The 282,603-nt window shown below is 48.3% G+C and overlaps 7 protein-coding genes across 16 annotated transcripts; 4 read left to right on the forward strand and 3 right to left on the reverse strand.

The window, feature by feature from the left end:
- Positions 1-8,012: 8,012 nt before the first annotated feature.
- JAM3 (junctional adhesion molecule 3) lies at positions 8,013-43,453 on the forward strand. Its single transcript, XM_071449744.1, has 9 exons — positions 8,013-8,123; positions 34,580-34,645; positions 35,754-35,867; positions 36,687-36,839; positions 37,971-38,167; positions 38,436-38,535; positions 38,862-38,991; positions 40,299-40,353; positions 40,963-43,453. The coding sequence occupies exons 1-9, from the start codon at positions 8,072-8,074 to the stop codon at positions 40,996-40,998; spliced, it is 903 nt and encodes a 300-aa protein (XP_071305845.1). The 5' UTR covers positions 8,013-8,071; the 3' UTR covers positions 40,999-43,453.
- A 924-nt stretch (positions 43,454-44,377) lies between these two features.
- Positions 44,378-85,102, reverse strand: NCAPD3 (non-SMC condensin II complex subunit D3). 6 transcript variants are annotated; one of them, XM_071449739.1, is made up of 35 exons: positions 84,890-85,101; positions 83,908-84,062; positions 83,123-83,285; positions 82,140-82,311; positions 81,879-82,052; positions 81,312-81,373; positions 80,965-81,052; positions 78,805-78,938; positions 78,059-78,131; positions 77,640-77,762; positions 77,244-77,496; positions 75,919-75,981; positions 75,657-75,740; positions 72,788-72,861; positions 70,383-70,517; positions 68,680-68,900; positions 66,523-66,714; positions 66,139-66,236; positions 64,945-65,060; positions 63,460-63,567; positions 62,813-62,927; positions 62,090-62,197; positions 58,345-58,583; positions 56,367-56,446; positions 55,008-55,145; positions 54,577-54,710; positions 54,232-54,431; positions 53,688-53,798; positions 53,137-53,292; positions 52,223-52,392; positions 50,802-50,941; positions 50,335-50,412; positions 46,082-46,156; positions 45,910-45,970; positions 44,378-45,067 (listed from the first exon to the last, which is right to left on the reverse strand). In XM_071449739.1, the coding sequence occupies exons 4-35, from the start codon at positions 82,281-82,283 to the stop codon at positions 44,953-44,955; spliced, it is 4,062 nt and encodes a 1,353-aa protein (XP_071305840.1). In that variant the 5' UTR covers positions 82,284-82,311; positions 83,123-83,285; positions 83,908-84,062; positions 84,890-85,101; the 3' UTR covers positions 44,378-44,952. The 6 variants fall into 6 exon arrangements, with proteins under 6 accessions (XP_071305840.1, XP_071305839.1, XP_071305838.1 ...); XM_071449738.1 differs by having other exon boundaries at positions 52,223-52,389; positions 75,898-75,981; positions 84,890-85,100; XM_071449737.1 differs by having other exon boundaries at positions 75,898-75,981; positions 84,890-85,100.
- Positions 85,103-85,293: 191 nt separating this feature from the next.
- VPS26B (VPS26 retromer complex component B) lies at positions 85,294-97,901 on the forward strand. The gene is made up of 6 exons (XM_071449745.1): positions 85,294-85,646; positions 89,334-89,490; positions 91,062-91,226; positions 92,852-93,027; positions 93,653-93,795; positions 94,885-97,901. Exons 1-6 carry the CDS (start codon positions 85,424-85,426, stop codon positions 95,029-95,031), a joined length of 1,011 nt encoding a protein of 336 aa, XP_071305846.1. The 5' UTR covers positions 85,294-85,423; the 3' UTR covers positions 95,032-97,901.
- A 745-nt stretch (positions 97,902-98,646) lies between these two features.
- Positions 98,647-104,329, reverse strand: THYN1 (thymocyte nuclear protein 1). Its single transcript, XM_071449747.1, has 8 exons — positions 104,191-104,329; positions 103,171-103,254; positions 102,020-102,246; positions 101,505-101,573; positions 100,763-100,855; positions 100,073-100,168; positions 98,960-99,110; positions 98,647-98,878 (listed from the first exon to the last, which is right to left on the reverse strand). The coding sequence occupies exons 2-8, from the start codon at positions 103,211-103,213 to the stop codon at positions 98,832-98,834; spliced, it is 726 nt and encodes a 241-aa protein (XP_071305848.1). The 5' UTR covers positions 103,214-103,254; positions 104,191-104,329; the 3' UTR covers positions 98,647-98,831.
- Positions 104,227-114,600, forward strand: ACAD8 (acyl-CoA dehydrogenase family member 8). Its single transcript, XM_071449746.1, has 11 exons — positions 104,227-104,524; positions 106,361-106,461; positions 106,826-106,995; positions 107,656-107,765; positions 108,150-108,226; positions 108,455-108,592; positions 109,223-109,358; positions 109,460-109,557; positions 110,567-110,719; positions 112,944-113,046; positions 113,882-114,600. Exons 1-11 carry the CDS (start codon positions 104,227-104,229, stop codon positions 113,932-113,934), a joined length of 1,437 nt encoding a protein of 478 aa, XP_071305847.1. The 3' UTR covers positions 113,935-114,600.
- A 1,275-nt stretch (positions 114,601-115,875) lies between these two features.
- On the forward strand, positions 115,876-150,696 carry LOC139601010 (beta-galactosidase-1-like protein 2). 2 transcript variants are annotated; one of them, XM_071449680.1, is made up of 19 exons: positions 115,876-116,073; positions 122,186-122,383; positions 124,272-124,340; positions 124,995-125,090; positions 126,922-127,030; positions 127,517-127,609; positions 130,370-130,451; positions 134,988-135,052; positions 137,560-137,644; positions 138,235-138,372; positions 138,996-139,076; positions 139,861-139,967; positions 140,307-140,453; positions 141,596-141,667; positions 143,612-143,690; positions 146,621-146,708; positions 148,468-148,582; positions 149,470-149,586; positions 149,987-150,696. In XM_071449680.1, exons 1-19 carry the CDS (start codon positions 115,991-115,993, stop codon positions 150,071-150,073), a joined length of 1,911 nt encoding a protein of 636 aa, XP_071305781.1. In that variant the 5' UTR covers positions 115,876-115,990; the 3' UTR covers positions 150,074-150,696. The 2 variants fall into 2 exon arrangements, with proteins under 2 accessions (XP_071305781.1, XP_071305780.1); XM_071449679.1 differs by having other exon boundaries at positions 115,877-116,073; positions 143,609-143,690.
- Positions 150,697-151,189: 493 nt separating this feature from the next.
- On the reverse strand, positions 151,190-195,472 carry B3GAT1 (beta-1,3-glucuronyltransferase 1). 4 transcript variants are annotated; one of them, XM_071449676.1, is made up of 7 exons: positions 194,923-195,472; positions 168,071-168,199; positions 167,785-167,931; positions 164,262-164,770; positions 160,465-160,761; positions 154,659-154,776; positions 151,190-153,435 (listed from the first exon to the last, which is right to left on the reverse strand). In XM_071449676.1, the coding sequence occupies exons 3-6, from the start codon at positions 167,894-167,896 to the stop codon at positions 154,690-154,692; spliced, it is 1,005 nt and encodes a 334-aa protein (XP_071305777.1). In that variant the 5' UTR covers positions 167,897-167,931; positions 168,071-168,199; positions 194,923-195,472; the 3' UTR covers positions 151,190-153,435; positions 154,659-154,689. The 4 variants fall into 4 exon arrangements, with proteins under 4 accessions (XP_071305777.1, XP_071305776.1, XP_071305778.1 ...); XM_071449675.1 differs by having other exon boundaries at positions 151,190-153,438; positions 194,923-195,469; XM_071449677.1 differs by having other exon boundaries at positions 151,190-153,438; positions 164,262-164,734; positions 194,923-195,466.
- Positions 195,473-282,603: the final 87,131 nt, after the last annotated feature.

Consider the following 282,603-nt stretch of genomic DNA (forward strand, 5'->3'; position numbering starts at 1 on the left):
CTCAGAGCCAGGGTAAACAGTGACTCAGGAAGGGAAGGAGCACAGGGAGCACAGGGAGATGGGAGGCAGTGAGGGGCACTGCCCAAGGAGGCTGCTCTCACCTGCACAGGCTGGATTTGGGGACCTGACTGCCCTCCTGCCATGGTGCTGAAGAAGCAGAGCAGCTCCTTCTGCCCCAGGGCGTGAGCAGCCTGAGCCCTGAGCTTTGCAGAACATCCTCACTCTCCTGAAGAAACGGTTTTCCCTCTGTGTTCCCCATTGTCTTTCAAGCACAGAGATAAATTCGACAGAGCCTTATCTCTAACAGTTGTCAGTGTGTGCAGCAGGGTCTGGATGGGATCAGGAGGGAGAGGAAGCCTCCCCTTCCCACACCCCAGCAGAGGAAAGGGAGTTGTATCCCCCTTCTCCAGGCAGCCCAGCCAGGGAAGCAGGGCTGGCTGCTCCCAGTGACAGAGCTGAGCTGGGTCAGCAGCCCCAGCACCCACCCTGCCCCTCCCGAGCTGGTGCCACCCCCGGCTGCCTTGGCAAGGGCACAGTCAGTGGGACAGGCAATGACAGCTGGCCTGGCTTTGCTGGGGGCTGTGGCAGGGCAGTGAGCACTTGGCTGTGAACAGGAGATGTGCAGCACACCACAGGCTGCCCGGGGGCCGCCCTGGGCCAGCCAGATGCTGCTTGCTGGGCAGGGAGAGGAAAGCTCTGCTCACACCAACCACTCACCACGGCTGCCTCGTGCCTCTGTGCTGGGGAACCACAGTGCCCTGGTTTAGGGCAAATTTGGGAGAAAACCTCCAAAGGGGACCCCTCCAGAAAGCAAACCCACACTGCCCCTCTGCCCAACTGGCTTGGGAAGGATTCCTTGGAGAGAAGTGGAAAGAACCTGTTTATTAATAGGCACAGCACCCCCCAGCACACAGAATGAACAATACCAGGTGACACCACTCTGTTACAGCTCTGAAAAAGATGGCAAATTCAGAAAGTCTCTCTTGGGGGTGGTTGCTCTGTTCTCAGTCCCTCCTGTGCTGGGGCAGCTGCTGCAGCCACAAGGTGCAAACTCTCGGTGTTTCCCAGGTCCCAGTCCGGAGCAGGTTCGAGTATGTCCAAAAAAGGGAAAGGAGAAACAGTCCAGGGGAAAATTCAGACTGCTTAGCTAAACTAACTAATGAGCAGAAGGAAAAAGCAAGAGCAAAGTGAAAAGGAAAAGCAGCACCATGTACTGCCCTGCCCTGCGTGTGTCCAACCAGCCATGGGGAGCGGCTGATAGAAAAACCAAACCAAACCAAACCAAACCAAACCAAACCAAACCAAACCAAACCAAACCAAACCAAAACTTTCACTCTTCAGAGCCAGTCTTGAAGGCACAGAACATGATATGCAGCATGAACAAAACACACAAAATGGGGATACAAGCATGATAACCTCACCCTAGGACAGACAGCTTCCAGCAGGCTGGGGCTCCAGAGGGTGCTGGGGCCAGGCAGGCAGCACTGCTTGGTGCTGGAAGGACAAGGAGACAAGGTCCTGGCTGGGGACACCTGGTTCAAGGCCTCCTCTAATTAGTATTGTTGCCCTGTTCTTCTAAGTTCTTCTAAGCCTTCTGGTGTTTACATTCTTGTAATGAAGTTTCTCGCACACTTTTATGTAAATAGTTATTGTTTTACATTCTTTTCTGGAGGAGGAGAAATTTGCTGGACTGTTGGTTTGTCCAGTGTCATTGGAGAGGTGGCACTTTCATCCTCCAATCCACTGGCACTTTTGAAAGTCTATAAATATTGGAGTCAGAAAATAAACTTCCCTTCTTTTTACCTTGGAGTTTCCAGTGTGTGTGTCATTTTATTTCATGTCCTATAGTGAGACAGTATCAGTGTCTTCTCCATGCCTGGACCAGCACAGGGTGAGGGAGCTCAGCTCGGGGATGTCCCCAGGGATGTCTCCAGGGATGTGGCTGCTCCAGGTCGGGAGAAATGAGCGTGCAGCTTGGAGGCAGCTGCAGGGAGCTCTGAGCAGGCTCTGCGCTGTGCTGCAGGATGAGGAGGCAGCTGTGGCCCTGTCCCTGGGGGTGAAAAATGCCTATTTTATGATTGGCTTTTTGCAAATATTGAAATGAATATTAGATGTGTTATGTTAGAAAGTGATGCTGTATTAATTCTCTTAAGAAGTGTGTTAAATATAGTTTTAGATTATAACATAATGTGGAAATAGAAACTATGCTATGTAAGATACTTTTTTTAAAGAAAGGACTTGCAGCGAGATAGCAGCCACAGGACATCTAAATGTTTCAGAGGAAAATAATTCATTGCCCCATTATCAGAAGAAACAAACTTCTTCCTGCCTTGCTCAGCCCTGAAGAGCTGTCAGGATTCAGAGGAAGCAGCTGACACTGCCCAGCCAGAATCCTGTGTTTGAATGGAATTTATGCATCATGCATGAGGTATATGAACATGCAACAGGCTGTTGCTTTTAAGGGTTAATCCTCTGTTAACGTGGGTCCTTTTTTGGGCTTATGTTGCCCAGAAAGAGCCACCCAGACTGTCCATAACTCTTTTTTTCTATTGTCTCGTATTGTCCTAATCTAAATTGTCCAAATTATTATTACTCTAATTATATTACTATTTTTATAATAATTTTAATACTATTAACTTTTAAAATTTAAAAAAACCAAGGGATTGGCATTTTCCACACTGGGGGTTAGCTGCCTCCTCTGTGTGGCTGCCACCCCAGCATGCTGCTGAGGAATGCAGGCACTCCCCACATCCCAGGCTCTGCTGCTGGCCCCTGTTTGTTCAGCAGGAGGGTTTCCAAGCATGGCCAGTCCCCAGTGCTCACTGCCTGCCCTGCTGACCACAGACGTGAGAGCCCTTCAGCACAAAATATCCTGAGAATACTGCCTCTAATTAGAGGGTAGAGTTAAAAATACCCATAGTCCATAAAGAGAGGGAGGCAGACAGGGAAAAGGCACATGCCAGTGTGACTGACGCCCCGGGAGGGAGACGAGATTAGAGCCACTCAGCCTCACACACAGAAATGATTCAAAATAGATGAGCATATGCCTGAGCAATGAACTAGGGGGAAATGATGGCACTGGTGGAGGAGTGGGGTCATGGGCTGTGACACCAGGGAATCAACAGCTTGTCTAGACTGCAGCAGACAAAAAAAGAGATGCTGTCTTCAGCTAGGAGTGAGAGGCACTGGAGCATGAGGCCATCCGTAAAAAGCTGTCCGAGCAGCAGGAGGGTGTGAAAGAGGGATGGACACAGGCCAGACACCTGCATCTCTCCCCAGAGCTGCTGGGAGTGATCTGGGGTAAATCCAGAGATCAGGAGTGATGTGCACAAACATGTACCTGCCTAAACTGACCCTAGAAACCCCCCAGGACAAGGCAGGACTTTGTTTCCAGACACCCTACCCAGTCAGACTGAGAGGTTCTGTCCCACCAAGGGGAACCAGGGCTGGGACACAGCTCCTGCTCACCCCAGGGCAGCTCCAGGGAGACTTTTCCTCTCTGGTGGCCATTCTGTCACCAGTTACACACATCACCTGTGACCTTCCATCTGTCACATGCAAAGGTGGCTCTGGAGACACTTCAGATCATCCAATAAAATCACATCTGCAGGTATTTTCCCCCTGAGAAAACACTGTGGCCCAGAACCCTTCTCTTTTGTGTAAAGTTTTTTCTTTAACACAACAGATTCCCCCCAGTGCTGCTGCTCCCACCTCTGACAACAGCCAAACCCTCTCTGGTGGAGCAATCTGCCAGGACCTCCCTCACCCCAGGCCAGCAGAGTCCTGTCACCATCACAGCATCAAAGCTAAAGAGGTCTGGAGAAAGCTGCAGGCTGGGAAAGGTCCAGATGGACAGCCCTGAGGGCTCAGACAGGCTGCTCCTCCTCACACAAGGTATGGCACAGCTCTCTGGCAGAGCCCTGGTGCCTGGGATAATCACATTCCTGCCTGCCACGTGGGCTGCTATTGAAAAGCCATCGTGACAGGCACAGCCTGTTATTTCAGGTTTGAGCAGCTTCTTCCCAGCAGGGCTTGAAACTCAGTTTGGGCCTCCAGGCACTGCAAGCATCAAAAAGATCCATTTTCTCTGAGCTGCCTTCAGATCCCAAACACCTGATGTACCACACGCTCCGTGCAACCTTCAGAAATCCCTCAGGGTTTTTTTTTTCCCCAGTTTAGTCCTTGGTCACCCTCCCTCTGTTCTTACAAGGAGTATCTATGGCTTTATCCCACATTTTGTTCTCCATCGCTCCCCACACAGGCTGTCCTGGAGCTCCCTGGCAGGGCCTGTGCTCCCTTCCTATCATCCTGCAGATTCCTCTGCTTGTTTGGAGCATGGATTGGAAAACCCTCTAGAGAACAAGGAAACCACAGGAAGAGGTCCTCCTCATTTCTGAATACACCCCTGTGCCACACAGGGCTGCCCTCAGCACAAATTTTATTCTAGTTGCTTGTTTCAACAATAAATAAGGGAAAGGGAGCTCCATCTGTGTGTGGAAATCAGTGTTTTACACAGCAGTGCTTTGCCATCCCAGCCTGATGTATAATATTTATCATATACAAATATATTATATATAATATAATATATTTGTATAATATAATATATAATAATATATATAATATATAATATATAATATATAATATATAATATATAATATATAATATATAATATATAATATATATAATATATAATAATATATATAATATATATTAATAGAAATCAATTAATATCCTGTATAATATTTATTAATAAATTAATATCTTGTATAGTATTTATTGTGACTCTTTGAGCTTGTTGAGTTTCACGTTTCAAAGTGCTCCTCTGTTGTAATATGACATGAAATGAATGACACTTGCACGCTGAGATGTTTAAGGTAAAAAAAGGTGTGTTTATTTCTGGATTTTGATATTTATAGAATTTTAAAAGTGGCTATGGATTGGAGAATGAAATTGTTATTTTTTTAATTACACTGGTTAAACTAACAGTTTATTAATTTTTCTTTTTTTTTAGAAAAAATACAAAACAATTATTATTTACATAAAAACTCCGTGAAAAACTTCATTACAAAAAATGTAAATATCAAAAAGCTTAGAAGAACTTTAATAAATGAGAGAAACGCTCCTCAGAGGCAATGGCAGCTGAAAAGGCAGGACCTGGCTGCAGTGAAACCATGGGGGCAGCACAAAGAGAAGAGCTGGCAGGGTTGTATCAGCCTGAGAACAGCAATTGGCACATCCCTCTGGTGCAGGATGGATATCTGGGATGATGCCGAGGTTCCATGCCCTGGTGTTATCCTGAAGGTGATATCTGCTCTGCCAGTTGACTCCAAAGCCGGCCCCTGCCTACATTGATTATTCAAACACGCTCTCAGGGCACGCCTAGGCTGGGCTCCAGCAGCCTGGAGAGGGGAATCAAGGCTTGGGGAGCTCCTCAGAGCAGATCCAGCTCCCCCTCGAGTGGCCCAGATGGCCTGGGGGAGCCAACACACCTCGGCACAGTCCTCCTGTGGCTGTCCCAGCACGGCTCATTCCCACTCAGAGCGGCACACAATGGTTTGGGGACGAAGGGACCTCCAAAATCATCCAGTTCCACCCCCTGCCACAGGCAGGGACACCTTCCACCAGACCAGGCTGCTCCAAGCACCATCCAAACTGAAATAATTTTCTTTTTTTTTTCTGCAATCTAGCTAGAGACCTCCCATCCTTCTTTGTCTCTTCTGTCTCATCTCCTCTCTGCCCTGATCAAGCTGCTGCTGGAAGCTAAAGAGGATCCTGACACTTCAGTGATTGCACTTTATCGCTGATTATATTCGCTGTCATCACATTTTACTTCTCCTGTCAGAGCAGCCCAAATGGGCTGTGTTAAAATGATTCCCAACTCGACAGGGACCCAGCCCAAAGACTGCCAGAGTCAGGTTTTAAGCCATACAGCCTTATTAGGTGATTCCTTCCCCTTCATCCTCAGGGAAATGTCCCATCTGGTCATTAGAATTGATGAGACTCCCTGTATTAATTTCACCGGGCTCAGATCATCCCTTTAAATCTACTCATTAGCATCTCGAGTTAGATCTGCAGCGTTATCAGGTTAAATACATTTTTACATCCCTTAACTCCTGCCAGCTCTGCTGAGCTGGTTTATGGAGCAGAGGAGAGCTCTGCCTTTCATTCCAGCTGCTTGATCTTCAACAGCTTCTTAATTGCATCCTCATCAGACTCTACTGGCAGTGATGCAAGAGCCAGCATTAACACAGAACTTGCTCTATTCGGGGCCACTGTCCCATGCTGATCATTTCTGTTGCTCTTAATCAAAGAAAAAGATCCTGGGGCACTTTTGAGGACCACACAGCAGCTTGGGATGCTCTCTGTGCCAAGCTATTTTTCAGGGCAAAATCACTAAATCAAATATTTGGCTGTGTCAGACAGGATCTGGTCCAGCAGGAGGGCTGGGGAAGGTGTTCCTGCTCATGGGGGTTGGAACTAAATGATCTCTAAGATCCTTCCCAGCCCAAACCATTCTGTGATTCTATGGCTCAGGAAGTTCCTCAAGAGCAGCATTCTCTGCCCAGCTGCTTGTTTATGTTTCTTGCTTACTTTAAGTTGTTGAAAGTTTATAGTGAAATTCACAGACCAATGAGAGTTGGCTTTTCGGGGCAAATTCTCAGAGAAATCTCTTTTTAGGGGTTCTTCTTAAACATAAAGGGGAAACACTTTGGAACAAAACTTAGATGGGTTTTATAACCACAATGTTGCTAATATCCTGGCTCAAAAACATTAAAGTCCTCTTGGTGCCTTACTCGGGCTGAGTTTCCTTCTCTCCACAGAGCTTAACCAGCGGTTGGGAACGGCCTCTCTCTGCACCATGGGTGGGACCATCCCCTCTCCCCATTCATGGGGGTCCCACTGCCGGGACCATCCCCTCTCCCCATTCATGGGGGTCCCACTGCCAGGATCACCCCCTTTCCCCACCCACGGGGGTCCCAAGACCGGGATCACTCTTCCTCCTTGCCGGCTGGGGGTCCCACTAACGGGACCGACCCCTCTCCCCACTCGCCGGGGGTCTCACTACCGGGATCTCCATCTCTCCCATCCGGCGGGGGTCCCATGGGGAGGAACGGCTCCTTTTCTCACGGTGTGGACATCCCATTGCTGGGATCATCCCCTCTCCCCATTCACGGGGTCCCACTGCCAGAACCATCCCCTCTCCCCATTCATGGGGTTCCACTGCCAGAACCATCCCCTCTCCCCATCCACGGGGTCCCACTGCCAGAACCATCCCCTCTCCCCATTCATGGGGTCCCACTGCCAGAACCATCCCCTCTCCCCATCCACGGGGGTCCCATTGCCGGGACCATCCCCTCTCTCCATTCACGGGAGTCCCATTGCCAGAACCATCCCCTCTCCCCATTCACGGAGGTTCCCCTCCCGGGATCATCCCCTCTCTCCATTCACGGGGTCCCACTGCCAGAACCATCCCCTCTCCGCATTCACGGGGTCCCATTGCCGGGACCATCCCCTCTCTCCATTGACGGGGGTCCCCCGTGAACGCCGGGACCATCCCCTCTCCCCATTCACGGGGTCCCATTGCCGGGACCATCCCCTCTCCCCATTCACCAACCCCCTGCCGGGACCATCCCCTCTCTCCATTCACGGGGGTCCCACTGCCAGAACCATCCCCTCTCCCCATTCACCATCCCATTGCCGGAACCATCCCCTCTCCGCATTCACGGGGGTCCCATTGCCGGGATCATCCCCTCTCCCCATTCACGGGGGTCCCACTGCCAGAACCATCCCCTCTCCGCATTCACGGGGGTCCCATTGCCGGGACCATCCCCTCTCTCCATTCACCATCCCCCTGCCGGGACCATCCCCTCTTCCAGGCGGCGGGCCCGGGCCGCGCCCTGCCCGCGGGTGCGGTGCGTGCCCCCTCCCCTCCCGAGCCGATCCGAGCCGTGCCGAGCCCGCCCCCGGCCGGTGCCCCCGCGGAGCCGGGACCGGGCTGGCGGCACCCCCGCCCCCGGGCCGGCGCCGCCCGGGCAGTGCGCAGGCTCGGCTCGGCTCCGCACACCCCATCATGGCGCTGCGGCGGCCGGAGCTGCTCCGGCTCCTGCTCCTGCCCCTGCTCGGTGAGTACCGGCCGGCAGCGCCCGCACCGCCCCGCACCGCCCGCCGCCCGCCCCGCCGACCGCGCACCGCCGTGCGCTGCTCCCGTCCGGATCGCGGAGAGGGGAGGGAGGAGGGATGCGCTGCTCCCGTCCGGATCCGAGATTCAGAGAGGGAGGAGGGATGCGGTGTCCCTGTCCCGGAGCCAGGGAGGGAGGAGGGATGCGCTGCTCCCGTCCCGATCGCAGATTCAGAGAGGGAGGAGGGATGCGGTGTCCCTGTCCCCATCCCGGAGCCGGGGAGAGAGGAGAGATGCGGTGTCCCTGTCCCCATCCCGGAGAGAAAGAAAGAGGAGGGATGCGCTGCCCGGGTTGCGATCCCAGGGAAAGGGGGAGATGCGCTGGCCGGTCGTGATCCCGGGGCAGGGAGGGAGGAGGGATGCGCTGCCCCCGTCCCCATCCTGGAGTGAAAGAAGGAGGAGGGATGCGCTGCCCCGGTTGTGATCCCAGGGAAAGGGGGAGATGCGCTGCCCCCGCCACCATCCCGGGGAAGGGCAGGGATGCGCTGCCCCTGCCCGTATCCGTGCCCGTGCCCGTACCCGTGCCCCTGCTCCTGTTCTTCTCCTGCTCCTGCTCCTGCCCCTGCCCCTGCTCCTGTTCCTGCCCCTGCCCCTGCTCCTGCCCCTGCTCCTGCTCCTGCCCCTACCCGTACCCGTACCCGTGCCCCTGCCCCTGCTCCTGTTCCTGCCCCTGCCCCTGCTCCTGCCCCTGCCCCTGCTTCTGTTCCTGCTCCTGCCCCTGCCCCTGCCCCTGCTCCTGCTCCTGTTCCTGCCCCTGTTCCTTCTCCTGCCCCTGCCCCTGCCCCTGCCCCTGCCCCTGCTCCTGCTCCTGTTCCTGCCCCTGCTCCTGCTCCTGTTCCTGCCCCTGTTCCTGCTCCTGCTCCTTCTCCTGCCCCTGTTCCTGCTCCTGCTGCCCCGGAGAAGGGAAGGGAGGGGAGGGATGCGCTGGCCCGGGCACGGGGGGATGCGGGGACAGCGTGGGAGCTGCCGGGATGGGGACGGGCCGGCACACGGGGCCGGCACTCGGGTCCAGCACACGGGGCCAGGGCCAGCCCGCAGCAAGGACCCGCCGGATGCTGCAGGGAGCGTGGGACACACACAGCACAGGGGGAAACATCCCAAAACCCAGCTCAGCAAGGAGCGGGTCCAGGGCTGAGGGTGCCAGGAATGTGCAGGCTCGGCAGGCAGGCAGGGAGGACACTGGTGCCTATTCAAGACCAGGCACAGGCGCCTATTGTTCGGGGGGCCCCGCGTGAGTGTTTGCAGTTTTAATTGCAAAAACATTTGCTAATTCCGCTCAGGAATGAATTTGGGCTCATTTGTTGTCTGGCTATTAATAGCTGGGGGATGAGGAGGGGGACAGCAGCCGGTGGGCTCATGTTGTCCTCCCCCCCTCTGCCCAGATGGCAGGAGGAGAAGATGGGGTGGAGTGGGGTTAGGCTGACAACCAGCCTACAGCTGAGTACCAAAATACACAGGGCTGAGCGTGTACACACTCACCAGTCACTGTTTTGGGTCAACTTTCAAGGAAGTGAATGGAAATATTTCAAACAGTTTATCTAAGGACAAAAAACACTCCTCCAGTGACTCCAGAGAGCTCACAGAGTCGCTTAGAGTCGCTTTGGGTCTCAAGGAAAGTGAGATTTGGGCACTATTTACCCAATCAGTCAGCGGAGGGGTGTGAAGATGACTCTGACACTCATCCCCAACAAGCAGAGGGTTGTCACGCGCTCCAGGCTCTGGTGTTCACTTGCTTTGCTGTGGTTTGGAGCAGAAACAGCTTCAGTGGGAGAAATCAGGAGTGCCTGATCCCAGAGCATCACACAGTCTGCCCAGTGCTAGCTCTGGATTCAGCTGCTCCCTTTGACTGAGAAAAAACACAGATTTAACATGACTTTCCGTGGCAGAGGGGCTGCAGGGTAGAAAGGTGCCCCATCTCCTTCTTGTGTTGCATGAACAGAGCCCAAGTATCCAAGAATCTGGCCTAAAAGATAGGAGGAATGGAAACAAACTCCAGATATTTCTGTGTTTCTTCAGATGGACAGTAGTTGCTAAAAGCAGCCAAACCCCACTGGTTTCACACCTCTGACTGAGAGCATTTACCTGGTGAGTGAGCCCAGTGGTGCCAGGCTTTGCTTTCCATTAAATTCAAAGTCAGAGTGCCTCATCCTGTGTTGATTTCCAGTAATGTTTGAACTTGGGGTCATAAGCCCAAAAGATAGGGCAGAGTGAGGTTGACAATAAAAAGGTTTCTTCCACCACGCCTGACTTGAGGTGCTGGGGGCACCCCACTAAAATAGGGTTATGCTGTCAGCAGTACATAAAATTAGACATGCACTGAAGCCTGCAGGGCTGGTGCTGGGTAGTGGGATGGGAGCGTGACTGGAAGGATGTGTTTGTGCCAACTGATTACTTGGGGGAGAAAAAAGAAAAAGGCATGAAAAGAAGGAGGCAAAGCTCCCAAGATGCTGAGATGCCAACTCTGACCTGCTCTAGACTCTGAGGTGCTGCTCTGAGCCCCGAGTGCTGCGGGCTGGGCTTGCCTCTGCTGTGTGCTGCTGCCAGAACAGCCCCTGTTCTTGCTCGTGGCCTTAAAACATTGCCATGGAAGGGGAGCCAGTGAAGCATGGAGCGTTCAGAGCATTCCCAGCTCTAGGCACTGAAAGCCTCTAAAGGTTCTGCACATCAGGGAAATGCCATGGCCACGATTAGAGCAGGGGAAGCTCTCGGCGGCACTGATGGAGAGTGGGGCTCACGGCTGACTTCAGTTCTACCTCCAGCTCTCTCTCCTTGCCAGCTTCCCCGTGGAAACAAATATTTGGATTTTAGAGGATTTCACGGGCTGGGCTGAGGGCAGAGCTGTGGAGACCCTCCCAAAACTCTGGAGTATTTCCTGTTGAAAATGGAACATGCTGATAGCTTGTAGTCCTTGATGGGGAGATATGGGCAAGTCTCAGGCACATTTCAGCTTTAAAGCTCATTATATTCAAATCTCCTTTTGATTTAATTCTGAGGGCTTGGTAATAGGTTGGATTTCGCAAAAGGCTTTTTAAAATCTATGGAGTCGAAGTTCTCATTTCCTTTTTTTTTTTTTTTTTTTAATATATGAAGTCCATCTGTCCCAGCCACCAACAACTGTTCTGAGTCAGCTGTCAGTGCCAAAAACCACTCGGTGGAAATGTTGTTAGCTCCCTTGCAGTGATGATAGGTTGCTTGTTGGTATGTTCTGATGGGAAGTATTTGTAGTATCGCTTTCTTTTCAACAGGCAGTAAAAAACCGGGACAAACGGCTTTGAGAGCCCTGCCAAAATCAGATGCTTAATAACATCTTCCAAAAAATTCCTAGGAAGGGCTTGGTGTTCCTTTTTGGGTAAGCAGGGGTCTGGCATGGCCACCAAAGAGTGGTTGGATGCACATCTCCTTTACAGCTGTTGACAAAGAACGTGACACCAGCACATTCCCTCTTGCCCCGAATGCTTCTGAGAATTTCTTGGTTGCTGAAACACGAGGAGATCCAAAGAGTAAAATGTGTTTGCTTTAGTCTGTGGGCTGAGATGTTGCTCTGCTTTGTGAGCTTGGGTTCTTTCAGTGTTTATTTTCCCTGTACAAGTTGAATGCTGGGTCTCTTGGCCTGCTGCTGTTGTTTTTCAATTATCTGTCCACACACGGAGGATTTGCACCAGGGACACGCTTGGAGTTGCCAAAAAATCACCTAAACAAGTAAATAAAGCAGAATGAGCTGCTGCATTTAGCTCCACCAACAAGGACAAAAGCTGTGGGTGGCCTCCTGCCAGTTTGCCCCTAACTTTAGCCATCCCCAAAGGGCACAGCAACGATCAGCCCCCACTCACTCCTGCTTCCCCTGCAGCTTGCTTGGATTATTAGTTCAGTTCCTCTTGCAAATTGGGCTGGCTGCTGGCTCATCCTCTGCCATGAGTGTTTGTGTGTTGAAGCAGAACTGGCCTCCCAGTTGTATATTTAGAGCTAATGCTTCACAGTTGATTGCATCAAGCCCCGATGATCCGGAGAAGGTTCGTGAACTCCTTACGGAGCCGGCCTGAAGTGGTGGGAGGGAGTTAGCAAAGGCAAAGATTTCCACAGGCCAGCAGCATCCCGAGTCCTCAAGAGTCCTTGTCTCACACAACAAGAGCTTGTGTTGCCAACATGCCCTTCAACAAGATAAAACCGCTGCTCTGTGCAAAAAAAAAAAGCCGGTGGCCTGCTTGGAAGCTGCAAAAGGAGATGAGTTCCAGATATAAAATTAATTAGGATAATTACATTCTCAATCTGGCTTCTCCATCGACGGGAATTTGAGCTGCAGCGTCTTCTCCTGATTGATAAGGGCTGGTTGCCTTCCCTCAGAGCCCCCAGGGAGTATCACGTTGTTGTGAGGCAGGACCAAAGCCCAGCTAAGCACTGAGCATCACTCCTGGGAGGTGCAGGAGTCAGGGCGTGGGCACAAACCCCAGTCCTTGCTGAGTCAGGGCATGGCTTCAGAACCAGCTAATGGCTTTAATTGCACTAATGAATGCTCTGGACACGGCCTGAAATTCCCCCAAAGGGCCTGGATTGCAGCTTGGGTGCAGTTCTGGCAATAGCTGTGCTTGAGGCAGAGGAAATAACTGCTGGGTCACAGCGCTCCAGCTCCCTGCTGGAAACCAGGGGTTTCACTTTTCAGAAGAATAAATAATAACATAAAAACTGGACTTTTTTTTTGGCTGGAAAGTTCAGGTCTTTGTTTGCTCGTGACCCTTCAGAGCACCAACAGGAATAACCTGAGGGGAGAGGTGTGGTTTGGAGAGTTTCAATTCTTTTTTTGTGGGGACTTAGCAAAATAAATCTGTGGGGAACAGGACAGTGAGGAGTTCATGGAGTCCATTCCTTGGGTTTCAGCAAAATAAATATGGGGAACAGGACAGTGCGGAGTTCATGGAGTCCCTTCCTTGGGGTTCCCCAAAATAAATCTGTGGGGAACAGGACAGTGAGGAGTTAATGGAATCCATTCCTTGGGTTTCAGCAAAATAAATCTGGGGACCAGGACAGTGAGGAGTTCATGGAGTCCATTCCTTGGGGTTCCCCAAAATAAATCTGTGAGGAACAGGACAGCAAAGAGTTAATGGAGTCCATGGGTTTCAGCAAAATAAATCTGTGGGGAACAGGACAGTGAGGAGTTCATGGAGTCCATTCCTTGGGGTTCACCAGAACACTGGTTTCAGGGATTATCAACTCCTCACAAGCTCCTGCTTCTCATTTCAGGGGTCAGGCAGCCTCTTTGGGGGATAAACATTGAGGGAGGTGTATTTTAAAGGTGTTTTCTGCTCAGGGACAGCCAGCTGAGGTCCTGCTATCACTTTGGTGGCCTTGCTGCCACTCTGAGGAAGCTTTGTGTGACTCCTGGGCAGCACCAGGACAGCTGCACACGGAGCTGGGGTCCTGTTCCTCAGAGCAGCATCCTCAGCCAGGCCTTCAAATGTCTTAGAAAAAGACCCCAGTATGTAAAAAGTGAGGTTTGGAGAGGGAGCTCCTCTGCAGCTCCTCAGTGTCTTGTCAAAGGTGCTTTTCTGCTGTGTTGGGAATTGGAGGGAATTGCTTTAGGTGCATGTTCCAAAGCAGAGAACAGGCAGAGGAAAGAGCAGCAGAGGCAGGAGCAAAATTTTTAAATGGGAGTTGGCCAAAAAAGAACCCCAAAACAACAACAACAAAATACCAAACCAACCAACCAAAAAACAAACAAACAAAAAAACCTCCGAAAAACAAAAACCCCCAACCCCTCCCCAAAAAAATAAAAAAAAAAAACAACAAAAACTAAAACAAAACCCAAAAAAAAACCCCAAAACAACAAATATTTTGGAAATTTCTCCAGCCCCTGAGAGCACAGCTGGGTTGGATTCCCATGAACTCACCTGTGAAATGCTGTCAGATGAGAGTCCAGTCAGCTCTGGGCTGGCATTGGCCAATCAAAGAGAAACTAAAGCACATACATGTTGTAACCTGACAGCCCACAGGTACTTCAGATAAGCTCGAAAAATTAATGGGAATTGTTCTGTCATGCAAGCATTGCTTGTCAGTATAAATAATCCCAGGTATTGGGCTCTGTGGTGCCCCTCATGGGCTGGAGCACAGGGCTTAAGACTCAGTTACAAGGGGAAATGAAGGTTTTTCAGAGCACCAATGGATGAAATTAAATTGTGTTCAGATAATGCTTAAGGTTTTCTTTATTTTTATTTTTTTTTTTTAAGTCATAAATCCTAGGGATTTCAGAGTTAAAGCCAGAACATGCTGGAACCTACTCCCTTCAATGTACCTGATTATTACAACACAAATGTGAGATCAGCAGGTTTTTTGGACCCTCTTAATTTGTTTGGGCACAGCTGGCTCATTTGAAGACACTGAGCTTTAAAACTGCAGCATGCCAGGGACTGACTCTATCTTTGGCATGAGGCTGAAAGGCAGCAGTGGGCAATGTCCAGCAGTATTTCAAGATTTTTAATCACGCTATTAAAAATGTATTTTGGTGGCCTAGGTAAGATTTTCTGCTGAGCTGGAGAAATCCACTGAAATCTAAGGGGATTTTGTTCCTATTACTAGGCTGGGTTTCTAATGCCCATGACCTCCTCTGAAAATCCCTGCCTTAATAAACTTTGGGCAATTTCTTATATAAGTGGCCAGTATTTGACAGAGAGGACGTAAATCAGGACACTTTCAGGCTCTGTTTTGAAAGGTGGGAGTGAAATACTTCTAAAATTTCAGGTCTGTTGACAGCACCCGGCTTCCCTGCTCTCTTCCCATTGAGACATCTAATTAAATTGCCATTTTTGACACTCTTGCCCAGTATTTCTCAAGATGTACAGCCTTCAGCGCTTGCTGAGGGAGCCCATGAAAATCCCACATATCCAAAGGAAGTCAGGAGTTGTGTTTCATTGGTGACATGGAATAAGGCTGGCAAGCAAGGTCAGTGGAGGAGAGCTCTTTTTTACCTTTTAGCAGAGAAGCAGAGCTCTGCACAGCAGTCCTGCTTTTTATTCCCAGTGGAAAGGTTCCTGCCACTTTTCATCCCTCCAGGGTGGCTGTGTTGTTCTCTCAGACCTGGAGTGGAGGTGGCTGCACAGCAGAGAACTTAATGATTTTTTTCTGTAAGTGGACAAGATCTTTCAGCCCCAAAATCACCCGTGGAGAGCAGCATTTATTGTTTTGCCAGGATGTTATCCTTGGGAAACAGAGCTTTAATGGATGGTGCTGCTGTTAGCTGCCTTACAGAACAGCTTCTGTTCACGGCTGTTTGCTGAGGGGCTGACAAAAAAAAAAAAAAAAAAAGAGAAAGAAAAAGCAAAAACTCACTGGAAGCTCCTCAAAAGATGAATTCATGGTGCTCTCAGGCTGCCATAAAGATGAGGAGCGTTCCTGGGAGGATGGGATGGTGAGTGGCTGTGTGAATCGTGGTGCTGGAAGGAGCCCCTATGTCCACAGCAGCTTTTCCCACGTACCCCAGGGCCCATTAAGGAATTGCTGCCTGCTAATGGACTTCCTCCTGAGGCTCTGGCTGCTGACACTCTCCTGAATGATTTCCTGCAGCTCACACGGCAGGGAAGGTGTTGCAAAGTCCTGCAGCTCTCGCTGCTCCTGTAAAAAAGCTTTTATCCCCTCAAAGGGAACTTATCAACAGCTATTTTTAATACACACTTAAATCTTTGCTTTAATCTCTTTCTTCTGTATTGATCTTCAGCAAAAACCTTGCAGATAAATATTTCTTCATGCCCACCACGTTGTTTGGAGCTGGTTATTTTTAGAGCCTGGAAAACATCCGCTCTGTGCTAGGGAGGTCCTGAGCATCTTGGAAAGGGAAGTCCCAGCTCTGTGCTCTGGAGCTCTGCTCCAGCCCAGCCTGTGGGAGCCCTTGGAGGAAGCTGTTGAGGTGTTTGGGTACCAGCAGAGTGGAAGGAGTGAGCAGAAGGAGTGAGCAGGGTCTCAAGCCAGAGGGGTGTCCTGGGTTCCAACACCCCTGTCTGTTGGGATTGGAGACATGAGCCATGTCTCGGGAGTGTTTGTGGTCAGGATGACCCCAAGGTGTGTCAGAGAGTTTCTTTTCCCGGCTCAGCAACTGAAGAAGGAGTCAGGATTCTTCAGCTCTGCTTTTCAAGGTTGTTTATTTTCTCTTATCTAGTACATTCTTTCTCTGGCCTGCTGAGGTCGGTTCAGCAGGTCAGTCCATGGCACACTGCCCACCCTCAGGGTGGTGTTGTCTTTTTATACTAAAAACTACCTGTGCTTTATTTACAATAATTTTCCAATACCTATCACCTATGTTAGACAGTTTGTCTCTACTCTAAACCAATCCAAAAGTGCCACCATCACCCAGAAGATGGAGGACAAGAAGAAGGAGAAAGAAGGACAAGGCACGCCCAAATTCCTTCATCTTGGAACCCTGAGCCCCCATTCTAAAAACCCCAAAATTCTACTTTTCACCCTGTGACAAACTAACTATCATTCTACTTAAACTTTCGTGGCTTGTAAATCCTCATATAAGGTTGGTAATTGTTTTTTCCATGGGTCAAAATCAAAGGCACAGGGGGGTCTTGGGCTCTGTGCCAAGGTCTCTGAGCCCCCTGGCAGGGTCTCAAGCCAGAGGGATGTCCTGGGTTCCAACACCCTGGTTGGGATTGGAGACATGAGCCATGGGACAGGTTGGTTTCACCCACCACGGATCTCCTTGCTGATCTAGAGGCTCCCACACAGCACAGGAGGTGCTGCTTTCCCTCCCTCTTTGCTGTGAGCTGCTCTGCTGAGGTTGCAGGTGGTGGATGTGCATGGGGCTGCTCTGATTTCCCAGCAAGGCAATGCCTTATCTCCTTCAGAGCTGATGGAGTTGCCTTTGAACTGGCAGAGTGCCTTATAATCGCCCACTGAGCCTCGTGGGCTCTTTCTCAAGCAGAGCTGGCAGTTTGAGTTGGTAAACATCCTTCTGGAGCTGGTGTTTCCCTTCATTCTGGCCAGGTTTCAGCATCCCATAAATCTCAGAGCTCTGCCTGCTGGAGAGTGTTGGAGCTCAGTGCATCCCTCCAGGTGTCCAGAGCTGCCAGGACCCCACCGGGGGGCTCAGAGACCCTGGCACACAGCCCAGAGCACCTGGGGATTTGATTGTGACCCCTGGAGCAAGTTGCCAACTTTGTATGAGGACCTGAAAGTCACACAGGTTTGAATGGTGTAATAACAAAATGATCACAGGGTGAAAATGTAGATTTTAGGATTTTTGGTATAGGGGTTATGGGGACAAGATGGAGGAATCTGGGTGTGTCCAGCCTTTCTCCTTCTTCTTCTTGTTCTCCATTTTCTGCAGTGATGTTGGCACTTTGGGATTGGTTTAGAGTGGAAGTGCACTGTCTAACATAGGTGATGGGTATTGGGAATTAAGTGTAAATATGTTTTATGTAGTTTGTAGTATAAAAGGACAACACCACCTCAGGGGCAGTCAGAGTGCCTGTGGCTGCCCTGCTGAGCAGACCTCGGCTGGGCAGAAAGAAAATTTTATAGATAAGAATTAATAAACAACCTCAAGAGTGAAAAGTGAAGAGTCCAGACTCGTTCTTCATTTGCACGGGCCAAAGCAGAGACACCCTGCACATCTCAGGGCAGCAATTATCAACAGCAACCCGAGAGAGAGGAGCTTACACCAGGTACCAGCCCCTGCGTGCTGCCATCAGAAATGCTCTGGTGGGCCTGCCCAGCACACAGCTGTCCTGTCCCACACAGCAGGGAGAGAGGAGCCCTTTGAAGTCCCTGCTGGGGCTGGCAGCAGCTCCTGAGGCGCCCCAGCACCCCCTGTCCCTCTGCCAACTGCTCCTCCAAGCCAACAGCTGAGCTGCCACAGGGCGGGTCACCCTGCAGGGCTGGGCTTTGCCAGGGGGCAGAGGGGTGTCACTGACATATTTTCTGAAAAATCCCTTTGCCAGGATTTTTCTCCTGGGAGGCTTCAGCTTCTCCATGTTTTGCTCCTTTGGAGTGTGATTTGGAGAATTGTTTACCCAGCATGTGAATTGTTTTTAATTAATGGCCAATCACAGCCAGCTGTGTCGGACTCTCTGAGTCTGTCATGAGTTTTTATTACCGTGCTTGTCTGGCCTTCTGATGTCTCCTTTCTCTTTCTTTAGTATAGTTTTCATATAATTTTATATAATTATATTATATAATTTTTAATATAATTATATTATATAATTTTCATATAATATAATTATAATATAATATAATATAATATAATATAATATAATATACATAACATAATAAATATAATAAATATAATACAATATAATATATATATCATATATAACATAATATAATTGATATAATATAATAAATATAATATACTATAAAATAATATCATAAAATAATAAATCAGTCTTCTGAGAACTTAGAGTCAATTCTCATCTCTCACCTCATCCTGGGGACCCTCACAACACCACAACAATTAATAACCACAATTGATGTCCCCGAGTGAGTGACACCCCAACAGAGGGGACTCCAGATTCCAGTTTATCCCTGAACATTGGAGGATTTGGGGGCTTTGGGGGCTCTGTGCCCACGTCCCAAGGCGTGCTCATCGCCCACCAGCATCCTGCTGCTGCTCCACAATGGGAATTGTTCTCCCTGCCTGGGCAGGCTCCTGCTGTTCTGCTGCAGGCTCCTTGATCCTCCTCTTTCTGCAAATATTTGGAACAGATCCTTTTTGGCTGTTTTGACAGTTTGACTCAGCTATTAAATGACAAAAGAGAGCTGGAGCCAGGTTCACTGTGGTTACAAGCAGCTCTACAAAGAGGGGAGCTGAGGGTCAAATTCAGACACGGGGCTGTGTGGGAGAGGTCCTGGCCTCAAGGCTTGGTCCTGGAGCAGGGCTGGATGCAGCAGCTCTGCCTGCAGCCTGCAAGGGCATCCCTAACCTTTGCTGCCCGTGACACTGCACAGGGCCGAGGAGAGCCTGGTTTTGGAGTGACAAATATGCCATCATTCTGGCTGCTTCCATATTTCCCAAGAGCTTTGCAATTCCTGGCTCGTCCTTGGTCACTTCTGAGGCACACATGCTGTGAGTCTCACATCTCTCACTCAGGTCCATGTCCTGGACATGAGGCAAGGACTCCCTTGGCTATCAAGGCTTCTCTCTTTCCTCCCTCCCCAGTTTCCTCTTGGTATCTGTGCCCCTCATTGAGAAGCAGTAGCTCCTTCAAAGACATGCAAGGAAGCCCATTTGCGGAATTTACAGCTGCTTCCCCAGCCTTGAGTGTCCTGCTCTTTAAGAGCAAGCTTTTAAGCGTCTTCTTAAGTGGGAAGATAAGTGGTGTTAGGGTCCTTTCATCTTCTGGCTCAGAGCAGGCTGGAGATAACTGATAAGGGGATGACAGCAAGGAAGATGCATAGGCACCTTTGGATTTAATTCCTACTTTGCAAGGCAGTCTTTAAAACATCTTGGGTGGGAACAGAGGCTGGTAAAATAAAGCTGGGCCTTCCCTTCTCAGCATATGTCTTTTCCTCATGTCTCTGAGGCAGATCCTCCGTGTGTGCCAGCAGACTGAGCTGGGTTCTCCATCTCTGAGCCCTCCTTCTGCTGCTGACATTCGAGGGACTTGGCTGGGGCTGTCTCTAGACACTGTTTCGGCTGCTGATTTCATTTGCACTTTTTTTTTAAATTTTCTTTTTTTTTTGCAGCAGTCTTTTGCACATTTGGGCTGTGCTTTAAACAGCGCCGCGCTCGCAGCCCTGCACGTGATGGGCTGAGCTGATTCCTGTGCCAGGGGCTGGGACAGCACCCCCAGCCCAATGTGGCTCCAGACCCTGCATTCCTGTGCCAGGGGCTGGGACAGCACCCCCAGCCCAGTGTGGCTCCAGACCCCTCCTGAACAGACCCTGCATTCAGCTCCAGAATTCCTGCCTTAGCCCCTCGTCTGCTGGCTGGAACAGGTGGCAAGCACATGGCTCTGGGGGTCTGTGCTGGGGGTGGTCTTCAGGGTCAGCTGTATCACAGAATAATGAGGTTGGAAGAGACCTCTAAGATCATCGAGCCCAACCTATGCCCTCACACCTCAACTGGACTATAGCACCCAGTGCCATGTCCAGGCTTTTTTTAAACACATCCAGAGATGGTGATTCCACCACCTCCCTGGGAAGAGCATTCCAGTGCTTTATTATTCTTTTGGTGAAGAATTTTTTCCTAATATCCAACCTATCCCTTCCCTGATGTAGCTCGAGGCTGTGTCCTCTGGTTCTGTCAGTGCTGCCTGGTGGAACAGACCAACCCCACCTTTGTACAGCCTCCCTGCAGGAGTATGGAGCCCACATTCCTGCTACACCTCCTGCCTCACCTTCTGGCCCAGCTGGCCCTGGGCCACCCAGCCCAGAGGTTTCTGGCCATGCCCACGTGCTGCTTGTAGAGAACAAACCACCCTGCTGAAAATGGGGTGCCTATGGGCTGAGCCTGCCCCAGCCTGCTGCCTGCTCCTCCGAGGGAATGGGGGAAAGCAGCTGGGGCAGAACGTGTCAGATGCTCCCCAGCACCTCAGGGCACACACTCTGTGTCCCATATCCTGTTCCCAAATGTTCAGAAACGTTAAAAGTTATAAAATATTTGTGTGTATGATAAAGCGCTAGGGCTGTTTCTGGATATAGTAATGCTAAATGGAGCATACATGTGAGAGCCAAGCAGTTAAACTCATTGGATAGCAGTTTCTCAGAATGAATAGTCTGTTATTTCTATCTTCAACTGCTTACTGCTACTGCACAGAATGAATATTACCACAGAATAATGGAATGGTTGGTTTGGAAGGGACCTTAAAGTTCAGCTAATTTCACCCCCCATGTCATTGGCAGGGACACCTTCCACTAGATCGCCTTAAGCTCAAAGACCCATTCAAGCTGGCCTTGAACACTTCCAAGAATGGGTCACCCACAACATGTTCCAGTGTCTCACAACCCTTCTGGCAAGGAATTTCTTCCCAATATCCAAAGGAAACACATACTCTTCAGGTTTTAAAGCCATCCACACTTTCCCTATCACTGTGTGCCCTTGTGTAGCTCATCTGCCTCCTCCTGGTAGGCTGTTTTCAGATACTGGAGGGCTGCTCTAACAATGTGCCCAGAGTCTGCTCCTCTGTGCAGCTCCAGGGGTGCTCCACAGCAGCACACTGCACAGGGAGCAGCAGAGCTGGCGAGCTCCCAGCCATGCCAGACCTAGAACAGAGGGAAAAGTGGAGCTGTTTGAGCCAGGGAGTTCCTTGGCAGGGCTTTGGCACAGTCTGCAGGTGAGTACAATCCAGAGGAGGCAGTGCTGCATGCCTTGGGAAGCCCAGACCCAGGTGCTGCTGTTGATTTTCCTGTTGTGTTATCTAAATGCCAAGTTTCTCCAGACGAGGCTACAAAACCTTCCCACAGCAAGCCCCATGTCCCTGCCCCTCAGGCTCTCTCTGGGGAGCTGCTGCAGCTGGGCAGGGCTGGCTCTGCCACCCTGGACCTGCCTGGCAGCCCCGAGTGTGAGCAGCTCCCTGTGGGATCAGCCCCCGGTGCCTCTGCACCTCGCTGTTACTCAGCACTTTTCCCTGACAGGGAATTAAGTAGGATTTCTAGGTCATTGTGGGGCTGTCAGGAGGAATCGTCTCCTGCAGACCTCATTATCAAGGCTCTTTCTGCAATGCCAGACTTCAGAACAATTGCAGCCTGCTTCCCTAAACACTGACTAATGAGACAGAGCTGTTAGCAGCAGTTTGCTAAATAAAGGCTGTTTCTGCCTGAGACAGAATAAAGCCAGACTGGGATTTTCTTAGCTGTCTCTTACACAGGAGGTATTTCAAAGGACCCTGATTAAAATAATGAGGTAGATGCTGCTCTCGTGGTGGCTGTGTGGGGTCAGTGCTCGATGCCAGCACCAGGTGCTTCCTCACAGCAGGGACTTGAATTTGTGCTCAAGAAACCTGAAATTCTCAAGAACTGAGAACTGAATTCTGAATTACTCAAGAAACCTGAAATTCTCTCCTTGGTTTCAGGGTATCCTGAGCCTCTCCCTGAGCTGGGTGCTGACCTCCCTTCCCTTGGGTGTCACAGGAAGATATTCTGTGATCCCCAGCTCGCAGCCAAGCTTGCCCAGCATTCACACACATGGGAAGGCAGCTGAGCAGAAGGGACAAGTGTGACAAGTGTGACAAGTGTGTGTCAGCTTTGGAGAGGAGCTGGGGGGTTGCAGCCTGCCCAGAGGAGACAGGTGAGATCTCAGCTTGAAGCTGGGCACTGAGCAGAAGGGATGCAGCCCCCAGCTGGGTAGGGTAAAGCCAGGTGACTTCTGTTGATGTGCCTGTAATGAGATTTTTCATCCTCCCTCTCTTCCTGTTGTCAGAAGGGCCTGGATTAAAGATAAACTCTGGAGAATGATGGGATGAGTCCTTGCCTCTGGCTGGAGCAGGCATAGGAGGGCTGGGGAGTTTTCCCTGGCCAGTTTTGTTTGAAGAGGTGCTTTGATGTGGCAGTGGGAGTCCGTGGACGGTAAATGGTGTCTAGACAGGTTTTTCTCACTCTCTGTTGTTATCTCTGAAGCAGCAGGAATGGTGCCAAGCAGGCTGAATGGCTCCAGAGGCAGAGCTGGTTCTAGAAAGATGGGAGATGGTTCTTCAGGAGAATCCAGGACAGTTCTCACCAGACTCTGGCTGAACCTCTTGCAGGTGGAACCTGGATCACTTAAGTGCAGGTAGATGCTCCTAACAGTGAGCAGGAGAGGTCCAGGAGGTGGCCAGTGTGTCTGCAGTGAGCTGGCAGGGCAGAGAGGCCCAGGAGAGCCCCGTGCCCAGTGCTGTGGCTGGCAGGTTGGGGATGCAGGATGATCCAGTCCATCCTGGCAGCAGCAGAGTGCTGAGAGAAGGCTCCCTTGGCCTGGCTAGCTGCAGGGAGGCAGGACTTGCCCAGCAGAGCTGGCCTGGGTGCCCAGGGACCTCTGCAGTGGTGGTTCTGTGGCCGTGGGAGGGAAGGAGAGGACAGCCTGGGATCTGCAGAGACCTGTGGCTAGCTGGCAGGAGCTGCTCTCAGCACTGCCTCTGATATGCCATCTCCCCAGGCTGCTGGGGAGGGGAAGTGGAGACTGGATTCAAATGCCTATTGTCTGTCCTTCAGCTGGGAGCAGGGCCAGCAGAGAGAGAGGTGCTGGCAGCCTCTGATGCCGGGGCAGATGCGAGGGGAAGCACACTCATCCGTGAAACGCTGGCACTGGCGCTGCACAGGAGCCTCAAAGGTTAAGTGCCATGTGCTGGAATGCACACATGAAGGTCAGGAGAGAGGTCCAGGGCTCCTGGGATTCCTGCAGGGCTGGGGGAAGCTTTTTGCAGGCAGCTCTCGCCACGGGGGCGAGGCCCTGTGCAGCATCTGTGTGCTGAGTGGGCTCCTGCTGCCCCAGCTGTTCCAGCGTGGCCGTGAGGAGGCCAGAGCCACTCTGTGCCAGGTTTGGTGTCATCTGGGAGGCCTCAGAGCAGCGCAGGTGAGCTCAGCCTGGCTCCCCTGTCCTGCAGCTGCCAGGTTCTGTGAGCTGAGCATTCCCCAGCCCTGCCTGTCCTCTCAGGCTCCAACACAGGTTGTGAGCAGAGCTGGAAACTTGGCACCGAGGCACGGAGCAGCCAAGAGCCCAGCTTGCTCCTCTGTGTCAGGGCTGGCTTCTGTGCTGCTGTGGGGAGTGCAAATGTGTTCCCAATCTGTTTGCTTCGCTGACATGGCTCCAAGACACACAGGGAACAGACACACTGACCAAGAAGGGGCCATTGTTACAGGGACCTTCCTGACTTCATCCCCAGCATCCACAGAGCTCAATCCTCCCGGCTCCCCCAGCCTGAGCTGCACATTAGCACACACAAGGCAGGGGTTTGCTCCTGCTTTACTCAATTTGTCCATCCGTGTGCCCTGATCTGGCCCTTTGATTTCCGTGCTGATCTCTGGCAGGCAGGTATTAATTCAAGCTGGAGATAAAAGCAGTTCCCAGCGTTGCCTCCCTGAGAAGCAGCCCAGACATCCAGTGACACATTGCTAATTGCAGCCAGGCAGACAGATAGCAGTGCTGGAGGCTGAGCAGCCAGGAGCCAGGGGCTGATGGGCTGATGGACAGCTTGGGGTGTTGGCCAAGGAAGAATGAAGGCCCCAAGAAAAGCAGAGAAGAGGAAGGGAGTTACCTCATTTGTTTTTAGCAGGGTTGTCCTCTGAGAGGTATTTCCTTAAGCTTCATACAGTCCGAATTTAGTTACAACTTTTATGAACAATAAAAGCTTCCATGGTTTCCCTCGGAGGAACTGGAACGAATCCAAATAGATTTTAGTCCTGAGAAGCAGATCCTGTTATTAATGTCAGCCTAATCATTTCTTTCCATCTCCTTCCCACCTTTCTTGCCATTCATGCTGCTAAAGCCTCCAGGCGAGTTACCAAGTCCAGTCCACCCCTTTTAGCTGTCTCTGACCTTAGAGCCTCCCCTGGCTTTTTGAGGGCATTGAATATACCTGGCCCAGGCTGGGGTGGGCACTGTCCCGTGCCTCAGGAGAGGGCTGGCAGTGTGGCACAGGAACCCAGAGATGGCAGTGGCACAGAGCTGGGCTGAGCCAGGGGCCAGCATGTGCTGCTGTGCCCGTGTCTCCCTGGGAAAAGGGCCCCTGACCAGAGCTCCACTGGGAGCATTCGGCTGAGAAAATTCTCTGCTAAAAATAGCAGCAGATGATGTTTAAGGAGAAAAACAAGGCAGGGTTTGGGAGAAGTTGGTTCCCAGATATGTGGCTAATTCAACTCACCCAGGACAAGTAATCTTTTAACCCCTCTGTGCCAAGGCTCGTTTCTGCTCTGTTAAACAGACTTGCCCTGGTCAGGAATCCAGGCTGGGCCGAGCCAGGCTGGGTTTTGTCCTCTTTGCTCTGACACAGCATTACTCCCTTCCCTCTCCCCCTGCTCATTTATGCTGGCATCTTCCTAATAGCTCTGTGTGTCAGGCTTTTCATCTTTATCTGTCTGTGACTTCACTTGGGCTCCCTTTAATTCCCCGGTGCACTTCCTAAGAAAATAATCTCCCCTGAACCCTGCGGCGCTTCTCCCCGCGCAGGTTGGCAGCCTGTGCTGCTCAGGCTGATGTTAACAAGGCAAGTCTTCTCAGATCTGCTCCTGTGATCCAGGGCTGCCCCTAAAATCACATCTCTGGGCTTGCTGAGTGCCTTTCCCCCCTTGTGGGGCTGCGTCCTTTGTTCTGACGGATTCTCTGCAAAGCTTCAAAGCTGCCTGGCGGAGGCCGGCCCCAGCTCTCCCGCCTGGAATGACGGCACAGGGATCTCTGTGAGCTCTTGGTGTGCTCACAGGCAGCTGGGGATGTTCCCTGGGTGCCTGCAGCAGGCTCCTGCAGCGTTTATTTGTGCGTGTTTCATGGCGCGTTCGTGAGACAATTGCGGTTTGTACCCGGGGCTAGAATTATACGCACGCGGGGAAAGGAAAAAAAAGGCAGAAATTACGCTGTAAAATTGGAGGAAATGTTCTTAAAACGAGAGCTGCTTTCAGTCTTGTCATAAATGATTTCTCTGTGTGCTTGCTCACGCCCTCTCCTGTTCCCTTCTCCAGCCCACTCCCGGCTCTTGGCTCGGATGACTGCTGCTCTCTCCCCAGCTCCCATTTTCCACAGGAAGATGACATGGTTGGTCTTCAATAAGCAGAACCTCGGATCCGTATTTTGCTGGTCAAGCCTCTAGGCTGGAGGAGAAGGGAGGATCAGGAGATTAGAGTCACAGACAGAGGAATAGAGGATTATAGGCTAAACCCCTGCAAGTCTCTGTATTGATGGTTGGGACACAGCCAGACACTAAGGAGCGCTGCAAAGCCTGGTGCTGATAGCATATCCGCTTATTTCCTGTCTTTGCATTGCAGGCAGCTTCTGAGATGTGTGTCCTCATCAAAAGGCAGGGTCAGGCAGGTAGCAAGCATCCCAGCTCCCAGGGAAGTCAAATACCTGCTGAGATCAAGTCTGTGCCTCGGCTGGCGCTCAGCCTGGAAAATGTCACCGTGGCTTCTGAGATCCTCAGCAATCCTTGAGTCAAATTCCCCACACGAGCCAAAAATAAAGGAACTTGCCCCTTTTCCCATTGCAGTTCACTCCCTCTCCCTGACACTGGCCATAGATCCCTGTCACATCTCACTGACCCCACTCTGCCCTGGGTTTCATCCCTCAGCATCTGTCGGCTGCCAGGAGAGTCCTGCTGGGAGGAAGGGAGAGGACAGCAGGAGCACCATTGCTCCTGGCTTTTGTGGTACTTATCTGCTGGTTCCCTCCCACTTTGCACTAATTTGGTACCAGCATCTGCCACTTTGGGGAGGAAGGGGACTTGCTGAAGTGAGAAATAACGTAGGATGTGCCTGCATGGCAGTTCCTAGGGCTGGCTGAGGAAACAATGGAAGGCAAGTGGGACTAGGCAGGAAGGGTTGGTTTCAAATCTGCCCTGTGCAAAAGTTCCCACTGCTCTCCAGTGCTCACCATCTCTGTTCCTGGGATTTGCTGCTGCAAGGCATTCTCATCTGGTAAACAGGTCACAGAGAGGCATATCCACTGCTGCCTGAGACAGCGTGTGCCTTTGCTGTTCCTGGGATTTCCATTCCTCATTTTTTTCCTCCAGTGAACTGGAACTGTACATCCTCACTGAGTACAGGGGATGCTGAATGTGTGGGGACTGAGGCTCAGCTGAGGAATGTACAGCACTTGGGGAGATGGAAATGATGGGGGGAAACTGCACAAGAGACCCTCAGCTTCCTCAGGGTGCCAGGGGCCTGGCCAGCTGCATCCCTGGGGTTTCCATGCCCCAAACAGAGGTGGGGATGAGCTGCCCTCCTGGGATCCCCTCATCCCCATTTTATTTCCCCAATGCTGGCTGTGAGCCAGCCCAGTTTGAAGGTGTAATTAGGCTGCCCATTTGTTAATGAAATGGCAAGACCAGCACTGAGCACATCCTGGCTGGTTCCATGCATTCCTGGCCGAGTGATCTGGGATTTCTCCTCTGTTATTTTGCCAAAACCTTGGTGCAGCTGTAAGGAGAAGCTCTCCTGCCTCAGAACCACACAGCAAGGCCACCTGCCCCTGTTTTCCCTCCTGGAGACTCAGCCTAACACTGGAAGCCCAAAGCATCTCTGAGGGGCTTGACCCCAGAGGCCACCAGCAAGGCAAAGAAGTGATCTGGGCAGGACTTAATCCCCTGGCAGGAGCTCCATGCCCTATTCCCTGTTGCTCACACAAGGGAAATGAGACTTTCAGTTCAGCCTCAGGTTTGTTGGGAAGGAAGAAGCAATTCAGGAATGCAGGGAATGGTGGTAACAGCTTTCCTGTTCATGTTTCCTTTCTGTTCCCCCTCCACTACCCTTCATCCCTGATTTTGAGGGGCAAATTCCAACTCTTTCCATCCTCTCCCTGAGCTGAAGTTGGCCTGAAGTATATTCCAGAAAGAGATGCAATCTGACATGCTGGAAGCTCTCCTTGCTGCTTCCATCCTAATCTCTTTAAGTATTGGGTATTAGTCATGCACACAAATATTGCACATACAGCCAGTGCTCTCCAGGAGAGGATCCAGAGCCCAGGGGATGAGCTTGGGAAAACAGGAGAGCTAGGCCCAGATTAAGATGTTGGGCAAGGTTTATACAGCCACATCTGCAGGGTATTAAATGGAGTATAAATGTCCATCTCCTCCTTGCTGGCGGCTGAGTGAGGGTCCCTTTGTGGGGCTGGTGCCTCCAGCCAGCTCTGTTGGGACAGAGGAAACCCCATTTTAATAAAATGGGGTCGTTTCTGTGAAGGTGCTGATCTGCAGGACCTTAACATCTCATCTCTGCCCACGCTGCAATGCCACAGCAAGCAAAGGTTGTGAAACCCTGAGCTGCAGGAGCCCTGATCAGATGGTGGCTTGAGACAGTCTGTCTGCAGCTGCAGCCCAGTGTGATGAAACCAGGCTGGGGGAAACCATCAGAGAGCTCTGTGTGGTCTTCCCAGGCAACACCTCTGGTTCCCTGCCTGCCTGGGAGACAGGAGGAGTGTTTGGCTGCAGAAGGAGCTGCTTTGCAGAGAGGCTTTTGACCTAAGAGGGTTCCAAATCTCCTTGAGAGCAACCTGTTCCACTCCTCAGGGTGGGTGTGCTTTGCTGTCTGGTGAGGAGGTAGAACAGTAAATCCTCCTGTCCAAAAGGAAAACAAAAGGGAAAGCAAAGAAGAAAAGAAGGAGGAGGAAAGAAAAAAGCGAAAAAGAAAAAGGAAAGGAAGAGAAAAGCCTGTGTGCGTGGCCTGGGTGCTAATGAGCCCTCTCTGCAGCAAATGCAGTCAGGTCTTTAAGGTCCCAGTTGAAGTCAGGAGATTTAAATCAGGAGATTTAACAGGTTAAGATTTCATTCCAGAACTGCACGTACCCGTTTGAAGTCAGGCATCTCCTCACCTTCTGTACTGGTGAGGAGGAAGAAAGTGAATTAAGGGCAAAATCCCAAGTTCTTACACCTCCAGATGAATGCAAACACCCGGTGGTGTTCACACAGCTCCATCCTGCGGGGTCCTGCTGCTGCTGGGACCACCAGAGACCCCCTCACCACCAGCATTTCACAGCAGAGTGCCACAAGTGAGCTCCCTAAGGGGAGGACAGCAAAGCCCTGTGGATGCCAAGGCTGCTCTGCAAGGCTGCATTTCCCTTCTCTGGGTTAATTCTGCCTGGTGCTCCCTGCCCAGGCAGGCACATCTCTGTTGGGAGGTGTCTGTCAGAGAGCTGGCACCCTTTTAGCTGAGCAGTAAAAGCCATGCATCTTAAAATAAGGCGTGCTGGTTGATGATAGCTGGTAAAAATAAAGCCTTACTCGCACAAGCAGCTATAACAGCACAGAGGATTTACGACTGAGTGGGTTTTTTCCAGGGTGGGCTGGCCACAGTCTGGTGATGGCCTTTTTATAACTGTTATCAGCTCCCACACAGACCAGGTCCATCTGTTACTTAATTTGAACGGAGACACTCCTAAGCTTTTGTTCACTAATCTCTGGCTGCACATTGACATTGTTCTCCAGCAGGGCAACCCACCCTGGAGTCAAGGCTGAGCTCAGGGAGGTGCCATGGAAAAATGGAATAAAAAAAGGCACATGGCTCGCTTGGGTCACTGGGCAAACACGGCCCATCACCTGCCTGCTCCCTCCTATCAGCCCCCAGGGGCTTTAGCCTGACACTGAGGGGCCAGAGCAAACACAGCACCAGCTCCTTGGGATGAAGGAAAGGAGTGGAAGTTAAGACTGAGTGCTGCAAAACATTTATTCACCCTTTACAAATCCAGTCTTTATCTGTCACAAGTACATTTGCTGTTCCTGAAGTTCCACACAAAGAAATTTGGACAAAGAAAGCTCAAAAAACTTCACCAAACAGTGCCTAAGGCACTGTGGTGTCTCACTGATGTGCCACGCTGCGTTGTCTGTCCTGCACCACCTGGCACAAGTCTGCTTGTGGAATTGCAAGGAGACGCTCTGGGAATAGAGAAGAGGGGGGATAAAGAGCCTGCAGCACTGGGAGACAAAAGGATGGATATTTCCAGGCAGATGGTCAGAGGCTCCTGAAAGGGCTTATGGTGATTTCCTCAAAATAAGCTGAGGGCAGGAATGCAGCCTCCCCTCTCCTTGTTTTACCCAGTCCAGCTCTGCATGGCTCCCTCTGCTCTTCTTCCTCTGGAGGTTTCCCACCCATTTCCCAGGCAGCTTCCTCCCTGCTGCACACCCCCCTTGAGAGGCAGGGCCAGCCCTGGGTCAGCCCTGGGTCAGCCTGGCTGCCCTGCCCAGCTCCCCTGGGCTGCTCTGTGCCCAGGCTGTGCTGTCCTTGTCACCACTGAGGATGGATGGATGGGTGGATGGATGGGTGGATGGATGGATGGATGGATGGGTGGATGGATGGATGGATGGATGGATGGATGGATGGATGGATGGATGATGGATGGATGGATGAGGGATGGATGGATGAGGGATGGATGGATGGATGGATGGATGGATGGATGGATGGATGATGGATGGATGGATGAGGGATGGATGGATGAGGGATGGATGGATGGATGGATGGATGGATGGATGGATGGATGATGGATGGATGGATGGATGGACACAGGGATGGATGGATGGATGGATGGATGGATGGATGGATGGATGGACACAGGGATGGATGGATGGATGGATGGATGGACACAGGGATGGATGGATGGATGGATGGATGGATGGATGGATGGATGGATGGACACAGGGATGGATGGATGGATGGATGGATGGATGGATGGATGGATGGATGGATGGATGGATGGATGCTCCAGGGGCACCTCCAGACGAGCAGCCCTGAGGCTGCTGACATGCAGAGGGTTCAGCAAACGTGTTTTAACACCCCCCAATGTATCCCTCACCCCTGCTGCACCAAGTTCCCACCCAGAAGGCAGAGGTGCCTAACAAGGCCTGTGGTTTATTGCAGCGTTCCCACATGGCTTAGGCACACTTTGAATTGCAAATCCAGCAAGGGCTTGGTGTTGATGGACACCTCGAGCAAGGAATATTTCTGTTGCTTTGGTGGGCAGGTGTTTAAATGCAGCTGCGTGGTTTTGTACTGCCTGTGCCTGACAGTGCATTCACTAAAATTACTGTATCAGATAACATCGAGCGGGGCTGCAGCTCAGGATGCTGCCAGCAACTTCTCCCAAACTGTCTCCTGGTCATCCTCTCACTTTCCCAATAACACAATACCTCACCTCCTCTTCAAATTTCTGCCTAGACCTTTCAAACAGACATCAGGATGGAAGGAGATGGAAGGTCAGGCTTGGCTTTGAAAAGTAGAAAGGAGATTTAACACACAGAGTCGCCTATAAAGCTGCTTTTTTTTCTTCAGTATAGCGTTTTAAAATGATTCAGATACCATGAGTCACAGTAACAAGCATGGGCTGGATCTCTTTAGCTGAAAAAAAAAAAAAAGAAGTGCCATAAGAATATGCTATAGACTTCAGTGGCTTGTCCTGGATTCTATTTTGGAGAACTGATGACATTTGGGATTCAGCCGTATGTCTGGCTGAGTCTGCAGCACACAGAGAGCTGGTAGGTACTCAGAGGGGTAGAACATACAGATCTGGTAGGATTGGGGATTTTGCAGCCTATGGAGACCTGGTAGGAGCTGGGAGGTGCAGCACATATGGACCTGGTGGGATCCAGGGATGTGGCACATACGGCTGTGCTGGGAGCCTGTGCTGTGGCACACATGGACAGGGAATGCAATTCCAGCTGTTCTCCAAACCCCGGCTGCTGCGGCCTTTGAAGTGAGATTTACATAACACAAACCCTTTGCTGCTTGTTTGTGCTGGGCTGGAAGGAGCCTAAAGCAACACCTTTTAGAAGATTATTAAGCACTAATGATGATTTAACACAAAACAAAACAAACAAACAACTCTTGCCAGCAGAGCGAGGTTCCAGAAGGGCATTCCTCTCTTTCTGTACAGTCTGTGTGGTCAGCTCAGGTTTTTGTTTTGCTTTGCTGTCACCTTCTTTTAATTTAGAACATGCTACTTGCAGTATTCTGCCACACAGAAGGGAATAAATCTGCCTTAGCAGTGATTTAAGCAGCCACATTGATCTCTGCCCACGGTCAATACATGTAATAATGTCAGAACCTCTCACACAGTCTCCAAGGACTCAGCTTCTGTCTAAAATTTGTTGTCATCCTGCTTTGTGCCTGAGGGATAGACCTGAATCTCTTGTGCTTAGTGGGTGAGAAAAAGCCTGCTGTGAGCAGTTTCTGAGAAATGAGATGGGGCTGGAATCTGATGGAGTCCCACTGGCCTGGAGTGAATATTTCCAGAGCCATAACTCCCTCAGAGCTGCACAGCTCCGTGGTTTTGTTGTCCCCACCTTCAGCTGAACAGATTTTCTAACTACAGCAGATGTAGGATTGTTGCCATGTCTATTTGATGGGACAGCATTTTCCCAGAAAAAGATATTGTGCAAGCAAGAATCTGAAACAAAACTAAAACTGGTCCAGAGCAGGAGGCCAGCCAGCATCCCCTCAGATCAGCTGAGTGCTCAGGCCTGGGCTCTCAATTCAGTTCTTGGTTCCAGAAGCAGCAGTCTCACAGCAGAGGCACCCAAATGCTGTGTTTCACTGTTAGAAACGTTTCCAAAGATTCCAAAAGGATTTTCCCAAAATTGTGCCTTGTCTTTGGGGGATCAGCAGCTTCCCATGCTCTGGGGTTTGCCGGGGTTGGTGGAATCTGTTCATGCTCCCGAGGATGGGAGCCCCACACAGAACACCTGGAGGATCAGAGAACTTTAAAAAATCCCCTTTTACAAGAGCACATCGTGTCAGGACAAGGGGGAATGGATTCAGCTGACAGAACAGACTGGATATTGGGATAAATTCCTGCCTGGGAGGGTGGTGAGGCTCTGGCACAGGGTGCCCAGAGCAGCTGTGGCTGCCCCTGGATCCCTGGCAATGTCCAAAGCCAGGCTGGAGCACCCTGGCACGGTGGAAGGTGTCCCTGGCCATGGCAGGGGTGGGACTGGAGGGTCTTTAAGGTCCCCTCCAACCCAGATCAATCCACAGTTCCCTGATGCACAGAGGGCAGGGAATGCTTTGGCATTGCCTGGCACCATTCCCTGCTTTCAGGGGGCAGGTCTGGAAGCAGCAACTCTTATGAAAATGGACTCTGCTTCAAAACAGACTTGCAAAAATTACTGCTTAGACCAGCTGCTGCCTGGAGAGAACCAAAGTGCAGAGCTCTGTCAGCTCAGTTCAGTATTGGATTTCTCCCAAAGGCTGCATGACTGTCTCCAGTGCTGAAGGGGGAAGGGTGGAAAAGTCCTGCTAGGAGCAGTTCTGGCTGGGCCAGCTATTAGTTCGCATCAGCTGGTGGCTTTTGTGGGAGAAACAATGATTTTGGACACAAAGGCAGCTTTCTAAACCCTGCCAAACTCCCTGGTGGTCTTTGGGGTACCAGGAAAGTGTCAGCATTAACAAATGAGGGGCAGGAACCAGCAGGGAACATTTCAGCATTGCTGGAAGGGTTTTGGGTGTTGAAGGCCCTCAGGCTTTGAGTGGGAGTGACTTTGCAGCTCTTGGGTGCTTCTCAGGCTGCTGCCTTGCCACTCCACAGGGGGATGTTGTCCCTGCCCAAAAGCTTTCCCCCCTGAAAGCCAGCACAGGAATTTCCAGCTGGGTCATGATGCTGGAGAGCATTCCTTTCTCCACATCTCCCTTTTCTGCTTTCTATCCATGCTTGTTATGGCTTTTTACTCTTAACCTTCAGCTGCATCCCATGTCCCTGAGGCTGGGTTTTCCATCATTTTTAAGCTGCTGTTTGATCAATGGCCAGCGAGCTCAGTGGGCATCTCCCTTAGATTTCCACCAACCTGTGATGGGATTTGTCACAGCAGAGCTGCCCATGTGACCCCAGCAGGCCCCTGCAGCTGATTATCAGTGCCAGCAGGCACTGATTGTAGCATGGGGCCTCCTCCTGGAGGGGCTTTGGAGCCTGGTTTGGTGACACCATGGTGTGCATGGGAGAAGGAGAACCAGAACACCCAGCTCCAGAATATCCTGCCTGCTTCACTCTCCTCTTCCAGGGAAATCCCTGCTTGTTTCCCTCTCCCTCTGGAGAGTTGTTGGTGAATTTGGTATCCAGCAGAGCGAGACTGCTGTTGATGCCTGCTCTGGTGGGGTGCACAGCAGAAGGGACACAGAAGGCAGATTTTTCAAACTAAAGGAACATGCAAAATAGGGAAGATGACTGGATTAATTGGGAATTAGTGCTCAGAGCAGGAAGGGAACAAGCAGGTTTGTGTTGTAAGGAGTCTCACAGCATTGCATGGCTGAGCTTCCTGCCCAGTGTGGGTCTGGCTGGGGCTCTACCCAAAGAGCTGAGCTGTTTTCTCTTGATTCACAGTCCTCTTGTGATTTACTGCCTCACATTTTACATTACCACACTTGCAGTATTTGCCAATGTAATCAGCATTTGTTAGAGGCCAGGCCTGGCCCATTCCATCTCCCAGGAACTGACCAGATCTCTGGAGACTGGTCTGCTTCCTGTCTTCTGACCATCAAGTTAATTTTCAAAATAAAACTTTCACTCCTGCATTTGCACAGTTCCTTTCCCATCTACATAAGCACAAGGAAATGGCTCGTGCTGGCACTGCCTTTGTGCCATTATGCTTATCCTCCTCTTTAATTGCTACTTCTAACAATTATATTTTCCTGTATTTACACCACAACTCCTAAATAAACCCAGTCCTGCTGGAGCTGTGCTGGTAGGCAGGAAGAGGTTTTGTCAGGGGAAGTCACTCCTCAGAGCTGGCCAGGATGATTTCTCAGCAGGCAGCCTGCTCCTAGCTGGGTGACTTATGAGCTGTGCTATTTCTTATTACCTTCTGTTTGTTTTTCCAGGCTGCAGACTCTTGGCTGTGGAGCTGACATCCAGCAACACCAAGCCCGTGGTGCAGGAATTCCAAAGTGAGTGCTGCCTGTGCTGCATCAGGCCAAACAATGCAGGAGAATTTGGCTTATTGCTCACTGGTTCCTTAGGACTATGAGATCCAGGGATTCAGAGGAGTGCCTGAGAATGTGTTTGTATCTCCCTGTTTTAAATGGTTTATTGAGGTCCTCTGCAAGCCACTGGCATTGCAAAGTCTCTGCCTAAGTGCTTTTTTGAACTGGGTCCCAAGAAAAGGAAAACAATGCAATTAATACACAGAGAGAGAAATTTATATTTTCTTGTGATGGTGTTCACAGGAGTTCTTGGATGAGGGAAGAGACGAGGATCTGACTCCATGTTTCAGAAGGCTGATTTATTATTTTATGATATATATTATATTAAAACTATACTAAAAGAAGACAAGGTTTCATCAGAAGGCTGGCTAAGAATAGAATAGAAAGGAATGAATAACAAAGGTTTGTGGCTCGGCTATCTGTCCGAGCCAGCTGGGCTGTGATTGGCCATTAATTAGAAACAACCACATGAGCCCAATCCCAGATGCACCTGTTGCATTCCACAGCAGCAGATAACCATTGTTTGCATTTTGTTCCTGAGGTCTCTCAGCTTCTCAGGAGGAAAAATCCTAAGGAAAGGATTTTTCATAAAAGATGTCTGTGACACTGGGAAAGCTCCTCTCACCCTGCTGGGGAGCTGGGGTGCCAGGGCCAGCTGCAGAGGGGACAGGGTTGGCTGGGTTTATGCCTTGCTCTCCCAGCCCATCCCCAGGCACTGCCCAGGGAGATGCTGCACCCCTGGCTCACAGGGTGGCTCTGCTCAGCAGCAGGACAGGGCTGAGGGCTCACTCTGACTAAAGGTTTTGTTTGCCATGAGCCCCAGTCTGCAGAGAACAGGGTGTTCATTTCTCTCCATAGCTGATATCTGCTGGACTATTATTTTTGCTGGCCAAAATCCATCTTCCAATAGCTCCTGGAACCCAGCAATGTTTCTGTTTGTGAAGCAGATGAAAGAGAAGGCTCTGCTTTGTGGGCAGCATCTCCTAATAAAACACTGAGCGAGAGTGTTCAGAGCAGAGCAAAAACACAGCTGCTTCCTATTAATCTGGATTGCCTCCATTTCTCCTGCTAGGTGTGGAGCTGTCCTGCATCATTAAATCCACGGTGACGCCAGATCCCAGAATCGAGTGGAAGAAAATCCGAGATGGAGAAACCTCTTACGTGTTTTTTGGCAACAAAATGCAGGGTATGAAGATTCCTTGTTCTCAGATGTCCAAAACAGCTTTCAGAAACAGCACAATGGGGAACAAACAAGCCTGTGAAAGGCAGGAGCTCTAGCTGGCTGGTTGCTTTCTTCTGGAACAGTTGAAGTGCGGGATGGAGAGGGAGCAGGATGTTTTTTTCCTCCCTGCCTCATTACTGACAAGTCACAGTAGGGAGCCACAGGGAGCTGGAGTGAGATCCTCCTTAGGAGGCATTTTCTGGGGAAGAAAGGAATGATACAGCTTCCCTTCTGTGGGTCCCATGGTCACTGGGTGTCTGAGATCTCAGCACCAGGCACTGACCCCTCCAGGCTTTCCACAGAACATCTGAGAGCTCCCCCTGCAACCCAGCAGGGACCTGTGTGTCCAGCTGCCAGTGCTCTCTGCTGAGGCTGCTCAGGGATTTGCAGCATCCTGGGAGCATTAGAAGCAGCCTCACTGGCTTGACAGGAGAACTCCAGTGCCAGGAGGGCTTGACTCCATCTGGAATTACTCCAGCACTTCACATGGGACCAAGAGCCACATCCAAACGAATCTGCCAAAGGAGGCAAGGCCTGAGGTTGTCTTGGAAGTTCGATTTTGCCACAGTTTTTGACGTTTAGAGTGATGCTTTCCAGTTCATCCTCTTACATGGCTGGAAGCTTTGGTTTCCTTTGGGGTTTTCAAGCATCGAGTTCCTTTGACTCTGGAAGAGAGTCTGAGAACAACCACTTAATTTATACACCCAAAACGAGTCTGGTTTTCAGTCTTGAGTCATTAATCTTGATTCCCCTGCTGTTTTCCCTCTTTTTTCTGTGCGTCAGGAGACTTTGCGACTCGGGCAGAGATCCTGAGCAGGACGTCCCTGGTGATTAAGAACACCACAAGGATGGACACGGCCACGTACCGCTGCGAGGTGGCCGCGCCCTCCGACACCAAAACCATCGACGAGATCAACATCCAGCTCACAGTCCAAGGTACCAAACTGTGTCTGCTAAGGAAGGCAGGAGCTTCCCCTGAAATGGAAAACGTAAATCCCCTCCCTCTGAATTGCTATAAATTTTAAATGAAGGGGCTCTAAGGCAAAAATGTGGGAGTAGGAATAACAGTTCTGTATTAGGGAAGAAATTAAAAGGATAAAATAAACAATGTAGTAAACTAAAACAGCACTGACAGAGTTAGAACCCAGCCTGACACGCTGTGGGTCAGGGTGTTGGCACAGCCCCATTGGAATTGTGGCTCAGCCCTCCTGCAGTGTCAGGGCTGGTTCTGCTGGAGCGGGGATCCTGGAGAAAGGTGCAGTCTCTGCCTCTGAAGATCCAGGGCAAGAGGCAGCTGCTGTTCCTCTGGGGAATCCAGTGCAGAAGCCGTGCTGGTGTTCCAGAATCTCCAGATTATATCCAGGTAGGAATGCTTGGCTGGTGTTCCAGAATCTCCAGATTATATCCAGGCAGGAATGCTTGGCTGGTGTTCCAGAATCTCCAGATTATATCCAGGCAGGAATGCTTGGCTGGTGTTCCAGAATCTCCAGATTATATCCAGGCAGGAATGCTTGGCTGGTGTTCCAGAATCTCCAGATTATATCCAGGTAGGAATGCTTGGCTGGTGTTCCAGAATCTCCAGATTATATCCAGGCAGGAATGCTTGGCTCCTCCCTCTGGGCTCACATCTCCCAATGGGATGCTGTAGTTCTTATCAGCCATGCAGTGACATTCCATAGCTGTTATCAGCAGGTGTCTGCCCAGAGGGAGGAATGGTTGTGGAAGAGATAAGGAAAACTGCCCACTGAACAGAAGACAACTTTCATACAGATGGCAAATAGAATATAATTCTATTTAGAATACAATAGAGTAACAGAATAGAATAAAGTAGAATAAATAAATAAAATAGAATAAATAGATAAAATAGAATACAATTTGCTTGGCACAAACACAAATGAACACAAACCCACAGCCTCTGCAAGGGGAACACAAAGGGCTGTGGGCATCTCCAAATAGTGCCACTCTGGGAGGTTTAAAACCAGCTGGAAATAATGGGAAGTTTGGATGGTTTTGCCTAAGAAAGCAGAGAATTTTAGTGCCACTCACCTGGTTTTTGTCTCCCCACAGTGAAACCCATGACTCCCAGATGCTCTGTGCCTAAAGCTGTCCCTGTTGGCAAGTCAGCCTCTCTTCACTGCCATGAGAATGAAGGTTTCCCCAAGTCCACCTACAGCTGGTACCGCAACAGCGAACCTCTGTCAGCCGACAGCAAATCCAAACCCCACAACTCCTCCTACAGCCTGAACCCTGCCACAGGCACTCTGGTAATGCCCTGACACACCTGATCAACACTTGTTTGGCTGGACAGGTTATCTTTAGGGCTGCTTGTAAATTCACAAAAACATTGCCTGGCTTTCAAGGAATGAATAATTTGAAGAGGGTGAGGTGTGCCAGGGTCTGGGTTAGTTGGGAGGGGGAAGATTGATGGAAGAAGATCTTAGCAGAGATACATTTTTATACACGCTTTTATACCCTCACAGTGCTTTGTTTCTCATGTCACATCCCTTCCCTTTGTCCCTTTTCCCTCCCCAGGTTTTCCATGCAGTGCACAAAGGTGACACGGGTCGTTACTCCTGCATAGCAACAAACGAGGCTGGCTTTGCCAAGTGTGAGGAGCAGGAGATGGAAGTCTGTGAGTGGCTCTCTGAACACTTTTCATCAATGCTGCCTGATTTATCACCATAAATAAATTGCCATCACCATCAGGATTGGGGAGGGACATCCTACAGCATTAAGTCTTCCCTGCTTTCTCATAGCCCCAAACATAAGGAGATAAAAATAATCTGAAAATGCAGGGAAACGTCAGATTGTGAACAGATTTAATCTTGAAGTCAGGGACTCACTCGTTCCCTGTGAACTATTGCTTAAAAGACTTGAGAGATGGCATTTTAGTGTGTGTGAAGCTGGCATGTGGCTGCTGCCCTGAAGAAACACTGAGCTGGTGTCTCTCTTTGGCAGATGACCTCAATATTGGTGGGATAATCGGGGGAGTCCTGGTGGTCCTTGCAGTCCTGGTGCTCATCACTTTTGGGATCTGCTGTGCCTACAGAAGGGGATACTTTGCAAATGGCAAAGAGAGTGGGGAAAGGTAAGCTGGGCTTCTTGGACAACTCCCTGCACCCTCAGGTAGCATGGAGGAGTCTGAAGGGTGCCAAAAATTAGTGGCTAAAAGGAATTTCAGTGCCTAATTCCCCACCAAAGTCCTCAGGCCAAGCCAGTCCCTGAGGCATCCAATGCCCTGCTATAAAACCCTGCAGCGTCCAGGTTTATTTCATGGAATCATCACAGAATCCCAGAGTTCAATTGGGACCTTAAAGACCACCCAGCCATGGACAGGGACATTTTTCACTGGACCAGGCTGCTCAGAGCTCCATCCAGCCTGGCCTTGGACACTTGCAGGAATGGATGGCATTTTCCTAGGGGAGAATTGTGGTGTGGATGAGAGCTGTGCTCTGATATCCACCCTCATCCTCTGCATGGAAAGGAGGCCCAGCACAATTAAATGCCTGCAGGTGTTTGTCCAGCAGCTCCTGTGCTGTTGGCATAACGAGGGCCATGGTTTAATGATCTCAGCTCGCTGCCTAATTAGTCTGAAGCATCAGGACATGCATAGGGAATGGATGCAGCAGAGCAGGCTCTCCACAGAAAGTCTCACTAGTTGTGAGGACCTAAATTTGGGATGAAAAACAGCCGTTCTGGAGCGCAGATGAAAATGTTAAAAACAACAGCATTAGCATCAGAGACAAGCCTCGATGTCCTTACAGAGTCTGGAGAGGAGATAATATATGCAAAGCCAAGATTCTCACCAGATAGATTTGTTCTGTGCTAAATGTTGCTTTTCAGCACAAGTCCTGTCTTGTTTTTCTCGTTGGTTTCGTTTGTTTTTCAGAAAAAAGCTCTAAATATGCCATTTAAATGCAGCTGAGGGTTGGCATACACTGGACTTGACAGTCTTGTATAAATCCCGAGTTCCTGTGGGATTGCAAACAAGTGGTGCTTCCTTGTAACTAAGAAAAATGCTGAAGGCTTCTGGCAGTGAAGGATTAAAATGAACTTTATAATTGCCACAGGAAACAGAGCAGGAGGCCCAGAAAGGCAGTGACAGACACCAAAGCAGCAAAGCCCAGGAAGGAATCAGTTTATCTCTTTGCAGAGTTCTAGGGAAACACACAGCAATCTTCTCGCCCTGTGCTGAAGGGGAATTTAGACAAAATCCCAGTCATGGTAAATGATGGAATAAACACAGACCTCTCATTTGAGAAACAAACTGGGTTTCTCTCTGCTTGCTTCTCACTCAGCTCCTCCTCCTCATTTCCATCTTCCCCAGCACCTCCCCTCCAAAACCCTGCAGTCTTCCTGTCCCAGAAATGAGATTTTTTTTCCCCTTTCTTTCAGCTACAAGACTCCAGCAAAGCCTGATGGCGTTAACTATATCCGGACAGATGATGAGGTAACAACAAATGCTTTGCATTTCCATCTCTGGCAGGAGAGGAGGAGGGTGGGCAGAGGACGAGGCGCTGGGAGGGCCCACAGACTCTGTGAGAGTGGGCTCCCCTCCTCAGCAGGGCTGGGGAACAGAGGGAAAACAGAAGGGTGAGGGCTGAGTCATTTCCTTAGAAATGATGAACAGTTGAAGCTGCCTGAAGTGACTGATGCCAGGAGCTATCAGAGGCAGCTCTGCTCTGAGTTATCTCGTGGCCTGACCCCCTTAGGATGAGTTTCATTGGATTAAGTGGGCAGGACGTGATGCTTTTACGAGAGAATTTGTATTTTGGGATTTGAGTAGATCACTGAGCTTAAGAGCAGAAAAAGCCTCTCCCATTAGCAGAGATAGCAGTGAGGGAATGAGAAAGTCCCTGCCACGCCTTGGTGTGAGAGGAGGATGAGGGGAGGAGCACCTGGCCGGGGGAACTGGTGCCTCCCTCTCCTTCCCAGTGGGAAATGGGAGCTGCCTGGGCATTGTCACACAGCTTGGATCCACCTTTTGGGGGCAGCAGGAACAGAGAGCTGCCTGGAAAGCTGCTGCATCCTTCCTACATCCCAAACTGTTTCGTTGCAGGGCGACTTCAGACACAAGTCTTCATTTGTCATCTAAGACGCCAAAAGGAGATTGCAAACCAGCAAAAGCAAGTGTGAAAATACCTCCTCCAGGAACTCAAAGCAAGAGCAAAAGATTAATTAAGTGCGCTTGGAAGAGTTTGGAACACACAAGAACTCGATAGCTAGCTATCTGTATATCTTTTTTTTCTTTGCCAAAGTTTAAAGTAACTCCTCACTGCCCAACTCGCGTCTCCCCTGCCTCTGGAGATACCAACAGGATCACCCAAACCTGTCCTTGGACTGAGGAAAGGTTTCCATCCTTCCCAAGAGACTGGGCTGTGTGAAGTTTGTGGAATTGCCTTCTCTTTGTGCTGCAGGGACACGGCCACAATGTGCAAATCCAGCAGGGGCACAGCATTAGGTAAACCTGTAGTAGACATGAGCAGCAATGTGTCACCAGTAGACAAAAAAAAGGTGCTGATACAGCAGTAGATGGACTTCAGAGAGTGAGATTTGGGGGATTTCCTCCCAGCAGCTGATTGCCCAGGCCTGGCTGGTGACTTTTCCACATCTGTGATTGTCCTGTGCTTGGCTCTGCTCAGGTGCCCGGCCACCAGTGACAGTGAAACCACCACTAATGCCCTCAGCCCTTGTGTAAATCCCCAAATGCTTGGTTTAACAGGAGCCCCAGGGCAGGGCAGTGCCTGGCAGGGCTCCTGCACCCAGGTAACCCCTGGTTCTAATCTGCACAAAGCAGGCTTGGCTCCTGCGTCCTTCCGTGGGCAAAGAGGCTTACAGGGGAGGCACAGAACCACTGCTAAGACATCCCTTTCAGGAAAATTAAAGCCAAATAATTTCCTGGGCTAAGATTGCCATAAAAGGTACTGAGAGATCCTCCAGCTTTTTTTACCTTCTCCGTTTATTTTGTAAAACCCCACAACCTTCTAAATTTTTTGCAAAGATCTATTTTGATTACTTCAGAAAAGGTAACATTTCTATTTAAAAGTGTAAATATGCGATGCCAGCAGTGTTTGAGTAACGGAGCTATTTTTTTACTGTTGAAGCTACAGGAGAGGAGCTCACACGTTGCTATAGTGTGGCACTGTCAGAGCATATCAGTATTAGTGCAAAGTGTAACAAAAAGCTGCAGGTGGAACAGCATCTCTTTCCTCTTCAGCCAGCTTCAGCCATTTCCTTGTCACAAGAGGTCTTACCAGACACAGAACAGAGTCACTCAGGGATAGTTTTTGTAAATTTATGGCAGGAGCTATCAACTTTTTTATATGAAAAAAAAAAAAAAAATTTCTTGCCAGTGACCAACACTTTGTTTTTGTCGTTGCAAGAAATAGCCAGGATGGTTTTTGGATTCAGTTCCAAAGAGGTGACAGAGTGACTTCAGTGTTTGCTGCCCCTCTGCAAGTTCCCTAAAGCACTAACACAGTGTGACAGCTGCAGCAGCTTGGCAGGTTTAAACCACATGGCCAAGGCCACTGTTTCTGGGCTTGGGAAAGCAAAAGCTCAACACAAAAGCACTTTTACAGTGTCAGATGAAATTCTTCTCTAGATGGTAAAGAAAAAAAAAAAAAAAAAAAAGAAGAAAAAGCAAAACCAACCAAATTTGGTTCTCTTGGCTTTAGAGAGAATGATGGGGAATATTTTGTTTCCCAAAATATCCATGTTGATAGTGTTGAACAGCATTGGGTGAGACCAGGCTGCAAGATGTGGATGCAACACTAGGACTGTGCTGTGGTTTAGGAAGTTTTTTAATGTAGCAGAATTTAGTGTTCTTGTATTTCCAATATGAATTGAGTTGTCTTAACTTTTCCTGTATACAGTATTTTGGATACTTGACAATTTGGACTGTCAGTGTTATTTTTTCGTGTTCTGCTTTACTCTGCTGTGTCTCCTAGAGCCCTTGCTGGACATGCCATTGCTGCATTTGTTCCACCCCAACAAAGCATTGCCACTTGTCCCTTTGCCAGGGGAAGCAAAGACAAGGATGGGGCAGCCCCAGCCAGGCGTTCTCTCTGTAACTCACCCATCACCACTATCCTGCAGCTTTTCCCTGGTGTTACCTTCTTAATGCCAGCTCTTCATCCCACCACCCAGTGCTGATTGCTGCCTCTGATTGTTCTGACATTCCTCTGCGCCCTCTGGGCATCCACTGCTCCTCTGTGCTGCTTTCAGGGTACCTCAATAAAGGAGAGAGAGGAAAGGGTTGGACCAGGGTAGCTCTGGGAGCACAATCTGCAGCCCCACCAAAGGCAGCCTTCGTGTGACAAACCAGCAGAGCTAGGAATCCAAACTTCATTTTATTTTTTTTTCCCAGTTCCAAAATGCACAGTGGCATCTCTAACTGAGAGAAAGGGGAGAGGATCTCCCCCCACCCAGCTCCTGAGAGCTGATGGATGAATTCATTGTATCATTGTGAATAATATTCAGGTTTGTACTAATGTATTATCTTTTAACTTTGCCAAGAATGTTTTACATAAATATCAAGCTCTAAAGCATTCTTGTAGGGGTTTTTGTTGGGGCTTGGTGGTGGTTTTCAAACAGCCAAATTATGGGAAGCTCCTGTTTTCAACTCAGTGAAATAAGGGAAGGTCTCTCCTGTCAGAGCACTCACAGTGGATGGAGGTGACAAAGTCCAGGGCTGTTTATCAGTTTATTCTTGGACATTTGTTCCTGGTTCTTCTCTAGAGAGGACAGGTTAAAACTCACAGGGCCCATCTCAGATACTGCTCGAGGACAAAACTAAAAGTAGGAAATAAATGATCCCAGTTTACCTTCAGAGTGGTTAAATAATAGCTGAAGGCAGGAGAGAAGGTACAGCAATATATGGTTTGGCCATAGCTTCAGCCAAAGCCATTCCATACATCCTCTGTTCTCTGACTTTGATTTTGGGAATAAAGTTTAACCTCACTTGAAGGGTTCTCTGATCTTCAAAAGAGGGTAGGGAAAGTGGAGGCAAACATTGGGATTCCAGTGCAGGAGGAAAGTGCCTCTGTTTCCACTCCTGCAGCAAATCCTGTTCCATACCTGGGGCTGGTGTCTGACTTAGACAAACCAGCAGGAATAAAACAAAACCCAGCTCCAAGTTTCAATGAAATCTAGGCCATGAGCTCTGTGATAAAAGCTAAAAACAGAAAAACTTCAGTGATGTGCATGTGGCCATCAGGGAGACTCAGGAAGGGTCAGATGTACCCAGGATATTTGGGATAAACAAGGCACTTACCCACCTTGTCTGAGTCACTCATACCCTGCTTGCAGTCGAGTCAAAGTCTCTATTTAAAAGCTGCTGGCCCAACAATAATTGAACTGAGGGCCCAAGATACCAATGATGTGGTAGAAGAGACTGAGAAACTGTAGAAATCTACAGGGGAAAAAAAAATCATTTCTCTGTCAGCTGAAGAAAAGGGGAGACGCCGTGGGTGGAATTAATTCTGCAACCATTTATTTTCATCAAATGCTAATAGTTGGAAATAACACAGTTCAAGAATGGAAATATTCCATATAAAAAGAACATTAAGGCTGTTCATACACACAGGAGTTTGCACAACAAATAAGAGGTGATGTAGCGTGCAATTACCAGATTTAGGGGTGTGGCAGTGACAAGCTGATTCACCTTTTTTCAAATTAAAGCAACTCTATTATAAAACCAAGAGGGACAATGAGGGATTGGGTGAGCAAACCCAGCCACTCACTGCCCTGCAAGCTGTGATAAATGAATTTATTGCCAATTCATGGTGACATTATGCCCTTACTTTTCCAAATGGACAAATTACACATCCAGAGAGTGAAAAGCCACCCTCCTTTCACCCTGCAGCTCTGAGCCCTGCAGCGTGAACAGCAGCACTTACAACCCATCCCTGTGCTCTGCGGGCTTTGCCCATCTCCAGAGGAGCTCTGGGGAGAGCCAGCTCAGAGCAGGCAGGGCAGGGTGCGCATTCACAGCCGTTTGCAGTCCCGGGGGCAGTGCAGGAGCCCGGTGCCTCTCTGTGTGCGGCCCTCAGGTGTCCGCCCTCAGGGGGGCTCTGCGCTGTGAGCGCCGCAGCGGCCGCGCCTGGGCCTGGCCGCTCCTCCGGGCCGGGGACTCCACCTTCCACTCCCGGGGCCGGCACGGGCTGCAGGAAGGAAGGAGAACAGCCCTGCATTCCCAAACCCTTGGCCGTTCCCTCGGCCTGCAGTGCCTGCTCCAGCGTCTCCTTCTGCCTGCAGTGCCCGCTCCAGCGTCTCCTTCTCCCTGCAGTGCCCGCTCCAGCGTCTCCTTCTCCCTGCAGTGCCTGCTCCAGCCCCTCTGCCTGCAGTGCCTGCTTCAGCCCCTCTCTCTCTCCCTGGAGTGCCTGCTCCAGTGTCTCCTTCTCCCTGAAGTGGATCTTCCAGCCCCTCTCTCTGCCTGTTCCAGCCCCTCTTTCTCTCCCTGCAGTGCCTGCTCCAGCCCCTCTGCCTGCAGTGGATGCTCCAGCTTCTCTCTCTCTCTGCCTGCTCCAGGCCCCTCTCTCTCTGCCTGCAGTGCCTGTTCCAGCCCCTCTTTCTGCCTGCAGTGCCTGCCCCAGCTTCTCTCTCTCTTTGCCTGCAGTGCCTGCTCCAGCCCCCCTCTGCCAGCAGCGAGTACTCCAGCACCTCTCTCTGCCTGAAGTGGATGTTCCAGCCCCTCTCTGCCTGTTCCATCCTCTCTTTCTGCCTGCTCCAACCTCTCTCTCCCTGCAGTGGCTGTTCCAGTGTTTCTTTCTGCCTGCAATGGCTCTTCCAGCTCCTCTCTCTCTCTCCCAGCAGTGCCTGCTCCAGCCCCTCTGTTTCTCCCAGCAGTGCCTGTTCCAGCCCCTCTCTCCCTCCCAGCAGTGCCAGCTCCAGCCCCTCTCTCTCCCTGCAGTGCCAGCTCCAGCCCCTCTCTCTCACTGCAGTGCCAGCTCCAGCCCCTCTCTCCCTCCCAGCAGTGCCAGCTCCAGCCCCGTGCTGCACTCACGGTTTTTCTGGAGATGTCAAACAGATGATATCCCTTGGCTCGTCCTCAGGCTCTTTCTTCACTGCAAACAATACATATGTTTTCGTGTTTTACAAAATGCCACAGAGTTTGGTCATTTGGGGTTGGTTTCATTTCCCCCTCCCCTCAAATAAGAATGCCAGAGATGACTTGCCTGGAGCTGAATGGGGTGTATGCATCAGGCTGATGTAACTGACCCCAGCACCAAATGTCAACTCATTCATCGTCTCTGGAAATAAAAACAAATAAAAAATCACATATTAGCAGCCTGTGACACAGCCAGAGAACAAGGCAGGCTGCTGTGCCATACTCAAGTGTCAGAGAGTAAGTAAATCCAGTTAATTGCAAACACACATATCCAACTCTTCCTCCCAGACCTCAGGGCCTCCCATCCAGCCTCAAACCCCTGTGCTGAGTGTGATGGGCACATCACCCCCAAATCCCAGCCTCAAACCCCTGTGCTGAGTGTGATGGGCACAGCACCCCCAAATCCCAGCCTCACAGCCCCTGTGCTGAGTGTGATGAGCACAGCACCCCCAAATCCCAGCCTCAAACCCCTGTGCTGAGTGTGATGGGCACAGCACCCCCAAATCCCAGCCTCAAACCCCTGTGCTGAATGTGATGGGCACAGCACCCCCAAATCCCAGCCTCAAACCCCTGTGCTGAGTGTGATGGGCACACCACCCTCAAATCCCAGCCTCAAACCCCTGTGCTGAGTGTGATGGGCACATCACCCTCAAATCCCAGCCTCAAATCCCTGTGCTGAGTGTGATGGGCACAGCACCCCCAAATCCCAGCCTCACAGCCCCTGTGCTGAATGTGATGGGCACACCACCCCCAAATCCCAGCCTCAAACCCCTGTGCTGAGTGTGATGGGCACAGCACCCCCAAATCCCAGCCTCACAGCCCCTGTGCTGAGTGTGATGGGCACAGCACCCCCAAATCCCAGCCTCAAACCCCTGTGCTGAGTGTGATGGGCACAGCACCCCCAAATCCCAGCCTCCCTGGCTGGAGGCAATCAGGGTGGCCCCTTGGTCCTGTGCCCCTGCCCTGGCAGGCACTGAAGCTCTGCCATCCCTCCCAGCAGCACATCCCACCCAGAGCAGTTGCTCCTCTTACTCAAGGCAGAATCTGAAAACTGCCAAAGGCCCTGAAGAGCCACTCAGTGAGGAGCTGCCTGCAGTCAGACAAGAGGAATCACTTGACAAGGGAGCTAGGTGGAATTTAGCTTGCCTGAATAGGCCCTGGTTGTCAGCTGTCTCTTTCCTGTCATTTATCTCAGGAGAGATGTCACAATATTCAGATTTTACTTAACTCAACGCTCTGTTTTATGCTCGTGTTTCCCAGAACCTTTCACAAGGAATTAAGGTAGGAAGTGCTTTATAGGGCAGGAGTTGGAAACTCAGCTGAAAGGACTTTTCTTCACAGCTGAGCTGGGTTTGCTCTGTAACTCCTCCCCTGTCCTGGAAGGGAATCACTGAAGCTTAGAGCAGAAATCAAACTTGATCCATCTGCCTTAGCTCTGCCCTGCATCTCCCAGGACTGTGCCAGTGACTCTGTGCAGTGTGGGCCTGAAATAGTTACCTTGGTAGGGAGCCATTGATGGGGAAGGAAGGGAAATGAAGGGGAAAGAAATGGTAAAGATTAAACAGAAAAGAAGTGGGGGAAAAATGGGGGGAGTAGGGCTTCCTTGCAGTGTGGTTATCTCCACAATAATGTACAGTTTATGTACAATCCCCTGCACCCAGCTCACTGAAGCTGCTCCCAAAGCACCAAGCAGGAGCTGAGGAGCCCCAAAGGCAGAAGGGAAGAGAGAACACAGCCAGAACAGCTGAAGGAGGCAGCAAGAGGGGACAGCTGCTCCCAGCTTCTCAAGTACAAACCTGTTTACAAAGAACTGTGTCTCCAGTAGTCTCAGAATGATACAGCAGAGGAATAAAATGTTTTATTCTGGTTGTCTATCAGCCTGTGCCACCATACAGATGGCTCAACACACGCTGACTGAAGTGATGCTCCTGCTCTGTACAGTTTGTCTCCCTGCTGAAGGACACATGCTGCCTCCAAGCAAAGCAGGAATTCAGCTCTAGCACCACTGCAGATTAACATTTTCCCTCCTTTTTCACCATATGGTGCTTTAAGAGCAACAGCCGTGCAAGCTTCCAGGAGACCACAGCACTCAAAGAATCCTGCTCTCTAAAAACACTTCTTGCACCAAACCCCATTTCTTTTTTTTTTTGCTTGTTGCTCAGGAAAAGAGAAACATTGAGGCAACAAGTGCAGCCCAGCACACAGGGAAGGAAGGGCAGGATCAGATTTTCCAGTGGCTGCTCAGGGCTGTCAGGGGTTTGCAGTGTGGCTCTGCTGTGCGTGAGGGGCACTGCCACAGCTCCCTGGGGATTCCAGAACCTTCCCAAAGCAGGCCCCAAACCTAAGGGGAGCTGTCAGTCAGTCCCACAGCTCCCTGGGGATTCCAGAACCTTCCCAAAGCAGGCCCCAAACCTAAGGGGAGCTGTCAGTCAGTCCCACAGCTCCCTGGGGATTCCAGAACCTTCCCAAAGCAGGCCCCAAACCTAAGGGGAGCTGTCAGTCAGTCCCACAGCTCCCTGGGGATTCCAGAACCTTCCCAAAGCAGGCCCCAAACCTAAGGGGAGCTGTCAGTCAGCCCCACAGCTCCCTGGGGATTCCAGAACCTTCCCAAAGCAGGCCCCAAACCTAAGGGGAGCTGTCAGTCAGCCCCACAGCTCCCTGGGGATTCCAGAACCTTCCCAAAGCAGGCCCCAGACCCAAGGAGGGCTGAGCTGTCACACACGCACACCTGGAGCTCTCTCTCAATTCTCTGCACATCACAGCACAACAGAGATGATCTAAAGGAGTTCAGCAGCAAAGGGATGGAAAGGAAGGGGATTTCCTGCTGGAACTCAGCTCCATTTGGCTTTTGCTCTAAGTGCCACTCGTGCTTGCAGGACTGTCAGAACATTCCAGCAGAATCTGTCCCTGCAGGGCTCAGCTGCAGTGCACACAAGCAAAGACTCACAGTTTGTGCACTGGATGTTCCTCTCTGTGCAGTAACCACACCACATCATTCCTTGCCCAGTTCTGAGTGTGGAACACACCCCCTCAGTGTCTGTGCAGGCTGTTAATCCCTGTGAGCAGATCCTGTGCTGCTCTGGGAGCAGCCTGCAGCTCACCCCAGACCCTCTTTTTTGGACACCTCAGAGTAGGGAGAACCTGACCTTGAGGATTTCCCTGTGCAGCAGGGTTCTGCAGGGCACTGACGCTGCTCAGCTGAGCTTCCAGAGCCAAGGAAGTGCTCAGCCTTGCACCTGTGTCATAGCAGGGCCCCAGCTGGGTAATAATTAGTATGGATAATAATTGCTATAAATATTAGTTCTCCATGATTGCAGAAGGCTGATCAATCCCTTTATTCTACTATAATATATTATACCTATTAAGAAGCTTGTACTTAATAGGTATAATATTAAGTATTATACCTATATAATAGGTATAATACTTAATATTATACCTATTAGGTATAAGTATAATATTATATCTATTAAGAAGCTTGCAACCCTTACAGACAGTCTGATACAGCTCTGACTTAATTGGTCAATCTCTCCAAACACTATCCAGTGTCCAATTAAGAAATCACCCTTTGGTAACTAAATCCCCATAACACATTCCACATGTGCACAACACCAGGTGCAGCAGGAGGAGATAAGAATTGTTTCTCATTCTTTTCTCTGATCTTATCACAGCCTTCTCCAGGAAAATCCTGGGAAAGCTTGCCTCTCTATATATTATATTATTATATTATATACTATATAATATATATACACTATATTATTATATTAAATGCTATATATATATATAATTATACTCACTAAGAAGCTCATCACCCTTACAGACAGTCTGATCCAGATGGATCCAATTGGTCAATCCCAACACCATCACCAGTGCCCAATTAAGAAATCACCCTTAGGTAACCAAATCCCCATAACACATTCCCCATGTGCACAACACCAGGTGCAGCAAGTGGAGATAAGAATTGTTTCTCATTCTTTTCTCTGATCTTATCACAGCCTTCCCCAGGAAAATCCTGGGAAAATCTCTCTCTCTGTGGCCAGAGAGCTGCTGCCACACCTCTGGGCAGGGCTGGCTGCTGAGGAACCCCAGCCACCTTCCTCTTCAGCACCCCAGAGCCAAGGAAGGAAGAAAGGGCACTGTGTTATGTCAGCATCCCAAAATAAATTCCCTCCTGCACTGACCCTGTGAGATGCACATGGAGACACTGGGCTGTGCTTTCCCATGCACAGTTTCAGTTTTCTCATCCCTTGGTTTCAGGAGGGCTCTTCCTTCCTGCAAGCCCTTAGATAAATAAATAATCCACAGCCACCAGTTCCTACTCACCCTCTGGGGTGCTGATTGCTCTCCCCACCACAGCCATGGTTCCTCCACTGGACTGTTGGTTCAGGCTTTGGAAGGAGCCTGGGAACAAGAAGGCAAAAAGTGAGATCTGAAATGCAGGGCAGCTCTGCCTGTGCCTGTGCAGAGCAGAGCCAGGGCAGCTCCCACCTTGCTGGTGCCAGCTGTGCCCATGTAAAGCAGGGACAGGGCAGTGCCCACCTTGCTGGTGCCAGCTGTGCCCATGTAAAGCAGGGACAGGGCAGTGCCCACCTTGCTGGCTGTGCCCATACAAAGCAGGGACAGGGCAGTGCCCACCTTGCTGGTGCCAGCTGTGCCCATGTAAAGCAGGGACAGGGCAGCTCCCACCTTGCTGGCTGCCAGCTGTGCCCATGTAAAGCAGGGACAGGGCAGCTCCCACCTTGCTGGCTGCCAGCTGTGCCCATGTAAAGCAGGGACAGGGCAGTGCCCACCTTGCTGGCTGCCAGCTGTGCCCGCTGCCTCAGAGGACGCTGACAGGCTCCTGCCCACGCTCCTGCTGCGCTGCTGGCTCCTCTCCTGCAGAGCCTTCCTGGCCGAGGTGAGGATGGCCAGGGTGCTCAGGGATGCTGCCCTAGGGCACAAAGGGACACAGGTGAAGATGGCCAAGGTGCTCAGGGATGCTGCCCTAGGGCACAAAGGGACACAGGTGAGGATGGCCAGGGTGCTCAGGGATGCTGCCCTAGGGCACAAAGGGACAGAGGGACACAGGTGAGGATGGCCAGGGTGCCCAGAGATGCTGCCCTAGGGCACAAAGGGACACAGGTGAGGATGGCCAGGGTGCTCAGGGATGCTGCCCTAGGGCACAAAGGGACAGAGGGACACAGGTGAGGATGGCCAGGGTGCCCAGAGATGCTGCCCTAGGGCACAAAGGGACACAGGTGAGGATGGCCAGGGTGCTCAGGGATGCTGCCCTAGGGCACAAAGGGACAGAGGGACACAGGTGAGGATGGCCAGGGTGCTCAGGGATGCTGCCCTAGGGGACAAAGGGGCAGTGGCTGGGATGTCCCTCTGAAAGCCCCGATGAGACCCTGAGGGAAGGTCTGTCCCCTCCCTCAGCATCTTCAACACCTAACAATGAGATTATGCTGCAACACCCATGAGTGTCAGACCACTCTCTAAAGAAAGGATCAGCAAAGTGACATAAATAAGTGGAAATATACAAATAAATAAATATTATAAATAAATTAAAATATAAAATATAAGAAATATATGAACACTAATATAAAAATAATATTAAAATATGAATAATAAAATTAAAATAAACAATATAAATAAATTAAAAATATTAAATATATAAACTCGAATATAAAATAATATAAAAATATAATATAATAAATCTATATAATAAAATAAATCCATATAATATAATAATAAATACAAATAAAATATAAAATACATAATATATAAGCTCTAATGTAAAAATAATAAAAAATATAACACAAATAAAAATAAAATAAATAATATAAATAATATGAATAAATTAATATAAAATATATAAACTCTAATAAAATAATATAAAAATACACAATGTAAATAAATAAAAATAATATAAATAGTATAAATAAAAATATAAAATACATAATATATAAGCTCTAATATAAAAATAATAGAAAATATAAATACTTAATAAAAATAATATAATATAAATAAAAATGCAAAATATATAAACTAATATACAAACAATATTGAAATATACAATATCAATACATAATAATAAAAATAATATAAATAAATATAGAATGCAAAAGAATATATAATATTAAAATAATATAAAAATACAAATTATAAATAAATAAAAGAAATATAAATATATAATAAATGTAAAATACCAGGTAACAAAATGAGCCCATACCTGCGACCCACCAGTGGCTGCTTGAGAGCCTCAGCACGAGGAGTGGCAAACTCAGAGGGGCCAGGGGGAGGGATGGAGCCAGGTGTGGATGGCCTCCCACCCCCAGAGGACTGAGCACTGGTGTTATTCTGGCCACCAGGAGCTGCAGCTCTCTCCAGAGATGGAGTCTGCTGTGGAAAACAGGAGAACAGGTCATGTCTGAATGTCTGCCAGTGGAGACAAGAGCAGAAAACCCTGCAAGGTGCTTGGGCCTGAGTGTTTCAGAAGTGCCCTTTGTGGGATGGATGGATGGATGGAAAGGGTGCTGGGGAGGAACAATTTATTGGCCAAAATTTTACCAAGAAGTGAGCAGGGACACAAATGTCCCAGTTTAGAGGTCTATATATAAAAAGTGCTCTTCTAAGGTCTGCAGAGAAATGAACTTCCAGGCTAGAAGTCATCTCATCTTAAGGTAGGGATCTAAAATAGCTCAGGACAACTGACTCAGGCACATATTTATTTCTTTACACTGAATTTAAAAGAGTATCTCATGACTGGGACAGCTTTGAACTCTCACTTTGTAGACACCTGACATCAGGCAAAGTGAACTCTTTTCTTTGTTACCAGTTTATCATTCTGGGAACAGAGAGAATACAGCATTTAAACCCAGCCAGTGCCAAATTAGACTTGCTTTTTCCTTTAAATTTAATTCTCTCTCCATTAATCATTTGCTGCTCCCCTTAGCTTTGTTTGCTGATGTTCTAAGTCTATTAAATGACTCTGAAACCAAAACTTCTGTCAGGAAGTACAAAGAGGGAGGAAAACCCCTGATAACCATCCTGCTCCAAGGGCAGGGTCCCCAGGCAGGGCATGGGTGCTGTGAGCACACGAATTTGAGCAGAGGAGACATGGAGAGAGTTAATGGCAATAACCACCTCCCTGTGGGCTGCTGGGAGCTGCTCTTGCTCTGACTCCTTCTCCCTGGCCAGCTGCTCTTCATATTTCTTCATGTCATACTCCAGCTCGGCTGCCAGCTGCTTGTCCACAGCAAAGAAGTCTTTGATTTCGTTTCGGTAATCTTGCATCATTTCCTGCAGCAACAAGGAATGTTTGGACCCCTTCAGAAATCTCCCTCAGCTACTGATTCACATCCCCATTCAGATCACAGCTGCTTGGGAGCAAAAGGAAACACCAGTTGGTAGAGCAGAGGTGTTTTTAACAGACTGAAGAGTTTTAACTCCAATTTGTTCCTCAGAACATGGAAAAGCTTTGCAGCGTTTGAGCTCTCTTCCTGCCCACGTTCCACACTGAGAGCCTCATCTCCAATCCCTCCACCTCCCACGTTATTTAACACAGTGGCAGTGTCACAACATCCTATCTTCTGAATCCCTCCCTCCTCAGAAGGCTCTTGGTTGTGGCAGTGGTTGCACATTAACTCCAGAGAGGATCAAAACATCAGGACCAGCAGGAAAACACTTCCCCTTACCCTCAGGCAGTTCATCAGGTCCTTAAGAGCTGGGATCCTCTTCTGCTCCATCAAGGACTTGAGTGATGTGATTATTGGGATGATGTTTTCGATGAAATTCTTCTTTTGAACCTTTTTGTGAACGAGGCATGAACAGTTATGCGAGGCAGTGAAGGAAAAGCCACTCTGCAGCTCCACAGAGGAGTTCTCCCTCCACAGCCAAGGAATCACTGTAATTAAGGCTGCTCTTACACCACACACATGCACAGAGGCTTTTAACCTAAGTGGAGCCTTTTCAGATGCATCACTAAGTCACTCAGATCTCACAGTGAAGGCAAATTGCCCAGAGGTGCAGGAAAATCATTGTTCCGCTCAAATGCCTGCCCAAGGAGAGGGGTGGGGAACAAATCCAGCTCAGCACAGCTCCCCTGGCTCCTGGGAAATGCACTTCTGCTCCCTCCACCTCCACAACAAGCATCCCTCAGCAATTCTGCCTTCATATTGAGCTTTTACAAGACACTGAGCTGCCCAGCCCTCTCCCCACAGCACAGCAAGTGCCCCTCACCTGTGAAATGAGCTTTTTCTGGGCCACCTGCATGACAGCATTGGCCATGGCCATCTCATCTTCATCAGCCTGAATGTCCTCCTCAGGTTTGGACCTCATACTGGAGAGCTTGATTTCTTTGCAGCTGAGGACTGCAAATGTATCTGAGAGCAGCTCACTGCCTTCCAGGTCCAAAGGAAGGACCTCATCCACAAAGCAAGCTGGAAGACACAGGCAAGAAATAATTTGTTTTTCCAGAAGCAGCAATGATGGGCAAGCCAGGATAAAAACACCTGGATCATGAGATTTTATACAGACACCAGGTTTTTGTTTGGCAGATTTTTAAAGGCATTTTTAAACCTTTACCTAGGATGCTGTGGCTGATCTTGGTGGTGATGCTGAACCTCTGCTCATCTGTAAAATGTTCCAGCAGGAAGGTGTAGATCCTCATCCTCTTCTCCTTGTTCTCCTTCCCCTTCAGAGAGAAGAGCTGCTTCGCCCTGTGGCAGAGCAGAACATTTCACAGAGGCCCAAATCACATCATGCCAGCTCCCAGGAATAATGAGACCTTAAATCAGCCAGGGTTATTTGCATGCCACTTTTAAGACCCATAAACCTGCTAGGACAGCACACAGTCCTACAAATTACACACAGCAGTGTCACAGGGAAGGCAGGACCCAGCTCAGCACTTGCATGGATAATTATCAAGTGCCACAAATGCTGTGCTGTCACTGAGAGCTGCATGGCCAGACAGCCCATAATTTAGCAAAAATTAGCCAGGAATGTGCTCAACTGACCGCTGGCTCTGGGGGAACCTGTTGTACTTCTGGTGTTTCTCGTAGCTGTTGAAATGGAAGATGCACTCAATGAAGTGCTGGGAGAACATCACAGGGTTCCTCTTCAGCAAGAGATGCACCAGGCAGAACTCTGCAAACCTGCAGGGGAGGAGAAGGAAGAAATTATCACTGGATGCTTTCCAAAAGCCACCCCTGAGGCTGTGTAGGGCTCTCAAGGCTGGAGGATGGTTTTCCTCTGCCACATCTCCCTCAATACCACATTTAATTCTTGCCCAGCTCACTGATTTCCACCCTTTCTCAGAGGGACAGACATCTCCAGCAGCCACAGCACTACTCATTTTTATGGCCATTAAAGCAAACTGAGTCAGAAATAAATCTGAACTTGAATCCTGTCACAGCAATTTAATTATTTAACCTGAGTTCCACCACGGCTGAGACACAGCACTCAGCAATGAGTTCATCACCAAAGGTCCTGCAAGAGCTGCAGGGCAAACCCAGGCCTGAAGAAAGTGGTTTTGGCTGGATGCAGTCTCCAAATGCAGATGCAAAGGAAAAGGCTCCCAAAGAAGTGGGAGGAACACGATGCTGCAATGCCACCATCTACTGGAAAGACATTTTTAGATATTCAAAAGACACTGAAGAGAAAAGGGAATGTGAATGGTAATTGACAAAAGGTCGATGGTTCTGGAAATATCCATCTCAGATTGACTGTTCCAGGCAGAAATGAGCAGCAAGGTGTCCAATGCTCCTCTGTAATCCTAATTTCTACATGAGCTCCCCACCTGAGAGAAACCTGCCCCATTCATTTCCCACATAACAGAGCAGCTGGAGACCTTGAAACCTCCAAAAACTTCATAAACATGCACTTAAAATGAGAGTGCATAATTCTTCTGACACATCATTTGACAGGTCATTCCTCTAACAATTACAAGATGTGGCAGAAGGCTGAAAAGGCAAGGCATGCAACATAAGAAAAAAGAAACTGCAACAAAATACTTAATCCTAGCTCTTAAACAAATCCAGCACTTGAGACAGAGCCTGTCAGAAAACCACAAGGAAGATTTCACAAGGGTCTGCCTCAGAAATGCCTTTTTTTTCTGGATAACTGAGTCCTGAATAGAGCAGAGCTGAACGTTTTGAGGACAGCCAAGGACACTTTGGGACTTTTAAATGACCTGGGGAGAGGCTCATCACCCCTGTGCCACCACTGCAGACCCTAAAGGAAGTACAGGGGTTAGAGGGATAATCTGCTTTATCACTGGCATTTCTCTTCACAATGTGAAGGTGCCAAGACTGAGACAGGTTTTGAGCCATCTCTGACCTTCACCTCCTCCATCATTTCACAGCTGAGATCTTTACCTGGCAATGTCTGGGTTTGGATCCACCAGGACACTGACAAACCGAAAGAAGAGGCAGTCCTTCCATTTCACAAACTCCTCCTGTGAAAATCAGCAGAAATCAACAACCTGAACCAGCAAAATTCAGTGTGAACCTCCCAATTGCAGTCAGGTAAACAAACAAGCTGTAAACCCTCAAGAGGCACATAAAATAAACCCCAAAACAACCCCAGGTATTTTGGGGGATGCTCTAAGCAGCAAAAATGCCACAACAGCACACTGAGGTTTACCCCAGGCATGAAGAATAAAGCAGAAAAATGAAAAATCTGTTTTCCCACCCCATGGCAGGTGTGCTCTTCAACACTGTTTTTACACTGCACTCCTTTGCAAGCTACAGACTTAATTCAAAAAATGTACATTTCACTTAAAATGGATTTCTACTCTGGAAAATTTCCACTGTGCCTCAGCTGCAGGAGGTTGGTGAGCAGGATGAGGGTGTCTCCAATAGTTTGAGGGTGTTACAGGTGTGTTTGCAAGCTACAGACTTAGTTCAAAGACGTAAATTTCACTTAAAATGGATTTCTACTCCAGAAAATTTCCATTTTGTCTCATCTACAGGAGGCTGGTGAGCAGGATGAGGGTGTCTCCAATAGTTTGAGGGGTGTTGCAGCTGTGTTTGCAAGCTACAGACTTAATTCAAAGATGTAAATTTCACTTAAAATGGATTTCTACTCCGGAAAATTTCTACATTATCTGACCTACAGGAGGTTGGTGAGCAGGATGCGGGTGTCTCCTTCATTAGCCAATAGTTTGAGGGGTGTCGCAGATGTGTTTGCAAGCTACGGACTCAATTAAAAAATGCACATTTCACTTAAAACAGATTCCCATCCAGAAAATTTCTGCATAGTCTCACCTGCAGGAGGTTGGTGAGCAGGATGAGGGTGTTTCCTTAACTAGCCAATAGTCTGAGGGGTGTTGCAGATGTGTTTGCAAGCTACAGACTTAATTCAAAGATGTAAATTTCACTTAAAGTAGATTTCTACTCCAGAAAATTTCTACATTATCTGACCTACAGGAGGTTGGTGAGCAGGATGCGGGTGTCTCCTTCATTAGCCAATAGTTTCAGGGGTGTTGCAGATGTGTTTGCAAGCCACAGACTCAATTAAAAAATGCACATTTCACTTAAAACAGATTCCCATCCCGATAATTTCCGCATAAGCTCACCTGCAGGAGGTTGGTGAGCGGGATGAGGGTGTTTCCTTAACTAGCCAATAGTTTGAGGGGTGTTGCAGATGTGTTTGCAAGCTACGGACTCAATTAAAAAATGCACATTTCACTTAAAACAGATTCCCATCCAGAACATTTCTGCATAGTCTCACCTGCAGGAGGTTGGTGAGTGGGATGAGGGTGTTTCCTTCATTAGCCAATAGTTTGAGGGGTGTTGCAGATGTGTTTGCAAGCTATGGACTCAATTAAAAAATGCACGTTTCACTTAAAAGAGATTCCTATCCCGATAATTTCCGCATAGTCTCACCTGCAGGAGGTTGGTGAGCGGGATGAGGGTGTTTCCTTAACTAGCCAATAGTTTGAGGGGTGTTGCAGCTGTGTTTGCAAGCTACAGACTTAATTCAAAGATGTAAATTTCACTTAAAATAGATTTCTACTCCAGAAAATTTCTACATTATCTGACCTACAGGAGGTTGGTGAGCAGGATGCGGGTGTCTCCTTCATTAGCCAATAGTTTGAGGGGTGTCGCAGATGTGTTTACAAGCCACGGACTCAATTAAAAAATGCACATTTCACTTAAAACAGATTCCCATCCCGATAATTTCCACTATGTCTCACCTGCAGGAGGTTGGTGAGCAGGATGAGGGTGTTTCCTTAACTAGCCAATAGTCTGAGGGGTGTCGCAGATGTGTTTGCAAGCTACGGACTCAATTAAAAAATGCACATTTCACTTAAAACAGATTCCCATCCCGATAATTTCCACTATGTCTCACCTGCAGGAGGTTGGTGAGCAGGATGAGGGTCTGCCTGCGGATGAAGGGCTGCGGGTCCCGCAGGCACAGGGAGATGTTGGGGATGTATCTGTCGCCCAGCGAGGTGTAGCGCACGCACAGGTCGCACAGCACCAGCGCCGCGTTGTTGCGCACGGCCACGTCCGGCGACACCTCCAGCTCCCGCGCCAGCGCCGCGATGCATTTCTTGGCCAGCTCCTCGTGCTGCAGGCACAGCTTCCCTGCAAAGCAACACCGCTGGTGACGCCTGCAGCTTCAGGTTCTTGTGGTTCTCAGAGCCTGCGCTAAGAGGGTTTAACTCTCGTTTAAGGCTTTGAAGGCCTTGGGTTTAGGTAATCCTAAGTTTCTTAGATAATGGTAAGGATTGTAGGGGAGATAGGAAGGAGGATGACAGACATGGTGGTTAAGATAGCAATTGTAATGCTGGTTGGCCTGCTAGTGCATCATTAGGGTGCATGTCCCAGATTGCAAGGCAAGGTGGATTCTGTTTGCCATCTGTAGAGTTGTCTTCTGTTTAGTGGGCAGTTTTCCTTATCCTTATCCTTGATGATAGTTTTTCTCTGAGTTTGGGTTAATAGGTAGAGGACTAGGCTGCAGATTGTTAGTGCAACCATTAGGGTGTCACAGACATCTTTTATGGAAAATCCTTTCCTTAGGATTTTTCCTCCTGAGAAGCTGAGAGGCCTCAGGAACAAAATGTAACCAATGGTTATCTGCTGCTGTGGGATGCAACAGGTGGATCTGGGATTGGGATCATGTTTCTAATTAATGGCCAATCACAGCCCAGCTGGCTCAGTCAGAGAGCTGAGTCACAAATCTGTGTTCTCATTCCTTCCTATTCTATTCTTAGCCAACCTTCTGAAACCTTTTTTTCTATTCTTTTAGCATAGTTTTAATGTAATATACATCATAAAATAATAAATCAACCCTTCTGAAACATGGAGTCAGATCCTCGTCTCTCCCCTCATCCAAGCACCCCTGTGAACACGGTCACATCAGGGCATGGTCATGGAATCCTATCAGCTCTTCTATGATAGGTGAGGAAGTGTCTTGGAAGTTAAGTTGTGAGTGGTTGGCCATATTTAGATAGAGATGTGCTGGGTTTTCACCTGCAATTTAGTCTTGACAAGGCTATGTAATTGTTTTACTAACACCTCTTTACGAGAAAGAAGCATAAGTGGTCTATGCGGTTGCCTTGAAACCAACATATGGGGGTTTGACTCCTTCCTTTCTTGGACTTGGACTAAGGCAGGCTCTTTCCTTATCTCTTCCACAACCACTTGTAGCAGGCTCCCCTGGATCTCCAGAGGCAGAGACTGCACCTTTCTCCAGGATCCCTGCTCCAGCAGAACCAGCCCTGACACTGCAGGAGGGCTGAGCCACAATTCCAATGGTTCTGCTGCCAGCACCCTGACCCACAGGGTGTCAGGCTGGGTTCTGACTCTGGCAGTGTTTTAGTTTACTGCATTGTTTATTTTATCTTTTTATTTTCTTCCCTATTAAAGAACTTATTTCCTGCTCCCATATTTGTTGCCTGAGAGCCCCTTAATTTCAAATTTATAACAATTCAGAGGGAGGGGCATTCACATCCTCCATTTCAGGGGAGGCTCCTGCCTTCCTTAGCAGGCACCTGTCTTTTGAAACCAAGACAGCACAGCTCTAAGTGCCATGTAAAGTCTAGTGAACTCTTCATATTGTGGTCAGACAAAACAATTTCTCTCTAGGTGTGAGATCCAAAGACACCCAACAGCCTCAGACCCCAAAAAGTATAAACAAAAGTGGATTGAGGGGAAGTAAACTATGAATGACTTCATTAGCTGAAGCTCTAATTAGAGGATTAACCTCTGATATGCAAATAGACCAAACTGAAATCTGTCTGAAAACCTCATTGTGGCAGTCATATTTTCTGGAAAAATCCCTTTGCCCAAGATTCTTCTCCTGGGAAGCTGAGAAGCCTCAGAGAAAAAGGAAAACAACAATTATCTGATTTGCTTCTCCTGTGTTTTGCTGCTTTGGAATGCATTTGGACATTGTTTACCAACAGGTGATTGTTTCATTGGTTTCATGTGAATTGTTTTGACTCTTTGGCCAATCAGGGCCAAGCTGTGTCAGGACTCTGGAGAGAGTCACAAGTTTTCATTATTATCTTCTTAGCTTTCTGTAAGTATCCTTTCTGTATTCTTTAGTATAGTATTCTTTAATTTAATATAATATCATAAAATAATAAATTAACCTTCTGAGAACATGGAGCCAGATTCATCATTCCTTCTTCCATCTGGGAACCCCACAAATACAAGACCTCATGACCGGTGTCCATTTTGGGTGTAGCCCCTGTAACCCTGCCCAAGGTGTATCTATTAAAGGCCTTTAATAAATTCCCACTTTATTCCCTTAACTCTGTCTATCCTCTGTTCTAGGCAGCCACTCCAAGGCATCACCAGAGCAGCAGAGCTGGGATAAATTCTCCTTCCCAGCCAGCCCAGCTTGCTGCCTCCAAAACAAACCAGGGAAGGAATCAGGAAGTAAACAAGGGAATAAACAAGAAACTCATGCTGGAACTTGATGAGCAATCTGCACGATCTCTCAGGGAGATGGTACTTCAAGTTCTTCCAAACTCCCCTTAGACCTATAGAGTGGGTCTCCATGCCAAATTCCCTCCTTCACAGCAAACTATTTCTGTGTGCAGGGTATTATTCAAAGCAGCTAAAAAGAACAGCCCCAGCTGTCATAGGCATAGCAGGGAGACACCCACCTCTGAGAGCATCACTGAACCAACCTAAAATAAAATAGCCTGCAATAGTTCTAACATCACTTCTCCCTGTTCCCAAGCTCTGCACAAAAGTATTAAACTTTCCAAAGCAATTAAGGGAAGAATAATGCTGCCTATCTGCAAAAGAAACTTGTTCCTAACCAAGGAAGTATTAAAACCCAGAACTTTCACTTGGTATTCCCCAGAATCCTGGGAATGCAGCTGGCCAGGCTTCTCTGAAAGCAGCATTTCCCTCACATTGAGGAGAACAAGTATTTGAGTGCAGCCATCCTGCTCTAAGCTACATCAACAGCACCAAGTTTTCTTCACCCTCTCTAGAACACCTTACTGAAAGTGAGCTGGATCCTTCAGCACCCAGCTCTGAGTACAAGGACAGCCCAGCTCTGGGGACAATGCTGATTACTGGTCACTATTAATGCATTAACCACCTGGAGAAGCAGAGCTGGCAGGGTTCTGATGGTTTGCCCAACTTGTTTCCATGGATATTTGCATTGCTAAAAGCTCTGAGCTGCGCTAATGCCAACAGAGCACTGGGGCTCTCTGTCACAACTGCCAGAGCTTCACATGGAATTATTTAGGTTGGAAAAGACCTCTGGGATCATTGAGTCCAACCTGTGACTGATCCCTGCTCTGCCCCCAGCCCAGAGCTCTGAGTGCCACATGCAGGCATTCCTTGGACACCTCCAGGGATGGGCACTCCAAGCCTCCCTGAGCAGCCCCTTCCAATGTTTAACAACCCTGTCCATGGACAAATTCTTCCTCATGTCCAACCTGCCCTCCCCTGGCACAGCTGGAGACCATTTCCTCTTGTCCTGTCCCTGTTCCCTCCCTGCTGCCAGGGAGCTGCAGAGTGACAAGGTCCCCCCTGAGCCTCCTTTTCTGCAGGATTTTGGGCAGAACTTCACCAGAAAGGCTGAGATACACAAAGGCCCATTTTTAAGGCAGGGTGGCACTTACCTAAAGTGATGAGTGCATGAGCCCTGACCACGGGAGGCATGGCTGAGCCCCTGAACTGGGACAGGGGCTGGGAGCTGGGCATCTCCTCACTGTCTGTGCAAGCAGACACTGGAAAAGAACAGGGCAGGGATGGAAACAGGGCCTGGTACACAGGGGTGACTGCAAATTCAAAGCTAAACATCACAGACATCTTTTATGGAAAATCCTTTCCTTAGGATTTCCCTCCTGAGAAGCTGAGAGGCCTCAGGGACAAAATGCAAACAATGGTTATCTGCTGCTGTGGAATGCAACAGGTGCATCTGGGATTGGGCTCATGTGGTTGTTTCTAATTAATGGCCAATCACAGCCCAGCTGGCTCGGACTTTCTGGTCAGTCACAAGAGTTTATTATCATTCCTTTCCTTTCAAGCCTTCTGATGAGATCCTTTCTTCTATTCTTTTAGTGTAGTTTTAATATAATATATATTATATTCTTCTTCTCCCTAAATCATAGGGAGAAGAAATATATATATATAAAATATAAATATATCTATCATAATATACATACCCTACAATAATATATATCATAAAATAATAATTCACTAAATATATATCATATAATAATAAATATATATAATAAAATAAATCAGCTTTCTGAAAATGGAGTCAAGATTCTCATCTCTTCCCTCATCCTGAGACCCCTGTGAACATCACCACAGCTAAAGGCAGAGGGAGAGTGGCTCACGTTGGTCCTTGCTGCCAGAAGAGGCCAGGATGGACTGAACCACAAGGAAGATGTGCTTGTCCACCTTGGCTGGGCACAGCTGGGCAGCCTCACCCAGAAGGAAGAGGTGTCTGACCTGCAGAGAGAAAGCAGCACTGCAGTCAAAAGGCAGAGGCTGAGCTGCAAATTAAGCCAGCAGGAGTCGGTTCTTCTCCAAAAAAACAACTCAAAATTCCCTCAGTGCTTTCAAGGCAGTGGCTGGAGAACAGAAGGGGAGGCTTTGGAACAGACATCCTGGGTGGGTGTGTTTAATATGCTCCAACAGCCCCCACCACATCTAATGAGACTGAAATACTCCTCAGAGCATTCCATGCATCTCTCCCAAACAGCTCATCTCAGAAGTTTGAGTGGAAAGGCAAGGAAATAAAAACCACGTCATGTATTAAAAATACATGGGGTGCCATATCCTTAAAGCAACTGCTGGTGTGTAAAACTGCTGTGGGCTCCCAGGCCCTTAAACACAAGAGTTCACCACACACACAGGCCCTGCACATTCCTGTGATCCCAGCTCTTGGCATGGATTTCAAGGAACACCAGCTCCAGGCACACCTCCACCCTTTAAATAACCCTTGAAGGGGATTATTTACAATAATAATCCCCAAACTTACCAAGAGATCTTCCTGCAGCTGCCCTGCTCCATCCTCTTTGAGGACTATGTTGGAGATGTAGCTCTCACAGGTGGATACCAAATCTCCACACACCTGGTTGAGCAGCTCCTGTTCAGTAATTAAACAAAATTAATTCAACACATTATTAATTAAACAAAAGGTAGCTGTGATATCTGTCCACACATGAATCCCTAATATCAAAGTCTTTATGTGCTTTTAATAATCTGGATTCCATTAAAATCAATCTGACAGTGCCTTAGAGCTTTAAAATTCTCCCTGCACATCAAAGGATGTGTGCAAGTGTCAAAACACCTTGGAAAAATGTGGCTTTTAATGATCCACAGGCCCAAGTTTACTTCATTATAGAAATCACACAGACTTAAACAAAAAGGATTTAGGCGACTGTTTCATGTGCACCCAACACATTGGAGGTGTCTGTGGGAATTTTTAGATGTTGCTTGAAAAAAGCAGCTCCATTAACCAAGAAAACATGATGTGAATTCCAAAGAGTGAAGGGGAAACACATGAAAAGCAGATTATCTACTACACTGTGGTGAATATAAAGCATAATTTCTGGTTTTCCACCATCTAAGAGTGATAATTTTAATAACCAAATACATATATAAATAGTATTTAATGTTAGATGTGATGAAGTGACCAGTGACAGGAACATCTGCATTTCATTTTAAGCCAACACTCTGTGGTGGCTGTACCTACAGGGCAGGATTTTCTGATTGTCAGTTTAAAAACCCAAAAACCATCATCCCACCCTGGCTGCTGAGGCACAGAGGGTTCAGTTCTGCCCATTATTTACTAAACTTGATTGGGATGCTTATTATAAAACAGCTACCATCTACACTGAAAGAGAAATATAAAACAGACACAAAGAGAAAGCATCAGGGACAGAGACCTGCATCAATTTTGGCTTCTCTGCTATTGTGTCCAGGCTGAGATTTTTATTTTACCAACAAAATATGGCCTAACTTCCCACTATGGGAGCAGAACAGAGCCATGGCATAAAACAAATGGAGGCAGAAAAAAGTTATGAGCAAGTTATTAACTCCCTGTTTGGTCTCCAGGAAGAGGTCTAGGAAATATGTGTATTTCCAGCAGCTCTGATGGAGAACACAGAGATTACAGCATAAATCTGTGGCTTCAAGCTGGACCAAGCACAGCTACAGGTTTCCTTTAGGAAATTTCCTTTAGGAATTCTGTAAACTTGGACAGAAGGCAAATGCAAGGTGTTTCAGAGGTGTGTGGGGGAACACATTTGAAGGCAGAAGATTTCTCACAAGCCAGGCTTAGCCCCAGGATGTTCTCCAGCTCAAGTGCAGCAAAGAGGCAGAGCTGAGCAGAGCAGGCTCGAGCTGCTGGAATCAGAGCCTCTTTTTTAGAGCTCATCATCCATCCCACAGCCTGCAGACAGCAGCAGACACCCCCTGAGTGGGGAACAGGCTATTTTAAAAGGAATATTTTAAGTCCCACCTGTGCCTCCTCTGGTGCAGCTGCAGAGGCCTGGCAGAGCTTCTGCAGGGTCTCCACAGCTGGGCTGATCACCTCCAGGGGACACTGAGACTCCTTCAGCCAGCTCTGGATGCTCCCTGGAGATGACATCACACATAAAATAAACATTTTCTAAGCTGTTCAAGGGTTTGTGGAGGCACAAAACTGTCAGGACTCAGCGCATCCCTCTGGGTGTCCAGAATAGCTGGGGCCCCTGCCAGGGGGCTCAGAGACCCTGGCACACAGCCCAGAGCACCTGTGGGTTTGATTATGACCCCTGGAGCAAATTACCAGCTTTATATGAGGACCTGAAAGCCACAGAAGTTTAAGCAGTGTAATAATAGATTCATCACTGGGTGAAAAGGTAGATTTTGGGATTTTTAGAATAGGGGTTTTTGGGGGCAAGATGGATGGACTTGGGGGCGTGTCCAGCCTTTCTTCTTCTTCTTTTCTACCTCCATCTTCTGCTGTGATCCTGACACTTTGGGACTGGTTTAGAATAGAAGTTCACTGTCTAACATAGGTGATAGGTTGTTGTCTCATATATTACAACAGTTCTATTATCATTATGTGTTCTACAACAGTTCTATTATCAAGAGTTCTCTTATCACTATGGTGCAAGGATTCCATATCACCAGAGTTTCATTCCTCCTCCATGTTTCTCACAGGCAGCTCCTCTAAGCACTGACTGTTCCTGGTCCTTGCAGCATCCAGCCGAGCCCAGTGCCCACCAATCCACTCTTTTATGCCACTTGCTCTCATTGGCTACAGGTGTGGCCTGTTAAGATCAGGCCTGCTCCTAATCTTTAGTAATTGGTTCAGCTGCAACTCTTTAGGGGATAAGATTCCATTCTATGCCATCTTCATTTACCCATACTGTATTCCTCCAATAGGTATTGGAAAGGAATTGTAAACATGTTGTCCGTAGTTTGTAGGATAAAGAGACAACACTGCCCTGAGAGCGGTCAGAGTGCCTCTGTCTGTCCTGCTGAGTGGACCTCAGCTGGACAGGAGGAAAATTTTTATGGATAAGATATATAGAGACCAAAAACTGAAGAGCTCTGACTCATTCTTTGAATGCACAGGCCAAAACAGAGGCTGTTCCTCTATCTTGGAGCTGCAACTAACAGCAAAACTCCCGAGATGAAACCTCTGCAGGTGTTCAGGGCCACTCACCCTTCAGCCCCTCACGGATGCTCCTGGGGAGGTGCTTTGCCACGTGCCCAATGACACACAGGACGTGTCCCACGGTGCCACTGTTGGTGTCCTGCTGCCTGCAAAACCAACAGTGAGCTCTGAGCCACGCCACCGAAGCACAGCTGAGCAATCCCCACCCATCTGGGACATGCATGATTAAGGCAGGCCTGTCAAAGGCCATGAAAACTCAGAGGGCTTGAGGAAAGAGTTGGTTACTGCACCGATCTCGAAGCCTTTGCTGGATTTCCAGCTGCAGAAGTGACAGTTTGAAGGAAAAACTGGGATTTAAGCAGCTACAAGGCAATCTGTGGAAGGGCACTGAGGGCTCCCTGGCAGAATGGAGCTCAGAGCACACACACTGACCTGCTGAGGCTGTCCCAGGATTCGATGATCTTGGAGTAATCCAGCTTGGGGGAAGAGCCTGCCACCTTGGCAAGCAGCATCCAAGCTGCCCTGGAATGCTCTGTCTCCACGTGAGACATGACATTATTGACAAAAGTGGAGGTGAACTTGTTCTGCTTGGACCACATAAGGAAGGCTTTGCTCAGGTAACGGCTGCAGGGAGGAAAGGAAAGTTTAGGGAGGAATAAATAAAAAAACAGTAAAATCCAACACAACAAAGCTGCTATTGCCTGGCATTGCCACAATTCACACTGAAAATTTCCACATTTACACATATTTTCACTACAGACCTGACATCCCTACATGGGTGTTGGAGCAGTAACACAGAAGGTCCAACTGGTCCCATGAGACATCAGGAAATTATAATTTTAGCAATTTGTACCCAAGACTTTCCAGCAGTGCTTAGTTAATACCCAGTCATAATGATGCCTCAGTTTTAGCATTTCTATTTTTCAGATTTTGTTTTGCTTTAGTGTGTGGGTCTGGGTTCATAGCAGGGGATGGTGAGCTCTGGGCACAGAGCAGGGAGACAAAACAATTCCTGCTCCAGCTGGGCACCAAGGACAAATGATCCAAATCTCAGCCCAGGAGCACAAACACCATGGGCTGGAGAGAGAAAAACAAGGATGGGACTGCAGGGGCTAAAGCTGGAATGGGACAATGAACTGCAAGGTGCAAATGGAGCAGAACTGATCCAAGGGAGAGACCCCGGGAGCGCTCGGGCATTTTGGGGCCATTTGGGTTCATCTTGGGTTCATTTTGGGACCATTTGGGTTCATCTTGGGTTCATTCTGGGACCATTTTGGTTCATCTTGGGTTCATTTTGGGACCATTTTGGTTCACCTTGGTTCATTTTGGGAACATTTTGGTTCACCTTGGGTGCAGCCCTGGCTGGGCTCTTGTGCTGCCCAAGGTGCATCCATTGAGGCCTCTTAATAAATCCCTGCTTTATTCTTTAGCTCCATCTAGCCTCTGTTCCAGTTCAGCCTTCACAAGGCATCAATAGAATGGCCTTAATTGGAAGGGACCTTGAAGATCATCTCATTCCACCCCCTGCCATGGATCAGGGCACCTTTCCCTAACCTGGGGTGCTCAGAGCCCCATCCAGCCTGGCCCTGAGCACTCCCAGGGATGAAGGCACAGCAGAGTCATGTCAGGCATCACAGCCTGCTCGTTTTTCTGCACAACCCTCATTATCTGCTCCACACTGGTAGAGCTGTGAGATTTCTCAAGCTGCAAGGTCCTGCAGGGTCAGGAGGAAGAAGGTGCCAGGAATGTGCAAACCCTGTTAGAAAATGGCCCAAATTAGAACAGTGACAGCTCCCCACACTGGCACGGCAGCACCACCAGTGCCTCAGCTGCTATTTCTGAGCTATTATGCCCTGTTGACTAATAAACATACAGCTGTCTTTAATCAATGTTGTGTCCTTGTCATGCTGTGTGTCATCCCATTTCTCCCTCTCCTTCCCACGGCAGGCAGGATAATTCGATTTGTCACAAGACAAGTAACATATTGTACATAAGAATTAATACAAGGTGATGTTCTTGCTTTATATATCCTCTCTCACTTCTGTCAGAGGAACACCTCCATCTGACTTAAATATTCATGTGCTGTCAGTGCATCCAGCATGGGATGGAACAATGAGCAGTTCAGTCCAGGGAGAGAGCACAGGTAACAGGAGCAGCAGGTGAAAACACCTGACACAGAGCAAGGCTGAACTCTTCTTATCCATGCTCAACAGCCCTGTCCTGGGAGCTGGCAGGGCAACACAAGCACCTCAGAGTGGCAGTTTCCATCCCCAGAATGATACTGAGGCTTTCAAGCAGGGAATTTGAGCAGTTTCAAAGAAATCCCTGAGAAAAATTTGGTTTCTTGTCCTTGCACAGCACGTGCATTTTAACAGGGTGTGTGTGAGCTGTGGAACCTCACAGGCTGTGGCCACACAGGGAATGAGAACACAAACTCAGACTCTTATCTTAGTCCTCTGTCAACAGGTAATTTCCTTCTGTAAAGGAAAAATTGTGTATTCTAATGGGATTAAAAGTGAAAAAAACCCCAAACTTGTGGGTTTTATCCCTGAATGTTAACAGAGGCAAGGGAGGGAAAAATGCATTTACCTCAGCTCCTGGCTTTCTGAAGACAACAGGGAGAGCAGCTCCCAAGCCAGCTCCTGCCTCCCATCACCACTCCTGGATTTATGGTAAGGTTTTATGTGCTGCAGCAAGAGCTGATCAAGGCAATCCAAGGCCTTTTCTTGGACAGAGCTTTCTGCATCCATCACCACGGGCACCACTCCGTCCAACCAGGCCTTCTGCACCAGGACATTGCTGGGCTGAGACTGAGAGAAACACATTTTTAAATCATTAGGGGATCCCAAATGCATGGGTAAGAGCAGCAAAGGCCTCCAGGTTCAGCTACAAACTTCGAAACTTGAATTTTAATCAAGCCCAGCAGTGTGGCAGCAGGTGGGACAGGGAAACTCAGCATCACAAGGTCTTTAATCATCTCTATGATAAATACCTGGTGTTTCTGCTAAAGTACTGTAACACTTTGTTTTGAGACTCTATAAAGAATTATAACAGGTTTGCAATAAGGCTGTACAGCAGATGATTTAGCACTAAAAAAAAGAGCTTTGCTTAATATAAACCCTGTGCTCCAAGCCTGAGTTACAAACCCCCTGTGAATAAATAGAAAAGAAAGAAAAATATAGCATTGCTATCATCCACACATTACATCTGAAAGTGATTCAGGGTTTTTTTTAACTTGAGAAGGCCAGCAACATAAACATTTTCTTCATGACACATAAATCAACAGCCAGAAAAATCAGTGTTTCCAACAGTTGGAAGCACTCTGCATAAATCACAAGTAGGTATCAGAGTGAGTCATGACTTCCGAGTCAAAAGGTAATGAAAAGAATTAGAGCAGCCTAAAATGCAGCTCCTAGAGTGAATAACTGATTGGTGAGGTCCCTCCTGCTCTCCCCCTTCCCAGGTGTGGCAGAATTTCCATTCCCCTTGATGCCTTAGGGTTTTAGCTTTTATATTTTTCAAATCCTGTGCTGCTTTAGAGTATAAATCTAAACTCCATATACACTATCACCTCCTGTTTACTCACACAAAACAATCCCTCCAGGGCTCTAACTTGAGGAACACCTCACTGTCTCAGGCCCCAAAAAATACCAACAAAATTTTCTTTGAGTTTTCTTTAAAGAAAATTTATTTTCTTCCCTAGTAAAGAACTGTTATTCCTGCTGCCATATTTTTTGCCTGAGAGCCCCTTAATTTAAAATTTATAAAATTTGGAGGGAGGGGGTTTACATCTTTTCCACTTCAGGGGAGGCAGGAGCAGGCACCTTAGCAGGCACCTGTCTTTCCAAACCAAGACATAATATAAATACCCATTTAACTGTAGTGGGATAGAATATTAGAAAATAGTGTAGAAAGTAATCTTAGCCCTAAGGAGTGCAGCTGGGCCAATTATCAAAGATTAGGAGCAGGCCTGACTTTAACAGGCCAGAGCTGTACCCAGTGAGAAGAAGATGCTATAAAAGAGTGGTTGGCTGCTGGAGAAGGGAACTGGAGTCAGTTGGATGCTTTGTGAAGAAGAGAGAGTCAGTGCTCTGAGGGGCTGCCTGTGAGAAACACCAGGAAGGTGTGAAACTTTTGTGATAAGGACACAACAGTGTGGAAGCCAGGAGTATGAGGAGCTGACTCGGGAGAAACAGCAAGAAGATATGGAACTTTGGTGATAAGCAGACAACAGCATGGCACCCCTGCAGCAGGATGACAGCATTAATTGTGTTCCTCTTGGGCAGGCTCACCAGGAGCAGCTCGGTGATGGAGTGCAGCGCCTGCTTCCGCACGGACACGGCGGGGTCCCGGCAGCGCTCCCGCAGCACGCCCAGCTCCTCGGCCCTGCAGGGCACCACGCCCTGCCTCAGGAGGCTCACAAACACCTGCCGGGCAAACAGCAGCGCTCAGTTGGGGTGTGCTGGGATGGCAGTTTTCCCAGTCCCTCCCCAGGTGTGTCAGTCCCCTCTCCTTTCCCCTCCCAGCACTGTCTGTCAGTCCTGGCATTCCAGAAGGGCATCAGTGATTGGCAGATCCAAAGGATGCCCTCTGTCCCTGGGGGGCCCTGGGCCATCCAGGTGTCCTTTGTCCCTTTGTCCCTCCCCTCCTGTCCCTGCTTGGTGCCTCCCTGCCCCTTCCCTGCCCCTCTCCCCGGGTTCAAAGGAGCAGCAGCCACGGGCTCAGGGAGTTCTGTTGGAGCTGGTGCTGCATTCAGAGGCCTGAGGGCCAGAATAAAGCTCTGGATCCAAACCCTCCATCAGAACCGACTCCTTTCCTTCACCATCGCCTTAAAGCTTCTCCACAGAGGGAAACCTGAGGAGCAGCCCCTGTTATGGGGGGAAGCTCCATCCCAGCACCACCAGAGCTCCTGCAGGCCTGGACTTGTCCCCACGTGCCAACTGCAGCACCCAGGCAGGCAAAAGTGTCTGTGGGGTGAAACACCACACACCCAGCCAGCCAAAAGTGTCTGTGGGGTGAAACACCACACACCCAGCCAGGCAAAAGTGTCTGTGGGGTGAAACACCACACACCCAGCCAGGCAAAAGTGTCTGTGGGGTGAAACACCACACACCCAGCCAGGCAAAAGTGTCTGTGGGGTGAAACACCACACACCCAGCCAGCCAAAAGTGTCTGTGGGGTGAAACACCACACACCCAGGCAGCCAAAAGTGTCTGTGGGGTGAAATCACCACAGTTGCCACCTCTGGTCAAGCAGCAAGGGCCAGACAAGCCCAGGCATGTCCCATCTGGCTGTATTGATATTTAATTCCAATAGTTGCATTTCAAAGCTCCCACAAAGGGTTCCCAGCTCCGTTTACATCTGCAACATGTTTGGTTGGGTTTGGAGCAGAGCTCAATAAAAAGGAGTTTGAGTTCCATTCTGGTGTTGCCATTTTCACTGATAATCACAAACTGCATGTGCTCTACTTGTGGAATATTCTCGGGGGCAGCTTAAAAACAGGTGGCCAAAAAAATCCCTTGTCCCTCCCCACTGCTTTGCAGCCTTCAAAATCTTTTCATTAATTATGGTAGGAACACCTTAACCAGACAGAATTACTGAATGTGACAGGCATCTCATTGCACTTGCCTTGATATTTGGAACAAGTGCAAGGAGGGTAATTGGGAGTCCAAACCCAAGTGATCCTACCTAGACCCCCACTGTCCTGTTCAGGCTAAAGCTCCTGTTTCACAAGAATGCAGTCACCATGAACTTCCTTCTTTGTCCCCAAATCCCCTCCCATTCTGGACCCACCATTTAGGTTCAGCTGGGCTGGGCACTCCAGGGGCACTGGGTGGCAAAGCAAAAATACAATTTACCCCCCACCAACAGCAACCAGAGATTCATCACACCCAGAGTGAAGCACATTAACAATTCATGAGTGCTGGGCACAGCCAGAGATGGAAAATGAATCAGAAAACATCATTCCAGTCATTGCTGCTCTGGAACAGCAGCTGGAGAGGGAGGGTGTCACAATTTCCCCTTGAAAGTAACGTGCCTCTTGTATGAGCCACAGCTTTTACTTCATAATAAGGAAGAGGGATTTATTTTTATTCTTAATCAGAAAGCATTAAAACATGAATTGCAAAGCCCTGACTGGGAAGCTCAAATCAGTGTGTGAATTGAGGGGGAAGAGCTGGGGTGAAGAGGACTAACAGAGGAAGGCAGTCAGCAGCAGACACCTCTTTTTTAAAAACAAGGAAATTTCCATTGAAGCATCTCTCTTTAAAAGCTAATGACTTCATTAAAGAAATGAGCAGCAAGGAAAGCAGCACAGAGCTCAAAAAGAGGTTGGATATAACCTAATCCCTTTGCTAACAAGGTCAGAACAAACTAAGCAGTTAATATGCTTCAGTTTATGAGGAAGTCTCCTAATTGAAATGCCTATTGACATTTGACAAGAGCCTCTCCTTGCAAATGACGGAATAACAGAACGCCAGCAAGGGTACTAGAGAAATTTCCATCATTATGCCTGCATTATTTACTTATCAGGAGCTAGTAAACAAGATCCTAAATGCCTCTAAGGCACTCTGCAGGGAGAGCAGGAAGCTACAAGTGGGCAAAGTGACAGAGTTTGCAGCAAAGCTGTGGCCTAATTAATTACTTAACAATTCTGGGTAATCACTGAGAGCAGGGAAGGACGCAAGCCTCACCCTACCTGCAGAGCAGATTTCCTCACGTTGGTTTTCTCATCTCCAGCTCTCACTCTCAGCATGGCCATGACTTCTTTTCCTATCCAAAATGAGGATAAAAAGGAATTACCCCCACGAAGAAGGAATTACTCACAGCACCAGCTGGAACAACACAACCCCAGGATGGTTTTGGTTGGAAGGGACCCTAAAGCTCATCTTGTTCCACCCCTGCCATGGCAGGGACACCTTCCACTGTCCCAGGTGCTCCAAGCTGTGTCCAGCCTGGCCTTGGGCACTGCCAGGGATCCAGGGGCAGCCCCAGCTGCTCAGGGCACCTGTGCCAGGGCCTGCCCACCCTAAAGCAGCACAAACTCAGTAAATCAGCAAAAACAAACGGCTCCCCAAAACTTTCAGAAGGACTGAACAATTAAAACCACCCAGAACAATCCAGAATGAGGCATAAGCCAGAAGGAAAAAACAAACCCAAACCATTTCCCCACTTCTTTCATTTGAAAACTCATCTTAATATATCACAAAAGAAAATGATGGAACAAATTACTTGAGACACACAGGGAAAAAAAAAAAAAAAGGTGAATCTGTAATTTCTGACCTCTTAATTGTCTACACAAAAGATGTGAGGCTACCTTCAGAGTCTGAGAGCTCAGCAGATGAGTCAGGCACAGTCTGTGGCTCAGGGAACCCTGGTACCTGTGGGAAGAGCTACCTGGGCAGAGCTCAGACAAAAGGAGCCAGCACAGAGCCAGGGGAGGCTCTGCAGAGCTCACAACACCCACAGCCTCCTGGGAGTTCTGCCTCAGAGCTGCACACAGCATCAATGGATGAACTGCTGTGTGCTGCAGAGGGAAAATGGCTCCATTTGTTAATTCCTTGAGGGTGTAGAATTGAACCAGCAGCTGCAAAGAACCACCTCAGAGCCTGCAAGGAAACCAGAACACATCCCTCGTCCCTGGATGTCATGTTAGGGCCCAAATTTCACCCTGCACAGCCATATTCACACTTATTTCTGCATGTTGGCAGGGAAAAAATACATCATCAAGGCAAGAAGTTATTAAATGGCACACAACTGAATACACAGATCAATTATTTCTCACATTTTGAATCACTAGGCTATTAACTGGCCATAAGGACTTCCAGCATTTTATCATGGCTTTTAAGGTTTTTATTTATTGCTGTTTGTCAGATTTCCCAAAGATATGCCAAATTTGGAGATCTGTTACTTAGAGATTCACATGGACATCCATCCTGTTGCCATTAAAAACAGGATTAGTCACAGGGAACTAAGCAAAACTAGCTTAAAAATACATTTTTACCAAAAGGAAGCAAAGGGACTTTGATCTGGGCTTTCTTAATGGGCAGCTAAGTGCAGTTTCCATCCTCCTCCCAAGAGCAGCTGCACAGGAAGAGCACAGAACCTTCCTACTGCAAGATTTTGCCACTAAAATAGTCCAGTCTTGTGAAGGTGACCAAATAATCACACTTTGACATTGATCTTTCTGATGTAGAAAAGAGGGAGGGGGCAGGGGGGAAACAAAGAACAAAACAACCAAAAATCCCAAGTTCTAAAGGGCTGGGGACTCCCAAGGGAAGGGAATGTTTGATGCTGGTGTGCAGGGGGAATTCTGCAGTGCACACCTCACCTTGCAGGTTATCCCCACCTTTCTGATCTCTGCCCTTGAGCACTGAGCATGTTCTGACTATCCCTGGCTGAGATTTGTTTCTTTTCTAAGAGAAATGAGCTGTTTGGTCTTCAGAGGAGAGCAAAATTAGCACAGGCACAAGCCAAGCACAGGCATGGGCCAGACAGCTTTGCTAATGCACCTTGACTGCCTCGGAGAGCCCTGGATTTCAGAATCCTCTGGAGCTCCAGACAAGTCTTTTTTCATTCCAGCCTTTTCTTAATTTGTTTTGCCAAGTGCCAAGAGTGTGCTCAGCTGGGTATCAGAGACAAACCCAGGCATCCTCTGGCACGAGGAGCCTGCAACCAAACGGGGAATTCACAATACCTTGAGTGGCCTGGAGGACTTTTCTGTCTGAGGGAGCAGATTAAGGAAATTTATCAGCAGAGTGTGTTTGAAAAAAAAAGGAGCTTTCAATGGGGGGAGATTGGAGCCTGGCTCCTGGAGATAGGGAGGGAGATCCCATGTGAGGAGCAGCGTGGAACAAAGGCAGCACTGCAGGATGTGAGGCAAGCGGAGAATTGAAACTGTCAGCAGTTCAAGGGAGGTGAACAGCAAGAACTGAGAGCGCAGATCCTGGCAGGGGTTGAAAGGTTAGCAAGAAAAGCTTTTCCACACAAGAGGAAAAGAAAGGGAGAGGTTTAAAGGAGGAACATCCTGGCCACAAAAGCCAACTTGCACGGTGATTTCAGGCTATCAACACATTAGAGGCAGCTTGCCATGCTGCATCAGGACATTTTGTGTGACACTCTGCTTTCAGCTTTCAACCTGATGCTGCAGAGAAACAGATCCTTGCCTACAGAACAGAAAGGTGCTGTGCTTTACACAGCAAAACAGATCAGTTCTTTGTGCATTGGAGCAAGAGATTTAATTACCCTGAAATTCATGGAGCTACAAGTGTTTTATTCCACATAAATTACAATTTGGGAAGAATAAATTACCTGCTTCTCAACAAGGGTTGCCACCACGTTAGTACCAACAGACATCTGCATTTCAGGATTAAATGTATTTTTCAGACTTGAGTGGAAATAGTGTTACTTTATGGCTGGCAATTCCACCCCCTTCATCACCCTTAAGTGTTTTGTACCAGATTTCTCCACTTCCTTTGAGAAATGGACAATGAATACACTTCAGAAAGTCTGATTTCAATTAAGGCTTTGAATGCTTATCTGGAAAGGCTGCTTTAATTCTGACATACCATCAGGCCCAGCACTGTCACTGCTGTCTGTCAGCTCCACAGTTCTGAAAGTTGGGAAGGTCCTCAGTGGATGGTTGGACACAGCTGAAAGAAAAGATAAAAGCTGAGGAATAATAAAAGCATATATTCACCTGGCAAGAAGATGGTTCAGTGTTAAACAGAGAGCCTCATGCATGCCCTAGGTTTAACAGATTTGTGTGTTTTTTAGGAAATGGCATGCCAAGAAAAGCCTGAGACTTACTGGAAAAGAATGACTCTGTACCTTCTGCACTGACTGTCACGCTCGCAGTGTTTGTGTTTGCTTCCAACACTGTGCGGACAGAGGCTGCCAAAAAAGAGAAATAAAAAAGGAAATCAAGCAAAGTATTTGAATTCTGGATATCCCTGCCATTCCAAATTCTTTTTGGGCGAGCAATCTAGCCGTGGGATGCTGTGTGCAGGCTCTGAATTGTGCCATCTGGCCCTCAGCACACCTGAGGGAGCTCGGAATGCCAGTCACGAACAGCACAACTTAGCAGAAGCAAAAGGCAACTCAAGATTTAATCAGCTGTCAGGCAAGAATGAACTGCTTTTTTTTTTTTCCCAATGAGCAATTTTGGTTGTCTGTAAACATCCTTCAAAGGGGCCTCACAGAGGAATCTCTTTAGAACTGATACAGGAGAATAAATCCCTTCCAAATATAAGGCTTCATAAGGAACAAGGCTCATTGTAAGAGCTTAAATGAGGGATGTGGGACTCCAGGCAGCTCTCCAAAATGCAGTTTATTGTATCCAAAATGCAGTTTATTCTATCTAAGACATTGAAGCAGTCCAGGGTTGTGGGTGACAGGGCTGTGTCTACAGCTGTCAGCTCCAGCTGCAGGCAGGCCTAGAGCCCTTTGGTTTTGGTTACAATGCATTATAAACTTTTCTTTTGGTTACATTGCATTCTATACTTTTCTTTTGGTTCCAATGCATTTTATACTTTTCTTTGCTTAGCATCTTAATACAGTAGAACCAATCTATACCCTAACTATTGTCTATAGCCTATCATAACTGCTGTAATTCCCATATTCATGTTACTGTTCTCCAATCACTCACAGTCAGTACATTACAGTTTAAGCTAGAAGTTGTTTTTCAGTTTTCTTGCAGTGGAAAATTCTGAGACCTTTTTTCTACTTGCAACATCAGCAGGCTGTTCTCCTGTGCCATCCTTCTGCTTAGTAAAAACATCTTCTTGTTTGAGGTGGGTTTATCCTTTGCTCTAAGCCATAAAAACCCCTTCTAACTAACACACCCTTTGCCTCCTTGGTTATCCAGTGAGACTGGCTCATCAATTCTTTTCTTCTATATCAAAACTTGCTTCCATCTCTATTCCTTCATCAGACTCTGCATTTAAAAATCTTTCTGCTAAACACACATATCTGTGAGACTTTCTTGTCAAACTTTCATCCTTCCCAACAGCTCATGAATTACTGCTCATTATGGCACAGCACGTAAGGACTCTGCGTGCCAGTTTTTAAGTTCCTGACAACTCCTACCTCCCAGCAATTATCCCCTTGAAAGTTCAAGAATGATTTTCATTACCTCATGTGCCCACAGTACTCACAGCTCTGTAGTAAGTCCTGAATGCTCTCCAAGGCAGCAGCAGCTTTCATCTCGAGACAATGGGCGAGGCTGCTGAGAGCTTTGCTCCGGACCACGGGGGCTTTGTCTGAGCACCGGCCGAACACCATGACCTGCACTAAAAACTTGTGCTTTAGCAAACTCTGCTGATCCTGGGACAAGGAGCTGCCTGGGCTCCTCTCTGGCAGCTCCAACAAAGCCAAGGCTACATCAAGAGCAAACACTCTGTAGGAAACCTGCAGGAAGAAAAAGCACACGAGGCGCTCTGTTAATGGAAGTGAACACGGAGTTTTCTTGCCTCTGGGTACCAGCAGTGACAGAGCTATTCAGTGCTGAGATTGAACCCTTCATCTGCAAAGCATCAAGGAAATGCACTTACTTTGGTGAGGGAATATTTATAAAGCCAAGCAATGAATTCAGCAAACTCTGCACAGGGGAGTTTGTCCAGCAGGGTCACCAGGGCCTGGGCAGCGTAGGTGCGATAATCAGCCTTGTCTGGGACCTGAGAGAAAATTTAATTAAAACCTGAAAGACACAAGGGCACCCTGTGATACTTCACTGCTCTGGATGCCAGAAAGGCATTTCAGGGCTTAAGAGAAGTGTTTTTTTATTTAATGAGCTGATATATTCACATTCAACAATAGTGAGAATCATCACAGCTTCTTCAGTCACTACTTCACCATCACACGTTTTCATTGCTTAGAAAAGATTGTGAGAACAAATTTCCTAAACTATTAATGATGTTCCAGTGTATCCACATGAGTTCTCCAGCCCCAGAAATAGCAGAGCTTGGCATACCTTGGTACAGATGTGTTGGAGCAAGATTCGCAGAACAGGATAAACAGCTTCTTTCAGCTCATCCACCAGAGAACTGCAGAGGGGAAAGACATAAGCAGATTTTAACAAAGCTGGTTTATAGCAGAGGAAAAGTCAAGGACATTCCTTTTGGAATGCATTTGAAAAGTCAGGAAAAGTGGCCATGACTCTGGAATCATGAGTGCAGCAGGATATGATCAGAGAACCATCCTTGCTTCCCACGTTAATCAGGCTTTGCAGGCACAAAATAATTTCTTCCCATACTTTTCTAACAAGTAGAAGGGTAACATGAAAAGCTTCTTTGTTCTTAATCTACTTTTATATGTTGTCTGGGGATCTCTGCACAAACTACACTTCCAACAACATGGATCCCCAAAAGGGGGGATAAACACAGGCAAAACACATCATTAAGCAGGAGAGAGCAACAACTACAGAGGAACGAGCTCCATGTTAATCTTTCATTTCCTTCACAATTCTCTGTAGTTGAACACAGGACTTGAAAAACTGACACAAAGCAAAATACAGAAAATGGGTCCTTTCCACAGCACCTTCTTCCCCCTCTGCCAGCAAGCTGGGTAAATTCCCATTCCAGACATTTTAATTAAGCCTCATTTGCACAAACAACTTCAAAGCCAGTGCCAGTTTGTCTCATCCCTTTATCACCTCAACAGCAAAGCAAAGGCATGCCAGAAGAAAGGAGCAGCCATGCTCAGAGCTCTGAATGTCACCTGATGAATTTCACAGCCTGGTTCCTGGCGCTGGTCACAGCTGATGTGATGGGAAGGGCCTCACACCTGGAGCCCCCACTGCTCTCCACCATCAGAACAACACTGAGGAGTCGCTGGAACACACATCGGAGGGTCTGCAGAGAAACACACATTGAAGGGTCTGCAAAGAAACCCACACTGAAGGGTCTGCAAAGAAACCCACACTGAAGGGTCTGCAAAGAAACACACACTGAAGGGTCTGCAGAGAAACACACACTGAAGGGTCTGCAGAGAAACACACACTGAAGGGTCTGCAGAGAAACACACACTGAAGGGTCTGCAGAGAAACACACACTGAAGGGTCTGCAAAGAAGGGGTTATTGGCAGGCTCTGTTCCATGATGGCACTCCAGGGTCATGAAATAATTCTGAATCAAGCATAGAACCAAACAGCAGCACAGGTTAAAGCATGAATAAATATAATAAATATGAATATAATATAATATAATATAATATAATATAATATAATATATTTTTATAATTATATGACTATATAAATATAATAATAAAACCAGAACGACACTGAGGAGTCGCTGGAACACACATCGAAGGGTCTGCAAAGAAGGGCTGATTACAGGCTCTGTTCCATGGATAGGCACTCCAGGGTCATGAAATAATTCTGACTCAAGCTTAGAACCAAACTGCAGCACAGGTTAAAGCATGAATAAATACAATAAATATAAACATAATGAATATAATAAATATAACATAATTATATATTATAATATACATAATAAATAATAACACATAATATAATTATATAATAAATATAAATATAATAATAAAGCATGAAACCAGAACGACGCTGAGGAGTCGCTGGAACACACATCGAAGGGTCTGCAAAGAAGAGGTGACTGGCAGGCTCTGTTCCATGGATAGGCACTCCAGGGTCATGAAATAATTCTGAATCAAGCTTAGAACCAAACAGCAGCACAGGTTAAAGCATGACTCCAGCAGAGAAATTCCACGAGGACACTTTCTAAATACACACAACACTTTTCCTGGCTGTGATGTTCTCATGCAAGCTCAGCAAGGTCTCAGAAGGGCTTTCTGAAAGCATTAACAGCTGCCCTCCAAACAGGGCAAAGTGCTCCCTCCAAAGTCCCCTGTGGACTTTTCTTTTTCTGCCAGAAACATTTGGAGTTTGAGGAAACTCGCTGGGTTTTGCACAGGAGATGTCTTAAGCTAAATGTGTGTTTTGTACTTGAACGCTTGGAGTTGTCTCCCTTGAATGTTTTTGGGACCACAGCTTTCCTCATGATCCTGACATTCCCTGAGCAAGCAGGAGAGGCAGAGAAGATGAGGCAGGTCTGGCAAGGAGAGTGACTACACCTTGCTGTCACCACAAACGCCAACAGCTCTGCAAAGCTCATGCTGCACTGAGAAACCAAGGAGGCAGAAACACACAGGCTGCTGCAGCTGGGCTGGCACTCAGGAATAACCAGGCTGGTGTGCTCTCCAGGCTTTCCTGACTAGACAGCTGCTGATCCCCAGCCTGCAGGCTCAGAACCAGCCCAGGGGGCCACACAGGCTCCCAGACACAGCCTGGGCACACCCAACCTTCAGCAGCCCATGCAGAGCAGCAGCACTCAGGTAAGTGGGAGATGCCCCGCTCTGCTTGCCAATTTAAACAAGTACAGATGGGAATTTCTGGCAGAACTGGCTGCTCCACGATCCCAGAGTGTTCTGTGAAGAAGAACCAGCCCTGCTCAGCCTCACCGAGGGCACAGAGCTCTGCACAGCCCAGCCCCTCACACGCTGCCAGGCGGTGCTGCAGCTCCATCTAGCAGGGAATCACAGCATTCCAGGCAAAGGCAGCCACCTGGAACTCTCTTCTTTAAGGTTCAGAGACCCAATGTCACTGCAGATCTCCTTTGTTTTCAATTCATTTGCCATAAGAGTCAGCAGAGCACAGAATTCACTGCACACAAGTGCAGCAGCAAATAAGGACTGGGGTGGGAAAAACCATCTTTGCTCTGACCCAGCAAAGATGGCACAAAGAGGGAAACTGAAGTGAAAAGTAAAAACCATCCAAGCAAAAAGGACATGCTGAGAAGGAAAGAAGCAACCACTCCTTTTCCATGCTACTGTGAGGATGTTAAAGATTCTGTTTAACTTGTACCTTATCCTCTGTGCCATGGAGAGGGGAGCACAGTAAGTGAAGTCCGTAATAGGCCAGCTCAGGAATGTACTTGGCTTTATTAACATCCCTAAGGAAAGAAAGCAAAGAGATGTCTTCACCTCTCATCAGAGTAAATGTGACTGTTAAAAGAGCTCTTTGACTGTGAAACATTCAATATTCACAAGATGCTCTTTGCTGTCAGCACGTGGAACACATTCCAATTATCTTTATAAGAGAATTTGTCACTTTCATTTTTATACAAACAGGACAATAACACAAGCACTGATGGCTTTACTTGTTCAGACCATTTTATAAACACTAAGAATTATTGAGAATTTTTTGCTTACATGGCTGCTGAAAACTCGAACTCGTGGAGCACTGCCTCAAAGCTGGTCATCTCAACAAAGATCTGCAAGGGAAGAGAGCCAAGCTGAGCTCAGTGCCCTGAGGGGAGGCTGTGCAGGGCTCTGGATGTCTGGGGTCACACCACTGGGCTTAACTTTCAAACACCTCCCTTGAACAGAACAAAAGCAGAGCCCAAAGCCCAGAATCTCCCCTCAGGAACAAGTGGGGGCTGCCCCTGCATCCCTGGCAGTGCCCAGGCCCAGGCTGGACAAGGGCTTGGAGCAGCCTGGGACAGTGGAAGGTGTCCCTGCCATGGCAGGGCGTGGAACAAGATGAGATTTAAGGTCCCTTCCAACCCAAGCCCTTCTGATTCCAGGAACAAAACACTTGCAAGTGTTCAGTAGGAGAGGCAGACACAGGGCAGGCACCCTGCTCCCACATCTCCCCAGTTCCCATCAGGGACCAGGTGATGGAAGGCAGGGCTGCCACCTCCTCCATGTGGAGTGCTCTGCATCCCCAAAAAGTCTGGCTTAGGGGACAGAAGGCTCATCAAGCTGGATCATTCTTACCTGCACACAGTTCTGCATGCACTGAGGCTTTTCTTTCAGGGAGAACTTGGGCAGAAGCCTCAGGAAGTTTTTCAAGAGAAGGAAGATGGCGTTGCGGACTTGGAGAAGATCTTCTGTTGAGAAGTAAACATTCTCATCATCCTCTTCTTTCTCCTCTTCCAACGTCTCTTCCATCTGTATTGGCAGAAAAGAGAAACAGCTTGCCAACAATTTGCTTATAACTGGGGATTTGTATCTGAAGAAATTGCACAAATATCTTACACTGGAGCTGTCATTCCTGCATGGTTTCCCTTTCTTTCTGTTCCTTCTGGCATTGGGCTGAGAGCTTTGAGACTGTGCCTTCTTCCTTTTCTTCATCTCTTGAGGCCAGCATTTTGTCAGGGTGTGAAGGCATTTGTCAAACATCACTTGGTGGAACACCTGGTTGGCTATGCTGCCTGCCCAGAAAAGACAAACATCAGTCCTATTCCAGACAAGATACAGAGAACATCAAACCACCTGAGCATCATGTCCCACCCCTGGAAGTGCTCAGTGCCAGGCTGGAGCAACCTGGTCTAGTGGAAACTGTCCCTGCCCATGGAATGAGATGAGCTTTAAGGTTCCTCCCAGCCAAAATTAGTTTGTGGTTCTATGATCTCTCCACAGGTGCCCCAGAGCCTAAAAACGTTCAAGAGAAGAACAAAGAGCTGCCTGAAGTGCACCATGCTGATGCATCATCAGCAGTGACACATTCCAGGAGCACCACCAGCTGAATGACCCCTTCCAGCTCAGCTGCACCCTGGACATCAGCAAAACCTCAGGGCATGCTGGAATGCAAAGGGATCCAGCTGTGAACAAACCTGCTGGAAACACTCAGCTGCTGGTCATTCTAAACTGACATTTCTGCTTGCACAATCAAACCCATCCAGATGTGCTGCACAGTGAGATGCTCCCTGCTTACAGGAACAGGAATAAGCTCCTGCCTTGACTGTCAGAGCAGAGGGACCTGTGTGGTTCCAGCTCTGTGCACTCTCCTTTGTCACCTTGTCACAGGACACAGACCCGCTCTGGGGCACCAAACACCTCCGTGGCAGGGGTCCAGTGACACTGCTCAGCACTCACACCACGCTCAGCTCGTGAAACCCCTGAGGATTTCAGGGCCACCAAGCCAACATCGCCACTTGTTCCACCTGGAATTGTGACAAACCCGACCCCTCCTGACCTGTGCTGTCCCCAGGCATGAAGAGGAACATTTCAGGGCTCACCTGGGATCTCCAGCAGCAGCAGGTAGAGCCCAGCTGAGTGCAGAGCAAACACCCTCTGCTGTGTGTTGGCTCTTTTGTGCTGGCCCATGTGCACAAAGTGATGCAGCACGGCCACCAGGGCCTGGTGGGACAGGCTGCTCCCAGCAAACAAGGTCCAGACATTCTGAGGCAAAACAGGAATAGTCAGGAATCCCATAATAACATGGATGTCCACAACTAGCCATTATTCAGATTTTAACAGGTGCCACCATGACCAACTCCCTATGTGTTATCTGCTTTTAAAAGTGTTTTATTATTGTAATTATTTTATTACTGTAACTATTAATATCTATAGTATTTTAATTTTATTAATATTTATAATACATTAGTAATTAAATTAATAAATTAACATTAATAATTGTTAAAACATGCTTATTATCAATAATTATAATAACACTATGTATACTAAATATAATATATAGAATATAATAATATATAGTAATATATAATGTATATATAATATATATAATGTATATATAATGTATATAATGTATATGATATATAATGTAATGATATACATAATGTATATGATATATAATGTAATGTAATGTAATGCAATATAATATAATATAATGATTTAATACTGAGTTCTATTATTAAAATTTGGGAATAGCTTCCTTCTGAAGCATTGCAGCACACAGAGCAGGAATTGTTTGAATAGTTTGTGAATATTTTGCCAATTTCAAGGCAAGACGGATGTGAAAGAGAGAAAGGGAGAGTGGCTGGCTGTGCTCAGGGGATGTCACCTCTCTGCTCTCCTGGTCCCCGGCAGCAAAGGGCGCCAGAGCGCTGTACAGGCGGGTGAAGGTGTCGAGCCCATCGGCCGTGATCTCCTCCGCTACCCAGCGATCCAGAGGCTCGGTCTCCGTGAAATCCAGATCCCACACCGTGTCCACCCACACTGAGAGAAATAAAAAAATAAAAAAAAACCCAAAAAAAAGTGTTTATAAGTGCCAGGGGTGAGATTTCTCCGAAACGCGTTTCACCCAAAATAAGGCTCCAAAATAAGCACGGACTGCCCAAAATCCAGCGGGACACGGGCGGGCCGAGGGCGACGCTGTCAGTGCCAGGAGCTCCCAATGCCTGGGGTCAGCCGCACCCCCGTGACCGGGGAGAGCCACCGGAACCGGGACCGAGACCGGGGGACCGGGACTGACACCGGGACAAAGAGACAGGGGGACCGGGACTGACACCGGGACCGGGACTAAAACCGGGACCAGGATAGAGACAGAGGGACCGGGACAGAGAGACAGAACGGGAGAGCGACAGAGACCGGCACCGGGACAGAGAGACCGGGACACAGACTGACACCAAGACTGGGACCAGGACAGAGACCCGGACGGAAACAGAGGCAGGACCGGGAGAGGGAACAGAAACCGAGATGGACAGCGGGACAGAGAGACAGAACGGGACAGAGACGGACAGCGGGACAGAGAGACAGAACGGGACAGAGAGACAGAACAGGACAGAGAAGGACAGCGGGACAGAGACCGGGACCGGAATAGAGACCTGGACCGGGACCGAAACAGAGACCAGAACAGACACAGAGAGACTGGGACAGAGAGCGGGACCAGGAAACAGAGAGACCGAGAGACAGAACGACCAAGACCGGAAAAGAGGTCGGGCAACTGGCCCCGGCCCCGGTCCTAACCCCGGCCCCGCTCCCGGTCCTAACCCGATCCCAATCCTAATCCTAATTCCAATCCCGATCCCGCTCCCGGCCCGCACCTGCAGCCAGCTCCGGCAGCCGCCACCCGCCGAGCGCGCTCCGCAGCCGCTCCGCCGCCATCGCGCCGCCGCCGCCCGCCTTCGAACGCGCCAATGGCGAGCGCGGGGCGGCGCGGGCCAATCGCGGCGGGCGCCGCTGCCCCGGAAGGAGCGGGGCGGGCGCGGCCGGGCCGGGGCGTAGCTGCGCGGTGCGCGGTGCGCGGTGCGCGGTGCGCGGTGCGCGGTGCGCGGTGCGCGGTGCGCGGTGCGCGGTGCGCGGTGCGCGGTGCGCGGTGCGCGGTGCGCGGTGCGCGGTGCGCGGTGCGCGGTGCGCGGTGCGCGGTGCGCGGTGCGCGGGTCCCGCCGCCGCCGCCCCGGCAGCGCTGCCGCATTGCGGCCCCCCCGCGCCGCCGCCGCCGCTGCTGCCGCCGCCGCCGCCGCCCCGGCTCCTTCCCCGGCGTCGCCGCCGCCGCCCCGCGCAGCCCCGCCCCGGCCGCGATCCGCCAGCGGGGCCGCGGGGTCCGGCCGCGCCGGCCCGCGCCGCATCCCGGGACCATGAGCTTCTTCGGGTTCGGGCAGAGCCCGGAGCTGGAGCTGGTGCTGAGCGACGCCGAGAGCCGGCGGCGGGTGGAGCACAAGACGGAGGAAGGCAAGAAGGAGAAATACTTCCTCTTCTATGACGGCGAGACCGTGTCGGGCAGGGTGGTCCTCACCCTCAAGAACCCCAACAAGCGGCTGGAGCACCAGGGCATCAAAGTGGAGTTCATCGGGCAGATCGGTGAGCGGGGCGGCCTGCGGGCCTGGGCTCCCTTCCTGATGGCCCTCGTGGGTGCCGGGAGCAGCGCTGCACCGCACGGGGATGGATCCTGCTGCTGCCGGGGTCCGGGGGCTATCACTGCATCCCACAGGTGCCAAGGGTCTGGGGAGCAGTGCTGGACCCCATGGTACTGAGATCCCTGCGGGTGCCAGGGATCCAGAGAGCATTGCTGGTGCTGAGTGTCCAGGGAGCATCACTGCATCCCATGGTAACCCGCTGGTACCGGGGCTCTGGGGGCATTGATGTGCCCCGTGGCACTGACTGGGGGTACTGGTACTGGGGGTATTGCTGTGCCCGTGGCACTGGGATCCCACTGGTACTGGGGGTATTGCTGTGCCCATGGCACTGGGATCCCACTGGTACTGGGGGTATTGCTGTGCCCATGGCACTGGGATCCCACTGGTACTGGGGGTATTGCTGTGCCCATGGCACTGGGATCCCACTGGTACTGGGGGTATTGCTGTGCCCATGGCACTGGGATCCCACTGGTACTGGGGGTATTGCTGTGCCCATGGCACTGGGATCCCACTGGTACTGGGGATATTGCTGTGCCCATGGCACTGGGATCCCACTGGTACTGGGGGTATTGCTGTGCCCATGGCAGTGAGATCCCACTGTTACTGGGGATATTGCTGTGCCCCATGGCACTGGGATCCCACTGGTACTGGGGGTATTGCTGTGCCCCATGGCACTGGGATCCTGCTGGTGTTGAGCAGGTTCCTCTCACTCCTGGCTGCACGCAGCATTCCCACAGCTGCTGGACATTATTCCACCCTCCGAGCTGGGCAGCCTGGCCTGTTCTCCAGGCTTGAGCCCTGGCAGAAGGAAGGGCATTCCAGTCCTTTTCCAGGTCATTGTTCTCCTGTCCTAATTTCTCTCTTCTGCTCGGTCACCAGTTTCAGCTCCGAGCTGGGCGTGCTTTGGTTCCGTCCTGCAGCTGCAGGTCAGCCCAGACCTGCTGCCCAGGCTGGCTGTTCCTGCTCCAGGAGCTACCTGCCCACTTCCCTCGTGTGCCTGCTGATCCTCTTAGGGATGCTGAGGGTGCTGATGGGGTGGGTTTTGTCCTTACATCCCTTTAACCTGCGTGGATCCCCTTTCCTGAGGCTTGCAGGCTCACCTTGGCTGAACCCACCTTCTCCTCCACACACCCCTGCACGGTTGGTTGGGTGACTTCAAGTTGTTCAAAACTTGTGGTTATCTGTGCGTGTAAGCAATTCAGGTTTAATATTTCCTGCTTTCGAAGGGGAAAGGCAGCTGCCACACCCACTCCTCCATCGGAGCAGAGCTGTCCTTGCTCCACAGATATGCCTTGAGCCCCACAAGCCAAAATAACTTCAGGATGTTCCTTCCCATGGCTGCGTGCGAGGCCTCACATCTGTGGCTCTCTGTGCTTGGCTCTAAACCCCAAAATCACTACTGGAGCCAAGGGCCTGCAGCCTTTGCATTGCAAATTGTGTGGTGAGGGAACATGAGCAGATTTCCCACCCAGCCCCATGCTGCTGTTTGAGTTTTATTGGCTTTGCTTGTGCCTGACTCTGGATTTTGGAAGGGAAGGGATGATGATTTGTAAATGATGGAGTGTAGGTGAGGCTGTTCACCAGGAGCCAGGGTATGAGCTCCTATTGATACGGTTCCCAATGGAAGTTAAGCATGAACTTTGTTTCCTGCTGCACTGTCTCTGCTGTGCTGCCTTGCCTGCAACTCATTCCCTGTTCTGGAAGACTTTTGAGCCATGCCTGCCTGGGATTACTGCTTTGTATGCACATTATTGCCCAAGCAGGGTGTGTTACAGCCACTGTGGCTGCACGTCAGTCCTTATGCCCCTCAGGCCTTTTTGATAAATCACTGAAGTTTGTTCCACTAATTGCATTTCTCAATGCTTTCCATCTTGTATTCTGACTTCTTGCTGCCACAAGGTCAGCGTGGAGGTGAGGCAGTTTAACAGGCAGGGGGACTGGGATGTGAAGGAGGGATGTTTTGCAGGGAAGACGCTCCAGAGCAGGTACCAGAGGCCAGACTGTGAGTGCTGGGTCCTGCCTGCTCTCAAGTCAGCCCAGAACCCATTCCAGATGGTTTCACTCTGGTGGCTGTGGCCTGAGCAAGCCACTGAAATGTTGGCAGGTTATTTTCTTTGGAAGTCTGGAAACCTTATAGCTCTGAAAACCTGAAATTACAGCTTATACCTGTTTGACAGGCTGGAGTGTGGGAAACATCACTCTGCTAAAGGCTGCAGGGTGCCAAACATGACCTTCTGAGGTAGCACAGAACTCAGTGCACTGACATCTGCCTCCCCTTGCTTTTTTGATTTGTGCCTTCTGCATCGTGTGTCACGATGGTCTGGGCTGATTCCTCCATTTCTGTGGCTGGTTCCTCTTTTTTCTCTTGGCACGTGGCTTCTCCCTGTCACATCAGCAAGCACTTTCCTCTCAGTGGACACACAAATTCAGTGCACAGAGAGAGGCTGGGTTATTTATGTCACCTGCCCAGCCTAAAGGGCTTGGTGACATTTGCTGTTGTGCGTAAGTGAGGGGAGCTCTAGTGCCAAAATTTCCATTAGAGAGATAAGGTGAGCAAAGGGCTGTGAGGAACAGGCATCACTTAAAAGCTGGAATCTCATTGTGCATCTCAAGGAGGGCTGAACTGCAGTTCCTGAGCACCTCTGATACCTCTCAGAAGCCTCCTCTGCACAGTTTAGTGCTGACACTGAGCTTGTGTGAGTGTGATTGTGTGATGACTTAGGTTTTTGTTTCCTCATGTAAGCAGAAAGGCTTTGCCTTGCAGAAGGACTGTGTGGGTGTGCTGTAGGCACAGGCTCACACACAGGGCTGGGAAGGGCAGGTTTCATTGATGGGTTTGGGTAATCCCAAGCTGTTCATGCAAATTGCAGAGATTGAAGGGTTTTGTTGCTTTGTCTTGAGGCTGAAAACTCAGTGGAGGTGCGGAGGATTGCTTTCATTAAATGAGGAAAGCTGTAGTTTCCTGCTGATGTGGGAGGGTTGTGGGGAAGAGCAAGGCAGTGCTGGTCACTTGAGCTGGTTTGAGCAGTGCTTCCAGAGGTGAGAGCTTTCCCTCAGCATGCTCACATGGCCAGGAATGTGTTACCCATGGGCTGGAGGGTTCAGCTGCCTCCCCACACACTGGCTGCTTGTGCAGCAGGATCAACATTGTCATTTATTCCCTGCTGCAGCTCAAGGCCACTCAGGCTCTTTGCTGCCCAAGGATAAGCAGGAGCAGTTGGAATCATCGTGTCCCCTTGGTTTTGCTCTGTCACTGGCTGTTCCAGACAAGCAGTGGGGGCTTTTCCTCACAGGGGCAATGCCTTTGGCCTGGAATACAGTGCAGAAGATTATGGGAAGGGTTTTTGCATGAGCTACAGATATTTAATATTGACAATAGGCGACTCGTGCCTCCCCAAGGCAAGTTCTTGATTAATTGTAGTAAAGGAGATTGTGTGGACCTTTTCCTTCCTGTTTCAGGGAGGAAAGCTGTGGCCTGCACCTGGCTCTGATGGAGAGCAGGGAACAAGTGCAGCTCCCCTGGTAGGTTCTGTGAATGGTGTTGAAGGAAGGAGTGACCTGGACAAGAGAGTTGCTGAAAATCTCCTGTGTCATGTGGGGTTCAGCTTAACCTGGATTTCCATTTTCCTAGAGCTCTACTATGACCGAGGGAACCACCACGAGTTCGTGTCCCTGGTGAAGGACCTGGCCCGGCCTGGGGAGTTCACTCAATCACAAACGTTTGACTTTGAGTTCACACATGTGGAGAAACCTTACGAGTCCTACACGGGGCAGAATGTGAAGCTAAGGTGAGTCCCCTGCTCTGGCTGAGCCCAGTTCTGCTCTCTGTGAGTGCTGATACTCCCTCTGATGATGCAGAACTCCAAATTAATTTTAGTGCCTGAGTTGTAAAAAGGCTGCCTTTGAGGTCTTTATTTTACAAGCATGCATCAGGCTCTTTATGGAACTTGTTTTTCCCCTTTGAGTGACAAGAGAAATCAGCCCCTTTTGAATCAAATACTTGCTAATTTATTTGATAATTCAAAAATTCAAAATAAACTGTTTGGTTTAGTCTCCAGTGGGGATATTTTTGCTGTAATCAGTCTTGTCAACTTTAATTGTGCTCTGTATGCAAACAGATGCTTTGCTGGTGCCTTGTTCATATGTTAGAAATGATATTTCACATCAAGGCACTCAATCGACTCTAAATCCTTTCACTGCCTTCAAAGTGGGGGTTGGAAAAGTCTGAGATGTGCACTGGGAGGTGTGCCTGTGCAGCCTGATGTAATCTTGCAAAAGGGCAGTGGTTTGAACATGTGCAGGCTGTTCCTCAGAGCCCCAAAACGGGGCTTAGGTAACTCAGGCTCGCAAATGCTTGGGAGCTGAGAGGATTCTGCTTTTCCATCTGAAAATTCCCTTCTGGATCTGAAAATTCCCTTCTGCCTTTTCCAGTGTGGGGTGTTGGCTGCTCCAGGGGCAGGTATATGTAAAGAGCTGGGGGCTCTTTTACTGTGGGTTTATTTTGTTCAGACCTGGGCTAAAAGGGCAATGGAACAGCAAATGACATGGGAAGAGGAGCTTCCTTGCTCTTCTGCTTCCTTGTGGCAATTCTTTGGTTTCCTGCTTATTTCATCCCTTTGGACATTTCCCATTCCCTGCTCTTGAAATGCTGGCCCTCCTCTCAGCTGTGCATGAGCTGAGCTGAGCACCTCACCTTGCCAAGGAGAAAGCTCCAAGCTTCAGTGGGAAAAAGGAACTTTCTCAGTGGATCTGCTGAGTTGATGACACGTTTTATTCAGATTTGCATTGAAATGCATTTCAGCTCTTTACATGGATCTGTGTCCTAAGGATAGTGCAGCCCAAGCCCCCCTAGGGCTGTGCCTGCTGTGACCCTGGTGGCAAGGGACTGTCTGTGGTGGTGTTCACAGGACAAGGGAAGAGATGAGAATCTTGACTCCAGGTTTCAGAAGGCTGATTTATTATTTTACGATATATATGATATTAAAAGAAAATGATATATTCAAACTACACTAAAGAAAGAGAAAGGATTTCTTATTTTATGGTGTATATTGTATTAAAAGAAAACGATATATTAAAACTACACTAAAGAAAGAGAAAGGATTTCATCAGAAGGCTAGCAAAGAAAGGAATGGAATGATAAAATCTTGTGATTGACCAGAGAGTCTGAGCCAGCTGGGCTGTGATTGGCCGTTAATTAGAAACAACCACATGAGCCCAATCCCAGATGCACCTGTTGCATTCCACAGCAGCAGATAACCATTGTTTGCATTTTGTTCCTGAGGCCTCTCAGCTTCTCAGGAGAAAAGATCCTAAGGAAAGGATTTTTCATGAGCTATGTCCATGACAACTGTCCCTGCAGGTATTTCCTCCGTGCCACCGTGAGCCGCAGGCTGAACGATGTGGTGAAGGAGATGGACATCGTTGTGCACACTCTGAGCACCTACCCCGAGCTCAACTCCTCCATCAAGATGGAAGTGGGCATTGAGGACTGCCTGCACATCGAGTTCGAGTACAACAAGTCCAAGTGAGTGGCTCAGGCCCCACCTGCTGGGGTTTCCTCAAAGGAATTCCATGCTCATGTGATTTATTGAAAAAAATATGGATATTGATCTAGCACTGATATCCAACTGTGAGGGACAAAAACTCTCAAACAGTTTAGAGTTAGAAAGTGTTTGTTTATTGTGGGATAGCTCCCAAATACACAGCACAATTTACAGGTGATTACAGAGCCCTTTTATCTGTACAGGTATTGAATACCCAAAATACAAATGCATGTTCATAACTTTGGTACATCCCATTCCCAATATGGATATTGATCTAGTACCAATATCCAAAAACTCTCTGACAGTTTAGAGTTAGAAAGTGTTTGTTTATTGTGGGATAGCTCCCAAATACAAACCTCAATTGACAGGTGATTACAGAGCCCTTTTATCTGTACAAGTATTGAATATCCAAAATACAAATGCATGTTCATAACTTTGGTACATCCCATTCCCCATTCTGTATGGTAATTAGTTCAAAAGTCATTAAGCATGGTAATTAGTTCAAAAGCCATTAAGCATGTGCAGTTTGTTCCTTGAAATGGGTCACTGGTCCCTTTTATGGGGAGGGGTCCCAAATGAGGAAGTAAATGAAGTCTTCCTCATTCTGGCCTTTCTACCCTTTCAATGCAAATCTGACAAATGAACCCTTGGTAGAACTCCCATTCCTGTCTTCAATTGGTTTCAGAACAGAGGAGGCCACAATTGTCTTATGCTCCTCAAAGCCATTTATCAGTTTCTGTATTCTTCATTATAAACCCAGCTAACCCAGCATTGTGTTGATAAACAATCAATTATTAGTTAACTGCTAACTCTTAACTTCATCAAGGCCTACCCATTGATTTTAATTAACTCCAATAAAGCTTATCTCTAACTAAAATCTTAGCTCCTCTAAAATCCCTAAATTCCTCAAAGTTTGTGTCTCACACGTGCTCCAGACAGGCTGGAGGCAGCTCAGATCCTCCCTGCTCCATGGGTTCCTCTCCTTTTCTCATATTTCTGGGTCAGGGAGTGGGAAGCAATGGCTGTGGCTCACTGAGCCTGGAGCACAGCATGAAATTCTTGCTGTAGCTTCCCACTCCCTGTATCCTGATCAGTATTTCCAGGTGTCTCCAAAAGGCAATGGTTGCTCCTTTCCAGGCAATACAGCTGAAGTAGAAATTAACTCTAGCAAAGAAGTTAGGAAGAGCTCTTTTAAATTACCCTTAGTGCATCCTTCCCAGCTGGTGCTGGCAAATCTCCCTGCAAGTGGTGGCTGGACTCAGTGATCTCAGAGGTCTTTTCCAACCTAAATGATTCAGTGATTTGGGTTGGTTTTAATTGAGGTAAAATACTGATTTTGGAGCCTTTGCTCTTCAAGGGGTTTCTTGCAGATATTCAGCCTGAAGCAAAGTATTTAATTTATATGCTGGTGCTAAATGTTCTTGTGGGTTTCCAAAAGAGCAGAGGATGGAAATAAAGGGCTGGTTGCTGGTGGGGGTGGTTGATTTGCCATCTGCTGGGGATGAGAGCAAAGTGCCTGCCCAGCAAGTTCCTGCACGTCAGCCTGAGCCCTGCTCTGCTGATCTCAAAGGCTTTGATCCTGGTGTTCCCTCCCCTCTCGTGCCAGGTACCATCTAAAAGATGTGATTGTGGGGAAGATCTACTTCCTGCTGGTGCGGATCAAGATCAAGCACATGGAGATTGACATCATCAAGAGGGAGACAACGGGCACGGGGCCCAACGTGTACCACGAGAACGACACCATAGCCAAGTACGAGATCATGGATGGGGCACCTGTGAGAGGTGAGAGGGCACAGCAACCCCCAGCACTGCTCTCCTGGAGGATTTTGGGGTGGGAATATGACTCTTGAAGTATGTTCTGTGTGCTCAGCATCCCGTTCCACTGTTGTGGGTTCAGAGCAGGGGATTGATCTGATCCCCTTCCCTCTCCAGTGTGATGAGGGGTCACTAAGACAGGATCATAATTCTTTCTGATGGAGCAGTGGCAGAACCAGCTATAAACTCACAGTTGGCATGGGCCAGCAGCTGGCATTGCTGCAGCTCAGAGCAGAGGTGGTGTTGTCCTTGCTCTGTGCCAATCTCCTGTGCCAGTGTTCCTTTGCCCAGCAGAGTCACCTGCTAGAGAAAATGTCACCTTACTCATTTTTTCCTGCAGTGCTGTCTTGATGCAGGTCCCAAAAGAGTCCTGTGCTGTTAGAGTGGAGCTGGAATAGCTGTCAGCAAGGGCAGGATCTGGCTGAGCACCGTGCATGCTGGTTTCTGGAGGGAGTTGAGGTCTTCTAGCTCATGTTAGTCCACTTGTGGAAGCGGTGACAAAGGTTGTGGCCGTGTGAGTTTGTGTTTTGCTGCTGCTCTCCTGGTTTCTCTCTGCATCCTGTCTGTGCTGAGAGCTCTGTGCCCTTTCCAGGGGAGTCCATTCCCATCAGGCTCTTTCTGGCTGGCTATGAGCTGACTCCAACCATGAGGGACATCAACAAGAAGTTCTCTGTGCGTTATTACCTCAACCTGGTGCTGATTGATGAGGAGGAGAGGCGCTACTTCAAACAGCAGGTGAGAACCAGAGCTGCTGTTCTCTTTGGACCTGTGCATGGTGATGGGGATGCTTTTACAAGGACCTGCTGGGAATTTGGGATTCAGCAAGTGGAAAGATAGTCTAGAAGAATTCCATTTTGGGATTCATCACATGGAAAGATGATCTAGAAGAATGTCCATGCAGGTCAGATGTGTGTGGTGGTGAGGAGGAGTCTGCAAAGTGCCTGCCTGGGATATCTTTTCTGCTCTGTGGTGGAGCTCCTGTGCTTCACCTTAGCAGTGGCACTAGGACAGAGGAGCTGTGGATGTCCTCTGTGTGCCCAGACCCAGGGAGGAGCTTCCTACCCGAATTTCAGGCAGGCTGCACTGCCAGGTGGATCCTGGCTGTGGGTGGGACACCGAGCCTGGTTCAGCCTGGGGGGCTGGGTGGGGCAGCAGAAGGGTCTCAGCAGAAGGGTCTAGCAGAAGGTCTCTCTCAGCAGAGGGTCCTAGCAGAAGGTCTCAGCAGAAGGTCCCAGCAGAAGGTCTCTCTCAGCAGAAGGTCTCTCTCAGCAGAGGGTCCTAGCAGAAGGTCTCAGCAGAAGGTCTCAGCAGAAGGTCTCAGCAGAAGGTCCCTCTCAGCAGAAGGTCTCTCTCAGCAGAAGGTCTCAGCAGAAGGTCCCAGCAGAAGGTCTCTCTCAGTAGAAGGTCCCAGCAGAAGGTCTCTCTCAGCAGAGGGTCCTAGCAGGTCTCTCTCAGCAGAAGGTCCTAGCAGAAGGTCTTAGCAGAGGGTCTCAGTAGAAGGTCCCAGCAGAAGGTCTCAGCAGAGGGTCCTAGCAGAAGGTCTCTCTCAGCAGAAGGTCTCTCTCAGCAGAAGGTCCCAGCAGAAGGTCCCAGCAGAAGGTCTCTCTCAGCAGAGGGTCCTAGCAGAAGGTCTCAGCAGAGGGTCTCAGCAGAAGGTCCTAGCAGAAGGTCTCTCTCAGCAGAAGGTCCTAGCAGAAGGTCTCAGCAGAAGGTGTCAGCAGAGGGTCTCTCTCAGCAGAGGGTCTCAGCAGAGGGTCTCTCTCAGCAGAGGGTCCCAGCAGAAGGTCTCAGGAGCCCTGACAAGCCTTTGCTGTGTCCCTGCAGGAGGTGGTGCTGTGGAGGAAAGGGGACATCGTGAGGAAGAGCATGTCCCACCAGGCGGCCATCGCGTCGCAGCGCTTCGAGGGCAGCTCCTCGCACGGCGAGGCCAAGGCCCCCGGGCAGCCCGCGGACAACAACGGCCGCCAGTGAGGCCGGGGGGCGCCGGGACCCCCCAGCACCGCGGGGCACCAGGGACCTCACCGAGTAAACCCGGATTGGACTGCATTCCTTCCTTCCTTCGGAGGACTGGCGGGGTGGGACGGGGCGGGAGGGCTCGGCCAGCTGCAGCGGAGGCGCCGTGGCACTGCCCAGTCCATCCATTCCTTGGGGGCCGTGGCTGCTTGGAGGCCATGCCCGAGCTCCTGATCTCCTCCTGGTCTCCTCTGTGTCCCGAGAGCTCCCAGGGGCTGTGGGGAAGGAGAGAGCGAGGGGAGGCCCAGGCTGCCGTGTGCAGGGTGCTTTGGGGTGTGCAGGATGGATGTTTGCCTTGCCTTTTGGAAATCTTGCCTGGTGATGAGCTGGATGGAGGTCCCAGCAGAAGGAGCTAGAGGAGGGATCAGAGACTGGTGTGACCTGCTGGAAACCTTGTGGTGTCATCCCCTCGCTGCTTCCCCTTCTTCCTCTTCGTGCTGGCGTTGGATTCCTTGCCTCAAGCAGCTGGATGCTGGAGGTGACTCAGCCCTGGGACTGCCACCCAGCCACGTGGAGCACGGGCTGTGTCCCACCAGGAGCTGGGGCTGGTAGGAGGGAGTGAGATGTGGCTGCAGGAGGAGGTGCCATGGCGTGGGCAGAGCGGTGACGGTCCCAGTGCTCATGGGTGGGCAACAAAGTGGGGCCAGGAAGGCTCCTGGCCACGAGCTGTGCCTTCCTTCTCTTGTCCTGAGATCCACACTCGGCTGCTGCTCTCGTGCAGGTGCTGCTGCAGGGAGGTGTGGAGAGCAGCTCTGGAGCTCCTGGGGGCTCTCCTGTGGGTGGGTTTGTGCTGCCCACGCTGCCCTGCCTGTGTCTGTGTCCTGGGGACAGAGCAGGCTGTGTGTGGGGATGGACAGCAGTGTGGGGACGCGTGCATGCGGTCTGGTTTGCTGAGGTTTGCTGCCTCGTGCCTGCAGGATGAGGGTTAGCGGGGACAGAAGGGGGATGCAGTTGTTGTGGGGGGCTCAAACAGGCCAGTGTGGGCTGCTGGAAGGAGCCAAGCAGCACCTGGAAGGGTGGCAGAGCTCTGATTCCAGAGACACATTCCTGAGGCCTGAGCTGAAGTCACCAGCGAGGTCTGAGAGCATGCAGTGAGCTGAGAACCTGAATGTGGGTTTTCTTTTTTTTTAAATAAGCTGCTTTTAGCCTTCAGCTAAGTAGACTCATGAGCACATTCCCAGAAGGAAGTCACTCCTCCATTAAAAATCAGATGTGGCTTTGTAGACTTGATTGACTGAGTTTGGAGGCTGTCCCTCCTGTTCAAGCAGGTGGTGACACCTCCTACCCCAGGGAGAGACCAGCCTGCACCAAGTGCTGGGATATGAGCTCTGTCAAGTGGGATTTGTCTGGATTTCCCTGAATTTGTGGCTTGTTAGTTTGTCCAGCTTCCTTTTGGCTCTGGAATCAAGTTCCTCTGTCCTACAGCTGAGTGTGGAGCGGGTGTCTGGGCAATGGAAGTGTCTGCTGTGTTCAGTGGAACGGTGCTGGTGGAGGGAGTGGGGCTGGGGTGGGAAGGGGGAGCTTTTTCTGTAATGACAGCTACTGTATTCCAGTGATAAATGTGTGTTTCTGCTTGCCAAAGTCAGTTATCTTTTCCTCACCACGTGTAAGGTTGTGGTTTGTAGTAGAGCTGGCCAGTCATGCTCTGTAGAGGACACTGATGCTCTCCTCTCTGCTCAGTGCTTGTGTCACCCCCTGGTTCTGCTGTGCCCCACTGAGGACCTGGCTTGCTTGTCCCCCCACGGGGAGTCTGTGCCATGGGCTGGGCCCTGCCTTCCCAAGGCTGGGGCAAAACCTCCCTGCAAACAACAATCAGCCTGCTGTGCCAGGGCAGGGCTGGGCACCTCTGCCATGGCAGGGACCCTGGGTGGCACTTGGGACACTCCTCCCTCCCTCCCTCCTTCCCTGGGGGGAGCTGGCTGTGCTGCAGCCAGGCACAATCCTTGAGGGACAAGCGAGGCTCCTTTGGGAGCTCTTGGGGATAGCAAAGTGTTCTAAGGGGAACTGAGCACAGCAGTGCCCTTACAATCTTCTTCAGCTTTCCTTCAGCTCCCTCCTTGCCTTTATTCCTTTATTCCTTTATTCCTTTTTTCCTTTATTCCTTTACTCCTTTACTCCTTTATTCCCCTGGATTGTAGGCCATGTAGAAGGAAAGAAACCCCCTGGATGGAGATGTCTCTGCATTCCAGGAGTGGTTTTTTCCTGCCTGACTGGGTGTGAGATCATTGCCTGGCTCTAAGGAGGTGGCTGTTCAACATCTGCTCATCCCTCCTTGAGGGTTCCTTTGGAAAAGGTGCATGAGCCTGTACATTGATTGAGCCTGTGCATTGATTGAGCCTGGACATTGATTGAGCCTGGACATTGATTGAGCCTATACATTCAGTTGGGGGATTTTTTCCTACCCCATGTCCCTGTGTGTGGAACCAGGATTCAGAAGTGACCCCCGTTTTTACTGAATCTGAAGGACCATTTCCAGCCTGTTAGCACTGGGCCCTGTGTTTGTGTGGGGTGGAGCAGATGTGCTGAGCATCCTTCGAGAGAAGCTGGGCTCACTGCAGGACAAGGCACTCCAGAGCAGTGTTCTGTTAGCATGTCCAGGGGCACTCCTGTCCCCCTGAGCTGGTGGTTCTGTGCTATACTTGGCTCATTCCCTCCCTCCCAGGCTGATGGGAGTGGGCAAGTACCAAACCAAGCAGTGCAAGTTGTAATTAAGCCTCTGCTGTGTTTACATGTTTCTTAATTCGTCGTCTTTTCAATGGCTGTATTTTAAAACTTGGGTTTTTTTGTCTCTCCAATTAAAAAGAGCCAGCCCTGGCTGTCAAATGCTGTGCATGAGTTTGTCTGATGTTTTGTATTGGGTTGGGTTGGGGTTTTTTTCTGTGGTATGGAGAGATTTTTCTTTAAAAGTGCCACAGTGTGCAGCTCTCAAACATGCTGGAGGAGTTTGTCCTTTGTTATCTTTATAAATCCTTGGTCTTTCTTTAAGCTGTGTCACTGCTTGGCAGCTGTGCTGGTGGAGGACCCATGTGGCTTAAAAATTAGCAGGCTGGCTTTATTTTCTTCCATTTCCCTGATGTCAGAACTAAAATAACGTGGGAACTTTTGTACCTGCAGGAAGTTCACTGTGATCTGCTTTGTGTATCCATCTCCAGAGAGACTGTTTACAACAGCATGCACTGACAGGAGGAGGGGGAAAGGCTTCAAAGTGACAGAAAATAGTTTAGATGGGATGCTGGGGAGAAATTCCTCCTGATTGTGTGGCTGCCACATCCCTGGAAGTGTCCAAAGCCAGGCTGGACAGAGCTTGGAGCACCCTGGGATAGTGGAAAATGTCCCTGCCCAAGGCAAGGGGTGGAATGAGATGATTTTAAGGCCTCTTCCAGCCCAGGCTATTCAATGACTTGAAATTTTCTGGTTCTAGACAGAACTCAGGGATTCCTTCCTGCAGAAAAATGTCCCTCTGCAGTACATAGAGCTGCACTAGACCCCAAACTAAACAAAGAAGATGTACCTGTTTCTTCCTCATGAGATGAATTGCAGATTTTCCTACTACTTAAACCCAAGTAGCTGCAGTTGATTCCAAAAGGCTTTATTTATTGAAAAAATAAGCAAAAATAACAGTGTGTCAAGGGAAGGGACGTGTGGCTGCAGGTCTTGTGGTGGCATGTTCGTGGTGCTGTGCTTGAGCAGGTGAACTGGAGAGTTGTGCTGGTGGAGGAGGAGGAGGCATCAGCGGGCTGGGTGGGAGCTGTGCTGCTTTAATGTGGCTTTTCCTCTTCCAGGCTCAAGACAAAATCAAATTCCTCTGTGGTAAGGAAGGAAAAACCATAAATGGGACTTGCAGCTTGCCTGACCGAGGGAATGAAGAGTCCTGGGAGGTTCTCACCTTGTGTCAGGGGCTGGATGGACAGACGCTGCCTGCTGAAGAGCATCATGTCCTTGAGGGGGCCCCCGTCTGCCTTGTGTGCCAGGTGGTGAGCCTTGATCTCAGCCAGGGGGATGAAGCGCTTGGTCATCCTCACAAACTGCACATCCACCTGCAAGGGAGGGCAGCACAGCTTGGACAGGCACACAGCCTCCACAGCCCGTAGAAGATTTGAGGGGTAAAGATTTGGAGCTGTAGGGAGTGACTGATGTGCACTGACTTTGCCTTGCTGAAGGCTGAAAGAGCTTCCCAGTATTTGTGGCAGGTGTTTTGTTGGCACTGTGCAGCATCAAGTCACAGACAATGCAAAATTCAGATATGGGATGTAGGCAGCCCATGAACACTCTACATGAACACCCTACATGAACACCCTACATGAACACCCTACATGAACACCCTACAATCTAATGTGCCTCAAAACTGCAGCTTTGCTCACTGTGCACTGACAGTGGCTCTTAGCTCATTTCTCTAACTCAGGGTTCTGCAGGTGACGTCGTTGGCACAGTGCAGCAGCAAGTCACAAACAATGCAAAGTTCAGATGTGGGATGTAGGCAGCCCATGAACACCCTACATGAACACCCTACAATCTAATGTGCCTCAAAACTGCAGCTTTGCTCACTGTGCACTGACAGTGGCTCTTAGCTCATTTTCCTAACTCAGGGTTCTGCAGGTGATGTTGTTGGCACAGTGCAGCAGCAAGGTGCATTCATGTCACAGACAATGCAAAATTCAGATGTGACACTCCCTTCCCTACAATCTAATGTGCCTCAAAACTACAGCTTTCTTTGCTCACTGTGCACTGACAGTGGCTCTTAGCTCATTTTTCTAACTCAGGGTTCTGCCATGTGTGGAGGCCAACTCTGCAGCCAAGATATGAAAATTTAGGGAGATGTATTTTGGCAGCCTCCTGGAAGGGATTGGGGAAAAAGCAGAGAAAATAGGATTGAATTTTCTCTTGAGAGAGAAAAAGGCAGCTAGGCCAGGACAGAAGCTTAAGATTTTTAATATGATGCAAAGAGGCTTCTCCCTTCTCTTGGCTTGCACACAGGGCTGTATTTAATGGAATACATTACCATGGACCATTTGGGGTTCTCTTTTCTGCTGGTGGAGTCATAATGAGGATCCTTCTGATCAAACTGTGTGTGATCAGGGTACGCCTCCTTCACAATCTGAAGCAGAAGGGGAGAGGAGAGTTTCCATCAGTTCAAAACACCTGCCAGCAAAGGGCATGAGATGTGACAGAGAGTAATCCTGGTGAAAAATCAGCCTTGCTTTCCCTGAACTCCATTCTAACAGTTTCCTTTACATTTCTTGGGTGGAAGAAGTGCAGAACAGTGAGTGCAGCATCACCTGCTGGAGATCAGTGTGGAAGGAAATGCAGCAGAGGAAAACGGGGTAGCTGCTGCTGATCTTTGTGATGAATTCTGCTCTTAAAGAAAAAGCTGCTCTGTGCCCTGGTTTTAGTCTACTGCCTTGTGGGCTCTGCTGACTAGAATGGAGTGAGTCAGACTGGAATCAGAGTGTGGAACAGCACTTGGCTTGGCTGGGAGTGCCCCGAAATGTCAGCAGGAAAACAGCACAGCGTGGTTCCATCTCTCTGGGGACACATGGCTGAGTCAGCCCTGTAGTGCTGAGCTGAGGTGTCCTGGGCTCACTCCCTGCTCTCACTGGACAACTCCTGCACTCTTTGGTGCTGAGACACAAGCAGTGAGCTGCTTGATAATCCATTCCTTATCGCTTCTCCCCAAAACAGAGACACTCACCTTGACAAGGGCCACAATGCCAGGCTCTTTGCAGTTACTGTGGTAGAAGAAGGCCTGCTGCCCAAGTTTCATGGATCTCAGGAAATTCCTTGCCTGTCAGGAGTAAACAAGAGACTTTCAGCTCTTTCCATCGAGCTCTCAGGGCTTCATTAGAAGCAGCCAAGAGCAGGAACCAACAAGAGGAGAGGTAGATGTGCTTCAGAATTACTCAGATAATGTTTCCTACAGTTGTCATAGAGATGGTTTTGTGTTGGAATTAAATAAAGTCAAAACAAGGCTGAAGAGCAAGCTCCTGTTGGTCAGAAAGTGTGTGGGAATTCAACAGCTCAGCCACCCTTGCCCAGGAAAGCTGTCAGCAAACAATTCAGAGCAGATCATGTGTAGGGGAACAGGGAATCCTACACAGCACAGGCATCATACACAGCAGGGGAACACACATGGAATTCCTTTGGAACAGAAAGCTGTGCACTGACAGAGGATTTGGGTAAGTACAGACTTGCTGTGAGGTATCAAAGGTTGGTCTAAGTGAAAGAAAAACTGGGTGATTTGACAGAATATTCACCAGCCTGAATCTACCTCTGACCTTGAGGCCACTAAGCAAGAGCTGACTTCAGGTCCTTCCCACAGTGCACCTGCATGAACAGGCAGAGTGCCCCAGAGGAAATGCTTCAGGCACAGGAACAAGCTGTGGGCAGAGCCACCTTCTTCTACTGCTATTTCAGTGCCCCCATGTGCTTCTTACCTGGTAGTTCCTTACTCCATCCCAGCAGGTTGTCTGATTAGGCTGAGCTTTCAAGTCGTCAACGCTGAACTGCCAAAGGAAATGAAAATAAACATTCATTCAGGAGCATTCTGATCTTTACAGTGTCATTGTCTGCACTGAGCCTAAGCGTTTGTTGCTAGCAGCTCCTTCAATTATAGCACAAACCTGACACAATTTTTATCTCCCACAGGGCCTACAGAAAAACCTCTACAAAGCAGCAGTGAAAAGGCAGAGTCTGAAATAGATGCTGCTCCTGTGACCAGCAGCCAAACATCCTGAGGAGCTGATTTCCTCTTGTATTACATGTATGAAACCCCAAGGTTGTCACCTTGGACAAGAACATTTTGTTTTTCTGTTTCCAGGAGGACAAATGGGTTTGGAGAGGATAAAACAATCTGAGTTGCCTGATGTTGTCCCTCAGCATCTGGGACTGAAGGTGGGCAGGAGTGGCCCTGCTGCTGTCCTTTGCTGAGTGAGGGGGTGCCAGTGCTCACCTTCACATCCACCCCCTTCTCCAGCCTGCTCTCAGGTTCTGATTTCAGCAGCCAGTGACAATATGTGATCTTGCTTTCCTCCCCACCGGACTCTGATTCTTTTTTCTTCCAGTTCTTCCATCCTGACTTGGAGCTCCCAGCTGGAGGTTTTGCAGACTTCTCTTCTTCCTCCTTATCCGAGGTCTCCTTCTCGGTTTTGGCAATTTTAGCATCGGGCTCTTTTTTATCTTAAAAGACATTGAGATAAAACACATTTTGTTTCAAAAAATATTTTTAGTTGTCCAAGCTGGTTTCACACATTTGACTGCAGCAGGAGTTTGGGGCACCCCAGGTGCTCAGGGTAAGGTAGCAGCATTATGCACCAATGATTCTGAGTATTTCTAATTTGCATCTGAAATAAGGAGATTTTTTTGGGTCTGCAAAAATGTAGTTTAATACTCCCAGTTAGTAATAAAAAGACCTCAGGATAGACCATGTTTGCCCACATGAAGTGTAGTTGAATTTTTTTAATTAATTGCTGAGAAATCAGCTCCAGGCAACAAAGCAGACTTAGGTGAATCTGGTAAGAGGAACATTCACCAAGCAAACCAAACTATTTCAATTCCTGCAGGAGCTGGAAATCTTAGCTTAACCTCCACTAAACTACCTGTTCAGAAGGGATCCTTTGTTTCTTCAGGACACAGACAAAAAGGCCCCAGTTATTAAGAAGTGATTAAAGGATAAAAATGTGGTTATTTGCTGGAGTGGATCAAGCAGATGAGTGGCACAGATGTGCAGTTTTTTCATCTTGTACTTTAAACACCACATCATTATGCCTCCAGTGCCATTTTCTTGCTTTTTGTCTTTGCAGCTTTGCATCAGTTTCCTGGCACTGCACTGGGTGTACTCTGACTGACCAACTCTGCTGTGCAAAAATGGGCCTGAACTCCATTTCCTTAGCCCCTTGTGCTGAGAATACATCACTGTCCTTATCACACACCTAGCAGGCTTGTCTCAGTCACGCTCGGGTGCTCAGCCCATTTGGCACAGGAAATGCTGTCTGTAAGACACTGCCTGTGAAAGACAGACGGTTAGCACGGCTGCCTGTAGTTTCACTATGGCCTGGAACCTCAAATGAGAGGTGCTAAATCAGTCAGGATGTCAGCACAGACCTGCTACTGCTCCTTTGTCTCTCTTTCTGCTCGGCCAAGGCATCTCTGGTCTCTCTGAATTATCTTCTCTTCGCTGAGAAGCACCTGATGGACGAGAGAAGGAGGAGGAATTACTGCTGCTCCAGGCGGCTGAAAAGAGTACAGACGGCTGAGGCAGGGAGCTGCAGGGCGAGTGGAGAGCAAATAAATCTTTCCTTGAGCTCAGCCACTTCCTCTATCAGTGTGAATGCTGGCAGGGCTTGGGGACCGCACCCTGGAGCCCTGATGGACACCAGCAGCAGGGCTGGATCGCTGCTGTACCCAGGCAATCCCCAAGGTGCGTGGGCAGAGCGCGGGCCCTCTCTGCCTTTGGCACAGGAGCTGTGCTGCTCCCCAGGGCTCAGCCCAGCCTCGCCCCGGCTGCCGGGGCTCTGTCCGGGCTCTGCTGGGCTCTGCCTGCGGCTTCGGGCTCTGCTGGGCTCTGCCCGGGCTCTGCCTGCGGCTTCGGGCTCTGCCTGCCCCTGCCTGGGCTCTGTCCGGGCTCTGCTGGGCTCTGCCTGCGGCTTCGGGCTCTGCTGGGCTCTACCCGGGCTCTGCCTGCGGCTTCGGGCTCTGCCTGCCCCTGCCTGGGCTCTGCCCCTGCCTGGGCTCTGCCCTTGCCTGGGCTCTGCCCGGGCTCTGCCCGCCCCTGCCTGGGCTCTTCCTGCCCCTGCCCGGGCTCTGCCCCTGGCCGAGCTCGCCGTGTCCCCCGGGAGCGGCCCCTTCCCTGCAGAGCGCCAAACACACCTGGCCGCAGGTGGCCGTGCCCGGCCAGGGGGGTTCACCGCTGGCCCCCAGGTCCCTCCCAGCCCTGCGGACCCCGGGGTTCCGGGAGAGGCGCGGGCCGGCCGGCCCATCCCCTGCCCCCTCTGCCAGCAGCACTCGCACGGCTCCGAGCCCGCTGCCTCCTGCCAGGCCGGCCGGCATCAACTTTTCCGCCTTCTATGCCAAGCTTTCCCCTTCCTCCCTCCCTCCTTGCCAGCCCTCCGAGCTGCCGCTCACCAGCCCGGGCCGCTGCCGCCGGTCCTGCTCGGGGCGATGAGGATGCTGGCGGTGCCGGGCGGGGAGGAGGAGGAGGAGGAGGAGGAGGAAGCGCGCTCGGAAGCGGTGCCCGCTATGCAAAGGCCGGGGCAGGGCCGGCTCCCCTCGCTCCCTCCCCGCCCGGGCGGGCGGTGCCGGGGGCAGGACTACAGCTCCCAGCCTGCCCCGGCAGGAGCCGGCAGGAGCCGGGAAGCGGAGCGGCCCCGCACGGCCATGGCCATGGCGTGGCGAGCGGCCCCGCGGGCGGCGGCGCGGCTGCTGCTGGGGCGCCGGGGGATCGCGTCCTGCATCGACCGTAAGGAGCTGCCCGGCCCCGCGGCCCGGGGGAGGCGGGCTGGGGGACATGATGGACGGCGGGTCGGTGGCCCCCGGGTCCTGTCCCCGCCCGGAGGGATGTTCCCAGCTGTTCGTGTCACTGCTCCGTGTGTCACCGCTCCCCGTGTCCCTCCTCCCCGGGTCCTGCTCCCGGTCAGGGCAGTGCGGGCGCGGACACGCGCAGCGGGTGCCTGGCAGTGGGACAGAACCCGCAAGGAAAGGTCCTTTCCTCTCCCTGTCCCTCCTTTTACCTCTTTAGACCGTGCTCAGCAGTGGGACAGAGCCCACAAGGAAAGGTCCATCCTTCTCCTTGTCCCTCCTTCTGCCTTGTTAGACCGTGCTCAGCAGTGGGACAGAACCCACAAGCAAAGGTCTTTCCCTCTCCCTGTCCCTCCTTCTGCCTTGTTAGACCGTGCTCAGTAGTGGGACAGAACCTGCAAGGAAAGGTCCATCCCTCTCCATGTCCCTCCTTTTACCTCTTTACACCATGCTCAGCAGTGGGACAGAGCCTGGAAGGAAAGGTCCATCCCTCTCCATGTCCCTCCTTTTACCTCTTTAGACCGTGCTCAATAGTGAGAAAAAGCCCACAAGGAAGGTCCGTCCCTCTCCATGTTGCTCTGATTTTTTAAAGATTTTTTAAACTTTTTAACGCTTACATTTTTGTAGTAAAATTTCTCACGTACTTTCTGTAAATAACTTATTGGTTTGCATTTTTTTTATAGAAGAAAAGAAATTTGATAAACTGTTAGTTTGTCCAGTGTCATTGGAGAGGGAGCACTTTCACTCTCCAATCCACTGTCTCTTTTAGAAAACTATAAATGTTAGAGTCAGAAAATAAACTCCCTTTTTCTTCACCTTAAGAGCAGTGGTGTGTGTGCTCCTGTTGTTTTGTATCCTATAGCGACATCTCCATGTCCTTCCCTTACCTAGGTTTTCATGGTTTTTCAGATTTGACAGTGAATCAAAGAGTATCTCTCAAAAGAAGAGGGATTTTTAAAAAGAAGGAAAGTGATTTTTTATATAGGCAGACTGATAGGGCAAGGGGGAATGGATTTAAGCTAAAAGAGGAGGGATTCAGGTTAGATATTAGGAAGAAATTCTTCAGGCAGAATTCCAGCTGGCACAGGTTGCCCAGAAGTTGTGGATGCACCATCCCTGGCAGTGCTCAAGGCCAGGTTGGACAGGCTTAGTCTCATAGAAGGTGTCAGGTGGTTGGAACAAGATGGTCCTTAGGGTCCCTTCCAATCCAAACCATTCTGGTTCCAGAACACTTTGCAGATGAATTGCTTCGGTGTCTAAATGTAGCAACATTAAAAATTGAGGCTGCAGCATAGCTGTGAATTTCAGGAGAGGAGCAACCAAAACAATGTTGGATCTATGTGTCAGTGAAGCAGGTTTTAAATGCAGAACCTAACTAAAGCTTTAGATGCTGTTTCCAAAGGGCTGCTGTATTATTTGCTTCCAATCTCCTTTCTTTGAAGTCCCAGCACTGCTCCCTCAGATTTCTTTAGCACAGACTTAGTGAGATGGAGTGACTGTGGTCCCTGTCCTGGCTTTCTAATGTAGTTAGCATGGAGCAGACAGAGCCAGCTGGGATCTTGGATTTGTTTTGTCCCAAGAAAGCCCCTCCCAAAGCCCCCTGCTCTCAGCACAGTTCATTGTATTCCTGAGGAACAGAGAAATGGTCTCTGCAGCAGAGACCCTGAACTGTTTGTGTGAGTTAAGGGGCACCTTGAAATTGTTTGGGGTGTAGACGAGGTGGTTGTGCTGCTTTCCCTCAACAGACACGTGTTCTCATCTCTTGCTGCTTTTCTAGCATCCACTGGACTCACTGAGGATCAGAAGGAATTCCAGAAAGTTGCCCTTGATTTTGCTGCGAAGGAGATGGCTCCTTACATGGCCGAGTGGGATGAGAAGGTAGGACAGCCTCACCAGGGTTGCACTGCTCCCTTTTTCCTCCCTTAGGACATTGTGACCCATGGGTCTCACTGAGGGTTCCTGCAGTAGCTCTGGGGGTTGTCATTGAAGCTGCTGCTGTAGCTGGGGAAGGGGAAGTCATCAGAAACACCTTGAAGCTTTCCTAGCCAGGTTATTCAATCACCTGGGTCCTGGATTCACTGCTGAAGATGGAATGTGTCTGTGTTGGTACCAGCTCTTCTTTGACCCACCCAGCTGTCTTAAACTCTGCAGGACAGTGGGACTCAAACTGGTAGCCCAAGGCTACCCAAAGGGACTGAACTAATCCTGAATATTCATTGAGATATCTCTCCTGCCCCAACAGGAAATATTCCCTGTGGAAACGATGAGGAAGGCAGCCCAGCTGGGATTTGGTGGGATCTATGTGAAACCAGATGTTGGTGGCTCTGGATTGTCACGGCTTGACACCTCCATCATCTTTGAAGCTCTGTCAACAGGATGTACCAGCACCACTGCTTACATGAGCATCCACAAGTGAGTGTGTCTGTGCAGGGGTGGATGGTGTCAGCCTGGCTGCCCTGTGGGCTCTAAATACAGCTGGAAGCACTCCCTGGCTGCTGCTCATTATTTATATATTTAAGTGCTGACCTCGAGTACACACATCCCTGTGAGGATCCCTGGATGGCAGTAAACAAATAGGCCACAAGGACTGAGATGCCACCAAGAAGTAATTTTAGCTTTGTGGCATGCAAGATAGGATTAAGTTCTGGATTTTGTTCTCTGCCCTGCCACTTAAGCTTTCTATAGATAGTAACCTGCCTGGAAAAAGCTTTTGTGCCTCGGCCATGCTGTGACAGAGCCCAGAGGCACCACCTGACCCCAGGGCTGTCCTGCTTGTAGAGACATGTCCAGTGACAGGTCACTTGGCACAGAGAGCTGCAGTGATGCTGCTCGTTCTCCAGGTGCAGTTTCCTGGAGAGGGAGCAGGGCTCATGGAGAGGAGACTGAGGCTCTTAAACAGAACCTGCTGTCCCACAGGGCAGTGAGTCTGTGGTGAATGGAAGGTGTAACAATAACATTTTCAGGCCTCAGGGCTTGTGGCTCAGCTCTGTGGAGCTTTCCTCTGTTCAGCCAGGGATGTTCTTGTACAACCTATGTTCAATCCTGAATGCTGCTCCTTGTCTCCCACCCCAGCATGTGTGTTTGGATGATCGACACCTTTGGCAATGAGGAGCAGCGGCACAGGTTCTGCCCATCTCTCTGTAGCATGGAAAAGTTTGCCTCTTACTGCCTGACTGAGCCAGGTGAGCATCCTCAAGCAGGACATCTCCTCCTCTCTCTTTAACTGCACATGAACCTTGCAAAGGTCCTGACTGAGCCAGGTGAGCATCCTCAAGCAGGACATCTCCTCTCTCTTTAACTGCACATGAACCTTGCAAAGGTCCTGACTGAGCCAGGTGAGCATCCTCAACCAGGACATCTCCTCCCTCTTTAACTGCACATGAACCTTGCAAAGGGCTGCAGGTGAAACGTTTCTTTCCATATTCATTTTGTGAAGTTGAGGAGAGGCAGATGATGATTGCTGAGATGCTTGTGGTACAAACTCAGGTGTCAGGGTATGGTCCCAGGGAGAGTTTGTAGGCTCTGGACCTTCTGCTTCACTGGCTGCTTCCTTGCTTCTCAAACAGGGAGTGGCAGTGATGCAGCTTCCCTGCTGACCTCAGCTCAGAGGAAAGGGGACACCTACGTCTTGAATGGCTCCAAGGTACCTCTTTGCTCCTGCTAAACTGTCCTTCCCATTCCTGCTGTCTCCTCACCTCTGTGCATTCTCCCAAGGCAAGACGTGCTCTGCAGAGCTGGGTCCCTGAACGCCTCTAGCTGTGGGCTCTTTGCCTCTCCATTTCTGTACCCTGCCAGCTGCTGCTGTGGGCTCAGGGATAGTTTGCAAACCCCCCCCAAAAAGCCTCACATTTCTTGTTGTGCCCTCCTGCAGGCCTTCATCAGCGGGGGAGGTGACACCGATGTGTACGTGGTCATGTGTCGCACGGGGGGCCCAGGCCCCAAGGGCATCTCCTGCCTCGTGCTGGAGAAGGGAATGCCAGGGCTCAGCTTTGGCAAGAAGGAGAAGAAGGTAAGAGGCTTGGGTTGTGCTTCCTGTGTGCTTGAGGGAAGTGCAGGACAGAGATCACAGAACCACAGAAGCATCAGGATTGGAAAGACCTCCAAGACCATTGAGTCCAACCTGTGACTGATCCTCCTTGTCAGCCTGAGCACTGAGTGCCACATCCAGGCATTCCTTAAACACCTGCAGGGGTGGTCACTCAAATACCTCCTTGGACAGCCCATTCCAATGCCTGACAGCCTTTTCCATGGAGAAATTCTTCCTGATGTCCAATCTGAGCTTCCCCTGCACAGCTTGAGGCTGTGTCCTGTGGTCCCAATGAGCTTGTCTGTGCAAAGCATTAGGGATCTCTTCATGGATGGGATTGTAGTCCCAAACTGTCATGGTTTCACCAAGTGGTGAAGTTTGCCCAATACCCATCCCTTTGGTAAGTGAAGGATTTTAGTCTCAGGAAAATCAAGATCACTGGATTTGTGCCTCTTCTCAAAAACACCCATTCCAATTTCCACACTGAGGCCAAGCCATGCAGGCCACGGGTGCTTTGTGGCAGCTTGGCAGTGAGACCAAGGGGTTGGGTGGTTCTGTGTTGGAGCTGTGCTGCTCCTCAGGAGCAGTCTGGAAGGAGCTTTTTTTTCCCAGGTAGGCTGGAATTCCCAGCCAACTCGAGCTGTGATCTTTGAGGACTGTGTTGTTCCTGTGGCCAACCGGCTGGGAGCTGAAGGGCAGGGATTCAGCATCGCCATGCAGGGGCTCAACGGAGGCAGGATAAACATTGGTGAGAAAGCCAAAGAGAGCCAGGGGAGGAGGGCAGGACCTTCCTGTTGCCTGTCTGAAGTAGCTTCACCTTCACTCTGTGTCCTTGGCTTCTCCCACCAGCTTCTTGTTCGTTAGGAGCTGCTCACGCCTCAGTTCTCCTGGCTCAGGAGCACCTCACTGTCCGCAAGCAGTTCGGGGAACCCCTCGCCAACAACCAGGTAAGGCCTGCAGCAGCCCTGACCTTCCTCATGCTGGGAGGGCCATCCCTCACCTCACAGGGCCCTCCCTGGAGAAGTCAAGAACACACTTTCCTAAGGAATTGTATCAGGCCTGAGCCCTCATCATAGCAGCAGTCCCCTGAACGGGGTAATAATAATTAATCATTGACTCCATGATTCCACAAGGCTGATCAATTGCTTTATTCTGTTATACTGTGCTATATTATTATTATATTATACTTTATACTATATTATACTATTATATAATATACATATTATAATATGTTATAATATATATTATATGGATCCAATATATAATATATATATATGGATCCAATTGGTCAATCCCAACACTATCCAGTGTCCAATTACAAAACCACCCTTTGTATAACCAAATCCCCATAACACATTCCACACGTGCACAACACCAGGTGCAGCAAGTGGAGATATAAATTGTTTCTCATTATTTTCTCTGATCTTCTCACAGCCTTCCCCAGGGAAAGTTTGCCTCTCTCTATAGAGCTGTGGCTCCCAGCCCTGCCTGGCAGTGGTGGGGCTGTGTTTGCCTCTCTATAGAGCTGTGGCTACCAACCCTACCTGGCAGTGGTGGGGCTGTGTTTGCCTGTCTATAGAGCTGTGGCTCCCAGCCCTGCCTGGCAGTGGTGGGGCTGTGTTTGCCTCTCTCCATAGAGCTGTGGCTCCTTACCCTGCCTGGCAGTGGTGGGGCTGTGTTTGCCTCTTTCTATAGAGCTGTGGCTACCAACCCTACCTGGCGGTGGTGGGGCAGTGTTTGCCTCTCTCCATAGAGCTGTGGCTCCTTACCCTGCCTGGTGGCAGTGGTGGGGCTGTGTTTGCCTCTCTCTATAGAGCTGTGGCTCCCAGCCCTACCTGGCAGTGGTGGGCTGTGTTTGCCTCTCTATAGAGCTGTGGCTCCCAGCCCTGCCTGGCTGTGGTGGGCTTGGCTGAGACCCCTGTGAGGTGCTGATGGGGGTTTCCTGTGGCTCTGCAGTACCTGCAGTTCAGGCTGGCAGAGATGGCCACCCGGCTGCTGGCTGCGCGGCTGATGGTGCGCAACGCGGCTCGGGCGCTGCAGGAGGGCCGGGAGGACGCGGCCGTGCTCTGCTCCATGGCCAAGCTCTTTGCCACCGACGAGTGCTTCGGGGTAGGTGCCTCAAACTCCTCTTGGGATCCTCCTTAGAAGGTTGGAGATGCCCCCCTTAATGCCCAGGGTGTCAGGGAGAACTTTGATCTTCTCCCTGAAAGGTCTTAGTGTCATATTTGAGGTGCCCCAGACGGAGGAGGAATGAGTCTGACTCCACGTTCTTAGAAGGCCAATTTATTATTATATTATGTTATATTATATTATATTATATTATATTATATTATATTATATTATATTATATTATATTATATTATATTATATTATATTATATTAATGCTATACTAAAACCATACTAAAGAGTAAAGGATACAGACAGAAGGCTTAACAAGAATGATAATGACAACTCATGACTCTCTTCCAAAGTCCCGACACAGCCTGACAGTGATTGGTCATTAATTTAAAACAATGCACATGAAACCAATCAAATAATGACCAGCTGGTAAATAAACAATGTCCAAACACATTCCAAAGCAGCAAACACAGGAGAAGAAATCAGATAATTATTGTCTTCATTGCTCTCTGAGGCTTCTCAGCTTCCCAGGAGAAGAATCCTGGGCAAAGAGGATTTTTCAGAAAATATGACAGTGACATCTTAATTTTTTTTTTCATATCTTAAATTTAATCTTAATGCCCAGGGTGTCAGGGAGAAGTTTGATCTTGTCCCTGAAAATTTGTATTTTTTTTTTATTTTTAAATTTAATCTTAAATTTAAGATTAAATCTTAATCTTAAATTAAGATTAATTTAAATCTTAAATCTTTTAAAAATCTTAAATTTGAAAAAAAATCTTAAATTTTTTTAAAGGTTTAAAAAAAACTTAAAATTTTAAGGTTTAGTCTTAATTTAAAGATTAAGATCTTTAAATTGGTGAACCAAAACCACTACACAACCCAAAGCCAACAGGAGCCTCCTTTGAGGATGTTTTATAACACATGTGGAGGCTGCAGGATTAATCTGAGAGATTTCAAACATCTTTCCACTGTTCTTCTTGAGGGGCCAAAAGGGAGACAGGACAGGGAGCAGAGCATTTTTATTTTCCAAGGAAAATTTGTATGTTGCAGGGTGATTGTTCTTAGGTAGGAAGTGGTCAGGAAATGGCTGAAAAATTACATTATTGCTTTGAAAATTATCTTATCCCTTTGAAAAATACCTTATTTTGTTACTTTATCAAAATGTTCCCAGAAAGAGAAAGCAAGAAGGGGGGAAAAGAACTTGACATTTCCTATCTCAGTGCCATTTAGAAGCTGTTTATGTGCTCAGCAGTTTGAATTTTTGCTGTTGTTCCGTTTTCCGTCCCAAACTGGGGGACAGGACGCGCGGAGTCGCGTTTCCATGGAAACCTGCGCCCTGCCTGCCCCTCCCCTGAGTGGCCGCCAGGTGGCGCCAGGTGGCGGCTCGGGTTTGCAAACGGCAGAAATGCAACAAAAATCAATTTATTCCCTAAAGATCCCCATCCCTGGGTACCTGTACCCATCCCTGGGCATCTCTGTACCCATCCCTGGGCATCTGTACTCATCCCTGGGTGTCTGTATCCATCCTTGGGCATCTATACCCATCCCTGGGTGTCTATACTGATCCCTGGGTATCTCTGTGTCCATTCCTGGGGATCTGTACCTGTCCCTGGGCATCTCTACCCATCCCTGGGTATCTCTGTGCCCATTCCTGAGTATTTATACCCATACCTGGGTATCCCTGTACCCATCCCTGGGTATCTCTGTGCCCATTCCTGAGTATTTATACCCATACCTGGGTATCCCTGTACCCATCCCTGGGTGTCTATACCCATCTCTGGGTATCTCTGTGCCCATTCCTGAGTATTTATACCCATACCTGGGTATCCCTGTACCCATCGCTGTGTATCTGTACCCATTCTTGGGCATCCCTGTACCCATCCCTGGGTATCTGTACCATCCGTGGGTGTCTGTTCTGATCCCTGGGCATCTCTGTACCCATCCCAGGGTATCTATACCCATTCCTGGGTATCTGTACCCATCCCTGGGTATTTCTGGGCATTGCTGTTCACATAAACACACCCTTCATGTGAAACAGGACATATGATAGCATGGAGAGCAGCACTGATGGGGTCTGACAGTCACACCACGTTTTTAAGAGATGAGATTGGGTGACCAGGGAAAAAAAGTGAGCCCAGATTCCTGGGCCCTTACTGAACTTCTGCCACTGCTGTGTCCTGCACGAGTCCCTTCAGAGCAGTGTTATCCCCTCAGATCTGTAACCAGGCTCTGCAGATGCACGGGGGCTATGGCTACCTGAAGGATTACGCCGTGCAGCAGTTCGTGCGGGACATCAGAGTGCACCAGATCCTGGAAGGTAAATGACACTCCCAGAACAGGTGAGGTTGGCAGTGGGGTTGGGAGGAAAACCCCCCTGGAGGCCCCCACCTTCCCACATGAGTCTGATTGTTGGGTTTCAGAGCCCTGCTGTGCTCTGAGCATGAGGTGTGCCATGTGTGAGAGCCCTGGCTGGCAGCTCTGGCTGTGTGAGGGCAGAGGAGGATATTTAGCTGGCTATTTTAAGAGTCTTACAGCAGAGAAATATATTTAGTTGTCATGTTAGCAATGCCTCTGTCCAGTTTCATCCCATTACTCCTGGCCACGTGATGATTCTCCCTAACAATTCCTCTCCTGAGATTTTGGTCTGTTTGCACTCCTTGACATCATGTCTCTAACAGTGATTTTGGTCTGTTTGCACTCCTTGCCATTGTATCTCTAACAGTATCTGGCCATTTCTAATCTCAGTTTGGCCTCCTAAATATTCTGTTTCCTCTGCTTTGAAATCTCCTCACCTACAATCAGGGTAGCTGGTGAGGGACATGCTCTTTCTTACACCCAGTGGGTTTGCAGCCTGTGTGTGGTGAATGTGTTAAATGTACAGCAGAGAGCTCAGATGTTGCTGTGAATCCAGTTCTGCTCAATGCCTGCTCCTGCAGCCTCCCAACACTCACATAAAAAGCAGCAGCAGCTTTCCCAAGCAATATGCTGGCCCTTGGCAGTTGGGTTTTGGCCCAGCCCCTCCTAAATGCCACTTCAGCTGGTGGGAAGAGCTGTAAACTGCACAGCAGGGCAGAATTCTCTTGGTCTTTTGAGGGGGAAAATACTGGGCCGTGCCTTAACTGTGTTTCCTTTGCATGCCCATCCTGCTGCAGGCACCAACGAGGTCATGAGGATGATTGTGGCCAGGAATCTGCTGCAGGGCTGAAGCCAGGAGCCCGGCCTGTTTCCCTCCCCTGCTGGCCAGCTCTCTCCTTGGGACTGGAGAGGGGGATGCCCCAGTGGGAACAGCCTTCCTGCCTTACCCCCAGCTGGCTGGCACAGCTGCATGCCAGGCTGGCATTGTGCAGCCAGAAATCACAGCTGCCAACCCAAGCCTCTGTCTCCAAACCCTGCTCCTGGCCTGCCTGCCACACGTCCTCCTTGGAAAAACAAACCCCAGAGCTGCTGCTCACCTCTGGAATGGGAATCTCAGGCAGAGGTGAGCCCATGGGATCACTGAAATCTTTATTTTGAAGGAATTAACTGCTCACAGCACCCCTGGGAACCGATGATCAAAGGCTCTAACCACAGGGTTTTTATCCTAGGATGCCTCTCCTTTAGCTAGAAGCACTCCCTCTTTTCCCAGCAAACTTTTCCTAAACTTTTCCCAGCCATTGCTTGTTCTCTGTATTCCCACCACATCTTGGTGCTTAATCTTGAAAAAGCCTTTGCAACACGAAAGTGCAAATGAAAAATAAAGTTATGTACAGAAATATTGAGCTCTGTGGCCTCCAATCAGTGAGGCTGTGAACAATGTAAGGGGAGTAAAAATATTGGTAAATTATTTTCTCCTCTCTGATTTGAAATCAATAAAGCAATGATGGAAATGTTACTGGAGTGGAAATTAAGATAATTTCCTTCTGTGGTATTTCAGGTGTTTAAACAGAAGCAATAGGGAATTTTTGAAGTAGGTGTTGCAAAATAGTTCTGCTTGAGGGCTTTTTAGGTAATGTCTTTGTTAACCCCTTCAGGTCAGCCAGCTCTTTTTTCTCAGCAGTACTTGGCAGGGGGAAGATGACAGAGATTAGCAGCAGAATCATGGAATGGGTTAGGTTGGAAGGGACCTTAAACCCTTAAACTCATTCCAGACACCTTCCACTTGTTTGACCTCAGTTCCTGCTGTTGCTGGCAGGCCCTGAATGTCCCCTCCCTCATTTTATTGCACATTGAATTTGCCCCACAGGACAGTTGAAAGGATAAACACCAGTGCCTCAAAGAGGAACAGCCCCCTGCCCACGGGGGAGACCCTCTGCCTGCCCAGGGGATGGGTGTCCTGGGCTGGGAGGGTCTCTGGGCAGTGGGAAGGGGTCTCTGGCTGGGGTCTCTGCCCAGGGTCCCTGTCTGAAGTCTCTCCAGGGTCTCCATGGGGAGTTTCTGCCCAGAGGATCTGTCTGGGCTCTCTCCCAGGATCTCTGTCACGGGTCCCTGTCCAGGGTCTCAGTGCAGGTTCTCTCCTGGGGGGCTCTGTCCTGGGTCTCTCTGTGGGATCCCTGCCTAGGGTCCCTCTGTTGGGGTTCTCTCCCACGGGTCCCTGGCCATGGTCTCAGCCTGGGTTCTCTCCTGGGGCTCTCTCTCAGTCTGGGCTCTCTCCCAGTGCTCTCTATCCATGTTCTCTGTCCCATCTCTCTATTCATGTTCTCAGTCACATCTCTCTATCCATATTTTCTGTCCCATGTTCTCTGTCCCAGCTCTGTCCATATTCTCTATCCATGTTCTCTATCCATATTCTCTGTCCCGTCTCTCTATCCATGTTCTCTGTACCAGCCTCTACCCATGTTCTCTATCCATGTTCCCTCTCCATGTTCTCAGTCCCATCTCTCTATCCATGTTCTCTCTCCATGTTCTCAGTCCCATCTCTCTATCCATGTTCTCTCTCCATGTTCTCAGTCCCATCTCTCTATCCATGTTCTCTATCCATATTCCCTCTCCCCATTCTCTGTCCGTCTCTCCGTCCCCCTCAGGCCGTTCCCTCACGGCCGCGCCTCTCCCTCTCACGCCCCGCCCCCTCGGCCGCGCGCGCCCCTCCGGCAGCCAATGGGAGTCGGGGAGGCGGTCCGGAGGGGCGGGGTCAGTGGCGCGCGGGCGACGGGCGGGGCGGGTCCGAGGCGGGGCGGGCGCGCTCTGGGTCGGCGCCCGGCGGGTCGGGGGTTCGGGCCCGGAGGGCGCGGGGGGCTCCGGGCCGGGGTTCTGGGCTCCCGGGGCCCGGCCGCGCTCCCTCCGCCATGTGGCCGTGCGGGGGGCGGCGGCAGCGCCGCCTCGGGGGCGTCGCGCTGCTCCTCGTCGTGCTGTGGCTGCTGCTGCGCAGGTGAGACCCGGCGCGAGGTGGGGGGAGCGGGGGTCGCGCCCCGGGGGCGGCGGGGCCGGGCGTGAGGCGGCTGCCGGTGCCCGCCGGGCGCAGGCCCCGCCGCTGGCAGCGGGGCTGGCTGCGGGAGAACTGCGCATGGATGGAATCGGCGGCGCCGGTGCACGGGAGAACGGTTATTAACGTAATTAGCGTCCGTGCGTCCCGAGCGCTGCCGGGGAATTACCGGGCGGGAGCAGGCTCGGTAGAATCCCGTCCTTTCCGATGGGAGACCTCCGCTGCCATCATTCCTGCAGCGGAACGGGAGCGTGGGAAGGAGCGCAGAATGAGCGAAGCTAAATATAAATATAAATATAAATATAAATATAAATATAAATATAAATATAAATATAAATATGTGCTGCACCTGATAGCCACACCGTCCGTCACCGAAATATCGGCGGGGAAAGCCGCGCTGCCAGCGCCATAAATCAGCTCTGTGTTATAAATCAGCTCTGTGTTATAAATCAGCTCTGTGTTTGTTATAAATCAGTTCTGTGCCGACCTTGGGAGCCTTTGCATCACCGCAGCGCTGGTGGATGATGCGCTCCGCGAATCAATCGCAGCTCCGGGCTCCCAGGCGTTGTTTCCCTCTCTGCAGCCCCGGCCTGGCGCTGCCTGTGCCTGCTCCGTGTCCCCAGAGCAGGGTGGTACCCATGGGCCATGCCCACATGTCCAGTCCAAACCTCTTCTCTTCCTTCTGCTGCTCCTGTTTCACCCTCCAGACCAGCAGCTCTACCCCACCAGTAGTATCAAGAAGTATTTTGAGGTTCTGGCTTGAATCCCACGTGGTTTAGATCACGTTCATTCTGGGGGTGATGTTCTTTCCCCGTGTTTGTGGCTTCCAGGTGTCAGAAACTCCTCAGTCCCTCCCAGTGGCTTGCTGGAAAATACACATGGATATGTATGGAGATGTAAGAGAGTTATTTATTGCCAGCTGGATTGTTTTATAACACCTTCTTAAAATCATAGTTGGAAGTAAACCTGATCCTCAGAGCTATGGAAAAAGCTTTAATAAATCTTTGCATAATTAGAAGCAAAATTCTTGCATAGCTGGCCTTGGATTTGTGCCACCTGGGTTCTTAGGGAGGATTATTGCAAACTGATACCTGATGGAGGCACAGCATCTGTCTCCTCTAGGAGTGCAGCCACAAATCCCTGTGTGCAGAACAAGCCCCTGTGTGCAGAATAAGCAGTTTTACAGGATATTGCTGCTGCTACCTCAGCCATGGTCTGTGAGCAGGGGGGCTGTGCAGGGCAGGGAGCTGGGGGCCAGGGCAGCTCAGAGCTTTCACTTTCCCCTGGCCAGAGGAAGCCCAGAATAAAGAGCAAAGCCCTTGGAGGTCTCAGTGGAGCTTAGGGATCAGCAGCACAGTCCCTTGTCCTCTGAAGCACATCCTTCAGTATCAGCAAAGAAATTGTTGCCTTTTTTCCCCTGGTTTGCCTGTTTTCCAGCAGCTTTTTCTCCCAACTGCTCTGGATATGGGGTGGTTGAAGACCAAAGGTTGGTGTTCAATCAGAGAGGTTTTTCACATCTCTCTTGCAGAGAGGACTTGAGCCATGTTTGTGTTTCACAGGTGTGAGCAGCATGGCTGTTTGGTTCAGAAGTTATTTGGGACTTGGCTTTTCCATGTGCTCTATTTTGCACTTCACATTCCATCTTACAAAGGCTTATTCCATCTTACTGGGCTAACTCATGCAATCCAACTTCAGAGTCTCTGCTCTGGGGTTAGTTGGTAATGGAATGGTTGTTTTGGGGTTTTTCTGCAAAAGAGACTTCCCTGAGGCAGAGATGAAATCACAGAATCGTGGAATCCTATAATTTTCACTTCCAGTATCCCAGATTGCTCCCAGCCCCATCCAGCCTGACTGGAACACTCCCAGGGATGGCTGCTGAGGTTGACAAAGAAAGCCAGGAACCTTTAACTAAGGGAAAAAAAAGTACTATTTGCAACCTGTTCTGTCATTATAGAAGTGAGAAAAAAAGTCTTCTTCTGGGAGCTGTAAATTGCTCTCAGGAGGAAGCACAGAGCCCAGGTACACTTTAAACTCTGGCAATCCAGCTCAGGGTAACAGGATCAAGCTCTGCTGAGTCACAGAAATGTTTCTTCCTGAGCTTGTTCCTGAGGTTACTTGAACAGATCCTAATGAGAAATGTGGGTTTCAGGATATCTAGGATAATGTGTTGAAAATACTGGGAGACTGGGAGCTTCCTTCCAGCCCTTCTTGGGGAGGAAAAACAATGGAGATGGGGAGTTTTAAAGTAGGAAACTTGATGGGAATGTGCCAGGTTAGTTGTGCCTGGGATTAAGAAGATGAGCTTAAGTGATTAGTTTATTTTTATCTGGCTGTGTGTGCCTCCTGAGCACAGCCTTCGTTCTGGCAGCACTCAGCAGCACTTCAGTGTGCAGGGGGAATTTGGGGCTCTACCTAGCTAAGAAACAACTTGGAAACTCTTTTCCAACATAATCTTGAAAAATTGGAGTTTTGCATCTCCAGAGCCCTTTGAGTTTTCCACCTCTGGAAAACAGAAGTAGATGTAGCTGCTGGTTTGGTTTGCTGTGAAAAATACCAATCACTTGTTTTTAAATTTTTAAAAGTTTAATAGTAATAAAATGGTTATAAAAATAGTAATATAATTAGAGTAATAATAATAATTTGGACAATTTGGATTAGGACAATATGAGACAATAGAAACAAAGAGTTATGGACAGTCTGGGTAGCTTTTTCTGGGCAACATAAGCTGGAAAAAGGACCCACGTTAACAGAGGATTAACCCTTAAAGCAGCAGCCTGTTGCATATTCATACACCTCATGCATGATGCATAAATTCCATTCAAACACAGGATTCTGTCTGGGCAGTGTCAGCTTCTTCCTCTGAATCCTGACAGCCCTTTAGGGCTGAGCAAGGCAGGCAGAAGTTCATTTCTTCTGATAATGGGGCAATAAATTCTCTTTCTCTGAAAGATTCAGGTGTCCTGTGGCTGCTATCTTGCTGCAAGTCCTTTCTTTTAAAAAAAGTATCTTACATAGCATAGTTTCTATTTTAACATTATGTTATAACCTAAAACTATATTTAACACACTACTAAAAAAATTAATACAGCATCGCTTTCGCAAAAAGCCAATCATAAAATACGCATTTTTCACATTTGCCAAAGTCCCAATCTGTAATTTAGCAGCACAGAGGAGCAGGTGGCCATGGGGTGTCCTGTCTGGGGCTTGAGAACCCTTTCCCCTGCTGCTGAAATTCATCACAATTCCTTGGGAGCAGTGCTGCCATTCCCCAGCCTCGTGCCATCCTTCTCTGGCTGTTTCTCATGCAGATGAGCACGTTGGGTCCTGTTCTTACCCAGGCACGCTTTAAATGTGGCAGATTTGTGGTTTGTACTCATTTCTCCTGTCTGAGCTGCACTATCATCAGCAGCTGTTGTTATCACCCCACATTCTGACACAGCAGAGTCTCCTTGCTCAGCTCTGTTGCTGGGATGTTGGAATGTGCTCCCTGTTGATGGAGTGACCAAACTATCCTTTGTCTCCTTAAAAAGGAAAAAAGCCCAGAAGTTTCTTGTGACCGTGTTCACAGGGGTCCCAGGATGAGGGAAAATTCAAGGATCTGACTCCATGTTTAGAAGGCTTGATTTATTATTTTATGATATATATTATATTATTAAAACTATACTAAAAGAATAGAAGAAAGGATTTCATCAGAAGGCTGGCTAAGAATAGAAAAAGAATGGTAACAAAAGTTTGTGACTGACCGAGCCAGCTGGGCTGTGATTGGCCATTAATGAGAAACAACCACATGAGCCCAATCCCAGCTGCACCTGTTGCATTCCACAGCAGCAGATAACCATTGTTTCCATTTTGTTCCTGAGGCCTCTCAGCTTCTCAGGAGAAAAAATGCTAAAACAAGGATTTTTCATAAAACATAAAACATGTCTGTGACAGTTTCTCTCCTCAATTAGGTAAAAAGACACCTCATAGGACCTGGGGGAGGGACTTCACCTCAAACTTAAGGATAGCAATTGCACAGGAGCTAAAAAGTCCTGTCTAAGCAATTTACTAAAAAAAGAAGAAAACACAGGAACTAATTGCTTTTGTGAGGTGTTTTACCAGGAGCAAGAACCTCTTGCATCTGGCTCGATTTTTCTCTGTAAAGAGTTTTGTTATTTTGCCTTTTATTAAAACTTTTTTGTTTCCAGCACTACCACAAAAGCCATCCTGCTGATTTTATGCATTCTAAAGCAGCTGAGCTATCTTAGGTGTAATAAAAATCTCCAAGAGCTTATGAGACCTGGCTGGAAGGACCATAAATCACTGGGAATGGCTGGACAATCTGTGAGTCTCTTTGTCTGGAGGCACTGAATATCTAACCTGGCTTCCTTTTCCAGGTATTACCCCTGCCTGCTGCTGGCTGTTTCAGAGCCCTGTGAGAATGCTGTGCTACTCAGGTACCCTCTGAGCTTGTCAGCCAGCCCTGCAGTGCCCTGCAAGCCTTAGTTCAGCTCCTTTTAGTCCCCCTGGCCTGTCAGAGGACAGACAGGCTGTGGTTAGCAATCCCTGTAAGCCACAAGCTCTGAGCATCCTCACCCTCTGCTAACAACTGCTTCTCACATAGCCTAGGCAGCAGCTGGAGCCTTAGGTGTTCCTCTCCTCTCTCCCTGTGATTTTCTCCCAGCTGTGCTGGTCATTGCTGCTTTCTGGAGCTGGGAATTCATTGCTCACATCTGGCTCTGATAAGGAACAAGCTGCCATTGTCTGACCCTCTGTGTGTTCGTGGGGTGGGCTGAGGGAGGCAGTGACACTGCTTTAGTAAAAACAGACACTGTCTTGTTGGTGAGATGGGGTTTTGGCTCAGCCAAAGAGAGCTGGGAGCCTGCAAGGCCATGAGTAGTGCAGGAGCTGACCCCAGAGGAGCTGTGACAGCAGGAGGGCTCACCCTGGTAAGTGCTGAGGAGCTGCTGGCCCCGTGCCTCTGGTTCTTCTGGCAAATAACATTTTCAGGATGAACATAAACAGTGATGTGAGCAGAGGTAAGTTTGTGGTCACAGCTGATTTAGTCTCTCTGGGTGATGAATATAATCCAGGGGGTTCATCAAACTGAGGAAAAGGTTCTCTGTTCACAGGGAACAGGTGAGAGGGTTTTATTTTTTCCATGCTTTGAGTTGGAAGATGCCAGAGTCCCCAAGACATTTGGGATGGCAGTGATGGATGCAGCTGGTGTTGGAACATGGGTCTGGAAATCAGCCATGTGCCCTCCTACTGCAAAGGGAGATGTTGAATTCCATAGGTTAGGCAAGTGTTTGTGAGTATTGTGAGTGAAAACTTGCCCATCCATGATTTCAGCAAGTGAGTTCCATGCTCTGTGCCTGAGCAGTGTCAGTTGTAGAGTATGGCACAGTGGCTTGGGGGTTCAGGGGGGAAGCAGCCAGTGAAATGGATTTAAATCTATATTTGAGAAGATCTTCCAGCTGGCTTAGAGCCTTCTGAACCATCTCTGTGCTCTGTAGGAACAAGAGTGTGGCTTGCTTGAGAAGCAGGAAGGTCAGAGCTGGTCTCAAGCTGCACCAAGGGAATTACAGGTTGGATATCAGGAAAAAGTTTTTCCAGAAAGGGTGATAAAGTTCTGGAATGTTCTGCCCAGGGAGGTGGTGGAGTCACCATCCCTGGGTGTGTTTAACAAAGCCTGGATGTGGCACTGGGTGCCAGGGTTGAGTTGAGGGATTTGGGCTGGGTTGGACTCAATGATCTTGAAGGTCTCTTCCTGTTGCAGAGAGAGGGAGAAAAAGGGCCAGGAGAGGTTTGGTCTCCCTGGCCCAGCTTAACAGGGAGGTTCAAAGTGGGCATGGAATAAGGCTTGGGCCAATGGGATTACAGATCCATGGTACTTCAGGGGAGGGTCACAGGCTTGGAATAAACCCTCCATTTTTGAGAGGTGAGACAGAGCATACCATTTAACTAAAATGTAACACCACATCTCCCAACCTCGTGATTCTGCGCTGGGTGAGGTGCAATGAGTGGGACACATTCCTCCCCCAGGGCTGTCTGCTCACCCATCTCCTTTTCTCTTGCAGGTTTAACTGGAGCGAGCTGACCCCTCTGGGGCTGTGGGGGAGGAGCCATGGCCTGCAGACAGAGAACTCCGAGTTCCTGCTGGAGGGGATGCCCTTCCGCATCCTGGGGGGCTCCATGCACTACTTCAGAGTGCCCCGGGAGTACTGGGAGGATCGCATGCTCAAAATGAGAGCCTGTGGCCTCAACACCCTCACCACGTGAGTGCCCTCCCTGCCCAGCCTCTCCACTCTGCTGGTGCTCACAGGGGTCCCAGCATGAGGGAAGAGACAAGAATGGTGGCTCCAGGTTTTCCAGAAGGCTGATTTATTGTTTTATATATTGTGATATATAATGTTTTATATAATGTGATATATATTACATTAAAACTGTACTAAAAGAATAGAAGAAGGATTTCATCAGAAGGCTGGCTAAGAATAGAAAAAGAATGGTAACAAAGGCTTGTGACTGACTGAGACAGTCTGGACAGCTGGGCTGTGATTGGCCATTAATTAGAAACAACCACATGAGACCAGTCACAGATCCACCTGTTGCATTCCACAGCAGCAGATGATTGGAATAATAACAATAATATTGTTATTATTGTTATATTATTGTTATTATTCCACAGATTATTGGAATAATAACAATAATATTGTTATTATTGTCATTATTGTTATATTATTGTTATCATTCCACAGATTATTGGAATAATAACAATAATATTGTTATTATTGTCATTATTGTTATATTATTGTTATCATTCCACAGATTATTGGAATCATAACAATAATATTGTTATTATTGTTATTATTTTTATATTATTGTTATTATTCCACAGATTATTGGAATAATAACAATAATATTGTTATTACTGTTATTATTGTTATATCATTGTTATTATTCCACAGATTATTGTGGAATAATAATAATATTGTTATTATTGTTTTATTATCATTATATTATTGTTATTATTCCACAGATTATTGAAATAATAACAATAATATTGTTATTATTGTTATTATTGTTATAATTCCACAGATTATTGGAATAATAATAATATTGTTATTACTGTTATTATTGTTATATCATTGTTATTATTCCACAGATTATTGTGGAATAATAACAATATTATTCCACAATAATCATTGTTTACATTTGGTTCCTGAGGCCTCTCAGCTTCTCAGGAGAAAAATCCTAAGGAAAGAATTTTTCATAAAACATGTCTGTGACAGGCCATAAGGATGTATTTCCATGCTCCTTACTGTGGGAAAAGTGTTGGGGAAGATGGAGCAGGAAAGCCTTGTAAATATGATTGCCTGGCAGAAGATTTTGAGAATGTGGAACTATAAGTGAGATTGAAATGAAAGCAAGCTTTGAGATCCCTCAGTTACTGAACAACTGGAAAACAATGGTGTGGCTGCTGAAGGTGATCCCCTTTTGATGGAACAACACCCTCTGCTTGCAGACAGGCCCAAGGGGCAGAGCAGACCCTACAGCTTGGCAGAAGGGGCCCAAAGAGGAGTTTTTAGGGTTTAAAATGTAACACAGGATGGTGATGTAATGTGGCTTAGCTCTCCTTATAAGGTTAAATATAAAGTTTGTACACAAACAGAGATAATGGCAAGCAAGTGGTTTTCAGAGGCCTGGATGAAGGGGACACAGAGGTTCTGGGGCTCTGAGCAGGCTGCAGGCTTGGTCTTGCTTTTCAAGGCTTGGTGAGGAAAGAGCTTGTTTAAAATGTGACATAGTATGGTAATGTAATGGTTTTATAGGCTGTATGTAAATGCTGTAGGATTTGTGTCTTGTACTAGATTGGTTAGTGAAAATTAGAATATTCAGCAGAGAAGAAGATTTATGGTGTTGTAACGGGAACCTCGCTCTCTTTTTTCCTCTTGTTTTATTCTTCTCTCTCCCTCTTTGGGGCTCCTCTCTCAGTCCTGCTCTGAGCTGTGCCTGGCAGCTCCCAGCAGGGCCCTGCACCCAGGCCCTTTGCAATAAATGCAATTTCCATGTCCTACCCCCTGTGGCTCCTACAGAAAAGAATGGTGGGGCCTCAGTTTTTCTCTGAGTATGCCAGAGCTCACCTTCACCTGCTCTGCTTTTCAGGTACGTGCCATGGAACCTGCACGAAAAGGAAAGAGGCAAGTTTGACTTCAGTAAAAACCTGGACCTGAGGTATGTGGCACAGACAGCTCTGTTCTGAAATACTCCTCTTTGGAGGGGAGGGGGTGTGAGGTGTTTGGGTGAAGATGTCATTTCCAGATGTGCCTTGATCAGGCAGTGGGGACTCCTTCCTTCCCCTTCCTCATCCTTCTGAAGTTCTGGGAACCTGATCAATTTAGCACCAATTTGTAATCTTTGCTGGGATCCCCAGGATGAGGGAAGAGATTAATCTGACTCCATGTTCTCAGAAGGCTGATTTATTATTTATGATATTATACTATATTAAAAGAATGCTATACTAAAAGAATACAGAAAAAGGATACAGACAGAAGGCTTAACAAGAGCTGGTCATTAAATAAAAACAATTCACATTAAACCAGTCAAACATGCACCTGTTGGTAAACAATGTCCAAACACATTCCAAAGCAGCAAAACAGGGAGAAGCCAATCAGATAATTATTGTTTACATTTTTCTCTGAGGCTTCTCAACTTCCCAGGAGAAGAAATCCTGGTGAAGGGATTTTTCAGAAAATATTACAGTGACACCAATCCTATGTGGTTACTTCATCATGCAATTCCCTTCTGCTTTGCTACCTAAATTCAATGGTTTTGGAGTATTAGGGGTGGGGGTTCTGCAGACAATAATTCCTCTGTCTGGATCCCCAGGGCCTTCCTTTCCCTGGCAGCTAAAAATGGGCTGTGGGTGATTCTGCGCCCTGGACCTTACATCTGCTCAGAGTGGGACCTCGGGGGTCTGCCCAGGTGAGTGTGGAAATTGTTCACTGCAGGGAAACATCAGGGACAGACAAATCCCAAGCTCCTGATCACAACATCAGGGACAGACAAATCCCAAGCTCCTGATCACAACATCAGGGACAAACAAATCCCAGGCTCCCAGTTGTGGTGGTGTTCACAGGGGTCCCGGGATGAGGGAAGAGATGAGAATCTTGACTCCATGTTTCAGAAGGCTGATTTATTATTATATATATTATATTAAAAGAAAATGATATACTAAAACTATACTAAAGAATAGAAGAAAGGATTTCATCAGAAGGGAGCAAGGAAAGGAATGAATGATAATAAAATCTTGTGACTGCTCATAGCCCCGACACAGGTGGCTGTCATTGGTCATCAAGTAAAAACAATTTCACATGCTGGGTAAGCAGTTCTCCAAATCATATTTCAAAGCAGCAAAACATGGAGAAGCTGAAACTTCCAGCTTCTCAGGAGAAGAGATCCTAATGAAAAGATTTTTCATAAAACACACGATCACATAGTTGAGGCTCCTTCAAAGGAATTGCTTTGGAATGCCTGGCTGCTTGATGGGGATATTTATTTTCTGTGTTCCCCAAACAGAAATTATCTCATTATCTTACGGAGCTCTTCTAATTTTGTTTTTGAGTGTTAATAATAATTGTTTTATGGTATAATGGTTACAGCAAGAAAATAGAATTGGAGGAACCCATCTTGCTGTTACACCTTGACTCTGCATAACATGGACAGGATTTGCAGCTTGGTGTAAGAATTTATTCCATCTCAGCTCCATTTTAAAAGTCCTACTAGAAATCTGCATTATATGGCTGGCAGTGATGAAACCCCAGCCTCCTGTGGTGTTTTCCCCTGAAGAACACAACAGGAGGAGGCTCTGGAGCCCTGGGACCTTCCTGGTTCCTGAGTGGAGCCAGTGCCAGGTTATCACATGTTTTCCTTACTGCACACAGCACAAACCTCAGTGCAGATTACTTGGGGATTATTTTTTTAACTTTCCACTTTTCACCTGCCTTTGGCATCAGAGTTGAGGTGTCAGGGACTAACTCCTGAGAGCAGAGCTCTTCATGACCAGAGCCAGAAGCCACCTCCACATTAGGTTATGAGAAGTGCATCTGTTGTCAGTTGTTGTCATATCACCCATGTGGTTTTTTAATCAGACACATAAAAAATTCTAATAAAGGGCAACAGTACTATTCTCATTTTCCAGCTAAAGAGGACATGATTTTTTTTAAGTCCACAAAGCCACATTTAGCAAAGAGTTGAATATTCAGATCTTTGGAAGGATATTAGTTAAGGCCTCATTTTTCTGAGAAAAGGAAAATACAGGCTCATTCCCCTTAAATTGTTACAGCACTATATTGTTCTGCTCTTCAACAAATTGCCCTTTTTGCTGTTAACTCCAAACAGAACCCAGCCTTGTAAATCAGCAGTAGAAACAGTGGGAACAATGACAGCAATCTTTTATTTGAGAAAGGGTTGGGATTTTTTGAGGGAGCACTTGGTTGCAGAGTGCCCTCGGGAATGCAGGGAATTCACTTTGGAGTGATAAGATTAAGCCTTGAAATATTATTGGTAGAGGTGATGAAATGAGTTTGGGCCTGAAATGCAAAACAAAAAGAAGAGGAGGAGATTGGGAATTGGAGCCTGGATTTATTTCCAAGTGAGAGATGGGCACGAGGTGGGTGGGACACGGTGTCGCTGTGGGCTCCGCCAGGTGACACTGATGGTCCCTGCCCAGGTGGGACTTGATGCCAGTGGCTGGAACACCTCTGCATGACTGGACAGGGCTGTCTAACACATCTCTTCTGCTGCTGTTCCCCAGCTGGCTGCTGCAGGACCCCGAGATGCAGCTGAGGACGACCTACAAGGGCTTCACGGAGGCTGTGGACGCCTACTTTGACCGCCTGATGCGCGTGGTTGTCCCTTTCCAGGCAAGCACCATCCTGTCCCTGTCCCTGTCCCTGTCCCTGGGAGTGGCTGCACAGGGCACTGGGGGCTCTGTGTGACAGCAGAGGGTCAGGCAATAACCAAAAACTGCCACAAAAATGCACCAGGAATCAGCACAGGCTGTTTTCTCTGTCAGTGTGGGAGCATGGGAGGGTGGAGCTGAGTCCTTCTGATGCTGGTGCATCTTTCCTGCCAGCTAATGGGATTTTTGGTGGTTAGAAATCTTGGTGAACACCTTCCTTCTCCCTTTTTTTTGTCCCCCACAGTACAAGAAAGGAGGTCCCACATTGCAGTGCAGGTGGAGAGTGCTCCCACTCTCAGTGCTCAGGAATGCTCCCACTCTGTGGGAACATGGGAGGGTGGAGCTGAGTCCTTCTGATGCTGGTGTATCTTTCCTGCCAGCTAATGGGATTTTTGCTAGTTAGAAATCAAATGAACACCTTCCTTCTCCCTTTTTTTGTCCCCCACAGTACAAGAAAGGAGGTCCCATCATTGCAGTGCAGGTGGAGAATGAATATGGTTCCTATGCCAAAGACCCAAACTACATGAACTATGTCAAAATGGTAATGGTGGCACTTTTACTTGTTTCTGTGTTAATCTCTCCCATAAATCTCCTTCCCTACAGTGTTTTCTTTTTTCTTTGTAACTTTTGAGTGTGGTTTGAGAGACTCTTGAAAGCACCAGCTGCATTTGCCTTGGATGTTTCCTCCAGGAGTGGAAGAGTTGGCACATGAGCCTCTGAGTGTTGATAAATCTGTGTTCTTACATCTCCCAGAGAAGAGGGAGAGAGTGAGCTGGGAGTGTCTGTCCTGCACAGCCTGCCTTGAAGCAGCTCTCACCTGCAGGTCCTTTTTTGCCTCTCCTAGATATATTTGATAAAGGTTTCCCTTTGTTGGCTTTCCTGGCAGGAAAGTTGATGGGAACAAGTCAGCAGCACTCTCCTAAACCTGTGTAATCTGCAGCTCAGCACCAGGGAGCTTAATTTGCCTAATGCCTCCCTCAGCCCTGTCAGAAAGGGATTGAACTGTGCCCTGGCTGCTCTGAGTCAGTGATGAGGAGCTGGCCCATGCCCAGGGAGGCTGGATTATCCTGGTGGATCTCACAGCACTCTGACCCAGTGCAGGGCAGGCAGATAATGAGATCTGCAGTGTTGCCTCACAGGGTTTGTTGTTTCATTTCTTCTCACTGAATGCTTAAAGGTATTGCTGCACATCAGGGGGGTCACCCATGCAGGTTTGCTCTTCTGCTGCAGGATGATGGGATCCTTCTGGAACCTTTTGGGTAGCCCAGCTGCACCCTGAGGCTCACCCTCAGGGTTATTAGGGTAGATAGCTTTATTTTTAGTTATTAGGGTAGATAGTTTTAGGGCTTTGATTGTATTTAGGGTGAGGAAGACAGTTGCAGTTATTACAGTGTATAGATAGAAGTTGAGGAGTGTAAGCTTAGGGTTGTAGATGATAATGATTGCTATTCAGCCTAGGTGGGAGATGGAAGAAAAAGCTAGGATTGTTTGGATTTGTGTTTGGTTGAGTCCTATTCATCCTCCCAGGGCTGCTGAGAGGACAGCCAGGGTGGTGAGGAGTGTAGGGTTTAATGAGGGTGACACCCTGAGGCTCAGCTTGTGCCATTGCTCAGGGTGTCCAGAGGCTTTTCAAACAAACCAATCCATGGCAGGAGTGCTCCTCTCCTTAGGGCTGCACCAACTCCAGCTTGTGCTGTGGTTTAGCTCTCCTTACAAGGTTAAATATAAAGTTTGTACACAAACAAATTAGAGATAATGGCAAGCAGGTGGTGTTCAGAGCCCTGGATGAAGGGGACACAGAGGTTCTGGGGGTCTGAGCAGGCTGCAGGCTTGGCCTTGCTTTCCTTGGTGAGAAGAGTTTGTGCTGTTTCAGACTTGTCAGGACACATCTCCTGCCAGGCCTGTGGGTGTATTTTTGCAGTGCTGTTTCATCATATTCTGGGATTGGGTGCAATTTGCATCTGAGGCAGTGCAGAATAGTGGTTAGAGATGGAAATGTTGGAAAGCAGGATTTGCAGGGCTTTGGTTTTGGTTGGGGTGGGATCTGATGTGAGGTGGGGCTCTGAGCCTTTGTTCTGCTTTGTGGCAAGGTGATTAATTCACATCTAGCATCTCTGACCAAGTTGCACCTTCCTGGAATTAATAAACTCATTACAAAACTCCCAGAGCTCACACAAAACCTCAACTCCCTGTGCTTAGCTCACTTTTTGGGTACCTTTGCCTTCCTAAAAGTGAAAGGATTTATTGACATGGCCCTTCCCACACAGATCTGAGCTTCTATTCCTGTTCTCTGCTGCACTCTGGGAGGCACTGAATGTGTGGGAGCTCTGCTGTTCCTCTGTTTTGCATTTACACTCAAAAGGAGGGGAAGAAACTCAGCATTAGTGCAGTGCTCAAAGAATTACCTTGGTAAAATTGGTTAGAAATTCCAGCTCCCTCAGCAGCTGAATTTTGTCTGAATCCAGCTTCTGTTCAGGTATAAATTTGGTGGGGAGGGGTTGAAGAAGTGCCCAGCTTGTCCTGGCTCTGGGCTGGGTTTGTCTGTAGGCTCTGTGTTGCAAGGTTTCATGCCCAGGTCTGCTCTTAGTGCAGGCAGGGACAATAAGCAAAGGGTTTTATCACATTTCACAATTAGTGATTTGGGCTGAAGGGACTGAAGCCTTGCTCTCAGAGCTCCAGGAGTGACTTCCAATGGAGGAGCAGTGAAATGAGTGGTTAATTAAGGCACTGTTCTGTTCAGGACCAGCTGCAAGAGAACCATCCTGATGGGAGGATCTTGTGTGTGCAGGTGGATTTTAAAACCTTGGACTGCTGATTCCTCTAGAGCTGTAATATTGAGGAACCACTAAATTCATTGATTTTTGAAAAACATCTGTGCCTGAGCTGTCCTGTGATGGTGTTCTGTGCAAAATCAGCTCTTCCCTCTTTCCAGCTCCCACTGTCAGGCATTTGGGAAGCCTGAGCTGATTTTCCTTTCCTCCTTCCACCTGAATCCCTCTCCTGATGAAAGCAGTGAAGCTGTTTATTGCCTTGATCTCAGAAGCTATAATCCTGAAGCTGGATGCATCAGTGAGAAACCAATCCAGCTTTCTAAGACAAAATAAGATTTTCCAGTGGTCTTTAAGCTGGGAAAAGTAGGCAGGGAGGCTTCAGGAGGAATGGGAGATGTCACAGGGATAATATTTATTACAAGGCACTGCCAGTTGCAGGCTGTGCCCACAGAAGTGATGCTGGAGTGCTTTAATACCCTGAGAAATGCTAAATTGTGTTAGCACAATGGCTTTTGCTCTTTTTAACCCAGGCCCTGTTAAACAGAGGGATTGTGGAGCTGCTGATGACCTCAGACAACAAGAATGGGCTGTCCTTTGGCTTGGTGGAAGGAGGTGAGTGCTTCTAGAGCTGAGGGAGGAAAACAGGACTTGAATTCACCCTTTGCACCCCCTGAGTCCTCCTTGTAGCAGGAGGGACCCCTTGGCTGGATGGTGCAGCCAGGACAAACCCAGACCCCTCCCAGAAAGGTTTAGAATTATTTATTTTCCACATAGTGCAACACTGTGGGAAGGGATGGGCATCTGTACTTCCCACTGAGCCAAGAGATGGCAGCACCCAGCATTTCTTAATGTTTCACCTGACTACAAGGCTGAAAATGCTACTTATTGCTTCATTTCTATAGATGCTAAACAAGTTCCTCAGCAATTACTAGCAGTAGTAACTCATTCCTAAGGTAAAAGCTTTGCAATTAAAAAGAGAAGGACAAAAAGGTCCATTAAAACCTTGATTCTGAGTTTTACATTTAAGCAGTAGATGTAGCAATAGTTTGTGGGGCAGCATTATCTTCTGAGCAAGCTTATTTTGGGGTGTAAAACCTCAGGTGGGGAAAGGAGGGTGTCAGATGTGTAGAATGCAGAAGGATGCCCATTTTCCCTTTTATAAAGTATAATTCTAATAAGTTTTTTAAGTGTTGCTTAGCACCCTTCTCCTTTTTCCTGGGAAGAACTGGAGGTGCAGCTGCTTGAGTTTCACTGAGCCCTAAATCTGACTGTCTGGAGCACTGATTCCCAGAATTTGGGGTAATTTCAGCTGGGATTTTCGATCTGTGCTTGGCCTCTGCTCTCTCCTGTGTTCCTGCCAATTGCCTGGGGTGTTATTGCTCCCCAAATTTAGTATTTGCAGGGTACAGCCTTTGAGTGCTCCTGTTATCACTCAGTCATAAATAATGTTAAATTTCCAGTCTCAGGCATGGAGATGATTAAAGGTAAAAACTTTCCCCTCCTTTTTTCCCTCCTTTTGCTTTTCCATGTCAGTATGAGAGGGATAAATTCATTTACTGAGTCATGGGCCTTCAGCAGCACGGTGAAAAATTCCTTTGGATGTTTTTGGGTGTGCAGCAGTTTTCAGCTGTGACCACACAGAGTCACTGTCTGCCTGCCACACACACACAGAGCTGTCAGGAGGAGGAGAAAGGAGAAATCCCTGCCTTGGCCTCCTCTCCTGAGGGAGGGAATGTTGGCAGCTCCTCCTTGTCTGGAGTGTCCTGTTCTGCTGGGAGCTCTTTGATCCCACTTTGCCTCTGGATGTCACAGCAATCTGTGAGAGCCAGGGTGTCACTGATCACAGAATAACAGAATTTAGAGAATTCAGGGAAGGACCAGGCTGGAAGAGCCCTTCAAGACCATCCAGTCCAACCCAGCCCCAACCCCTCAACTCAACCCTGGCACCCAGTGCCACATCCAGGCTTTGTTAAACACACCCAGGGATGGGGACTCCACCACCTCCCTGGGCAGAACATTCCAGAACTTTATCACCCTTTCTGGAAAAATCTTCTTCCTGCTATCCACCCTGTATTTCCCTTGTGCAGCTCGAGGCTGTGTGCTCTGGTTGTGTCAGTTCCTGGAGACAGAGCCCAGCCCCAGCTGAGCACAGGCACCTTTCAGGAGCTGTGCAGTGATGGGGGCACCCCTGAGTCTCCTTTGCTCCAGGCTGAGCACCCCCAGCTCCCTCAGGGGTTCCTCACAGATGTGTGGGATAACCAGGGCTCCAAGTGAGGGGCAGCAGGGTGTGAGGAAGGGATTGAAGGAGAGGCAAGAATCCCTGCCCATCCCTGGAAGTGTCCAAGGCCAGGCTGGGCAGGGTTTGGATCCCCTGGCATAGTGAGAGGTGTCCCTGCCCTTCCAGGGATGAGTTTAAGGTCTCTTCCATCCCAATCCCACCCTGATTCCAAGATTCCCAAGCTGATCTGACCTGGTGAGGCCCCTCTGGGAGCTGCTGGGTGCCAAAGCCTCTGCTGTCCCTCCAGAGCAGGGTGGGATGCCCTGTGTGTGTGTGTGTGTGGGAAGAACAGCCCATGAGGAGGATCAGGAAGGCTCTGGGGATGGTTCTCTTTTCCATGGGCTGCTGTTAACCATACAGAGCTGGGCACGTTCTCCTTCAGAACTGCCAACTAACATATTGCATCAGTGCTAAATCCACATTTTATTTTGTTCTCCTTTCGTGTTTTCTGTGCTGAATTCTCCAGCTCAGCTCACTACATGGGTCAGCCTATTAAAATCAAGGTATAAATAGTGAGAAGTGAGCTTTTCCTTCTGTAAATATTCTGTTTGAAGTGATCTGCCTGACACAACTGGGGCTGGATTTGATAGCAGCTCTCTTGTTGGAAGTCAATTTTTCATGCTGAATCACATCATTGCTGCTGCAGAGTTTGTCTGGGAGAAAGATCAGCGTGACTGAGGGCTGGGAGATACAAAAATGGTTAAAATGTGTGCCAGGGGCTGGGACACTGATCCCAGATTGGGGTCCTGTCCTGTAGGAGGTGTTCCCACCCAGAATCACAGAATCACAGCACAGATCTCGGAATCTCTGCTGCCCAGAGTGACCCCAAGATGTGTCCAAAGTCTCTTTTCTCAGCCCAGTGGTCAAAGAAGGAGTCAGAGCTCTTCAGTTCTTGGTCTCAAGGTTGTTTATTGTTTCTTATCTATAAAATTTTTACTCCTGCCCAGTCAAGGTCCATCCAGCAGGGCAGTTCCAGGCACTCTGCCTGCCCCCAGGGCAGGGTTATGTCTTTATACTAAAAACTACCTGTACAATGTTTACAATAACTTCCCAATACCTATCACCTGTGTTAGACACTGAGCTTCTACTCTAAACCAATCCCAAAGTGCCACCACCACAGCAGAAGATGGAGGCCAAGAAGAAGAAGGAGAAAGGTTGGACATGCTCAGATTCCTCCATCTTGCCCTCTGAACCCCCATTCTAAAAACCCCAAAAAATCGATTTCTCACCCTGTGATAAATTCACTGTCATTCTACTTAAACTATTGTGGCCTGTAATTCTCCATCTAAGGTTGGTAATTGTTTTTTCCAAGGGCAAAATCAAAGGCACAGGGGTCTGGGGCTCTGTGCCAAGGTCTCTGAGCCCCCTGGGCAGGGGCTCCAATCCTCCAGGGCAGCCAGAGGAATTTCCTGGGTTCTGACAGGGAGAGCCCTTCAAGATCATGGAGTCCAACCCAGCCCCAGCCCCTCAACTCAACCCTGGCACCCAGTGCCACATCCAGGCTTTGTTAAACACACCCAGGCATGGGGACTCCACCACCTCCCTGGGCAGAACATTCCAGAACTTTATCACCCTTGCTGGAAAAATCTTCTTCCTGCTATCCAGCCTGTATTTCCCTTGTGCAGCTCGAGGCTGTGTGCTCTGGTTGTGTCAGTTCCTGGAGACAGAGCCCAGCCCCAGCTGAGCACAGGCACCTTTCAGGAGCTGTGCAGTGATGGGGGCACCCCTGAGTCTCCTTTTCTGCAGGCTGAGCACCCCCAGCTCCCTCAGGGGTTCCTCTCAGGGTTTGTGTTCCCAGCCCCTCTCCAGCCCCATTGTCCCCTCTGGATGTGCAGGTATAGATATTAGATACAGATATATAAGATAACTTGAATGCAGGTCTTCCATCAGTCTTAAATTTATGTACCAGACAGCATCACTCTGTCCAGCTACTCCTGGGTCCATTCAGGGCTTGCAGAGGGACAATGAACTGAAAGTGTCACCCAGTCTGTAATTGATGCCATTGGCAAACTCAGAGCTCAGTGTCCCAAGGTCCTTCCCAGGCTGAGGGCCCAGAGCTGGGCCCAGCACTCGAGGTGTGCCCTCAGCAGTGCCCAGGGCAGGGCACAGTGAGCTCCCTGCTCCTCTGGCCACCCCATTCCTGCCCCAGGCCAGGAGTTTGGCCCCAGGGCACTCTGCTGGCTCCTGTCCAGCTGCTGCCCACCAGGTCCCTTTGTGCTGGGCACTGCCCAGCCACACCATGCCCATGGCATTGCAGGGGCTATTGTGGCCAAAATGCAGGACTGGGCACTTGGACTTGAATTAAACTTCATCTTGTTAGACTGAAGTTACTGCAGAGCCTGAGGATGGGCAGAAGCACAGAGAATTCCTCCAGTGCAGTTGGTTCTCTGTGGCTCTCGTGTGCTGTGGCTGCTCTCAGTCACCCCCACAGACATGACAGGCTGTGGGATATTGCCTGGGAAGGGATTCCTGCAGCTAAAGCCTGGGAGAGCACTGTGCCATCTACACAGGCCTTGGTAATAAATTTGCCTTTATGTGGTGCCTTTTAAGTGAGGATCTCCAAGTGCTTTACAGGCTCTAATTAGAGCTGGTGACACCCCAGGAGCTGCTCTGATGCTCTCTCTCTCTAATATCTCTGCACATTAGAGCTGAAAGATGGCCTGGGAGGATTCCACTCTGTGCTGTGGTTCACTTGGATTCTGCACACCAGTGCAGGCTTTGATGGGAGTTTCTGAGCAGGTTGTTTTGGGGGTTCAGGAGGTGTTTTGGGGGTTCAGGAGGTGTTGCAGTTCCCTCCTGCTGGCCTGAGGAGATGATCCCCTGGACATTTTGGATGAGTGTAAATTAATACATTTTTCCTTTCCCACTAGCACTGGCCACTGTTAACTTTCAGAAGCTGGAGCCTGGGCTGCTGAAATACCTTGACACAGTGCAGGTGAGCTGCAGAAACACTTTGCTCATCCGTGTTTCCCAGCACTGGAAGTGAAGCTGATACTCTGTTTGGGATTTGTCTGTTGGTTTGGGGCTTCCTTCTCACGAGGCCAAATCCTCCTGGATTTAGGGAAGGAGGATTTAAGTGTCCTGTTGTCCTTCTAAAAGGGATTTTCACCCAGCTGTGCCCTGTGTTTAGCTGGTGGGGGTTAGACTTGTTCAAGTGATACCCAGAGCATCCCAGTGCACAATTATCAAACCTCTCTGTTGAATTTCCATCATTTTTTTCCCAAACTCTTTCACCCTGGTGCTGTGGGTGGTCTTTGCTGGTGTGCTGCAGCTGTGGCTGTGCACCTCCAGGGTCTCATTCAGATTTATGAGGTTTTACTGTGTCACTTGAGCATTTTTAACCCCTCTGTGCTATCAGAGGTTTGCCTCAGGGAGGGAATTAATTAATTAATGAGCTCTTGATGTGAACAGTGTCCTGGTTGTGATGAGGGAGTGGTGAGGGAATGGCAGGTTTTGGGCTCAGTGACAGGTTATCTCTCTTTCTACACCCTCTGTCCTCTTTCCCTGTGCTGTGCTTGCAGCAGATGAAGGATGTGAGCAGCTGGGATCTGCCCCAGCCCTGATCAATTCTCTGCTCACCTTTTGGCTGTGGAGGGGAGCCCTGCTGGCATGCTGGATGTTCAATCCTGCAGCTTGCATTTGTTTTCTTTTCCTCTGCTGGCCAAAGAGGCTCTGCTGGAAGTGCTTTCACCTCCTTTAGGTCTGCCAGAATTGCCCAAACCTTGCAAATGAGCAGAAGGTGGCACCTTCCCCACCACATGTGGCCCCAAAGGAGCAGCTCCTCCTTTGCCACACCAATAATGAGATAGGAAGTGTTTCTAGGGGTTATGAAGCTGTTTTATCTTCTCCTTGTTATGGGTTTTTGTTCCAGAAGGTGATAAAATCCCTTTTTTGCCTGGTTCACTGGGGATGGATTGATTAAATGTATTTCCAGGGATGTTTAGATGATTACAGGCAGTTGTTTTCTCCTAATGAAACACGAGTTTCTTTAATGCCACTTACCTCAGCCAATTCCTGTGGCATTAAACAAAACCCCTGTCACAAAACTGCCTGGAATTAAAGCCCAGGAGGCTGGAGGGGCAGCCAGGCTGAGCACACATTGCCCTGCCCATGCCATGGGGGCAGGAGGGATCCTGCAGGGCCTCAGGGAGCTGCCAGGCACTGACAAATGGGAAGCAGTTGCTCTGTGTGCAGAGCCTTTAATGAAGACCTAATTCCTGCAAATTCTTCCCTGCCAGCACCATATGCAGCATTAAAAAGGCATTAAAGCAGCTCAGGTCTGCTGCTGTACCTTGGCAAGCTCTGGCTGCCCTGCACCTGCAAGCTCTCAGCTGGCAGTGGCGTGGCAGATAAGCAGACATTTATAAATGTGTGTTTTTAGCAAGAACTAAACACTGACAGTTGGTTTGTCCCTTTGCTACAGCTCTGCCAAACAGCAGCATCCAGAAATGTTTGACAGCACCTGATTGTGTGCTCTGTGCTTTGTGACTAGCAGAGGAACAAAGCTCTGCTTGCCTGTTCTGGGCATTGCTGGCCCACAGCTCCTTGTTCAGAGCTCCTTAGGTGCCTTTTTGGCTGTGCCAGTTGAGAAGAAAATACTCCTGTAAAACCATGGCACCACACTGGCACCCTGTTCTTCTGAGCCTTCTGATGTTTGCATTCTTGTAATGGAGTTTCTCACACACTTTTATGTAAATAATTAAAATAGTTATTGTTTTTACATTCCTCTCTGGAGGAGGAGAAATTTGATAGACTGTTGGTTTGTCCAGTGTCATTGGAGAGGTGACAATGTCATCCTCCAATCAATCCACTGGCACTTTTGAAAATCTATAAATATTGGAGTCAGGAAATAAATTCCTCCTTTTCCTCCTTCTCCTCCTTCCTTCTCCTCCTTCCTTCTCCTCCTTCCTTCTCTCCTCCTTCCTTCTCTCCTCCTTCCTTCTCTCCTCCTTCCTTCTCTCCTCCTTCCTTCTCCTCCTTCCTTCTCCTCCTTCCTTCTCCTCCTTCCTTCTCCTCCTTCTCCTTCCTTCTCCTCCTTCCTTCTCCTCCTTCTCCTTCCTTCTCCTCCTTCCTTCTCCTCCTTCTCCTTCCTTCTCCTCCTTCCTTCTCCTCCTTCCTTCTCCTCCTTCCTTCTCCTCCTTCCTTCTCCTCCTTCCTTCTCCTCCTTCCTTCTCCTCCTTCCTTCTCCTCCTTCCTTCTCCTCCTTCCTTCTCCTTCCTTCTCCTTCCTTCGCCTTCCTTCTCCTTCCTTCGCCTTCCTTCTCCTTCCTTCTCCTTCCTTCTCCTTCCTTCTCCTTCCTTCTCCTCCTTTTCTCCTTTTCTCCTCCTCCTTCCTCTTCTCATCCTCCCTCTTCTCCTTCTATTTCAACAGTGCTGCTCCAGAACAAAGGGGCGGCTGCAGGCCTGTCCTGGATCCATGTCAACTCTGTTTTTCTCTTGACAGAAAGACCAGCCTAAGATGGTGATGGAGTACTGGACTGGCTGGTTTGATAACTGGGGAGGCCCTCACTATGTCTTTGATGCAGATGGTGAGCACCAAACGCTCTTCTTGTAGAACATTTTGTGGTGAATTTCAGCCCCTGGGGAGTGCAGCACTTTCTCCCAGGTTAAAAGCTCATTTGGAAGGCTGCTACTAAAAAAACAAACCCCCAGGGCATCTAAAGAGCAGTGAAAGCAGAGCTGTACAGGACTGGTTTAACAACTTTCATCCTCCTGCAATTGTCTTTGTAATTGGGTCATTAGTCTGGCTGAGGAGTCCTTGCAACTCTTCTTCTTCAAAGCAAAATTCTTGCTGGAGGCCATGAGCTTTACCCCTTTTTCACCTGGAGAAGAGGATTAAATATTAAATATTTAATACATTCAAATAATTAAGTTAATAACAACAACAACAACAACTATTATTATTATTATTATTATTATTATTATTATTATTATTATTATACATAAATTTAGTATTTAAATGCATCAGTAGATGTGTTGCCCCTTCCTGAGGGCAAATCACAACACAAATCACTGTCATTGGGCAGGAGTTACCAGAATGTGTCTGATTTTAATTCCTGGCCCAGATTTGTGTCTGTGGCCTCCCTGGCACTGCAAAAAAATCTCTTTTTTTTTGCAGAGATGGTGAATACTGTAGAAAGCATCCTCAAAACAGGAGCATCCATCAACCTCTACATGTTCCATGGAGGCACCAACTTCGGCTTCATGAGTGGGGCTCTGGAAGCTGATGAGTACAAGTCAGATGTCACCAGTTATGGTGAGTTTGTTTGCCTGTGCAGCTCTGCCTGCCTGGGCTGCTGACAGTGACCAGCCACGCTCAGAAGGGATCAGCACAACCACTTTGTCCTGAGAGATGAGGTAGGACACAGCCCAGAAGTAAATTCCTGTCTAAAAGGGAGCTTACATGAGTGATTGTAATTCCCAGCCATTCCAGGAAGTGGGGGATTCCCTTATTCTGAATTTTAAACAGAGCTGTCACAGATGATGAACTGATGTCTCTTTTTTCTAGGGAGAGATGATCATCCAAAACACCATTTTTTAATTTTACAAAGTCAAATTTTACTGTAAATCTCTTTTCATCCCAACAGCCCCTGGTTAAAATGGTTAATTGTTGACTTTATCCTGTGTGAAATTCTGGATACGTGCAAATTAGATCTCTGAAAGTGTGAATGGCTCTTCTCTAATTTAAGGAATTTTGTGGCTGTTTAGTGATGTTCACTCAGATTAAAGTGTACAGATTTCCATTCTGCAGACAATGCCATGAAAATTGTGCCTGGGGCTTTTATTTCTTGCATGAAGCCATCCCAGAGCTGCTTTATAGTTTTTTATGGGTTTTTTTTAAATGTTTTTCAAACACGTGCTGCTGTTCTGCTTTTCCAGATTATGATGCTGTGCTGACAGAGGCTGGGGACTACACATCCAAATTCTTCAAGCTGAGACAACTCTTCAGCATGGTCATTGGTAATCACCAACCCAGGAGTCTCAGCACTGTTCACTCAGGGAATGATTGGAACTGGGGATGGATTGGGAATGATTGAAACTGGGGATGGGTTGGGAATGATTGAAACTGGGGATGGGTTGGGAATGATTGAAATTGGGGATGGATTGGGAATGATTGAAACTGGGGATGGATTGGGAATGATTGAAACTGGGGATGGATTGGGAATGATTGAAACTGGGGATGGATTGGGAATGATTGAAACTGGGAATGGATTGGGAATGATTGAAACTGGCCCTTCTGGGGCTCTGCTTGGGTGGGAATGATTGAAACTGACCCTTCTGGGCTCCTTCTGGGGCTCTCTTTGGATGGGAATTATTGACCCTGGCCCTTCTGGGGCTCTCCTTGGATGGGAATTATTGAAACTGGGGATGGATTGGGAATTATTGACACTGACCCTTCTGGGGCTCTCTTTGGATGGGAATTATTGACCCTGGCCCTGCTGGGGCTTTCCTTGGATGGCAATTATTGAAACTGGGGATGGATTGGGAATTATTGACACTGACCTTTCTGGAGCTCTCCTTGGATGGGAATTATTGACACTGACCTTTCTGGAGCTCTCCTTGGATGGGAATTATTGACCCTGACCCTTCTGGAGCTCTCCTTGGATGGGAATTATTGACACTGACCTTTCTGGAGCTCTGCTTGGTTGGGAATTAAGGATGGGAGGACAAAGAAGGTGTGGGAGGGAGGAATCTTGAATTTGTTGTCTGAAGTCATTGTTCCATCTTTGTTTTTGCACCCCAGGCCAGCCCCTTCCTCTGCCTCCCATGATTGAGAGCAAGGCCTCCTATGGTGCCATCCTCTTGCACCAGTACATCTCTCTGTGGGATGTGCTGCCAGCACTTCTGCAGGTACTGACACCTCTCTTACTGCATCCCAGACCTAAAAGGCATCAACTTGTAGAGCAGTTTCTGCTCTGCCTTATCCCAAAAGGATGAGGCTGGGGTATTTTTTTACCAAGGATATGCAAAAGCAGCAAATCTTTTATCTCAGCTTTTTCACTGCTCCTTCTGTTCTCTTGGAATTGCACTTTTGCAAGTCCTTGGCTCCTTTTTCTGGTACTTTGGTCAGGAGGGATTTTGGGTTGGACCAGAGTTTGGAGGCTCTCACCTGTGGCAGAGCGAACCTTTAAATGAGCTGCTCCTCCAAGAATTTCCACTCCTGATGTTCAATTTGCTTCTCCCCTGCAGCCCATCAAGTCAGAGTTCCCTGTGAACATGGAGAATCTGCAGCTGAACGACAGCATTGGGCAGCCCTATGGCTATGTGCTCTATGAGACTGTCATTTTTGGGGGGGGACACCTGCACAGCAGGGACCACGTCCGGGACCGGGCTCAGGTAGGGCACAGGGCTCACTCATGGGGGAAACATCAACCCTGCACTGCTCAGCTGAGCAAAAACCCTCACAGCTTCTAATTAAACCTCCAGTTTCACTTGGCTAAAACCTGTAATCACATATCAATGCACCAAGTCAGTGACAGGAAAAGTGGCATAACCAGAGCAATGCATCCTCCCATGTCCTTCCTAACCATAGCATTTCACCAACTGGGAATGCCAGCCAAGCTTCGAGCTACAGGAGGAAAGATGAAGTTAACATCTTTAAACATCAGAATGTTGAATGTTCTCAGAATATTTGGATGATTTTATTCCTACCTGTGCTGACTATTATGGGCACTTGAGTTTTGGTTTGAATCAGAGACAATTTCCTGCCCAAATCCAGCTGAGGGATGTGATTGTGACATCACTGATCAGCAGTTGCTGTGCTCATCAGAGCAACTTTAGTTGCTAATTTCCAGTTCCACTTTGTTAAAACTTATATTTAAACATCAGAATGTTGAATGTCCTGAGAATATTTTGATAACTTTATTCCCACCTGTGCTGACAGTGGCACAGTCAGGACCAGGCACAGGTAGGGGCACAGGGCTCACTCAGGGTGGGTGGAGGCAGCAAATGGGGAGAAAATACGAATTTCCCCTTCTTAGCTAAGCCCCAAACCCTTATAGCTTCTAATTAAATTTCCAGTTCCAATTTGCTAAAACTTATGACATCTTTAAACATCAGAATGTTGAATATTCTGAAAATATTTTGATTATTTTATTCCCATCTGACATGGCACAGTGACAGTGGCACAGTTATGGATATTTGAGTTGCTAAAACTTACAACATTTGAACATCAGAATATTGAATATTCTGAGAATATTTTGATTATTTTATTCCCATCTGACGTGGCACAGTGACAGTGGGACAGTTATGGACACCTGAGTTCTGGGTTCAAGCAGAGACAATTTCCTGCCCAAATCCAGCTGAGGGATGTGGTTCTGACATCATTGATCAGCAGTTGCTGTGCTCATCAGAGCAACTTCCAGTTGCTAATTTCCAGTTCCACTTTGTTAAAACTTATACTTATGTGATTGTGGATGTGATTGGATGTGATTGTGACATCAGTGATGAGCTCTGCTCTGCTCTGCTCTGTTCTGCAGGTGTTTGTTAACACTGTGTATGTGGGGGAGCTGGACTACAACTCAGTGGAGCTCTCCATTCCTGAGGGCCAGGTAACTCCAGGGTGTGGATAACAAGATCACTGAAAAGGGAGAAGGCTCAGAAAGGCACCTCCTCCTACCCCAGACTAGCTTGGTACCCCAATCAGACACAAATGATGGGATTTCACTGCCAAGTTACCATTTGTGATTGAAAAGTGGGGTCTGAATGCTTTTCCATGGAGAAAATTCAAGTTATTGCAGCCCTTGCTGTACAAAATTTGCCAGCCTTCTTACACAGCCACAACATTGAGTACCTGTACCCTGTTATTGCAGATTAAATCTCTGCAGGCTGCTTCTTCCTTAGCACAAAGCAGGTTTTAAGGGGCTTTGGAGGCTCTTGGGTCTCAAATTAAATGAGGAGGAATGTCTCTGCTCAGCTCTGAGAGCAGTTTTACCCTGTCAGAAGCTGGCACTAAGAGCTCAGTATTGATGAGCACATTGCACCAGAGCTGTGGTGGCTGTGGGAGCAGCTGAGGGGATGGGTGGGTGCACTGGTGTTCTTAGGGCTTGTGGGAGAGTTTATGGCACGAGCCTGCCCTGTGTCAAACTCCATTGCTGGCTCTGTGGGTGCTATTAAAATGGGAATTAAAAATTCAAGATAAAAAAAATAACCAAAAAAAAACAACCCAGAAATCTGTGCAAAGGCTGTGAGTTCCTCCCTGTTTGCAGTAGAGAGCTGTGGGAAATGGAAATATAGAAATTTCTACAGATACAGGAGGGTTTGATCTGCAGGCTTTGATTGATGTAAAAATAAATTACGCAGACATGAAGTAGAAAAACAATAAACTTGTGTTTCTGTAGCTGTAAGTAAGAATATGCCTTAAGTGAGAAACTGAATTGGGTAAGATGGTGAAGGGTTTATAATGTAGGAAACTATTGAGAAAATGGTGAAGGGTTTAAAATGTAGGAAACTGTATTGATGTGAATGGTTTATAATGTAGGGAACTATTGGGTAAGATGGTGAAGGGCTTAAAATGTAGGAAACTGTATTGATAAGATGGTGAAGGGTTTAAAATGTAGGAAGCTATTGATAAAATGGTGAAGGGTTTAAAATGTAGGAAACTGTATTGATGAGATGGTGAGGAAACTGTATTGATAAGATGGTGAAGGGTTCATGATGTAGGAAGCTATTGATAAGATGGTGAAGAGTTTATAATATAGGAAACTTGATAAGATGGTGAAGGGTTTATAGTGTAGGAAACTGTATTGATGTGAATGGTTTATCATGTAGGAAACTATTGGGTTAAGATGGTGAAAGGTTTAAAATGTAGGAAACTATTGATAAGATGGTGAAGGGTTTATAAAATAGGAAACTATTGATAAAATGGTGACGGATTTAAAATGTAGGAAACTGTTTGATAAGATGGTGAAGGGTTTATAATGTAGGAAACTGTATTGGTGTGAATGGTTTAAAATGTAGGAAACTGTATTGGGTAAGATGGTGAAGGGTTTGTAGTGTAGGGTGTGGTTGTATAGAGTGAGCTAAGAGTTTAGAAGTTATAAAAGAGTTTAGAAGTTATAAAAGAGTTTAGAAGTTATAACAGAAGCATATGTGTGGATGTGAGACAGCAGCCTATCAAGTAAAAGTATCCACAGTGCAGGAGAAGTAAGGAAAGGTGATGTTAGTAAAGCAAAATAAACCTTGTAGCATCTGTCCATTAGATTAGAAAGTTATGAATTGTCTTGTAACAAAGAACTTGTGACTGCTTTATAGCCAGCTGCTTGCTCCTTTAAAATCTCACAGCCTCTGAGAGACTGACATTCATCTAAACAATAAATTCTTAACCCAGGATAGTCCCATTCCTTCATTAACAAAGCAGCAACAATCATAGAGAACTTGAAAGTAAATTTATAAATTGCAGCTGCCAAAGGCAGTGCTGCCATTTCTCCCCTTCAGCCCCTCTGCTGAGGGCAGGGCTGCTGCAGCTGATGTTTGTCCTTTTTTCTTTCCAGCAGGGCTTCAGGCAGCTGAGGCTGCTGGTGGAGAACCGTGGCCGTGTCAATTATGGGCTGGCACTGAATGAGCAGAGGAAAGGTGGGTGTGGATCAGTGCTCCCAAACCCTCCCAGGGACTGCTGAGAGCTCCCAAACTGTCCCAGGGACTGCTCAGTGCTCCCAAACCCTCCCAGGGACTGCTGAGAGCTCCCAAACCCTCCCAGGGACTGCTCAGAGCTCCCAAACCCTCCCAGGGACTGCTCAGAGCTCCCAAACCCTCCCAGGGACTGCTGAGAGCTCCCAAACCCTCCCAGGGACTGCTCAGAGCTCCCAAACCCTCCCAGGGACTGCTGAGAGCTCCCAAACCCTCCCAGGGACTGCTCAGAGCTCCCAAACCCTCCCAGGGACTGCTCAGAGCTCCCAAACCCTCCCAGGGACTGCTCAGAGCTCCCAAACCCTCCCAGGGACTGCTCAGAGCTCCCAAACTGTCCCAGGGACTGCTGAGAGCTCCCAAACCCTCCCAGGGACTGCTCAGAGCTCCCAAACCCTCCTAGGGACTGCTCAGAGCTCCCAAACCCTCCCAGGGACTGCTGAGAGCTCCCAAACCCTCCCAGGGACTGCTGAGAGCTCCCAAACCCTCCCAGGGACTGCTGAGAGCTCCCAAACCCTCCCAGGGTCTGCTCAGAGGGGAAATGCTCAGAGCTGCCTGTGTGCTTTGCACAGAACCAGCTCAGGGCCCAGGTGCTTTTCAGCAACTTGTGGTCCTCCCATGATTCTTCCAAAACATTGCAGGCAATGTTTGTGTTTATAATTTATTGGCAGATATAAAAGCAGCTCCAGATTCAGGTCAGCTATCTTGGAGTCCTGTAACAGTACAGAAGAAGGATTTAGGAAAACATAATTGATGTCTCAGGTCTCTGCAAACTCCAGCAGTATTATGAATTTCAGTGTTGTTCCAGCACTTTGCAGGCCTGACATGGGATGTAAATCCAGGATTGTATCCCTGAAAATCTTTGCTCCTGCTGCTACACAAATTTGTGGGCAGCTAAACTACAGGAGCTGACTCCAAAACTCCCTGGGTGTGTCCCATTGTCCTAGGAAGTGTGGAAGATTGTCAAGGTACATCATAAATCACTGTGACCATAATTAAATTAATAGATGTTTCTTTGTCTAAAAATATTAAGAACCTCAAGAACTATAAGGGCTCAGCTCTGTTGCACACATCACAAATACCTGGAAGATTCTTGAAATAGCCACAAGTGTGACTGTTACTTTCTTTTAAAACCAATCTCTCCAGCACAGCTCTCATGGCGCTGGTCAGGACTGGGAGTTGGTGAGAAATGTTGAATGTTTTGAGAATATTTGGATTATTTTATTCCCACCTGTGCTGACAGTGGCAGAGTTGTGGACACCTGAGTTCTAGGTTCAGAGACAATTTCCTGGCCAAACCCATCTGCAGGGATGTGATTGTGACATCAGTGATGAGCTCTGCTCATCAGAGCAGCTTCCAGTTGCTAATTTCCATTTCCACTTTGCTAAAACTTAGAACATCTTTAAACATCACAATGTTGAATATTCTGAGAATATTTGGATTATTTTATTCCCACCTGCACTGACAGTGACACAGTTATGGACACCTGAGTTCTGGGTTCAGAGACAATTTCCTGCCCAAATCCAGCTGGAGGGATGTGATTGTGACATCAGTGATGAGCTCTGCTCATCAGAGCAACTTCCAGTTGCTAATTTCTAGTTCCACTTTGCTAAATATTTATATTTAAACAGAATTATCAGAATGTTGAATGTCCTGGGAATATTTTGACTATTTTATTCCCACTTTGCTGACAGTGGCACAGTTATGGACACCTGAGTTCTAGTTTGAAGCAGAGACAATTTCCTGCCCAAACCCATCTGAGGGATGTGATTGTGACATCAGTGATGAGCTCTGCTCTGCTCTGCTCTGTTCTGCAGGTGTTTGTTAACACTGTGTATGTGGGGGAGCTGGGCTACAGCTCAGTGGGAATGGGTTTAAAAACATCCTCCCCCATCTCTGCAGTGATCAGAGGAGAAGCAGTGGCTGCTCAGTGCACCAAGGTTTATTTGATAAGGGTACAGCTAAACCCAGGGCTGTCAGTGGCTCTTGCTCTGCTCTGGGTTTCCTAGGTGATGCTCAGCTCCCTTTTCTTGCTCTCTGAGCATATTACTTCACAAGGAGGGAAGGAAAATACCTTTTTTAATCTGTGTTTTCCCTGGAGAGGTTGATATTTGAGAATCACACCATTTAAAAGCTCACACAATGTCAGGAGGAGGGAAGTGCATCCCATGGAGCAGAATTGACTGAAATGCTCAAGCCTATCACACACAGTGGTGGGGCTGGAAGGGGTTGATTCTATTTTAGTGGGGAGCTATGTGCAAAAGCTCTATAAAATGGATTAATGGAGTTAGGCACGTGACTGTATTGATTTTATTTAATGCAGAAACATGGCATAAACCTCAGTGCTGCCCAGGCAGCCTCAGAGCTGTGATTAGGAGCAGGCTTTGCTTTGAACAAAAGGCTGCTAAAGGTGAATGCCTTCTTCAGGTGCCTTAAAATCCTGGGATGAAAAGCCCTGGAGCAGCCCTGGGTGTTGGTGCTGGCTTGGTTGTGTTTTGCTGTGCCTGTTAGAGAAGTGATTGAGTGCTTTAAAAAGTGATTCACTGCTTTAAAAAGTGATTGACTGCTTTAAAAAGTGATTGACTGCTTTAAAAACAATCTGTGCATGGTCAGCTTGAACCCCACAGGCCCCATCACATCCCAGGGGGTTCTCCTGGGAGGGTTGGGGGCCCTGCTGAGCTGAGGAAAGGAGGGAATGGAGAGGGCAGAGTTTAGAGATGCTCCCCACTCAATCTGCATGAGCAATGGGACCATATGGACTCTAATTCCATTGCAGAACGTGGCTGCTTTCCATCTCCTGCTGTTCCTCAGATTCAAATAGCAAAATCCATCAGCTTTAGCTGTTCCTCAACTCCTCATTACCTCCATTGCTCTCACAGGCTTAATTGGTGACATCTTCTTGAATAAAACCCCCTTGAGGAACTTCAAGATTTACAGCTTGGAGATGAAACCTGCCTTCATGAAAAGGTTTGTGGGATTTTAACCTTTATTTTCTTTTTCCTCCTTCATTTCAAACCACCTGCTTTCCAGCAGTGCTGTGTCTAATGGGGAGCAGCTAAATGAGGTAACAGTGGGGAGTGGATTTTTGTACTGCTACTTTTGTTGATACTTTTGCCTGAAATAGTGCAGGAACTGGTGCCAGCTGATCCAAACCATCATTTAGGGAGACATCTAAGCCCACTGTGTGGGGTTTAAAGGTTTCCTGGCAGCAGGGTGAGATCAGGTAGGTAAATCCAGGCTTATCCAAAGGGAAGGATCCCCTCACACCCACATGTTGGAAATTTTGGGTCTTTCTGGAAATTACCAATCTGGCTGATATATTTAGTAATTCAGCCTGGCAAGGGATGGATTAATTCTAGAAAGCTACTGATAATGCATTAACAATCCAGATGGCTCCCTCTCTTTTATGTTGTTTTGCTTTAATTCAAGGGAGGAAATTTAGCAGGGGGATGTTGAAGAGCCTCTGTCAGCACATAGAGAAAACCTCAGCAAATGTTTCAGGCAGCAGATGCCCTAAGGACTCTGGCCACAGTCCAGAGACTCTTTTCAGTGATGTTTTTAATACCAGCAAGCAACTTATGTGCATCCCCCAAGATATCACAGCTGCCCCATTTTGTGTAGGAGGGAGAGGGAGAGGTCACGTTAAAATAAAAAGGCTTTTAAAAGGGACAAGGTTCATTCTGAAATGCCTCAGGGCAGTTTACCAGGTGCTGAGGAGCTACCTGAAGGATTCTTATTGATGGGGTAACTCAGAGCCTTTTGGACTGCAGGGTGTTAGAGGAATATTTCCAGTGAGGAGCATTAAAGCAAGTGAGCTGCCATGGCCAAACAAAAGCAAGATTAGTCACCAGTAGCCTCAGCTCCTGGCTGCTGACCAGCAGCACTGAAACACAATCAGCTCACAGTCCCCTGGGGGAGGAGGGAGAGGAGTGTTGTGAAAGGAGCTGTCACAGGCTTTAAGTTGAATAATTCAGTAGCAGCCAGGCTGCACTGGATCAATAACTTCCCCCAGTCCAAGAGATGCAGTTTGTAAGGGCTGGAGGGAACATGTTCTTACAGGAGCTCAGGGCTTCTGTGGGATTCTGCTCTCCTTATTTCCTCTTCTGCTTGTGCCCTGCTCCCAAATGGTTGCCACAGGTAAGAAATCATGTCAGATTCCCCTGATTGCTGCACACTGCAGGGATGTGTTTGTGTTTGGAGCCATGGCAGGAGTGTCTGGTTTGAATCCTGTCAGTTCTGCAGTCTCCTTTAGCAAGCCACAGCCATCTCAAGCACCCTGGCAGATCTGAAGGATCCTCAGCAGCCAAAGTGAAGCAGAGCTTTTATCCCAGAATTGTGTGGGTGGAAGGGACTTTTAAGATCCTCTCATCCCACTGCTGCCATGGGCAGGGACCCCTTCCACCATCCCAGGGTGCTCCAGTCTGCCCTTGGACACTCCCAGGGATGAGGCAGCCACAGACACTCTGGGCAACCTTTGCCAGGGCCTCACACCCTCACAGGGCAGGATTTTTCCCTAATACCCAATCCCAACCTGCTCTCTTCCAGCCTGAATCCTTTCCCCTTTGTCCCATCAGCACACACTATTGTCAAAAACATTGAAGTGCCGACATCAGGGGTGGTGACAGCCCCAGGCATCTCCTCTGCAGCCCAGCTTGGCCTGCCAGGGCTGTGGGTGGTGGGGACAGGCAGGTGGCCCCATGGGCAGTGAGGTGTCCCTCTCTTGCAGCCTGCAGCACGTGTCTGGCTGGAGCTCAGTCCCGGATTATTTCGTGGGGCCGGCGTTCTTCCGCGGGAGGCTGTGGATAGAGCAGCAGCCACAGGACACCTTCCTGAAGCTGCAGGCAAGTCCTGGTTCTTCTTGGTCAAGTTTTTATTAAAAAAAACTGGTTAGAGAGACTTGTGCAGCAGCTCTGACTGATCTCTGTGTCTGTAGCCTCCCCCTCTCTCTTAGGGAATTATTCTGAGGGTCTCCTCCAGGTAATTCTGTTCAGTGTGGGGAGGTCCTGTGAGAAAACTGACCCTGCAGAGCTGCCCGTGACCACTTCAGTCTTATTTTGCTGGCATGCAAATGCTCTTTTCTAGTTGCAGAGGAGTAATGGGCACAGAAAATAAAGGAGGGCCTTGTTTTATTCCTGTCTCCTCAGTGTGACATGGAAAGAGTCACTTCTTTGTGGCCAGGGCATGGGAGTTAGCATTCCTGTCATGCTTCTGTGGGAGACTGCACAGAACTTCACATGAGATTTTAAATATTATTAAACTTCCTCCTCTGATTTCCCTCCCTTAGAGCCAACCTTGTGCCTGGCCCTACTGTCCTGCTCACTTTTCCATGTATTGGGAAAATTCTATTTGCTGTAAATCAGGCCAGCCAGCAGCAATTCAGTGTTTCTATCACCTGGGAAAGAGGTGAGGGCAGCTATTGCATGCTTGGGGAGGAATAAAGGCCCGTCTGTTCAAAGGGAAGAAACTTCCCATACAAGCATGAATCACAAATTGCACATTTTTGAAAGCTTTATCCTTTTAATGAGCACATTAAGGATAACTCCTGTTCAGCAGGGCTCGTTTAAATCCCTTTCCCTGGCTGCAGGGATTTGCACAGGGAAAGCAAGCAGAAAACCTGCAGAAAGTGGCTGGAAAGAATGCAAGTGTGAAAGCAGATTTGGTTTCCTGTGGGGATGCTAACGAGGCAGCAGAGCTGCATCAGTAATTTCATGTTCTGCCTTGATTCCAGGGCTGGGAGAAAGGAGTGGTGTTTGTCAATGGTCAGAACCTGGGAAGATACTGGAAGATTGGACCTCAGGAAACTCTTTACCTTCCAGGGCCCTGGCTAAGGAGAGGGGGCAACGAGGTGAGAGGCTCTGCTGGGATTGCTCTGTGCCTGTTGGGGCTGTTAAAGATCCTTGTCCCATAGAGCCAGACACACACAGGACAGCAATTATCCTTTAGCTGAAAGCCAGTGCCACAGAGGGGAAGGGCAGTGCTGTCTCCTGAGATCTCTGAAACGAGGGAAGGTGCTGCTCCAAAGCTGGCTCTGGCTCTGACAGCCATTCAGGGATGGCAGCTGAACTGCACAGCTCTGCCTCAGGCTGGAAATCACCCCAAACCTGGGTGATGCTGCTTCATCCCCAAGGCAGAGCCTCAGTCCTTGTTAGACCCACACTGACTGAGCTCTTGAAATATGCTTCTCCTAAGCATTTTTGCAGCCCCAGGCTTTGCAAGAAGGGATTTTCTCTCTCTGTCCTGTGCAGATTGTGATCTTTGAGGAGCGCACGGCGGGCCGCATCATCCAGTCCGTGGACATCCCTTACCTGGGACGGACCCAGTACGTGGACTGAGAGTGGGCTGAGAGCTCCTGGCCCACGTTTGGCTCACCCTGAGCACTCCTGCTTGCATGGCTGGGGACCTGGTGGCTCAGCACTTGGGCATGCTCATCTCCACCAGAGCCAGGGGAAGGATTTGCCCTCTGGCAGTGAGGTCAGAGGAGAGGACAGCGAGGAAGCAGCGCCCTTGCTCCATGGATGGATGGATGGAGCTCATCCCCTGCCCTGCTGAGGCCCCCAGCCCCGATGACTGAGCATGTTCTGGACCATCTGGTGGATGTGGGGGAGTAAAAAGGTGCTGGAGGCAGGTGAGAGAGAGAGAGAGAAAGAACTGAAGCCATCTGAACTGGAAGCTGAGCTCAGCTTTCCAGGGACTTTCAAAATGTGCTATCCTTGGCCTCCTCGTTTTTATAATTAGGTAGGGAGAAAATAGTTGGTGAACATGTGAGCAATCAGGTGTGGGAAACCATTTTGAGGCAGATTTTAGCAAGTCTCTCTGCAGAAAGGCCATTACGTGTTCCCTTGTTGGAAGGCAAGGTGGTTGTCAAATGACTTTAAATTTCAGCTTTTTTTTCCACTAAGTTTTATTATGGAGGTCATCTCTCTCTCAAAAGGAAAAAAAAAGAGAAAATTCAAAAAGTGAGATGTGTTTTGTCTTCTGTCAAATGTATCATTATGTTTCAGGCCAGGCAGGAGTGAGAATTTTCAAGGAGGAGAAAAGAACAAGTGAGTGCTGCAGTCCCCTCTCCAGCAGTGCTCACACTGAAGCACCTAAAGATGAAATTCCCCCTTGCAAAAGGAACAGGGATCCCATTTTGGCTGGGGTAGAAGCAAAGGGTTTGCAAATGGGAAAACTCATCCCTGCTTTCTCCTTAAAGCTGCTGTGGGATCTTGGGTCCTGTTTTTTCTTTCTTTTTGTCCCTCTAAACAGAAACTTGGGATTTAGGTAAACATGACATTGTTTTAATTCAGCAGCTCCAGGCACAGAGGAGCTGCAGCCTCCTTAGGGAGAGGGAGAGATCAAACCTGAGCTGTGAATCCTACAGAATCTCCAAGGAGTCTCTGCTTTCTGTGCCAGTACCAGGAGAAACACCAGACTGTGTCTGTAAGGGAGGTGCAGGCTATTCTGGCTCTTAGAAACCATCATTTTATTTAACAAATTTAAATACAGTTTGTTTAAAACTGAGAACAGACAGTGCAGCTGGAACACACTCCATCCTGGCCAGGTCTGTCTCTGCTCCCCAGGGCCACAGCAGCTCTGGGACAGCTGAGAGGGCCCAGGCTCCTGTGGGCAGAGCAAACGTGCAGGGCTGTGTTCAGCACTCCATCCTTTGCATTTTTCTGAAAGTTATTATTTCCTTCCAAGGAGGGAAAGTTGGAACCCAGCAGGGACTGGAATTCAGATCAGTGAACCAAAACATGCAGCTCGGAGAGGACATCAGCTGGAAACTATTTCAATGCTATGAAAACTTGGTAGTCCTTGAAAAATGTCTCTTTTCCACTGTAGGGTTTGCAGACTGAAGGGAGCTTGGAAGGCCAGTACAGTAAGAGAATAAATCTACTTGAGTGCAGAGTTTTAATCCAAGGTAACAATACCTGTTCCCATAGAGCAGCCAGCAGCATCCAACACTTTCCTTCCAAGTGGTGCTTCAGCCATTGCATCTAAAAGGAACATTTTTGTAAAGGCTTCTGTGGCTGGGAACTAAAGAATGAGACTTTTCCCCAACGGTTCTGATATACAGTGGGAGAAAATAACTTACAAAAAATATTTTCCTTTTGAAATATCAGGAAATACACAATGTCATTAGTCCAAGGGGAGACTTCTGCACTGTGAAGCCAACAATCAAACCCAGAGCATTTTAATAGTTCTATGTGTTAGGGCTAAAAATAACCAAGTCTATTGCAGGATTACATTTTTCCCTCAGTTCAAAGGTAAAATTGTGCTTCAAAATTTTTGAAGGAATTAGGACAGGGGTGGGGGGAATGACAAAGGTTTGACAACAGTTATGGAGGAGGAGGAGGGAATTTATGGGTTTTGGCTGGGGAGAAGGGGCCTGTTGTACCTCAGTTTGTATCTCAGCAAGCTTGGCAGTCTCAAACAGAGTCACCCATGGTGGCAGCACCACCAGATGGTGAAGAAGCAGAGCCCTGAGCCCAGGATCCCCTTCCCAAGGGAACTGCTCCAGGGTGGCTTTTCACACCAGCTCTGCAGTAGCAGAAAAAGGGGCTGGGGCTGGAGGATACACTCCAGTCAAATGGGAAATGGACTAAAATCACCTCTTAGTGTTCAATCTCTAGTTTGAAGCAGTTTTATTTTTTAAGAGTGGAAATTTGCCTTTATGTAGGAGCACCCTTGAGAGAATCCCTTACCTAATGCTCATGGGAGCCAAATTAGGGCCAAACAGGACCAAGATCTGGATGAATATTATGGTGTATGGCCCCCACAATCTCATTAAACCCCATTTCCAGTTATTTTAGCATTTTTAGAGATCCACATGCTGGAGACACGACTCCATGAGGATTAGTGGTGAACTGGTGGTGATCAGCAGCCCCCTGCTCCTGTCCCACTCTGGGGTCTTCTAAGAAAGATGGGGCCAGCTCAAAGAGGATAGGTGAGATGTAAGGGCATTTTTTACAATGAGGGTGGTTCACACTGGCTCAGGCTGCCCAGAGAGGTGGGGATGCCCCATCCCTGGGAATATTCCAGGCCAGGAGCAACCTGGTCCAGCTGCAGGTATCCCTGCCCAGGGCAGGGCTTGGACCAGAGGACCTTTGAAGTCCCTTCCACCCCAACCCTTCCATGATTCCATGACCACACAGGAACATCAGGGTGCCCCCCAAACTGTGAAACTGAGGAAGGAAAAGGAGAGGGAATCAGAACAGTGATGCTTCAAGGGTTTGTTCTAACCTGCCTTGTTTTCCCCCGCCCCAAACCCTTCCCCTCTTGTGCAGCGTAACAAACACTGATTAAAGGAGGCTTAAAATTAAGGGCTAAGGTGCCATCTAGGAAGGCAGCTGTCCCCTCCACGGCCAGAGAGCTGCTCAGGCTGTCTCACACACGGCCACAAAGTTCGTGTTGCTCAGCAAAACCAGTCCCTGGGGGCCACTGTGGTGGCGCTCACCCTCAGGCAGGTGCTGGCACAGCCCTGCTCACGTTGCAGCCGGAGCCTGGGGCCGGGAGCTGCCGGTCCCGCCTTGCTGTGCTTTGTTCTCCACCTCCGGAGCCCGGGAGGAGGGGCAGGGGATCCGGGGACTTCATGTATGCAGTGGTGCTTGGTTTTTCTGAAGGCTAAAACTGGTGGGAGTCAGCAGAGCTCCTGGCTCCTGCCTGGGTGGGTGCTGTGGAGAGGAACCTTGCAGGCTGTGCATGAAGAAATCTTCTGCAAGAGACACAAACAGCGTGGGTAGCACTCCTGTGTCACTGCAGGGCCATCCTAAAGCTGTGTCCCACTCTGCAGGGCCATCCCAAAGCTGTGTCCCACTCTTCAGAGCCATCCCAAAGCCCTGTCCCATTCTGCAGGGCCATCCCAAAGCCCTGGCCCTCACTGCAGGGCCATCCCAAAGCCCTGGCCCTCACTGCAGGGCCATCCCAAAGCCCTGGCCCTCACTGCAGGGCCATCCCAAAGCCCTGGCCCAGAGCAGATCCCAAGATTGTGCTGCCTGGGCAGGGGGAGCAGCACTGGAGAGCTGCAGCCCCCGTGCACAGCCTCTCCCTGGCCCAGGCTCTCCTCCTGCCCTGCCCAGGGCACAGAGCAGCAGCCAGGGCTCCATCCTGCTTCCCCCAGGGAATGGGACACAAGGGAGCTCATTGCAGGTAAAAATTCACCCCTGCTGAGCAAATCTACCCCTTCCTGCTCCTGTTTCTCAGGACTCAGGAGCAGCAACCTCCTGTCCCTCCAGGCCTGGTTCTATACTCCAGTGCAAGGGAGTTGTGCATTTATTTTATTGCCCATAAGAATGAAGGGCAGCTCCACAGGCTGCAGATACAAGTGAACAGCTCATCCTCCTGCAAACCAGCTGCAGAAACACCCAGGGCATGAACAAATATCAATGTGTGTGCTCTTTCCTCCTTTCCACTGGAAAAGACACCCCATGGTCTCCTCAGGTGAACAAACACCTCAGGCAGGGTTCAATCCACACCTTCCATACTCATCACTGCCCCTCTGTGCCTTCACTGTGGGCCTGAATTAAATATTTCCCTCAGTGAAAGCTTCTGCCTGGCCAAAAATCTTTTTGCTGCTACTGCTTTAGCTTCCCTCAGGTGCTTGCAGGTGGATAAATCCACACCCTTCACCTCTGTGCTTTAGCTATATTAAGTTAATAAGGCAACCTTGTTTACACAAGGATTTTTCTTAATGCTGCAACTTCTGCTGAAACTCCTACTCCCTGCATTTTTCTTCCCCTCAATCTCTCAGCAGGTATTTTGTCTTAAACATGGATTAACTCTAAAAAAGAGAGATTAACAAATGGTCTTGAGAGGTTTAGCAGTAAGGGAAGGTCAGGGTTGTGAAAAATGGAAATGAAAAAGCACATTTAAAAGAGCTTTTCTCTTTTTCCTGCCCTTGTGTAGTTTCTCAGCGCTGTTAGAAACAGCTCTTACCTGGTTGTTGGTCTCTGTCAGCCATGCACAGTCAGATTTCCACATTGGGATCTGTGAATCCTTTCTTGCCCTCGTTCACCAGCACAGGCTTCTCTGTCCTTGTGTGCCAGACTAAAATCTGAGGAAGCCAGCAGAAGTCATTAGCTGCAGCTCTCCAGTGCACTAGGAAATATTCCTGCACATTAAATCAATAGTGCAATTTAAGCAGCCACCCTGGAGCCTAATGGTGCATCCACTGCTGAGAGGGGCTTTGCATAAACCTTCATTTAGGCAGAGCTGCTGCTCTGCAGAATGCACAGTGCACAGAAATCACCATTTACAGTGTGCTGTCGTGGGACATTACCCTGCTCCTTCCATGTAGTTATCCAGCAGCTCCCTCCAAAGGCTCATCAGCCTTCCAATGGGGTAAGGCAGCTCCCTCCCAGCCTGGAATCACAGCCCTGCCTCCCACAGCTCCTCAGCTGCTCCTTGGTTATCACCCACACCCTCAGCCTTGGAGTCACTCAGAGGGGAAATGCAAATTTCTGACATTTAGGTGGTGTTGGGAGGGAAGAGGCATCAGCAGCTCTTCCATGTCCACCCCTGCCTTTGGCTGAGGGAAATACAATCTGAATTTTTCAGTGCATCCCTGAAAATCCATTCCTGGGGAGCAGGCATCAGTCTGCCCCCTAACCTCATTTCCTAACCTCCATTTCATCATCCCCCACAAGCCCTTCAGAGCCTGCTCATCAAAGTCACCCTTGATTCCAGCCCTGCTCTCCCCACTGCTGCAATTCCTGCGCTGCATGCCCGGGAAAAGACAAAACCACCACTTCTCTTTTCACTTTTAAATCTTTTCCAGAGCCTAAAAAGCCACTGAGTGTCACTGAGCAGGGAAGGACTCACTGCTGCTGCAGCCTCAGAGCTGCTGAGGCAGGAGCTGGCTCCAGAATCCTCCCTTCTTCCCACGAGCTCTGGGCTGCACACACCCTCTCATAACCCAGCATTCCCCTATGGATCCCCCAAAGCCTTTGGATCCCCCAAAAAAGCCTTTGGAATGCTGCCCCCATACAGCCACCCCCTATTCTGTACCAGGGATTAAAACCCCTCCCAAACTTGCTTAAAACACAACTGGAGCTTCTCCTAAAAGCTTCCCTCTGTCTTGGCAGCAGAGTTGCAGAGAGATCAACATCTGTGCAGGAGAACTGGCAGAATCTGAGGTGGTTGAGTATTTCAGAGGGGCTGTTGTAGGAAATTGTTTCTACTTGCTGTGCTCAGACGGTTCTGGAAGCTGCTTAAAATACTCAATTATCCTCATTGCTTTCCTCCTTGCAGCTTTATCCTCTCCAAACAGGTTTCCTGCTTCCCCTCACCTGTGCCTGGCTGTTTCCCACCTCGTGGGGTTTCCCTCTGGTTGCCATGACAATCCCCTGCACACCCAATCCTGCAAACCTCTTCCACCCAGTGCCTGCCTTCCTGAAAAACCAGGCCACGTTCTGCTTCTGAGGGATGAACAAAGCCCCTTTCAAACCCTCCTGGTTCAAGCAGAGCACCTTCCCTCCCTTCCCAAGGACCTTGTTTGACCAAATTCCTCTCTGATGTGAGCAGTCACCTCCTGTGTGGAGCTTAAATCTCTGCTAATACTGAAGCAGTAGAGACCAACTGCTGGCTGGAGTGGGTCCAAAAATCCATTTCATCATCCCCCACGAGCACTTCAGAGCCTGCTCATCAAAGTCACCCTTGATTCCAGCCCTGCTCTCCCCACTGCTGCAATTACTGCACTGCATGCCCGGGAAAAGACAAAACCCAGCGGGGCTCACGAGCGGCTCTCAGGGCTCTGCAGTGATGGTGAAAGGATTAAAAGGTGCTGGAGAAATCCTGCAGCCAATTCTCCCCTTCAGAGAGAGCCCTTGGCACTGCTGGCCCTCCTCTGGCCCAGGGCTCACTCCCACTCCAGCAGCAGAGCAACACAACCACACAGCACCAGTGCTCTGCTTCAACTGGAGCCCACTTCTGCTCTCTTAAAGCCAAATGCCAAAAAGGGCAGATCAAATGGGCTAAAACTGACCCATTTTCAGAGTTTACAGCTTGATACAGCAGCTTTTACCATTTTCCATGCTGTGCTCCTTAACGTGGGAGGTAGATCACCATTTACCACAGAAACATTTGCTTTTCCTTTCAGCCAGTGCTTGTTTTTTTTCAACAAGCAGCATGTTTTATGCCTCAGAGAAGCTTTGGCTCTCTCACGAGGGACCAAACAGTGAGGGGGACCAAATATCTGACTTTTCCTGAGCAGTGATTTCATACATCACTTCATACATCACCCTTGAGATCACTCAAGGGACCCCCCCTTTAAAAACACTACTGCAAAACCCTTCCACTCATTCCTGGCCTGACATTTGGAGTCACAGGACTCAAAACAGACCTAGGAGGTCACAAGGCTCCATCTCCACAGCAGAACAATTCATTGTCTCCCAACAGGAGATGAAAAAACAAACAGAAGTGTCCGACCTGCAGTGGGAGGGATCACAGGGTTTCCAGCAGACCCTCCCAGGAGGGATTCAGGAATTGCTGTTGTTTGAAATGGAAACTACAGAATGGGGAAAAAAGAGACACCAGGCTGAAAGGGCAGCTCTGCTCCCTGCTCTGCAGCCTGACAATAAAATGTCCCCAGCTGTGGCATTGTGGTGCCCATGGGCCTCTGTCTCTGCTTCAGTCCTCCCTGCCTGAGCTCACTGCAGGTTGTTCCCTGGGTGTCCAAAGAAAATGGGGAACAGAGTGTCCCCCCCTTCCACCAGCCTGACAGCAATGCCAAATCTCAGACCTCTCTCCTGTGCCAAGGGGTTGAAGAGAGGATGGTTTGATCTGGGGAAATGCACAAACAGCAGAAATCCAAATACAGAGAACCCTTGCAAAGCCCTGTTTCCTTACAGCTCCAGGATAAACCAATCCTTCCCTCCTCATAAGGAGGGATACCTTTCTCCTCAGCAACTAATACTGACTTCCTTTACTTTCTCCTTCATTCTGGGCAGTTCCCAAATCCAACAAAATAAGCATGATACGTGATCTTTGGCCTACACTTCAGCTTTCTGCAGGAGTGTGTGTTTGTGGGCTGAATTCTGATCAACATTTCCAGCACCAGCAGAGCACACAGGGAAGGCAGCATTTTTGGAGAACAGATGTCTGTGCTTATCTTACACATTCCTCTGATCCCCCCTTAATGACTCTGTCTAAGCACATCATAATTTTTAATGTAAATCTCCCTGCAAAGCAGGTGTGTGGTTGTGTTTAACAGGAGCAAAGCATGACAAGTGCTGGGAGCACAGGGGGGAGAGAGGAGCCTCAGTTGTGACCTCAGGCTCAGAGAAGCCCAGAGCACAGCTGGCTTTGGTCCTTCTCTGCTGCTGGCCCTGACTCTTGTCCTGGTAAAAGGGGTGAGTGTCACAGGCATCTTCTATGGAAAATCCTTTCTTTAGGATTTTTCCTCCTGAGAAGCTGAGAGGCCTCAGGAACAAAATGCAAACAATGGTTATCTGCTGCTGTGGGATGCAACAGGTGCATCTGGGATTGGGCTCATGTGGTTGTTTCTAATTAATGGCCAATCACAGCCCAGCTGGCTCAGATAGAGTCTGAGCCCCAAGCCTTTGTTATCATTCTTTCTTTTTCTATTCTTAGCCAGCCTTCTGATGAAATCCTTTCTTCTATTCTTTTAGTATAGTTTTAATGTAATATATATCATAAAATAATAAATCAGCCTTCTGAACATGGAGTCAGATCCTCATCTCTTCCCTCATCCTCAGACCCCTGTGAACACAGTCACAGGTGAGTAAGAGCAGAAATGGAGATTTCCAGGGAAATGGAGGCTGCAAAGCTGCACTCAGAGCCTGCCAGGAGCAGACAGCATTCAGCTCACAACAAGGAGCCTTGTGAGCTCCCCCAGCCCAGCCAAGAAAGGAAACTCAGTCTGCTTCCAGTGCTGGGCAGCAATCCCTGCTGCTTCCTCCCATCCCTGGCCTGGCTCAGCCCTGCCTGGCTCCAGCACCCTTTGTTTCCCCCTCCTGGAAACAACATTTTCCTTCCTCTCCTTCCTCCAGGGCTGTCATTTCCCACCCCAGCCTTTCAGCAGAGCTTCCTTCCAGCAGGTATTTGTTTACAGCAGGGACAATGGACCAAAGACTGCATAACTGGCCAGGTAAACACCCTGGTAAACACCCTGTGGAGAGAAGATCAGGTAAACAGCCCTGATCCTCTGTACACAGAGTAAAAGCAGCCTGTCCGTCCCTCCTGCCTGTTGGAAACACGTTTATTTCCACACAGAGCCCAGGAACAGGGATCCAATTTTAATCCAAACTCTTTCCTCTTTCTTGGGAGGCTGGTTGGGTTATTTGAACCAGTGTAGGACAGCCATAACCAGAAATGTGGATTCAGAGAGGCACAGCAGGTATCAGATAAAGCCCAGACTTGCTCCTTCCCCTCGGCTCCTCCTCCTCATTCCTGGATTCCTTGTGAGAGCACTGTTGAACATTCAGATTCCTGGTTTTTTCCATGGTTTTGGAGCAGTGCACATGGAAATCAGGCAAAGGCTATAAGCCACATTTTCCTTCCTATCCCAGAAAAGATGAGACCTGGATCCAACACTGGGGCTGTTGGCAATAACAACTTATTTGCAATAAAAGAACAATTCTGTGAGGGTAATTAAGCAATAAAGACTCTCTAAATCAGACTGGCTGATGTTTACAACATACAAAGGTGTGAGAGTGCTACACAGGGGTCTCTGATTTCAGAGGGACCCTCAGCACACCTCCAGTATTTAGGGAACCCATTCCCAAAGCTTCAAAGCCCTTGGCAGCACCTCTGTGGCTCATGGGCTGTGATTGATGCCTGTCACTCTAAGCAGCTTTGTCTCATGGTGTCTCCCACGGTCCCTGTCAGCCCAGACAGATTCATCTCTCCTCTCAGACTGGGAAGTTTTCAGGAGAAGAACCATCCATGGTTTCTGTGTTATTTAGCACACGGGGTCCTGCTCCCTGACCCAGCCATGTGTACAGGCAGCATTGATCAGTCAGCTAAAAGCAGTGAAATCCCCCCAAATGGAGCCTCCTGGAGCTCACAGCAATATCCCAGGCACTACAACATTTCTGTGTTATCTCTGACATAGAAAGATCCAGGTTTTTGTGGGCACCGACAGCACAGATACTGCAGAGGTGTCAGGAGGGAGAAGACAACTTAGCAGCAAGGCAGAGCCTGTGTGAGCAGCCCTGCCCCTTCCCTGCCCCTCTCCCCGGGGTTAAAGGAGCAGCAGCCACAGGCTCAGAGAGTTCTGTTGGAGCTGGTGCTGGATCCAGAGGCCTGAGGGCCAGAATAAAGCTCTGGATCCAAACCCTCCATCAGAACCAACTCCTTTCCTTCACCATCGCCTTAAAGCTTCTCCACAGAGGGAAACCTGAGGAGCAGCCCCTGTTATGGGGGGAAGCTCCATCCCAGCAGCACCAGAGCTCCTGCAGGCCTGGATTTGTCCCCACGTGCCAACTGCAGCACCCAGCCAGGCAAAAGTGTCTGTGGGGTGAAACACCACACACCCAGGCAGCCAAAAGTGTCTGTGGGGTGAAACACCACACACCCAGCTGGCCAAAAGTGTCTGTGGGGTGAAACACCACAGTGCTGCTGTTTGGTTCAGCAGCAGGGCCAGACAAGCTCAGGCATGTCCCGTCTGGCTGTATTGGTAAATATCAATACTGTGAATCTGTGAAGTGATGGAATGATGGAGAAAACTGTGTTTTCTTGCCCCTCTGGCTCCCCAGCACCCCGCAGCAGGACGAGAGCATACCTTAGTGCAGTTGGCAGCCTTGGGCTCGAGGTCGCTGAGGGTGACCAGTTCGCGGAGCAGGCTGCTCTCCTGGTAGCCGCCCTTGACCCCGCGCAGTTTGAAGTAGGCCTGGGAGCGCTGCAGGATGAGCCTGAGGTTGACAGCAAAGCCGGCCATGTCGATGGCGAAGGGCCGGTGAGGGTCGAAGACGGTTTTCCAGCCGTAAACCTTCCCCGCCGCGTTCACCTTGGGCGACTCGTAGCGCAGGCCGCCCACAAAGGCCACGGGCCACACCGACACCTTCCTGGTGCTGCGCATCTGCCACGAGCACACACAGAGTGTGAGAAATGGGTATGCTGTGCTTGGCTTTTCGCAGATATTAAAATAAAATATATGTGAAATAAGTTGTGCCTGTATGAAAACTTTAAGCGCAGGCCGCCCATGAAGGCCACGGGCCACACCAACACCTTTGGGTGCTGCGCATCTGCCAGGAAAACACAGAGTGTGAAAAATGTGGATTTTGTGATAGCCCCAAAGAAAGGACACCCGTTAACAAGGGATTAACCCTTAAAAGCAATAGCCTGCTGCACATTCATACATCTCACACATGATGCATAAATTCCACTCAAATACAGGATTCTGTTTGGTGATCATCAACTTCTTCCTCATAATCCTAACGGCATCATCCTGCCCAAGCGAGGCGGGAAGAAGTTCTGATAATGGAGCAATAAATTTGCTTTCTCTGAATGATTTAGGTGTCCTGTGGCTGCTATCTCAGTGCGAGTCCTTTCTTTAGAAAAAAAGTATCCTACAGAGCATAGTTTCTATTTTAACATTTTGTTATAACCTAAAACTATATTTAACACACTACTTAAGAGAATTAATACAGCATAACTTTCTAACACAACACATATAATATTCATTTTAATATTTGTGAAAAGCCAATCATAAAGTATGTATTTTACACATGCTGTATTAATTCATAGCAATATAATTAGAGTAATAATAATAATTTGGACAATTTGAATTAGGACAATATGAGACAAGAGAAACAAAGAGTTATGGACAGTCTGGGTACCTTTTCTGGGCAGCATAGCCCATAAAAAAGGACACCCGTTAACAAAGGATTAACCCTTAAAAACAACAGCCTGTTGCATATTCATACACCTCATACATGATGCATAAATTCCATTCAAACACAGGATTCTATCTGGTCATCATCATCTTCTTCCTCATAATTCTAACAGCATCATCCTGCCCGAGCGAGGCAGGAAGAAGTTTGTTTGAAATCTCTGGGATTTATGAGTGGGGTTTTTGTCCAGCTCTTGGGCTCCACATGGGCAAACCAAGACACAGGAAGGAAGAACCTTGTCCAAGGCCTCATGGAAATGCAGGAATGGCACATCTAGGAAGAAAGGTGGTCTCTGCTAAGGTATTTAAGCTGCAGTCTCAGGCTATGTAGGGCTAAGGGCATCTCCAGAGTGGGGCAGTGCAGCTGCCAGCCTGGGGGACAGCTGGGAAGCACAGCCTCTCTGGACACTGCCAGCAGGCAGGACAGCCCTGCCCTGTGGAACAGGGTGCCTCTGCTCCCTGTGGCCGCCAGAAACGGAGCAGGGCCACCAGGGGCCCCCTTTGGCCAAGGCAGATGCTCTGAATGCCACTCACCCTCAGCACCCTGCCCTGCTCCCTGGCAGGCTCAGCCTCCATCTCTGCTCTCAGCTCGCTCTCTTAGATCAGGGCTCTCCCAGAGCTAATCTCATCACTGCTAATTACTGCAAACGAGAGCAGAAGAGCTCTGGCACTTGCCCTTCTGCATTATACAGCTGCTAACGGCAGCCCCTGTCCACAGGGAACAATAATGTGTGTCTCCTGCATTTCACAGCACATTTCCTTGGCTCAGTGACCTTAACTGCAGAGACACATCTGAGAGGAGAAGCCTCTATGAGCACAGCACAGGAGTGAATGAAGGAACCCTTTCTGCTTTATTCATGTGAGGAGTCTGTCTCAAGATGCCACCAGAGCCAGCCTCAAAGGGGACAGGGGAAGAAAGAAATTCAGCCTGAATTCACTCTCAGCTTCCAAAGCCATTCCTGTGGCTGTGCAAGCTAAAGTGAGAGCCATTGGGGAAGGGAAAGAGGCATGCATGAGGAAATAAATAGGAGATCCCAGGTATGAAAACAAGCAGCTGGTGGGAAGGAAGCAATCCTCCTTTCTCATCCCTTGGTGAAAGAGTTTGGCCTCAAGAGAGCAAGGGAACAAGTAATTTCTGAGCTGGAAGCCAAGTAAGAACATTCAAACCTGCAGACAGGAGCTCATGTAGAGCCCCAGCTGGGCTGGAACAAAGAGCAAAGGTGAGAAAGCCCAGAAAATCTTCCCCTGCTCAAGCCCAACCACATTGTCAGGACATGCTGAAAATCAGCCCTGGAGCTGTCAGCTTCAGGGAGAGATCTCAGCCCCTCTGCCTGCTGATAGCACCCTGGGAGAGTCATGCTGAGTACTGGAATAGGAATTGCTCCAGGGGGAAGAAACTGGGCACATCTCCTGGCACAGACATCCCTCCCCCAGGCACTGTATGAAGGGCTCTGCTTTTCCAGGAGGGGAACCAAAAGCTCCAGCAAACTCCTGCTCCTCGTGTGTGCAGCAAGGCAGGGACCAGCACAGGGAACATCTCTGAACAAGAGGTCCTGGGAAGGCTGTAGAGCCCAGCATCTCCTCAGTTCACCCACAGCATCCCTCACTATTGTCATTATATTGCAAGAGTTCTGTTGTCATTACATTACAAGGGTTCCATATTACCAGAGTTTTGTACCTCCTTCATGTTTCTTGTAGGCAGCTCCTCTAGGCACTGACTCTTCCTTGTCCTCACAGCAGCCAGCTGACTCCAGTTCCCACCAATCCACTCTTTTCTAACACTGTTCTTATTGGCTACAGGTGTGGCCTGTTATCATCAGGCCTGCTCCTAATCTTTAGTAATTGGTTCAGCTGCAACTCTTTAGGGGATAAGATTACATTCCATACCACCTTCATTCACCCATACTGGAACCCCTTACACCTCACCCCTTCCCTGTTGGGGAAGATGAAACAGGAAAGCCTTATCAATATGATTGTCTGGCAAAATATCTTGAGAATATGGAAACTGTAAGCCAGATTGAAATGAAAGCAAGCTTTGAGATACCTCAGTTACTGAACAACTGGAAAACAATGGCATGGCCAGCTGAAGGTGATCTCCTTTTAATGAAACAACACCCTCTGCTTGCAGACAGGCCCAAGGGGCAGAGCAGACCCTACTAGATTGGCCCAAAGAGGAGTTTTTAGGGTTTAAAATGTGACACAGTATGGTAATGTAATGATTCTTATAGGCTGTATGTAAATGCTGTAGGATTTGTATCTTGTGCTAGACTGGTTAGCGAGAATTAGAATATTCAACACAGAAGAAGATTTATGGTATTGGATCGGGAACCTTGCTCTCTTACCCTTTTATGCTCTTACCTTTTTTTACTCTCTTACCCTCTCATCCTCTCTCCCCCTCTCTTCTCTCAGTCCTGCTCCGAGCTGTGCCTGGCAGCTCCCAGCAGGGCCCTGCACCCAGGCCCTTTGCAATAAACCCCAAGTTCCATGACCTGGCTTCAGAGATCTCTCATCCCCGTCCATCCTGACCGTCTTACCCCAGGCTCACCAGCCCCATCCTAGATAGACAGAACAACCACTCCACTCCTACACTCATCCAGGCTCACCACAACCATCACCACAACACCCACAACCATCCTACACTCCCCAGGCTCACCAGCCCCATCCACCCCCCCCCAGCAGGCCCTTACCTCCTCGAAGAGCTCCAGGCTGTAGGTGTTATCATCATCAGCAAAGTAAACAATCCCGGGCTGGCTGTTGTTTTTGTGAAAGGTCTCTCTCAGCCACCTGAGGGCCAGGTTCCTCTGCATGGTGCCGCGGGGGATGCGGGGGTCCCTCATGTCCCCTCGCAGTTTGTAGTTGCGGGGCGTCTCCACGTTCAGGTGGGTGTAGTTGAGCCCCGTGTCCCGCAGCAGGCGGGTGATGAGCGGCGTGCGGCGCTGCGAGTCCTCCACCAGGATCCAGTGAAGGTTGGGCACGTGCAGCAGGGTGTTGGCCAGCCTGGTCAGCTCTGCCTTCTGCACCGGCCGGCTGTAGGTGGGGGTGACCACGTGGATGGTGGGCAGCGTGTCCGACCACGGGGGTGGGCGCGTGTAAACGTACTCTGTCCTCACCACCTCCACTATGTCCCGGTCCGACAGGCAGTATTCCTTGGAGTCCAAGCCTGCAGCGAGATCACGCTGGGAGTCACCACCATCATCTGGGCAAGGGCATGGAGAGAAGAGAGAGCTGCATGGACTCGGGCGTCCGGCACCCCCTGGCTGAGCCAGCGGGTCACCCTCGTGGGTGCCAGGAGTGGAGGCTTTCGTGGGTAAGGGCACGGATAAATAAAGGAATCAGGGACAAACACACGTGAGAAAAGAAGATTCTGCTGCTAGAAAACCAGCACTGAAAAGAAAAAAGACCTGAGAGCTCACAACAGGCTGAGTGCTCAACAAGCTGAGCTCACAACTGGGCTGAGCGCTCACAACAAGCAGCTTCAAAAAGCACCCAGAAAAGAGAGGATTGTAGAGCAAGTAGGTTTAGATAAAGAGAATAGCCACGTGGAATGATGGTCCATCATCCCTGAAGAGCTCCAGGGCTCTGGGCACCACGCTCAGTGGGGCAGGACTCAGATCTGCACTCAGGAACTGGAGGACCTGGACTGGGAGGCACAGAAAAAACTGGTGGAAAACACCAGGCCAGTGAAGATCCCCAGCATCACGGTCTGGGCAGGACACTGCTCTCTGACAGCCTCAGAGAAGTGGGGAAAGGTGCACTTCAAATGCAGAAATGGAGAGTGGAAATTAAAGCCTGTAATTGTAGGTTTTTTCCTGCAGAGACTTTCCCCTGCCTCTAACTAACCTGCCTCAAAAAGGCCCCTCCAGCCTCTGAACAGAACAGCCCCCTCAGGGCTGCAGATGTGAGACATGAACAGCCTAAAGATCGGATACTCTGATCCAAACATACAAAATCCCTGCAAATGTTCACAATCAGCTCGAGGAAAACCAGTGTTGATGCACCTGCTGCTTTTCCAGGGTGCAAGTTCCACGTGCAATTCTCCAGTGCAGGGCAGGGGGAATGCCACAGTCTGCAGAGATGAAGGGGGACCCCCACTCAGGATGGAAGGCTGCCTCTCCAGTGGGCACAGAGCTCTTTGAGCCATAGATTTTTCAACATCAGGTACTTGAGATGAGAAAGAACAGCAACAGAGGGCCATTAGATCTGACCCAGCATGGGATTACCCATGGCTTTTTCATAGCATGTTATTCTTCCAGCAGCAAAGCTTTGATACCTGAACCAAATGAAGGCTTTGTACTCCAAGGTATTGACAGAGGGGGGTGGATATTTGGGGGAAGGAGCAGGGCACACGTTGCTATCAGGCCCTGTGTGCTGCAAAGCACCTCAGCATCACAGCAGAGCTCTCTGAGAGCTGGAATCAATTCAGAAATAAATCTGCGAAATGCATTGGACACAGACACAAATGTAATTAGCCAGGATGGTGCCTGAGGCAGTTTGCAAAGCCCTGCAGGTCAGATCCTCAGCTGTGAGCCCTGGCACGGGGAAGTGCTGCTGTCTGGCCATCTCCAGGTGCACATCTCTCTCAGCACCTGTGAGCAGAGCATCTCAGAAATGCTTCACAAGAACAAAATGATTCCTCTTGAGAGATTTCAGATTGGTCTCTACCACCACTCACTCTCTACTGGGGGCTCTGAGAAGCAGAGAAGTGTCTCATCAAGGTCATTGGTGCGTTCTTGACCAAGCCATTGGAGCAGTCTCTGTGCTGAAACTGCAGAGGCCATTGACAGAAAACAGCTTTTAGGGCACTGATCAAACTGCTGTACAGACAGGCAGTGTGTTTTTAGTCATCTTTAAAGTCCTCTTTTAGAGCCCAGGAGATCCCTCATCCCCTGAAACACTGTCCACCTTCCAGAAGAGATCAGAGGCGTTTTTCCCTGCCCAAAGCCTCAGAGGTGGCAGTCAGGAGAAAGGGAAAACTGCTCAGGACAGACTGAAGTTCCTGCAGCTCAAACTGCACATCAGAGTGTCCAGCAAAGGGATAAGCAGCTATGCAGGATGGGGACCAACACTGAAAGGGGAGAGAATCCCTCAGAGAAAGGGACCAGAGAGGATGAAAGGGTCTGAAAATGAACTGGTCTTCTTCCCCCAGACCAGCCTGGCCACAGCAGAAGGGCAGAACCAGGAAGGAAGGTGGCAGAAGGCAGCATGGCTTCTTCCAGCCCTTGGATATTGCTGCTGTGCCAAGAACAGGACCTAACTGGGATGCTTCTGGCCAGAAGGGTTCCCTCAGAACTTCCTGGAGCCCCTGGTTTGGGCCAGGGCTGTGTTTGCTGCAGTGTGTGACAGGAGTGTGGAGTCAACTTCTCAGAGCACTTCAGCTCCCTCAGGCAGGTGAGATCTGGCTCTTGCCTTCTCCTTCAAGTGCAAGAGCGCTGCTGTTCTGCTTTCCTTAAAAGTGCTCTCAGCCTCAGGTCTCCCAGAGCAGCTGCCTCGAGTGGCAGCTTTGTTTCCTCTGCTGTTTCTTTTGCAGCTTTCCCGCTGGAATGACTTTGTGTGCAGAGCTCTGCAAAGGCCAGCAGGGAGGGAGGGAATCCTCTCAGGGAACAAAGAGAAGCAGCACTCTGGGCTTAGGCCATAAAGAGCTCTCCAAGTGCAGCAAGCACATCCCATGGCGTGGAGTTTGATGCCTGTGAAGAACCCCTAGGAGCTGAGCTGGGGAGTTTGATGCCTCTGAAGAACCCCTAGGAGCTGGGGTGGGGAGTTTGATGCCTCTGAAGAACCCCTGCAGCAGAGGTGGGGAGTTTGATGCCTCTGAAGAGCCCCTAGGAGCAGAGGTGGGGAGTTTGATGCCTCTGAAGAACCCCTGCAGCAGAGGTGGGGAGTTTGATGCCTCTGAAGAACCCCTAGGAGCTGGGGTGGGGAGTTTGATGCCTCTGAAGAACCCCTGCAGCAGAGGTGGGGAGTTTGATGCCTCTGAAGAACCCCTAGGAGCTGAGGTGGGGAGTTTGATGCCTCTGAAGAACCCCTAGGAGCTGAGCTGGGGAGTTTGATGCCTCTGAAGAACCCCTGCAGCAGAGGTGGGGAGGCTCCTGCATGGGCATGGTCTGGGAGCTGAGATGAGCATGGCTGCCATGGAGGAATGAAATGAGAGAGGAGATGAGGACGAAGGGGGGGATGCACGGGCTTGGCATGGGCTGGTTTGGTTTCTCTCACCCTTGTGCACTGCAAGCAGAGGAGCAATGGTGCTCTGGTGCCAGACGGTGATTAGCAGTGTCCAGGGCAGAACTATCAGCACGATAGCCAGGATGTCTCGTCTCTTCGGCATCTCCAAGACTGACTGGGCCCACAGCTCCTCATTACCTGACAGTGAAAACCCCAGAGACAGAACAGCAGAGCACATGGAGAACAGAAATAAATGGGCAGGAAGGAGCGAGGACAGAGCGAGAGAACGCGAGAGAGAGGCAGAGAGCAGCAAGGTGACACGGCTCGTGGGTCTTACCAGTGCTTACAACCCACCCATTGCAGAAGCAGGTTTGGAGGGGCCTCAGAGCCAGGAGCAGGAGGGCACCTCTGCAGGGCTCTGCTGGAGCTGCCAGCAGGAACCTCAGGGACTCAGGTGGGAGGAAACCTGCAACACACAGCAAAGGCCAGCGGGCACTGTGAAAAGTGCATATTGGATGGCTCTGTGCAGATATTCACTATGTGTGTTTTGCTGTATTGATTAGTAGTGCTGTATTCACGTTTTAATAGTTTTGTAGTTAAAAGGTCACTTCTGTAGTTAAGATAGTTGAAAATAAACTTTAACTTTTGTAGTTAAAATAACTGTTTCTGCTGTTTCATATTGTCATCTGCTCTATGCAGATATTCACTATGTATGTTTTGTTGTATTGATTAGTAGTGCTGTATTCACGTTTTAATAGTTTTGTAGTTAAAAGGTCACTTTTGTAGTTAAGATAGTTTTAAAATAGTTAAAAACTTCTGTAGTTAAAATAGTTAAAAATAAACTTTAACTTTTGTAGTTTGTTTCTGCTGTTTCATATTGTCATCTGCTCTATGCAGATATTTACTATGTGTGTTTTGTTGTATTGATTAGTAGTGCTGTATTCACATTTCAAAAGTTTTGTAGTTAAAAGGTCACTTTTGTAGTTAAAATAGGAACTATGTAAGTGGGATATTTTTTAAGAAAGGAATGAGGTACTCGCACCAGATAGCAGCCACAGGACACCTAAATCTTACAGAGAAAAGGAATTTATTGTTCTCTTATCCGAAGAAGATGACTTCTGCCTGCCTCACTCAGGATCCAGGACACCCTCAGGATTCAGAGGAAGAAGCTGACACTGCCCAGACAGAATCCTGTGTTTGAATGGAATTTCTGCATCATGGATGGGATGTATGAATATGCAACAGGCTACTGTTTTTAAGGGTTAGTCCCTTTTTAATGTGTGTCCTTTTTCAGGCTTATTTTGCCCAGAAAGAGGTACCCGGACTGTCCATAACTCTTTGTTTCTATTGTCTCGTATTGTCCTAATCCAAATTGTCCAAATTATTATTACTCTAATTGTATTACTATTTTAATAACCATTTTATTACTATTAAACTTCTAAAATTGTAAAAACAAGTGATTGGCGTTTTTCACAGGCACAGAAAGCACCAGAGCTCTCCTGAGAAGAGCAAACCCCAGGGAGGCAGTGAGCAGCAGCAGCTGGGTCCCACCCCTCCAGGGAGATGTCCCCTGTGTGTCCAGGGCCTTCCTTTCCCTTTGCATCCCCTTGTCAGGCAAGGCCCTGTTGTCAGCTGAGCTGAAGCTGCTCAGAGCTGCAGTGTCTGAGCCATCCCAGCGGAGCAGAACCTTCCCCTGCACCAGCCCAGCGCAGGGAAGGGGCAGAGGCTGCCACAAGCACAGCAGTGCTGGGCACAGCAGCACAGGCTGGCACCTGCCACATCCTCCCCTGGCCAGGCAGGGCCCTTGGGGTGGCTGCACCTCTGCTCCTGGCCACAGAAATCCCATATTTTCCCTATATATTTTCCCTGATGCCTTAGGATTTGAGCATTTATGTTTTCCATCTATTTGTAGCCCTGCAGTTCTTTAGTGTAGAACTCTGAACTCCACACGCAGTGGGAGCTGCTGCTTCCCCATTTGGGGCAGACACAACAATTCCTCTCCAGGATTTCAGCTTTTCTATTTTCCATCTACTTGAAAGAGATGATATTATATTTAATACTAATACTAATGCTACTACTGCTACTACTACTACCAATAATAATAAATTCTATTTAATAATAGTATATTATTATATTTTCCATCTATTTGTAGCCCTGCAGTTCTTTAGTGTAGAACTCTGAACTCCACACACAGTGGGAGCTGCTGCTTCCCCATTTGGGGCAGACACAACAATTCCTCTCCAGGCCTGGCAATCAAGGACACCTCACTGCCTCAGGGCCCAGAGATGGGAACAAAAGGGAGCTGGGGGCAGCAAACTTGGGGTCAATGACTTCATCAGCTGAAGCTGGAATTGGCAGATTCACCCCCAAAATGCAAATGGACCAAACTTATCAAAGTGTGAAACCTGTGACCCATTGTCCATTTTTGGGTGGGTTTTGTCTGCTCTAAATGTACCTGAAGGCCCTTCAATAAATAGAAGCACTATTTATTCCCTTAATTTTGCCTGGCCTCTGTTTTAGGTAGCCCAAAAAGGCACCAACAGGAATATTTCCAGCAGGTTTTCACTCCCGTGGCCTTTCAGGAAACTCCAGCAGAGCTCAGAGTGGCACTCAGAGCTCCCAGCTCAGCAGCTGGACAGGAAATCAGCCACTCCATCAGCTTAGAATTGTCCATTTTTGGGTGCAGCCCTTGGGGGGCTTTGTCTGCTCTAAATGTACCTGAAGGCCCTTCAAGAAACAGAACTGTTTTTTATTCCCTTAATTTTGTCTGGCCTCTGTTTTGTACCTGAAGGTTCTTCAATAAATACAACCACTTTTTAACCAAATGGACCAAACTTATAAAAGTGTGAAAACCATGACCCATTGTCCATTTTAGGGTGGGTTTTGTCTGCTCTAAATGTACCTGAAGACCCTTCAATACATAGAGCTGCTTTTCATTCTCTTAATTTTGCCTGGCCTCTGTTTTGTACCTGAAGACCCTTCAATAAATATTATTATTCTTTTTATTATCTATTATTAGTATTATAATTATTATTATTATATATATTATTAATATAATAATATATATTATTATTAATATAATAGTATATAATATTATATATATATTATCTTTATTATTATACACGTTTTATTCCCTTAATTTTGCCTGTTTTGGGTAAAGGACAAAGGCACCATTCCCAGCAGCACTCCCTCAGCTCAGCCCATCCTGCAGGCAGCTCCACTTTCAGCTCAGGCTTCCAGCAAAGCTCAGGTTGGCTCCCTCTCAGAGGTGCCGTGCCTGGAGTCTATTAAAGTGCCACGATGGCTTAGTTTGATGCAAGACAAGCACATACAAGATTTAAGCAGGCTGTATTTCAGCCCCAAGCACAGCACTTAGCAGGGCTGCCACGCTCCAGGGCAGTTTGCAAACACGGGTAGCAGTTTAGTGCTGCTGCTCCCAGGTGGGGCCGCGCATTAGAGGCTGCTAAAAGGGCTGCAGTGCAGGCAGGCAGAGCCCAGGGATGCTGCAGAGGGAGCAGGATGCTCTGGGAAAAGCTCTGCTCTCCCACTGACAGTGATCTGGGAGTTATCACATCCCCTCCCTAATTCCCCTTGAATCTGGTGCTGTGGCCGTGTTCACAGGGGTCTCAGATGACTCCATGGTTCAGAAGGCTTGATTTATTATTTTATTATATATATTACATTAAAACTATACTAAAGGAATAGAAGAAAAGGTTTCATCAGAAGGCTGGCTAAGAATAGCAAAGAATGATAACAAGGCTTGTGGCTCAGACAGAGAGTCCGAGCCAACTGGGCTGTGATTGGCCATTAATTAGAAACAAGCACATGAGCCCAATCCCAGATGCACCTGTTGCATCCCACAGCAGCAGATAACCATTGTTTGCATTTTGTTCCTGAGGCCTCTCAGCTTCTCAGGAGGAAAAATCCTAAGGAAAGGATTTTTCATAAAAGTTGTCTGTGACAGGTGCCACGCTGCTTGTGCAAATATTTTCCCAGAGGTGGCTTTTTCTTGGGGGAAGACACGGAGAAATCCAGGTTCAGATCCTTGATTAGCCCAAATTGGATTGATCTGAGTTTTCCTTGGCCACTGGGCTGTACAGCCAATCCTCAGCACTGAGCTCACTCGGAGTGAAACAGCTCCAAGAACTGACAGGTTTTTCCTCTAAATGAATCTTGCAATCAAGCAATATTCAAGTGGCTGGATAGAACCTGGTTCTTCCAAATTAGCACTTCAATCACAAAGGTATTAATTTACCAGGGAAAACAGGGCTTTGTCCTTAAAACTGTCATGTAAATGTCCCTCAACTGACGTTTCAGTGAATAATTTCTTTTCCATGCATACAAAACCCAAACTCGTAGGAAAATTCCCAGCCAGCTCTAGCAAACAGCCAGTCAGAGCTCTCTCATTCGTTTCCAGAATTGGTGAAAGCAGCCTCATTCAGACAAAATAAACCAGGGAGGAAGGGGAGGAATTATTCCAGCAAGCATCAGCCTTCTGCTGCATCCCTGTCCAGCTCTTGGAGCCAGAGAATTCCTGCTGGCCTCGATCTGCCAGAGCACAGTGCCCTGAGGAAAGAGCATCATCCCTGCTGTGCCTGCATTGCTGACTGTGCCTGAACAGAGGACGAGGAGTGGTGGCACCCTTGGAATCCCCTGATGAAGCTGGAACAGGTCCCTTGAGCATCCCTGCAGGGCCTGAGGGGCAGCTGGAAAGGCTGAACACCTTTCCCAGGAAAGTGCCTTCCCCAGAAATGCACCCAGGACAGGATTCTGCTGCTGGAGAGGGGGTGGGAGGAAATAACAGCTCAAAAAGCCACTCAGAGCCCATGGACAGCCCCTGGCAAGCTGCCACCGTGGGCTGGCATCACCAAATGCCCTGTTTGTCACGGGCAGCTTCCTCCAGGCACAGTGCCCCTACCTTAAAGCTGCCTTTCCCCTGCCTCCTGCCCATCCAGGCTCAACCCAGCCTCATCCCACAGGACAGGCTGAGCTTGCCATGATGGCAAATGGGCCCCTTTGGGCTGGGGTGCTGCTCTGCTCCCCAGCCCCTGAGCAGTGGGGACACCGAGCAGCTCCAGTGGTTTGTGCTTTGCTCTGGTTATTTCCATTTGCTCCGGAGCATTCAGCAGCTCCCTGGGCACTGAGCTGTCCCTGTGGAGCTCCAGCTGCCCAGGCCCAGCAGGGAGAGCTGCCAGGCCCAGGGAATGTCCCAGGGCTCCCTTCCCTGTCCCCCAGAGCTGGCTGAGCTCCCTCTGTGCCATCAGCACTCCTGGGCTGCAGGTGCCACTCGGCTGCAGTGGCTGCAATAATGTCCCCAAAGGGACACGAGCCCAGCGTGGGTCCCTGATGCTGATGGGTGGACATGGAGCCAGAGGCTGAGCCCAGTTCTGCACCCTGATCTGCCCAGCTCTGCTCTGCAGCCTTCCCTCACTGCTGGTTCCTGAAGGGATTTGCTGTTATTGATGATCCTGCCTGAAGGACGTGGTGAGAATTCCTTTGGGGCAGCTGTGAGCTGTCACAGACATGTTTTCTGAAAAATCCTTTCCTTAGGATTTTTCCTCCTGAGAAGCTGAGAGGCCTGAAGAACAAAATGTAACCAATGGTTATCTGCTGCTGTGGAATGCAACAGGTGCATCTGGGATTTGGCTCATGTGGTTGTTTCTAATTAATGGCCAATCACAGCCCAGCTGGCTCAGACTCTGTCAGAGCCACAAACCTTTGTTATCATTCCTTTTTCTATTCCTAGCTAGCCTTCTGATGAAATCCTTTCTTCTATTCTTTTAGTATAGTTTTAATGTAATATATATCATAAAATAATAAATCAGCCTTCTGAACCATGGAGTCAGATCCTCATCTCTTCCCTCATCCTCAGACCCTGTGAACACTGTCACAGTGAATGCTATGAAATCTCCATCCAGAGCATTCCAAGCTTCCCTCTCCACACCCTGATGCCACGGTGAGAGGTGACACCAGCTCTCAGTGTCACAAAGCCACACTCCCCTCTCAGCACGGGCCAAAGGTGAAATCCATTTTCTCCTGTGAACGCCACCAGCCAGGAATTACATGGCAATCTGTGATTTTACACTGCCCAGGACAGAGGGCTTGCCATGAATCCCAAAATTCCCTTGTTGCCAAAGCCAGGCGATGATTTTTGTTGCTGTTTGTGGCACGAGAGAAAAATTGGTCTGGGAAAAATGTTCATCTTCAAGGCATTCACTCCACCCCTTCCCCATCATAACACCATTCTCCTTTTCTCACTGAAACTGTTTGAAACAAAACCTGCTTCGTTCAGATTGTCACTTTTAAACTTCTCCTGTCTCCTCTTCCCCAGGGAAATGAAGAAGGAACAAATTTAAACATCAATTAAAACAATCAAAATCTATTTTCCACTACAGAAAGTATCCTGCCTTTTTTTTTTTACTTTTGAAAGGTAATGTGCAAGCCACAAATTACTGACTCAAAAGTAAGTGTTTTTAGGGGTTAAAGTACTCCTAAAACAAAGGAGTTTTGCACGGTTTTGGGAAGAATTGGGTGCCACAAGATGAAAGAGATCCCCATCCTCCGGCAGAGGGCAATGGTGTCGAGGAATGACAACAGGGAAAGGGCACTGATCTAATAAAAAAGCTTTAATAAATCCTGGAGCCACGTGTTAGTAACATGCTGGATTATTAAACACTGAAGGTTCTTTTTTTAAATCAAGTTAATTGGCATCAGCTCTGACACTTGCCATAGGAACGAGTGATTTGATCTGCAACCTTTATAGTCAGTTTTACCTTCATTCCTCCTCTGGGGCTGCTCAGCCCCAGTGTCATTAATCCTTGGTTTGCCCACACTGAAGAGAAGTGATTTAGAAAATGTTAAGCTAAAGAAAGGCTTGATTTGAATTTGTACCTATACATCTTACTGGAGTAAAAACATTGTCTAGATGTGGAAAAAAAAAAAATGCACCCAAAAAAAATCCCCAAACAAACGTAGCAAACACTTGTTTTGTTGTGCTTCAAACAAGCCAGGAAATAATAAACAGATGCTGCCAAAACCTGCAACAAAAGCTTTGCAAAGAAAATAAACATTCTCACTTCAGGAGATTCTCACCAAAAGCTTTTCCCTCCCAAAATCTAAAATCAGGGTTTCTTCCACTTTTGTAACAGCAGCCGGGTTTGATCTCTGCTGGAAAATGATGCTGGAGTGGCACAAGACAGAGTTGGTCCCTCTGCTCTGCCCTCCTCAACCCAAAACCCTTCTGAATTCCCACCCCAGCTCAGGCAGGTGCCTGGCACAGAAATCAGCCCCAGAACTGTGAGTTCAGGGCTGTCCTGCCCCCTTCCCAGAGGGGGAAACTGAGGCACGGGGTGGTCACAGCCCAGCAGACACTGGGGACAGGGCTGGGTCAGGACAAGGGGCCAGGCTGGATGGGGCTGGGACCAACCTGGGCCTGCCAGGTGTCCCTGCCCATGGCAGGGGGTGGGACTGGATGAGATTTAAGTTCCTTTCAACCCAAACAAGCCTGGAATTTCGGGATTCTGGAGCAGCTCTGAGCTCCAGGTGCTGCACACTCATCCCTGTTCTTTATCACACTGCTTGGCAGGGGATGGGCATTCCAAGCCTCTGTTTAAGATTTTTGGTATTTGGCAGAACAGGCTTGTAAAGCACAGGCTAAAAATAAAGGTAGTAATAAAAGCCTCTTGCTCGTTAATTACTCTGTAAGCCATTACTGCCTAAAAACCCCATAACTTTAATGGGGGCTATTATAAGTATAGTAGCAAAACTGTGCAGCTAATTAGTGTTCAGTTATTAAGCAGAACATAGCCAGAACTGAGTAATGAGCACACAGAATTGCTGCTTCTTGGAGGATTTAATCAGGGGTGGTGTTTTCAAGCTCAGATTCTCCCGATCCAGGGGACAAAAGGACAGAGGATTCTCAGGTCAGCCCTCCCAGCTCTGAGGGGGAATGGCCATCCCTGAGCTGATCTGTGCAGCACAAACCTTGGACTGCAGGTCAGCAAAGGGAAGGAGAATGATCAGAAATGTTTCAGGTGTCCAAGAGAATCCTCCCAGCCAGAGGAGATCCAGATACATCCATGAGAAGCCAAATTTTGGAGCCAATGCTGCAATGGAGGGTGAGGGTTGGCATCATCTCTTCACTCAGCATTCGTTTCCTTCTTTTAAAAATTGAAATAATTTCTATGGCCAGAATACTGAAATAATTCATTCTCCTTTTTATGGTTTTTTATTTGGTTGGGGTTTTTTTGGTTGGTAATTTTTTTTAGATTTCAGAAACCCAGAGATACTGGAAAAGCCTGATAAGGAAGCTCAGCCTCTGGAGGCTGTTTTTTCACTCAGTATTTTCTCCAACTTAACCTAAAAACCCCTTGCCTTGCCTACAGAGCCACTCCTTGTGCTTTCCAAACTGCCACAGAAACTGAGGCACAAAATTCCCCTGACCTTGCAACAGCTGAGGCAAAACCCAACCCACCCTTCCCTGGCTTCCTTGGTGCCACAAATGGGATCAAGAAAACAGATTATTTCCCAGAAAATAAAAAAAGGAAATAAAATAAATAAAATAAAAAAATTAACCGAGCTCCTCAGAACAACACTTAAATTTTAAAGCAAGCATGAGTAAAGTGGATCAAGGGAGCTCAACACAAGCACAATTAGCTGCTGGAACTTATTGCCACAGGATACTGAGAAGAACAAGAACTTAACAGGATTCAAAAAAGGATTAGTTGTGTATGTGAATAAACTGCATATCCATAATTAGAATGAACCACCCACCAGTTTGGAAAACATAAAACCCCTTGAGTTTCAGAGCTTCAGCCAAATTTTAACAAGCATCAGAAACTTTCTCTTCTCCAGATTAATCCACCCTCCGTGGTAGAATTGGGACAGGAGGTGTAGTGGCACTGCTCTCATGCTGTGACACAGTCCCAAGGCTCCACTGCTTCCAACAGCAAGGTGCACCTCCTGGGAGAGCCTGAAAACATTGGATTTATTGCCCTAAATGTGTTTGTTTTCCTGGACAGGCTCTCACATTGCAGCATCACCACAGTGCCCAGGTGCTGTCCAGATTTCTCCTTAACTACAGGCACTGCACTTCCTCTCCTTGCTGCTGCAAAGGGATCTTTTCCAGGGCTGGAAAAGGCAGGAATCCTTTTATTAAATGATTTTGGAAAGGGCTGGACCTGAGCTTTGCAGCCTTCTTGTGCCAGGAGCAAAAAAATGCATCACACACACTTGGCACCAGCAGTGGTGAGGCTGCTGTGGGTCCTGGGTGCTGGCACAGCCTCACCAGGGAATGGCACCAGATTTAGGAACCCTTTCTGCTTCCAGATGTGAGAAATGCTGCTCACTTCCAAAAATTGGAAAGGTTTACTAAAACCTTATTAAAGGTTTATTAAAAATACAACAGCATACAACAGCAGACTGAACAAAGAAAATATTACAGTGCTGGAGCAGAGGATTTTTCCCACCATGTGCTCTTCCACACAATGGAGATTTTGCCTTTTAACCCTTTAGCCCCTCCCAAAGTTCTGTCCATCAACTCCTTCTTCACTGCCCAGGGGTGGAAATCAGTGCCTTAAATCTTGGTTGGAGGTCAGGAGCTGCCATAGTAACAACCCCACCCTCCCAAATGTCCCAAACCCAGGGCACCCCCTGATAACAACACAAGGGGGGTAAAACATAACTATAAACCTATATAAATATATCTAGTTATAGTTATATATATAACCTATATAGTTATTATATATAATAGTTATATATATTGTTATAATACATATAATTATATATATTAATATATATTAATATATATAATTGTAATAGTTATATATAATAGTTATAAGATATATAGTTATAATAGTTACATGTAATATATATAATAGTTATATATAACTATATGTAATATATATAATAGTTATATATAATAGTTACATATAACTATATATAATATATTATATATAATAGTTTCATGTAACTATATATAATATATAATATATAATATATAATATATAATATATCATATATCATATATCATATATCATATATAACATAGAATATTGTATAATATATAATATATTATATATATGTATAATATATAATATATAATATATTATATATTATATATTATATAGTTATATATAAAAATTATAACTATAATATATAATAGTTACATATAGTCTAGTTATATATAATCTATATAACGATAAACCTATAAAACTTCTCTTAACATATACATAATACTTGCCTTTAAATTGTGAGTCAACCATGGCATTACTCATCTATGAGACAGAGGATGCTGTGCTCTGCCAGGATGGGCAACACCAGGAAAGCTGTGCCTTGACTCAGGTGTGGGATGAGGAGGCCTCTCCTGCTCCCAGCCCTCCCTGATGAAGGGCTGCCCTTCACACACAGTTTTTAAGAAGCATCTCTCCCAAGATAAAAAGCTGTTTGACTTGCAGCCCACTCCCAAAATAGAAAGGCAGCTGGGAGTTGCTTTGCTTCAGGAAAAGTTGGTGGATTTTTGTTAAAGGTTGCTGGTGGAAATGCTGCAACAATTAGCTCATTTGAGGGTTTCTCATCCAATTCTCCTCATCTGGTGACACTACACACCTCGAGCTGTCCCCTCTGCTCAGCCCAGACCACATCAGACACATTCCCAGGCTCTCCATTTCCACCTCTGTGCTCTGCATTGCACCGAGTGTTTGTGCACTGCTGACTCCCATGGATCTGAACAAGTGACATTAACAAAGGATGACCCAATTTCAACAAGATCAGGCTGAATTCCACAGCTCCATAATAGGCTTTGCATATGCTTTGTCCAAAGGGTTTGGAGGCAGGAGCTGCCACGTGACACCTCATGGGAGCAGGTGGCAGGTCACAATGACCAAACCTCACTTTTCCAGAGGAAAAAGCTCATCTTTCCAACCTGCAGGCCAGCAAACTGCATTTTTCCAGGATGTGCAAGGCTGAATCATCGAGCCAAATGTGTCAAGACCTTTTCCCCTTTCCTTTCCTTTCTTTTCCTTTCCTTTCTTTTCCTTTCCTTTCTTTTCCTTTCCTTTCCTTTCCTTTCCCTTTCCTCATGTACCCAAGAAAGCCAAACAAGCCAAACCAGCAGAACACAACAATAAAAGGAGGCAGGCTGGTGCTGACTGATGCTGGATTAAGGATTCCATCACCTCCACCACCCCGGAGCTCGTGCAGGTGATGGTTGAGAGAAGCTCTTATTTCCTCTGTGAATTATCGGTGGAGGATTCTGTGGGCTGGTGGGACACGCTGGGAGCTGCCTCCCCTCACGCTGGCACCTGGGAAAATTCACAAATCCAACCCTCAGACGGGAAGAGCTGTGCCCAGCAAGCCACAAGGGCTCAATTTATCTCCCAAATCCCAAAATTCTCAACTGCAGACCTGGAGGTGACGCTGCTCTCCCCTCACACCCAGGGCCAGGGGGCACGGCAGGGTGGGACACACCTGTGGCATCACCTGGCAGAGCTCAGCAGCCCCACAGCCATCAGCACTCACTTTTAATTAAAGAGCTCTTCCTTACCCCTGGAAGAAAATAAATCCTGCTCTATTTAAAAGGAGTTATTAATAACCTGATTCTAATGTATAAAAGAAAAGGGGAGAAAGAAGCTCGCAGAGCTGTGAGCAAGTTCCCTCTCCCACTGCAGAAAGCCACCACTGAGTTCTCTAAAAAGGGAACTTTTTAGAACTAAATCACCTGAAAAAGGGATTTAGCTCTTAAAAACATGATTGCTCTCTTTTCAGTAGCTAACATCAAATATCTTAGAGGTGGTTTTTTTCCCAAAAAAACCATGAACACATCCAAATTCTCCATCACTTTTGGAAACAGCAGCAGCTGATGCAGGAAGCAGCCCCTGAAGACAGAGGTGAAGCAGAAACTGCTGTGCAGGAGCTGCTGGACATTGAGCAATGTCCGGGCTGGGAGATGCTCCAGACAGGCAGGAGAGTTCCCTGCCTGTGGGCAGAGAGAGGCTGCTCCTGCCTGGGGGAGCAGAGGGCTCCTGGCACGCTGGAATTCCAGTGCTGTGCATTTCCAGCTGGCATCACCTCCCTGCTGCTCCCCACAGGTGCAGCTCAGAGCTGGGCAGAGGAGCAGAGCTGCAAGAAAGAGCTGCAAGAAAGAGCTGCAAGGAGCAGCTTTGATGGTCAGAAACACCCAGAACAACCACACTGGGAATTTCAGCTGAGCAGTGTCTGGGTGTCGCCCTGTTCTTCTAAAGTTCTTCTAAGCCTTCTGATCTTTACATTGTTGTAATGGAGTTTCTCACACACTTTTCACGTAAATAATGATTGTTTTACACTTCTTTTTGGAGGAGGAGAGAATTGATGGACTGTTGGTTTGACCAGTGTGGTTAGAGAGGTGGCAATTTCATCCTCCAATCCATGGTCACTTTTGAAAGTCTATAAATATTGGAATTGGGGAATAAACTGCTCTCTTTTTACCTTGGACATCTCAGCTTGTGTGTGTCATTCATTTTGTGTCCTATTGCAACATCTGGATAAACTCATGGTTAAATTCCTGTCTTATTTGAAGCCACCTTTGCAATGCAGAGCTGCCAAGGCTCCCAGGGTAACAGCAACACCAGAGCTCATCCCAGCAGTGCAGGAACAGATTCATGGTGTAGCAGTGCCAGTCACAGTGATGCCTTAGGATTTTGGCTTTTATATTTTTCATCTATTTGAAATAGATGATGTAATAATAATAATAATAATAATAATAATAATAATAATAATAATAATAATTTAGCAATAATGTATTATTATATTTTCCATCTATTTGTAACCCTGCAGTTCTTTAGTGTAGAACTCTGAACTCCACACCCAGTGGGAGCTGCTGCTTCCCCATTTGGGGCAGACACAACAATTCCTCTCCAGGCCTGGCAATCAAGGACCCCTCACTGCCTCAGGCCCCAGAGATGGAAACAAAAGGGAGTTGGGGGCAGCAAACTTGGGGTCAATGACTTCATCAGCTGAAGCTGGAATTGGCAGATTCACCCCCAAAATGCAAATGGACCAAACTTATAAAAGTGTGAAACCTGTGACCCATTGTCCATTTTTGGGTGGGTTTTGTCTGCCCTAAATGTACCTGAAAGCCCTTTTTATTCCCTTAATTTTGTCTGGCCTCTGTTTTTAGGTAGCCCAAAAAGGCATCAACAGGAATATTTCCAGCAGGTTTTCACTCCCGTGGCCTTTCAGGAAACTCCAGCAGAGCTCAGAGTGGCACTCAGAGCTCCCAGCTCAGCAGCTGGACAGGAAATCAGCCACTCCATCAGCTTAGAGAGAAAATTCCCAGCTCCCATCCCTGTTAGATGGCTCCTTTAAAGGGATGAGGCTCAAATCCTGATCCCTGTTCAGTGCTGGGTGCCCACACAGGAGTCACTAATGGGACTGAGGAATTAACATTGATTCTTTGATGCCATAGCGTGGAAAGGGAAGTGAGGGGGGGATCTGGCATGATTAAGCAGATGCCTAACTGTAATTCAGCAGCTTGCAGCACAATCAATTGGTGCTTGCAGTCCTGCAGTCCATTAGTGCAGCCACAAACCTACACACCCTGCTTGGAAGGTCATTTTTAAATGGTCTCCTGTGGGGATTTTTGCTCCCTGCCCAAATTCTGAGCCTGCTGGGCCTGCTCAAAGAAGCACAAGGGCTCCATGAGAGGCTCTCATCATCCTTTGCTCACCAGCTCTCTCCCCAGGGAATATGAAATTCTGCCTGCCTGGGAGCCTTTGACATGTCAGTGATGCCTCAGGTCTGAACTTTTCTATTTTTCAGGTTCTGTGCTGCTTTAGTGTGTGGGTCTGGGTTCACATCAGGGGATGCTGAGCTCTGGGCACAGAGCAGGGACACAAAACAATTCCTGCTCCAGCTGGGCACCAAGGACAAATGATCCAAATCTCAGCCCAGGAGCACAAACCCCGTGGGCTGGAGAGAGAAAAACAAGGATGGGACTGCAGGGGCTAAAGCTGGAATGGGACAATGAACTGCAAGATGCAAATGGAGCAGAACTGATCCAAGGGAGAGACCCCGGGAGCGCTCGGGCATTTTGGGACCATTTGGGTTCATCTTGGGTGCATTTTGGGACCATTTTGGTTCATCTTGGGTACATTCTGGGACCATTTTGGTTCATCTTGGGTTCACTCTGGGACCATTTTGGTTCATCTTGGGTTCATTTTGGGACCATTTGGTTCATCTTGGGTTCATTTTGGGACCATTTTGGTTCATCTTGGGTTCATTCTGGGACCATTTTGGTTCATCTTGGGTTCATTTTGGGACCATTTTGGTTCATCTTGGGTGCAGCCCTGGCTGGGCTCTTGTGCTGCCCAAGGTGCATCCATGGAGGCCTTTGAATAAATCCCTGCTTTATTCTTTAACTCTGCCCAGCCTCTGTTCTAACTGAGCCTTCTCAAGGCATCCCCAGGATAACCTGGCCCATTCCATGTGAGAGGTGTTTGGCAGGGAACATTTCCTTCTCTTCCACCAGCACAAATCCCCCTTTGCCAATCCAATAAACCCAGAGCTGTTCCAGCCCTGCCTGAGGAAATGGGATTTGGCTCTCAGAGGGAAAGGCACAGGATGAATGTTCAGGCTTGTCCAGCTTCCAACCCCAGCCTGGTGCTGACTCTGCCTTCCCTGTGCCTGAGTTATTTTGGCTCAGCTCACCTCAGCCTGCTCTGGAGGTGAGATGGAAATAGCTGCCCAATTTTGGCCAGGAATTTCATGGCTCAGGGAGCTCAGGGGCTCAGCACAGTGATGGCAGAGGCACCAATGCTGGCAGAGCCCAATCCTATGGCCTGGGAAAGGTAATTCCTCCTGAATTTAGAGTCACTCAAGGTCCAAGCCTATCCAGATCTTCTGAATGAGAAATGGAGGAGCCAAACTGGTGCCTTAGGATTTGAGCTTTTATATTTTCACATATTTGTAACCCTGCAGTTCTTTAGTGTAGAACTCTGAACTCCACACACAGTGGGAGCTGCTGCTTCCCCATTTGGGGCAGACACAACAATTCCTCTCCAGGCCTGGCAATCAAGGACACCTCAGTGCCTCAGGGCCCAGAGATGGGAACAAAAGGGAGTTGGGGGCAGCAAACTTGGGGTCAATGACTTCATCAGCTGCAGCTGGAATTGGCAGATTCACCCCCAGAATGCAAATGGACCAAACTTATAAAAGTGTGAAACCTGTGACCCATTGTCCATTTTTGGTTGGGTTTTGTCTGCTCTAAATGTACCTGAAGGCCCTTCAATAAACATAACTGCTTTTTATTCTCTTTATTTTGTCTGGCCTCTGTTTTAGAAGCCCCAAAAGGCATCAAAGCAGAAGCTGGAGACAGAATGAAGCTGAGAATTGCACACCTCATACTTCAGTGGGCACGAGGTTGTCACAGGAAGAAAAGCATCCCCAGGTGCCACTGCCCAGCCCCTGCCCTTCCCAGGAGCATCCTCAGCCCTTGGAAAAGCTTGTCCTGCTTGGCCAAGCACCATCCTGCTACCAAATACTCCCCCAGAGAGTCTCAGAAGCAGGGAACTCTGATCTACAGGTGCCTGAGGGCACACAGCCCTCACCTGGCACAGCCAGAGCTGCCTGAGGGACACCCAGATATTGGGGTGTTGTGGGGTCCCCAGGACGAGGTGAGAGATGAGAATCTAAGTTCTCAGAAGGCTGATTATATTATATTATATTATATTATATTATATTATATTATATTATATTATATTATATTATATTATATTATATTATATTATATTATATTATATTATATTATATTATATTATATTATATTATATTATATCATATCATATTATATCATATCATGTTATGTTATATTATATTTTATTATATGAAAATGCTATACTAAAACTATACTAAAGAAAGAGAAAGGAGACATCAGAAGGCTAAACAAGAATGAATAAGAAAAACCTGACCAGAGTCTGACACAGCTGGCTGTGATTGATCATTAATTAAAAACAATTCACATGCAGAGTAAGCAATTCTCCAAATCACATTCCAGAAGAGCAAAACATGGAGAAGCTGAGGCTCCTCATCTTCCCAGGAGAAGAAATCCTGGCAAAGGGATTTTTCATAAAATATCCCAGTGACAGCACCCAGCCTCCCCTGCAGGCTTTGCTTGCAAGGTGAGGTGCCAGATGAGCCCTTGGGGAGCTCTGAGGAGCTGGGGGGGTTTGTAAGCCCTGCTCTAAGAATATTGTAATCACACAGTAATTATGGCACATCTCAAATCAGCCAGGCAAATCACAGCGTTGTTATTATTATTATTACCACTGTCACCAGCCCTGCCTGGCACAGATCAGGCCCTGCCCAAGGAGGGAGCAGGGCTAAGGGAACATCCACAGAGCTCCAGCTCACTCCCTTCAGGCCTGCCCAGCCCACACCCACCACCCTGGCAGCTCCTTCCTTCCTAGGACCACATCTGTTCTTCCCTCAGCTGCATCTCAGGGTACCACGCGTAATTAGTCAGGTTGATTTTACCTTTTTTTATTTTAATTAAACAACTTCAAGCACAAGAGCAGCCCTTGTGATTTGATTGGAGCTGTCAGTCTTTCAAATGTCATTCCTATAGATGACTAATCTTTAAAAACATGAGTTACTAAACTCATTGACTCAGTTGATAATGAGCCAGAACAGAAATGATGGTTGAGACAGAGAGGGAGGAAGCAGAGCTGCATGGGCTCTGAAGGTGCTGCATGGGGCCACTGCTGCTCCAGGGACTGGGGCTCCTGGGAAATGCAGGCTGTGAAAATGGGCATGTGGCACATCAGGGAGGACATCTGGGCACTCCTGGTCCACCCAGTTGCTGTCATGCTGACAAAAAAGAGGATTTTCTGTCTCAGCCTCTCTGCATGTGCTGGTTCTGAGCACAGAGTGAAGCCATTGATTCCCATCCTGCCTCTGGAACAGGATTCCCTGCTCTCCCTGATCCCTTTTTCCCACATCCCCCCAGTGTAGCACAGCTTTGGGAAGCACCCCAAGCTTTAGAGCTGAAGGTGTCCCACAGCAGGAGCAGCAGAGGGGGCAGGTGCTGATCCCATCCCACATTTGGGATTGTTCCCCACTCCACAGGCTGATCCCATCCCACACTGGGATTGTTCCCCACTCCACAGGCTGATCCCATCCCACATTTGGATCCTTTCCCACTCCACAGGCTGATCCCATCTCCCACACTGGGATTGTTCCCCACTCCACAGGCTGATCCCTTCCCACATTTGGATCCTTTCCCACTCCACAGGCTGATCCCTTCCCACATTTGGGATTGTTCCCCACTCCACAGGCTGATCCCATCCCACATTTGGGATTGTTCCCCACTCCACAGGCTGATCCCTTCCCACATTTGGATTCTTCCCCACTCCCCAGGCTCTGTGCCCAGCCTGGCTCCCACCCTGCAGGGCTCCCACCCTGCTCTGCCCTGGGATAACCCAGTGCAGGGATAACCCAGATCCCACCCTGCTCTGTACTGGGATAACCCAGGCTCTCAGGTGAGTTATTTATTAACTCTGAACCCCTTGCCTTTAGAGCCTTCTGGAACAAGACAGACAGGGCAGAAACAGTGCTGGCAGCATTTTCAGGAGACAAATGGCTGGAAGGAAGGAGGTGCACGTGTGGGGTGACAGCTTCAGGGGATTGCCACCAATCCTTTGCCACCAGCAGCTCCACAGCTGTCACATTTCCCAAAGCCAAGGGACAGAGCTCAGGTCCCCCTGCTTCCCTCCCACACGTGTTCTGCCAGTACAAAACTCCCCAAACCCCCAAAACAGGGATGGATTTGTGGTGTGCAGCATTTCCCTGAGCCCAGCACCTGACAGCAATTCCTGCATCCTCTCAATGCCACAGCCTCCACAAAGGGCAGAAATTGGGCTTTATTTATAGAAAGGCACCTTTTATTGCCATTTTTCCTCTTTCCTGAGGCCAGCCTGCCAGGCTGGAGGCAGAGACACAATTTCCACCTGCAGAATCCAGGCAGATCCCCCTTTGCTGCTGGGGATTCATCTCACAGTGGGTTCATTCACAGCTGTGCCTGCCAGGCCCCTTCTCTGTGCTCCTCTCTCAACTCTGGCTGCTTGCACTTGGGAGAATTTAGAGTTAAAGGAACTAATAACTTAGAATAACTAACTCCAAGGGAGATGAGGCTTCAAACTGGCCCACCCAGGAGTGAGCTGTGCTCTCAGAATTTCCCTTTTCCACACAGCTTCCAACCCCTCTTTTCAATACTCCCCATTTCAGCACTCGTAATTTTTTGTCTCTGCTGAAAATCATGTCAGGACTGATGCTCCTTGGTGTGACAAACAGAAGACAACACTTCCAAAGCCTCCCAGAAGGTCACTCCAGGAGCTGCACGCTCTGGGAAGATGAATATGTCCGAGTCATGCCTGCTGAATGTGACACTATTATAAGAAAGACACTGGCAGAATTATTCATCAGCAGTGACTTGTGTGGCTCCAATCTCCTTAACCAGCTGCTGTCCATCCAAGTGGATCAGAGCCCATCTGAATAAATCCTGAGCTGTCCCTAGCAGCCCACACCACCCAGAGCAGCCTCTCCTGAGCTCTGCATCCTCCTCAGGAGCCAGGCATGGCAGGAGGGGAGGAACATTCCTGCATGCCAGGCTGCAGGGAGCAGGCAGACAGTGCCACAGAGTGCCTGGCAGCCTCTCAGAGGTGGCAGCCTTGTGCCAGATTATCCTTCCCTCTCTCCCAAATTAGAAGCAGAGCGTGCCACTAGAAAGTCAGGTGAAAGCTGTCTCTCAAGGAAGGGAGAGGCTGCCTGTCACAGCATCCTGCTGGTCTGAGCACTGCCAGGAGCTCCCAAAAACACCCACAGCCCTCAGCTCCAGCCTCTGGGCCCTCCCAAACCTGCCCAGTTTGTCCTGACCCACAGCACAAACCGTGCTGGGATTTATCCACAGCACCCATTGCCCTCCTGCCATGGACACAGCCAAGGAAGCCCCTCTTGGAGGCAGAGAAATGGCAAATATTCGCAAACATTTTAAAAATAAAAATTTAAATAATTAACTAGAATTTTTTAAAAAGCTGCAAATTACAAATACTCACCCTCCCCAGCCCCAGAGCACAAGCCAGGCAGTGCTGTATTGCACTAATAATATAGAATACATATATAATACATATATAATATAATATAGTATAATACATATATAATGTACTACATGTATGTAGTACATATAAAAATACCTGTTATGTATGTATTATTAATATAATACATATATAATACATATATATATGTTTAGCACATGTATATATGTGTACATATATAATGTATATAATATACAATATTATATACTCTCTATATAAAAATATATATATTTTTATACACAATCTACATACAAAAATATATATTTTTATACACAATCTATATACAAAAATATATATTTTTATAGTGAATGTATAGATAATGTAATATAATGTAATTATAGAATATAATATATATACATATATACAATATATATTCACTATATAATATATTTTTATATAAATACACACTTATATACTCCTGCTGACTGCAGAGGACACAAAACCACCAGCCAAGCCCCCTCCCTGCCTCAGTCACACCCATTCACACCCAAAGGTCCCCTCTGCCCCTTTTCCTGCCCCCAGCTCAGCCCAGGGCTGCCTCATCCCTGTGCCTCCCTCAGGCACCCAGCCCCTCCCAGCCCTGCCTCTCAGCAGCCATCACGTGCATCTATTATTCAGGAGAAATATCAAGTTATTCATGAGCCAAACCAGTCTCCAGGTACTGCACCCAGCCCGACAAAATCCCTTCTGTTGGCTGCTCCCTTCCCAGCCTGAGCTCAGGGAGAGGAGAGGGGGTCAGCTCTGGCTTGGGTCCCTCATTTTTGGGGGATTTGTGGTTATTCTGTGGTGGACAGGAGGAGCAGCTCTGCCTCATCACTGCCCCATGTCCCTCAGGGTCCCTCAGCTCCTGCCCACTCCCCAAATGTTGGGATCTCTGCTGCTCACAGTGACCCCAGGAAAAGTTCAAAAGTCTCTTTTCCCAGCCTGGTGCTTGAAGAAAGAGTCAGAGCTCTTCATTTGTCAGTCTCAAGGTTGTTTATTGTATCTTATCTATAAAAGAGTCACGAGTTCTTCTTATTATTCTTTCTCGCCTTCTGTCTGTATCCTTTCTGTATTCTTTAGTATAGTTTAGTATTCTTTTATATAATATAGTATCATAAAATAATAAATTAGCCATCTGAGTACATGGAGTCAGATTCATCATTCCTTCCTTCATCTGGGTGCTGGAATGTTGGGGGACACAAAACAGGTGATGGACTTTGGACCTGGTTAACATCAGAGATTTGATAACAGGATGCCTTGGCAAAAGCAAAGGGAATTTTGAAAATTAGACCTGCATTGCAAGAAGATTCAATCCAATGGGTTTACTGGAAAAAGAAAATGCCATTAAACTCTGCAAGCAAGGTATGCATAAGTTTGTGTATGGGATTGTAACCTAATCATTGTGGTACACGTTACTGCTCTCCCTGAAATGGTACATGAGTGTTTGTATCCCACAATTGTCACTATAGGACATAAAAGAACACGAGCTCACCACCATTCTCAAGGTGAGGAAAAAAGGGCAGTTTATTTTCTGACTCCAACATTTACAGTTTTCTAAAAGTGACAGTGGATTGGAGGGTGACAGTGCCACCTCTCCAATGCCACCGGTCGAACCAACAGCCCATCAACCCTCTCCTCTTCCATAAAGGAATGCAAAACAATGAGTTACTTACAGAAAGTGAGAAAGTTCACTGCAAGAATGTCAACAGCAGAAGGCTTAGAAAATCTTAAAAAACCAGGGTGACCCACAATAAAATCAGATTCTGATCCCCAAGTCAGTGTCCCCATCTCTCCCCATCACCAGCACCTGGGGGACCCAGCAAACACCAGACCCACCCACTGTGGCACTGACACCCTCAGCAGCCCCAGTCCCTCACAGCAGCACTCCAGAGCATCTCAGCCCCTGCCTGGGGCCACCAGGACAAGAACCTGGACCCCAACTCATCCCTAGTGAGATCCCTGTCCCCCTGATGGTGACAGGACTGCTGCTCCTTATTCACTGAGAGCCCGAGTGGGCCCCAAATCACGCTGGCATTATGTTATGATAATGCTGGAAGTATTATAAATGCTCTGTGTGCCAGACAAATCCTGGAGCAGGCTTCCAAATCCCCTCCAAATCCCCTCTTGTGTCTCTACATTCATCCATTCATGAAATGCAGAGCACAGCCCCAGCATCCCTCCTTCTGCTCTGGGCTCTTTCCAGCTCAATGGAAGCTGAGGCAGACTTGAGGTGTTTCTCCTGGAGTAGCCTTTGTTTTGTTTTGGCTTTCTTTTTTTGTTTTTTCATTTTTTGGTTTTGTTTTTGTTTGGTTTTTGGTTTTGGTTTTGGGTTTTTTTGTTTGTTTGTTTTGGTTTTTTTGTGGTTTTTTTTTTTTGGTTTTTTTTTTTTGGTTTTTTTGCCTTTCAGGTGCCAAAGGAATCTGCAGGGCATTTAGGAATGATGTCCAGCAAGTTTGGTTTGTTTTTTTTTTTTTTCTTTTGTTTTGTTTTGGTTTTTTTTGGTTTGTTTTGGCTTGTTTTTTGGTTTTTTTTTTTTTGTTTAGTTGGTTTTGGTTTTGTTTTTGGGTTTTTTTTTTTTGTTTTGTTTTGGGTTTTTTGGGTTTTTTTTGGGTGTGGTTTTTTTTTTTTGCCTTTTATCTCCAGAGGAACCTGCAGGGAATTTAGGAATGATGTCCAGCAAGGAGACTGAGACAAATCCCACGGCTCTGTCTCCTGTCAGAGAGTGAAGTGTGCCTCCCTCTCCTGCTCCCTGCAGGGCCACAGGAGCAGGGAGCTCCCCTCAGCAGAGCTGCCTCTCTCCATTCTCTTTGCAAACAACAACTTGGTCTGTTTTAGGGCAATTCCTTTAGATCAGATGAGCTTCACCCTGGAAATCCCTATTTTTCTTTACAGCTGAACCTACCTAAGGCAGCACCCCAATCTTCAGAGCACTGAAGCAAAGGGTTCCCCATTTTTTGGAGGTGAGCAAGCTTCTCCTTCTGAGCCTCAGCTTTCAATTCCCTCTCTGCTGCTCTTCAAGAACAGCACAAAAATCCCTCGACAGAGGCTTAGCTCTTGTCCTGGCTTTAGGAAAACAGCTCAGATGCAGGCAGGAGGGGGATCTCGAGCATTTCCTATTTATTCTGCTGTCACAGCCAGGCACAGCGTGTTGTGTTGGCCATGGCTCACAGGGAGAGCAGAGCTGCAGGGATTTCAGAGGCACCACTGCAGCTGGGAAATTGCTTCAAGGCTCTGTGGTACCTGGGCAGGGCAGGAACAGAGGGAGAGCAACTGCACAGGGCTGTGCAGGGGAAGGAATTCGCTTGCAGCACGGAAAAATGGGTGTGGAAGTGTGCTCCAAGGTGTTTTACTGCCCAGAACTGTGCAGAATGAAGGAACTCACTTCCAGGATGGGAAAATGGGTGTGGAATTATGCTCCAAAGTGTTTTGCTGCCCAGAACTGTGTAGGGGAAGGAACTCACTTCCAGCATGGTAAAAAATGAGTGTGGGAGTGTGCTTTAAAGTGTATTCCTGCCCAGAACTTTGCAGAGGGAAGGGCCTCACTTCCAGGATGGAAAAATGTGTTTGGAATTATGCTCCAAAGTGTTTTGCTGCCCAGAACTGTGCAGAGGGAAGGAACTCACTTCCAGGATGGAAAAATGAGCGTGGAAATGTGCTCCAAGGTGTATTCCTGCCAAGATTTGTGCAGAGGGAAGGAACTCTTCCAGCATGGAAAAAATGGGTGTGGAAATGTGTTCCAAGGTGTTTTACTGCCCAGAACTATGCAGAGGGAAGGAACTCACTTCCAGAATGGAAAAATGGGTGTGGAGGTGTGCTCTGAGGTGTTTTACTGCTCAGAACTGTGCAGAGTGAAAGAACTCACTTCCAGGATGGAAAAATGGGTGTGGAAATGTGCTCTGAGGTGTTTTACTGCCCAGAACTATGCAGAGGGAAGGAGCTCACTTCCAGGTTGGAAAAATGGGTGTGGAACTGTGCTTTAAAGTGCATTCCTGCCCAGGAATAATTTTCTGAGCCTGTGAACAATGTCTTTTGGGAAGTGACACTTGGTACAGCCAAAAAACCCACAGAGGGAGAGGGATAAGGGTAGGAGGAGGGCTGAGCTGGCTGAATTCCTGGGACAGGGCACTGAGAGAGCAGGATGTGCTCCCCAGCACTGGGAATTCTTTGCCCACTCTCTCATTCCCTGGGAGTGTGGGGTTCCCAGCACAGCTGGAGCAGGATGTACTCCCCAGGGACTCACTGCCAGCACTTGGGGCTGCTCCTTGTGTCTCCAGCAGGAGATGGAGATTAATGATGGGCCCCACCCCATGGTGTCTGCTCAGAGAATCCCTCCTCAGCTCCTGGAGGTGAATCCAGCCCTGATGGCCAAGCCAAACACAAAAAGTCAAGGAATGCAGGAGGAACAGGGAGAGTCCATCCTCACCCTTCAGCCCCCCTGGCATGGGTCCCTCCTCCTGCCACCACAGCAGCAAAGCACGGGCAGGTGGCTGATCCAGGATCTCCACAGGCAGAGCATGAGCAGAAAACACATCCCAGAGAAAAAGGACCCACAGAGGCACCTTCCAGGGACATTGATCCCAGAAGAAGCTTTGCCTTGGAGTGGGTTGCAGCTGCTGCCTCAGGTTTTGGCTTTTGCATTTTTCAGGTTCTGTGCTGCTTTAGTGTGTGGGTCTGGGTTCACATCAGGGGATGCTGAGCTCTGGGCACAGAGCAGGGAGACAAAACAATTCCTGCTCCAGCTGGGCACCAAGGACAAATGATCCAAATCTCAGCCCAGGAGCACAAACCCCGTGGGCTGGAGAGAGAAAAACAAGGATGGGACTGCAGGGGCTAAAGCTGGAATGGGACAATGAACTGCAAGATGCAAATGGAGCAGAACTGATCCAAGGGAGAGACCCCGGGAGCGCTCGTGCATTTTGGGACCATTTTGGTTCATCTTGGGTGCATTTTGGGGCCATTTTGGTTCATCTTGGGTTCATCTTGTGACCATTTTGGGTTCATCTTGGGTGCATTTTGGCACCATTTTGGTTCATCTTGGATTCATCTTGGGACCATTTTTATTCATCTTGGGTTCATTTTGGGACCATTTTTGTTCAACTTGGGTTCATTTTGGGACCATTTTGGTTCATCTTGGGTGCAGCCCTGGCTGGGCTCTTGTGCTGCCCAAGGTGCATCCATTGAGGCCTTTTAATAAATCCCTGCTTTATTCTTTAACTCTGCCCAGCCTCTGTTCTAGGTCAGTCTTCTCAAGGCATCAGTTTCTGGCGACCACAGCAAGACACAAGACATCAAAGCTCCCCCAAATGCTCCTCCAGCTAAACACAACTTGCAGCTGCTGCCCACTGAACTTTTTGAGGCAGGAAATGAAGGCCTGCAGGAAAAGTGGAGGGTGAGGGAACCACTGAGGGCATGGCCACAGAGGAAGATGCTGACCAAGGCTCGCTGCATCCCCAGAGGTCAGGGATGTTGCTGAAAAGCAGCCCTGGAATCCAGGCAGCCTCTGGCACTGCTCATCCCTGCCAGAGAAAATGCACAGAAATGCAAGAAAGGACCACATCCTGTCCTCCTCTGGATTCAGATCTGCCCACTGGGTTTTGTTGGACGAACTAAAAATTGCTTTTTTTGCACAACTTTTTTTTTTTTTTTTGAGCCAGTAGAAATAGAACAAGGGCAAGAGCGAGCAAAATCATCTCAAAAGGCAAGTCTTCAAAACCCACTGAAAAATGAAATGCAGCATTTGCCCTGGTGTCCCTTTTTAAGACAGCTCTTGTCATTTCCCACGGCTTGTGCTGTGGCAACAGGAGAGGGCTGGAAGAGATTGAAGGGGTGGATGATGCCCTGTTTTGGGTTCAGAAAGCAGCGTTTTGGCAGGGAACAGCCGGCTCTGGCCAAGGAGGGAGCGTGTGCTCACACTTTGGTCCTGGAAGGATTCTTGGTGAGCTTAGGCCAGATGTCCCTGAGGGTTGCCAGGAGGATGCAGCAGGGCTGGGGATGCTGAAACCCCACCAGCCCTGCACTCTGAGGGGCACAACTGCAGAGAAACCCCGGGAAGATGCACCACAAACGGGCAGGGAAGAGGAGATCCAGCACCCCTGAGCTTGGCTGGGCTCTGGTGGCACTGCCCTGTGCCAGCTGTGACACAGACAGGGTGACAGCCCCTGCCAGGCTTGGGGCACTTTGTGCACTCTGAGCCACCCTGATGGGTCAGGAAACTTTGGGAAGCCAGGTGGGAAAGCTCCCTCTCTTCTCTTGGGGACTCCTGCACGGAGGGAGACCCTCATGGAGACCCTCTGGCTTTTCTGCCCCAGAGAAGCCAAACATGAGGTTTGTGTCCCCTGTTCTGCACCCCGAAGCTGCCAGGGCACTGCTGGGATCCCCCCAGGAATGCCCATGGAGGGGTGCAGGAAGGGATTTGTAATCCAGCTGGAGTGGGAACGCGCCCAGAGCCAACATCACAGACTGCACGTTTCTTCCTCTGCCTTCCCCACACCCATAAATATTCAAACAGGAAAATAAAATTATTGATCAGCTGCCTTCCCATTATAGCAACAGCCACTGTCCTGCTGGCTTTGGCCATTTCCAAAGCCCCTGCCACAGAATTAACCCTGCTGGGAGAAATATTATTCCTAATTCTTGAATTCCTTCACCAGAACATCATCTACATTCCTCGGGGCTGGCACAGACACCAGAGTTTGGAGTTTCACACAGAAAGAAGATATTTTCCCCACCGTTTCCCCAGTGCCTCCATTTTCCTCTCCACACCCTTTCAGCCCCATCTCTGCCAGGCAAGCCAAGAAATCCCAGCCCTTGTGACCTTCCAGCCCAATCCTGGTGACTCCACTCACTGAGGGGGATGCTCAGGGACACTAAAAAATCCGAGTGTGTGCAGAGCAGTGCAAGAGACTCCAGAGTCCCTGCCAGTCCCTCACATTGGGCCACAAACTCCCTGAATGTTCCTGCATCACTGTTCCTGCACATCCAGGCTGCTACAGGGACCGGTGGCACTCTGGGGCTCAGGATGTGTTCAAACCAGTGGGGACTTGTGGGACACGTCGTTATTTCAGTAATCAAAGCAAACGCTTCCTAACCCCGTGCCAGGAGCCATCGAGCAGCCCCTGGAGGCAAGGGGAGGAGGGGAATGGGAGCAAATGGATGTGGCAGCAGCAGGATCCTGCCCGAGGCAGTGAGGGATGGCCAGGCAGGAGCTCTGCTCGCTGGGGATGACTGGGGAGGGGCTCCACAGCTGCCAACATCAGGCTCTCCTCGGGGCTTTCCCAAACATCTGGCTGAAGGCACCTCCCAGCCCTGTTTGAAGTTGTGCTGTCTGCTCTGGCTGAGAGAAATTCGGAGTTTCACGGTCAGAGACCCAGGAACTGAGTCAGAGAGAGGCCCAGCAGGGAGAGGAAAGCATAATTTGTGGGCAGCTTCATTGATCAGCCCTGACTTTCTCCCTCACAACCACTGGCTTTCATCCACTCCCACTCCACACCACAACACAGACATCCCTCCTCAGACGGCAAAGCCTTGCTCAGCCATCTCCTCTTCCCCAAGAAAAAGACACCACTTGGGAAGCTTTTCCCTTTAAGCAGCCTCAAAGTTGGCTCCCGGCGCTGCTGGCACGGATGAAAGCGATTTCAGTTCCCCCTCCTCCTGCATCCCATCCCTCTGCTGTGCTAAGAAAAGGCAGAGGATGACCAAGGGAGGGGAACAGCAACTCCGGGCGGCCTCTCACCTCCCTCCCCTAATTGTGCAGGGATGCTCGGGAGGATGCGGGGCCAGCGAGGGACCCCGGGGCAGCGCAGGGTCGGGAGGGCGATGCTGGGAGCTCCTGGAGCGATCCCCGGGGAAGGCAGCTCGGTGTCCTCAGGCAAAGGGGGGGCAAAGTGAATCTCCAGAGCACCGCAGCCCCCCGGACCCGCTCTGCGTCCTCTCACTGCGCTGGGAGGGCTGGGAAAAACCGCTCCGAGCATCTCCTGCTCCCTGCCGTGCCCTGCCCGCGGCACCCACACACACACACACCCTGGGCATAAAGGACGCGTGTCCTGCTCGGCTCGGCCATGCAGCCAGGGGAGGCAGCCAGAGTTACCTTGTGAGCACAGCCGGAGCCGCCTTCTGTCTCCATCGCGGCCGGGAAGCGTCTCCCATTCATGCTCTAATCCCTGCGAACAGAGGCACGATTCAAAGCGGCTCCTCGCCCATCCAGCAACCTCCGCCTCTTTCTCTCTCCCCCCTTTCCGCCTCGTTTGTTGCGTCCGGCTTTGTGGTGCTTTTCTCGCTTTGTTTAGGTGTTTGGGTTTTTTTCTAAATGTTTTCTTTCTTAATCCAGGCAGCAAGCACGGCGCTGCTTCATCGCATCCCTGCCCGCGTTTCCCTCGGCCAGGAGCAGCCTCGGGGAGCTCCTCGCTGTTCTCCGGCTCGCAGCTCTGCCTTCTGCAGCCTGGCGTTCGGGGGAGAAAGAGAGCGAGCAAACAGGGAGGAGGAGGAGGAGGAGGAGGAGGAGGAAGAAGAGGAGGAGGAGGCCAGCGGGATGCGGGAGGAAGGAGCCAGAGCGTGGCTGCTTTGTATCCAGAGCAGCGCCGGCAGCTCTGGCTGCCAGAGGAGGGGATGCTCTGGGAATGGTCTGTACCAATTGATCCCGCTCCGGCAGGGGCACCGCTCCCTGCGACAGCGGCAGGGAAAGGGCCCCGCGAGGAATTGGATCCGCTCTGCTCACCCTGAGCACAGCCCGAGCTGCGGCCGCGGGACCGGGGAGAGAGGGGATGGGATAACGGGATAACGGGATAACGGGATGGGATAATGGGATGGGATAATGGTATGAGGATGGGATATGGGATGGGATAACGGGATAATGGGATGGGATAATGGGATGGGATAATGGGATGGGATGGGATGGGATGGGATGGGATGGGATGGGATGGGATCCATGGGATGGGATGAAATGAGCTGGGATGGGATGAGATCCATGGCATGGCATGGCATGGGGATGGAGAGGCTCTGGCTGGGGAGGGGGCTCAGCATTGCTCAGAGGAAGCTCAGAAGGTGACCATGTGCTGGGTGTGGGGGTCCCCTCCAGCCCCCAGGGTGGCAGGCAGAGCTCTGCTCCACTTCCAGCTCTTCAGAGCAGCCCCCTCAGCTCCTCTCTGCCCGTGCTCGTGCTGGTGGCTCCCAGCTGAGCCCAGCCAGGCTTTGGGAGCAGCGGGCAGCCCTCCTTACACCTCACCCCACTGCCCTTCCCTGCAGCACCAGCCTTCCCACAGCCCGCTCAGGCATCCCCACCCAAGCACTGAGCACCCCCATGTCCCTCCTGGGCGCTGCCCAAGGGTCCTGGCACTGGACAAAGGGCAGCAGGAGCGTTTTCCCATGGGAAGGAGGCTCTGGATGTGCCTAGGGCTGCCCTTGAGCTGTGACACCTGCACCCAGCCCAGCAGGCACACGGGACCTGTGTGTGACCTCTATCCGTGCACAGAACCACAGGGATGCTCCCTTCCTCCTTGGGGATCACTTGGAGGAGGCAGAGCTTCAGGGGACAGGGAGAGCAAAGGTCTCATCTCCTGATCCTGCCCTTCAGCAGCTGATCCTGCTCAGCAGGCTGAGCACCATAGTGAGTGTATCTCCAAATGGCAGCTGGGCAGTTTAACCTGAGCCAAAAGTCACTGCTGAGCTTGGGGATGAGGCACCTTTCACCTGTCCTGAGCTGCTTCCAACCACATCACCCCTCTCCAAGTACCCCCATTTATCTCTCCCTGTTGCACAGTGGACGTGCACAGATCCACGGATCCTCCCCTGCTGCTCCCTCTCTGTAAGGTTACAGTGCCATGGAAACCTGTAGGTATAGACAGATTTACTTATGCTTCACCAAAAAAGGAAGAACAAAGTAAAAAAAAAAAAACAAAAACAAACCCCATCATTCTGGTGACTGGGGAAAGCTGGAGTACACAGGGATCTGGGATCCAGAGCGTGGAGCAGCCTCAGGGATCTTCACCAGGCATTCCCACCATTTTCACTGGATCTTTTGATTTTGAACCCACAGCATTCAGACTCCAGCTTTCACCTGTGCATCTCCAGGGGATGCAGAGATTTCTGCTGAGAAGTTTGGAAATCCAAACATCACCCACAAATGATCAGGCTCACTGACAAAGCCCAGCTGCACCCTCTGAGGCACAGGGATTCCCACATTCCCTATTCCTGCAGTGGGGTGAGCTGGAGGGCTCCACACCCCTGCCTCAGGTGGAAATGAGCTTTGCTGAGCCTGGGCTGGACAAAGCAGGCAGATGATGCCTCCAGACCAAGGTGATGCTGGAAGGATGGAGCTTTCAGCAGCCTCTCCCTGCAAGCTGCACCTACTCTGTGGAACAACAGGATGAACAAGGACTGCCAGCCCAGAGTCCTTCATGCACAGCCAGGCAGCTCCTGCTCCTGCAAAACACAGCAGCTCCTGCAATCAAAGGGAACGTGGCCTTTTTTTGTCCTTGGTCTCATTTTCTGCAAGGTACCTAGGGAGAGATCAGCTCCAAAGACTCCTTGCCTGGGAATTTTGTGCCAGCTCAGCTAGTACTAAGGGTTTCACTGAGCTCCATGTCTATTAAAAATGCATAATGTCCACTTATATCAAAAGGGTGGATTCAGACCCAGTGCTTTTCCAGCGTGTCCCAGGCTGTTATGGCATGCTGGAGATGGATAGGAGTGATCTGTCCCTTGAGGCCCATATCAGAATGAGAAAAGGGCAAATTCAGTGAATATTTCAGGGGAAAAAAATGAGAAGAGGCATAAAAATGCTCCTGCCACAAAACCTAAACACATCAAAATTCAGGGGGGAGGGGAAGGAGATGTGCTACACCTGAGATTTATAAAATTATGGGTGAGCAGTAACATTTCAGGCTGAGTCCTGCACCAGAGCCTCAGAAGACTCACAAAGGTGGAAAACATTGGGAAAAGTATCAAGGAAGCTCAGGAGGGACACAGAGAGGCATTGCTTCATCCCTGTGGACAAAAACCCCAGCGTGACGCGCCCAGAGCTGCTCCTGGTGATCAGAGCAGCAGAACAACCATGCAAAAACACTGCCCTGACATTTCCCAAGGTTGTCCCTTTGAACCTGCACATATCCACTTGTCTGCACACTGCACGGGGCTGTGCCACGCTCCCCTGGGCCAAATTCCAGGAGAGGGAATGGGAGGAGAGGCTCAGGCGGTCCTGCAGGATCCTGGGATCATGGGGGGAAATCTTTGGCTGGATCCAGGAGCTTCAGGGAGGATGTGAGTCTGGAAGAGGCAGCATCGCTGTTGACAGCAGTGTGTATAAACAGAGCAGCATTTCCCTGCTCCCTCTCCCTTCTTATTATAGCACAGAACACCCCGAGTAAAACACATACACACAACAATCCACTATAAAAGGAAAACAAAGCCCGGAGCGTGAGTGCGCACACGCAAACACAGAGACACTGCTGGAGAGCACAGCACACATCCAATACCTTAAATGTCATTTTTTTAAATATTAATGCTGTGCTTCTGGCTACGTTTATGTAAGGTTTGTTTCCACAGGGCTGGAGGCACGTGCAAACCTAAAGGAGACACTCCTAGCCCCACACCCTGCACTGCCCCAGCCACCCTGGGGCTCAGGGCTCAGTCCTTGACCCTGCTCTGTCTTGTCCTTCCCAACTCCACAGCCAGGCAGCAGCAGGGCCAGGGCAGGCTCGCTCCCTCCAGGCTTTTTTCCTGTGAGGAAGCAGAGCTGCAGCTCCCTGCTCTCCTCGCCCTGTGTTTGCCATCTGGCAGTGCTGGGAGTGTCTGTGCTCGGAGCCAGGCATGGACAGGAGTGGTGCCTCTCTCCAGTGAACAACCAGCTCATCAGCCAGGGCTGTGAGGGGCGAGGGAACAGCACCAGGGCCAGTCCTCAGTAAATAGCAGGGTATGTGTCTTAGTTTGAACACACAGGTGCCTGCTAAGGAAGGCAGGAGCCTCCCCTAAAATGAAAAATGTAAACTCCCTCTCTCTGAATTTCATAAATTTTAAATTAAGGGGGGGCTCTCAGGCAAAAAAATGGGAGCAAGAAATAACAGTTCTTTAATAGGGAAGAAAATAAAAAGATAAAATAAACAATGCAGTAACTAAAACACTGCCAGAGTCAGAACCCAGCCTGACACCCTGTGGGTCAGGGTGCTGGCAGCAGAACCATTGGAATTGTGGCTCAGCCCTCCTGCAGTGCCAGGGCTGGTTCTGCTGGAGCAGGGATCCTGGAGAAAGGTGCAGCCTCTGCCTCTGGAGATCCAGGGCAAGAGGCAGCTGCTGTTCCTCTGGGCAATCCAGTGCAGAAGCCGTGCTGGTGTTCCAGAATCTCCAGATTATATCCAGGTAGGAATGCTTGGCTGGTGTTCCAGAATCCCCAGATTATATCCAGGCAGGAATGCTTGGCTGGTGTTCCAGAATCTCCAGATTATATCCAGGCAGGAATGCTTGGCTGGTGTTCCAGAATCTCCAGATTATATCCAGGTAGGAATGCTTGGCTGGTGTTCCAGAATCCCCAGATTATATCCAGGCAGGAATGCTTGGCTGGTGTTCCAGAATCTCCAGATTATATCCAGGTAGGAATGCTTGGCTGGTGTTCCAGAATCTCCAGATTATATCCAGGCAGGAATGCTTGGCTGGTGTTCCAGAATCTCCAGATTATATCCAGGTAGGAATGCTTGGCTGGTGTTCCAGAATCTCCAGATTATATCCAGGTAGGAATGCTTGGCTGGTGTTCCAGAATCTCCAGATTATATCCAGGCAGGAATGCTTGGCTGGTGTTCCAGAATCTCCAGATTATATCCAGGCAGGAATGCTTGGCTGGTGTTCCAGAATCCCCAGATTATATCCAGGCAGGAATGCTTGGCTCCTCCCCCCGGGGTCACATCTCCCAATGGGATGCTGTAGTTCTTATCAGCCATGCAGGGACATTCCATAGCTGTTATCAGCAGGTGTCTCCCAGAGGGAGGAGTGGGTGTGGAAGAGATAAGGCAAACTGCCCACTGAACAGAAGCCAGCTGCCATGCACACGGCAAACAGAACACAATGTTTTTGGCAATCCAGGACAGTGTGCTTCAGCAGGGCACACACAGACATGGGGCTGGGAGCAGCTGGAGAGATCCCTGACTGCACCTCACCTGGCTGTCAGCCTCTGCTGCTGCCCCAGCCACAGCTTCACACCCCACAGCATTGCCTCCTCTTCCTCCCCTCAGGGAGTTTCCCCAGGCCATCGTCACCTTGTGCAGGACTGGAGACAGGACTGCCTGCAGAAACAGGAGAGCAGTGGCATGGGCCAGATGCTGAAACCCAGTCCTGAGCTCCTCAGACCCAGCCCTGAGCTCCTCAGACCCAGCCCTGAGCTCCTCAGACCCAGCCTTGCCCTTGGTTCAAAGGGACAGCCTTGGGAAATGCCAGGGCAGTGTCTTTGTAAGAAATGCCAGGGCAATGTCTTTGCATGGTTGTTCTGCTGCTCTGATCACCAGGAGCAGCTCTGGGTGCCTCATGCTGTAATTCTCATCCAGAGGGATGGAGCAATGCCTCTGTGGGTCTCTGTGTCACTTGATGGTCCCTCTCACCTGCATGACAACCCAGAGGTTGTGGGAGGAAAAGAATGCCAAATTCTGGCCACTTTGCCAAACTAACACCACTCCCCTTCTTCCCACAGTGTTTGTAGCTGCTCACACCCGGAAACCAAACTAACAAATTGTGTTCACCCTCCATCCCACCAAACCCCCCAGCCCAGTGTTTATGGTGCTCCCTTCAACCCTCCCAGTCCCTCCCACTCTCTGGGACAGATCCTTGCTCCTGCTTTGGTTGTCATTTGCACCCTGGGCAAGAGCACCCTTCAACAAGCACCTGCTGTGCTGGCTGTCCTCATAACCCTAACCCTGTTGCTCACCAAGGGCCACAGACCAGCAGGCTCAGGACAGGCACACAGACATTCCCCACTTTCTTCCCCAGCACCAGGGAGGAGCTGGCCACACCTGCAAAGCTCTGGAAGTGGATGGAGGAGGTTTCTGTTCCCTGATCTGTGGGTGCAGCTCTCAGGATGCTTCACAGCAGCGCACAGCACGTTCAGGAGCAGGTGAGAGGCAGAGAAGAGCAGAGGAGCCGTGGTGCTGGATCAGCAGGTGGTGCTCTCCCCTGCAATCCAGCCCCAGCCTGGCATTTCCCACCAGGATTTCCTCCAGTGAAGGCACCTCAGCCCAACACAAACCCCCTGTTCCCTGCCCTGCTGAGACTCTGAGCCTGCAGAGCTCAGAGCCCAGGGGATGAGAGCTGTGCCTGGGGCTCCCCATGGACAGAGGGATTTATGGTCTTCTCAAGCCAGGTCTCATAAGCTCTTGGAGATCTGTATCACACCCAAGATAGCTCAGCCACCTTAGATGGCATAAAATCAGCAGGATGGCTTTTGTGGTAGCGTTGGAAACAGAAAAGTTTTAATAAAAGGCAAAATAACAAAACTCTTTACAGAGAAAACCCGAGCCAGGTGAAAGAGGTTCTTGCCTCTGTTAAAGCAGCCCACAAAAGCCATTAGTTTCTTTGTTCTTTTATTTTTCTAATAAATTGTTTTTTGGCTCTTGACCAACTGTCTCCTTCTGAAAGATGGAGTCAGATCCTCATCTCTTCCCTCATCCTGGGACCCCTGTGAGCACGGTCACAGGGTAGCACGGTTGGGACGGACGGAGACGAGAGATCTCTGCAGCCAGGGCTGGAACTTGGGGTTTATTGCAAAGGGCCTGGGTGCAGGGCCCTGCTGGGAGCTGCCAGGCACAGCTCAGAGCAGGACTGAGAGAAGAGAGGGGGAGAGAGGATGAGAGGGTGAGAGAGTAAAAAGATGAGGGAGCAAAAGTGTAAGAGAGTAGAAGGGCATGAGAGTAAAAGGGGTAAGAGAGCGAGGTTCCCGTTACAATACAATAAATCTTCTTCTGTGTTGAATATTCTGATTCTCACTGACCAATCTAGTACAAGATACAAATCCTACAGCATTTCCATACAGCCTATAAGAATCATTACATTACCATCCTGTGCTACATTTTAAACCCTACAAACTCCTCTTTGGGCCCCTTCTGCCAAGCTGTAGGGTCTGCTCTGACCCTTGGGCCTGTCTGCAAGCAGAGGGTGTTGTTCCATCAAAAGGGGATCACCTTCAGCAGCCACACCATTGTTTTCCAGTTGTTCAGTAACTGAGGGATCTCAAAGCTTGCTTTCATTTCAATCTCACTTATAGTTTCCATATTCTCCAAATCTTTTCCCAGACAATCATTTTTATAAGGCTTTCCTGTTTCATCTTCCCCAACAGTGGGTGTGCTGAGACAACTCCAAATGGGGACCTCAGGATGATAAAGGTCACAGACTCTTTGTTTTCAGGGGTCAGCAGCCCGTCCAAGCCTGCATCTCTCTTTCCCTCAACACCCCAGCTGGGCTCTGGGCTCATCCTCTGCCCCATTTCCTGCCCTGCTGTCCCCACATTTCCCACCACTGCTTCTCCAGGCAGTTTTGCCTCTAACTGAAAGAGAACCTTCTTCAAGAGCAGCTTGTGACACTCTGGGATTGCAACACAATGAACTGATAAAGCAAGACATAGAAGCGCATAAATAATCATAATATCTCACGTCCCAAGATCACACAAGCAATTTAGATTCTTTCTTCGTGTCCCATTTATAAATATTCATTTCAGAGATGTTTTAAACCAACGGAGCCTGATACAGAACTGCTCCAAAAGCTCCAGCCTGGCTTTCCCAGGCTGTGTGGAGAGACTGCACCTCTCTGCAGCCTCACCTCATCCTGGCAGGGTGAGCACAGATCTGCAAATATCCACAGAGAGCGTGAACCAGCTCCTGAGGCAGGCATGTCCCTGCCATTCCCTGCTGTTAACCTTGTTAGGAAAATTCACCCACAAACACCAGGGGTTGATGTCCAAAAAGGAGACAGAGGAGTCCTTTGGCTTTATTCCAATCAAGGCAGAGGCCATGGGCCATTCCCCTGGGGTGTCTGCAATTTTTGGAGGACTCAGCCTCCTTTTTATCCCAATTTCCAGCCACATTTCCCTTCTCTCTTTCCCCATTTCTGAGGTACTTGAGAGGTTCAGACTTCCCAGAACACCTGATCCCAGAGATTTCCCTCTCATGTATAACCCTGCCTTTTAATTTTTAATTCTTATGGAATTTAGGGGTTTTTCTTCCCCATTGTTCCTTTCACCTTTCAATGTCCAATTTCATTGATCAGCAAACCTACAGTTTATTTGTAGAAGAAAATCTCTTTTTCCATTCATCAATCAGTGGAATCCTTCCCATTGTTTCATTTATCTGGTTTTGTCTCCCAGCAGCCCCACAGCTGGTTTGGAAACACAAATCCCTCATTCCTCTCAACCTCCAGCTCCAAACTCTTATGTGACAACACAGCAACCACGTCACCCTGTCTGGCTTTACCAAGCTGCCACTAAACAAAATCACTGGGATGTATTAAAAAAAACCTGTTGTGTTCATGCCTGGAAAAGAAAAATTAGTATGCAAACAGTGACAAATCCTCTGATGGTCACATTTATGTTTTTATCATGTAGTTAATCAGGAAGGAGTGTGCTCAGTTTAGATACAGCTCCTCACTTTGCCTCTCTAATCCGAATCCCAGAAGGGCCTTATAAAACCATAATCTGCAATGCAAAACTGCAAAGCATATGGGAGTGTCTATAGATTTTCCAAATCACCTGTGCCCTAATTTAATATGAATAACAATTAGTTTACTCTTATCAGTTAATTGTGCCCCTTGTGGATTCAGCAACACTGCATCTCGTCACTGAGCTTTGTCTGAACAAACTTTAATTACACTGCCTCTGCCCAGCCCTGCTCCAGGCTCAGGAACAAAGGTGAAACTGCTGCCAAACAAACAGCCCACCACAGAGAGGGAGCCTGCAGGGTGCCCCTGGAGAGGGGCAAACAGGGCAGCCAGGGGTTAACAGCAGGGAGCGACTCCATCCCAGAGCATCCCAGAGCATCCCAGAGCATCCCAGAGCAGCTCCCACATCCCAGAGCAGCTCCCACATCCCAGAGCACCCCAGAGCATCCCAGAGCAGCTCCCACATCCCAGAGCATCCCAGAGCAGCTCCCACAGCATCCCAGAGCATCCCAGAGCATTCCAGAGCAGCTCCCACAGCATCCCAGAGCATCCCAGAGCATCCCAGAGCAGCTCCCACATCCCAGAGCATCCCAGAGCAGCTCCCACAGCATCTCAGAGCAGCTCCCACATCCCAGAGCACCCCAGAGCACCCCAGAGCATCCCAGAGCATCCCAGAGCATCCCAGAGCAGCTCCCACAGCATCCCAGAGCAGCTCCCACAGCACCCCAGAGCAGCTCCCACAGCATCCCAGAGCATCCCAGAGTATCCTAGAGCAGCTCTCACATCCCAGAGCAGCATTCCAGGGCAGCTCCCACATCCCACAGCAACCCACATCATCCCAGAGCAGCTCCCACATCTCAGATCATCCCACATCATCCCAGAGCACCCCAGAGCAGCAGCACCAGGAGCCAGCCCCAGGCAGCACTGACAGCTCTCCTTGCCTATCCCCACTCCAAGCTGAGCCTCCCAGCCCTGGGCAGCACCAGCAGAGGATTGGAGAAAGGCTCCATTCCCCTGGGGTGCTGAGATGGGCAGAAGATTAAGAACCCCCCGGGCACTGGGATCCTTTTCCCAGCAGAAGATTGATGAACCCAGGCACTGGCATCTTTTTTTCCATCAGAAGATTGAGATCCCAGGCACTGGGGTCCTTTTTCCATCAGAAGATTGAGATCCCAGGCACTGGGGTCCCTTTTCCATCAGAAGATTGAGATCCCAGGCACTGAGATCCTTTTTCCAGCAGAAGATTGAGATCCCAGGCACTGGGGTTCTTTTCCCAGCAGAAGATTGAGGTCCCAGGCACTGAGATCCTTTTCCCAGCAGAAGATTGAGATCCCAGGCACTGGGGTCCCTTTTCCATCAGAAGATTGAGATCCCAGGCACTGGGGTCCCTTTTCCATCAGAAGATTGAGGTCCCAGGCACTGAGATCCTTTTTCCAGCAGAAGATTGAGGTCCCAGGCACTGGGGTCCCTTTTCCAGCTCTGCTGTGGATCCAAAGCCAGGCACATAAATCCCAGCTGCTTCCTCAGCCCTGGCATTGATGGAGGTGATGGGCTGTGCCCAAACCCCCTCATCCAGCACTGGGGGACCAATCTTGCCCTGCAAACACCACCACTGCCCCCAGAAATGTCCCAGCATTTACCTTTGGCACGGGAAATGTGTTTTCTTTTCGAATTTCCCCCTGAGATTCATCCAACAGCACAAAAAGAGCAGATTGAGGACGACTGTTCCTACTCCCATTTCAAACCCTGCAGGGTTTTGCACACACACAGGCCTTCAATCTCAGTTACACCATCACCTTGGCAGCCAAACGTTGCCTTTGCACAGCAGAGGATGCAGCTACAAACCCTTTGGCAGAGCTGCAGGAACAGGCCTGCAGCGAGGCAGAGAGAGCCTGTGGAGTGAGGAATGCTCCATCCTGCTCCTTTCTGCCCAGGAATGCCACATCCAGCCCAGGAATGTTCCCATTCCCACTCCATTCTGCCCAGGAATGCTCCTTCCTGCTCCTTTCTGCCCAGGAATGCCACATCCAGCCCAGGAATGCTCCCATCCTGTTCCATCCAGCCCAGGAATGCTCCCATTCCCACTCCATTCAGACCAAAATGCTCCCATCCTGCTCCTTTCTGCCCAGCAATGCTCTATTCAGCCCAGGAATGCTCCCATCTTGCTTCTTTCAGCCCAAGATTGCTCCCATCCTGTTCCATTCACCCCAGAATGCTCCAATCCTGCCCCTTTCACCCCAGAATGCTCCCATTCCCACTCCATTCACCCCAGAATGCTCCCACCCCTCCATTCAGCCCAGGAATGCCTCCATCCTGCTCCCTTCAGCCCAGGAATGCTCCCATCCTAATCCTTTATGCCCAGAATGTTCCCATTCTCGTTTCTACCCAGGAATGCTCCCATCCTGCTCCTTTCACCCCAGAATGCTCCCATCCTGATTAATTCAGCCCAGGAATGCTCCCATCCTGCTCCTTTATGCCCAGAATGCTCCCATCCTGCTCCTTTCTGCCCAGCAATGCTCTATTCAGCCCAGGAATGCTCCCATCCCTCTCCTTTCTACCCAGGAATGCTCCCATCCTGCTCCTTTCACCCCAGAATGCTCCCATCCTGCTCCTTTCACCCCAGAATGCTCCCATCCCGCTCCTTCCTGCCCAGGAATGAGCTGCTGAAGCCACAGAGGGTGAGCACCTTCCCCTCCTTGCAGAGGAGCCTCCCCCATCCTGCTGCTGCTCCCTCTCCCCAAGGACTTTCACCATCACTGGGCTTTGGTGAACGTCTCTGCCCCTCCACAGCACCAAATCCTGCAGATTTCCACCTGCCAGCCCTCAGGGCAGGTGTATAAGGAGGATTCTCCATAATCTGTGCTGATCCCTGCTCCTGCCCAGCCCTGAGCAGGGATCAGAGGGACACTCACCCTGCTCGAGGCAGGGAATTCATTCCCTGCCACATCAAAAATGCTCCTCACCCTTCTGCTGCCTGACCTCTGCTCCTCTCCAAAATGGGATCTCTGCACCCTTAGCGAGGAATCAGCTGCTGTGAATTCTTAATTGCATTTATTGCACCCCTGTAATTGTTATCATGACCTTTCCGTGGACTGTTTGGATGTGCCTCTCGCCAGGTCATTGTTTCTGAGCCGTGGGCTCCAGAGGAACAGAAACATTAATCTGCCACAGACAGCAGATCCAAAGCTCATGGAGTTTGATCTCTCCTGGAGGCCACAAGCCAGGCCAGGCTGAGCTCTGGAATTCTGGCAATGCCCTGAAATCCCTGATTTTTCCCAACAGTTCCTCCCACCTCTCTTGCTGATCCCCTCAGCAGCTTAGCAAGCAGCGCAGCAAAAGCAACCGAATCACAAACCTTAAATTTGGCCAAGAGCAAGTGGAGCAGAGTGAGTGAGGAGCCCAAGCTGCTGTGGCCAGGATAATTCTGCAGGCAGCATTAGCAGAGTGAGTCACTCCCCCAGCTAATTCCCAGCTAAAGAGAAAAATCAGGCTTTGATTCTCCATGGAGGTACAAGCAACACCACTCTCGGGTTCCAAGCTGTTGGAATGGCTCCTGAGGTATTAAAAAGTCTCTTTTTTTCCCAGCCCCGTGCTTGAAGAAGAAGTTGGGATTCCTCAGCTCTGCTTTTCAAGGTTGTTTATTTGCTCTTATCTGTTCCATTCTCTCTCTGACCTGCTGAGATCTGTCCAGCAGTTGGGGTTGTGGCACAGTCCCTGCCCTTGGGGTGGTGTTGGCTTTTTATACTAAAAACTGCCTGTGCTTTATTTACCATAACTTCCCAATACCTATGTTAGACAGTGAGCTTCTACTCTAAACCAATCCCAAAGTGCCACCATCACAGCAGAAGATGAAGGACAAGAAGGAGAAGGAGAAAGGCAGAACACACCCAAATTCCTCCATCTTGCCTCTTGAACCCCCACTTTAAATCCCCAAAATTCTATTTTTTCACCCTGTGACAAATTCACTGTCATTCTATTCAAACCCCTGTGGCTTGTAACTCTTCACACAAAGCTGGGAATTGTTCCCATGGGTTACAATCCAAGGCACAGGTGGTTCTGACTCCATTCCAAGGTCTCTGAGCCCCCTGCCAGGGTCTGGAGCCCTCCAGGGCAGCCAGAGGAATTTCCACCCAAATCCCTCCATCCTGCCCCCTGAACCCTCATTCTAAAAACCCCAAAATTCTACATTTTCACCCCGTGATAAATTCACTGTCATTCCACTCAGACTCTTGTGGCTCACACAAAGTTGGGAATTGTTCCCATGGGTTACAATCAAAGGCACAGGTGTTTGTGACTCTGTGCCAAGGTCTCTGAGCCCCTGCCAGGGTCTGGAGCCCTCCAGGGCAGCCAGAGCAATGTCCTGGGTTCCATCCCACCACCTTTGCACTTCTCATTTCTGCTCCAAGCCGTCCCACACAGCACCATCCAGACATGGAAGCACCAAGAGAGAGCAGGAGCTGCCTTGGACCACCTCATTCTCCTCAGAACAAAGCCATGGCCCAGGCAGGGCTGCTTTGGCTGAAGCTGGGAATAGAAACCCAACAAAAGCTCCTCCTGGCAGCTTTGGCAGCGCTCATGCAGGGCTGACAGCCTCACCCTGTAAATAAATTGCTCCTGGTGAAAGCAGAGGAGCCACCTCATCCATCTCAGGTGCTGCCAACCACTGCTGGCCTTTCTGAGAGCCTGCACTGGATTAGGGAGCTGTTTAAATGGCCACCAGCTCACCAAAGGGCCTTTTCATAAACAGAAATGGAACATTTGTTAAGCTGTTGTGGGTGCCCCATCCCTGGAAGTGTTCCAGGCCAGGCTGGACAGGGCTTTGAGAAGCCTGGAACAGTGGAAGCTATCCCTGCCCATGGCCTTCCAACCAAAACCATTCTGTAACTGCCTGAATTTCTGATCATTGACAATCCTTTCCTCTTTCTTCCCTGATTATTGACAACCCTTTCCTCTTTCTTCCCTGATCATTGACAATCCTTTCCTCTTTCTTCCCTGATCACTGACAATCCTTTCCTCTTTCTTCCCTGATCATTGACAATCCTTTCCTCTTTCTTCCCTGATTATTGACAACCCTTTCCTCTTTCTTTCCCAGTCTCCCAGCTACTCATTCCTGTCTAGAAAGAGAGGCACAAAAAAGGGAGAGAATGTCAGGGTTCCTCTGAGAGCAGAGCCCACTGCAGGGAGGGACTGCCCAAGTCCTTGCAGGAAGGAACCCCCAAAGCCTGGAGCAGGGACAGCAACCTCAGTCTGTTCCATCTTCACTGATGGCACTGATGCCTTTTGGGCAGCCTAAAAACAGAGGCCAGGCAAAATTAAGGGAATAAAAAGCAGATCTGTTTATTGAAGGGCCTTCAGGTACATTTAGAGCAGACAAAACCCACCCAAAAATGGACAATGGGTCATGATTTTCACACTTTTATAAGTTTGGTCCATTTGCATTTTGGGGGTGAATCTGCCAATTTCAGCTTCAGCTGATGAAGTCATTGACCCCAAGTTTGCTGCCCCCAACTCCCTTTTGTTCCCATCTCTGGGGCCTGAGGCAGTGAGGTGTCCAGAAACACACCTGGATCAACCAGAACCACATCTGGATCAAGCAGAACCACACCTGGATCAACCAGAACCACACCTGGATCAACCAGAACCAAATCTGGATCAAGCACAGGGGGCTTTGAGGCCACAGCCACTCCTGGAATCCTTCCTGAGGGCAGGCTCTGCATCCACACACACACACACACTGTGACTCTCTGTCCTCACCCTACAGCTGATACCTGCCCCAAAGCAGTGTCCCCCAGGGCCCCACAGCAGTGTCCCCAAGGATCCCAGAGCTGTGGCTCCCTGTCCTTGCCCTACAGCTGATACCTGTCCCTAATTGCCACTCCCTGCCCCACAGCAGTGTCCCCAGTGTCCCCACAGCAGTGTCTCCAGTGTCCCCAGAGCTGTGTCCCCAGGACCCCAGAGCAGTGTCCCCAAGGACCCCAAAGCAGTGTCCCCAAGGATCCCAGAGCTGTGGATCCCTGTCCTTGCCCTACAGCTGATACCTGTCCCTAATTGCCACTCCCTGTCCCACAGCAGTGTCCCAATGACCCCAAAGCTGTGTCCAAGGACCCCACAGCAGTGTCCCCAGTGTCCCCAGAGCTGTGGCTCTCTGTCCTCACCCTACAGTTGATACCTGTCCCTAATAGCCACTCCCTGCCCCAAAGCAATGTCCCCAAGGGCCCCAGAGCTGTGACTCTCTGTCCTCACCCTGGAGCTGATACCTGCCCCACAGCAGTGTCCCCAGTGTCCCCAGAGCTGTGTCCCCAAGGATCCCAAAGCTGTGGATCTCTGTCCTTGCCCTACAGCTGATACCTGCCCCTAATTGCCACTCCCTGCCCCACAGCAGTGTCCCCAGTGTCCCCAGAGCAGTGTCCCAAGGACCCCAAAGCTGTGTCCAAGGACCCCAGAGCAGTGTCCCCAGTGTCCCCAGAGCTGTGGCTCCCTGTCCCTGTCCCCCCGCTCAGGTTGGTGGCCCTGGCAGTGGCCCTGGCCAGCGCTGCTGGCACTGCCAGCTCCCAGCTGTGGCAGGAGCAGCCCTGCTGGGCACAGCCGGCTGAGCAGCCCCTCCAGCGCCGTTTGTTATTCACATGCTCTGCCTGCTAATTGCTTTGTGAGACGGGCACGGAGCAGATGAGGAGCAGAATGCAGCTCCTGACAAATTCCCCGGCGCTGTAAATACCACTCACCTTGCTGTAAACAAGGAAATGCTAAAAGAGAAGGAAAGCTGGAAAGGCAGAGCACAGAGAACAGGAAAAAAATGAAAGAAATCTCAAGCTTCTGTGGTTGAAGGCAGCCTGCACAGGGGTGAGGACCCCAATTTATTTGGTGTTTCACTCCAAAGGCACCTGGGAGCCCCTGGGGAGCTCATGCTAACGCCAGCACGGCCACAAACCATTCCAGCAGAGCTGATTAGTGCCCAGCAACCTCTTTGTCTTGCTGAAGCTACCCCAAATCAAGGTCTTCCAGCAAGGCTCGCTGCCTTCAGAACTAAATCCTAAAAAATGGGAGCAAGGCAAGGTTTTAAAACAAAGCAAAGGACTTTATTTCCTTCAGGCTCTGAGGTTCTGCATCTCCCAGTGCACAGCCCCACCACAGAACCAAGGATCTGCTGCCTCTTTGCAGGTGTTATGTCTCTGCTATTTTAAGGAAAATATAATTTGCTCTTAAAGGTAATGAGATTTAAAATTAATAAACTCGGGGCTTTAAGCTCTCTGGGCTGTGAATCCACAGGCAGCACTTTTAACACACTTCCAGATTTCTCCTCGACAGCCACAAGGCCTTGAAACTTTTTTAAACCCAAAATTTCAAGGTTCTCACATTTCCAGGAGCAGGGGCTCTATGGGGAGACATCAAATACCAACAGATTCACAAGCCGTGGCAAAAATTGGTGTATAAACAGCTGGAATTGGTGACTAAACCCTCGTGCAGTGATAGGGTCCAACAGTGTGAGTCATCCCAGCCCAGAGGAAAAAACATTTCAGGTCTAGATGGAGAAGAAATACAAACCCAGCTCTCATTCTTTGGGGATAGAAGGCGCTGGAAACCCTAAGAATGTAGGAGTGGCAGGGGTAGGATGGTCAGGATGGACAGAGAGAGATCTCTGAAGCCAGGCTGTGGAACTTGTGGGTTATTGCAAAGGGCCTGGGTGGAGCTGCCAGCCACAGCTTGGAGCAGCCCCAAAGGAGCCCCAGAGAGGTGGGAGGTTCCCCTTACAATACAATAAATCTTCTTCTGTGCTGAATATTGTGAGAGACAACTGCTCACTTTGGAAATTTAAAGAGGTTTATGAAACCTTGACAAAAATACAACAAAGGACTACACAAGGAAGAAGCTGCAGCGCTGGGAGCTGCCCCTCGTGCACAGCACATGGCCAGTTCATCTTCAAGATGGGTGCTCAGGCTTTTATACCCTGGGGTTGCATCAGCCAGCCCTGGCCCCTCCCAAGGTCTGTCACTCAGCTCTTCTGTGCCATTTATCAGTGCAAACTGCTTTCTTGTACCTGCATTGGAGCTCAGGTGTTGCCATGCCCACCCCCTGAGCACCCCCAAGCTTTTCCATTCCCACCTGCCCCAGGTAAGGGACACCTGTGCAGCTTCTTTGTACCTGTCCTGGACAGCCCAGGCTGTCTGATGGCAGCAATACAGGGGGAAAGGGAACCATGGGGAGAGCAGAGGCCATCTAAACTGCAATAACATAACTGTACATCACTAAAGCTTTTCTTGATATTCACACAATAGTTATCCCTTAATTGTGAGAGCCAATCATCTCATTATCCATCTAGAACAATATTCTAATTCTCGCTAACCAGTCTAGTACAAGATACAAATCCTACAGCATTTACATACAGCCTATAAGAATCATTACATTACCATACTGTGTTACACTTTAAACCCTATAAACTCCTCTTTGGGCCCCTTCTGCCAAGCTGTAGGGTCTGCTCTGCCCCTTGGGCCTGTCTGCAAGCAGAGGGTGTTGTTCCATCAAAAGGGGATCACCTTCAGCAGCCACACCATTGTTTTCCAGTTGTTCAGTAACTGAGGGATCTCAAAGCTTGCTTTCATTTCAATCTCACTTATAGTTTCCATATTCTCCAAATTCCTGGAATCTCTGCTGCTCACAGTGACCCCCAGATGTGTTCCAAAGTCTCTTTTCCCAGCCTGGCAGTCAAAGAAGGAGTCAGAGCTCTTCAGTTCTCAGTCTCAAGGTTGTTTATTGTTTCTTATCTATAAAATTCTTTCTCCTGCCCTGGTGAGGTTCATGCAGCAGGACAGACAGAGGCAATCTGCCAGCCCCCAGGGTGGTGTTATCTTTTTATACTAAAAACTATGTGTACAATATTTACAATAACTTTCCAATCCCTATCACCTATGTTAGACACTGAGCTTCTACTCTAAACCAATCCCAAAGTGCCACCATCACAGCAGAAGATGGAGGCCAAGAAGAAGAAGAAGGAGAAAGGCTGGACATGCTCAGATTCCTCCATCTTGCCGCCTGAACCCCCATTCTAAAAACCCCAAAAATCGATTTTTCACCCCATGACAAACTAACTGTCATTCTACATAAACTCTTTTGACTTGTAATTCTTCATATAAAGGTTGGTAATGGTTTTTCCATGGATCAAGGTGTCTGGGGCTCTGTGCCAAGGTCTCTGAGCCCCCTGGGCAGGGTCTGGAGCCCTCAGGGCAGCCAGAGGAATTCCCTGGGTTCTGACACCAAATCTTTTGCCAGGCAATCGTATTGATAAAGCTTTCCTCTTTCCCAATACTAAAACCATGGGCTGCAAACAACAGGAAAAACTCAAAAGTGACAGTTTCTAGAGAAAGACAAGTAGGAGAGAACTCCCACGTGTGGGAAATGAACTCTGTCCCTGTTTGGGGCACAGGGCATCGGCTCTGATAGAAGCTATCAAACGAAGCCAAGGAGATTAAGGAAAACGACCATGGAAATTTGAATTCACGGGATCCTTTTTCTGCAGACAGATGGTCATTTCAGCTTTCTGTTCTCTAATCCCTTGTTCTGCCAAGCAAACATCCCAAATCCCAGATAATGCAGGTTTTAGCATCTTGTGCGTTTCCCCCAGCATTAAGGCTGGCCCCAGAGATGGGATACATATGCTGGAACATCTGCATGCCCCAGGAATTTACAGCCACAGGATCCTCCCTCCTGGAGAATCTGTGAATTTCAGTGGAATTTGGGGATTTTTGGGATGCCGGGATGGAATTTGGGTTGGATTTGGGGGGGATTTTTTGGGGAATTTTGGGGTTCTTGGGTGGAATTTGGGTGTATTTGGGGAATTTGGGGGTCTTGGGTGGAATTTGGGTGGAATTTCAGGTGGAATTTGGGTGGAATTTCGGGTGGAATTCCGGGTGGGATTTCAGGATTTTTGGGATTCCCGGGTGGAATTTTGGGTGGATTTGGGATTTCAGGGATTCCTGGGTGGAATTTTTTTTTGAATTTTTGGGTGGATTTGGGGATTATTGGGATTCCTAGGTGGAATTTTGGGTGGAATTTTGGGTGGGATTTGGGTGGGATTTCAGGATTTTTGGGATTCCTGGGTGGAATTCTGGGTGGGATTTGGGTGGGATTTCAGGGTTTTTGGGATTCCTGGGTGGAATTTTGGGTGGAATTTGGGTGGAATTTCAGAAATTTGGGGAATTTTTGGGTGGAAATTTGGGGGAAATCTTTGGGTGGACTTGGGAATTTCAGAGATCCCTGATGGAATTTTGGGTGGAATTTTTGTGAATTTCAGGATTTCTGGGATTCCTGGGTGGAAATCTGGGGGGAATCTTTGGGTGGATTTGGGAGTTTTGGGGATCCCTGATGGAATTTTGGGTGGATTTGTACAGCACAAACCATCCTGGCCTCCAGCCCCAGCAGGCAGCAGAGGTCTCTGATAAAGAAGCCTTTTCCAGCCATCCTGGGGATTAAAGGGAACTTTTCCTGGGAATGGCCTTTCCTTAGGATCTGCTCAAATTCCAAAACCAAAGATGAAACTCTGCTGGGAGAAAATCAGGCTTTGCCAGCCCGAGGCAGAGGAGCTGATCTCTGATTTCTGAGGGAGAGGAGCAGGACGCTGATGAAGGCCTGGAGCTCAGAAATTCCTCCCCAGTTTCCATTTGTCAGCTCAAGTGATTCACTGGGGCAGCTCCTGAAAACTCACCCAGGGTGTTCACGATGAAACAGATATTGAGCAGAAATCCATGAAATATGGACATTGTTTGCTTCCCAGAAAGCTGTGAAAAGACCAGAAATGGAGAATTAGAGCAACAATCTCTCCCCAGGCAGCCTCTGATGAGCTCTGGGTGGATGTGGGACAGGGGATGGTCTGGAGGAGCTCTGCAAGGGAGGCACTGGACACACTCAGAAATGGCCCAGAGCTTTGGAACCAGCTGTAGGCCCAGCCTGGCATCCTCCCAGGGCCGAGGGGGAATTATTGCAGCACAGAAATCACACCTGCAATGGTAATGATGGCCACAGCATGGTCCCCAATGGGATGTCTCAATAAATGCAATTTCAGGAGCTTCATCAGAAGAATGAACCTTTGGGGAGGCCAGGAACTTGGAAAAGCCCTGGGAACAGAGCCCCTCCAGCCACCCTGTGACAGCCAGTTGGGGACAGGGGAGGACCTGGTGTCCCTTGCAGGACAGAGCCACCCTGGCCCCAGCACTGGCCTCTCTTCCCCTGCTCCAGCAGCAGGACTGGCCATCCTCCATCCTCCTCCCACATCATTTTGGGCAGGGGAGGGTCATCCCTGACATCCCTCTGTAGCCACATTTCTCTTCAGAAAGAGAAAAGCAAGGCACAGTTAATTCTTCCCAAGGGTGTTTCTGGGTTTCACATTCTCTGAACATCACAGAAAGGAAAAACAATTCTTATCTCATTTGCTGTGCCCGTGTTTGTGCCAAAGCAGAATGCAGTGTGGAGATTGCTACCCACAGTGATGGGGTTTTGGTTCCTTGGCCAGAGGTGTGTGTGTGTGTGTGTTGGGACTGTTGAGGGACAGTCATGAGATTTTGGGCAGTTGTGTGCAGAGTTGAGTGCTTGGCAGATTCAGTTTAGGTGTACTGTAACGTAGTGTAATGTAATATAGAATAATATAGTATAATAAAGTAATTAATTAGCCTTGTGCTATCAATGGAGTCCTCCTCATCATTCCTCCCTGCCACGGGGGTCACTCTGAACCCAATATCCCTCCTCTACCTGCAGCCTTCCACAGGGCAGGGCTTGGGATTTCCACCTGGGAATGTCCTCCCTGACCTGGGAACATCCTCCCTAACCTGGAAATATCCTCTCTGACCTGGAAATATCCTCCCTGACCTGGGAACATCCTCCCTGACCTGGAAATATCCTCTCTGACCTGGAAATGTCCTCCCTAACCTGGAAATAGCCTCCCTAACCTGGAAATATCCTCTCTGCCCTGGAAATATCCTCTCTGCCCTGGAAATATCCTCCCTAACCTGGGAACATCCTCCCTGACCTGGAAATATCCTCCCTGACCTGGAAATATCCTCTCTGACCTGGAAATGTCCTCCTTAACCTGGAAATATCCTCTCTGCCCTGGGAACATCCTCCCTAACCTGGAAATATCCTCCCTAACCTGGAAATAGCCTCCCTGACCTGGAAATATCCTCCCTGACCTGGAAATATCCTCTCTGACCTGGGAACAGCCTCCCTAACCTGCAAATATCCTCTCTGACCTGGAAATAGCCTCCTTAACCTGGAAATATCCTCTCTGATCTGGAAATATCCTCCCTGACCTGGGAACAGCCTCCCTGCCCTGGAAATATCCTCCCTGACCTGGGAACATCCTCTCTGATCTGGAAATATCCTCTCTGACCTGGAAATATCCTCTCTGATCTGGAAATATCCTCTCTGATCTGGAAATATCCTCCCCGATCTGGGAACAGCCTCTCTGACCTGGAAATATCCTCCCTGACCTAGGAACAGGGAGGGAGGATATCTCCAGGCCAGGGATATTTCCAGGAGGATATTTCCAGGCTGTTCGCAGGTCAGGGAGGATATTTCCAGGCCAGGGAGGATATTTCCAGGAGGATATTTCCAGGTCAGGGATATTTCCAGGAGGATATTTCCAGGCCAGGGATATTTCCAGGAGGATATTTCCAGGCCAGGGATATTTCCAGGAGGATATTTCCAGGCTGTTCCCAGGTCAGACAGGTTCCCAGCCTCCCTGACCTGGAAATACCCTCCCTGAGGAGGAGCCCCTCACCCCCATGTGCTGTTTCTGCCTCCCATTCCGTGGTTAATGGCTCATTGTTTGAATTCATGCACGAAGGGAGTAAATTCTTCATTATTGGAGAGAGATCTGACATGTACAAACAATTGGAGTAAATTGATTGTATTTTCCAAATCATCACACAGACTCTAATTCTATCTGCAAGGCGCACTAATTTGCACTAGAATTGCCTCCTAAATTAGGAATTAGAGCTTTTGACAGAGAGGAGCAATGGCTGTCCTGGTGTCACCAGGCTGGAAGGCTGCAGGTCCCTTCCCAGCTCACCCCAAGGAGCCTTTTTGGCCCTCAGAATTTGCTGAGATAAATCACTAAAGGAGCTTTTAAGGGAGGAAAGGAACAAAGAGTTCTTTTAAAAATGAATGAAGTATTTAAGTGTAATTGCTCTGTACTTTTTTTCCTCACGCAGAAATTCCCTTGAAAACTGCACATAGAAGGCTTTGCACACTTTTTTTTTTTGGTTGAATGGGGGTGCTCAGTGTGGGATCTCAGCACATCGTTCCCGATGTCCAGAGATGCCAGGAGAACCCTTGGGGGTCTCGGAAATCCTGGAATGTTGCCAGGAGTGTTTGGTGGCTTGATTTTGATCCATCCACAGAAGTGACAGCAGTTTGAGGACATGAGAATCACTTTAGAGTGAAGGGTGTAAAAGGGACACATTTAGAGGGTGAAATATAAACTTTAAGGTTTTTGGTACAGGGGGGTTATGGAGACAAGATGGAGGGATCAGGGCGTGTCTTGTCCTTCTTCTTTCTTCTTCTTGTCCTCCATCTCCTGTGATGATGTTGGCACTTGGGGATTGGTTTATGGTGAAGGTGCACTTGCTAACATGGGTGAAAAGTATTGGGAAATAAAGGTAAATATTATATACATAGATTTTAGTATAAAAAGACATGACCGCCCCGTGGGTGGTCAGAGTGCCTGTGGCTGCCTTGCAGACCAGACCTCTGTTGGGCAGACAGAAAATTTTGTAGATAAGAAATAATAAACAATCTGAAGATCGAAAAGCTGAAGAGTCCAGACTCGTCCTTTGAAACGCGGGGCACCCAAGAACCACCCTACCCGTGTCAGGGCAGAGACAGACAGACAGACAGACCCGACACTCAGTAGGGAGCAGCACTGAAAATCAGGTCTCAGAACACGCAGGGAGTGGATTTGTCCGTGCAGGAAGCAGAGGACAGGGTGCCCTGTGCTCTCCCAGACATGAGGTCATCTGTGCCAGCCCCGAGGATGGCAGGGAGACAAAATCATTGAGTTCACTTGAGTCATGCACCCAGAAAGCGTCTCTGTCTGCAGGAAGGGACGGGACCAGGGCGTTCTGCACGCCCCAAAATGCCAGACACGAGGGGTGTGTGTGCCTCACACGGCACCTTTGAGAGGAATGAGGGATTTGTCTTTACAAACCAGCTGTGGGTCTGCTGGTGGATAAAACCAGCACTGGGAGAGAAAAGAAACAATGGGAAAGATCCCACTGATTGATGAATGGAAAAAGAGATTTGCTTTTACAAAGAAACTGTAGGTTGGGCTGGTGGATGAAATTGGATATTGAAAGATGAAAGAAACAATAGGGAAAACTCCCTAAATTCCATAAGAATTAAAAATGAAAAGGCAGGGTTATACATGAGAGGGAAATCTCTGGGATCAGGTGTTCTGGGAAGTCTGAACCTCTCAAGTACCTCAGCCAATGGGGAGAGAGAGAAGGGAAATGTGGCTGGAAATTGGGATAAAAAGGAGGCTGAGTCCTCCAAAAATTGGAGAGACCCAGGGGATGCCCCATGGCCTCTGCCTTGACTGGAATAAGGTTCCAGGACTGCTCTGTCTCCTTTTTGGACATCAACCCCTGGTGTTTGTGGATGAATTTTCCTGACACCTTCTCCATCCCAAGCACGGATACCTCATTCTGCCTGCAGCCCTCACACATTCCTCTCTCAGGGAAGAGACTGAGCTATGAAATGCTGAGATAGATGTCAGTCAGATGGCTGAAGCAGCAGACGGAGCAGCATGACAAAATAAATTCTAAATATATAAGGCTTAACACTTAGGTCACTCTGTGGGTGGTGGAACCACAAACCCCTGAATTTCCCATGGAAATGGATGGAAGTTTAGGCACAAAGCTGCTTTTCCTGTTCCTGGGACATTTGGGATGTCTCCCACACAGATCCTGGTTTCTTGTTAGGGTGACCTTACCCTCAACCCCCAGCAGTGGGACTGACACCCTTTTCTCTCCCACCTCCATTTACAAAGCCTATGGAAATACAGAATTAACACCCATTTCTCTCCCCCCGGTGTTTATGAAACTTATAGAAATACAGGATTCTAGCAGTCCCTTTGGGTAACAAAAATAACATCCCCATCCAGTTCTCTTCGAGACTGACACATGCTGGGGAGATTTGTTGGAGATTCACAAATGGTTCAAAAGCTATCAGAGAGCCACGGAGAGTGGGATCTCAAAGGCCCCTGTCTTGTTTGAAAACCCAAGGAAAACCATCTCAGAAGAATAAATATAATTATCACCACAGCCCAGAGAACTGCGCACAACTTAAGCTGGCCCTGACACAAAGGGATAGATAAATAATGGAGAGGGAAGGGGGAAGCCAGCACTGCATCTCTCAGATATGCAAAACCACCCAGGCAGACCCCAGGGAGGCACAGAGCTGCCTTTGTGCAGGAGTGATTAAAGACAAAACAAACACCAATGAGTTTTTTCCCCTTTGCCTTTCAGCAATTGCAGAAACTTAACCTGAAGCACACTCAGTGTGCAACCTGTTGACCTGCAGGGCTGTGTGAGCTCTTGATTCCCAACCCAGAGACCAAGGAGATGATTCCTACATGGAATGCATCTTTGGGTGACAGGAGCCATGATTTCTCTCTCTACTCAAGAACACAAATGTCTTAGGCTGCAAAATATGTCCAGAGATGTTTATTCTGTCCCCATCTGTCAGAGCTGGGGCAGTTCTCTGCTGTTCATGGGGCAGATTTTTCTTTATCTCTCCCACAGCCAATCCTCCCTCCAGGAGATCTCTGCTGTTCATGGGCCATTAATCATTAATTCTCTTCTGTTCATGGGCCATTCATTATTAATTCTCTGCTGTCCATGCCCACTGAGTGTCCCTGCAGGGCTGATCCAATCCCAGCATCCCATGGGGAGATGCTCCGCCCAGGGGAGGAGCCAAGCATTCCTACCTGGATCCAATCTGAGCTTTGGGACAGCCCAGCAGCCTTTGCCCAGTGCATTGCCAGAGGAGCAGCTTCTGCTGCCCTGCATGGCCAGAGGGAGCCCAGGCCCATCTGCAGCAGCCCTGGAGCTGCAGAGGAAAACTCCCCCCTTGTGCAGGATCCCTGCTCCAGCAGAGCCACAGCTGGCACTGCAGGAGGGCTGAGCCCCCATGGGATGGGGCTGTGCCACCCCCTGACACACAGGGGACAGGGCATGGGCTGACCCTGGCAGGGTTGGTTTGTATTACTGTATTTTAATTTTATTTTTATTTTTTCCCTAATAACGAACTGTTATTCCTGCTCCCATATCATTGCATGACAGTCCCTTAATTTCAAAATTATAATAATTCACAGGGAGGGGTTTTACATTTTCCATTTCCAAGGAGGTTCCTGCCTTCCTCAGCAGACACCTGGCTGTTCAAACCACAAGCACAGATTTCCTGGGATGGATAACAGAGCTGTGGAAGCAGGACCTGAGGTCAGTCAGGACTGCCAAAGCATTACCAGCACTCTGGCAGCCTCTCTGCAGCACACACACCACACCCTGAAATGAGCCAAGACAGTAATTTAGGAAAGGAGGAATTTCACCTCTGAAAAGTGTTTAAATCTGCCTTTGGTCCTGTGCCACCCCCAGTCTGTTTTCAAAACCAGAAATCTGTGTGAGCACAGATCAGCCTCGCTCTCCTTCACAACATCCGCGGCCACTCTCAACCTCCTGCAAGCAAGCACGCTCAGAAAAAGTGTTTTCCTGGCTTTTAACTTTTTTTTGATCTTTGGAAGGTGCATTCCCAAGGTTTTTCCCTCTGCTCACAAGCACGAAGAAGTGAGAGATGAGGGGTGGGGTAGACACAGCAGCAAGCTGAGAAATGAACCATAGAGTGAAAAAACAAAATTCCAGGAACTTTTAAAGAGATTTTAATAAGGAAACAAAGGGGAGAATCCAGGATCATGGACTATAACCAGAGGTTTTAATGAGGAAACAAAGGAGAGAAGCCAGAATTGTGGACCAGAACAAGAGCTTTTAATGAAGAAACAGAGGTGAGAATCCAGGATCAGAGGTTTTAATGAGGAAACAAAGGGGAGAATCCAGGATTATGCACTAGAACAAGAGCTTTTAATGAGGAAACAAAGGGGAGAATTCAGAATTATGCACTAGAACCAGAGGTTTTAATGAGGAAATAGAGGTGAGAATTCAGGGTCATGGACCAGAACCAGAGTTTTTAAGGAAGAAACAGGGGTGAGAATCCAGGATCAGAGCTTTTAATGAGGAAACAAAGGTGGGAATCCAGGCTCATGGAGCAGTTCAGCAAGATGAGAGCAGAGTGGGTGCTGCAGGTTATAATATAATATAATAAATATAATATAATTAATATAATATAATATAATATAATACTATAATTATTTTTATAATTATTTGTATATTCTTTATATTTATACCTGCATTTTATTTCTATTTTATTATTACATTATTATTTGAAATTATAAATTATTATTTTTATTTTAAATAATATTATTATTTATAATTATAAATGCAGGTTTTACTCCAAAGCAGTTTCCCACAAGGTCACTTTGTATTTGAGCCAAAGAAACACCTTGGACTATTTCTAATACCACACCCTTCATGAAAAACTGGATTTTTGTCTGCAGGCAGAGCCTAAACAGACTCCATGGAAACCCCAAAAAATTCAAATCAAGCCCCTTCTTTTCAAAAAAGAGGTAGTGTAAAAAATACAGCTTTGTCTTGCACTGTGAGACAGAAATACTGCCACAGTTTTCCCTCCCAAATGGTCTTTTTTAAATAAAACCACCTCATCCATTTCATAAAAGCAACTCATTTTAAAATAGCCCTACTTTGGCATTAAAAATGTTTCCCCTTCATAAAACACCACTGCTACATTTTTAATATAAGAGCAATTCATATCAGCCAGAAATATGCTGGAGCTTGTACTTAAAGGGACATTAAAAATGCTTCCAAGGCACAGGAGTTATTCTAAGGCATCCTTCCCCCTTTTTCTCCCCACATGGGGGATAAAATAGCTTTTGAGGTAAAATAATAATAAAATAATAAAATAGCTTTTAAGAAAGCTGACAAAGGGTTTTTCTTTTTAATCACAACTGTTGCCCATTTTTCAAACAGGATTCTACAAATCCTCTGCGTCCAACCCAACAGGAGATGGAGGTGTGGACTCCAAGCTCAGAAAGTTTCATTTCCTCTCTGGAGTCAATTCCTGGTGTGTCCACCCGAATCAGTGATGGCAACAGGCACTTCCAGGTCTTACATCAACAAGTGAAGCCTAAATTTGAATTCCAGATCCCACAGAAAAAGCCAGGCAAGTGGAATTTCATGTCCTGCTCCTTCAATCAGCCTCCCGCACTCAGGTCCCTGCCCAAATTTGAGCAGGGTGTTGTGCTGACAGTCCCTGGCACACACACACACATTTGGCTGGAAATCACAGCCTTCCCTTCCCTTCCCTTCCCTTCCCTTCCCTTCCCTTCCCTTCCCTTCCCTTCCCTTCCCTTCCCTTCCCTTCCCTTCCCTTCCCTTCCCTTCCCTTCCCTTCCCTTCCCTTCCCTTCCCTAGCAGCAGGAGGTTTCATTAACTAAAAGCAAGCCACTAATGAACAAAAAAAAATTTAAAAATAGAGATAAGAAATGGCAAATCCAAAATAATTGTGTTCGTTTTCCAATAGTGCTGCAGTCACTGAGATGCACTGGGGAACCCTGGCATGAAATAAATGTGGAAATAAGAGAGTTCCCCTCTCTGCCAGCTGGCTGCAGAGCTCCTGCTGCTGACAGCAGTGGCACAACCTGGGGTTATCTCTGCTTTTGGGATGGCCAAGCCACGTGTCCAGGACAATCCTTGCTCCTGTCACACACTGCTGCTCCCTGTCAGCCTGGGGGTTCTAATAGATTATTTCTTATTCATAGATTATTCCTTATTCATAGATTATTCCTGATTCATAGATTAGACACTTCAACTCCTCCATCCTCGTGAAAAGCTCCCTCTTTGGGTTCCTCTTGCTTGCACAAACCTCCTCCCTGTGAAATCTCCATTCCCTGGAACCAAATCCTGTTGTGGTCCCCAGCCCACTCAGTTCAAGGATTTTTGACTTGGACTCCAACACCCTGCACCAAACCCAAAACTCCTTTCCATGAACACCATTTCAGCCATCCCTCAACATTCTGGCTTGGATTTTTCCTTGTGCAAAGCCTCTCCAAGCCATGGAGCACTTTTTGGAAGGCACTGAGTGCTGGAGAGAATGGTTGATGTGTGGGGAGGGGAAGTTATCAGCAGAACCAATTTGCTGTGTGCCTGCAGATGGAACACACAGGAGCAAGGTAAATCTGACCAATTTGCACCTGCAGTGGTCAAAAACTTATCAAGGGAGGAAAGAAGATGTTCTGTCAGCACACTGGCACCTCTGCCCTCCATAAATCCCTGTGCCCAGAGGCTCCCAAACCTTGCTCACGTCCCTCTTCCCCTCTGTGGGGTTGGCACAAGAGTGCAAATCGAGGAAGGGACAGTTAAACTTTCCCTCATCCTGCCTGGAAAAGAATCAGAGATCACTGCCACACAGCTAAATGCAGGAATGCTTCTTCCCAGATCTCACCTCCTTTGTTTTCCAAAGCAGAGGGACAAAGCTGGGTATGCTGATATTTATTTTCCCAGTGGGTGGAACTGGAAGCAGAACGCAGTGAAGTGCTTTGCCTGAGGCAGCAGATCAAGTCAGCAGCAAAATGAAAAACCTGAGTGTGCCCCTGGCTGGTTTGATGATTGCCCACCTGACTGTGCCACCTCCTGCCTGATCTGCAGCACTTGCACATCCCAGCACCAGTTTGTTGTTTTTACTCAGCGGTGGCAAAGCAAATATTTATAGAAAGGGCCACAGCATTTGCCAGGTGTGGACTGTGCATTAACCAGGTGGGGATTGGAATTTATCAGGCACAGATAAGCTTTTGAGGAACTGGGGGAGAAGTGTTCATTAGCTGGCAAGATGCATTCCCAGGCAGCAGCAAGGTTCCCCTTTCCATCAGCAAGTCACACCTTTTGCAGCAGGATTAGTTGATGCCTTTAATGATAATGTAAGAAGATTACACTTCCCCTTTCTCTTCACGATTCAAAGCCCTTAAATACACGGAGCCAGCGATATTTCTTGAAGTATCACCAGTGGAATTACCACTCTCCTCACACAGAAAGCTGGAGAGGCCATCAGAGAGGAGCAATGCCTCAAACATGTTCCTACAACAGCTCAGTGAGAGAAATCAGGAGCAGGTGAATGCCTCAGATCCCATCAGCAGGACCTGTGTCTTGGTTTGAAAAGCCAGGTGTCTGCTGAGGAAGGCAGGAGCTTCCCTTGAAATGAAAAATGTGAATCCTCTCCCTCTGGATTATTATAATTTTGAAATTAAGGAGCTCTAAGACAAAGATATGGGGTAGGAATAACAGTTCTTTATTAGGGAAAAAATAAAAATAAAATAAAAATGCAGTAATACAAACCAACCCTGCCAGAGTCAGCCCATGCCGTGTCCCCTGTGTGTCAGGGGGTGGCACAGCCCCATCCCATGGGGGCTCAGCCCTCCTGCAGTGCCAGCTGTGGCTCTGCTGGAGCAGGGATCCTGCACAAGGGGGGAGTTTTCCTCTGCAGCTCCAGGGCTGCTGCAGATGGGCCTGGGCTCCCTCTGGCCATGCAGGGCAGCAGAAGCTGCTCCTCTGGCAATGCACTGGGCAAAGGCTGCTGGGCTGTCCCAAAGCTCAGATTGGATCCAGGTAGGAATGCTTGGCTCCTCCCCTGGGCGGAGCATCTCCCCATGGGATGATGGGATTGGATCAGCCATGCAGGGACACTCCCTGGCCATGGACAGCAGAGAATTAATAATGAATGGCCCATGAACAGAAGAGAATTAATAATTAATGGCCCATGAACAGAAGAGATCTCCTGGAGGGAGGATTGGGTGTGGGAGAGATAAAGAAAAAACTGCCCCATGAACAGCAGAGAACTGCCCCACCTGTAAAAAATGGGAATAGAACACACACCCCCAGCCACATTTTGCATTTCTACCCTCAGACAGAGCCCAGGAGATCTGGGATGCTCCTTGTGCTGGAGACCTGGGCTAATGCAAACACTGAGCTCCATCCAAGCCCTCCTTTTGGGATGTTTCCAATCTGAGGAACGTGGCCATGGATCCTGGGAATTGGGAAGCAGGGGAATCCCATTCTGCTTTGTCCCCGACAGCTTCTTCCTGTGGAGGGGTTTGCAGCTTTAAGTGCTGGTATCCAGGGGATATTTTTATTGGGAGATGCAAATTAAGGAACATTTCTCTAACAGAGAAAGCTCTTATTAACAAATAGTCCATCCAGGCTAAGTTAAATATTTAAATGATCTGACAGAGCTCAGCAAGGCTTGCAAACTGAGCTGCAGCATTTTTTTGAAAAGCAGGAGGGCTCCACTCTGAGAGTTTAGGGACAGGGGAGCTGGAACTAAACCAAAGGGAATAAAGATGAAACCAAAGGTGTAACAGAAAATTGGCAGTGGATGGGAAGGGGGAGTTTTCTGTTAATTAAATGATTCAATTTAGGTCCTGCTAAACTTCCCCCAGGCTCTAATCCTCTGCTGAGGAACACAGAGCCCTGACCTTTGTTTGAGCAGCCACAATCAGGGGTTTCTCATCCACCCTCATGCCCAATTTATCACCAGGGAGTGTGGGAGGGCACACAGGGAGAGCTCTTTGGGTGGCAGCTTCAATCAGTGCCTTTCTGGAGGGGTAAAGGCTGATCCAGGAAAGCTCTCGCAGGACTGGAGTCTTCCTCAGCCCCAAAGTGGTGGTGGGACTGTTTGGGGCCCATGAAACACTCAGCCCTTCCCATCACAGGGAGATAAGAACATCCCAAATGCCGAGATAAGAGCTGCTTATGGGGATCTTAAGAGAAAGAGAGAAATCCTCATTTTCTCTACATTTTGCACCTATTTTTACCATCCTTGGTAAAAAGGATGAGATATGAGACATTATTCTCAAGGGATGATATGAGACATTATTCTCTGTTAAAGCCTAGAAGGTGACTTAGAGGTGAAGAAACTTCTTGATTTCTATAGGACTACAGAGGGTTTGACTTTTTACTAAATAAATTTTAATTCTAAAATTTCCTTTGGTTTCCCCGCTCTGAAATCCCACAGGGTGGATTTGTGAGGTCAAAGGCAGAGGGACAGGCACAGAGCTGGCTCCTGGCATGGGGGCTGGAGCTGTTCTCTGCTGCTTGCTCCATCCCTGGGCCCAGGAGAGGACAATGTCTGTGCTTCCCAACCCAGGGGAATGCAGGAAAAGAGAACCTGAGAAAATGTTTTCCTGGAGAGAAAATAACAGGAAACAGAAAGGCTGGGGATGTTTTGCTGATTCCTCTTTGCTCACAGTGTCCCAAACCTGCTGCTGTCCTGGGAGAGGGGGGCAGAACAGGATGTAATAAAGGGCCCTGATTGCTCTTCTGTGCACACCTGGAGGGCTTTGAGCTCCCTGGACACTGGGATTTCAGGGATGTGATTGCATTTCCACTGAGGGATGGAAGAAGCTGCTATCAGCCTCCAGGTTTTCTCAAAGCTGAGCAAACTCACAGAGGATTGTGGCAAAAAAAAACCTGAACAAATAAAAATAGTTTCTACCGGAGCACCTGGAATAGACCCAAGCTCAACAAAGGATCTCATTTCTGGGAGCCAGACTAGTTTATATTTAATTTCATATAATTCATCTTCCCTCTTGCTGTACCTCTACCCATGTGTTTCTGCTGCTCCCTGAGCCAACAGAATGAATAAAAATCCCAGGTTGAGCCTTTATTAGCGTGTGTAATGCAAGTCAAGCTGCTTTGAACATCCTCTTGTTGGGTATTAATGCAGCATGCCATTTGTTACACGAGTATTTTGCTGTGGCAGACAGAAAGTGACATTTATGGGTCTATCATGAGAATGAATTTCACCATCCATTAAAATGATGTACAGGTAAACACTCCATTCATTTTAAATCCAGGAGCTTTGGTTCTTTCTCTGCTCTGCTGGATGGGTCCATCAATACAACCACTATTAGCCAAACTATTTGCTGGGAAGTGAGAACGACTGAAAAATGTTACAGGCCTGTAATTAAAGGGGTTGTAACTTGAAGGGAGAGGAGAGGAATTAAAGTTATTGGTGAATTCTGCTCTTTGGGATCTGTGATCTCTGGAGCTGGAGAAGCACTGCCTCATCCCATCAGCAGGAGACGTCAGCCAGCCGCTACAACTACAGGGCCAGACCTACAAAATGTTTATCTAAAATTCAAATTAAAGAAAGGTCAGTGTCTGGAAAATCTGTAAATCTGGGTTTACAAATCACTTTACAGTCTGGGTTTACAGACCATTGTGTGGGGTGCAGAAGGAAGACAAGAGCTGCAAGCTCTTGGCACCCAGGATGAAGTTGTCCCTTTGTAGGGTAGGCTGGTGTCACTCAGTCACCACGTCCCACCCAGGAGCTGGCCAGAGCTGAAGGAGAAGTTCTCATTACCATAAGAATATTTCCAAATTCCCTGCCTGGGAGGATGCACATGATGTTTTCTAGAGATCTGACAGGAGAGATGAGCAAGGCAGGGAAGCAAACGTGCTCCAAACGTGAGCCACGTCCCTTGGAAGATGAAGCCCTGTTGTTTACCCACTGTAATTGTAGAAATTAAGGTAATAACAATTACAATTAAGTGACTCATATGTACGACCGTGCAATTAATTTAGGTTAGAGGCAGGGTTACTGTGCATTAAATCAAAGGCAATGATGATGGATCAGGCATTGCTCAGCTGGGCCCAGCCCTTCTGCAGGGCCAAGTGAGGCTCTGGGATCAGGAAACAGATCCCTGAACACTTCCCTGGATTCAGCATTAAACCTGGGGCTGACAACCCCTGGTGCTCTTTGCAAAGCCAGGACTAACCCCTGGTGCTCTTTGCAAAGCCAGGATGCCCATCTGGCTCTCTGGGGCCAATGCCAGCCTGGAAGGGTTGTGTTTGCTCTGGTCACCTCTCTTTGTCATTCCTGCCCTTTGGGGTGTGCTGCTAAGCTCAGTTTTAATAGTTTCAAGCAAAATGTTGGTGCTCTGCTGAGCTCCCCTGCATGAGTCACACCCGGGGGCCCTTTCAAGGTGTATTACACAGCATTAATTAGCCAGGCTCCTCAGGGCTGAATTGGGAGCTGCACAGGAGCTGTGTCACCAATGCAGCACTGCAGGTCACAGAGATGCTCCTGTGCCCACAAGATAATGCAGCAGGTCCCCAAGCACTGCCAGTTCCCTCTGCTGCTTCCTGACAGTGACAGAGACAACCCCAGTGACAATTCCAGTGACAACCCCAGTGACGGTGACAACCCCAGTGACAACCACAGTGACAATCCCAGTGACAACCCCAGTGACAGTGACAATCCCAGTGACAACCCCAGTGACAATTCCAGTGACAGTGACAATCCCAGTGACAACCACAGTGACAGTGAAAATCCCAGTGACAACCTCAGTGACAGTGACAACCCCAGTGACAATCCCACTGGCAGTGACAACCTCAGTGACAACCCCAGTGACAATCCCAGCAGTCCTGTTCCTCAAGACAAGTTGCCAGAGTTCCACACCTACCTGTTGCATTTACGAGAAGTTTTTTTCCCTGTTTTTGTGAATATTTTGAGCCAGTGAATCTGTAATTCTGTCAGCTTTTCACGGTGGTTGTCATGGTTAACCTGCTGCTGACACCACCAGAAAAGGGTTGTTCACAGCAAAATGAGTGCCCACAAATTAAGAGTATAAAAGGTTTCTATGTCTCATTTTTAATTCCATTGGCTGCATTTCCACAGTCTAAATATTTCTAACTGGAGTCTATGATTTATCACTTGCAGTCTCCTACTCATCCAGTAAGAACCAGAGAATTAAAAAGTTATGGCAGGAAAACTTTTAAGAAAGAAATCTTTCTTTTCCTGATAGCATTTTTCAAAATAAGTGGGGAAAAAAAAAAAGGGTGTAGAGAAATCAATGCAAAAAAAAATTTATTTCTAAGCAGGATGTGTTATAAAATGCTCCTAGAGTCATCAGCAGGTCTAGGATTCCCATAAATAAGTTTTCCATAATCAGTCAGTATTTAATTAACACCCAGAAACTGCCTGACAGAATCTAAATGGAATCTTTAAAACACTTATTTTAGAAAGTGTTGCTGAAATGGATTGCAAATGGTTCTCCTGGCCAGTTGTTTCTCTCCCACAGATGCAAAAGCTTTATCTCAAGGGCAGCTTGTCTGCCTGAGTTTGGGCAACCTGAAAAGCTACAATTCACTCTCAAAGTGGATCTGTTTAATTCATCCTCCTCTCTCTCTCTCAATTACAACCCCTTTCCTGAGGAAAGGCAAGGAAGAGAATGTCTTGGTTTGGAAAGCCAAGTGCCTGCTAAGGAAGGCAGGAGCCTCCCCTGAAATGGAAAAAACGTGAAGGCAGCTTTAATTTTCCAATCTTATTCCAGTTCCAGACACATATGGGGTAATGTTGGTGTCTTGGTTTGGAAAGCCAGGTGTCTGCTAAGGAAGGCAGGAGCCTCCCCTAAAATGGAAAAAAATGTAAACCCCCTCCCTCTGAATTGTTATAAATTTGAAATTAAGGGGGGGCTCTAAGGCAAAAAAATGGGATCAGAAATAACAGTTCTTTAATAGGGAAGAAAATAAAAAGATAAAATGAACAATGCAGTAACTAAAACACTGCCAGAGTCAGAACCCAGCCTGACACCCTGTGGGTCAGGGTGCTGGCAGCAGAACCATTGGAATTGTGGCTCAGCCCTCCTGCAGTGTCAGGGCTGGTTCTGCTGGAGCAGGGATCCTGGAGAAAGGTGCAGTCTCTGCCTCTGGAGATCCAGGGCAAGAGGCAGCTGCTGCTCCTCTGGGAATCCAGTGCAGAAGCCGTGCTGGTGTCTCAAACCCTCTGGATTATATCCAGGTAGGAATGCTTGGCTGGTGTTCCAGAACCTCCAGATTCTATCCAGGCAGGAATGCTTGGCTGGTGTTCCAGAATCTCCAGATTCTATCCAGGCAGGAATGCTTGGCTGGTGTTCCAGAATCTCCAGATTCTATCCAGGTAGGAATGCTTGGCTGGTGTTCCAGAATCTCAGGGTTATATCCAGGTAGGAATGCTTGGCTGGTGTTCCAGAATCTCCAGATTATATCCAGGTAGGAATGCTTGGCTGGTGTTCCAGAATCTCCAGATTATATCTGGGTAGCAATGCTTGGCTCCTCCCTCTGGGCTCACATCTCCCAATGGGATGCTGTAGTTCTTATCAGCCATGCAGGGACATTCCATAGCTGTTATCAGCAGGTGTGCCCCCAGAGGGAGGAGTGATTGTGGTCACTCAGAGAGAGAGATAAGGCAAACTGCCCACCTGACAAAAGATAATCTACCATACAGAGCAAGAGCATACAAGAACACATCTTGCCTTGCAATCTAGAACAAGGAACCTGTTAGCTGAGGCTGGAACAAGGGAGCAGAAGGCAAGAGGGGATTCCCCAAAAAGTGCTGTAGGAATAATTACTCAAACTGCACAGCTTTTGTTCTATCAAACAAATTATTTTTACGGTAATCCTCGCCCCTCCTTGCTAATTTCTGTTCACATTCATGGGGACACCCATGTCTGCAGCTGCCTTTGCACCAGCTAAGCTTTGCCCACTGTGCACTGAAGCTCTTCTGAACCTCCAAGGCAGGTGAGGTACCAAGATCATGAAAGGCATAGAAATGTAACCCTAAGAAAACACATTTACCTCCTTGGTGGAGGTGCAGAGCAGCTCCCCGAGGTGTCCCCCCCCGCCACAGTTCAGGGTGTTCTCCTGTCACCAACCTCCTGTCCCTGTCCTTCCCCAGCTGTCACCTCCCAGAGGAGCAGGCCCAGGCTGCAGCTGGTGCTGAGCGCTCCCCAGGCAGCTGTGCCCGGCCCATTGTTCCCTCTGCACACAAGGGATGTTTGCAAATGTGTTTGAATTCCCCCAGCCGCAGTGGATGCAGCCATGCCAGGTTTTCAGCTGATTGTGATGGACACGAGATAATTCACACGTTCTAAAGCTGGGTTTACAATGAAGAATGATTGTTTTCTAGCCTGATAAGGAAGGGTTTGAGAAACACAGCCGTTTCTTTTTTGTGAAGCTCAGGCATTCAAAGCCATTCACAAAATGGCTACAAATAAGAAGAAGAAATCATGGTTCAGACTTCCCAAAACACCTGATACCAAAGATTCCCCTCTAATGTATAACCCTGCCTTTTAATTTTTAATTCTTATGGAATTTAGAGTTTTCCCCATTGTTTCTTTCACCTTTCAATATCCATTTTCATTTATCAGCAAACCTACAGTTTACTTGTAAAAGCAAATCTCTTTTTCCATTCATCACTCAGTGGAATCCTCCCCATTGTTTCTTTTCTCTCCCAGCGCTGGTTTTATCTCCCAGCAGCCCCACAGCTGGTTTGGAAACACAAATCCCTCATTCCTCTCATGAGGAGTTCCCCTGAGCTGGAAAGGTGCTGTGCCCCAGGCTGTGAGAGGGGCAGAGTGTCCCTGCACTCAGGGGTGGAGGCACCCAGGAGCTGCCAGCCCTGGGCCCAAACGCACAATTTAAAGCGCAAACTTTAAAAAATTTTAATTTAATTTAAAGCTGTAGCCCCAAAAGTGCCAAGCTCACACTGGCATGGCAGAAAATGCCACCTCACCACTAATTAATTCAGTTCTGCAGAGCTTTCCAAGAGCCTTACATGAAAGGTTCCAAACAAATGCGAGGCATTGTTAAGGAAACGCTCAGTCTTTTTAACAAATTAATTAATTTGTGGTGTTTCCTTGCTGACAAGCACTATCTAATGGAAGTGAAAGCACCAGATCAAACAGACATATCCCATCCCACAGCCAATCCAAGGAGAGAGAGTGACAGGGAAGTGTCTTGAGGGTTTAGCAGGGGAGCACCAAACAAACAGGCAACCACATATGTCTCATTTCATTTAATATCTGCTATCTGTGTGTGAATAAACATTTCATATCACACCTTTTGATGGCTGCCACAACAATATCTCAGAGAGAGAGAGCTCCTTCTTCACAGGGAAGGGGAGTTGCTCTTGTGTGAGAAGAGGGAGATGAAAGACAGCTTTGCAATGAAGCTGCAACGAGCCCCAGACCTTTTGAACCGTTAGGATTTATATGTCATTAAATAATTAACTCAATGATGCATGAGAGAAAGTGATGTAAAGGACCTCAATTAATTGCTTTCATTGCAGCAGGCACCAGGTCCCGGTGATGAGATATAAGCAGGGTGAACTTTGTTTCAGAGGTTGCCTTTTAAATGCAGTCATAAAAAAAGTGACAAATGGCTCGTTGGGATGCGACTTTTGTTTGCTGGAATGTTTTTGGTTTTTTTTTTTGTGTGTTGCAGTGTCTTTGCCTTAAATTAACTGACATAATCAGATGGCAGGCTCAGCCCTTGTGCCATTGGCTTTGTGCTGCTCTCTCTCTCCTCATGAATTCCAGGGACAGTGAGAGGCAAAGCAAGGCCTGTCTGAGCTATGGATTTTTAATTAATTTATCTGCTGCCTTTTATCTCTCAGTATTCACAGGCTGGTATAAGCAATTTGGTTTAAACTGCCTGCTGCATTCTGCCACCTCTCTTGGGATTATCCTGTAGTCTAATAGGATATAATTCCTGATTGTGTCAAACTCTCAGTGCTTTATTTAATCCCACTAGGTTTTTTTTTCAGATTTTCTGCGTCACCCTTAAACCCTTTCCTATCCTGCTGCTCACAGCCTCTGACAGACTTTTCCTGCACATTTAGGAAGGAGGAAATTCAAGTCAAGCCTTGGATTTAATCCCACTACACTAAATTAAATAGTTGGGTTAGGAACTGGAGTAGAAAGAGAGGACAGACCACAACCTCCACGCTGATCTGAACCCTCAGGAGCCTCAGGGCAGCTCCAGGCTGGGGATTTCAGCTGAATTTAGAGTAAGGCTCTGTTTGCTCTTCCAACCTGTTGTGTTTTAAATGAGTGGGGTGAGAACTGTTAATAGGGGAAAAAGGCAGCAGTGGAATACCCACTAATTTAGGATTCTGGAAAAAGGTCTGCAGTCAGAAGGGGCCATTCCCAATCCCACTTTTCCCAGAAGGGGCCATTCTCAATCTCAGTTTTCCCAGTGGTGAAAATAAAGTCACTTACAGGGGGATTCATGCTGTCACCTCAGCTCCTGGTGACATAACCTGCACTTAACCTCAGAGGAAGATTAGGATTATATGATCCAGATGGGGCTATTTCTGCCAGGTTGCTGCTTCATTATTTAAAAGGTTAAAAAAAAAAAAAAGAAAAACAGGAGAGAGGATTGATTTGGTGCCATCTGCTCAGGACGAGGTGAGAAAAATTCTGCCAGGCTTTTATGTTCACCCCTGTCCGCTGGGCTCACATGGGGATCCATTCCCACTTAATTACACACCTCTGGGCGGGCACACAGGGGCTGGGGAGAGGCTGGAGAAGCTCTGGATGCCCTCAGGAGAGACCCAGCTGTGGCCAGAAGGAGCCCAGGGGTGGCCAGTGCTGAATGGATCTGCCCTGATCCTGCAGCTCTGCCCAGTGGGGGACACTGGATGTCCAAACCACTGCATGAGGATTTCAGCTTTTCTATTTTCCATCTATTGTAACCCTGCAGTTCTTTAGTGTAGAACTCTGAACTCCACACCCAGCGGGAGCTGCTGCTTCCCCATTTGGGGCAGACACAACAATTCCTCTCCAGGCCTGGCAATCAAGGACACCTCACTGCCTCAGGGCCCAGAGATGGGAACAAAAGGGAGTTGGGGGCAGCAAACTTGGGGTCAATGACTTCATCAGCTGAAGCTGGAATTGGCAGATTCACCCCCAAAATGCAAATGGACCAAACTTATAAAAGTGTGAAACCTGTGACCCATTGTCCATTTTTGGGTGGGTTTTATCTGCCCTAAATGTACCTGAAGACCCTTCAATAAATAGATCTGCTTTTTATTCCCTCAATTTTGGTTTTAGGTTACCCAAAAAGGAATCAAAGCAAAAAGCTCCCCAGTTTGTGTGGGGAAGCACAGAAGCACACCCCTGTTTCTGCTGGGGATGGAGCACAGGAAGGGAGGGGAGGAAAGCTGATCCTGCAGGAGTTTTGCACAGAAAAAGGGAGACACCAGTGTCAGCCTGGAGGTGGCTGTGGCCAGGTGCCAGCCATGAAGCTCATGAGCTGAGCAGGACAATTCCAGAGCTGGGAGGGTGTGATGGCAGCAGGAAAGGACAGGATTGTCACCATCACATTTTCTGAAAAATCCCTTTGCCAGGATTTCTTCTCCTGGGAAGCTGAGAAGCCTCAGAGAAAAATGAAAACAATAATTATCTGATTGGCTTCTCCTGTGTTTTGCTGCTTTGGAATGTGGTTGGGCATTGTTTACCAACTGCTCATTGTTTGATTGGTTTTATGTGAATTGTTTTTGCTTCATGACCAATCCAGTCAGGCTGTGTCAGATTCTGGAGAGTCAGGAGTTTTTAATTAGTATCTTGTTAAGCCTTCTGTCTGTATCCTTTCTCTATTCTTTAGTATAGTTTTAGTATAGCATAATATAATGTAATGTAATGTAATATAATGTAATGTAATATAATGTAATATAATGTAATATAATATAATATAAGTTAGCCTTCTGAGAACATGGAGTCAGATTCAACTTTTCCTTCCTGCCACTGGGGACCCTGAAGACACCACAGGACAGATGCTCTGCTGGTCCTTCAGAGCTTTTAGCTGCTCCCAGCTGCACAGCAAGAGGCAGATCCTGGCTCTGCAGGATGTGGGAATGGCCAAGCAGAGTATATATATATATATATATATATATATATGTATATATTCCCTCAGCCTGGCTCTGCTCTCAGCTCTGACAGCCTGGAGTGAGGAACTCCCCCAGTCAGTGCTCACTTCCAGTCTCTGCTACTCACAAAGGCAAAAAAATCACCTTGATCACGACAGTGAGAGAAAAGGGTGCAGCTAATGAGCTCTTAATTGGGTGGGGTTGGCACTCAGATCCTGCTCCAGGCTTTGGAAACCAAAAGGAAGGGACTTCCCATGCAGCCAGTGACATCAGCTCTGGTCTTCATGTGCTGCCTGGAATGAGCTTCATTAATGTTTTCCTTGCTATAATCCATCATCCCTTCAACAATGCATTCCTGACAGTTAATTAGACTCCACAGAGTGGAATAAGTAGCGCCGTGTTTGGAATTATAATCCAGTCCTGAAAAACACATCATGTGAGGCATAGCAGCAGGCTCTTGGACATCTTAAGGAGTTTTTATTCCAAAAGCTTGCTAAACTCTGCTTAGCAAAATCTGCAGCATGTCTGCCAATGGATTCATTGCAGAGGGGTCAGGAATCTCTGTTCATTAGCAAAACCCCAAAGAAATGAACCCATAGATAAATAAATCCAGCCTTTCTGAATGCAGGTGAGCCCTGAGCGTCATCACCTGCTCCAGGTGACACTCAGGCCACGAGAGATGGCATCCCTGCCAGATTCCCTGCTGATCCCAATGGGGTTGGACATGGAAAGTCAGGCAGTGTTACAGGATGGAACATTCTGCAGTAGGGACCTGCTCCATCCCAGTTACCTGGGACGTTTGGGGTTTTTTTTTGGAATGGTGCTGTCATTTCCTGGGTACTCAGAACAAACCCAGGAAGCTGGGAGTGGCTTCTCAATGATCAAAATGATAAATAACAATGCTGAGACTGGGCTCACAATGCTGGAGACCTGCCTGGCTTAGGGAATGCTGAGCCAGGAGAGCTGCTGGGGATGCACAGCAAGGGCTGGAGTGCTGGAGAGGAGCTGCCTCTGTGATGGATGGCACCAGGCAGCTGAGATGTTTTTCCAGAAGGTGCCCACTTGCTTCAGACATGCACCAGTGCCGTCACCTCGAGGCCCTGGGCACAGACAGCCTGCAGTGACAGCTGGCAGTGCCACCAAGTGTGACAGGGAGAGCAGCAAGTTTAAACAGAGCCTGGGCCACACCTGGCATCCTCTCCCTCTGTCTTAATTGGTTTGTAATTTACTGCTTATCTAGGCAGTGTTTGAGAGATGTCCCAGACCTCTCTGGCTGAAAATATTCCCTTGAATATGGCTGGGAATCTTTGGTTGGAAAGCTCCTACAGCCATCTGGAAGTTTCCTTGGGAAAAGGAGAGTCTGTGCCTTCAGCTTCTCCCCCAGCCCTGCCCACAAAATCCCTTGTGCTGGGCAGAGCCTGGGAGAGAGGGATAAAATCCTGGTTTTAATTTTTTATTCTTTTTAGTCTTATCTTTTGATCTTATAAATATTTATCTTATTATCCTATTGTTATATTTTTCTCATATTTTTATTCTTTTTATTCAAACCACAGCTCCACTGCAGCTGCCAAGGACACAGCTCCTGCTCCCAGTGTGGAATTTAAGTTGTTGTGAGTTTGGGCAGCTAAACCAGGGCTCCCCTATTGGAAAAGCAGGACAAGGGGGAGAAAAGGATGCATCTGACCCCATCTGATCAGAGGGCTAATTAATCACTTTATTATACTATATTTTTCTATACTATATTACACTGAATCTGCCAAACAACTGCACAGAATCTCGTGACTGTCAGCCAACAGTCCTGACACACACCTGGATTCAACTGGTCAATGAATCAAAAAGTATTCAAAGGAAATTGGGGAAGGGAGGGAAGCATTTTCCCCTTAAGGTTTTGACAAAAAGAGTAATAACCACTTTTTTTAACCAGCTTGTCCACAGAATCTTCATCCTTCCTGCATTTATTTTTTACCTCTAGTACTCACCTGCTGTAAATGAATGAAAAGTCTTTCATGTTAAACCTCACAAACAATTTTAGGGCACTCACACCAGAATCCAATTACCAATTCCCTTCAGGTAAACAAACTTCCACAATGCATTCCACCTGTTCCAAAACACAGGAGCAGTAAATGAGAAAAGAATTGGCTTTTGTTTCTCTGAGGTTCAGAGAACGCGAATCCCAGAAAATCCTTGGGAAGCTGTGCCTCGCTTTTCTCTGTGAGGAGAAATGTGGCCACACTCCCCCAGACCCAAGGATCAGCTGTGCAGTGCCTGTCTGTGGGCCAGGAAGAACAGGATTTTAGACTCAGGTGGTTTCCTTCTTCAGAGGAATCTGTTCCCCCCAGGGCAGCGCTGTGCATGCAGCCACAGATGACACAGAGACGATTTGCTGGGCACTGAGCCTGCTCCTGATGTCCCTGCTGCCCCACAGTCCCTCAGTGTCAGGGAAATGAACTGTCCTGGCCAAGCCTCCCCTCCTGGGCTTGTTCAGAGCAGCAAATCACAACAAATCACAGAAAATCACAGCAAAAAGGGGAGCCCTGGTTTAGCTGCCCAAACCACCCCCAGCAGCTGCCTCTGATTTTCTACTAAACACTCCCTGAATGCAGTCAGAGGACAGGAGTGTAATATATGTTATAAAATAATTTGTGCTAAAGGAAATTAAAAATCACAGCATTCTGTGTGCTAAAGCCAGTGTTGGGCAACAAGCAGTAACAGGCTAAGTGATAAGGATGGGGATTCCAACACCAGCAGGACACTGACTCCAGAGATGGAAATTTCAAGGGATTTTTTCATCTGACAAGATCCCAGCAGGAGGCATTTGATAGGCATCATCAATAAAATAATATTCAACACCAGAAGTTTGTCCCAGAAGATTTTCACCAGACAGGATTTCAGCAATTATTCACCAGGTCTGAGAAACACGGCAGCAAGAAAGAAAAAAAACTCTGATAATATGCAAAAATATGCTAAAGAGGGGCCTCTTCCAGAGCCCAAAAGACCATATAAAACAAACCCTTAGAAATGACATTTGGAGACCCACAGGGATTTTGGTGCATTGAGGCCAAATCCTGGGTATCCCCGACTGATTGCCTGGCTCAGAGTGGAACTGCTTGTGGTTTTTTCCAAATTTATACTTTGATTATTTAATAGATTTCCTTAATTATTAAATTAGAGTATTCATTTCTAACGGGAGGAAGGCTTGCAGGGGTGTTTGGGGTGATGGAGCCTTGGCAAAGGGCAAAATCCCCCCGCTTGAGAAAGGAAAACCAACAAAGTGAAAAAAGGGCACATTTTAACATTATCATTTGTTACAATTGATCTGCTGGCCAGTTTCCACAGCTCCTTAATCTTAATTCTCATCACCAGGAAGCTAAGAAGAATCTGAGTTCTCCTTCTAGACTTATTTTTTTACATGTTAGAAAATGTATTAAAAATATTTTTGTAATAACAACACAGAAGCTCACTCCACTTGAGCTGTTTACTATTATTACAGCTGTTCATTTTGGAGGTTTAGATGGTGTTTTAGGGAGAAATTTGGTTTAGATATTTTATTTTTTAGTGGGATTGGTAATGAATTATGAAAGATTTGGAGAGATATTTTGTGGTATTGGTTAATTGTTTATTGGTAGATTGATTAAGCAGGTTGGGAATGTTTTTCTTTGGATTTGAATAAGTAAGTGGTATTTAATTTGATGTATTAAGGTTACTTAAATGTTGGGTTTTGTTTTTTTTTTTTTTTAATTTCTGTTGGGAACATTAAATGAGGCTGCACCCTGAACTTCGAATCTTTTTTTGTATTTTTAATCTTATTATGCTCAACTTGTAGATATTTTCATAGCAATGCAAGCTGCAGTGAAGGAAAAAAGTGAGAATTGGAGCAGAAGATTGGATACACAGCTCCCAGTGCTCCTGATAGCTACTCATTGATTATTTTGGGTGTAAATTGCATTGATTATGGTAATGAGGAGGTGCCAAGCGCAGGGACAGCAGGGGAATGTCTGAGTGGTGTCTGCTGGAACCCACAGCATCAGGAGCTGCTGCATTGAATCCCAGCACATCTGGATCACTAACAGGGTCCTTCATCAGGCAGGCTGGGATTTGCACACCTGGAGGAGCAGAGCAGAGCTGCTCTGCCCAAGGAGTGACCTGAGGGAGCTGAGCCCAGCTGTTCCAGCAGCTCTGACAAACCCAGCTGGGCTTTCACAGCTCCCTGGCCAGGGCCAGTGACACGGCTGGGTTGGAAATGGGGGTGCAAATTCCATTCCTATCTGTGGGGCAGTTCTCTGCTGTTCATGGGGCAATTTTTTCTTTATCTCTCCTACACCCAATCCTCCCTCCAGGAGATCTCTGCTGTTCATGGGCCATTCATTATTAATTCTCTTCTGTCCATGGCCAGGGAGTGTCCCTGCAGGGCTGATCCAATCCCATCATCCCATGGGGAGATGCTCCGCCCAGGGGAGGAGCCAAGCATTCCTACCTGGATCCAATCTGAGCTTTGGGACAGCCCAGCAGCCTTTGCCCAGTGCATTGCCAGAGGAGCAGCTTCTGCTGCCCTGCATGGCCAGAGGGAGCCCAGGCCCATCTGCAGCAGCCCTGGAGCTGCAGAGGAAAACTCCCCCCTTGTGCAGGATCCCTGCTCCAGCAGAGCCACAGCTGGCACTGCAGGAGGGCTGAGCCCCCATGGGATGGGGCTGTGCCACCACCCTGACACACAGGGGACAGGGCATGGGCTGACTCTGGCACTGCTGTTTTGTATTACTGCACATTATTTTATTATTTTATTTTATTTTATTTTTCTTCCCTAATAACGAACTGTTATTCCTGCCTCCATATCTCTGCCAGAGAGCCCCTTAATTTCAAAATTATAATAATTCACAGGGAGATGGTTTGCATTTTCCATTTCAGGAGAGGCTCCTGCCTTCCTTAGCAGAGACCTGTCTGTTCAAACCAAGGCACACTCCCAGCTCCTCTCATCAGTTCTGAAATGCTCCAAAAGCTTTGTCTTGCTGCTGGGGGGGAACCAATTTTGCAGTGTAACCTTTGCCAGCTGTGGATTGATGAAGGGCTGAGATTGGAAAAGATATGAACTCCCCTTGCCAATCTCCCTCGTGGCCGGGCTGGCAATTTTTCACAGGGATGTTCTGGGGACAGGGACATGAAGGATTATCAGCTGCTCAGACACAACCTGGGAGATAGCAAATGAAAGCCAAGGCAGAAGTGGAATTCCTCAGCAGATATTGGATTTCTTGTGTATTTCTCTCCTGCCACCCAGGATATCTGATATTTCTCCCTTGCATTGGTGTCAGCGAGTGGGAATTCAGCTTTCAACCTCCAACAGATTAACAAGAGAGGGGTTTAGCATCTGCTCTGATATTTTAAGCACAAAAGAAGAAAGACCTGTAGCTTTGTCTTGCCAGTGCTGGTAAATATTTTGTGCCTGTTCCTCTCACCCGAAGGTTACACAACATTAGTGCAGAATGGAAATGTCCTGTCAGGCACACAGAGACAACAGTGACTGCTGCACAAATCCTTTCCATGCTATAAATACAGATCTTCCCCCATAATGGCAACACAATCTCGATCTGCCTCTGGTGATAAAGAAAAAAAAAATGTTAAAAAAGCTGTTTAATTTAATTAGAGTCTATTTGGAAACCTAGCAGCATGAAATAATTTGATTTACAGAAATAACCTTCAGTGGCTACAGACAGCATTTCTTTGTGTCTTATCTTGGGATAACAGCGACTGTTATATTTCAAACCTTAAACTGTACAAACAGTGTGACCAGAGAGAGCCCTGGGAACATTTCAAATGACGTCAGGGCATTGCCATTTATTCAGCTCCCTGTCCTCTCCCAGGCTGAGATGCTAAAAATTCTGCTGGAGCAACATTTGCCCCTGAGGAGATGGAAGTTAATTCCTGTCCAGCCTCTCCACTGCAGTTTTCATCCTTCCCAAAGGAAGCAGCTCCCACTAAAAGCTCCTTTGCTGCTGGCATGAGGGGTGATGTTTAATGAAAAATGCCCTAAAATTGTTTGTGAGGTTTAACTTTAAAATTTTTTCATTCATTCTACAGCAGGTGAGTACTAGAGGTAAAAAAGAAATGTAGGAAGGATGAAGATTCTATGGACAAGCTGGTTAAAAAAAGAGGTTATTATTCTTTTTGTCAAAGTCCTAAGGGGAAAATGCTTCCCTCCCTTCCCCAATTTCTTCTGAATACTTTTAAAAATTTGTTTTCTCACTGCTTTGTTTGTTTGGGTCTAAGTGAAATTGAAAACCTGAAGAGAACAAAGTTGCTGCAAAGCAAAACATTATCTGATACACAGTAAAGAGCTTTTTTGTGTGTTTACTCACATTTTCAGCTTCCATTACTTTTTGGAACAGCAGGAAAACAAATGATATAACCACAAATCCTTCTGTTGCTTTGACATTTTATTTCTTCCAGGAGTAAAGTACAAGAGAGAACAGAACCTTTCTTTGAAGCTAAGAGTATTTAGGTGATCTCTTGTATATCACAAATATTACATTTACCATGATATCCATCCATTTATCTCTGCTGAGTCCAGTAATTTCACTTAAAGTATTTCCATCCCCTTGGACTAAAAACAAGCAAGAGATCTTTTAATTTGATTTTAGAGATGTAAAGGTAGGAAAATCCCAGCATTTTTACCTTTCAAATGGAGCAGCACCTGCTTCTGAGTGACAGAACTGAAGAAAAGAAGCATGAATATGTATGAGAGAGACTATTTACATACTATAAAAATATAAGAAATATAATATATTATAAATATATTTATTATAAATAATAATATAAATAATATAATTATAAAATAGTATGATAAAAAGTTTTATATTCCGTGTAATTAAATAATATATAATATCTTATATCTTATATCTTATATCTTATATCTTATATCTTTTATATTATATATTATATATTATATATTATATATTATATATTATATATTACATATTATATATTACATATTATATATTACATATTATATATTATATATGCAATAAAAGAATAAATTTAATTAAGCTACAGAAGCCTTCTCAACTACAAGGCAAACACACACCAAAGTTATAAAAATCAAGAAAACCAGCTTGTGTGTGCATTTCTGTGCACAGGTATTTCCATGCATGAGATGGAGAACCCAAACCTATAAAACTGCCCCTGTGTGTGAGGGAAAGGCCAAGAAAAATGGAATTGAAGCTATAAAAATGCCTCATGTAAATAAAAGAGGGACAGAGGAAAACACAGCCCCAGGATGCCACAGGAGAGAGGTGGGAATCAGCAGCTCCTGGGACAGCTGAGTTGTTCCTTCTCCTTGCTTCCTGCTCCTGTCATTTTTGTTTTGAGGATCAAAATTATTATTTTGTGGTATTATTTTGTAGATTTTTGTCCCTCAGAGCAAGCCCAGGGCTGTCCCTTCACCCACGTGTGAGCCAGGGGCTCACCCAGGGCTGCTGCCCACAGCTGCACCCAGGCAGAACAAAAGCTGCAAATGCTGTTTGGGCAACACTGAGCCAGCCCTGCCACTGCTGCCAGCCTGCATGGCAGAGCTGCAGACAGCTAATCAGCAGTTATTATTAATTATTATTATTATTATTTACACTGTGATCTGCATCCGCAGGCTCGGCCAGGGAACTGGGCCAGCCCTGCTCCAGGGCTCACCTGAACTGCAGCCACTGCCTTGCTGGTTCCTGGTTGGAAAAGGGAAAAAAAAATCCCCATCAGAGTCATCCAATGGTTCAAACAGAAAAAAGAAACCCAAAGAGCCACCTAAGAATTGTATCAGTATCTGCAGGCAGGCTGGGGGTGATGGGACTGGGACCATCTTTGGGTTTCAGAGGTTCAAATTCTGTCTCAAGGAGAATTATTTGGAAGAAGTTTCAGATGAGGACCAGATGAGGACACAGCCCAGAGCACGCTGGTGCTGTCCCAAGGAGAATTATTTGGGAGAATAATTCCAAATAAGAGGACCCAGATGAGGATGCAGCCCAGAGCCAGCGTGGATGGCACTGAGCAAGGCAGGGCTGCAGACAGCTACTCAGCCATAATTAGTAATTATTATAATTTACACTGTGATCAGCATCCAGCAGGCTGGGCCATGGAACAGCTTCCACTGGGCCAGCCCTGCTCCAGGGCTCACCTGAAGTGCAGCCACTGCCTGGATGTGGCTGGTTTCTGGTTTTAAAAGGGAAAAAAAGCCATCAAAGTCATCCAGTCGTTCAAACAGAAAAAAGAAACCCAAAGAATTGTATCAATATCTGCAGGCAGGCTGGGGCTGATGGGGCTGGGAGAGTCTTTGGGTTTCAGAGGTTCAAACTCTGTCCCAAGGAGAATTATTTGGAAGAATAATTCCAAATAAGAGGACCCAGATGAGGATGCAGCCCAGAGCCAGCGTGGATGGCACTGAGCAAGGCAGGGCTGCAGACAGCTACTCAGCCATAATTAGTAATTATTATAATTTACACTGTGATCAGCATCCAGCAGGCTGGGCCATGGAACAGCTTCCACTGGGCCAGCCCTGCTCCAGGGCTCACCTGAAGTGTTAAACAGCAGCCACTGCCTGGGTGTGACTGGTTCCTGGTTTAAAAAGGGAAAAAAAATCCCATCAGAGTCATACAGTGGTTTTCCATGAGGGGAAAGTAAAAAAAAAAAAAACAACAAAAAAAAAACCAAAAAAAAACCCCACCAAACCCAAGCAACCCCTTGGGAAATTTTATCAATGTCTTCAGGCCAGGCTGGGGGTGATGGGACTGGGACAATCTTTGGTTTTCTGTGGTTCAGACTCTGTCCCAAGGAGAATTGTTTGGAAGAAGGTTCACATGAGGACACAGCCCAGACCACGCTGGTGCTCTTGGTTATTTCTATTCTGGAAGAGCCCAGAGGCCTTGATCAGCATCAACACAGCCACACCATGAGCTGGGGAGCACAAATCTTCTCCAGCAGTGAAAGGCTGCAGGTGGAGTGAAAGGGGAAAGTGAAGCAGGTCTGAAAGTGGCCCCCAGGCCCAGCTGACCGTGCTTCTCCCACTGTTCCCTGCCCTTTCCCAACTCCCCACGGTGCTTCAGGTTTTAGAGTTTATGTTTTTCAGGTTCTGTGCTGCTTTAGTGTGTGGGTCTGGGTTCACATCAGGGGATGCTGAGCTCTGGGCACAGAGCAGGGACACAAAACAATTCCTGCTCCAGCTGGGCACCAAGGACAAATGATCCAAATCTCAGCCCAGGAGCACAAACACCGTGGGCTGGAGAGAGAAAAACAAGGATGGGACTGCAGGGGCTAAAGCTGGAATGGGACAATGAACTGCAAGATGCAAATGGAGCAGAACTGATCCAAGGGAGAGACCCCGGGAGCGCTCGGGCATTTTGGGACCATTTTGGTTCATCTTGGGTGCATTTTGGGACCATTTTGGGTTCATCTTGGGTGCATTTTGGGACCATTTTGGGTCATCTTGAGTTCATTTTGGGACCATTTTGGGTCATCTTGGGTTCATTTTGTGACCATTTTGGGTTTACTTGGGTTCATTTTGGGACCATTTTGGTTGGGTGCAGCCCTGGCTGGGCTCTTGTGCTGCCCAAGGTGGATCCATGGAGGCTTTTTAATAAATCTCTGCTTTATTCTTTAGCTCTGTCCAGCCTCTGTTCTAGCTCAGCCTTCTCAAGGCATCAAGGCACTCCCAGACCTTTGGAGCTGGGCCAGTCTCAGCCAACTTCTCCCTCCCCACCTCCTGTCAGGCTGCATCTCCATAAACCCACAGCCTGGGTTTCTCTCTTTATTTACCTACCTGTTGACTCTTTTCCAGCCTCTCTGGACAGGCAGGAGCAGGAGACAGGAGCAGCTGCTCTGGCATGCCCTGAATGCCAACGAGCTCGGCGGGGTGCTGCCGAGGAAAGGTCCCTCTGTAAACACGCCTGGTGATCAAAGGGCTGCTGCTTGCTGATATTTTCAACATTAATAATCTCCCAGCTGCCTCCCTCGATTCTCTGGCTGCCTTTTTACCTCTCCTTCATGGTACACAGAGTGGCAGAGCTTAAAACAATGGGCTGGCTGGAGGGAAGGGAGGTGGCTGGGCGCAGGAATTCACCCGAAGGTAAAAATAAATGTGTTGGCATTGCACAGAAAAGCATCAAATATGTATTAAAAAATCTTTGTATTGTCATATAACACTCCTGGCACAGACTGAGAGGCATCTAGAGATGTGTGCATGCATACAGAAATGATGTATAATCACAGTGCACGTGTCCCTGTTCCACTCCCCCTGTTCTGCCCGGCACGCAGGGATGGATGGAGTCAGGGAATCAAAACAGAAGCGGTTCATCAATAAAACGGGAAAATCACTGCCCAAAATGAATGCAACACCGTGCAAGGTGCTCCCAGCAGAAGGCAGGGAGCTGTTTTTGTGCTGGTTTGTCTGTTTGCTGACGAGCAGAGAGAAGGAAGCCAGGAGAGGAGCTAAGCAGAGGCAGGAACGGCTCCAGCAGCACCGCTCTGAATGACAGCAAAGGGAGAATATTTGGGCCAAGTGCTGGCTGAGACAGAGCTGAAGATGCAAGGAGAGGAGATGTTTGGCATGGCTTGGCTCCTGCTGTGCTCCGTGGAGCAGGACCTGGAACGTTCTGTCAATCACAGGGAAGGTGTCAAAGCATCCCAGCTCCGTGGCCAGGGCCTGCTCCTGGTGGATGTCCTGCTCAAGGAGAAAGCTTTCATCAGAGCTGGTTACAAACCCTGCATGCACTGGGAAAATGCACTTCATTCTTCCTGGCCCTATTTTGATTCTCTTAACTTTGTTTTTAGGTAGCCCAAAAAGGCATCAAAGCAAAAAGCTCCCCAGTTTGTGTGGGGAACACAGCCTGGGCTGGGCTGTTCCTGCTGGGCATGGAGCACAGGAAGGGAGGGGAGGAAAGCTGATCCTGCAGGACTTTTGCACAGAAAAAGGGAGACACCAGTGTCAGCCTGGAGGTGGCTGTGGCCAGGTGCCAACCATGAAGCTCATGAGCTGAGCAGGACAATTCCAGAGCTGGGAGGGTGTGATGGCAGCAGGAAAGGACAGGATTGTCACCATCATATTTTCTGGAAAAATCCCTTTGGCCAGGATTTCTTCTCCTGGGGAGCTGAGAAGCCTCAGAGAAAAATGAAAACAATAATTATCTGATTGGCTTCTCCTGTGCTTTGCTGCTTTGGAACGTTTTTAGGTAACCCAAAAAAGCATCAAAGCAAAAAGCTCCCCAGTTTGTGAGGGGAAGCGGAGCCTGGGCTGGGCTGTTTCTGCTGGGGATGGGGCACAGGAAGGGAGGGAGGAAAAGCTGATCCTGGAGGATTTTTGCACAGAAAAAGGGAGACACCAGTGTCAGCCTGGAGGTGACCTGGGACGTTCTATCAATCACAGGGAGGGCATCAAAGCATCCTGGCTCAGCGGCCAGTGCCTGCTCCTGGTGGGTGCCCTTCTGCTCAAGGAGAAAGCTTTCATCAGAGCTGGTTACAAACCCTGCATGCACTGGGAAAATGTCATCTGGCATTGAAACCCAGCCAGCAGCACATGGCAAGCAGCAGACCCCAGAGCAGCACTCTGCCAGTCCAGCAGGGAAATATTCCACATCTGCCTGGGGCTGTGGGAGGGTTTAAAACGAGGGGGAAGGATTGGGCAGAGCACAGCAAACTCCCAGGGGAGCCTTGTCCCAGCTGGGCTGTGTGCTGGCTAAGCCTGGCCTTTAATTCCCAGGATTCCAGCACCTCCTGTGGGAAACCACGGGGCTGCCCAGGATGTTCCGAGTCCCTGGGTGTCCCCTGGGTGTCCCCTGGGTGTCCCCTGTCCCTTTGTGCTGTGCCTCACTGGGAGCTGTTGGGACAATCTCTCTCTCTGCCACTCAAGCTAGACCTGCAGCCAGGCTCTCCAGAGCACAGGGGAGTCAGAAATATCAGAATCAAGGTCCATTTTTAATCCATTAGAGCCCAAAAATGCCACAAAAAATAGGACTAATGCTGAGTTGCCAGCAAGGGTGGAAATTTATCACTACAAATATTTTGCTTTCCTTCTCCGTGGTACTTAAGGGCTTTCTAAACTCAAAGGTCAGCGAGAAACTGCTGAGAGGAATCACAATCAGAGAAAATATTTCCAAAGGGGGAGAGTCTTTCTGCAGGAAACACATGCCCAGACTGCCAAGGAAGCGTGGCCGTGGCTCTGCATCATCCCAGGGCTGTGCTGGGAATGTGAACTCCATTTCCAGATTCCATTTTAGCTGCATTTCCTGCCCTAACCCACTGGGAATTCCGGGCTATCTGAATGCCTGCCTTATCACCACATCCCCAATATATGCAAAGCAGGGTGATGTTATCTCTTGCTGGAATTGTGTTGCTGGAGCTGCACTTTAGCAGCCTCCTGCTGCTGCAGGTTGGGATTTCACTTCATTCCCTCCCTTGCCTGCCCAAATAAATTAATTTAAATATATATATTTAAATGTAGCAGGTGTCATGCTGGGGCATCAGGAGCAGGACTTTAATTCCTGATCCACGAGGGCATTTCAGAAAGGACACCAAGAGCTTCTTCCTTTTGGTGCTTAGTTAGAGGACCACAGATAACCAGGATGGATTCACCATCAGCCCTTCAGCACTGGCGGCTGCAGAAGTGGCAAAGCTCAGGCCAGGGGTGCTGGAATTTCTCCCTTTTGCTGAAGACAAGGCTGGAAGAGCTCAGAATTATCCTGTCCGAGCAAGAAATCCCTCAGAATCCTGCCCTCAACACCAGCTGCCCCTGGCATTTGCAGGACTTTTTGTTAGTTTTTTCTGCCTTAGCAGAGGTTGTTCATTGAGAACCCCCAGGGCTCTGATGGGTGACAAAAACCTCCTTGCAAGGCAGGGAGGGAGAGAGGGGAGTGTGAAATGCAAACATCTGCTCATGGGACAGATCCCGGGGAAAGGGGAGGAAAAAGGGGAAAGGGGAGAAAAAAGGGGAAAGGAAAGAAAAAGGGGAAAGGGGAAGAAAAAGGGGAAAGGGGAGGAAAAAGGGGAAAGGGGAGAGTGCTGGCAGCAGTCACTGGAAGATGTTTAAAGCATAGAAAAACAGGGGAACTTACTTGGGAATTATTCCAGTGGGATTTTTTAATTGTAGATGGTTTTAGAGCTGTGACTAACAGAGCAGGGTCTGAGATGTGCTAAACCTGCGGGATTGTGGAGAAAAGGCAGAGCCAGCATCTCCCTGGCCCTCGGAGCTCCCCCTGCAGATGGCAGAGGAGCCAGGCTCCTGTTGCGTTGCATTTTTCAATAGGGAAATGTTTACAGGAATATGAAATTCCCCAGTGGCCAAGTGCACAGGGACACACTGGCTGGGAGCACAAAAGGCAGCTGGAGCCCTGGGCACACTCGTTTTTCACTGGAACATGTGTTCAGTGACCACAACAGGCTCCAAAGAGACCCCTCCTCACCCACCTGGCAGCAGCACCTCACCGTGAGGGTGTGAGCACTTGTGAGGGCATAAAATAAAATAGTGGGGAAGGGAGTGAGGAAAGAGCAGCTCGTTTATGATGGAGACAGGCAAATAATTGCTTTTTAAAATGCATCATTTACTGTGGGATTTGCTACTAGACAAAATAGAGGTCTAGATGATTTTGAAAGGAACTCATGCAAATGCTGAGTGTGGCCTAAGCTACTGTAAAAGGTGAAGAATTAGAGGGAATCACACAGAATTCACAGAATTGAGAGAATCACAGAATGACCAGGTTGGAAGAGACCTTCAAGATCATGGAGTCCAACCCAGCCCCAACCCCTCAACTCAACCCTGGCACCCAGTGCCACATCCAGGCTTTGTTAAACACACCCAGGGATGGGGACTCCACCGCCTCCCTGGGCAGAACATTCCAGAACTTTATCACCCTTTCTGGAAAATTCTTCCTCTTAATATCCACCCTGTATTTCCCTTGTGCAGCTCGAGGCTGTGTGCTCTGGTTGTGTCAGTTCCTGGAGACAGAGCCCAGGGCCAGCTGAGCACAGGCACCTTTCAGGAGCTGTGCAGTGATGGGGGCACCCCTGAGTCTCCTTTTCTCCAGGCTGAGCACCCCCAGCTCCCTCAGGGGTTCCTCTCAGGGTTTGTGTTCCCAACCCCTCTCCAGCCTTGAAGCAGATCCTGGAGGATTCCCCTTTCCAGGCACTCCGGTAGGGCCGAGACCTTTCCAATGGATTTTGACACTGCTCCTCCTCCTCCTGCTGCTCCTGTGCCCTGCGGGGAGGTGCTAATGAGGAGCCCAATTAGCATTCAAGGACCACTTAGGGCCGGGTCCAAGAGCTCCTGCTGCTCCTCTGGCTGCCGAGGGCCTCCCGAGCCTGCCGGCGCCACCTCAGCCAGTGTCACCTCAGCCAGTGTCACCTCAGCCAGTGCCACCTCAGCCAGTGTCACCTCAGCCAGTGCCACCTCAGCCAGTGCCACCTCAGCCAGTGCCACCTCCCACCACGGGGAGCAGGAGGCCTGGGGACACACAGGATGGGGCTGGATCCCTCCAGGATGACAGAGAGAAAGGATCAGGGAATATCCTGAGCTGGGACAGTGTTGGGGAAGATGAAACAGGAAAGCCTTATCAATATGATTGTCTGGCAAAAGATTTGGAGAATATAGAAACTATAAGTGAGATTGAAATGAAAGCAAGCTTTGAGATCCCTCAGTTACTGAACAACTGGAAAACAATGGTGTGGCTGCTGAAGGTGATCCCCTTTTGATGGAACAACACCCTCTGCTTGCAGACAGGCCCAAGGGGCAGAGCAGACCCTACAGCTGGGCAGAAGGGGCCCAAAGAGGAGTTTTTAGGGTTTAAAATGTAACACAGTGTGGTAATGTAATGATTCTTATAGGCTGTATGGAAATGCTGTAGGATTTGTATCTTGTACTAGATTGGTTAGTGAGAATCAGAATATTCAACACAGAAGAAGATTTATTGTGCTGTAACAGGAACCTCGCTCTCTTACCCTTTTACTCTCTCACCCTCTCATCCTCTCTCCCCCTCTCTTCTCTCAGTCCTGCTCTGAGCTGTGCCTGGCAGCTCCCAGCAGGGCCCTGTACCCAGGCCCTTTGCAATAAACCCCAAGTTCCCAGCCCTGGCTGCAGAGATCTCTCATCCCCGTCCATCCCGACCGTGCTACCCCTACAGGAGGGATCATTGAGCTCCTACAGGAGGGATCATTGAGCTCCTACAGGAGGGATCACTGAGCCAGCTCCTGGCCTGCCCAGATACCCCCAGATCCCACCCTGGGCATCCCTGGCATTGTCCAACCCCTCCTGGGGCTCTGGCAGCCTCGGGGCTGTGCCCATTCCCTGGGGAGCCTGGGCAGTGCCAGCACCCTCTGATGGCAAAGGTCAAAGCCCCTTGCAAGAGCATTAAAATGGGCAGATAAAAAAGCAGCTCTTTATCAGAAACTCCCAGCTGTGTCCATAGTTCTGGGCTATGGGCACCCCTGGTATCAGATTTCTGCAGTTTTTATAAGGTTAACCAATTAGCATCTCTAACAAACCTTTTCCAATTAGAAGAGCAGTTGATTAGGTAATTTTCCCCCCTGGGTACTGCCCCATTTGAGTTGGTCCAGGGCTTTTTTGCCCCATTTCTTGTTGTGTCTTCTCAGATTCTGATTGGAAAACAAAATGTTCTTCTTGAAAACAAGAGCAAACAGTATTTCAGGAACGTGTTAGAAGGTTAACTTATTACTCTAAAAACCAAGAGAAAGGGTAGGAAAAATACCAGGAGCTGCATAACCATGTATTAATAGCTACAAATATAGGAAAAATGTATAAAAGCTGAATTTTTTAGGCACTGGGGGAAGAACCTTTTCCTAATATCCAACCTGACCCTCCCATGACACAGTTGCAGCCATTCCCTGACTTACCCAACAGAATGGTCATGGCACAAACCAGCACAAAGTTCTGGAGCAAAGGAGCAGAATAAACAACAGCCACAGTTCCCTGATATTTCATTTTAATTGCAGAAAACCAATAGGAAAAAAAATGTGCACTGTGATAATCAGATTATTTTTCTTTTCAGATCTTTTTTCAGCCAGCAAGCAAATAATTAGACCTTTGCACAGAACCAGTAAGAGAAGATGATATATCCCTGTCCTGCTTGGGTGAATAAAATATGCCCTGAAATAGCTGCAGTCTCACAGCTATGGCTCATGGATAGCAGGAATACTGGTCAGGGTTAAATCTCTCTTTCTTTTCAATTATATTTTCATAAATTAAAGCCAAATGACAATAAATCATGCTATAAAAATTAAAATGTCATTTGCTTTTATCAGAACTGAAATTAAGCTGTACACATACTGCAGATATAACAAAGGGGAAGAGGGAAAGGGGAAAAAAGGATGATAATGGATTTTTCATATACTTGGGTGCAGTTGAGATGAGTCACGAGGTCTGCATCTGGAACTGGGTCACAGGACTTCTTCAGACTTAATGTTCTGGTCTAGACAATTAAAAATTAGCCCAAACTGAGACTCCTTAGAGACTCCTCAGACCCTGAGGAAAGGCAGGACAAACTCACCTCCCCTGCTCCCAGGAATTCACAATCTGCTTGTGCTTACACACTGATAAAATGTAGTGCAGTGATAAAAATGGAATTAAAACCACTGAACTTCCTTCCTTCCTTCCTTCCTTCCTTCCTTCCTTCCTTCCTTCCTTCCTTCCTTCCTTCCTTCCTTCCTTCCTTCCTTCCTTCCTTCCTTCCTTCCTTCCTTCCTTCCTTCCTTCCTTCCTTCCTTCCTTCCTTCCTTCCTTCCTTCCTCCCTCCCTCCCTCCCTCCTTCTCCTTTTTCTCTTCCTTCTCTTTCTGATCTTCCCACTCCTTTCCCCTCAAGGACAAGCTGAAGTTGGTGGCTCTGGTTTGGGGACAGATGACTGGGGAATGTTGACAACCAACCCACACAATCCTTCTGCATTAAGTTTAACTAAGCAGACCCCAAAGACCTTGAGCTGGGCTCAGCCCTGGCCTTGTGGCAGCGTTACCAACCCCAAGGGAGCACCTGGGGCGAGTCCAGGATCAGAGCATCACAAGGCTGACGTGGCAGGGTCCCTCTTTGAGGTGTAAATATTGAATATCCCAGCCAAGAGCAGTGCCAGGCAATGCCCAGCACGCTTTAGGCTGCTCTGAACTCCAATTATTTCATCCACCAGCCTCTCCTCCTCCCACATTCCGAAGCTTACAAGAGAAGGAGCTATTTCAACCCTAAAGGGGGCGTGAAGTGGCATTTCTGTTTTCCCAGGGTGGAACAGGGAACATTTCTGTTTTCCCAGGGTGGAATGAGGGAACATCCCATTGCCTGAAGGAGGTGGTGGAGCCAGGGAGAGGAATCAGGGACAGCAAATTGCATCTGCTGGCCCCAAAGTGGGCAGAGATGTGGCTGCTCATTACCCCAGCAGAGCTGAGCTGCCTGAATCCTCTGCCTGGCTCTGCCCTGCACAGCAATTTCAGGAGAAAGAATGATGAAAACTTAATGGGGAAGCAATGAAATATGACCAAAGTCTTGTAATGATGAAATATAATGACTCGTAATGAAGCAGAGGTGGGAGAAAAAATAAGCTCAATTCTTGTGAAACACAAATAAGAGACAGGAAGAGTGTGAGGAGGAAGGGGGGAGCGAGGGAGAGGAGAAAGGAAGCAGCAGCTGTAAATGACTTTTAACTTTTCCACTTCATGTTTTAAAACCAAAAAGCAATTACTGCCAGGCTGGCATTGCCTTTCTGCACATTAATTTCCTATTATGAATAAAATTAATGAGTTTAGCAATCTCCTGGTCCTCACAGAGTTGTGCTCTCCATTATTGGTGTTAATCCTCCAGAGACTCTGACTCCAAAACTCGCTGCCATGGCCTGGTTTTGTGAAGTTAAAAGAAAAGAAAACAGAGATAAGGTGAGTGTGGAGATTCCAAGAAATGGAAAGTGATAACAAGGCTTGAGCAGAGTGAAGGGTGAAAGTAATTCTTTATTCACTGACCCCTGTGGTTACAACCAGTGGGACCTGATGAGGGGGATTCTTGCACTTTTGTCCCAGTGGAAATCAGGAACCAAGGTCAAACCATCCCAAATCTTGCTGGGCAGATTTCGAGCTCCAGAGCTCAGCTTGAGGCCTGTTCCCAACCTTTCCTGCCCCTTTTCCTGCCCCTGTTCCCAACCTTTCCTGCCCCTTTTCCTGCCCCTGTTCCCAACCTTTCCTGCCCCTTTTCCTGCCCCTGTTCCCAACCTTTCCTGCCCCTGGGCTCTTGGCAGCTGCAGCTCTCACCTCCTGGCACGGCACAGAGCTGTAACCCCTCCAAAGGTGCTTCCTTGCATACCAAGGCACCACTCCAAGCTGCCATCAGCTCTCCCAGGTCCATTTGTGCTCCTGACCTTCACCAAAGGCTACAGAATTCCAAGAGCAGAGTCCCTGGAGTGGGAATCACTGCCTGCCAGGGCAATGCAGGAAGCTGGGAGGACACAGCTGAGCAATGGGGAGCACTGAAGGAATTCCTTAGTTTGCTTTGCTTGATTAAACTGTTTTTACCTCAACCAACAGGATTTTGACCCTCAGATAAAAATCTCTTTAGCCCTGTCTGGGTGGGCTCTGTGCCCCCAGCCTAACCCACAGCAGAAGGTGGCTTCATTCCCATCATGAGGCCATTCTTGTGAGCAAAATCAGCTCATCCCAGTTGGAACAGGGGCAGATTGCTCCTGGAGGGCAGCTATTGGTGCTAGGATCCCCTGTGTCTGGGAAGAATGATGCACAGAACTCCATGATATCAGATGGCTAATTAATTACTTTATTATACTATATTATACTATATTACAAATACTAAAGAGAACTTGTGACTGTCGCTGTCGAGGCAGTCACGACATACAAGCAGTCTCAGTTGGCAACACTTTATTATTGAATATGGCTGATTTTTATACACTTTTCAATTGTTTATCTTTCTTCTATCTTTACTATTGGCCACAATAAATCAACATAATACTGTTGGTGAGAAGTTATAGTGACTTAATTAACTTTCTAAAAATGTTTCATTCAGCTGCAAAGTTCTTCTATCTTTCTTCTTTCGGTCTCTTTGGCTACAGCCTTGGAGAGAGCTCCTTATCAGTTTCTTCTACTTCTCAGCTTCTTCTCGCTCCTTTAGCTAACAGGCCCACTGTTGGCCCCTTCCATATGTGACTGTCTGCTGACAGCCAGGACACAGCTTTGTGGGATTGGCCAAGGGTAACCACCTGCAAGTGCAACCCAAAATCAGTAGAATGAATATGTGTGAACCTATTGTGAAATTCCATGTATATGGATCATTAAAGGAGATTAAAAAAGGATCTGGAGTTCGCAGAAGCACGAATGTCATTTTAAGGGGAGTGATCTCCACATGCATCCAGCACTGTAACAAACATACCAGATTTACAACTTCCACAACAGTTGTGGAGTTTGTTTTCTTTTTCTGCAATTCACACTCCTGGGAGGTATTCCTGCCCCAGCCAGCAGTGTGGGACAGGCACAGGACACAGGGCTGGGGCACTCAAACCTTCATCCATGCCCACAGCTCACCAGGGCAAGGGCTTGGCATCACACTGTTGGGAAGGATGACAGTTTGACAAGGTCTCACAGATGTTTAGCAGAAAGATTTTTGAATGTAGAATTTGAAGAAGGAATAGAAATGGAAGCAAGTTTTGATATAGAAGAAAAGAATTGCTGAGCCAGTGTCACTGGCTAACCAAGGAGGCAAAGGGTGTGTGAGTTAGAAGGGGTTTTTATGGCTTAGAGCAAAGGATAAACCCACCCCAAACAAGATGTTTTTACCAAGCACAAAGAGAGCACAGGCAAACAAGGCTGCCAATGTTGCAAGTAAAGATCTCAGAATTTTTTTCTGCAAGAAAACTGAAAAACAACTTTTAGCTTCCACTGCAATGTACTACTGGGGAGCAGCTCACAGCTGCACGACCCTCTATTCCATGGGATTTCACTTGCAGCCTCCTCTCCAAATCGTGGGCAGGATGAAGAGCTGAACAGCCTGAGCCTGAACAAGGACTGGGCTTTCTAAATAACCTCAGAACAGGACTTTTAACCCAGTTTCAATGTCAGCAGCACGGCACTGTCCTTAAATCCCATGTCCTCACCACAGAGATGTTTACCTCTGTGAAGTGAACAAGCACAGCACAGATCCTTCATGGATCACAGCACACAAACACATTTTCTTTACAATCCCTTCTGGGCAGAGGACTCCTGATATAAAATCCCCGAGTTCACCAGGCAGTGGCAGGTTTAAGTCACCTCCTTTGTCCTCTCTGCACATTAGCATTTAAAACCTACAATAAAGAGGCTGAGAGGGCAACTTGATTAAAAACATGTTTTACATTTGTTCGAGATCTTTATATTGTACTTTCTGCTCAGATTTAAACACCACTCATGCTCTCAAACGCTGTTTTTTCTTTCAGACAAATTGTCTGCTTCCCTCAGCTCTGTTATTTCCTGATGGCATGGAAATTTCACAGCATCCCAGATGCCACACTCCCAGATGTCACCTGTTATAGGTCCCAACCCTGAATAAATCCAGATTGGCACTGACTGGTAGCAGTGGGGTAATGGCACGAGCTGAGTTTGCTGAGGATCAATCCCAGTGTGAACAGAAAGGTCTCTACAGCCAGAAATTCCCACTCCACTGTTTTTGCTGGAAATGGGAGCAATTTCTCAGCTGCAGAGCCCAGAGTGGGTGGTTTGAGACACCCTGGTGGTCCAAGGTGTGGAGTGAGGATTTCAGAAGGTTTCAGCTGCCACACCACCACTTCTCATCAGCTCTGATCTATTGATGAAAGCGTTTAAAGCTCACAAAGCCTGAATTTCCATGGACATCTCTGCTGGAAAATGTCTTTTCCTTCCCCCCTGGGAAGCAGAGTGCTCAAACAGGAGGCAAGATGAGAGCTGGGTTTCATCCACAGAAAATCACAATTCAAATCCCAGTGACCAGGAATGCTCTGTTTTACCCAGGAAAGCATTCCAGGGAGGATTCCAGGACATCCCAGCTGCTGCAGAGGGTGGATCATGCCAGGGGCTGTAGCTCCTTCTGGTATTGCTGCTCCTCCTTTTCAGTCCCTCTGCAAAGAACCAACAGATAGCAAAAAAAAAAAAAAAATCATTGCACCAAATGCACCAAAATATCCATTTAAAGCTTTGGCTGCACAAAGGAAATAAAAGTGAAAATAAAATGGAAATATAAAAAGTGGGGAAAGGAGTGAGGAAGCCTCCCACGAGCAGCACACTCTTGTTCTTTTCCATTTCCAGAGGTCAAATGCTGCTTTTATTCCTGGAAATGCCATCATGTGCCAGCCACAGTCTGGGTTTCAGACAGGATGCCAAAATTTGACTTTTCTGCTAGAGAGACACTCAGTTTTTTATCCTGTGCAGCAAAAGTTTGTCCCAAATGTTCTTGTGCCCTGTGATTCTGGACTGAATTTAATGGGAATAAGGAATTCAAAGCAATCTGCATGTTTGTCTTCCTTAGGGTCAGCCCAGAAATCTCTAATGATGATAAATTAATACAGAAGATTCTGCTGTGCTCATCAGGGGAGGTTTGAAACATTGCAAACCAAAGCAAAATGAACTCTATCCCCCAGAAATCATTGCCATCCTCGGGTAACCGTTCCACCCAGCCCACGGTAAAAGAGAAGAATCCTGTACTTCTGAGCAGAACCTGAGTTTGGAAAATGGGGATTTCAACTCCAGGGAAAATGTGGAAGGAGTTTTAGTGCCCAGGTGCTGCTCCTGTGAACAAACCTGGTGCCTTCTCCTGCCTTTCTTTAGGGAAGGAGCCCTGATTGTTTCTCTCCCTCTGCAGCTTCCTTACACTTGAGGGGCTGAGATTTGGTCTAACTGCAATTTACTGCAATTTTAAACCCTATTACCCCCTCAGCATGGTGCTGTATAAACCCAAGGCAGGGCTTTTAATTTTCCAGACAAAGGTATTATTTGAGCTCCTTTCATGGCCTAATTATTACTTGGCAAATATCATGTTGTGATGAGCATTTATGGATAATTCTCAGATAATACCTAATTATATGCTTAATTCTCATAATGATGGGAAAGCCTCAAATATTCAGAGTCCAGATTTTTTAGACTATCTCAGAACTCCTTATATTCCAAAGCACTTGTAAGTTGAGGATTTATCTTGGGGTTTTTTGGGTATTTTTTACTATTTCTAGCATGTAAAACAGCTTCTGCTACAGTATCTCCCACTGCTCACTGGAATTTGGATTCACAGGTAGGCTTGGGCAGCTTTGAACTTCTGAGTGACCTGACATAGCTCTAAACCTGATTAACTCACCAGATAGCCTGAGCCTGGGGATAATTTATGTGCCTGAGCAGGCAGACCTTTCAGGGAATGTACTCCCAGGGAAAATGTCTCTGCTAAATGGACAGCCAGGCTTGACTCCATTGAAATTCCTAATTTTCAAAAGCACATGATGGCACAGGCAGGGCACCAGGAGAAATGGCTGCTGGGGAGAACTCAGTTCTGTTTCTCTCAGTCCTCGTGGATTTATTTCTGCTCCTGCAGAATGCCCAGGGTGCGGCTGCCCCGTCCCTGGCACTGCCCAGGCCTGGGCTGGATGGAGCCCTGAGCATCCTGGGCTCAGGGAAGGTGTCCCTGCCCAGGACAGGGGGCTGGAATTGATCTTTAGGGTCCCTCCCACCCCAAACCAGGCTGGGATTGTGTGAAGAGCTGCACAGAGCCCAGCCCCAAACACAAACTTTTGTTTGCTGGGCCCAGACCTTCATTCATTAAAGCCCCTCTGCCACCCCAAATGCAGTTTGGTATTAACAGGTGAGGAGGTCTCTGGTGTTGAGATGACCCTGAGGGGTTGGAAAATCTCTTTTTCCCAGCCCCAGACTGAAGAAGAAGCCAGGATTCCTTGGTTCTCATTCTCAAGGTCGTTTATTTTCTGTTATCTATAACATTCTTTCTCTGACCTGCTGAGATCTGTCCAGCAGGTCGGGTTGAGGCACACTGGTGTTGGCTTTTTATACTAAAAACTACCTGTACTTCATTTACAATAATGTTCAAATACCTATCACCTATATCAGACAGTCTGTCTCTACTCTAAACCAATCCAAAAGTGCCACCATCACAGCAGAAGATGGAGGCCAAGAAGGAGAGGAAGGACAGGACATGCCCAGATTCCTCCATCTTGCCCCCTGAACCACCGTTCTAAAAACCCCAAAATTCTACATTTTCACCCTGTGATAAATTCACTATCAATCCACTCAAACCCTTGTGGCTTGTACATCTTCATACAAAGTTGGGAATTGTTTCCATGGGTTAAAATCAAAGGCACAGGTGGTTTTGACTCTGTGCCAAGGTCTCTGAGCCCCCTGCCAGGGTCTGGAGTCCTCCAGGGCAGCCAGAGGAATGTCCTGGGTTCCAACAATCAGGTAACAAACAGTCCTGCCTCTCCCAGCAGAGACTGGAGACACAATGATTAATTCACTGCTGGCTGCCTGGGTAAATGGCTACATAAATACAGGAGAAATGGTGCCTCGACAAGACAATCAGACTCTGCTATCTGGGCAGACAGGGAAACACAGAGATACCTGAGAAAGCGAGGGGAGATTGTCAGGGCTGCTCTGAATGGAGCAAAAGTGCTGACAGGGACCAGCAGCGAGAACAAAAGATGTTCAGAGCAGCCCTGGAGCTCCCTCCAAACCCTGGCAACGTGACTGCAGCTAAATCCCTGTTTTAATTTTAATCCCTGTAATAATTTTAATCCCTGTTTTAATTTGAATCCCTGTGTTTTATAATTGTTAGTGAGCCTAATCTGGTGAACATAAAGATTCGTGCAAGGCCACAGCTGGTTTTGTCCCCTCCTGGTGTGGCCTTGTGCAAGGGGATGAAAGGAAAGTGGGAGAATGTGGCTGAAAACACACAATTGCTGTGTTGAAACACAATTGTGCTTGAAACACACAATTTGTGTCTGAGAAGAAAACACACAATGTCCTTGAAACACACAATTTGTGTCTTGGTTCCAGTGGCAGCACCACCTTGCACTCCAGCAAGTGGCTGCCTATCTCTCAGCCTTGATTTACCCCTGCAAAATGAGTTTAACAGACTTCTTCATGAAGTAGTCTCAATTAATTAGCATTTGTAAAACTGCTCTGAGATTCCCAGATGAAAGCCTGGCCTGGAATGGCAAATTGCTAATGATAATTAATAGTTGTTCATGGTCTCTTTACAGAATTTCAAATTATTTTCTGAGGGGGAGTAAGTGGGGATGGAGGCTCTCAAGGCAGAGATCACTCAAGAACCCCAGGACAGCCATACCTTGCTGCTGCTCCTCCTTCCTTCCTTCCTTCCCAGGATGAATGGGGAGAGCTTTAGCAGAGGAAGGGGAGGTGATGAAGGCTTCTGGATTCACCACAGGGGCAGGGGGAGAGAGGCAGGAGGGGATGAGCAGGGCAATTCCACTCCCCCCTCAAAGGGATGCAAAGGCAGCCCTAATTAAACAGATGCTCTTGATAATGCTCTGACAACTGTCCCTGCTTTAATTTGCTTCACAGTAAAGATTAATATAACAACACAACACTGCTTTACAAGGGGAGAAAAGGGAGCTGAGCTAATAAAAGGCAGTAGCTTACACGGTATATTATTGCTTTTCTTTCTGCTTGTCTAGCGAATATTTACCTCCTCTGGGAGCAGTTTTCATATTTATTTGATCTCTCCTCCCAGCTAAAGCTGACTTTGTGGTACATTGCAACAGGATTAATGCCAGGGCCAAGGTGCACAGACATGTCAGGGGTCTCCATGGAGATTGTGCAGCCTCAGGGAAGGTCCTGGTGGTGCTGGAACCAGCAGAGCTGTGAAACACCAGCAGGGCATGAATTCCAGGCTTGTATAGCAGGAAACTCCTGAAGCAGCAGCAGGAAGATGGGAGATGGTTTTCAGGCTGATCCTTGGACCAAAGCAGGAGTTTCTCCATGCTGGCAGGACAAGCATGTCCTACCAGCACCAAAAATCAGATTTTTTCTGATTCTTAATGTTGATTTCAGGCAACTTCTTTTCATCCTGGTTTTGGAGCTGTGACTGTTCCTGTCCACTGCCTGCAGTGAGCCAAAACCCCAAATGTCCAAGTAGTAAATAGAAAGAATCACGCAACAACCTCATAAACTTGAAGGGTGCAGCAGGAACAACCAAGTTAGGACAATGCCTGGTCCATGCCCTGGTTGGAAAATAGGAGATAACCACCTGTCCTGGATTGCCAAGCACATTGTGTCCTGTTTGCCATGTGTATGGCAGCTGGCTTCTGCTCAGTGGGCAGTTTGCCTTATCTCTTCCACACCCACTCCTCCCTCTGGGAGACACCTGCTGATAACAGCTATGGAATGTCCCTGCATGGCTGATAAGAACTACAGCATCCCATTGGGAGATGTGAGCCCAGAGGGAGGAGCCAAGCATTCCTACCTGGATATAATCTGGAGATTCTGGAACACCAGCCAAGCATTCCTACCTGGATAGAATCTGGAGATTCTGGAACACCAGCCAAGCATTCCTGCCTGGATATAATCTGAGATTCTGGAACACCAGCCAAGCATTCCTGCCTGGGTATAATCTGGAGATTCTGGAACACCAGCCAAGCATTCCTGCCTGGATATAATCTGGAGATTCTGGAACACCAGCCAAGCATTCCTGCCTGGATAGAATCTGGAGATTCTGGAACACCAGCCAAGCATTCCTGCCTGGATATAATCTGGAGATTCTGGAACACCAGCCAAGCATTCCTGCCTGGATATAATCTGGGGATCCTGGAACACCAGCCAAGCATTCCTGCCTGGATATAATCTGGAGATTCTGGAACACCAGCCAAGCATTCCTGCCTGGATATAATCTGGAGATTCTGGAACACCAGCCAAGCATTCCTACCTGGATATAATCTGGAGATTCTGGAACACCAGCACGGCTTCTGCACTGGATTTCCCAGAGGAACAGCAGCTGCCTCTTGCCCTGGATCTCCAGAGGCAGAGACTGCACCTTTCTCCAGGATCCCTGCTCCAGCAGAACCAGCCCTGGCACTGCAGGAGGGCTGAGCCACAATTCCAATGGTTCTGCTGCCAACAGCCTGACCCACAGGGTGTCAGGCTGGGTTCTGACTCTGGCAGTGCTGTTTTAGTTCACTGCATTGTTTATTTTATCTTTTTATTTTCTTCCCTATTAAAGAACTGTTATTTCCTGCTCCCATATTTGTTGCCTTAGAGCCCCTTAATTTAAAATTTATGAAATTCAGAGGGAGGGGGTTTACATTTTTTCCATTTTAGAGGAGGCTCCTGCCTTCCTTAGCAGACACCTGTCATCCCATATGTGTCTGGAACTAGGATAAGATTGGAAAATTAAAGCTGCCTTCACGTGGCTCTGATAAAGTCTAAGGAGTGTGGATGTGACAGTCTGGTCAGAGAGAAGGAAAGCTAGATAAATTTTCCCATTAATTGGTCTGGGAAGCTTTAGGGAGCTGGAGAGAAACAATGATAGTCAAATATTAAAACAATATGCAGGTGATGTTTGTAATAAGTTCTTTTCCTCATAAAGATGGTGTCTTAATTAACCAATCATGTGAAATGTGTTGATTAAATGACCAATCAGGTCCACCTGTGGTGAACTGAGGTATAAAAAGGAATGAGTTCCTAATAAAATTATTATTAGCCTTCTGAAAATGCATGGAGTGTGTCACTCATTTATCTGTGTAATTTCTGACTCAGTGGTGGACTCACAAGAAGAGCTGGGCAGAGCAGCTCAGCTCAAGGAGGGCAGGGTGAGCAATGTGCAAGTGTCCAGATTTGTGGTTCTGGAGGTCAGCTGCAAAAAGGGACTGGCCTGCTGCTCTTGTCCTGTAGGTTTCAGCTCACTGCAGATCAGAAATCATCACAGCTGGGCACAAATTCTCCCTCTGGCACACCCAGAGGGAATTCCTGAGCTCCTGGGAAGGTGTCAGGCCTTCTGTGCTCACACTTAATTCCCAGATCTGCACTGAATGAGCTCAACATGAGAACAGCTGGGCTTCCTTTCCTGTGTGCACTGTGCCAGACTGTCACACCACCTCCTCTGGCCATCCCAAGCATGGACCCCAACCCCAGGGATGTGGAGCACCCAAATCTCCATCCAGCATCACCACCTCGAGACACAGCGTGACACAGGGCAGGATATTAAATAGAAACTCCCAAGTTGCTCTTCACTTTGATAACCACTCAGAGCAGGTTGTTAAATATTAAATCATCCTTAGCTGAGCAACATTCATGTTTGCCCAGCTTGAATTACACAGCAAGAAAGAAACCAAGCTCTTCCAAGAGGGAGAGCTGTCTCCAGGATCCACAGGTGATTTTAGATCTTTTTTTGTTCGGGGCATTCAAAAAAGAACCTTTCCACAAACAGGAACAGACTGTTCCACTTTTTAAAATAAATTCATGCCTGAATATTCTTCTTCTAATGTTCTGTGCGGCCCAGGAGCCTGGCCATGAGAAGAGAGAGGGAGAGCCCCCCTGCATGAATTATCATCCAAATCCAGCTTTTTGTGAGGGAGCCTGGTTCTGCTGCCCAGTGCCTGCACTGAAATAGCCTGCAGAGATGATTTGGCACCTCTGCAAGTCCTGCCTGTCACTGCTGCCTGTGCTCTTCCCTGTCAGCTGCTTCCCCAAGCTGCTCCCTGCCTGTGGAGCTCCTCCTGGCAGGTTTTACCCTGAACACAGCCTGGGGTGGGCTTAGCTTTAAACTTAGCTTAGCCACAGCCCTGGGTACAGCTCTGCACCTCCAAATCAGACAGGAGCAGGACGTCGAAGTGTCTGTGTCACAGAGCTTTGCTCCCACCCTTTGTTACCTACTGTTCAACCATTTAATATTTGAGAGCTCTATTTGTTGTGCAATTTGTGGAGCTGTTTATGGTGCAGAAGCCCTCAGACAATGAGCTGAAGGAAAGAGCAGGAGCTGGCAGCTGTATACGCTGCCCTTTGTTGGGATTAATGAGCCTTGTTTGCTTTCTGCCTTTTTCCAGCTCTCCGAAATGTCACACGTCACCCAGAGTGCCTGACCAAAATCACATCCTCAGCCTCACCCCATATCCACCCCCCACACCTGGCTGTCCTCATCCCCAGCCTGACTTTTCACCCCAAAACCCTTTCCACTGCTGGACCTTGGAGTGGAATCTCAAAATATTTTCCATGCTGGCCGCTGCAGTTTGACTCAGTTTGAGGGGTGATGATCACCAGTACCATGATCAGAGCCAGAGCTGCTACACCTGGTGGGTCAGCAGCACACAGACATCCACCACAGCTGGAATTGTGTGCAGGACAAAACTCTGGAGCTGTGAGGTTCCCTTGGTCCCTGCTCTCAGACAGGGACGAGGCTGTGTGTGCCTGCTGGAATCACCAGGGATGGACTGATGGACAAACTCCAGCCTGCTCTCATATTTGGCAATTTCCTGACAGCTCCAGGCTCTCTGCTCATCCAAGAGCTGTCCCCAGCACTCCCCACCCCCAGCATCTCCAGTTGTCCCTTTCCAGTGTCCAAACTTGTCCCAGCTCTGATGTCCTGGTGAGGAAGAGGAGCTTCAAACAACCATCCTGCCCCAGGCACAGCCCTGCTGAGAGCAAGAGTCAGCCCAGGACTGCAGGAGCAGCTGAATTATTTAATTGCTCCCTGAAACAGGTGGCTGAGGTGGTCTCTGGACAGCAACAACCCTGGCCAGAGCTCATTATTCATACCCTTGCTAGGGGTGCCAAAGAGGCACTCAGAGGTTAATGATAGAATGTCCATGGCCCTTCCCCTTCACAGATGATTTTTTCCTGCTCCAAACCTCCCCCTCTCACTGCAGCCAGGCTGAGTCAGAGCCTGCAGGAATCCAAGCCCTTGTGGGGGCTGACTCACAGCCTCCCACATGCCCAGCACCCAGAGCTCTCAGCCAGCACTGGGAACAGAGCTCTGGGTGCTCCACCACAGCCTCCATGGCTGGGAAGGCCTGAACCAGTTCCTCAGGCCTTTTTTTAGCAACACTTGAATGCCTGTCTCCCTCCAGACAATTGTCCTGTGTCTCCAGGTGGGCTGGATCCTTCAAACCTCTCCTGCTCGTGACCTGTCAGGGGGTGGTGGCCTTGAGTGCAGCTCAGCTCAGCCCTGTGGGATCCATCCTGGCAGCCCTCCTGTCCCAGGGCAGCTCCAGGTCTGACAGGGAACAGACAGGAAAGATGCACAGGGACTTTTTACGTGGGTGCTAATGGTGCTTCAGCTTTAGTTTTTCTATTTTCAGGTTCTGTGCTGCTTTAGTGTGTGGGTCTGGGTTCACATCAGGGGATGCTGAGCTCTGGGCACAGAGCAGGGAGACAAAACAATTCCTGCTCCAGCTGGGCACCAAGGACAAATGATCCAAATCTCAGCCCAGGAGCACAAACACCGTGGGCTGGAGAGAGAAAAACAAGGATGGGACTGCAGGGGCTAAAGCTGGAATGGGACAATGAACTGCAAGATGCAAATGGAGCAGAACTGATCCCAGGGAGAGACCCCGGGAGCGCTCGTGCATTTTGGGACCATTTGGGTTCATCTTGGGTTCATTTTGGGACCATTTTGGTTCACCTTGGGTTCATTTTGGGACCATTTTAGTTCACCTTGGGTTCATTTTGTGACCATTTTTGTTCATTTTGGGTTCATTTTGGGGCCATTTTTTTTCACCTTGGGTGCAGCCCTGGTTGGGCTCTTGTGCTGCCCAAGGTGCATCCATTGAGGCATTTTAAGAAATCCCTGCTTTATTCTTTAACTCTGCCCAGACTCTGTTCTAGCTCAGCTTTCTCAAGGCATCATTACAGGGCAAGGGAGGATGGTTTCAACCTGGTAGAGAGCAGGTTTGGATTGGATATCAGGAAAAACTTGTTCCCTGTGAGGGTGGTGAGGCCCTGGCACAGGGTGCCCAGAGAAGCTGTGGCTGCCCCATCCCTGGGATGTCCAAGGCCAGGTTGGAGCACCCTGGGATGGTGGAATTTGCCCCTGCCCAGGTGGGCTTTAAGGTCTCTTCCAAGCCAGAGCAGTCTGGGATTCTGCAGTGACCCCCAGCCTGTGCATTCCATGTGAAATGAGGTTTCACATTATCAGCAAGGACAAACCTGCCCCTCCTCAGGGTGCCTCACAACCAAAGTCAAAAACCCTAAAAATCCCCAGCCATGTGTTCTAACTCTGCTGAGAGACACTGGTAATGAACAGCCACGTCTCTAAGTTAATCAAGGGCCTCAAAGAGTTTTATAGGGATAAATAAATCCAATTCCTGTAATCCCAGGAAGATCCCCCAGCCACGCAGTGCCACACTGGGCTGCTTCTCCTGCACTGTCCACATGCAAGTCCCTTCCAGCATCTCCAGGTGTGGGATCACAGTGGTCAATGTGAAATTCACTCAGCATTTTGAACAGAAATTGAGTTGCTGGCGGGTGTAACAGAGTTGTGCAGAGCTCTGCTTCCAGCTCAGCATTATTCAATTAGCCCATTTTGCTGATTGCCATCTGGGTCACTGTTGTCAGGGTTACAGCTGCCTCGGCTCTCACCCAGAGATCAGATTTGAAAATACACCTGGGGATAGGGGGATATTAAAAAATAACAGACCTTCAGTGTAACACGATTTCCAAACATTCCCACAGCTGCTGGGCTGATCCTGGAGTGAAGTTCAGCTCATTAATTTAGAGCACCTCAAGTAAAATTAAAATAAAAATGTGGTTTTTTTGTGATCTCTGCACTGGGAGTGGGTGTGGGAAGCAGAGAGGGGTGGCCTGGACAATTTCACCTGTCTGTAGTGAATTGTACACTAAAATTCACCCAAATCTAACAATTCTGAGGGATTTTGTGTGCCTGATTGTGGAAATACCGCATCTGGAGGATTTGTGGGTGAAAGAGGGAAAGGGAAAGGGAAAGGGAAAGGGAAGGAAGGAAGGAAGGAAGGAAGGAAGGAAGGAAGGAAGGAAGGAAGGAAGGAAGGAAGGAAGGAAGGAAGGAAAAGAAAGAAGAAAGAAAAGAAAGAAAAGAAAGAAAGACATGAATATTTATATTTTGAATGTTACTGCTTGTGAACTTGGCGCTTTGTGTCTGACTCCAGCAGGACATCGCTGCCCACAACAGCCTGGGCAAGATTTAACCTGCAAAATTCACTCTGTAAAATGATAAAAAATAATGTGAGTGCAACAAGAGGGGACAAGAAGGAGCGAGCTGGCTCCTGTGGGTTTGGGCTTGTGTGACTGTGCCACAGAGGTGTGATGGGCACTGGTGCAGTGACAGAGCAGTGACCCCACTCCCCAGTGCAGCCCCAAGGATCCCCAAGGGCCACAGGGGCTGCCAGGGCTGGGGCTGACCCCCATCACCCTCAGCCTGTGCCCAGGGGTGAGGGGTGCCAGCAACTGATCCCCCCTCTGTGACCACCCCTGTCCAAGGACCTGATGAGAGGCACTCAATCCATGGCTGTTCCCTGTGGTGGAGGTGGCCTTTGAGTCATGGAAAATGCATGTATTGTACTTGAATATCTGTATAGAGGCTTTGCCCCAGAGGTCCTGGTTGTCCTTGATGGGCTGCAGCTGTGACCAATGAAGAGAACTGGGGGGGAAGAAGAAGAAGAAGAAGCAGAAGAAGAAGAAGAAGCAGCAGAAGAAGAAGAAGAAGAAGAAGAAAAAGAAGAAAGAAGAAAGAAGAAGAAGAAGAAAGAAGAAGAAAGAAGAAAGAAGAAGAAGAAAGAAGAAGAAGAAGGAAGAAGAAAGAAGAAGAAGAAGAAGAAAGAAGAAGAAGAAAGAAGAAGAAAGAAGAAGAGGAAGAAGAAGAAGAAGAAGAAGAAGAAGAAGAAGAAAGAAGAAGAAGGAAGAAGAAGAAAGAAGAAAGAAGAAGAAGAAGAAAGAAGAAAGAAGAAGAGGAGGAAGAGTCTGTGCTGTGAAGATCTGCAGCTGCAAGAGTACACCAAGGAGGTATGGACTTTAGAAATCTGATAACAACAGCATTATGGGACTCTAGAAATAGAACAACAACAGTTCCCCTTCTCAGCAGCATTTAGTGTGAGAATTCCTGCCCTAAATGCTGAGATCAAACCCAACCAGCTCAGCTCGATCACAGCAGCTCCATTAAAAATCTCTCTCAGGCACCAACTTTGCCTCTCTCCATCCCGTCATGAGCTCATCAGTAAACAGCTAAGCAGCAACTTGATTAAAAATGTGAAAAAGAGATTTTCTCCCCTGAAGATTTTGTGCAGAGCTGTTTTAAGCTCCTTCCCACAACAGGTTTTCACAACTTGTTGGTTGAAATCACTCACACAGAATGCTGTCTATCCAAACACAAGCTGTGCTGCCCAGCCCAATTTCTGTTCCTCCCACTAACACATCCATTTATCTCAGCATTCCAGCATCTTTTTTGATGATTTTAATACCTGGCAAAGATTTATGCAGAGGTGACTCATGGTCAAATATCAACAAGCAATTTAGAAGCAGCGTTTGCAAAGGGATCCTTGGAGGAGGCAGAGATCTCAGTTTATGAGGGTTTGATTTCTACCCTCTCAATACAGAGCTTTCCAAAGAGAAAAAAAAAAGACAATTAGCAGATGCAGAACTGAAAGTGGAATAGCTCAAAGGCTGTTGGGAGCACAGAGAACTAATCCCTGTTTCTGTGTGCACAAACATCCTCCAAGGAGGGCACCTAACGCTTTTATTTGGGTTTTTTTCACTACTGCTGCCAAAGCCTCTCCCTCCCTTGCTGCTCTGACCATGTGTGACTAATGTGCAGAGGTTTGGGAGCCTCCAGGACAGATCCCTGCAGCAAACACTGTCTATCTGACCACAGATTTTAATGAAAACTCGCTGGAAGAAAATATTTTTGAGACGAGAGTTCTAGGGGCTTCTGCTGCCCGGCTAATGATAAAAGAAATCATGTCTATATTGGGTTTTCTGTTCTCCTTTGAAATGTAATCCTGGGGCTGTATGTAAAGGAGCAATTGTACTTGAAAAAAGAGAAATGGGACCGTGTCAGAGCAAGCTTTGAGCAACTCTGGGCAAGGGCAGAGGAGATCTGAGTTGGAGTCTGTGGCAGGGAAAAGGATTGGCAGGGAGAGACAGAGACACAAGGGGAAGCGGAGAAAGAGGCACTCATGGAACAAAGCAGATGGAGGGATGGAAGCAGAGAACAAAAGAAAATAAATATTACAGAGTTCTCTGCACTCATCTGTGTACAAAATCAATGTATTTACCTACCCAGCCCATCTGTCTCTGTGATCAAACCCCTTCCCAGTTCCTTCTCCTCTAAATTCCTGCTTTTCCTTTCTCCACCCTCCTCTCCTTCCAGCCTTGCTCTTCCAGTGCCTCTCTGCTTCCAGTGAGAAGTTCCTCCCTCCCCTCGTCCATGCAATCCATCACCAACCACATTTAGAGCTCTCCGGACACAATGAAATTCCAGTTCCCTGGTACATAAATAATCCCTTTTCATGTAATCTCAGGATTATTCATTTCAAAGGGAGGGCAGCAAATGTATCGAATTTTTATAAATGCTGGCATTTTAAAAATAAATGAATGGGGTGCAACAGGACTTTATTAAAATACAAAGAGATTAGCAAGGTCTCATTCCCTTCAATTATTAACAATGTACTTGTTCTCCAGAAAAGTACCCATGAAAATTTAAAACAGATGAAAATGGTTGTTCACTTAAAACTGCTCTGTTAATCTGTGAGAAATGTTTTATTCAAAGGCATTAAATGAATACTGCAAGGTTTGATATGAGATAATCCATCATTCATGTGGCACAAACACGGGGATCGATAAAGTGTTGTGTCAAGAGGAGAGGAGAACACGGCATCTTTGGAGGATTTCTGCACAGGAGGCTTGTTTCAATTCATGGGATGGCCAAAATCAATATTAACTCATAGATTTTACAAACTGGATGCCTTTTTGTTTTTCCATTTATAACTCTGCAGTCTCAGCTCACACTCTGAAACGGCTGAAAGGGGAAAACTCACAAAAGCTTTGGTCAATTCCCACCAAAAGCAAAGTTTTGGCATTGGGTTTAGGGATGACCAAACCACTACAAAAAGGGTCCCCAAGGGAATCAGGGGGTGAGTTGGATTGTGTTGGATTTCTCCCCAAAATCAAGCTTAAAAATTAAGATTAAAACCTTTATCCTGGGTGTCCTTGGAAGGCACAAGGAGTAGGGGCAGGCTGCTTGAACCAAATTGTTGAACTCCACTTCGAACAACTTTGTTTTTATTGCTTTCATTGTTTGCACCAGAGCAGGGTCAAAAGAGAATCATCAGCACCAAGGCTGTCAGAGCACGTGGATGTTTCCTTTTGTTCTGAGAAAAATACCCCAAACAAACATGAAAGAAAGGCCAAAACATGGAAAACAGAGGGAATCAATATGAAAGGAAAGCGTTGTTCCAGCCAGGCTGCGAGTACCAGGGGTTCTTTCAGATTTTGGTTTGAACAAAGGAATTGCTGTAAAACTCCATTTCCTGCCCATGTAAATGCAGATGGGCCAGGAAGCAGAGAGAGCCCAGGGGCCCCTAGGGTGGAATCAGGGGGTGGGATAAGGGTGGAATCAGAGGGTGGGATAAGGGTGGAATCAGGGGGGAATCAAGGTGGAATTGAAGTGGAATCATGGTGGGATGAGGATGGAGTCAGGGTAGAATCAGGGTGGAATTGAAGTGGAATCAGAGGATGGAATCAGGATGGAATTGAGGTGGAATCAGAGTGGAATTGAAGTGGAATCATGGTGGGATGAGGGTAGAGTCAGGGTAGAATCAGGGTGGAATCAGAGGGTGGAATTGAGGTGGAATCAGAGGGTGGAATCAGGATGGAATTGAGGTGGAATCAGGGGGTAGAATCAGGAATTAGGGTGGGATAAGGGTGGAATCAGGATGGAATCCACGTGGAATCAGGGGGTGGAATCAAGGTGGATTGAGGGTGGGATAATGCTGGAATCAGGGTGGATCGGGGGTAGAATTGGGGTGGAATCAGATGGAATCAGGATCGAATCAGAAGGTAGAATCAAGGAGGGATAAGGGTGGAATCAAGGGGTGGAATCATGGGGTGGAATCATGGTGGGATAAGGGTGGATCAGGGTGGAATCAGGGAGTGGAATCAGGGTGGAATCAAGGTGGATTCAGGGTGGGATAAGGGTGGAATCAGCGTGGAACCAGGGGGTAGAATTGGGGTGGAATCAGATGGAATCAGATGGAATCAGAAGGTGGAGTCAAGGTGGGATAAGGGTGGAATCAAGGGGTGGAATCGTGGTGGGTTAAGGGTGGAATCAAGGGGTGGAATCATGGTGGGTTAAGGGTGGAATCAGGGGTGGAATCAGGGAGTGGAATCAGCGGGATCCCTCCCTGGATCCTCGCCTCCCTCCTCCCAGCGTTTCTGCAATTACTGAGCTTTCCAAGGTGAGCTCAGGGAGGACAAGGCTGCTGATCTGAGCGCACTGATCGGTTTTATCTCACCAGGATAAGGCTACTGAGCTGCTGATAGCCTCTTATCTGTATTGCTAATGAGCAGGGCTGCAGGGGAGAGGCAGAGTGGCCACGGTGAATCCTAAGCAGGGCTGGGACTCTTTTATTTTTGCCACCAAAGTGGGCACAGAAAGGCCAAAAATCTCCCAGACCCACTGCTGGTAGGGGTGGATGAGTTAAAACTCACCTCTCTAAACTCAACCCTGTTGAGTTTAAACATTTTTTTTGTTAGGGTTGGGATTAAATGTGTGGGTTTTAAATAAAATTTTTGTTTGGACTTAGATTTTTATTAGTTCTTATTTATATTACAGTCTCACAAATTGTGAGTTTTATAGTAATTTACTTTAACAAACTCAAAAAATGGAGCTGTATTTCTCTTTTTACCAGGATTTTTAAGGATAAACTTATAAGAAATGATACTTAGATAAATGATACTTAGATATCTTATTTAGGTACCTAAATAAGAAATGATACTTAGATTACTTTTATTTTTAATTTAATTACTAACTACTCGTGGTCTGCAAATTTATCTAATTACACAATACTACTTAAACTTATGAAGAAGAAGGATTAGCTTTTGTCTTAAAATTTTAATCTTGTTTTAGATATATATATTGCTATATTTTAAAACTTTAAACTTCATGTTTTTACTATGTGATATTACACACTTCTGTTTAAATTATATTCTTATAATTTTAGTTTTATTACTTAACTTTGCAAGTTTTCTTTAGTTTCAGGTTAAATGTAGTGTTTTTTGGGGGTTAGTTCCTGTTACTATAGAAAGTTTAAACCAGGGTTGCAACAACTGCCCTCACTTCAAGCCCAGGAAAATAAGAATGAAACAGAGAGGAAATGGCCACTCTTTGTTTAAATAACAAAACAGGTACTGAAATGTAATTAATATGCAAGCAGAGACCATTTTTCTTCATATCTCTCTGGAACTAATGATGGAGACAGCAACTGTTGTGTCAAACTGACTTGAAAGCTGAGGGAGCCTTTTAATTTCAAAATTATAATAATTCAGAGGGAGGGGAGTTACATTTTGCATTTCAGGGGAGGCTCCTGCCTTCCTCAGCAGACACCTGGCTGTTCAAAGCAAGACATCCATGAAAGAAGAGGATAATCCAGCCTGTGACTCTGTGATGAACACTTGTTTTACAGGGTTAATCTGATTATTGTAGTGGTTTGCTGGGTGATTTGCCAGTCTGACCTCCCACATCCACCTCAGCTGATGGAACAATTCCCTCCTGGTGCACAACAGCCCAGATCTGCTGTAAGTGCAAAAGTAAGGGAATTATTTACAGGAAAAAAAAAAAAAACCAACAAATTTTTTTCCAGTTTCTCTGATGTGGTACTGAAATAGCTCAGAATTCTCCTGTGCAGAGGCTGTGAACTGTTTGTCCTCCCACAAACTTGGCTGGAGGAGAAGAGGAAGAGAGAAGGGAAGGGAAGAGCAGAGCTCAAAGTGCACGGAGCTTTCAAGTGTCTGCAGCAGCTTCTTTGGCTGATTAAAGAAGTGCTCACATTAATCATATCTCGTGCTTAATGAACTAACACAAATTGCATCAAGCAGTGGGTCTTTTTTGTGAGATATTTCCTCATGAGATGAAGATCAGCAGGAAAAATAAAGCCAAAAGGACCAAGTGAGTCCTTCACTGCAGGACAGGTCTGGGAAGGGTAAAATTCAAACAGTGTCTCAGAGCTGCCTGGGAAATTCTCATCAGTGGGTGCTACACATCTTCTTCTGGGGGGGAGACAACATAGAGCAGGAAATCAGGGGAAATACAGGTTAAAAATAAGGGAAATGTAACCAAAGAAGAGTGTAAGCAAGATAAGAATGTGCATTTAATCAGCTTTTCTTCATACACAGAGAATCTGCTCTGGTGAAGAAACATCTCCAACCTTGTGAAGAAACATCTCCAACCAAGCAGTGGGTGCTGGTTTTTATCCTGACCTTTCATCATTCCTGGTTTATTCACTGCCAGCCTATTCCTGGCTCTGTTCCCACCTCCTGGCATCAATTTGGATAAATTTGTTCCATTTTCTCCATGCCTCAGCTTCCTTTCAGTAACATTTAACAAGCTGAAATCACCAGTATGGGAGCAGGACTTTGAAATTGCTGGATGAAAGGGAGAGACTTGCTCCTGCTGTAAAAGATGACCAAATTTGTGAATGAATAAACCTAGGGTCAGATAACATATTACAAATACACTTGTAAGAGATAATGGAGCATTTATTTATAGAGCCATCAGAAGGCCAGACCTGGTCTCCTTGTAAATGGAAGCAACAGTCCATTTCTTTGGGCTCTGGGCCAGTTCATACAAAGGCTGACACATTATTAAAGCCAGAATAGTTCTATTTTCCATTTCTCAAGGCTGCCTTTTTCATTACCATATGTTTCAGCTTCTCTATCTAGCTTTTCTTTCTTATTTTATTTATTTTATTTTATTTTATAGTTTATTTTTTATTTTATTTTTGCAGAGCTCTGATACAGTTCTGCAATCTATTATCCTGTTCATCAGCCACAAAATCCGATCCTGGAAGGATCAGAGAGAATTTCTTGTGCTTCTTGTCACCTTCACACAGGCTTTGCTTGACAATTTTTGCCCTGGACACTGGTGGCAGAGCAGATTTTTACTTGTATATTTTTGTTTTCCTGTGGCAAGGAACCACCAAATTCTCATAGACCTGATCCACTTTTAGAGCCAGTTCAGTGAAGTGTAAGGATCTGCGACCTGCACTTTGAATTTGTGGTCCCAAATGAAGGCTCAGTGTTCAGAGCAGCCCAGAATCCCTTTTTCCCCAGCCTGCTGCCATGGATCTGCCTAAAAGCCGTTGCCTGAGGATGTTCTTGCTCTCGTGTTTGCCTCAGGATCAGAAGCATCCCGTGGGCGAGGCTGACCAATAAACACCAAGCTGCAGGGCTGGGGTTGCTCTCTCTCTGTCGATTTTGTCCATTTTGCTGGTGAAATTGCCTTGGTGAGCAGGAATGAACCCATCAGACCAACAGGACACTTGGTCTCCCATCTCTCCTCTGCCTGCAGGATTTTGCTGTTTGTCCCTCTGGGAGCAGCTGGGATGTTCTGCCCTGGGGCCAACTCTCCTTGCCCACCACCAGCTGTGCTTGGCTGCTGATGGAGCACCAGCCCTAACTCATGGCTGGCTGCAGGACAGACCCTCTGTGTCATTTTGGGGACATCAGTGCCATGCAAATCAACAAATCTCTGAATTTTAGGGTGCAAAGGCTGCCATGGAGGACCCTCCCCAACTGAAGATCAACCCCACAGTTAAAATATCTCAATGGCCAAGGAGAAGTAATTTAAATATTTAAAATATCTCAATGGCCAAGGAGAAGTAATTTAAATATTTAAAATATCTCAATGGCCAAGGAAGAGTAATTTAAATATTTAAAATATCTCAGTGGCCAAGGAGAAGTGGGCGAGGGAAGGGACATTTCCACAGCTGCAGTGTGGAGCTGGAAGGGCTCCAAAGAATCTCCTGAATCCTCACCGATGAGAATGGAGCAGGAACTCAGAAGAAACTTTGCTCCTGTGGCTTTCAGAGTTTTGCTGAAATCCTCATAATTTTTCCAGGCACTTGTGCTGCAGTGCAGAGATTCCAGCCTGGTCACCAGCTGGAAAACAGCCTGGTGGCAGCACACTGTGGGCCCTTTGTTTGCTTCAGGGAGGATTTTTTCCCTCGTTATATTCTTATCAAAAAAGAATTATGCTGCGCAATATTCCCAGATTTAGGGAATCTCTCTGCCAATTCAGCTCAGCCTAAGCCAATCCAATCTCCCCATCCATATGCAAAGATATTCAGGAGCCCACTGGAGAGCTGGGAAGTGAGAGAATAATAATTTTCTGACCTGCAAAGATGTTGCTGTGAACAAGGTTAACTGAAGGAATTCATCTTCACTGAGTGATGTTTTCCTGGTGAGGTTTTCAAGGCTGAGGACTGAGCTGCCTGGACACTGCATCATTTTTATCACGGCACTTCCTCATTTTTCGTTTTACTGTTTGGCACTCGCCTCTTCTCCCTCCCTCTCTTTTAATTTTCAGCCCTTTTTGTAAATGGTGCTGATTTATTCTGCCTCTCCACACCTCTCTCCCTGCCCTCCTCTCCGTTTAACTCTCCATAGGAAGAAGAAATTGGAAGTAATGGAGCTGCTTCCACCCTGGATGGGTTGTGCAGCCAAAATTGGTGATTTGGAAGAGCTCAGCTGCTCAGAGGCCACAGAGGTGCTCAGAAAGATCTGAGAGCTGTTATTTCCTGCTCACTCCCTGTTCCACACACCTCCACTGGCAATTGGAATCCTGATTTCAGGCCCTTTTTCATTTTTAGGTGCCACAGAGCTGTGTTTGCTGCTAGAAGGTAGTAAATGCCCAAATTTTCAGGCACTGCAAACATCACAAGTCTTCGTTTTTTTTTTCTGAATAAGCAAAACTAGCTTGATAAATTCCATAATTTCCATAGGAATGGGGGCTGTTCCAAATGGAACCTGAGGGGTGGATTCCATGCAGGGGCTCCACTGGGAGCTGACCTTTCATCCTGGACAGAAACGCTCAGGGCCTTCAGTGCTTGCGCTGCTTTTTTGTGAGCACACAAGGTTTTAAGAAACAGAAGCAAAAGGAGAGGGGATCACACATCAAACTATTTGTCCTGAAGCCCTGGCTGATTAGAAATTCGGACATTTAACCCCTTCCAGGTTAACTACTCCTCAGGCAGAGGAGGTTCAGTGCTGAGGGATGCAATGAATCGCAGGATTGCCAAGACCATTTCCTGTTCTGTGCCATCAGGATTGGGAATATTGGTTGGCTGACAGCTCCAAAAGCATTTTGAAACATCTAATAACACACTGAGTCTAAAAGGTTAAATTTCAGAGAGTTTTGCAAGCAGAATAAGTTTTTAAAGTAATTTTCCTTGAATTTCTCAAAAAAACCCCAAAAACCAAAAAACCCAACAAATCTGCCACTCGCCAAGCTTTGCTGGGGACCTTTCCTGAGTTTCCCCCAGTAAATGATTTTCCTGTCAGCCTTGGCAATGTTCCCATGCTCTGTTACCTGAAGAAGATTTAGCAGCTCAACATCACCTGAGCTGAAACCCAATCCCTGCCTCACAATTCCCTCCCATCCTCTGGATCACCCAAGCTCACCTTAAACCTCCAGCACCGTGCAAATCCACTTTTAGGTGTATTTTGGACAGCAGTGAGTTAAAACAGAGCTGAAATTCCACTCTTGGCTGCCATTGGAGCAGATTCAGTGCTTGGGATAATTCCTGGGGATTGCAGAGCAGTAACCCAGGGATGAACCCAGCCCAGGAGCCAGATGATGCCACGGGCTGTAAATCCCCCTCGCTCTGGCTCCACAATATTTATTGTCTGAGCCAGCCAAGCAAGGAGCAGTCTCACATGGCCCTGGAAGCCTTCTGGCTGATGGCCTGCTTGACTGGGATGGGAACTCAAATATTAGCAGCTTTTAGCTAAGAAAGGGGAGGGAAAGCTCCATTTGCAGGACAGAAGGCGTAATATTGAAATGATCCATCACAGCTGATGTGCCCAGATGGCTTTGGGAAGGAGAGGGACAGGGGATGGATTGCCCAGCTCACCACGTTTAAAGAAACAAAGCTGAGAAGCAAATCCTGGTGCTAATTCCTGAGCAGGAGTTGCACCATTTGGAAGCAAAGCAGTAAAACAAAAATTGCAGTTGAGGGTGTTAGAAAAGATTTCTTTGTCTTGTTTTAGTCCCAGCACAGTTTGATGAACAAGGACAAGACCAAGAAGAGAGATGGACAAAGGAAGAGTTAATCTTCAGAGCCTGAACTGACCTCAGCAGAGGGCAGGCACTGGTCATGCACCCTGGTTAAGTTTTCCCACATTCCCATTTTCTTGAAGTGAATCTAGAGAGCTGATGAACTGCTCTGGAAAAAAAAAAGAAGCTGCCATGGAACCTTGGCAAAATTGTCATTACTTGCCATGCTTTATGTGCTTTTGAAGTAATTTCCTGCTCAGACTCTAGTATTAAATAAAATTATCCTAAGCACCACCGCAAGGTCACTCTATATATTTAATTCTTCCCATTACAATTCCTCATCTGCCACATCTGTTGATTGGTTTGTCTGTTCAATTAGCTACCGTGGCTGTGTGAGCCGGGATTCTGTTGTCGGTCAGCATGACAAATTAGCATATCCATGATGCAAACCTGGCTTTAGGACACCCATCACACACACGTGTTAAGTGACAGACCCCATAATTACATGGCAATTGCTCTCTGCCTGCTCCTGGGTTCCTCCTGTCTAGAACTGTGTCAAAGGAATGCCTCCAAATTGATTTCAGGTTCAGATCTGCTCCCCTGGTGCAGGCACAGAACATTTCCATCAGATTTCATTCAAGTTCAGCACGTCCCAGGTCACAGGCAGATCAGGAATTGGGCACCTTGGAGCATGGACATCAGCCACATCTTCCTGCTGGCACTGCCCTGGATACAGAAGCAAACATGGAGAAAAAGAGCAGGAAATTGCTGAATTATCAGAGCAGGGGATAAGCATCTTCCTCCCATTTGGGTGCTGGCTGATAACCTGAGGCACAGCACTGATAAGGGGATGTCTTAGGTTGGAAATGGGTGTGTGTGTTCTGCTCCTATTGGATGGGGCAGTTTTTTCTTTATCTCTCCCACAGCCAATCCTCCCTCCAGGAGATCTCTGCTGTTCATGGGCCATCAATTATTAATTCTCTTCTGTCCATAGCCACTGAGTGTCCCTGCAGGGCTGATCCAATCCCATCATCCCATGGGGAGATGCTCCGCCCAGGGGAGGAGCCAAGCATTCCTACCTGGATCCAATCTGAGCTTTGGGACAGCCCAGCAGCCTTTGCCCAGTGCATTGCCAGAGGAGCAGCTTCTGCTGCCCTGCATGGCCAGAGGGAGCCCAGGCCCATCTGCAGCAGCCCTGGAGCTGCAGAGGAAAACTCCCCCCTTGTGCAGGATCCCTGCTCCAGCAGAGCCACAGCTGGCACTGCAGGAGGGCTGAGCCCCCATGGGATGGGGCTGTGCCACCCCCTGACACACAGGGGGACAGTGAGAAGCTCAGAGAGAAGAGTTGTAAACAATTCTTGCTGCACCTGGTGTTGTGAACATGTGGAATGTGTTATGGAGATGTGTTTACCAAAAGGGTGGTTTCTTAATTAGCCAATGGTGATGGTGTTTTAATTAAAGGACCAATCAGGTCCACCTGTAGTGAACTAGGGTATAAAAGGGATGGGTTTCTTAATAAAGTCATTTTAGCTTTCTTTTTAGTGTCTATGTTGTTCATGACTCAACATTGACATAAAGGTTTCTATTCTGAGTGTGATGAGTGAATACCAACCATGAAAAACCCAACCTCTCCTCTCCAGCGAGCGCTACCCACCCACCCATGGTTTGCCTGCCAGGATGCACCTGGGTGTGCTCTGAGGCGTTTCCCTGCCCCTCTGTTCCTGCTCATCCCTGCCTGGCTGCTCCCTGAGCCTTCACAGAGCAAGCATCGAGGGGGAAAAAGGGAGATTTGCATTTTGTGCTCTGTGAGCTGGCTGAGCTCCCCACACCGAGGGCAGCGTGTGTGTGTGTGTGTGTGTTTGTGTGTGTGTTTGTGCAGATGCCTCTGCTCCCCTGCCCCAGCACACAGCCAAGGATTATGCCAGTGGAATTACAGGAGCCCAGGCTCTGCAGAGAAAACAATTTCACACAAGACTACCCCGAGCAGGGACACAAAGGCAGGGAAGGAGCAGCCTGATCACTCTGCATTGCCAGGGTGAGCCAGGAGCCAATTACGGTAAAACAGCAGCCAGGGTGATTATAATTGTGAGGGAAAGGAATCCATGGGAGAGGGAGGTGGTTTGATCCCACAGAACTTTCCTTGCCTCTTTAATCACCATTGTAGCCCCATCCAACCCCTGCCTGGGCACTTTGATGTTGGTTTTCAGAGGTTCCACAAAAAGTTTGTTCTGCTTAGATGATGGGATGAGATTCACAGGTACCTGTGGAAGCAGGAAATGGGCACCTGTGCACTTTCGCTACTAATTCCAGCTGGTTTTGGACAAAATACACATTTCTCTGTGCTTAAGGATCCTGGTGACAGAAGGGATGGGTTCTGCTGTGGTTTTGTGGAATTGAGATCAGCAGTAACACAGGTAGGAGACAAACAGCTGGACAAGAAGTGCCAAATATTTGACCAGAGCAAATCTAATCCTTATGAAATATGGATTTCCCAATGAAATATCTTGGTTTTACTACGGACACAGGACTGCTCAAAACACAAGCTTGAAAAAGCTTGATCAATCTATTTTGGGTGGATTTCCCACTCAAGCTATGCAAGATATAAAACAGTTTAAAACATGTAAACCATTTCTTTTGACCTAAGGTGGTCTGGAGGAATAAAGAGAGAAGCCCAGAGCTCCATCCAAAGCCCTGAGCTGTCTCTCATTTATGCTCTGCAAACACCAGCAGCTGCTCAGCACAGGATGCAGAGGCACAACAAGCAGGTGGCATCAGCCTGGGCAGGGACGGGCTCAGAGCACGGCTGGGTGGTGCTGCAGATGGCAAAAGGTGATTCACAGGTCTCAGCCTCCTTAAACCTGACAAGGAGCAGCTGCCCGGGCAGGCTCAGCCTGATTTCTGCACGTAGTTAATGCACACAGCTCAAGATTAAACTCTCACCACCCACTAAAAGGCTTAAAGAAACATCAAGTGAATAAATTCCCTCAGTTCCGGAAGGGGAACGTTAGGAACAATTCAAGTGAAATCAATGAAGTGTGAAACACACAAAATAAATCAGCATTTCTGGATTTTTTTTCTTTCTTCCTTCCTTGCCCTTATGAAGTGAAATACATTTGGAGCAGCACCTCTCTTCCCTGGGGTTCCCAGTGCTGCCCACTGCAATGAAGTGCAGCTGGAACACATTTGTTGAGTCTGTGTGTACAAAGCACAAATTAAAGCTTTGAGATGGAAAACCACAAGACAACCCATGACCTACAACAACAGACAGAGCTCAGCAAATGGAAAATACGCTGGGGCCTGTGGGAAATCTGTTTTATTCCAGTGTTCCTTGCACTGCTCTGTGGATGTTGAGGGGTCCCCAGGATGAGGTGAGAGATGAGAATTTGACTCCATGTTCTCAGAAGGCTGATTAATTATTTCATGATATTATATTATATTAAAAGAAATAATATATTAAAACTAAAAAGAAACAATATACTAAAACTATACTAAAGAAAGAGAAAGGATACATCAGAAAGCTAAACAAGAATGATAATGAAAGCTCGTGACTCCTCAGAGTCCAACACAGCTGATGGTGATTGGCCATTAATTAAAAACAATTCATATGCTGGGATAAACCATCTCCAGACCCCATTCCCTCCCACCCTCCTCTGATGCCAGGCTCTCGCAGCTCCTGCAGCTTCTCAGTTTCCAGCCAGAGACTGACAACAAAAATAAAACATTCCAGCACACTCTGCTCTCTGCTCCCAGCTCCCTTCCCCTGCAGGAGGGGAGGATCCATACCTGTGTCCTGGTTTAGGGCAGATTTGGAAGAAAATTTTTACAAGGGGCTCTTCTAGAAAGCAAACCTACACAGCTTTTCTTCTCAGCCGGTTTAGGAAGGATTCTTTGGAGAGAAGTGGAAAGAACCTTTTATATAACAGGCAAAACACTTTCCAGCACACAGAATGAACAATACCAGATGACACCACTCTTTCACGGCTCTGAAAAAGATGGCAAATTCAGAAAGTCTCTCTAGGGGTGGTCACTCTGTTCTCAGTCCCTCCAGTGCTGGGGCAACTGCTGCAGCCACAAGGTGCAAACTCTCGGTGTTTCCCAGGTCCAGGTCCAGAGCAGGCTTGAGTGGCTCTAAAAAGGGAAAGGAGAAACAGTCCAGAGAAAAATTCAGACTGCTTAACTAAACTAACTAATGAGCAGGAGCAAAAAGCAAAAAATTCAGACTGCTTAACTAAACTAACTAATGAGCAGGAGCAAAAAGCAGGAGCAAAGTGAAAAGCAAAGCAAAGAGCAAAAGCAGCACCATGCACTGCCCTGTCTGTGTGTCCCACCAGCCATGGGGAGCGGCTGATAGAAAAACAAAACAAAACTTTAATTCTTCAGAGCCAGTCTTGAAGGCACAGAACATGATATCCAGCATGAACAGAACAGCTGGGGATACCAGCATCATAACATCACCCTGGGACACCCTGCAATGAGCATTCCCAGCTCTCTGCAGAGCAGGGAAGGCTCTGCTGAGAATAGCTGGGGATGGCTTCTGCAGCCACAAGGTGCAAACTCTCGGTGTTCCCAGGTCCCAGTCCGGAGCAGGTTTGAGTGGTTCCAAAAAAGGGAAAGGAGAAACAGTCCAGAGAAAAATTCAGACTGCTTAGCTAAACTAACTAATGAGCAGAAGCAAAAAGCAAGAGCAAAGTGAAAAGCCAAGCAAAAAGCAAAAGCAGCACCATGCACTGCCCTGTGTCTGTATCCCACCAGCTGCGGGGGAGCAGGCTGATAACAAAACAAAACAAAACTTTAATTCTTCAGAGCCAGTCTTGAAGGCACAGAACATGATATCCAGCACGAACAGAACACACAAATGGGGATACAAGCATCACAAGCCCCCCTAGGACACCCTGCAAGGAGCATTCCCAGCTCTCTGCAGAGCAGGGAAGGCTCTGATGAGGCTCTGGCACCATGGCTGGTGCTGCTGATTGATGGGGGCTGTGCTGGGCACCAGGGGAAGATTGCTTTCTGGGGCTGATGGATAAAGTCTCTCATGCAGCATGAAACAGCTGGGCAGGAGAGTAATGGGCCCTCTGATTCCTTCCAGCAGCGAATATTTAGTAAGAAAAGCTTGCAGAGGATTTTCCCTGATTAATTTGTAATTATAGAAGCTTGATTTTAGGTGTGAATGCCATAAAGCCTTGGTTAAGGAGGGCTGTCTGAGCAGTTAATTAAGGCAAAGGGGCCTTGATGGGATGTCAAAGGAGCATTCCCTGCTGTTGGAGGGATGAGCTGGACTGCCCAGGCTGCCTCAGCAGAGGGAACACCAGCCTAAAACCCCGTTTAAGGAGTTCACACTCCCTGATTGCACAACAGAATTAGCGAGAGGGTGGGGGACAGGCAATGCTGGGATTGAGGCTTTTGAGCTGTTTTCATGTATATTTCATAGACCTGTTTGCTTTTTGATGTGCAGAGCTCTTTGATTATTCTTTTTAATCTTTTCTAGATGTTCTTCAGTGTCAGCTGCAGCCCTGATTTCGGGTTGAGGGGCAGGTGAGCTGTCACCCTCACGTGCAGGGGACACCAGGGCAGCTTTGGCCATGGTTTAAATGGTGACAGCAGCACCTGAGGGTCTTCAGTCTGTCACTGGAACCACTTCAGGTGTGGAAGGGACTGGGCAATTTGTGGAGCTATTTCAGCATCGCAGAGCAAAACTTAAAATACTTGTTTCAAACATACTTTTATAAGCTGAAATTCTTCAGAGAGATGCCAACCATGCCATTAAGGTTCCCTGAGCAGAGGTACAAGGGATTGCCCACCCAAGAGTGCCACCTAAAAGGGCTTTGATTCCTCTGCTGGCACCCAGTTTGAACTCGGGGATGAAGCTGGCAATTAGAAATGGAAACAGAATTTCCATCCTACCCCTGGACAGGGTGAATTCTGAGCAAACAGCAACTCAGAAGCTCTATTTCACTCAGCCTCAGAGCTGCCAAAGCAGGAGGAATTACCTAAATCAACAAGAAACTAATCTCTTTAATCCTGGAATTTATTTTTTTAAAAATAAGTTTAAATTATTGATACGCTGTCAGAAGCAGCCTGAATCCATGGCGGGGAGATTAATATTACATGAGAATATTTTTCCCTCTCTGTGAGGGGAAAGGGTGGCAAAGTCACAAAACAAGGCCAGACCAAGTGGCCTAAGGTGGGTGAAGGGGTGGTGGCACTGTCCTGGTGGTTCTTCCCCCCAGAACTCAGGCACTGACCTGAGCTGCAGGGAGCAGGGAAGGGCTTTCCTGGCTCTGCCAACGTTGTTCTTACAGGAGAAAGGAACCAGGAAATTCTGGGAAAAAAGGAAAGAGGGTAAACATGCTCTGAAAATCTATATTAATGGTCTCTTGTATTTTCAGGGTCCCCTGGACAAAGGGAGGAATTGATGAATCTGACTCCATGTTCTTAGAAGGCTAATTTATTATTTTATGATATTATATTATATTAAAGAATACTATACTAAAACTATACTAAAGAATAGAGAAAGGATACAGACAGAAGGCTAAAAGTTAATAATGAAAACTTGTGACTCTCTCCAGAGTCTAACACAGCCTGACCATGATTGGTCATTAAGTTAAAACAATTCACATGTTGGATAAACGGTCTCCAACCACATTCCAAAGCAGCAAAACACAGGAGAAGCAATCAGATAATTATTGTTTTCCTTTATCTCTGAGGCTGCTCAGCTTCCCAGGAGATAAATCCTGGGAAAGGGATTTTTCCAGAAAATATGACTGTGACAGTCTCTCTGAGCAAGCTGGGCTTTATGGGCACTCAGCAGTGTCCCCTGTGCCCACTCTCCTTCTGTTTATTGAAGGGCCTTCAGGTACATTTAGGGCAGACAAAACCCACCCAAAAATGGACAATGGGTCACAGGGTTCACACTTTTATAAGTTTGGTCCATTTGCATTTTGGGGGTGAATCTGCCAATTCCAGCTGCAGCTGATGAAGTCATTGACCCCAAGTTTGCTGCCCCCAACTCCCTTTTGTTCCCATCTCTGGGCCCTGAGGCAGTGAGGTGTCCTTGATGGCCAGGCCTGGAGAGGAATTGTTGTGTCTGCCCCAAATGGGGA

This window comes from Agelaius tricolor, unplaced genomic scaffold (genome assembly GCF_023055355.1).
Source record: "Agelaius tricolor isolate 1412-34295 unplaced genomic scaffold, bAgeTri1.0.p SCAF_29, whole genome shotgun sequence".
Lineage (NCBI taxonomy): Eukaryota > Metazoa > Chordata > Aves > Passeriformes > Icteridae > Agelaius > Agelaius tricolor.

What these genes read in the sequence shown, in the direction of transcription:
- LOC139601010 (XM_071449679.1), top strand. Translation starts at nt 115,991, where the DNA reads ATGTGGCCGTGCGGGGGGCGGCGGCAGCGCCGCCTCGGGGGCGTCGCG. An exon ending in TCTCCATTCCTGAGGGCCAG is followed by an intron (nt 141,668 to 143,608) that starts GTAACTCCAGGG and finishes TTTTCTTTCCAG; the next exon opens with CAGGGCTTCAGGCAGCTGAG. An exon ending in ACTGAATGAGCAGAGGAAAG is followed by an intron (nt 143,691 to 146,620) that starts GTGGGTGTGGAT and finishes TTGCTCTCACAG; the next exon opens with GCTTAATTGGTGACATCTTC.
- VPS26B (XM_071449745.1), top strand. Translation starts at nt 85,424, where the DNA reads ATGAGCTTCTTCGGGTTCGGGCAGAGCCCGGAGCTGGAGCTGGTGCTG. An exon ending in GGGCAGAATGTGAAGCTAAG is followed by an intron (nt 89,491 to 91,061) that starts GTGAGTCCCCTG and finishes CTGTCCCTGCAG; the next exon opens with GTATTTCCTCCGTGCCACCG. An exon ending in GGATGGGGCACCTGTGAGAG is followed by an intron (nt 93,028 to 93,652) that starts GTGAGAGGGCAC and finishes TGCCCTTTCCAG; the next exon opens with GGGAGTCCATTCCCATCAGG.
- THYN1 (XM_071449747.1), bottom strand. Translation starts at nt 103,213, where the DNA reads ATGCCTTGGCCGAGCAGAAAGAGAGACAAAGGAGCAGTAGCAG. An exon ending in ATGGAGTAAGGAACTACCAG is followed by an intron (nt 100,856 to 101,504) that starts GTAAGAAGCACA and finishes TACTCCTGACAG; the next exon opens with GCAAGGAATTTCCTGAGATC. An exon ending in CATCCAGCCCCTGACACAAG is followed by an intron (nt 98,879 to 98,959) that starts GTGAGAACCTCC and finishes TCCTTACCACAG; the next exon opens with AGGAATTTGATTTTGTCTTG.
- NCAPD3 (XM_071449742.1), bottom strand. Translation starts at nt 83,210, where the DNA reads ATGGGCCAGCACAAAAGAGCCAACACACAGCAGAGGGTGTTTGCTCTG. An exon ending in TGACAGTGCTGGGCCTGATG is followed by an intron (nt 72,862 to 75,656) that starts GTATGTCAGAAT and finishes CATTTTGGATAG; the next exon opens with GAAAAGAAGTCATGGCCATG. An exon ending in AGCAATCAGCACCCCAGAGG is followed by an intron (nt 46,157 to 50,334) that starts GTGAGTAGGAAC and finishes TTTTATTTCCAG; the next exon opens with AGACGATGAATGAGTTGACA.
- JAM3 (XM_071449744.1), top strand. Translation starts at nt 8,072, where the DNA reads ATGGCGCTGCGGCGGCCGGAGCTGCTCCGGCTCCTGCTCCTGCCCCTG. An exon ending in CGTGGTGCAGGAATTCCAAA is followed by an intron (nt 34,646 to 35,753) that starts GTGAGTGCTGCC and finishes TTCTCCTGCTAG; the next exon opens with GTGTGGAGCTGTCCTGCATC. An exon ending in GGCAAAGAGAGTGGGGAAAG is followed by an intron (nt 38,992 to 40,298) that starts GTAAGCTGGGCT and finishes CCTTTCTTTCAG; the next exon opens with CTACAAGACTCCAGCAAAGC.
- ACAD8 (XM_071449746.1), top strand. Translation starts at nt 104,227, where the DNA reads ATGAGGATGCTGGCGGTGCCGGGCGGGGAGGAGGAGGAGGAGGAGGAG. An exon ending in GATCGCGTCCTGCATCGACC is followed by an intron (nt 104,525 to 106,360) that starts GTAAGGAGCTGC and finishes CTGCTTTTCTAG; the next exon opens with CATCCACTGGACTCACTGAG. An exon ending in AACCCCTCGCCAACAACCAG is followed by an intron (nt 109,558 to 110,566) that starts GTAAGGCCTGCA and finishes GTGGCTCTGCAG; the next exon opens with TACCTGCAGTTCAGGCTGGC.
- B3GAT1 (XM_071449678.1), bottom strand. An exon ending in TCTGCTTGCAGTGCACAAGG is followed by an intron (nt 164,771 to 167,784) that starts GTGAGAGAAACC and finishes GCCCTTGCCCAG; the next exon opens with ATGATGGTGGTGACTCCCAG. An exon ending in AGGCTGCCAACTGCACTAAG is followed by an intron (nt 154,777 to 160,464) that starts GTATGCTCTCGT and finishes TGGCTTCCTCAG; the next exon opens with ATTTTAGTCTGGCACACAAG.